Source organism: Centruroides vittatus, unplaced genomic scaffold (genome assembly GCF_030686945.1).
Source record: "Centruroides vittatus isolate TY-2023 unplaced genomic scaffold, ASM3068694v2 scaffold_861, whole genome shotgun sequence".
Classification (NCBI taxonomy): Eukaryota; Metazoa; Arthropoda; class Arachnida; order Scorpiones; family Buthidae; genus Centruroides; species Centruroides vittatus.
The window spans coordinates 11,134,956-11,390,651 of record NW_027122718.1 but is presented as its reverse complement, the minus strand read 5'-3'; the positions used below and the strand labels follow the sequence as shown (position 1 = coordinate 11,390,651).

Sequence of the window (255,696 nt, the reverse complement as noted above, 5' to 3'; positions counted from 1 at the left end):
GTCCTACAGGCGCGACTAAAGGATTCTTTTCGTTTTTGTATAATTTTTGTAAACTGCATATTTGCATTTTTTACCGGATTCTCATTTTCTAGTATTTTAACGACCCAGATAAAAGTATTTTATCTGAGTCGTTTGAATCGTTTTTGTGTATTGTCAGGAGTAAAGATGAATAGCAATCGGAAAAGCAAAGCTTTTGAATTGAATTCCAAAATTACATAGGATCCCGATATAAGTTTTAATTCATTCCCACGTGAAAACAGATGATTATTTGGAAATTAGAATTCGAAGAAACTCATAAGTGCAGTGGTGATATTCGAAATAGTTAACAAAGGGTTCGCTAGCAGAAAATTTTTCCCTGACAATCACCGACAAACGAAATGGAAGTTTTGGCTAGAAATAAATACAATACCTTTTCTTGCGATATATCTAATAATCAGCGGCGTATTTGGAACGTAACGAGCCCTGGGCGAAGACCAGGTAACAATAGTATATTAGTGCTGTCGACCTTTTTTTTTTTTAGGCAGAGAAATTTTCACCCCGAATGGCACTGCTGATAATAGACAGATGTCATCATCTCTCGAAATACAATACCCTTTTTATTTAGCTGTCCATAGCCCGACACGTGTTCCACAGCCATCTTGTATTATCTCGCGCGCGTGAGATTGTAGGATCTCTCTTATGACTGGATCTAGTTTCAAGAACTCTCTTGAATCGATCGCGATTAAACCTCGTTTCGGTCGAGATTGAAACGGTCGAGAGAGATCGCACCAAGGCATAGTCCCCGACCTTGCTCACAATCTAGATTGAAATGCTCGGTGCGAACGGTGTATAAGGCTCTAGTTTAGTAGTATTACAGAGTATAATACGTATATTTTAATATATTTTTTAAAAAAAACAAAACCACTGAGAAATGTTCCGTGTGTTTAACAAGGTTCGGAAAACTGAAAATTTTAACAACGGGTTCGGCCGAACCTGTGCGAACCTGCTGAATATCACCCCTGCATAAGTGTAATCGACTGTTAAATTAAGAATTGGCAAAAAAGGTCCCCGATTGTCCAGCTTTACATGAACAAATTATGTTGTCAATTTTACAAGATTTTTCCTTGAAATTTAAAACACCTGTAATTTTTGTGGGACAATGTGTGCATTTACGTGCATTTGATATTTTGTTATTAAACGAAATAAAATTAGAATTGTATTAATAAATTTTATTGTCTTTATTTTGATCTTTAAAGTCACACCTCGTCCTATATGCTGGGTCGTCTTATATTCGAGTAAATACGGTAAATTCTTTTTTAATTTTTTTATTTACAAAATAATACTTTATATGCAAGCCTATCCAATTTATGTCTTTAAACTAATTCATATTTTAGTAATAAAATTTGATGTTACTGAAAACATTCTCACGAGGATTGTTTATTTGTTAGTAAAGTCTGGAATATTATTTATGAAAGATCATCTTTTTTTATTTTCCAATGGCGGAAAAGATAAAGAAGTGAACATGGAAAAAGGATGCATCATTATGCTTGAAACACTTTCCTCTCAAAAATATTATTCAAATTATTTTTCCCCTAGTCAATTGTTATTCGGGAGCAAACAAATTTTTAGTTTGTTATCCCAATAAAATGAAATTTACTAAACTAGAATGATTCCATATCTCTCTCGTCATTGAATATAAATTGAGATATCAACCTTTTGGTAACAAAATATGTCTACAGAGCTCGAGATTGTTTTCGATTCTAAGATATCTGTTATTTGCAAATTTTCTATTGTAAATAAAATTCGCAATAGCAAATTTCAAAATTATCCGGATAGTCAAATATTTATAAGACATACCAAGTTCAAAAACCCGGGTACTTTGTAATACAGATTAGATTCTCCAGACAGGATAAACAGAATCTCGTTCATTTTCTTATTTATGATATTTTATTATGATTAGTTCTGCCAAATGATTATGTATTTTATAGTTGTTTCAAAAAGATTAGAAAAAAATTCATGCCACGTTTCCAGTGGCGGAATTACAAAGACACAAAGTGGTTCGATCGAACCATGGCTTGGAGCTAACGAGGCTCGAATATGTCAAGCAAGCCCATGATCAAAACAATGGTTTTGATCGTGGATTTGTTTTTAATGACAAACTTTAAGACTTTTATGAAAGAAACACTTCCAAAAAATGGCCGAAACATATTACATATGACAAAACTTTAAAAAGGAGCGTCTTTATGCCATGTCCTTTCTACACCTTAGAACCAATAAAGTCACGCAATACACCGCGTGTTCCAATACCTCATCATAGCCTGCTGCGTTGGCTTACATTTTAGCAAACATTGGAGCGTGTGACATTATATTCCCATCGCACTTGGAACCATGGAGCTATACTATCTAATATCTAACTGGAGTGGCAGCGCTTTGTTGCTATTAGAGGAGCACTTGAAGTGGCTTCACTGTAGAACAAATCGCCATATTGTGAGGGGAAGAAAATTGTTTTTCTTTTGAAACTGACGTTAGAAAAGAGAATATGAATACGATAACCTGAAAACGATAAAGAAAACATTCGGCTACGTTTATTTATCATAGGCAGCGCTGCTGCATTTCATATAGTAAGTTTCATCCGTGTATCACGCACTTCTGGGAAAACCTTCAATCTCACTTTTTTCAATTTATACTTAGATAATCTCGATGAAAATTTTTACGCGGAACACGATTATGACAAAAAAAACTGACCGGCGACATACTGTAACCTAGTATATTTAAACTGTATATGCAAATCTGAAATGGATATTGAGAAATTTGGTCTAAAGTCAAAAATAACGAATTTTTATGTGAATTTTTGTTGTATTTTCGAATATAGCACTCGTTATATTTATCCGGTATTCTAGCCAGGGCTCTCCAAGGAGTACTTTTACTTTCCCGACTGTTGTGTATGCATAACAATGGAAAGTATTGAAATCATGTCAACTTTAATCTTCCGAGTTTTGCAAATCTCCGCGTTTTGAAGCCCCTTGAATTCAAAAATTGTCTGTGTGTGTTGGTGTCTATTTAGTTTAATATCTCAGGATAGTGTAATGATTAAGAAACGAACTGACACGGTAGCTTGTATGTAATGGGCATTGATGCTATTAAATTTTGGTGGTTAAAAGTCAAGAGGATGGGGAATAGAGGGGAGTCACTTATCATATCTCGAGAGGGATCGGACTTAATTATGATTTTACTCGTTATTAGCATTTACAACTTTTTTTATATATAAAACTCATCTCTACCCTCAAAATTACGCGTTTTGTCATTTTGTAATAATTAATAATATAAAAAAGAATTTTAAGATAAAATCTCATAACAGATGGCGCCAAACACAATTTAATTATGATTAATTAATAATATAGAGAGTTACTTTTTAGTTCAATAAAATCTCATAACAACCGGGAAAGTTACACAACTCGTTGCTGGATTTTTTTATGCTCTATCTGATTTTCTAATCCGGAAGTTTCTATATTACGCAGATGTTAAGCTACATCTTATTAAAAATCTTAACATTTTCTGATTTGATGTTGTTCAGCCGAACTATATCATATTGAAAATATATTTTTCAAGGATATTTTTCAAATACGCTTTTTTATTTTTGCAATAACTAATTTTTTGGCTAACAAGTAAGATAGGCTAATTTTTGTGGCATTGTAAAAAATCGTCAAAAATGAAAATTATAGCTATACTACGAAATTTAACATCAAAAATCTCTTATAATATGTAACGGCAGTAATTTATGTTAAAAGTTGGTTTTTTGATAAGTCGTGTGATTTCTATAGGCAGCCAGGACCGGCCATCTGGGGGGTGCGGTGGGTACAATGCACCCGGGCCACACGATTGAGGAGGCCCCGAAAGGATCGTGAACTACACGCATTTAATTAGTATTGAATTTGAAAAAATGTATATTTTAGCTTATTTTTAAATTTGATTATTATACGGTACAGTAGAGCGTCGAAAATTGGCGTCAATTGGGGACTGGGGTTGTTCCAATTAGTCATTTGTTCCAATTTCCGACTTTGTACGAAAAAATATATTAACCTGTCCGATGTTCAAATTTTTCTCCGTTGCGTATCGCTTCCTGTTGAATTTTTCTCCGTTGCGTGTCGCTTCGTGTTGAATTTTCGTCGATTTTAAGCCTAACGAAAATTTTTATAATAATAATCGAGGCTATCGTATCGTTAAAAATTATTTCTGCATTTTGTACAAACAAAATAAATATATTGAGGAATATAAAAAAACATGAAAATTATACTTTAGAAGTAAATCTAGTATCAAAAACGTTCGATTCAGCACGACACAGTCCGACTGAAAATCGTTCCAATTTCCGGCCATTTCAATTACCGACGTTCCAATTAACGACGCTCTACTGTATTTAAAATAACATGATTATTACTGTATCCCCTCCACTTCGCCACTTTAAAAAGTAATTTATAAGAATTCCACTAAATGGTGCAAACGCTTAGTTTTCGTTAGAGAGCCTGTAATGTGAGAGTGGCATTATAAGCAACGCTTTTCTATTGGTAGTTTGTGATCACGCGACTTTATGCCGCCATTATTCTTCCAAACAACGTGTTAGCGGAAAAACTTTGGAAAATAAGGAAAACCGGAAAGCAACCGACAGCAGCTATTTATGTGAAGTAAGTAAAGTACAGTGGAACCTCGGTATACGACCTTAATCCGTTCCTGATGTTTGGACTTATACCGAGTAGGACGTATACCAAACCAACCTTTCTCATAAGAAGTAATGTAAAAATGATTAATCCGTTCTCATGTAAAAAAAACCCTCTTGATATGATATATTAATGGGGTTGTGAAATAATTTAAACACTGTTTGAGCACATTAATAAAAAATAAGTTTTATTACGGATTTTTAAAGTTATTACAGTATATTGTATTATATTATTTAAATCATTAAATCAAAATCAAATCAAATCAAACTCTCCTTAATACTAATAATCTGTTTAGAAATTGATTTCGCAACGTTAGCAGATTTAATAATGTCTTTATTTTTCACGATTGTCGATATCGTCGTTCTCGGAATACGGTATGCAACAGCTAAATCTCGAACACCCATGCCACCTTCATATTTCTCAACAATCTCTTTTTTCAGTTCCATTGTGATTCTAGTCATTTTTTTAGTTTTCTGTTGCTTTTCATTTGCCTTTTTGCAATTCACGATTAATAAAAATAATAAAATTTTACTTACAAACTAAAATCAGAAGAAATTTAACAAAGTTATAAACCGTGGGACCGCGAACGTCTAGTCTGATCTAGTACACCGATAGTGCTACTTGTTCATAGATGGCGCGTATAATTGAATTAAGTCGTATACCGAGCAAAATTTGTTTCGTCCAAACAGGACGTATTCTAAAGCAGACGTGTACCGAGGTTTCACTGTACTAACAATCATCTATGCATGTGCGTATTATCTAAAAATATGAAATAATGTTAATTACCATTTTTTTAAAAATATAATTTACTTTTTTAATAATTGCTGAAATGACATAACTATATACTGTACTGTAGATATTTTATGTGTTTTTGAAGTTTACAAAATAAAATAAAATTTTTATTTGTTTAAATCTTTATATTTTTCTACACAAAATTATATAAAAGTAACGAATTGAATAAAAACTAATCTTTTTAGTTCTTATATAATAACTTCTATAATTAGTTTACCCGGTGATTAGGAGAAACGTTTCGTATCATTTTGTCACGTTTATTTAATCTCCTTTTTAGAGTATAACATAAAACAACTTTAACTTTTAACATTATTAACATTCACAATATTAAAAATAAAACAATTGGCTTGTCACTCATCGCGTGGTTATGTTCGTCATAAACAAATTCCAAAAATTATTAAATAGTATGTTAAATAAAACAATTAATAATAAATTAAACAAATAATAATAGTAACAATTAATTCTAAAACTCGAAAACGATATTTATTTTCTTCTTCCCGAATTTCCATTTAAATAAGTGTTCTAGATTATTTCCATTTTCCCAACTAAGTATAGTATGTAGCTGCGACTAAATGAGCAGTTTGGATAGGACATGGCGGAAACTATTCGTATGGCCACCCTCTCATTATAGGCTCTCTAGTTTTCGTAATTCGAATCGGGAAATTTTGGGGATTCTCAACTACGTTAATTTCAACTCAGTTGATAGATAAGGGTGAAACTGAAGTATTGAAGTAAACAAACGAACAAAATAAACACATTCATTGAGTGTTGCTAAATTTTGTAATATTGTAAAGGTAAATATTCAATACATATTTAACTTTTTGTTAATTCATGGAATAAAAATATTTAATGTTATTAGAGTCTATAATGTCCATGCCAAGAAAGTATCCCTCTGGGTGTCAAATAAAGGACACTAGCAGAAGAGAAAAACGAAGAAAAGCAAAATCTCAAAAAGTCACATGTAGATTTGTTTTCGTGGCTACAAAATATGTTCGACTGTTGACGGAACAAATGAAATTAATATAAACAAAGAAACGGGACATCTAAAATTACTATTCCAAAGAATTATAGATGCCATTCTATTACTTTCCCGGCTGTTATGTATACATAACAAGGGAAAATATTGGAATCGTGTCAAACTTGATCTTCCGAGTTTTTGCAAATCTCCATGTTTTGAGATTCCCTGAACCCAAAAAAGTCAAAAAACGGCAAAAAATATTCCGTGGGTGTATGTGTTGGCGTCTATTTCGCTTAATATCTCAAGACGGGGTGAAGATAAAGAAACAAAATTTGGCATGGCAGCTTGCATACAAAGAGCATTGATGCTATTAAATTTTGGCTGTGAAAGTTGAAGGAGATGGAGAGATAGAGAGTAGTCACTTGTCATATCTCGCGAGGGGTAAGGCCGCGACTCCACTAGCCGTAAAAGGGCCGTAAAAGCTTTTAATCACGTGACCATGATATTTTACGCCTAAGCAGGTCGTAAAACCAACGTAAAAGCGAGTTGAGCAGTGTTCAACTTTCGAAGTGAATACGATCGTAAACTGGTACCATCCACCAATCAGAAGTCAGTTAAATCTAGGTCATCGTGACACGGTGCGAAAATGGCGGAAAACGAGCTTTTGTGTACGTTCTCTCGTGGCTACTCTAGAAGATCTGGAAAGATTTATCGAAAACATCCGAAAGTATTCATGTATCTACGACAAGAGGTATCCCGATTGTAATAATGGATGCCTAAAACACGCGATATGAACGGCCAAAGGAAAATCCTTCAATTTAGAGGAGTATATAATAAAAAAGCTAAGCTTATAAATGCTGTATATTATCTTAATAATATAATAATAAAAGTCAATATATGAAAGTAAAGATATTACTTTTACTATATTTGTAATTATAGTATAGAGAAAACTCGTAGAATATAATTATTGTCTTTATATTGATATATCACGTATACACCGTAATAGTACTGTCGCCGTAAAAAGCTTCGCTAGCCGGACCTCCACCGCAATCCGAGCGCAAACGCAAATAGGTTACGTGATTAAAAGCTTTTACAGCGAGGGGTTTTACGGCTGTTTTACGGCTAGTGGAGTCGCGGCCTCAGACTTAATGAAGATTTTACCTGTTGTTAGCATTTACAATTTTTTACAAAATTCATCTCTACCCTCAAAATTGGGTCTTATATATTTTTAATTATTATAAAATAGCTAGGATTTTAAAACAAAATCTCATAACAGACGACGCCACATACAATTTTCGCTATTTACTAGCAGATGAGCCCGACGTCGCCCGGGCAAAAATAACAACAAAGATTAAGAATATTACATTATTTCGTTCTTCTAACCCTTTTATTATATTATATTATATTATTTGGTTTATATTAGTGATGTAACGAATAGTATATTCGGCCTCAGCCGAATACCGAATATTCGGCCAGGAGCGTAACCGAATACCGAATATTCGGCAAGGAGCGTGGCCGAATAGCCGAATATTCGGCCAAACTATTCGGCTTGATTAACGCACATATAAAAATTAGCGCGCAAACCTCATTATGCAAGGATCGCGCACCCTGCTCTCTATTGGTCCGCTGTCACTACGATTTTTTCTTCCAGTAGGTCTAAATTATTTAAATGTATTAATTAAATTATAATTATTAAAGTTAATATGAGATGGAGCCTAATGTCTACCTCTAGTGCCAAATTGGTTTATAATTTATGTAATAGCCGTAAATAGCCCGATATGATTAGGCAGTTGTTGGTATTTAGATGTAAGTTATAACTTATAAGTTATTTTATTTGCAATCAATCTTTTTAACTCTTTAAAATTTTGTTTTTACTACGTATTTGTAGACTGAGTAGTACCCTAAGGATATACTTTAGTGGGGACATATGGTGTAGTTTCTCCCCAGTTGTGAAACAGTTCAAGTATATTATTGGGGGGTTTCTATTTGTGAAGTTTTGTGATATTTTGTTGCTATTGTTTTTGTCAATATTTTTAAAATTAACATGATTTCAAATGTTATCTTTTGCATATAATAAGAAATGCTCATTCTTTGCTTTATATATAAAATAAATTATATAGTAGTTACTCATCTTCTAGAAATAAATAATTATTTCATTAAATACGATAAGTTTCAATAAAACGTTTCGTAAATCATTTGAAAATATCGTAAAAAATATTAAAATATACAAGAATACGAATATAACATAATTAACTAAACAATAACACTGATGCCCGATACATTCTAACCTACATGCCATCAATGCCATAAGATATCGGGCTAGATAAAGGCTATATTATTATTTAATTACGAAATAATTTACTAGAGTTAGACGCTATTTCTTATTAACTTTAATAATTATAATTTAATGTTTAACATTAATAAAAGTTTCCAAAATGATTAATTTACTGTGTTTTTGTTATTTCTTACTCCTGTTTTTAGGTATTCGGTATTCGGCCGAATAGTGATTTAAATATTCGGTATTCGGCCGAATAGCGAAAAATAGGCCGAATAGGCCGAATACTGGGTAGTAACCGACTATTCGTTACATCACTAGTTTATATACCTACAAAGATTATCTTACATAAGGATTTATCACAGAGTAATTAATCTAACACATTTTAAAAATTCTTTATTCCTCTACTGTACACGATTTAAAGAATTTTTAAAATGTGTTAGGTTGGTCACTCAGTGTGATAAACTCTTATGTAAGATAACTTTTGTAGTTATATAAATCAAAAACTATCAGAAGCGAATCTAGGTTTTTCGCGGCCTAGGGCTTATTGAAGTCTAATGGGACCATTTTTGTTAATACAAATAATACTACAAATTATCATTAATATTGACGAGACTATGTCTCGTCTCTAAAATCGCGCTGCTGTTAACAGCTGCACACTTTAGAGGTATGACAGAGTACAGTACATGTCAGGAGTTGCAATTTGGCACAGAGTATTTGGTGCCCAAATCATGCGCACATAAAAAAAAAAAAAAAAAAAGACTTGTAGGTAGTAAGGGGACTGAGAACCGGGTCAAAATAAAATACAAAATGCTGACACTTTGTATGAACAGGCGCGAGTGCGAGATTTGCGCATACGTTGCTCGCGCTCTCCAAGACATATTCTCGTCTCAAAAATGGCTTCGCCGTTTTACTTGTTATATAACTAATATTAACTATTTTTTACTATACGATAAGTGCTCATTGTTAATGAAAAAGTATTAAAAATTTATGACAATAATTCAATTTTTGTGGACCCTTGACACTCGGGGCCAGAGCTACATAGAAACTAATAGAGCTAAGCCCTTTTTTTTTTTTTTTTTTTTTTTTTAACTCTTTCCGCCCTGTGGGCACTAAGAGGGCCTCTTTTTAGTAGGCCCATTATGGGTTCGGCCAGGCCCACAATGGGGCGACCGGGTGGTGAGGGACGGGGCCCGACATATCCGAACGGACCACCCCCCGAAAAATTCCTGGGGATTATTCGACCCGTTCGGATTCGATCCCGGGTCCCCCAGAGCGGTATGACTTCAATTTTTGTGGACCCTTGACACTCGGGGCCAGAGCTACATAGAAACTAATAGAGCTAAGCCCTATTAGTCCCTATGTAGATCCGCTTCTGAATATAATAATGTAACACATTAAAAACCAGAAACCATACAAAGAGTCTGGTTATTTCAACCTACCATTGTCGCTTTTATTGCGATACTGGGACCGTACGAAATGACACAATTTCATTGGTCAAGTACACACCAATTGCAAGTACGATATCATATTTTTCTTTAATGTTAACTGTAAGAAACTGTACCGTTCACAGCCGAATATCAAATGATCATCTGTCAACTAATCAAATTTCTCGAAAAATGGACCAAATATTTAAACTTAGAAAATTCGAAAACCACTTAAAACATATTTTATGCTTGCAGGTAACCATGTGTTATGTAATTTTTCCATTCGAATGCCGCATACCCTGGTCCGATAGAAAGAGGGGATTGTTGTGGAAGGAGATTGAATTAATTCGACCAAAAAATAGTCGTTGACCTCCTCTTGAGAAAGAGGACTGTCAACGACTACTAATTAATACTGGTCTATTATTAATGTTTGAAAAGTGATCCGTGTTCGATAGGTTGTGATGACTCCATAAAATCGCAGTTGCTATGGCCGCGTTTCTTTATGCAGCGAGAGCGTAGCGAAAATGACGTCACGAGCAGCTATCGCTACACGTCGCTGCATCGTAGTTTAGAAACACTTTCCGCTCGAGCTAAACATGGATGCCGTAATCTATCCTTTAATTCCACAGTTACAGCAGAAAGTAGCGCTTTAGTTAAAGAACTACAATATTTAAATAAAGAGATATAAAGAATTGAGCATTTCTCTTTCCGAAAATGTAAACAGAGTAAAGAGATAGGAGATATATAACTATATTTAAAATGTGGTATTTTCTTATTCTTTAGACAACTTTCAGAACCATTTTATAAAATTTAATCCTTCCTAATGTTTCCATAATATTTTTATTAACAGTCACTTCGACCCTTTTATTTTCGCAGCATAATATCGTATTATACACACAAGCGTCCATTTTGCTTTACGCGTGTAGCGGACGTAAAAGCTGCTTTATCTTTGCTGCAGCGACCTCTTGCAGCAAACGTTTAGAAACGGTTCGCTACATTGCAGCGCTGCATTTAGAAACGGGTTTTGCAGTGTTCGCTGTAAAGCGCTTCTCGAGCGCTGCATAAAGAAACGCGGCCTATACTTAACGTCCGAAAGTCTTCATATAAAACTTGTTTAAATAAACATAGTAAAACGCCAAAGCCATTTTTGGTACAAGACTATGTCTCGGAGACTCAGGGCTCGACTGCGCACCGTTTTCTAACGAAAGCGAAAAATGAGCACTAGCCGTTGAGGAAAAGCCGACACCGGTACTCGGGGTCTTGGCATAGATTATGGCGGGCTTCGATGCCGCCGTGGTTACGACGGGTCGCGTTGTCACGGCTACTGTAAGCGGGATCACTTCGACGCTCACGGCGGATCTCGTTCTCATTCTCCAATCTTTTGTATCGCTGGTTTTGAGCGCGATCGTTCAAAATACGACGGCCTCGACCACGACCACGAGGTCGTCCACAAGGCATTTTCGGTGAAAGTGAACCTATCTGATGTCGAAATTTCTTTCTGTTGCGTGTCGCCCGGGTTAAATTTTTCTCCATGCCTAATGATAATTTGAAAAAAAAAAATCATGGCAATTGTATCGTCCAAAATTATTATTATTTTTTTTTTTATTTTGCACAAACAAAATAAATATATTAATAAATGTAAAAATTTAAAAATATATATATTTCGGAAGTTAGTTTTATTATAAAACTAGCAGGTAGGCCCGGCGTTGCTCGGGCGAAAGTAACGGTAGCGAAGATTAAGATTATTACGTTATAGTTAACCTTACCCGTTTTCACAGAATGCAAGAATTGGGTCCCCCTGTTTCTAGACTAATTAGAGAATTGTTAGATAGGTCTAAAAATATGTTCAATTTCCCGCAAAAACGAAAAAACTGCATATGCGTCTTGCACGTCGCTTTCTCTTAACAATTTCATTGTTACGTAACACTTCCATTGTTGACACTTCCATTGTTACTTCACGCTTCCATTGTTACTTAACACTTCCATTGTTGATGGAAGTGTTAAGACTTAATCCTGTCCTTCTCCCCCGTGTGGAGGAATTTCGAAAAATCCCTTTTTAGTGTGCGTCCTCGTGACGTACCCTAACTGTGTATCAAATTTCAACTTTCAACCGTTTGGGCTTTTACCGTTTGGGCTCTGCACTAGTTATTATTATTATTATTATCATCATTATTATTATTATCAACTCGTCTCGATTATGTATATAGATTATAACGACTAGCGCCATTTAGTTTCAAAAACGAGATATTTGAGGTCAACCGGTCAAGGTCAGATGTCGGGAATAACACAAGACAAGTAAATGGGTTTTTTCAAAGATTCGTTTGTCAAATTTCGATGTTGCAACGTTCGTATTTTCAACTTCCCAACGAGCAACGCATGCGCAAATCTCGCACTAGTATATGTTTGTAGAAAGATGTCGCCATTTTGTATTTTATTTTGACTCCGTTCTCGGTCCCCTGACTACCTACAAGTCTGTTTTTTTTTTTTTTTTTTTTTTTTATGCGCGCATGATTTGGGCACTAAATACTCTGTGCCAAATTGCAACTCCTGACATGTACTCCTTCATACCTCTAAGGTGTCCAGCTGTAACGGCATCGCGATTTTATAAACAAAACATAGTCTTGTCAAAAATAGTATAACAATAATAATAAAATATTTAAAATTATTCATCTGGACAATTACGAAGGGAGAGAGTAAAACAAGATCGAAAAACTCCTTATAAAATCTATTTCGAAAACGAATTTCGAATAAATTTTCTAAATCTGAATTTGTTAGTATTTTAAATTGAAATTAAACATGGAAATGGAAAAGGATCGTCATTAACTGCCGAACTACGGTTGTTGACAACCTTAAAGTTTTATGTTGCTGGAAGCTTTCGAAAGATAGCTGGCCACTTTATCGGAGTTTTCTCTGAGATCACAAACGAATGACCCAATTAGCCGAACGTCTCGTGAAAGTGGAGAGAGAATTAAATACTTTCTTTTAACTCTTTCCGCCCTGTGGGCACTAAGGAAGCCTCTTAGCAAGCATATTATGGGTTCGGTCAGGCCCACAATGGACGGCCGGGTGGTGAGGGACCGGGGCCCGACATATTCGAACGGACGTAACCCCGAAGAATTCCTGGGGATTTTTCGACCCGTCCGGATTGGATCCCGAGTCCTCCGGCGGTAGGCTGCCGTCTACAACGTTGCTCGGGTATAAAATAACAACACCAAAGGTTAAGATTAGAAGTACGAAATAATCTAATAGATTATTATCCTTCACTTATATTACATTATAGTATTTGATTTATAAAACTACAAAGGTTATCTTACGTAAGGGTTTATCACACCATGCACCCAATCTAACACATTTTAAAAATAAAAAGACAGTCGCCTCGTACAGTAGAAGAATAAAAAATTCTTAAAATGTGTTAGGTTGAGTACACGGTGTGATAAACCCTTACGTACGAGATGGTATGATAAACCCGCGTAAGATGACCTTTGTAACTATATCAATCAAATACTATACTATAACGAACAATAAAACGAAAACCATATAAAGAGTTTGGTTATTTAGGCCTACCATTGCCACGTTTATCGCGATAGGAAATGGCACAATTTCATTGGTCAAGTAGACACCAATTGAAAACATATCTTCAATTTTTTACAATATCATATTTTTTTCTAATAACAACTCTAAGAAACTGTACCATTCACAGCCAAACATCAAATGGTAATTTGCCAACCAATTAACTTTTGCGAAAAACAAACCAAATATTTAAATTCGGCACCCCGAAAAATCACTTGAAACACATTTTATGCTCGCAGGTAATCTTATATTTTGTAATTTTCTTATTTAAAAAGTGATCCTTGTTAGACAGTGTAGGGAACCCGATCTTAATCAGCGGATTCCGCCCCGTCGGTTCGTCACACAAAACTAAAACAGTCAAATACTTCAACACAAAAAAATTTTCATTTCACTCTCAGGGACCACCACTTCGCCCTTCCTCTCTCTCCCGTGTCCCGAACTCCTCTCACTGTCCCTCTCCCGCCTTTTTCTCCCTTCGGTTTTATGACTCTTTGTCTATATTTATTATTCCTTTTCACAACCCATTATTACCGCGTACAAATAAATTGCACCCGTTCCGACAAAACAGCAACGGAGGGAGGACGAGGAGGTCCGATATCACTACAGACAAGTTGTGATAGCCCCGCACGTAATCGAAGTTGCTAACTTTAACGTCCAAACCACATCATATAAAACTTGTTTAAGTAAAAATATCTTGTAAAAATGCGAGAATAATTGTCTTTATGCGATAATAGTGTTTATATTTTGGCAACAGATTGTATCAACTACATGGAAAGTATGTTCTCGTAAATATTGTGTTTATAGAAAAATTATTGGGCTGCAATTTGGAAAAACTGTAGACTTATAAATTTCCACTGTCCACCCTCCGATTGTCTGTTCTTCCTTAATCTCGAGAATGGAGTTAGCAGGATAAAAGTCGAGACCAAATATAGAAAGTTTAGGGCAGGAAGTTTAGATTGACTATATATGAACTTCCGGTTTGGATCGGAAATCACGTTACTTCAATCCAAAAGTCCCCCCAACGGAGTTAGATAGATGACTGACTAGCACGATTCTATTGCTAAGAGGGAAAGTATGATGTGCAGGGGCAAGACACCGCTAAAAGAATTGAGAAGTTTGTGACGAAAAAAATGCCGCCCGATATTGTGACGTCACGATAAATAATCGCTGGTTAGAATTAGTTTGGTTTATTTGGTTACGTGAGCAATCTGCCGAAGGGGATGAATCCTGGAAAAATTTTTATGGGAAGCTAGACTCTATTTAGGTGTCACTAACCCGGGAAATTCCACGTGTTTGGCCCGAACCCACGACTAACTACTGATGTTCGGTGGTTTTATAATTCTTACGAAAAAAATTATATATATATATAATTTTTAAAAATTATATTCATTTTGGTAAGAATTATATTTAGTTTATTATTTTGTTAACTTTTATGCCAGTAGATGGCGCTACGAGTAACTCAGCAAATCAAATGTAGATGTAAATTAATTGTTTTATAGGAATTCAATCGATATTTTGGGATGGGATGAACGAAATTAACCAAGTTAGAAGTATTTGGATTTAACTGCCGAGTTTCGTAGCAATTGGTCGAACGGCCTAGGAGTGTGTAGTGAACAAACAAACAAACCAACATCCACATTTATATATATAGATTATGATTAATAATGCAAATGTTATTTTTAAAATAAAATCTCATAAAAGCCGGGAAAAGCAACGAGTAACGCAACTCGTTGCTTGATTTTTTTTAAATCAAGTAATAAGCTGTGGTTTGGGCGGCCGGATGGCCGAGCGGTCAAGGTTAGCAGCCTGCCGCCCTGGGGGACCCGGGATCGAATCCGGACGGGTCGAAAAAATCCCCAGGAATTTTTCGGGGGTAGTCCGTCCGGATATGTGGGTCCCCGTCCCTCACCACCCGGCCGCCCCATTGTGGGTCTGGCCGAACCCATAATGGGCTTGCTATAAGAGGCCCTCTTAGTGCCCACAGGGTGGAAAGAGTTACCAAAAAAAAAAAAATCTGTGGTTTGGAGGATCCCATGAAAGAATAGAAGTGTAAGATTAGATGATTGGGTGTGTTTGTCAAGGGTGAAGGACTAACAAATACGCTTTAAAAAGAATGGGTGAGCTTGATTTAGATATATTAGCTGATTGGGTGTGTTTGTCAAGGGTGAAGGACTAACAAATACGCTTTAAAAAGAATGGGTGAGCTTGATTTAGATATTATGAATTGTACAGGGCATACATACAATAACGGTAGCAATATGAAGGGAAAATATAAAGGTGTGAAATCTAGAATAATTAGCTTATTTCAGTTTTATTGCACATCATAGATTTATCAAACACTTAAAATAGCGTATTTTAGACAGAATGGTTAGATCGAGTTTTTTTTATGCAGTACTAGTCGATCGCTACTCAACAAAGCGTTTCTAAATGAAGCGCTATAATGTAGCGAACCATTTCTAAACGTTTGCTGCAAGGGGTCGCTGCAGCAAAGATAAAGTAGCTTTTACGTCCGCTACACATAAAAGAAAATGGACGCTTGTGTGTATCTATATGTATAATCGAGACGAGTTGACAATAATAATAATATTTTAATTACGTCAAAATCGATCATTCTCGTAAAGGAATTTTTTGTAGATGATCTAAAGTCTTATAAACAATCGTAGCGATGTTTTGTAAATATTTCGAGTTTCCATCTTGTGCATCAAATTACTACCAGAGAGAAGTATACACACCCAGTGGCGTAGCTAAGGGGATGCGGTAGGTGCGGTCCGCACCGGGCCCCTGGAAAACGATAGGCCCATGGGGGCCCCAAAATCACGAAAAAAAGACCCGAAAAATTTTTTCGGGGGCCCACAGATCTGGTTCCGCACCGGGCCCGGAGAATCCTAGCTACGCCACTGTACACACTGTCCGATTTAAGACCTTTGTATATGCTAGACCGGACCGAATAGAATACAAATAAAATGTTTATAAATATAATGAAAAACCTTTATATTACATAAGAAAAACATCAAGTTCTTAATCAATTTGAATTGAAAAATCTATCGAAAACGCGTTTTAGATAGACTATCCTCACCAAAGACTTTTTGCAACGTTTTCAACGTTTTTGTACGAGTAATTCCATTGCGAAAACAAAATTTAATGCACATTCTTTGCTCTTTGCTCAAATTTTCGGCGCAAAAATTCTTTACACACAAAAGCGTTTATTTGCAAACAAAAATAGTTGATGCATACGGATTACTGCAAGATGTCGCTGACAGTCGCACCAAACAATGAATAAAAAATGACGACAGCGCCCTCTTACACGCGCGCAGTTTAAATGAACCATTCTCGGTACAATTTGATTGCAGTAGACCAAATTTACAATTGTATATGCTATCCTATGATGATGACACTTGCTTAAATTAAGGCGTTCTTTTAATTTAAAAATTTATGTTAATTTTGGGAAATCATGAGTCTTGGAAACAGGGCCGGATTATCGAATAGGCAAAGTAGGCAAATGTCTAGGGCCCGTAATTCGGAGGGGCCCGGCTTCATTAGCCATTGCCTAAAAAAAAAAAAAAAAAAAAAAAGGTCAACAGCCATCCGTGCGTCAGAAGTAATCTCTCCCACGAGATCTCTCGCACCATCTAGAAATATCCCTAGGGCCACCTCTCATAGTAATACTGATGTATGGTTATGATTCATTTTCTAAATTTAAACTTATACTTCGCAACATCGCATATTCGATGTAGCGTTCAAGTTGCTCGAATGCGAAGTTATTACAATTCAATAGTGTTTTATAAAACAGTTAAAAAGGGTGACACTACGGTGTGACTTGGAGTGACACCACGATATCTGCACTGGGTGTCACCCATGCTAGCTACGCTAATGTCACATTATATAAGATTTGTTTAGAAGCAACTTATTTAAATAGGGCTCCAATTTAAATTTTGTCTAGGGCCCGCTAGAGGCTTAATCCGGCGCTGCTTGGAAATATTCTGCATTCTTGCGTATATGTAAAAACTGAACAAATAATTTATTTTATAAAGTTATTATTATATACTCGTATTATTTCCATCAATTATCCTTCCTATTGAATTTTATACCATTTTTCAATTTCGCCGAGAGATTAACTGTATAATTAGTGTTTTTAATCAATCTACACTATCAATAATAACGAAATAAAATTCTTCCGCTATGTCTATGGCATGGTGTTTTTAACTCTTTCCGCCCTGTGGGCACTAAGAGGGCTTCTTTTAGCAAGCGCATTATGGGTTCAGCCAGGCCCACAATGGGGCGACCGGGTGGTGAGAGACGGGACCCGACATATCCGGACGGACCCCCCGAAAAATCGGCATATTGGCGATTCTATGCGGACAAAGCGCTAATATCTGCACGTGTTGTTGCACTAGAACGTTTATTTGAGAATATAAAAGATCATTCGTAGTTTTTAGGGAGTTTACCGCAAGTCCCATAAATTACATGTAATGTCCGTAGAAATTACGGAAAGTCCATAATGTTTGGCAATTCTGTAACATTAACGCATGATGTCAACAGATTGACAGAATCAATATCAATTAGTATATTCAGTGCTTACTTTTATTTTTATATTCTGTTATCTAAAAGGTTAATTAATAATCATAAAAAAACGTTTTGATTATTATTCGTATTAGTCAAAATTTCACATGCAATAAATGGTCCGCGGCCGCCCAGGTGTGGTGGGGCATCTTCTCCACCGCGCCAGGAACGGGCCTGGGAATCCATAAACGAAAGACAAGGGAGTCCGCCAAAAATACACAACAGGGAGGGAGGAGGAGATCTAAAATAGATCAAAATTGTGCACATAATGGATGATTCTTTATCTGTTATTAATCTATAGGTAATGTATTAGTATCACTATTCTAATCCACTCGGCCACTGTTATTATTAGCTTTTATCCTGTGTTGGTCTTGGGTTCGCGCATCGCCAACGGGTTAGCTACGTGCAGTTTTCCGAGGTTTCTTCACGCTTCCAAACCTAAATAAAGGCAAGCTTCCCATAAAAGAACTCCCGAGAGGCATTTCCCCTCGACAAATCGCTCATGTATCGCGTTGCCCTATACGAATAAAATTAAACCACTATTCTAATGCTATTTGTAAAGCCTCTCTATAATTATGCAATCGATATTTTACACTATAGACATTGTCTAGGGAAATCTAGGGAACTTTTGAACAAAAATATAAGAAACATTTAAAATTAAATAGATATTCAGTTATAAGCCATTGCTATTAAAATCAGCAGCAGACTATTATCAAAAATAGATACAAAACGAATTCAAATAGGAAGCCAGCCGTTCGTAAAGTACAGTACCTAGAGAATTAAAATAATAATAATAATAATATATTAAAATGCATTTCGACTTCACAATGTGAATTAAAACATAAGAATTTTTTAAAGCATTGTTAAAATCCACAGTATACACAGTAGAGCTTTTAAGGTTTTATAATTTCTTGGAAAATTGTCGTTAAGCGAATCGTCCGATTTTTCATAAACTTAGAGTCGTAAATCGAACTTATGTACAGTACTTTGAACTAGTTTTATCTCTAATACCACATAAAAACGGTTAACAAAAAATACAGCATTTTATATAGTCATATTAAGAAATTTATATAAATCGTAAAACGGGGAATTGTAAAGGATGCAGTCGTAAAACGAGAATTTATTGTATGAAATTTTTTAAAAAATAAAATATAAAATATATGTTTTTAACTAAAGAATAATGTTTCTATTCACTAAAAAAATAATAGTTAAAAAAGGATGAGTAGTTTTATTCTATTTTTTTTTTCTAATATGCTTGTATTAGGTTCGGTTCATCACATTCGGTTAATGATTCAGCTACAAAAATAGAATGTTTATATTAAATCAAACAAAATGAATGTATTACTCTTACAGTTTAGATAAAACAAATTTTAATTTCATCCAATACAAAGGTTACTTATAGTAAAAATCGATCACATAATTTTATACATTTGAACCATGTATTTGTAATAATTAAAAAGAAAAAACAAATACATAAGCATATAAATTAGAATTTTAGTTTAATAGATTCCAACTACACATATCGAAACTTAATTTTTAAAATACAGTATCATTATTACCGTATTTAAAGTGGATAAATTTAGAATCGATTTTTTCTAATTTTCTCAAAAGCTTTTTCCAGTTTCCACTTTTATCTTTTAACATGACATTGAATGTGAATTTAAGCTTGTCATCTTGAATGTTTTACATCTGTTTTCATTGATTTTGTTTTTCTTTCTAACCATACAATGAGTTGTTTATAATAATAATTACACAATGTTTATCTTCTATATCTGAACCTTCATTTAAATAAATTTAGTAAACTTAAAATTTTTGACTGCATAAAACAATTTTAAAATAATAATTATAAAATTTTATTTATCCTCATCAGATGATGTAAAATAAATTGCAAAATATTTAATGAGTTCACTATTTATTATTTGCTAATCATTTTATTTAATTAATAGCAAGACATTAAGCAATAAATTTAACAAATAAAATATTTTGTATAAAAATTTGGAGAATATTTTGAAATTAAAAGTAAACTGATTTTTATATATCAATGCATCTAAAGAATGATGATATAGGTAACAATAGATAAAAATGAAAAGGAAGATTTGAATTATGATTACACAAGGACTGTAACATTACTTCAAAATAAAATGATATAAGTTATTTGAAGCATATATTCTATTTATAAACTGCTTTAAACTTGATGCAATAAGTAAGGTTAGGTTATAAAGATCATTCAAAATAATTTGAAAAGTATCCAAAGAAATATAAAAAGAATAAATGCAAGTAAAAGGGTAACGAATTTATAGAAAAGGAGTCCCCAAATTTTTCAAGAAGAGGGCCACATTACTAATTCTGACAATAGCAGTGAGCTGAAGCGATTTACACACCTACACACACATAGATATAAAGTATATGTAAATTTAAAAAAATAATAATTATAGAACTTTATTAAAAATTAAGAAAATACATTGAACATAAATAAAATACATTACAGATATTGTAAGTAGAATATTTTTTTTTTAATTGCGATTTTTTTTTAATTGTCTACAAGCAACCTTGGCTGTAGTCTGGGGACCCCTGCTCTAAACAATTTTCAGAAATTTGGAATTATGAATAAATTTCTGATAGATAAATTTCAAAAAAATTACTTTAGGATAAATTATTAAATGAAATAATCAAAAAAATTTTTAGGATTATACAAATTTATATTTATTAAAACACGTTATACTTTTATTAAAATTAAAAAATTATTTTTAAAATATAAAAGAAAGGAACCCGGTATCTCCTCTTATAAAACAATTAAAGTGATTTATCATGAACGAAAATGAAAATTTGGTTAATCGTTTAAAGCCTTACAAATTTCCTCTAAGTATGATATCATCAGTTACGTGGCACCTAACAGATGTGGAATAATTAATACCATATTAGGACGAGAGTTGAGTTTCCTCCCGGTATTTTAAATTAATGCAAATCTGCTCTGTAATATAATTTTAGATAAAATATTTTAAAAAACTGCTGGTTTTTTTATTAATTTTTATAAGCAATATAAGTACAGTATTCTATAGAGAAAACATTTCTCATATTACTTAATTGATAATTGAATAAGAGATTAAGGGGATAATTACTTTAATTTCCTCTTATATAACACTACACTAAACAAGAGGACTATTTTGAGAACTTGTCGCTTTATGTCTTTCATTACTTTCAATAATATCTAAACAAGTGGAACCATCCCGGAAATGTTTATTAATTTAGTTCTAGGAATATTCTCTTAAAATTAATAATATAAATATATAGTCAAAAATTTCTATAATTATCTATAAACTATATTTTAAAAGCAGTTTCGGCTTGTTTTTCTTCATAAATTTTTCATTTATGGAATACACTTATTATTATACTGAAATTTGACGTGATAAACTGTCGTAAAAGTACATAATTTGTATAATAAAAATATATATAAATATTTCATTCTAAAAAAAAAACTAACAGATATTACATATTAACGTTATTATAAATCAATAAAAAATAACAAATCCTTTATTAATTTATGCAATTTTTTAAGCAACTTTAATAAAAATATATATATATATTTCAATTTAAAATACATATTTTTATATATTTATACAAAAATTTTCTAATGTTACCTATATAAAAATTCAGAATAATCAATATTTTATGTAAATGAAGTTTAGAATTTATTATGTTAAATACATTTTTTTTTTTTTTAATATTTTAAAATGATTTTTTTTTTAAACTGTAACGAAACGACTTGTCTTCTTGATATTTCTTAATTTCCTAAAGCTGTCGGGATTTTTTTCTTTTTTAAGATGCGTTTGAAACGATCAATGTCTTCATTATTTGATCTCCAACTCTCGATCAATAACAGTAGCGAAGAGAGCTGAAAATATTTTCCTACCGTTACCTGGTGATCAGTGGCACCACAGAGTCTATCAGGTAGATCCGCAGGCGACCTGCAGACTAATGTTTTGGATGCGTTGACGTCACTTGTCCCTTTCGAATACAATTGTTCCAAGAGGTGAGATTCTTTTTTTTTCCTCTCTAACCATTTTTATATTTATCGATTGTAAAATTTAGTTTTGAAAACTTAAAGAGCAAAAAATTAATTTTATATAATAGCATTTATAAGATGCAATTTAAGCAGTCAGATTTTAATAATTTAAGTCTAGATTTGTTTATTATATCATAGGAAATAATGAATAATTTTCAATATATATATATATAATTTATTTTTTTTAAATATTTAAGATGATTATTGATTTTTTTTTAATTTTTTAAATGTTGTTATATAAATACTGATTTAAAAAAATAATAAATAAATAATTTATGTCAACATTGTATTTTTACAAAATAAATGACTTTAGTACATGTTAACATTAAACTTTTACTGTTTTTATTTTTATCATTGGATAAATGATAGACAAGGAAACAAAATTAGAGCGAATTTTTTATGTTATTGTGATTATTTTATTATCAATATTACATCAAAATATTTTTTGTTGTGTAAGAATTTATTTTTAATATTTATTTGAATTTATGTAGTAATTTTTATCAGTAAAAATATAAAATATACATATGAAATTTTATGTGAATAAAATATGAAACAGTAAGACATTTTCCTTATAAAAATGATAGATTATATCATTATAACATTGAACAATAAAGATGAAAAGATATGAAAGTGTGTCATACCTAGTTTGAAATATTTATTATATATATATATATATATATATATTTTAATTTAAAAAAGTTAAATAAATTGAAATGAGATTTAATGAATCTACATTTTCTTTTAATTAATTATCAAATTTATAATATAATAGAGTTATTATTTGATATTAAATATAGAAAATCAAATTGAAAAAAATAATTAACTTTAAATAGAAAATTACAATGTTTTTTAAACTATTCTTTTATTTATTGGAAAAATTAATTCTTATCTTGCATAACTACATAAATATTTAAATTTTAAATTAATCAATAGAAAGAGAATTAATATTTAAGTTTTATTTTTTTTTTATTGGTCTTTTTTAATTTAAATTTTTAATAATTAATTTTTATACTAAAAATTAGCGTGGAGATGTAGAAATAAATATTTTTAAAAAACTATTATAGATTATATTGTTTTATTTGAGGAAAAACTTTTTTGGTTATTATTTTATTCGGGGGAGGAAATCGAAACCAGTCGTCACGAGTTTTTTCCATCATCAGGTGACGTACGAAGTGACGTTTGAAACGTCATGCGTGGAGACAAAATGGCGGATTTGGAGGTTGAGGCTCCACTAGCGAAGACCGAAGAATGGACGGAATTTAGTGATTGTTCTTGTACGGAAGATGTAGAGAATTCAAACAACGATGCAAATTTTAGTAGGGAAACGAATGACAACGCTGCATTAGTCGATAATTTCGGAGAGACTTTCTCCACTTCGTTAGAAGATTTGGTTAATACATTCGATGAAAAAATAACCAAATCGTTTTGTAATTATGATGAGAAGGTCGAGAAATTCGCTCCCGTTCAGATACGAAGTCAAGAAGAAATTATGAATAACTGTCAGTGAGTATATTCACTTCTATTATTCCATTCTTTAAATAAATAACTACAATATTATCTTATTTCAAATCAATGCTTCTTTAGCCCTGTGTTTGTTTACTTGTTGAAATTCTGTTTATTTAATTCTGTCTTTATGAATCCATTCGACTAAATTACTCTGAAATCTTAAATGTAATTCTTTTCTAAATTACTTTTTAGAATATTCAATATGAAAACAACAATTTATTTTTTCAGATTTAAATGAAATAGTCATAATGTTGTATTTTATAAATATTCAATTTAGTTGTTTCATCAATAAAATGAATTTGTTATTTTTATATTTATCAATATACTTTACTTGAAACATGAGTAATTATTTATCTAGTTTGTGAATAAATTAGTGTTATATAAATTATGTCAAAATGTAGTACTTTTGATAGTGGATATGATATAGGTTATGAAGTTCGTTTCGTACCTGTGTGCCTCCGGCACGTTACTAGGTCTAATGGCTGGACCGGTTTTTGGTTTTCGTCTATTCTGGATGCTGGGATCTGCAGTGGGGTCGGCCAACGTCTACGAAGGTTGAAAAATGATGCCGCAACCCAAACTCTTACGATTTATGAGAATTCTGATATGGATTCCAATGCAAATCACTTACGGCAGTAGGTTAATGCCTTACCGTATGCCCGTCTTGTCAATATAAATAAATTGATTAAACTATATTTTGTATTCTCGGTCAAAAAAGGAAAAATGTATTATTATTACGACAAATGAAAAATTTGAGATTTTTATTAGTTAAAATGGTATTTTCAATGTTAAAATATACTTTTAAGGATGAATTGTGGTATATTTAGATATTTTAGGTATGATAGTTTTATAGAATTAATTTGATGAATTATATAATAAATAGAAAAATCAGCATGACATATCATCATTTTGCATATAAATTTTAAATTTTTTTTAAAAATATATTTCATAATGAATTTTTAATTCTATTTCATAAAATATTTTTGTCTACATGTATGGATATACAGTCAAACCTGTTTTTATGCGGTTTTTTTTGTGTGATTTTTTATTTGTGCGATTTTTTTAATGCGATTTTTTATTTGTGCGGTATAGTTGGCGACTAGTCTCGTGCGATTTGTCATGTCTCACGTTGACTTATTATAGCTAAATAAACTTATTATAGCATAAATGAACTTATTATAGTAATATTATTGCATGAATATGCGAAAAATGAAATAATTTATTTTTTAAGTCAACAAAACACCACCTGAACAAAAATATGTAAAACAGACGATAGACGAGACGATGCAGTCAAGTGCTGACATCTGTTGTCAATAAATTCTATTTCGTACAGTTTTGAGTTATTTTCTATGTGAGACTTTTTTTATGCGGTCCCTATTGACCGCATAAAAAAAAATATTTTTTTAATTGTGTTGCGAAAACTATTTTTTATAGCCACTCGTGAAGTTTCGTGCGATTTTTTTTATGCGGTCCCTATCCACCGCATAAAAACAGGTTTGACTGTATTCTGTGTATTCCAACAAAAATAATAAAAATATTAAATAAGTTTTCACAGCAATGTATCTGGAAAAACAAAGCAAATAAACATTACAAAATTATTGGAAAATTCAAATATTAAAACAACAATTCTGTTTAGTGAAAGTAAATAAATAATAAGTGGCAATGTGGCTTATAAAATATAAACATATATATTCAATTGTATCAATTACCGTTCTGATTTAAAATCAAAATAGTCTAGGTCCAAACTTGACAGTTTATTTCACTTTTAAAGAGAATAATATATGACTTTGCAACATTTTTGATTAAAGTACAAAAATCAATTGTGAGTACATTGTTCATATATTTATCTAAGACTTGATGTGTTTTTTATTTGGATGAAATCTATATAATATGCTTAGATTCTGCCAAAATATTTTAAACGATCTTTCATGACAATGCATTATCCTAAATTACCGAATTATTTGCTATTTATATATTTTAGCATGTCATTTATATATGTATTAAAAAGTAAAATGATCTTTAAAAATTCTGTTTGGTATACAAATAATGAGATAAGTTTTGATGACATTAAATTTTTTAGCAAATAGTAAGACACTAACCAAAGCCGAATTATCGGGCTAGAAACGGCTACAATAATAAATAATTATTTATTATTGTAGCCGTTTCTAGCCCAATAATTCGGCTTTGGTTAGTGTATTGCTTTAACGGGTTAGCTGATGTTTGTTTATGTGCAAATAGTAAGATTGAATAATTTCACTCATTTGTTTAATTGACTGGCTGATATTATTATTAAATAATTTAATTTTTTTCTTATTAATAAACAAATAATAGCTATAATACATAATGTATAGCCTATATACTTAGATAATCAAAGAAACCAATACTCAGATTAAAAAATCATTTAGTCTAATAAAACTTTTTTCCTTCACTAATAAGTAAATACTGTAGTGCATGGTATTGTTTGTCTATTAATATTGGCTGACCATTTAATATAAGGTCTTTCAACAAGAGGTGTCATTTTAAATCAACAGAAAAATGCAATATTTTTGTGAAAAGTGGTGATATTTTTATTTTAATCCAAAGTACAAACTCTGAGGTTAGTAATGGAACACAATATCTGCCAAATGTCCTCCTCAGTTCTGCTTACAAATGGTCATTCTTTTGATGAAATTTTTCATCGCGTTTTCGCATAATAGTGGCTGTATTTCGCCAATAGCAGCTGTAATATCGTCTTTGAGTGCTTGAATCATTGCTGGAGCATTGGTGTAGACTTTACCTTTAACGTAGCCCCAAAGAAAAAAGTCTAAGTACGTTAAATTGCTTGATTTTGGCAGCCAATTGAAGTCTCCATTTCGGAAATCACATGTCCAGGAAATTTTTCATGCAATAGAGCCATTGTTTCACAAGCTGTGTGGCAGGTGGTGCTGTCCTGTTGAAAATAAATGTTGTCTGCATCTATAGCATCAATTTTAGGCCAAAAAAGTCAATCAACATGATTTCAACTCAGTCAGTCAACTCAGTTTTCAGCCACACTCTCGGCTACAGCGGCAATATTTCCAGGTGATTTGGCCAGACTAGCACAAGTTGGAGTCTTCACATCACTAACTTGTCTGAGACGTTCAAATTTATTGATTAAATTCACTATAACTGTGCAAGAAGGCACTTGATGAGGACCAAAAGTAGTATGAACTTTATGACCCATCTCCGTAATATTTCCACCGTTTTTGTAGTTAATTTTCACTACTACAATGCATTGTGCGACTGTGTATCAATCCATATTTGAAAACTTCCTAGTTTTTACTTGTCAAATGTCACCACAATGACAGATGTATGTTGACAGTTGAAAAATGGCGCAAAATTTAAAATGACACCTCTTGTTGAAAGACCCGGTATATGGACATGTGACATATTTAATTTTATTTCAAGAATAATTAATTTTAATCTGTTTATTAAAAATTACTGATCAGTCTATAAGTGTTCAAAAAAACAAATGCAGTTTGTAATTGATTTGTTAACACTGCTCTGAATAATAATTGTAATTAAATATAATAAATATTGTTACAGATGAATTATTTTTTATGATAGTTGAATTTACTCGTTTTGTATGAAATTTCAAAGTAAATTTTAGCATTCATGCATGTTATGTGGCTTAAAGATATAAAAGTTTCCCATTAAAAAATTAAAATGATGGATTACGTGCATTTAACTATTTATCATTATTCATTGAACCAGCTGAACGATATGTTGCTATTTGATATTTTATTAAATTAGTAAAATAGAATTAATTAGTAATTTTTATAACACAACTCACACTAATAATACAACAAATTAGCAAAATTGAACTAATTCAATTTTTTTTTATTTCATAATTTTGGATTAATTTTAAAATGTCAAAAAAAAGAAAACAAAACAAAACAAAAAAAAGCTTGGTTTGGTATCAACTAAAATGGCCATAAATATTTATAAATTCAAGCTCTTAAATGAACAAAATGTTAATGTTTGTTGCAATAGTGGTGAAAGTTAGCTATTGAAAAAAATACACAAGTCAGAATTTATGAATTTTATATTGACATAATATTTGTATAAAAACATTATTCATTACTTGTGCCATCCATTCATCAGTTTACTGAAATTTTTTTCTACAGTTTGATTGTTGGAATCAATGAATTTTTGTTCTCACAAATTTTAATTAATTTTTTTCATATTAAATCTACTTTTAAAAAATTTCGTGTCGTTGCCAATTATTATTGAGGGGACAATGACTTTTTTAAAGTTATTAATATTTTTTCAAAATTAGATAAATATAAAATCAGTATAAGAATAATTGACAGCACGCATTTGGATGGCCTATTCGTTTAATTATTATATTTTTTTATCTTTGAATTCATTGTATATTATTCAAAATTATTTTTGTTAATGAAGTAATTTTTTTTATTTAGAATTTTTTCCTAAACTTTATTCAGAAAACTTAGACAAAATGTAACATAACATTTTAATTTTCATTATTCTCAAGTAAAATTGAAGAACTATCTTGGTTTTCATTTTCCAAAGTACTTCAAATATAAACAAAATCACATAAATTGAAATATATATTTGTAAATATCTTTTTGATGAATTATAATTTCATCATCATCATCATCAGGAAAAGAGTACAGATTGGAAGAATATATCTAGGCTGCCAGAGAAAAAGAGTACAAGTCAGAAAATTAAATAAAATTAAATTCTGACTTAAACTACTTAGACCAAAAGATTGAAATTCCTTCCAGGACTCCGGCTGTGGACTTTTCTTATTTTGACCATTTTCTAACTTGTACTCTTTTTTCCCTGGCAGCCTAGATATAATAGTTTTTAAATAGAACAAATATTAATCTTTAACAATTCAGCAATATATTTTTATTAAATATTGAAACATATAATGCTTTTTAAATTGTAGAATTTTCTAATGATTTTAAGTTTTCGAAAATAATATAAAACATTTTTACAAAATAATTGAAGTTGAAATTTTAACAAGTTTTATTATTTAATTGAAAGTGCTTTTGAAGGCTGTATATTCATATTCAAGAATCATCAAAAAATTTTAAATGTAATATTAATTATTTTAAAAAATTGAATGAATTCAAATTAAGGAACATACTGGAGACATTATGACTGATAGCGATAACTTAACAACAATTCATTGTCAGAAGGAGGATTGAATAAGGATATAGATATTATATAGAATAACACTGAAAACCTAGAACTTATTAGACTATATGATAACCATGGGTTTAGGACTTCAAAATGCCTAAATTCAGCACTGTCCCACACAAAATTACTGGCATTTTATATTTTAAGAAAAAGTCCTTCAAAATTGTCAGCATAACTTGTTCATGTAAAACTGGACAATTGGGAAACTTTTTTTGCTAATTCTCAACAGTTGAATTCACTCTGTCTGTTACTTATGAGTTCTTTGAATTCTGATTTCCAAATAATCATCTTTTTCTTCCATGTGGGAATAGATGAAAACTTATATCAGGCTCCTGTTTGGCTTTGGTACTGCAATTTGGAATGCAATGGAAAGCTTTGCTTCTCTTATTGCTATTCATACTGTTTATATCTTTACTGCTGACAATACACAAGAATGATTCAAACAACCCAGATAAAATAGTTTTGTGTTTAAACACCAGAGAATGAGCATCCAGTGAAAAATGTGACTAGTAGAAAATTTTTAGTGGAGCCAAAAGAACTACAATAATTATCAAATATCTAAATGAAAGATTTTTTTGGGCTCTATGGAACTAAAGATGATAGCTTAACTATCTAATTTCTTACTGTAATTTCCTGTGGGTAACCTATGGTAGCATATAACTTGCACTAACATAATACTCTAAAAGAATTGCTAGAATTCATAGTAGCATATAACATTACCTCCAGAGTAGCCTTTGAAAACATGATAGATAGGCACTGTACTTTAGAAAGTATTGTCTCAAATATTTAATTTTTTCCCCCGTTTCTTTTGTTTTATTTTCATTAGTAATTCATTGAAGATGTAATTATAAAATAAGTGATCAGACCAGACTAATGCTGAAGAATATTATTACACAGTTATATGCTTCTTCAGCACTAGGTGGTTTAGAAAGCCACTTGGTGTTCTATTCCATTTTGTAGAAGAAATGTACTTTTGCATTGTAAGCACTTCTGTAATAATTAATTACAAAGTCATTAGACTTATCAGCTTCAACCATCACAGTGTCATTGTCTTTTCTTTGTGGCCTACTCTGAGCAACTGTGTCTATAGTAGATACATAAATATAGTAGCTAATATATAAATGACATCATCATATGATTTTAAAAAACTTTACCTGACAAGATTCTTAAATCAATAATAACTAATTAGGGTTCAAGCGAAGACTGAAACAGGAAAGCTACAAGCAAGCCCACTTTTTAACATCTCCTCTCCTTCAATGATGAGCAAATCAACATTGCAATATATAGGAAACCTGCTTATAATTTTATCTTTATTCTTAAAACATCATACAACCCCCTATTACTACATATTAACAGCTTTTAGGACTTTGAGCAATGGGTGCAAACCTTCTTTGTTAAACATATTAGATTGCCAGTGCAAGCTTGACTGTGTAAAGATTGAGTGGTACCCATATTCCACAGCAAAGATTGTTGAAGACTTAATCCACAAATACCATAACAGTACTCATAGTAATATTAGTGAGACTACAGAATAGTGAATTACAATGGGTTCATCAAAGTATGCATGAGGAAATTAAGCAGACCAGGAGCATATACAGTGAAAACTGCTTAGGCGACCACCTGCATTCAATGGGCACCTGTCAAAATGGGCAAAAATTTCTGGCCCGGAATACTTTATATATAGAGTCTTCGTATAAGTTAACTGTATTAAATGACCACCTGTGTAACACGACCATGGACATTGATTTTTGGTCTGAAACAATATACAACAACTGTAATAAACGACCACTTCCGCGAATATATCTAGTCTAAACTATTGTTCGAACCCACCTAGGACATTTTTCCTGCTCTTGAAATTAGGTGCAGGTGTTAATGGATTAGTCCAGTGTCATGGTGATATCATGTAAGGAACATGATTGGTCGATTTGAACTGGTAACAAATGCTGCCAAGGAGAGATCGTTGATGAACACATCGGTTAAATTTGAATTGGTGGCACATGTGTCTCAAGGAAGAGACCGTTGGCAAAAACATCACGCAATGTGGCAGACCTGGAATAGAGCTATGACTAGCATAGCTGCTGATTGGTTGGCTGATGGCTATCAATGACTGTATAAGGTCGATGTGGAAGAGGAAAATTCGAGTTTGGATCCGTCTCACTGACTGAGTTCTATCATATCTGAAGAAAGTGTTACTGCTGGCCAACTGCTTGTCGGTCGTCGTAAGGTGTCTCCTTAACGGACAAGTACGAGAGATGAGAACTGGAACTTTTCATTGTGTTATTGGCATACTGAACGGTCACCATTTGTGAAACTGCTGTATTTTTTAACTTTACTTCCAGCTACAAAGAAAACCCATTTCTGTTTGTTTGAAAATGTCAGAAAAATGAAAGAGATGCGAAGTGTTGTCGTTAGAAAATCATATTAAAGTTATTAGCAAAAGTGAAAATGGTTTATCACAGCGGAGATTAGCGGAAAAATTTAACTGTGGGGAAAATGCAAATTTTCAGAAGTTTGCAACAGAGGAAGTCGATACTAGAGGAATGGGAAAGCAATGGAAACAAGGATAACAAACAAAAAAGAAAGCAACCGAATGAAGAGATAAACAAATTGGTATGTGAGTGGTTTCAAAAGGCAAGTGCTAAACGGATTCCTTTGAATGGACTGATCATTCAGGCAAAAGGATGTGAATTTGCATAAAAATTAGGCATTTCATCGTTTTGTGCCAGCAGTGGATGGCTGGAAAGTTTCTGGAAGTGTCATAACATTGTTTATTGCACCTTGTGTGGTGAAAGTGGTGACGTCAATCAAGTTAATGTGGAAGATTTGAAACAGTATGAAATGGATTAAAAATGCCTGGAAGGAAGTAAATTCTGAATTGATCGGCAAATGTTTTAGAAGGTGTGGGTTTTTTCACGATGCTGCAGATGCTCCCAATGCTGAAAATATTTTAGAAACGGAACTTCAAAAGCTTTGTACAGCTGCACAAATTAATGACATTGTAGCTATTGAAGATGTTCAATGCTTTGAAGATTTGGATGACGACTGGGAGGATCAATTTATGGTTGGGGAAAAGACTAATCAACCTTGTAAACAGGTTATCCACACTACTTTATAGGTACTGGTACTGGTAATCTTCAAGCCGTTGTGCTTGAAGATTTAAAAATTTTTAAAAATCTTCAAGCACAACGGTTATTTGAATCTCAGAACTTTTAACCTGATGAAGACCGGAAATTTTACGGTCAAAAACGTTTGTTTATAATTAAATATTTTACTGGTGACATAAAGGTTGTTGTGAGTCTAGACTAATCAACGACCATCACAAGCAACAGAAGACAATGACAATGATAATGAAGAACAACGTGATGTTTGTATTGAACGTTTTTCACTATCAGAGATGCTTTTCACAATTTCAGGATTGAAAGCAACGTTCATCAATCTTGAAAGACCACGACTTTTGGAAAGCATAGATTTAATTGATAATATTTTTAAAGTTAATATAGTATGAAAATGTTAATTTGTAAAATGAAAATAGAATTTTTATATATTTTCTATTCTAGTTGTTTGTAAGAAATATAGATCAAAATTTTAAATAATTAAGTTCATGTTACATGGCACAGTTTGATTTTAAATTGATTTTATACAAATTCTGACTTTACAAGTTAAATATTACTGAAGGAATTTTAAATTGAAAATCTCTTTGCAATTTTTTTAAATATAAAAAGTTCTATAAAAGTTCAAACAGATAAAATATCAGATGAAGAAAATAATCTCTGAGCACTCTTTTGTAATGATGAAGTCCCAAATAGTTAATTTAATTAACATTTAGATTTCCTCCTGGCATCATTTTTCTCATGTAGAACTTTCTTATAAAGCTCTTGGTTAGTCCATAATTCTGCTGCTTGTGGATTGAGTGGACTATCAACATTCGGTTCTCCAAGTAATGACTGTATTGAGAAAAAAATGCTTAATTTTAATAAGCACATGTAAATATTATCTAGCCTTTACATGTAAATTTAGTTTATTAAATTTTCTGATCTAAATTGTTTTAAAACTGTGTTGTATTTTACACAATTTTAAATATAGGTACAGTACATGCACCTACATACAAGAATACATACTGTATCCTTACAGTCAATTTATTGTACTGTAGACCTACAGTATTTTTCTTAAGGTATAAAATATTGTACATGATACAATTAACCTGCTGATCTCATAGTTTGATAAAATTTATTTTATTTATTTCTTTATTTATTTTTTGAAGCTCATAGTTTCTGTATCAACCTACTTTATTTCCATGATATTTTTAGAAAAATAATATAATTTATATAATAACTTTTTGAAGGAACCATGGGTGGTCGCCATAGACAGGTTTTACTGTATTACAGAAGGAACTGCACTATCAATTTATTTGGATAATTGGAGTTTTACAGTAAAATTCCAATTATCCAAATAAATTGAGTGAGTCAGTTAAGAGTGTGTCTTCAGTGCACTCAGATTTTAAGAATAAGCTTGATAATATATGATCTTTGGATATTCTCAAATTATAACTACTGAATGCAAAGCTGAATAGTAAAATATTTCAAAAATACCTTAAATATTGCATTAATATCTACTATTTTCAGCTGTATTTAACCAACCTTCTTTAGGATAAATTTGCAAAGTGAACAGTGGTTGCATTCAAATAGAATGAAAATTTTAAAACATTTCAGAATATATGATTTAAATGCTGGTACTGGACCTTATATTCTATAATGTTTTAAAACTTTCATTTTACTTGAATACAACCATTGTTCATTTTGTAAGTTAATTAAGGGTGCGTTTACTTCTGAGCTAATTTTACTGTCAGCACGCTCAGCCTGTATACTTTCCTCCGAGCGCCACGCTCATTGGCGTATACTTTAGAGCAGTGGTCCCCAACCCTATGCCCGCGGGCACCATGGCACCCGCCAATCGTTTTACGTGTGCCCGCCACTGTGCGACCACGATAAAAATAAAAATATTTCGGTTTTCGATAAAATGCTATGTAAAAGTTTTTTTCACTTTGAATGATTAACCATTCAAAAGTAGAAATGGCGTCCAACACAGATGAAAGCAGAAAGTGAAATGCGACCGATCTCTTTTTTCCCTCCGCCAAATCTGCACCAATTCAATTTCCCATACCTGAAATGAAGTGAATCGGTCCGTTCTGAATACCATAAAATCAAAGTAGGGAAACGTGTAGGGCCCGTAACTTGGAGTGACCTAGAAATTTCAGCAGTCGTTAACTAAAAAAAAAAAAGGTCAACAGCCATCCGTGTGTCAGAAGTAATCTCCGCCACGATATCTCTCGCACCATCTAGAAATATTCCTGGGTGACACCACGATATCCGCACCAGGTGTCACCCATGCTAATGTCACATTATATAAGATTTGTTTAGAAGCAACTTATTTAAATGGGGCCCCAATTTAAATTTTGTCTAGGGCCCGCTAGAGGCTTAATCCGGCGCTGTTAACTATGTCCAAATATAAATTCACCTTGAAAAAATAAATGGTGCCCGTCGTCCAGCCGGTATTCTAGAATGTGCTCTTAGGTACAAAAAGGTTGGGGACCCCTGCTTTAGAGCTATGTGACGTCATGTTTAGCAAAATCGGTAAGCTCGGAGTGCTAGCTAGTTCGTTGTCGAGCTTTGCACTAATTCAATATGGCTGCTCCCATGAAAAAATTACTTTCTGTACAAAGTAATGAAAATGGAATTATTTTTGGAAAAATAAACAGCAGAAAGTATTTTTATTGGTAAATTTCAATTATTTGTTGTATAAAATGTTTACAATGATTTTTTTTTTATTGTGTAAGGTTCAATAGCTTTAGATGACTTTTTTTCATAAACAGATGTGAAAAAAATTAAGTTTTACTCATTGTTTATGATTAAAACTGAAGTTTACCTTATACGCGTTTGGAATGTTCAGAAATGTTATGTTCAGAGCATTAAATAAATTGTAAAGGAATGAACGACATTAATAATAATCCAAAACTAAAGTTCCTATAAAGGAGACTTTTAAAAGATTCTCTTGTAAGTGTAAGTGCTGTTTAAAATCAGTTGGACTATAAAAAGGTACACTCTCTTCAATAAAAGTTTCTATCTTTTTTATTTGACCTTACTTTTCTTTTTTCTTCTTTCATTTTTTTTACAATTATATCCACAATAAGATCATCCTCGTCTGATTCAGAATCAAGAAGTTTTATCTGTAACGCAACATTTAAAATAGCAGCTTTGACAATGTTATTTGCAGGAAATCTCCATATTTCTTGTTAGCGTTCGCGTTTACTTTCGAACTGGACATGTAACCACAAATACACATGCTAATGACGTCACTTCCGGTGTTCAGAAGTAGCCCTATTAGCTCAAAAGTAAACGCACCCTAAGAAGGTTGGTTAAATACAGCCAAAAACAGAGATTAGTGAAATTTTTAAGGTATTTTTTGGAGTGTTTTACTATTCTCAAATTAATGAATTCTATAAGCAACCATATGAATTTTTTTTGGTGCAATGATTTTAACATTTATTTTTGTAGCATTACACTATTAATACAATAGGTGTGTTTGTGTGATCGTATTTTAAAAAAATGACAAATTTCAAGAGTGGCTGTTCCATTGCTTTTTTTTTTTATTGATTATAATTACTGTTTATAACATATCTAGAAACATACTAGGACCTTAGTTAAGACAGGATTGATTTGATAAGATTGTTTTTATACAATTTTTATTTAGATAGAATAATGTGAGCAGCTTTTAAAAAATAGTAAAAATTATTTTTTATTCATACATATGAATTTTTTAACATAATCACACCTTGACAGAATGACATCCTTTTTCAAATGTTGAATCCATTTTTGCATTAAAAATTGATTTTTCCTTCTTCATTTGCATACAGTAAATTGAACATGGACATCTGATGAAGTGTTGACCTTTCAATGCAGCAGTTTTGGAAACAAAGCAGCTGAGGTAGACAAATAAAGAATACTAAAGAGCAAAGGAAGTACAGTACTACAATCTCGAAAACGAACTAGAAATCTTCCAGGCTACAGGTGAAAAAATACATAACATCCATCTTCTCTTGAATGCATTAAAGACGATTCCACCCATATCCATTGAATTGGAAAAAGCATTTTCAGTAGCGGGACTTTTTATTATTAAAATAATAACCAGATTGAGTGATCAGAGTATTGATCATCTTTGGTTTTCAAAATCTTATGAAAATTTATATTATGTTTTATTTAAAAAGCGAAAATTACCTTCTAAGTTAGAAGTTTGATCTACATTCATTTTTTCTTTAAATTTTCAACTCAATTCAAAGACATTTTTTTTAAAGCAGTTTCCAACAAACTTTAACAAATTTTTTCTATTTGTGAAAATTTCTACATAATTCAAAGGTAATTTTAATATATATTTTACACAGCATTATTAATATTATGATTTTGGAGGTTGCAGAACATATTAAATTACTTTAAAAAATGAAAAATGATTATATCATTCGATTTCAAGATTTATTTTATATTTTAAAAATAATTAATTATATCCTGGGATCCCAGGAAACAGTTCACTTTTTCCTGAAATCTTGGGACAAGCAAAAGACCGGGAAATGAGAAACCCTAGTACATTACATTACCTTTATTAATAATTAATAAAGATAATATTATGTGCTGTGTATTATTCCTTTGTACAATTAAGGGGTTTGATCTAGGATATGCATTATGTAATTTTGAGGCTGGGTATGTGTGACATGCTATCATGGAGTGTTACCATTACAGACTCTAAGATAGTAGTTGAAAAGTATAAAAATAATGTTACATAACTGATAGATGATCCCATATGCTGATTCCTGTAGATTCCTAAAGATCCTTCTGTAACAAAAACAAATACAATCTACATTGAAACAAAAATAACTTTAATATATACACGATAATCTGAATTGTGTTGTGATTGTGCTGTGTACCTGCTAGTTTTATTATATTTTAATAAACAAGAATTATTATATGTACTTATTGTGTTTTTCTACTAGATGAAGGTTTTTCTATGTGATTTTTTTATTTCATAGTAATTAATAATTAAAAAGAAAAATGTAGGAAGCTCATACATATATATATATATATATATATGTGTGTGTGTGTGTGTGTGTGTGTGTGTGTGTGTGTGTGTGTGTGTTTTAAATTGTTATTGAGTATTAATAAGATGTGTATTACTTTTAAGGATGTGGTGGACACTTACTGGAAATTTTGGAAGTATTCTACCTATTGATTGGTCCAAATCTTATACTAGGAAATTACAGTTGCCTGCATTGAATCTTAATCAAAACAGGGTAAGCTAAACTTTTATGAAAAAGTTTTACTAATGAATAAGATTATTTTAAAAATCATTAAAAAATAATTCATTTAATTATTCAAGATATTAAATTAATTTTGTCTTAACTAAAAATTAGAATTTTTAACAAAAGTATTGTATGTATTGCCATACCATTTTGATAGCTTAGTAAGTTACATACATTCTTATGTTATTCCAATAATAAGATTGCATCATTACGGTTATATTCTTATCCCAGGCATTGTGTTCCAAGCCTTTTTGACAAATGCCTTTTTTTATTCTTAGGACACACATTTTATTATTACTTCATGTGAATGATATTGTTTCAACCTAGGTCTTTTATATCAATTCACTCTTTTGCTTAGCTTTGGATTTTGAATTTAGACATGATATTGAAATATGTAAGTTAATTGAAATTCAATGAATAAATTATTTTTCCAGAATAATTTGGATCAGTGAAATTAAATAAGGTATTATATTTGTTGTTATCTTTTTAATTAAGATAAAATTTTAATAACAACAACAGTTAACAAAACAGGTTGGATTGATACTAAAATTTCCAAATAATATGTCTAAAATATTTTGGCTAAAATGTAACTAACTGCATTAATTCAATATGTCAGATTTAAATTGCACGTAGATATGCCATTTTTTAAAATAATTAATAAATTTGAATTAATTTAATTTAATCAGTGTCAGAATTTTATGTGTCACTTTTTTCAGTAGTATGAAAAAAGTATTGTGTAGAATTTTAAGATTCAAAATTAATAATTTGTAATTTGTAACATTAAAAACTTCAAGGAGTTATTAACTTATTAATTATATACAGTCTTGAAAAAGGTTTAGTGTTATTAACTTATAACAATAATACATTTGAACAGAGAACAACAAATTTAAATATATGTAGATGCATATATAAACATTTTAAAGCCTGTATTCATAATAAAGTCAAATGATTGCTGGATTAAATATGTCTGAAAGCAAGGAATCAGATAGACCTTAAGGTAGCGTAACTGGCAACACATCCACTCGGTAAGTAGCAAATGTGGGTTCAAGTCCCACTCAGGACTGGTTCTTTCCTTCCAGAATTTTCTAAATTATTTAATATTAATTTATTAAATTTAATAAGAGATGGCACGTAAGACCTATGTCTGGTGCCAAATTATTTAATTATTAATTGAATAATTAATTAAATAATTTTTAATTTACTTTTATAAATGTCAGTTTTGTCTTGGCTCAATGCTAATGAAGGTGAACTCATAGCTTTGAGGATACTTGCTTCATTCCATTTAACTATGGAGTCCTGTACTTGTATCATACTGGACAAAACAATGTCGCAGTGCCCCTTTTTAATGTCATACTTGTGCTCATTGAGCCTAATTGCTAAATTCCTTCTTGTGACCCTAACATAGTTCTTTTTTATTCCTAACTGCTGATTTTCAAATACAGTTCTGTATATTCCTGCTTTTTCTTCATTTTTGACCTTATCTTTATCGTTTCTCAAAATACTGTATAAATTAAAAGCCCTTTTGAAAACTATTTCGGTGTGTTTTTTGTACCACTTGTTTCGTAATGTTCTTGATGTTTTTATTATATGTGAACTTGGCAATTTTACATTGATTTTCTTTGGGTTCTTTTTTGCTTTCTTTGTATTTTCTAATTAGTCCTTGTATTGTAGTCTATATATCCCAAACTTGTGGCTATTTTTTTTTAATTTAATTAATTTCCTTGATTCTTTTTAGCATGTTAGAGCAATATAAATATGCTCTTCTAATGAGTGCATTGACAAATTAACAGTTTGTATTCATACAGGCCATTTGAGTTATCTGGAATGTATAGTGGACTGTGCATTGGTTTACAATTTCCCTTCAACTGGATGTCTAAATCCAAAAAATGGATACTTTTTCTGTTATAGTTTAAGGTTCAATCCATTACTATTGCTATTTTTGATTGCCTGTACAAACTCATGTATTCTGTTGTTGTTTTTCCAAATAATGTAAACATCATCCAAATACCTTTTTGTAAAATACAATATCCATCCAGATTCCATTAACAATGTATTTCTCTAACTTGCATAAGACTAGTTCACATAATAACCCTGACATCGGACTCCCCATAGGTACTCATTTCTCTTGTCTGTAATTTTGTTTGTCGAAACTGAAGAATGACTGACAGCATTTACATTTACAAATGATATGATATCATTTGTAAATGTAATAACTTCTGGTAGCATATAGCACTTGCCTGTGTGAAACTGAAAGTGTTACTTTGTGAAAAGTCTATAGTAAGCATATAAGTATTTAATTTTCCACATCTAATGACTCAGGTTTTTTTCATTCCCAAATGGTACTTTTTTAATTCTAATAAGTGCCCTCCAGTGACCATATACATAAAACCACCGAACTCTGGTAAGTAGTTAGTTGTAGGTTTGAGCACCACTGGAGCTGGCCACGTGGAGTTTTCAGGGTTTTCTTCATGTTAGTAACACGTAAATAGGGTCCAGCTTCCCATAAAAGTCTTCCTAGGATGCATCCTCTTGTCAGATTGCTCGTGTCATATTGCCATAATCAAATAAACCAAACTAATTCTAATGAGCAAATTTTTTTTATTGTGACATCATCAGAATGCCGGGCTGCAATTTTTCGTTACTATGTTTTCAATTCTTTTAGTGGTGATCTTGCCCCAGTACGTCATACTTTTCCTGTTAACAATAGTTGTGTCAACCATCTATCTAACTCTGTTCAGGGAAAATTTTGGAATCAATAACGTGACTTCCATTTCAAACAAGAATTTCATATATAGTTAATCTGGGCCTCCTGCCATGAAGCTTTCCACATCTGGTCTCAGCTTTCATGTATTTAACTCCATTCTCAAGATTAAGGAAGAACAGACAGACAGAGGGAATTTACAGGTCTATAGTTTTTTCAAATTTCAGCTCAATAATTTTTCTATAAACACAATATTTATGAGAACATACTTTCCGTGTAGTCTATACAATCTATTGCAAAAATTTAAATACTTTATATCACATAAAAGGAATTATTCTAGCATTTTTACTAGATATTTTTATTTAAACAAGTTTTATATGAAGTCTTTTGGACATCAAGGTTAGCAACTTTGATCACATCAGCACCATCACAACCTGTCTAACAAGGACCAGTATCAATTAGTAGTTGTTGACCTCTCTTCTGGGATGAGGTCAACAATTACTTTTGTTGAATTACTTCAACTTCTTCCTTCTGCAACAGTCCTTTCTTTCTATTAGACCAGCAGTATAATTCAAATAGGAAAATTACATAATACAAGGTTATCAGTGAGCACAAAATATGTTTGAAGTGGTTTTCGAGGGTGCCAAGTTTAAATATTTGGTCCGTTTTTTGCAAAATTTGATTTGTTGGCAGATTACCGTTTGATATTTGGCTGTGAATGGTATAGTTTCTTAGAGTTAAAATCTTAGTTTTTTCCTAATGTTAAGATATCATATTTTCAATTCATGCCTACTTGACCAATGAAATGTGCCATTTTATACTATCCAAGTATCACAATAAATGTGACAATGGTAGACTGAAATAACCAAACTCTTTATATGGTTTTTCTTTTAATATTTGTTATATCACAGTATTTGGTTTATATAACTACAAAAGTTATCTTATGTAAGGGTTTATCACACCAAGTGACCAATCTAACATATTTTAAAATGTGTTAGATTGAGCACTTTGTGTTATAAACTCTTATGTAAGATAACCTTTGTAAATATAAATCAAATATTGTAATGTAATAGAAGGGTTAGAAGTATGAAATAATCTTAATCTTTGCTGCTGTTATTTTTTGCCTGAACAATGCTAGGCTTATCTGCTAGTTAAGTATAAAAAGCTGAGTTTGATTAGTGATTTTTGCAAAATATAGACATGATTTTGACTGATTTTGCTCATAAAAATAGGGAATTAAAAGATTTAAATTAAATTTGAATTTTTTAAAGCATTTTAGAATTTTTAGAAGATTGTAATTTTAAAGCATTTTTAAAAGATAATATCTCTAAAGGTGGATTGAAAGAGCTGAAAGTAGTCAAACCTCTGTTTTCAAACATAATTTGTTCCTAAAAGTCGTTCAAAAACTGAAACAAATTTTTTTTTGTAAGAAACAATATAAAATGGATTCATCCATTCCTGACCCTCCCAAAAATGAAATCTCTCTATTTATTTTTTTATTTTTTAAGCTGTATTTCATGCATAAAAACCTACAACTGCAATGTAATATTATATATTAATATAATAGTAATTGTCAACCTTTCTTACTTCACAGACCACTAAACTAACAAATTTGAATTCTGCCACTGTCATGAATTTTTTTAAACAATATAAACATTTATAGAATAATGATCATAAAAGTTCCATTTTACAGTGGAACCTTGCTTAACGAGTATTTCTCATAACGAGCAAAACAAATTGTAAAAATTTGCCTCGCTTAACGAGTGATGAGGAGAGGGGAAGTCTTGAATTGTGCGCATGCGGCATGTTCCATCAGTCTGTGTTTAGCACTCGCTCTGCTAGCATCTTAGTGTCGTTTGTGATCACATATTTTTCCAAACCTGTGTTCACACATATTACTTATAAACATCAACAACCATAGCCCGTTATATAATAAATACGCCAAACAATATGCTAAATTCTTGGGTCATTAAATTTAATGACCGATTCCAAATTAAATTTTAGAAATGTCTGAATTAAAAATTAACTATTTATAATTATTAAATTTAGTATGAGATGGAAACATAACTGCCTACCTCTAGTCAAATTAATTAATTTCTAATGTTTAATTATAGCCTTTACATAACCCAAGAATTTGGCATATCATTTGGAGTGTTTATCAAACATATTAGCTGTGTTTTTTTTTTTTTTTTGTTTCTGCAAATTGAATTCTCATTCTAGGATGGTTCATTCCACGCTAGAAGAAAAGATGACGACGATTCACGCTCCTTAACAGTGTATATTGTGCAATTTTTTTTAAATAAACGTTATACATAAAACATTTGAGCATTTTTACGGCGTGGAACGCATTATCGTATTTTACATTAATTTCTATGGGAAAAAATTGTTTCGCGTAATGAGTGTTTTGCATTACGAGTAAGATTCTGGAACGAATTATGCTCGTTAAGCGAGGTTTCACTGTACTTTATTTTACTTAATTAATATGATATTCACTTGTTTAATTATAACAAATTAGTGTGAAGTTGTTGCTGCTTGTTTGAAATAAGTTCATGGATTCTTGGCTCTTTTGTACGAAGGACAACAATGGCGCTCACATTATTCATTTATTGACATTATTATTTATTGATAAATCATTTCATGTTTGTTTTAGATTCAAATAAAAACCCCCCTGAATGAATGAGAAAAAGCAACCAAGCATTTTGCATTTCTTTTGTAATACTTCATGCAACCTTGAATTGATCAATGTCCAAAATTTTCTCAGACTGCCAGTTGGCAACTGTTGATATATAATAATATATTAATAAATATTATATATTATAATATTATTATTTAATAAATTTTTGTTATTTAATTTGACTTAAGCACCTTTAAACACAAATTCTTGATTGGATGCCATTTTATATTACATGAATGTCAATTTATGTGGTTTTTGTTAATTAATTTGATTTAAATTCAACTGGGATATCTACCGAAAAAGGAAGTAGTATCTTTCCTGCATGTGCATTGAAAACAAATTTTAAATAGCAATGTCATCGATGATTCGTGTCGTGACATCTAACGACACAACGTGATCTTGGTACCAGTAACTTCTGAATCAGTAGTCTTGTTTACTTGATTGTTTGAACTTTAACATAGGAAGTATAGGAAGTTGACTGTTTGTGTCTAATCTGTGGCCAGCTCTTGATGGGTTGCTTGTTCAGGAAGTGAGTTATTGTACAGCAATTATGAGTTTGAAATTCTGTTCATGAACTGACTTGTTCAAAAAGTGAGGTACTCAAAAACAGAGTTGACTGCACTAGGGAAGTTTATAAAGTTAAATCCTGTTTCACCAGAGAATAAATTCTTTATTAATTTAAGAGTACAATTGTGCCTAGTACTTCAAATTTAATTCATTCAGGAGGCCATTTGAACTCCAAAATGTTCGAAGTTCAAAGCATTTTTCCATTTGAAATAATGGGAAGCCAATTAATCCATTCCCAGACCCTAAACAATACTCCTTTCGATAAACTTAAAACAACAAATAAACATAATTTAACGTAAAAATAACACAATAAATGCCTTAATAATAAATTAAAACATGAAAACAATAAGTAAATACTGTAGAATAAAATGAAAATTGCATTACTGGTCACACACCGTCAACTTTGACATCTTAAACATGGTCGCCTGATCTGTCACATGTGTATTGCTTTCGTGCTTTGCAATAAATTCCTTTTCATCTTAACCTTTTAACTCTTCCTGCTTACTAGTTAGATTTTGTTGCTTCCTCATATTTCTTAGATGTCATGGTTAATAAGAAAAGATTATATTGGGTTGAACAGAAAGGTTTTGTGTATTTTTAATAGTTGTTGGTACTTAATGTAGATGTGTGATTCAATTATAACAGTTGTGAATTTTAACACTGTTAATTTGAGATTATATTCTTTGTTCAGAAGCTTATTTTGCGCTTCAAGTGCAATTTTCATTCTGTGTGTAGTTTAAACTTTGAAGCATTCAAAGTTGGTTGTTTGAATTATGAGGTATCACTGTATTTTATTTTGTTTTTAAAAGTTTCATAGTATTACAAAAATAATGTTTTTCAAATCTTATAGCACTTTCATTTATTTGAATTTGTTTTTTTTTCTGGTTAAATATCTTGTATAACATATTGTAAAAAAGTAAGTTTACTTACTTTTAATATAAGATTTTAATAAAAGGTTTTCCATTTAATAAAAGATTTTATATCTTACTTTTAGAGCTCTGGGAATGGAATGCCCTTTTAAAACATGCAACTCAACTTTCATATACAGTTCTATGAATGCATTACATCTGAAAGTTTGGAACTGTCTGTAATAATAATAATAATAATCCATTTCAACTGATCCAATATCACATTTATTGACAAACAAGACAAAATGATACACATTATAGATATTAGGTATAGCAAACACCCAGAACATACAAAATACACCACACACCTGAAAAAATAAAGCACCTGTGGAGAATGGATAAGGAACTATTCCTATAGTGCCTCTTGGAAAGCTATCATACCAATTACATTACATAAGACTAGAAACATTAAGGCTTCTTAACAACACACACATTACATTACAAAAAGTTTTCATACTAAATATATATCATACAGTCACTAAATTCTTCAACACATACATATATCAACGTAATAGCTTTTTTTTCTGTAGGCTCAATGTTGATTTGGTATAGCACTAGATGCTTGCATTAGAGGTGGAATATATTAAACCTTGCTACCATCATAACAAAAGCTAAATAATCTAATAAGAAAAATTAAATTAAAAATTTTAATGTCAACAATATTCATTGACAGAGATTCAAGATTTGCTCACTTAACTCTTATTCACTATAAACAAATTAACATATTGTTTGCTTTTTTTTCTGTTTATTTAGTAGCTATTAAAAATATTATATATTTGCTACTACTACAAAGGACTTATCAGACCACAGTCTTTAATTTGAAAGTTGACTAAGAATTTTTATTAAGCCAATATGTACTACATTTTGGGTTATTAAAGAACTGTGGTCTGATCAGAATAGTGAGACCAGAAAAGTGCTGGATTATTGAAAATTAATGCATTACTGGAAGTTTTAGTATTTTCACAAAATTCACTGAGTTACAGTAGAACCCTCTATAACACAATAGATACGTTCTTTGTTATATGAATCCGTGTTGTACGAGTCACTTAAATACACGAGCCAATCACAGCCTGGCACGTGTGCAGTTTAGGGGCTACGGCTGTTTGAAAGGTTTTTTCCTTAAAATTAACTGGTTCTAGACTAATTTGACTCAACATTTCCAAATCACATATAATTTTTTTGGAATAATCCATATAAACTATGCTATAAACAAAAAATTGTAGGATTACTTACAGAGTGTGCACCATTCGACGACGCCATTGCTTAAGCTTGTTTTCGTCACGGAGCGGCTCATCAAACAGCTGGCGCATGTTTCCTGATAAGTTATTTTTCTGCGAAAAATTCACTGAACTTTGGAGACATCATAAATATAAATATAATTTTTATGGCCATTAAATAATAAGTGGTTTTTAGTAGGTCTGCTGCTCATTTAAACTCAACGGTTTGTACAATGTCCGCTATTGGTCCAGATTCGACCAATCCTGTCGCAACACGAGTCGGCGATGACGTTTTACCGTGTTATACGAGTCTCTTTTAGCATGTTATACGAACACAATCGCAATTTTTTCGCTGCATTATACGTTAATCTGTGTTATATGAACCGTGTTATAGGGGGTCTACTGTATATATAATCTTAATGTTGCAGATATTGCTGTACATTTTGAACCAGCTCACACTGTTGTATGCTTTTTGTTTATACACACTAAGAATAACACCTAAACACAAATTTCCAGCAAATAAATACACAAATATTTAATGTTCAAACGTATTCAGCCACAATTTTATCAGCCCTCTTCTCCCTGTTCAAAAAAGTTTGAATTTTTTAAAAAATTAGAACATGCTGTATTTGATCTATAGAATGGTTTTTTTATATTTGTTCCTGAAGAGGGCTGATAAAATTGCGGCCAAAAATGTTTGAACATTAAATATTCATGTACCAGGTTGTTCAATAAGTTTTGTCGTTCGATTAAAAAAACACAATTTTATGGTTTGAAATACATTTTATTATTCAATATAATTTCCCTGAACTTCAATACACTTGTTCCAGTGATCTTCTAATTTATGGATTCCATCCCTGAAGTGAGAATCCGGAAGACTGTCGAAATACGCTTCCACGGCTGCTATTACCTCTTCGTTCGATGAAAATCGTTTCCCATGCATGAATTTTTTGAGATGTGAGAACAGCCAGAAGTCAGAGGGAGCTAAATCTGGCAAATAGGGAGGATGTTGCAACAATTAGTATTTTAAATCACTGATTTTCGCGATGGTTTTTTGAGCTGTATGAGAGGGTGCGTTATCTTGATGAAAAATGATTTTTTTCTTCTGTAAACCAGGTCTTTTCTCACAAATTTTTACATCCAGCTGGTCCAAAAGATTACAATAATAGTCTGAGTTTATTGTTTTACCAGTTTGGAGATAATCCACGAACAAAATTCCTTTTGCATCTCAAAAAACTGATGCTAACACCTTCTTGGCCGATTTCTGGACCCTAACTCGCTTCGGAGCCGAAGTACCGGGTTCACACCACTCCTTAGCCTCTTGTTTTGATTCAGGATCATGATGATAGACCCAAGTCTCATCCATAGTAATGAAACGACGCACAAAATCCTTTTTATTTTTTCTAAAACGCTCCAAATGTTGCTGAGAAAGTTGCATTCGAATGTGTTTTTGTTCCATAGTTAGCGAATGCAGCACCCATTGTGCACACAGCTTTCTGTATCCCAAAACATCAGCTAAAATATTGCTCACACTGCCTAATGAGATCCCTAGGGCTTCTACTAAATCTCTCTCAGTTAATCGACGATTTTCCAACACCATATGCTGTATTTTTGCTACGATTTCTGGTGTTGATGCACTTTTTGGACGTCCTTCACGTGGATCGTCTTCGAGATTTGTACGGCCACGTTTAAATTCAGCAACCCATCTTTCTACTGTTCTAATTGAAGGTGAAGAGTCCTTATACACTTTTACCAATCGTTCATGAATTTGTTTTGGTGCTACACCTTCCAAAAATAAGAATTTTATCACTGCACGATATTCAATTTTTTCCATTGTAAAAAAATACACTGACACGTCAACTTTGAACAGCTGCAAATATAGAAATGAGTTGACAGATCTACATGAAACTTCACACGTGTTTATAAAAAAGTAGTACTATTTTTAGAGTAATAAAACGACAAACCTAATAGCGCCATCTCTTATTGAACGACAAAACTTATTGAACAACCTGGTATTTATTTGCTGGAAATTTGTGTTTTTGTGTTATTCTGTTCATGTATTGTTCCAGTTTACTTGTGCAGTTGTTTTTTTTTTTTTTTTTTTTTTTTTTTGTTACACACACACTTAATCAATCTGAAGATGATACAGTGCATGACTCTGTTGTGTTAAGATTGATTTAAAAAAAACTTGCAAAAACATTGAGGACCCCAGGCAATAATGTGTTCATTAATCACCATGTGTCCAAACAAATTCTGCTCCTTAGAACACTAGTATGCTAGATTATTTTCAGATAGTTCTTGATTATCAACTGCTTTTAGGAGGAGGCTGAATTACTTGACATTTTAAATTATCAGATGTTGGATTAATAAAATTTTACCATGGTTTCAAAATATTGAAAATGTGTGGCTCATTTCTATTGACAGAGAATCATAGTATAAAAATCTGCCCTAGCAGCAATATTTTAAAATTAATATATAAATTTAAGAATAGTTAATCAATTTAATGATTTTTGTTACAGCAAAATGATAACTTGGAAGTTGATACAACAGATGAAGATGAATTAGCTAAAGATTTAGATATGCATTCTTTGATAATTTCAAGCCTTCAACAAGAACCAATGTTTACTGCTGAACAAGTGCTTGAGGAAATTGATGAAATAATGCAGGTTTATAACATTTTTTTTTTTTTTAATTAAAATATCTATATTATTATATTATATTTGATAAATTTAATAAAAAAAATAAATAATTTAGGAACAAGAATCACCATTAAGTGAAGAATTGTCTCCTTCTCCTGATGAAAAATCTCCAGATACACATTCAAAGAAACATTCTGCCTTATCATCATTTCTTTATGAAGACAGTGAGTGTTATTTCTGTGATTTAAGAACTTGTGTCAATTTAAAGTACAGTCAAGATCATTTCAAATTTGACAACTGAAAAAATTGTTTTTTTAATATTTTAAGGAAAAAAATGCATTTTTGGTCTGTTAACTACTTTGCATATTGCAATAACCTTGCTAATTTGCATAAAACAATAGATAACTGATTAGTTTGTTTCACCAATAAACAATTGAAGAGCAACAAGTGAAATATTGTTATATCAATTGACTTGTCAATTAAATAGTTTTTAGTATCAATAATAAAGTACGCCAAAGAAGAGGGAATTGAATCCCGAAGAAAGAGTGCAGATTGTACGAGTGTAAAAAATGGCGATTCTCTTGCTGTTGTTGCAAAAAAGCATCAAATATCATGAGAAGGTGTCAGAAAAATAGTGGTCACACAATTAAATAACAATACAGTGAGAAATTTTCCCTGAGGACAGACCACCCTAAGGCCACATCAAGAGAAGATGCAATGATTTACCGTGAGACCACCAAAAACTCTTTTATAACAGCTAAAGAAATAAAAGAACAGCTTACTCTTGAAGCCAGTGTTTCGACTATTAAGGGAAGATTAAATAAAAAGGGTCTCCACGGAAGAGTGGCTCATGATTTCAGCAGTGAATTAGAAGAAAAGACTAGCTGTTGCCAAAAAATTTGTGGACAAGCAACAAGAGTTTTGGAAGCGTGTTATTTGGAGTGATGAGTCAAAATGAGAGTGGCAGGATGCTAAACAATGAAAATTTGTTTGGAGGAAGAAAAATCAAGCATTGGATAATAATAAAACTGTGGGAACAATAAAACACTCACCTCACATAATGGTTTGGGGGTGATTTTCAGGGTTCAGAATGGGAAATATTGTTCAAATTCACAATCTTATGAAAACAGTAGATTACAAACAGATACATGAAAACAATTTAGTGGCATCAGCAAGAAAAATTGGGATTGAAAATGAATTTGTCTTTCAACAAGACAATGATTCCAAACGTAGCATTGCTTGTCAGAAAATATTTCAATGAAAATGATATTAGTTTTTGAATGGCCACTGCAGTCACCAAACTTAAATTTAATAGAACATCTGTGGGACGAATTAGACCACTGTATTCCTGTTAGCCATAGAAAATCTTTATCATTGTACAAAGAAGAATTATTCAAGGTTTGGTCAGAAATTGGGCAGGATATCATTGATATCTTTTAACACTATGCAAAGTCGACTTCATGTAATTCGGGCCAAAGGTGGTCCAACAAAGTTCTGATTTGACTCTTTCTCGATGTTTTATTTCGTGTCAACTTTGAAATGGTTTTGACATACAACACAAATTTACAATTTGTATAACACACAATATTTTCTTCAAAAGTTTTTGTTGGATTTAATAAAAAATTAAGTCTGAAAAGTAAAATTAAGGTTAATTTAATTTTTACGTATTGATGATGATAAACTCAAAAGTTCAAAACACTGGCTATGTCAACTTTGAAACGATCTTGACTGTAATTCTGAGAAATTTAACTAATTTTTTTTTTTTTTTTTAAATTGCATACATTTCTAGCATATAATTTATAAGCCATACATTATGTAAATAAAACTTCTAATATATAATTTTGTAAGAATGTATGGATTATAATATAATTTATTTATAAAATTGTTTATAATTTTCATATAACATTTGATATTTTAGAAACTTTAGTTTTATACATTCTGATTTACTCGATTTTTTTAAATGAGTAATTTAATTAGACTAAGATTAAAGACATGTTAATAAATTTTTATAATTTTATAAGCAAACTCTTACTTTTACATAAAACAAACAAGTAAAACAGCAAGGCTGTATTTGGGACAAGACTATGTCTCGGAGACTTACTACTAAGCAGGATCACTTCGACGCTCATGGTGGGTCTCGTTCTCATTTTCCAATCATCTTTGGTATCGCTGGTTTTGAGTGTGATCATTCAAACTTCGTCGGCCATGACCACGAGGTCTTCCATGATGCATTTTCATTGAAATTAACCTATCGAATGTTGAAATTTCTCTGCGTTGCATGACGCTCCAGGTTGCAAAAATGCAACCTGGGGAGTCATGCAACGGAGAGAAACGACAAATTTTAAAAAACAGGACTTTCCCATTTTTGAAAAAAATAATGGTGGCTATTGTATCATTTGCAATTATTTTTTAATTTTGCACAAATGAAATATATATATATATATATATTAATAAATGTAAAAAGAAAAAAATAATTCTATTTCGAAAGTTAGTTTTAATATAAATTTATAATGAAGCGTCATCTAGTTTCAAAAAGTTCCGATGATGAAACAAGATAACTCCAGTCAATCATTGGTCAAGGTTAGCACGTGGCGACCAGAAATATGTGGGGAATAACACGGGACAGGTAAATGGGGTTTTTTTCAAAGATTCGTTTGTCAAAATTCGATTTCACAATATTCGTATTTCCAGCTTAGCAACGAGCAATGCATATGCAAATCTCGCACTATTGCCTGTTTGTAGAGAGTGTCGCCATTTTGTATTTTATTGTGTTTAAGTTCTCGGTCGCCTGACTACCTACAAGTCTGGTTTATTTTATGCACGCATGATTTAGGCACCTAATACTCTGTGCCAAATTTCAACTCCTGACATGTACTCCTTCATACCTCTAAGCTGATAAGACAGCAGGATATATGGTTTTATAAACAAGACATAGTCTCATCAATAAAACTTAGCAAATAATCATAAATTCAAAAAGTCAGTTATAAATTTTAAAACTTTTTTCAACATTTTTGAAAAAATTTTTAATTGATTTTTATTGTTACAGTTCTGAAAATATAAATTTAAGTTTCTTAAGATTTTTTTATTTGTAATTCAAATATTTTTTGGTATGTAATAAAAATTACCATATTTACTCACATATAAGACGATCTCACATATAGGACGAAGTGTGACTTTTAAAGATCAAAATAAAGAAAATTAAATTTATTAATACAATTCAAATTTTATTTTGTTTAATCACAAATAAAATATTATCAAATGCATGTAAATGCACACATTGTCCCACAAAGATTACTAGCATTTTAAACTTTAAATAAAAATTTTGTAAAATCAACAACAACAATTTGTTGGTGTGAAGCTGGATAATCGGGAACCTTTTTTTGCCAATTCTTAAGTCCAATCCACTCTCCGTTGATTATACTCAAGAGTTTTTCCGAATAATAATTGTGGTAATGGATTAAAACTTATATTGGGCTCCTGTGTGGTTTTGGAATTTTGTTTGTTTTGTTAAGTTACAGCAAATGTAACACTTGGGCGATCTGCCTAGGGGATGCCTTTCGGCAAGTCTTTTTAAGGATAACTGGCCCCTAGTCAAGCGTTACACACATGGAGAAAATCTGGAAAACTGCATGTGGCCAGCCTGTCCTGGCGAGGCGCAAACCCACGACTGAACTTCCAATGTTCAGAGAACAGAACCCCTTGGCCACTGATGGGTCGATTTTGGAATTTCAATTTGGAATTCAATTCAAAAGCTTTGCTTTTCCTTTTGCTATTCATCTTTACTCCTGACAATACACAAGAACAATTCAAACGACCCAGATAAAATAGTTTTGTTTTTAAACAGAAGAAGGTAAACATCCTGTAAAAATGCAAATACACGGTTGACAAAAATTATTGCAAAAATGCAAAAAATCCTTTGCTTGTGCGTATAGGATGACCTAGGTTTCTGAAGCAGTGAAAAATAAATAAAAATCCTCATCTTATATATGCGAGTAAATATAGTATTTGTAATAAAGAAATTTAAATATACATTATCACATAAATCAAAAAACATCTCATCATTCCTTTAAAAATTTGACTTATGTTAGAGATTTCTTGCTTGAAAATTTAATATAGTTTGTATTAAAATTAATCTAGAAATTCAGATTTTTTGACATGTAACTTTTTTAAGTGATAATATTAAGATCTGTTAACAAAGTGGCACGAAAACATGGAGGATACTGTACTGTTTCATGTACAGATGGTTCCACAACAGAAAATTTAAATTCTGCAATGTGTATCTTGTCAAGAGACTTCTTGAATTTATTGCTAAATGGCATTCATGTATTGAATCTGCAGTATGAACTTCTGCAAGATGGAGGCAATCACATGGACATACAAAGTTGTAAATCAGTTTCAGGAGTTTTGTATAGCTTTTTCTGGAAATAGTTGTAAAATTATCAGTCAATATATTTATAGCATTCCAGTTAATACTAAGCTTTGAAGAATTATGTCTATTGGGATGCATGTAGGTCCCTGTTATGTTGTCAAATTGCAAGCTTTGTCACTATCACTCACATAGCACCTTGCTTCCACAACTGGATGCATCTGGTAGTGGAAATGTGCCTGCTGACAGAATAGATTTTGTTTATATTGTAACAGGTTTGCATCAGCATTTGTACCTTTTAAATATTAATCATTATTAAGAGTTAAATTTACATCATTAATAAGTTTTCGATGTGGATAATGATCTTCAAAATGCCATTACCAAAGTATTGCCTGAGTAGAAATGAAGGATGAGTCTGTATCTGATAATGAACTTGTTTTCACATACCTTGCAAAAAAAATTGTTCATGGGTATTTACAAATACAGATTAAAAGAAATATTTAGTTGACATAAATGACATTTTCCATCTTTAAATATTTGCTCAAAATTTAAATATTCCAAACATTTCAACTTTGCAATGGAATTTGAGACTCTCAATTATAAAAAAAGAACAGAATTTGAAATAAAACACAAACAAAAACAAAAGATGCAACTGAATTCTTAAAATGAAACTTTCAATTTTTATTGCACAAGATCGTGCATCATGAACTACCATAAAAATTGAATCTCGTTGCAAAGTTGAAATGTTTGGAATATTTAAATTTTGAGAATGTTGTAGACCTACTGCATGTAGAGACATTCCATTCTACATTCTTTAGCCTGACAATTGTGTATCATTGAAAGTAATTGCACTATAAAAAAGATTTTAATGCCATCTGAAAATGTATGTAAATGGAAAAAAAAACAAAACAATAGAAACAATAGTTAAATGTTTATGCATTTTTTTTAGCTGATTATTTTATCTTCACTAGAACTTTAGTATTAAATGTTTCTTGTTTGGATAACTATGTTAAATTTTCAATTGGCTATCAATATGCCTCAAAACCAAACTTATCATAACAATTACAAATGACTTTAAGGTGACTATTTTATCATTTCAATTTTATTGACTCCAATATGCATTTCGGACATATGCATTCATCCCTCTTCAGTTGGGTACAATATTATATTGGTTTTAAACTAAAATGTTTTTTACTTTTTATAATTTTTTTTGTGCATATCATGATGCAACTTATAACATGAATTAATAAAACATCATTAAAACAAATAGAATATGGTTTTCATTTTATATTAAATATTGGTAATTTATTATTTTTTGATATGAATAAAGTAAGTTTAATATAAATATTTATTAATGTAATAACACATTTATTTGAAGAAATTTTGAAGTTATTAACAATAATAAAATTACAGTAGAATCTCGTTTTAACGGATTACGGAATAATGGATTTTTTTCCCAGGTCTCGCAAAAATCAATGTAATTTACTTCCTTTTAGTGGATCCACAACTCAGAATAATAGATTATTTTCTAGCTCCATCTGTTGTAAACATTGTGGTTTTTTTTCAACGTTTAATTAATATTGGGTGTTTCTGAGTATTGAAATAAAAAATGCATTGCATGTGGAGCAAAATAGGTACATAATTGTCTTGGCAGCCATTGCTAAGGTTGCAACCATGCATTAGGGCCTCCTGTAGCACATTGACTAGTGCCGGAAGCTACTTTCAGCCCAAATGTAGTGCCAAAATTTAGCAGTCATTGAGTCTTTCTAAATCATGAAGACCTTTCTGACAAGTTTTGACATAAACAAACAGGCTGCACAGCAATGTACTGTACAGGCTATACATTGCTAAGTTAATATTGAGCAGTTGTACTCAATAGGAGAAAAGCAGCATCAAAACAAACCAAGATTGACTAATTTTTAACAAATTGTGAAGTCAAGTGAGATGCTAATGAGCATACATACTGTACTTTGTCTCTTTTTGTGCTTACAGTGTACATAATTACCATCAGCTTTGTTGTACACACTACAACATAATGTTTGATCTTGTAACAAGACTTTCCATATAGAAAGGATAGCAATCTCAAGGAAGTGAATAATTTCAAATACAGGTATTTCTTATATGTAATTGGTTAAAAACAGAAATTTTTTTTCATATAACTGATATTTTCCTGGATCTGTGGGATATCTGTCGTTCTTGATGTAACGGATTCTTGGCACATTGGATGATTTTTAGCAGCCCAAGCAATCCATTAAAACAAGATTCTACTGTACTTTTTCAAATAGTTTTCATAATTTAACAACGATGATAAGAAAAAATAAAATTATAAAATTTTCTAAATATTTTAGAATTACAAGCATTGACCACTGTTCAGTTGAATGAATTATATATTGAATTGGAGAGGATGATACAAGAGAATTCAGAAGTTTTAATTCAAGAATTGGCTCTGAGAGATGAGCTTGAATTTGAAAAGGAACTGAAGAATACATTTATTTCTCTGCTACTTAGCATACAAAACAAACGAAGACAATATAATACAGAAAAGAGAAGAGGGAGATTGAATCATGGCTTATCTGAACCAAAAGTACATTTTCTTTCATATAAATCAAAACATATCATATTTTAATTGTAATAATAATTGACTTTTTGTTAATATTCATACATATTTAACATTGTATGTAATTATATCTCCATAAAACACTAAGAAAATAACCTAATGAAAAAATTACACATAACAAATGGAAAAATTTGTCATTTCATTTCATACTTTTGGTTTTATTCTTAGTTGGAAATGTGATTTATATACTAAAGTATTTATTTTGAAAAAATTTGTTACATTTTTAAATTTTATATGCAATTGTTTCATTAGAGTATTTTGTAAATGTTTTTTTTTACAGATATATTATTTATTGAAAAATTATTGAAAGTAATAAAATTTAGATTGGATAAATGTTATATTAATGAACATTATTTTACATTAATGCGAGCAAAGCTCGATGTTTCAAATTTTATGTTCCAATTTACGTTCTAACTGATGTTCCAAATGATGCTTAACCTGAAGAAGGCCATTTAAGATAGCTGAAAACGTTAGTTCATTAAAAAATTTGCTAGAAAAAGAGAGAAAGGTGTTGTGAAATTAATTTACATTAATAGTTTGTATTTCTGTAATATAAATTACAATATTTTTTTTAATTCTTGCATTCAAAAATACATGAATAAAAATATTGAATTGAAAATATAAATAAATATTTGTAATGTATCAAGAAGAATTTATATATCAATATCCATTTAAAAAAAGAAGAGTATCTGGAAAAGAATGGACTTGTTCAAACAGTTTTATTGAGAAATTGAACAGGAGTATTGTAATGAATTTTTAACTTTATGAAATAGCAACTTAAAGATTTTTTGCCGTTTTATAACTTTTTAATACTTATTTTGAAGTTGTATTTATTATCTGTTCATTCAATATGTTTTTGCAAAACATTACTAAAAATTGCATAGTATCATTAATATTGTTATTTATATGAATAATAATCTCTTAAATTTTGCAAAATAATCTGTGTACTATCTATCATATTTGAAAAATGGGCATTATTCATATGGTGGAAAGAATTCTAGAATTATACCTGTATAATTGTCTGTTTCACGTAATGAAAACTTGTGTTCTCCTGGTTCTGTTCATTTTCTCAATAAAACTGTTAGAAATATATTTAATCTTTTTCTTTTGATGATTATATATCTAAAAATAACTCAACTTTTTACTTTTAATGATTTTTTTAGATATTCTTTATAAAATGAATTAAATAACCAAACATACATAAATTTAAATTGAATTATTTTTAAAATTAATAACTAAGACTGTTTTTTCTTTATTATTTCAAGTATCTTACAACTGTAATTCCATATAATCCTGAACAAGGACCACCAAACAATTCAACTTTACAAGTTCTGATAAAAAGTAAGTATTTACAGTATGATGTATAGAAACAAATCTTTAATGAAATATGTATAAAGCATATAAATTTCACTAAATTAATTTCTTAAACTGACTTTCATTTTTAAGTTGGTGATTATTTGTTTATTTTTGTAAACTAATATATATTTATGAATTGCATTTCTGCATGGCTCTGTAAGGTTCCCAATAAAGATTTAAACACAATGAAACTCACAATAAAAGTTTATCTTTTATTCCTTTGATTTTGTAGGAAATATGAGTGAACCCTATCAGTTATTATTGATCTACTTAGTTCTGAAAAATTAAATCACCAATAAGTCAACTTATTTTTACAAAATTAAATAAAAATTTGAATTATATTTTCAGTATTCAATCAGAAGTAGAACTTCAATTTGCCGACAGATCATTTAACTGCACAACACCGGGATGTATATAAAATGAACAACTTGCCAACCAATTAACTGGTGTGAATAATGTTTAAGTGACGAACATTTTCGTTACCCCTTCTGGGCACTTCTTCAGGTCTCTTCTTAATTCAAATAGGCTGGCCATTGATATTCAAATATAAATCGAATTGTATGAATTTCAAATACAGTATGTGCGTGCATTCTCCGTAAGATGTTTAAAAAGGTAAAACAATGTGTTGAGTTGAAACACAGAGAACTTCTGCACATGCATTCACCTCAAAATACGATTGAAAATTAAATGTCCTTGTCAAGTATAGCCTGCCATGCCATCAACAGACACATCACCTCCTTTAAATTAATGCATGTGGTTCTGCTGCATGCTTTAAAAATTTCAATGGCCTCTAACCATTTGAGGTGTTCCAGGTGCGGGGTGTAAGAATAATTCTGGCTCCAGAGAAGTCAGCCATAATATCCGGGTCTGTTGTGTAAGTGGAGAGAGCAGTGCTACTCCTACTATGCTGTATGTGTCCGATTTATGTTCCTGTAATCTGACCCCCATTGAACGTTTACTGGAGCCAACTTGCACCATTTCCCTATTACACTAGTTGTCTCTGATAGGGACATTATATATGCTTGGTAGTCTGTCGGGGTTAGGAGGGTCTTTTCCATTGTGCAGTATGTTGAAAATGGAGGGGCATCTTCTGTAGGTAATACTGACCCGACGTCTCTTGGCAATTGTGGTGTACAACAATTTTAAATGAGGGTTAAGAGTTAGGGGGATCCTCTCCTTATCCTCTTCCTGTTTATCTCTCAGTATTTTTGTGAAACTGGTGGATGCTTCTTGTGTACATCTGTGGCACTCATAATTTGTGGTTAGAGGCCATTGAAATTTTTAAAGCATGCAGCAGAACCACATGCGTTAATTTAAAGGAGGTGATGTGTCTGTTGATGGCATAGCAGGCTATACTTGACAAGGACATTTAATTTTCAATTGTATTTTGAGGCAAACGCATGTGCAGAAGTTCTCTGCGTTTCAACTCAACATATTGTTTGACCTTTTTAAACATCTTACAGAGAATGCATGCACATACCGTATTTGAAATTTATACCATTTGATTTATATTTGAATATCAATGGCCAGCCTAACTGAATTAAGAAGAGACCTGAAGAAGTGTCCAGAAGGGGTAACGAAAATGTTCATCACTTAAACATTATTCACACCAGTTAATTGGCGAGTCGTACGTTTTGTCAACAGATCATTCATCACTGACCATTAGAGGTCAGTTTTATGAATGAATTTATCAAATTTAACAAAATATGTGGTTCAGTTTTCCCCCGAGAAAGATTTATTGTGTGCAGTTAAAGCTAAAAATTAATGATTTTTCCTTTCCTATGGATACTAAGAGGGCCTTTATCATATCCACCCAGAAACCACAATAGAGGTGACTGTGTGGTGAGGGATGAGGTCTGACACATCCATTCATGAAAAATTCCTGGGGTTGCTTGTCCAGATTCAGTCCTGGGTTTAGCAGAATGGTAGACCAATGCCTGAACTACTTTGGTCATTTGACTGTTAATTAAATAGTGAATTAAATGTGTTTTAATGTAGCTAACCAAATACTGGTTGTTTGGCTATATCTTCCAGTTTATATTGTTTCTTGACAAATGCTGTTTGTTAGTAAGCTGCTTTATCAGCAACCTATTTATTTATTTATTTTCTGACCAAGATGCTATATGATCAGACAAGTTGTTCTTTTTAAAGATGATAAAATCAGAAAATGAGAGGACATGAAAATGTAAATATCAGAAATTGTTTAGGTTTAAATGAAAACTTGCACAAGTTGAATGCCTTAGTATATTAGATGCATATTTTGGTTCATTTATGCAATTCTTTGATGATGATTATGATTGAATTGTGGAGTAATGCAACAGACATGGCCTCATCTCCATACATAAATTTATATTATATTATTTTACAAAAATTAAAGAAAAATAAAAGACTATACAGTCAGAAATGTAGAGTATGGATTGATCTATCTCATCTTTCAATTCTGTCTCTGGCTGAAATCCATTTCAGTACATTTAGTGTTTGTTTATTGTTTTGAACCAAATTTAAGCATAAATTGTAAGATTATTTCTTGAGCAATATTGCAGGTATATTGGAGTTACTTTTTAATAAAAATGATTTTTTTTATGTATTTGTTGTTAGAACTTTCTGGAATACTGTGGTGATTGAAATAATAAAAGCTTTTTCATGTTTTTTTTTTGTAACCTGATCCAATTAGTCTGCTGCTATTGAACTCTAAGCATTATTTGTTGCAAAAAATTATTATTTTTGCATTGTTCATTTTTTGTAAGATAAATTAAAATCAAAATGTTTTAAAACATTAATAAAATAACATCAAAACTTCTTTGTAAACTTGTAATGCAAATTTACTGGGGATTACCATTGGGTGTCTGCTGTTGTGTTGTGCATTTGTTATGTAGATATGATCAGCCTTGCTGAGAGGAGGATAGCCAGATCCTTACAGGGGACTGAGAGCAGGTTTTAAGTAAATTTCTTTGTTTCTTTGCAAGGCCATATTACTGTGTATGGAGAAGAGAATATGTAAAAATCTCTCCCCAAATAAAAAGATTGGTAGATGGGCAAATGTGGTTAGGGGTGCCAAGGGATCTGGAGGTTTTATAGGTCCATGCTGTCTCCATGGGCCTGAATATGATTAGAAATGTGCTTTAAGGAAATGCTTGTCTAACATTAATTTGATGTTAGATAAGCATTGTTCAGATGTTCACAGAACATGAAATTGAATTAATAACCAAATGTTTTTGTTAACAGTATTACAATGAATATGATGGGGATGCACAAATTCATTCTTAAGTGAAACTGTTCATAAAAATAAAATATAATAAAACAAGTATTGACTTTTAAAGTTATTTTCTTTAGTCACTTTTGTAAAATTCATTTTGAAATTTTTTTTCTTTTTTTTGCCTTTGGTCAGCAACAATAACAACAAAAGATGCATTTTGAAATGTGAAACATTCAAGGAAAAAAAAAAAAAGCGTTTCTACTTGACATAGCTAATGCATCATAAATAATGAGCTAGGCGTTTCCTGACTTTTGCTGTTTACTGTTTATTCACTTTGTAATAAATCATAATCTGTCACTAGTATTCTTCAAAATGACACCAAACCATTAAATTCTATTAAGTCAATTAATCATAATTTAGTAAACTGTTTTTATTTTAAAAATCTAATTTTTTACATTTGTATTTTTTCTGTTAAAATAATTATTTTCAAGAACTGATTTTCCTAATTTTAGTTCTGAAAGCTATTATTGAAGACAGTCCTGTAGTTCCTGCACTACTCACGGATTACATATTGAAAGGTATTTAAGTTTTACATTTATGAGCAATTAACATACATATTATATAAATAAAGAACACACTATATATAAATATTTAAAAAGTAGTTAGTTGCTAAGATCAAAAAACTTCTTTACTGATTGTTTAGCTGCAATAACAAATAAGTTACAATTAAAATAAAAACAGTGTAACCAAGACAGTGGATGTTGATGAGTATAAATGTCTACTGAGTGAGTGAATGGTGTACCAAATAGACTGAACAGAAATTAGCTGAAGATCATTAAACTGTAGCTAATAGTGAGATGATCCATTTGCTGACTGCTTCACAAGGGAAGGTTAAGTGATTTTTATATTGGTGGGTCTGTTTCTCTAAAAGCTTCATGGTGGTGTAGCCATTGTTGTCCATGCTTTATTTCTAAGGTATAGGCATAGTTCTTTCTACACAGTACCTGGGCCAAATATCTCGCTTCCAGAAAACTAGCTATTTTTGAATTTGGTACAGCTGTAGTTCACTGCTCAGTCATTTTGTTTTGGTTTTCTTGCCATATGCATTGCATAATGCTAAATTCATTGTGACTTCTGGTACATAGAAAACAAAATTGTATTTATTGCATTATTTTAAGTAATATATTTAGCCTGTGTCCAGAAAATCCAGGAGTCTGGACCATATCCAGTCCCAAGCTTGCCAGATGTTTGGTCCAGTACTGTATTTTATTTGCTTGACTTTCCTAAGAGAATAGGAATAAAAGCTTCCACTACAGATTTGTCAATTGTATATCTCTTTTATTGATCATATCTTTTTTAATGTGCTCAGAAACCATCCATAAATGATGCCACATAAAAGTTCACATTTTTAACTCCTCTTTTTCTGTCATTAGTTGTCATCACTAATAAAACCTTTGCATCATTATGACATAAATACACTGCATCAGTTACGTAATGGATATTAATATAAAATGATTTATTTACACTTTTATCAAAATAAAACACTCCATATAATAGCATCACATTATTTTTACTGCACTTTATTAGCTAGTTATTCATGGGCTTTGTTTTGTTCAATTAACACAGTGGAAGAAGTATCAAAGACAATTTGTGTCAATTGGAATGATTTATCCTGTCATGCCTTTGTCATAATCATCCATCCACTCAACATCTAACAGTTGTTTCCCTCCAGTCCATGAGAGATGCTGCAATCTACAGATTTAGAAAATGTTGTGTTGCTTCTCTATATTTCTTTTTTCTTAGTTTATTTTCAGAATATTACCAATCAAATTTTTTTGAACATTTTTAACAAGTCTAACACAGTAAGTACAGTAGTGCTGTATCTCAGTCACCTACCCAGATAGATATCAAAGTTCTATGTATAATCAAATTAACTTGTTTAATTCAAAAAGCCATCTTTGTATTCAAGATCTAAGACTTCATAGCAACATCATCATAACTTTATAACATTCTTTTGACTTCAAACTTGTAAAAACTGATGAGTCATATTTAACATAAGAATAGTGAGAATGTGATGTAAATTCCACACTATTATAGTCATGGAAATTGCATCAATCTCTTAATTGTGACCATTACAGATTGTGTTACTAACCATAATAAAATAACTGTATGATACACATTTACTTTTTGCTATCTTTTTGTGCTTAAATTTATATAAGAACAGTAAAAGTAATTTTTAAAGAATGTTTTAAATGTAACATATTGTGTTAAAAAAATATGTACAATACTGATTAATGGTAAATGTAAAACCTAATATCTTTACGGTTCTCTACTGAGATTATGTCACTTTCTGAATTATTCTCTACCCATGAGGTTAGACTACATTTATGGACAACCCCTTATGCAATTGAATTACTTATATAAATTATAAATTTTACCATTTAGAATAAAATCAATGTAAGGTAGATAAAACTTAAAATCTTATTTAAATATTTGTTCTTACATCATGTTCCTTTTTTTTTTGATATTTTGTTTAAAATTCTTTTCAAAATTACATGTAATGAACATGGTATACAGTATTGTATATAAGAACAACAATTTGCATACCAGCAATATTGTTTGTTGGTGTATGTATAGTAGCTTAAATTCATATAAGATTACCATGTTAGACACGAGAGAGATGAATGTTCCAGGAGAATAGTGAGTGTTTTATTTATTTAGTAGGTTGATTCAATGATATAAATTTCACCACATAAAGCTATTTGGAGAACAAACAATACATGTGTCCTCCAAATAGTTTTTCATATTTTTACTTTCTGATATATTTTGTATAATTAGAATAAATTTTTGTATTACAAGTTAAATTATAAGATGGTCCAAAAAATATTGATATACTAGCAGATATTAAATTTTATATAAATCAAATACTATAGATCCAAAGCAAAAAATTCTCTTGAAATACAGGAAAAGTCCTAAGAGAAACATCTTGCATAACGAATAAACTTAATTAACAAATTTTTCTGCTGGACCTGGCCATTTTCTATTTATTTACATGCATTTTTTGTCCTCTCATACTTCCTGCTGACTTAATGGGATATGTTATTCTAATTATTGAAGTCAGTCAAGACTGAGAAAAAATTCATCACAAGACTTTTGGCTAACTTCACATTTCAGTGTATCCCTATTCTTGCATTCAGTCACTTTATTCAATGTCTGAAGGCATTTATCTCATTTCTGCTCATTCTTCATGTATTTTCTTCCATCTCAGCATTTAAAATGCTTGACTAACAGTGACTGGAGGCCAGTGTTTATTTTCGGTTACAACTTGTGTATGTTTCTTTAATGAACCTGTAATTTGACAAACTTTTTCAGAACTATAAGTTTTTATATATTGTAATAATCACATCATCACAAACTGTCCAGATAAATACGGTACTGTACTATAATACAGATTTATTGGAAAAACTGCTTAATTTTAGCCAGTTTATGGATCAATATTTTACAATTCAAATTCACAAAGTATTGAGGATTTGTTTGTATCATAGATATAATGGCATACAACAAAAGAAAATGAAAACAACTCTATGTTGTCCAGAAGCTAGAGATTCTGAAAGTGGTTGATAACGTAATATTGCATTTCTTCTTCCCTTAAGATATGGCATTTCAAAATCAAGCCTTTTCTTAACCTGAAAAAAATGCATTGTCAATGTAACTTTTTTAGGACAATAAAACTTAGAGCAGTGTTTCCCAACCTTTTGGATTGCCAACGCATTTCAAACTTATGGTGTGTTGTAGGAATCTTATTAATTTTTACAGTTGTTATAAAAAAAATTTTGATAATATGGAAGTTAAACTTACTAAGACAAAAAGTCACAATTTTACAAATATACTATAAAAATGAAGAGATTATTTGAATCAATGCATAAAGTTTAAGCTGGTAAGTTGCAATGTTTATAGAAGCCCCAGAGTTGATACACAGCATACACACAGATGCAAGCAACTTTTGTGAGGGGGTATGCCCATGTTGCAAATTTTGAAACAATAGACATTTTCACGAATACCTTCTCCTTCCTTTGGTCAGCCAGTGGACCAAAGGGAGCATTGACTTCGGGACTTTTCCTGTATATACTGAAAATTTTATCCGGTATCATGCATAGAAAGTCATGTAGAAAACACTACACTAAATGCTACAAATACGAAATATTACTAATTGAAGCAAAACAATTATGAATCATATTTTTAGACCATCCCATCATAAACATTTAAAGAATATCTATAGAATCGATTTTGATTTCAGTGCTTTGCCCGACATGAATATTATTCCAAGAAGATACATTAAAGATCGAAGACATTTCGACAAATTAAAACGCTTCACTTCTTTAGGTCTACTTTAAACTCACGTCGTAAATGTTCCTGGAGGAAAAAAAAACAACCCATTAGCATCTGTCGTGCACATACAAAAACGGAACAACTGCAGGATGCTTGTATTATCTATGCATATTGTATAATTTCATTTCTTCTGTATCATATTTGTTTTTTTTTTTCGATTATCAATTGTAAATTTTTTTCCACAAAATTTTATACGACGTATAATGAACAAAAATAATTCTACTTAAATATTTAAGCCAAGGGAATGTGAAAGCTATAATATAAATATATGTTTTATACAAAGTTATAAATTCACAAAAAAAATGAGTGCAGCTATAACATTTGTTTTTCTTTTGAGAATTCCATTTTTGTTGCCAAAGAAAAAAAAAAAAACATATATTTTACCCAGTTATAATTTTTTTAAGGATGGTTGTACAGTTGTGCCAAATCAGTTAATTTGCTATAACCAGTTATTACATGTTCATATATATTATATATATATATATACACTTCATTCCAGTTTTTACACTTACGATAAATTCGTATAACTGCCTTACTGCATTTATATAAGTAGCTAAGAATTTACGTCGACAGAGTGTATTCTTAAAACTCACTAAAATCATCAATTCCATTAAATCAGAATTGTAAATGGGATATTCATCAGTAAATAAATTATTGCTTTTTAAACATGTAATGCACTATAGCATGTCAAACTAAAGAAATAAAGAATTATTCAGTATTTTTAGTGTTCTTTTTTTAATCCTTATTACATTTACACTAGGAAAGTTAATAAGTTTGTCATTAAATTAGTTTAGCAGTCATCGTAATTAAACATAAAGCACAATCTAGACGAGATAACCAAATATCAACTTACACCATCTTTCAGAATAAATATATTAGTATTTATTAATTATTCAAAGAATACTTTGAAATATTATTGCTCCAACTTTCACAAAATATGAAATTACTACTTATTATATTCATCATTTAAAACATAATTTACAGAAAATATAGTAATTTAACTTTCAGAGTTTATCAGCAACAAGTTGAGTAACTTTTCCGCAAAAATGTTTCTTTACCCCATTCCAAGATATTAAACTTAGAAAAAATTCCGTGTGCGTGCATGTCTATTAATTGTCTGTTTTTTCTACTTTTTTGGGGTTCTCGGGGTCTCAAATGATGGAGATTTGTAAGAAAAACTCAGAGGGTCAAATCTGACATGATTCCAACACTTTCCAAGGCTTGATACCTGTGCATAACAGCCAGAAAGAAAACTGAATTATTTCAGAAATATTGTTTCAATTCGGTTGTTTTACTTTCTGGGCCATTATGCATAATAGTAATGCAAAATGCAATAAGTAATAGTACAATGCAAAATTTTTTGATACTACATTTGATGACAATAAATATCGTAGCTATTATGATTTAATCTTAATGTGGCCTTTTGATCGACTGTCCTCGTTCCCTAAATGGTCATTCACCTGTTGCTAAGTGTAACGCAAGCCCAGCTTAGATGGCGGGAGTGGCAACGTCAATGTTTAGTTATTAGTCTTCAGCTTCTTTTAATGTTTTACTAATATAGTTTATTTTTTTTATCTGTATTTATGAAGTGTATTATATACACTATGTAAATACAGCACATTACAGATTTTTAAACAAAATTTCAAATATATGTTTGGCGTAAAATCAGGTTTTGCTGGTAACTAGTTTGGCCTAGGCAAAACTAGTTTGGCGTAAAATCGGGTTTTGCCGGTAACATATATGTATTTTGAAAATGACACTTTTCCAATTTACCTCGTAATGTCAATTCTGCCAATCATTACATAATTTCTAGACAAAAATTCCACGAAAGGTGAAACATTGATGAAGATTCTGACTCCAAATAGAATTCTTCTGGGACTAACATCAGATATCAAAAATTTTTGTGAACTACTACTACTACTACTACTACTACTACTTCCCTACTGGGTTTATATAAAGATTATAGCCTTAGTTCACTTTTTCTCCAACTGGTGTCGACGGTTACCTAGGTAAAGCGTCCTGTTCGTGAAATGTCTCTCTCGAGAATGTTGATGATTCTTAGGGTAAATATCCGCCTTTGACCAATATATTGGAGACAAAGATCTTATTTTGGGATATCCACAGAGTGACTGCGACCCTGCTCCTGATGGTCCGCTCCACTTGTGCTGGCGGAGGGGGGTGTTTGTAAATCGGAAACGGCTTGCTGGCGTTTCCTGTGACCACTAATACTAAAACTCAAAGTCAACTCTAGCGCATGCCCTACAGTACAGCTCGTACAGAAACAGTGTATGACCTCAAACGCTTCCAACAATATATAACGCATACTGCTTCTACAATTGTCGTAACATCTATTTGTGGGCTTTAGTCCAACTCGGATCTAGTCTTGATTGTCCACAATCATGCCCTTTGTAACCTTTGACGCAAACGTCTTTTTCCCCAAATTCCCTATCAATTCTCTTTTTTTACACACTCACTTGTTTTGCGTAACATGTCACTCCAAATCGCAAAGTCCATGGCCGTCCATCCCTCTTCCTGCAACTCGGATAAAGATTTCCTGTAAGCTTGTCCCCCAAACTTCAGGTCAAATACTTTTAGCCACGACTCCTGTCCCAATTCTCTCCACTTCTTCCTCAACTCAGCAGACACTTTGAACTGCCCTCTGTTTTTTCCTACTCCTTTTCTTTCATTGTCGCTTCTCTCACTTCCTGAACTTTCCCTAGCTCTCTTCTTCTGACTTTCCTCCTCTAGTTCTTTCCCGTCTCCAGTACTTCTTTCCCCGATATCAGAAACACCTGTGTTCTTTCCTTTTTATCTGTAACCTCTCTCCACTCTGTTATAGTCAGTCCCTTTAATAACATTTACGACTTCCATTGCCTTCTGCCTGCTTTCCCCTTGTTCTTTTTCTTCATCTTTCTCTCTCAGTCTATTTCCTTCCTTTATCTCCTTCACACACACTACGTCGATGTCCGACTTCTCCAAACAGGAAACATTTTATATTTGGACACTCTTTCAGTTTGTGCCCTCTTCCCAGGCAATTGCCATATAACCATTGTACTCCTTTGTAATCTATCTGATTCTGCACTCCCTAATTTCAATGAAATTAGGAACTTCCTTTCGCATTACCAATGCCACGACTAGTTCCGTTCAATATTTTCAAATTCTGCATATAATACTCAGTTTCTACTTTCTTGACTTGTCCATACTCATTTAGTTTCTGCTCAATCTCGTGTCGTGATTTCATATGGTACTCTACGTAAATACAGTAGAGAGTCGTTATCCAAATCAATTGGGGACTGGAGTTGTTCGGATAACTGATTTTTCAGATAACTGATTATGTATGAAAAAATATATTAACCTGTCCGATGTTGAAATTTTTCTCCGTTGCGTGTCGCTTTGTGTTGAATTTTCGTCGATTTTAAGCCAAATGAAAATTTTTATAATAATAATCGAGGTTATTGTATCGTTAAAAATTATTTCCGTATTTTGTACAAACAAAATAAATATATTGAAAAATATAAAAGCAAAAAAATTATACTTTAGAAGTAAATCTAATATCAAAAAAAGTTCGATTCAGCATGACAGTCGACTGGAAAGCGTTCGGATAACTGGTGTTCGAAGAAACGACTACTGTATATCCGTTTCACATTCCCTTTTACATAACTAATATCCAATGTTTCGTCACCAATCTGATGCTCCGTGTCAAAAATCTCCCACTGAATGTCCGCATTTGCAAACGTCATTATGCATTCTCTTCCCAAGATATCTTCCACTTGAGTAATTGCTTCGTCGTTGGACAAGTGCTGTAACAGGGTCTCGACGATTGTTGGCCATGTCACCGCCGTAAACTGTAAAGATTAGCCTTTCCAACTTCCATCAAAACAAATTGTTAAAACGTTACGAAACTTTAGTCCCGACGTGCACCTATGCAACTCATTTCTTCCTTCCAATCTCAATCATACATACTACCTCCTTCTGGTTATCCTCTTCTGTCCGGCATAACTTTACCTTCGCTCATTGCCTTCTTATATTTGGATATTAGATACTTCTCTCGATGTCAACTGTCTTTTGTTAACTCATAAAATTGTTTAACTTAAGAATGGATGTATTCAAAATATCAGGTAACTTCCAGTTGTTTTTCTTGCGGAAATGAAAAACTTCCTCCCTTTTTCTCTTTTTGAAATATTAACTTTTCATTAAACTATTCTCATTAAAATTTATTTAATGTGGAAATACTCATCATTTTCTGGTATCCTAGCAGTTACATCGTCCCACTAGATCGATACTGACATTTTGAATACACCCGATGATTTAGTTTACTGAACAGTCAGTTTGCCAATTTAAGACAAAGAATAAACATATTTGGGGTATGCTTTTGGCCATTAACTCACAACGGGGTTTACTTTTCCCAAGCACAGAGGCCTTTTCCGCAATCTGTTATGGGTTTGGCCGGGTGGTGAGGGACGGGCCTGACATATCCAGACAGACCACCCCCAAAAAATTCCTGGAATTTTTCAACCCATCGAAATTTGATCACAGATCCCCAGAGTGGTAAGATGTCATCTTAACTGTTCGTCCATCCAACGAAGTCTGCCAGTGTGGACAAAGAATGAAGAACAAGAATTGGAGCAGTGTTTTTCATGATAAATTACAAAGATTTGGATTGAATTTGAACAGTGTTCTCGCACAAAGTGGATCAGATGAATGTTATTGTAATTGTATTGAGAAGAATGTTGTTCTTAATATTTAAGAATCAGTTTTGTCAGAACTGTTTACTTTTAATTGAACTAAGTCATTTATCTTAATACATTTCTTATAATTTATTTCTGCTTTGTTTTAAATCATCATAAAAACAATTTTATAATTGATTATATTGTTAATTGTTATAAATTGTTTTAAAATATACTTGTATAGTTTGCAATTTTTACACTTTAATTCATAGTGAACATTTTGTTGTTTCAAGAAATAACTATTGATTATAGTGTTTTAAAGTTTGCAAAAACATTTGCCATTTTATAACGAAGTAGATATATGAAATCTGTTTATTATATTTTATATATATATGTATATCTTATTAAACTATTGGAAACAATCTCAGGATGATTTGAAATAGAATGAAAATAATTATTTTAAATGGCATAATAAAGAGCAATACATCCATTATCGCCATCAACTACTTTCAGGTTCTGATTAGACTCTAGGAACTTACGATTTGTAATGTTCACGAATGTCAAACCAGGCAATGAAACTTTCAGTCTTAGATTTTGATCGATGAATATCGAAAATTGTCCTTTCTCTGGAACTGATCTAGTCTCAAGTAAACTGGTTCAACTGCAAAGGCGACATGCCTCGGTCTTCTCCACACCTATGTTTTTATCCTCATCACTTTTTCCTCCTGAATTTTATTTCCCCTCCCCTTTTTGCAAACTCCTGACTTCATAAGTAAATAAAGTCTTGCAAGTTCAGAGAAAAAATACAAAGTATATTGGTTTATCATCATCCAATAAAACAATGGTAAATTTCCTTGAATATGATTTGTTAAAAGGAGTTAGCCCAATCAAGTAAATAGAGCAATGTGTGGCTTTCTTGTTGGTCACACCCTGCATAAAGCGTATTGCCGTGAATTGATACCGAACTATGTCAGAATCAGAGAAAACAAATGTATGTAAGCAACCAATATGCCAGCAATGCACATAAATGTGAAGTAACAGTTATAACAACTATTATAACTTTTTTTTGGTTTGGTACCACAACTTTGTGAATTTATAGACACTTGGCAAATTCATCTATTTAATCCATAAAGTTGTGATACCAAACAAAAAAGAAGACACGGCTTTGACAAAACAAATTAACAACTATTATAACGTTTTCACAACTTGTTTGAAAAAACACAGATTAGAAATGAGTAATTACATTTAATAACTCAAATTAAAAACAACTCGTTAACAGAACATAGCAAATAATCATGTTTTTAGTTCTGTTCACAAGTTGTAGTGAACAGAACTAAAAACAAAACATTGTTAACAAACTCGTTAACAAATGAAAGTTGCGGATGCAGGAGAGAGGTGTCAGAACCTTGTCCGCAGGCCTCCTCTGTCCACGACCTCACTCAGGCATACTTGCCAGAAGACTTTGCAAATGTGTCCTCACGAAGCTTCTCCCAAAGTTTGTTGGGAGTTGCTGCCTGAATGGGCTCACAACAGAGTTCCGCACCTCTCCCCGGCCATCCCATGTCCATCAGTTGTGGCTGGGTACTTAGCCACTGTTGGGTGATCCAGGCCGTATGTACCAGGGAGCTGTCGTGGATGAACCACATTTGCATCTTGCTGACATGACCCTCAGAGATGGTAAGTGTGCCTGTTCCAGTATTTCCACATACTGCTGAACATCCAAGTGGCTACCAATTTGCATCAGCTCTCCGGGTCTTGCCGTTGTCATCCAACCCTACACACCTGCAAACAGAAAAGATCAATACAGTTGTGATTTATAAGAAATGAAAATTCCAGTTTGAAAGAAAAATTATGCACAAATGAATGACCTGCAAGGTTAATAAGATAATATATGGCTTGTCACGAAGAAACTGTAATCAGTTTACGTAACATTTAAAAAATATGCTGAACATGTTAAATTCAGCCTGGCGTTTTAACAATGTCACAATAGTTCGACGTCATGTAAATACACTACACACTGTGTATCATAGAGTAAATATACACATAATTATAACACAAGTTATATTGCTATACAACATAGGCCTGAATATGTCCTTACATTTGCACATGATGTTCTTTCCACTTTTAGTATGTAATGACATTTAAGGTTTTTGCTTGTCTTTTTTACCTTAAGCTTATATTAGTTGAAAAATTGATAGAAAAACTGTCGTATACACTTCTCGACATGTTACTTCAACATACCAATATGTTTTCGTGTTCATGTAATTATTTCCAATATTAAATACAAGTTTCATATTCTACTGTCAGTTAGAATTAATGATATAAATATAGAAAAACACAAAATTTAAAAACTCGCCTATTGAGAATCGACTGCTTCGTTGGGTGCGCCATACATATTCAGAGTTGTAAGCATGTCGATGGTGGTTGGCGCACCCACGTGGTCCTGCTGTTCTGGCTGCAGAACAGCTTTTCATCCATAAAGATAACAGATTGCCAATCAGCCATGCCCTGAGGACTGTAGGTTTGCCTGAATCTCAAATGATCAAACTGGTTCCCGGCCACTCATGGAGGTTGAATTGCCACAACCTATTAATAAAATAAATATATATATTATCCTGTTTCTTACATTTCTTTATACACAAGAACATGTTAATAAAGTTGTATTTCTGGTGGTTCATTATATCGATATAAATATATTTTGTTGGCCCACCAGTGGCCAAGCGGTTTCGTTTCGTTCCCTGAACACTAGGAGTTCAGTTGTGGGTTTTCACCGCAATTGGACAGGCTGGCCACATGGAGTTTTCCGGGTTTTCTCCACATCTGTAACACCTAAATAAATAAGGGCCAATTCCCCTTAAAAGACCTCCCAGAAGGCATTATTTCCTGCATAACACCATTATCCAGAGCTGGTACAGGGGACTACCACTCTGGTACTAACTTCCCCCAGATTCACCTTGGCACAACACTAATCCTTAATTAATTTGCATCAGGTGCTTGCCAAAGTCAGGATGACTGGATATGGCACGAAGAAGAAGAAATATAGTTTGTCGGAAGTTTGAGTATTATACTACGTATGTTGCATACCTTCATTTTACGGTATCAACAGATACATTCAGGTTTAACTCACTTTTGTGAGCTTTGGTGGTTTTGAATGGACTTGCCTGGCTGCTGCATTGCAGGTGTCACTCGCAGTCAACTCAGACTTTCACAGCGACACAGAATCTGTGTCCCTGTGCAATTTCAGGATGTGAGAGACACCTCGCATGGAGATGTTCAAAATCTCCACAATTTCATCTAGGGTTTTCCCCTCCTCTCTATGCATGACAATTAGCGGCTATAACTTTCTAGAGGTTTTGGCATCTCGCTTGGATTAATCCTGCACTTCAACAAAGGCTTTATATACTCTCTCACTTCCCTTGACAATTCAATTTAATTTCAATGTAACAGACAGAGTAATTAATGAAAGATTTTCCTCTATATTATTTGTGTCTCCTTATAAATACTGCTGGTTTTGACTTATTTTTTGATAAATACAAAACATGCAAATGCCCCTTTGAATACAGCATTTTGTATTGTTCAAAGGCATGTTGGGCATGGTCCTTCCTAAGCATTATTGGAAGCCATGTCCTGAACCTCTAAATCTCCTTTCTGTTATAAAATTGCACAGGAAGTCCAAACAAATCAGCATATCTTGTACAGAATACACAAACCTTTGAGGGGAGTATTCCGTAAAAATGATATGAACAATCACTGAATGAAGTTCTCGTACCTCTAAGACACTTCAGCCTTTTTTTAAAATCTGTTAATTCCAACAGGAAAACTTTTCCCCAAAGTTATTGTGGGTTCATTCGGTCCCATAGTGATAGATTACTATTCAACTGATACTGATTCAGAATTATTTATCTCAACAGATGACTTAAGGCAAGATTTTATCAAAAACAAAATTTTAATGTTTACTTTCACATTTGGTAATTGTATATACATTATGGAACAAGTGATTGATTATGAATAATGACTAAAAGGGGGATGCAGTCTGATAAATATTGATTAATTTATTAAATTGGCCAGACATGAATAAAGCTATATTCCTTTCAGGCAATTTGATTAAAAAACTCCACTTATTTCATTTAGAATTTATTTTTTGTGAATTATTATTTACATGTTCTTTTTAAAATACTTAGTTTTAAAAGATTCAAAGTACTATTAACTGTATTAATTAAACTAATATTAACAAATTTATACTTCCATCAAAAAATCAATTTTTGGTATAATTTTGATGATGTTTGGAATTGCAAATGCTACAAAGGAAAAAAAATTTTTTTATCTATTAGATTTGCAATAAATTTTGCAGCAGCATCGACTTTAGCCTTGGTCTCCAGAAATTGATGACATTCTTGCACATTCTCTAAGCAAAATTTCTGCACCTGGTACATCTCCAACAGAAATGAAGTTCTCTTTACAAACAGTAAATTCGTTTCTGGAATATAATAGATTTAATTAATATGCCATGTTTGGTACTCAGTTTGTAAATGCTTTTATCTTGTAACTGCAACAATGACACCTAAAATATTTTTTCTCATCACAGTGGGCTCGATCTATATCTATACGAATCCTTACTGTATCAGCAACATTAGCTGCTGTGTATTTGGAATTCGATGTATCAATCATTTTTTCTGCTTGCTTTTTAAGATTAAAAAAGCCATTTTCCTTGTTTTAGACACACTCCTTACTTTTTCTTCTATTTTTGGATCAACTGTTTGGATTTTTTCTTCTTCATTCACCAATTCTGTAATACTAATAACATCCCGGTTTAGATCTTTTTCACGTGAAGATGATGTAGATCTTTGAACTTCATCAGTTATATTGCTACGTGAGGGTGACATTATCAAATAATCTTTTATAATGTTTGAAAGATCAAGTACCGTCAAAGAAGAGTTTGTGCAACTTTGACTTACTTCATCAATAGTTTTAAAATGTCTCTCTAGATCCTCTTCCATATTAACATTGTTGGTCAATGATTCGTTGGGTATAAAATTCTTTAACCCAACTTATTCTTTGCTCCAATCATGGCCTCATAGCGACTGCAGTTTATACCAGTATGATGCACTCGATTTTTCATCAGTTGTACAAAACGTAATCCTTCCGACCATTTGTTAGTATTGTTAGTCTCCAACCAAGAACTAAGCATCTTTTCTATGTCTTGATTACATCTTTCTACTGAACCCTGACTTTGTGACTGCTGGACTTTCCATGCACCATTTTTAACTCGGGCCACATATTACACACTTCTTTGATGACATTATTGGTGAATTCTCTGCCGTTATCACGTTGTAGAATACTCGGTGCACCAAAAATTGTATGAAAATGTCTAAAAGAACATATGCTACATCTTCAGCCCTTTTGGTTTTTAATGGTTGTAGTTGAACGAATTTTGTTAGATGGTCTTGATACACGAATATAAATTTACATTGCCCGTCAGCTTGCGACTGCATATCTCATATAAGATTGACCTGACATCTTGATTTCATTTGATTACATAAAATTGGTTTAATTACCAAGCCTTTCTTAGGAACATTTGTTTTTTTCTGACAGATTTCACATAAGTTCAAATAAATTATGATCATTGCCCTTGTAATATTTTTATATTTTGTACTTAATTCTTTTTCCGGACAGTTTCTACCGCCATGTCCAATAGCAATATGGGCATCATGAAATATCTGAAATATTTCTTCAGTGTGAACGTAATATTTAATCACATTACCTTCTTTTACAGGCATAATTAATTTTTCTAAACTTCTGATAGATACGTCATATCTACGTAAATGCTAATATTCTTCCGGTAACTTACAAAAAGTGAGAGTCAAAAATAAATCATTAACAAATAATCAAATTTTTACAAAATTAGCATGTTCTGACCTTTTTCTGTTATTAACTCATTTAATCAGTTGTTTAACACTTTAACTGCCATACAACACGCCAGCAGCGGTCGTACTAATTAGGGCCGTACAGAGCCATCCGATGCGCCGGCAGTCATACTAGTTAGGGCCGTACAGAGCCATCCGACCGCCCGTCATCGCTATAACCAATGTAGTTTCACTCAAGGTTAAATTATCCTGGCTTCGTAAGACGTTGTTTTACATCCTAGTGGTGGCCTCTCGCGGATGTCTATGAAGTTTGTTTCCGACTGCCGGCCGTCGTGTGGCCTCAGAAGTGGTCCGACGGTCGGCTGTCGTAGTTTTTTTAATAAAAAGCTATTTTATATCTAATAGTGAATAGTTAAAAAAGGAAAAAATATCGAAAACTAGTTTAATTATTCTCTTTTGTTACATATAAAGTAATTAATATTAAATATTTCATGGTCTTATAGTCTCCGGTTTCAGGCCATACGATGGCCAGTCATCTGTCGTACCCTGATATATTTTTTTTATCTTCACTCTACCGACTGTTATATAATGACCCTTTTATTTATATCATAATAAAATATTAAATATCAAATTTTCTCATTGTGGCCTGAAAAAATGGAAAATATCATATTACAGTTAGCCTGATAAAATGCAAAATATCATATTACAGGTGGCAGTTAACGTGTTAAGCAATTATTCATATCACTTAATGATTGATTGCTCCACAATCATTACTTTTGTCAAAGAAGAAAACATTATTTTAAGAGACTAAAGTAAAATTCAAATGCCACACAAGATTAACTAACTACTGGTCACAAATTTAAAATTTGGTACTAAATGCAATACGCATGCACAACTCAGATGCATGTGCTGATTGGCTAGCATATGTTGGACGATCACTCCTCAATGTATTATTATCGCTTTGCCAGACTAGGTGATAGCAGTATTCATAATGACTGGTCGATTTGATAAATTATGTTAAAACACCTGAATTTATTACAGTGCCCGATTTTGTTTGTCATTATTCGTAATGCCTGTATTAATCACTTAGTCCATAACAGATATACAATTAAAATTAACACTTACCATTACTTTTTACAAAAACTAGGTTCACTGGCATAGTACATATTCAGGAATGTTCAAGTATTAGTAGTGAAAACCTAAAATGATTAAAAATTTATTATAACAAATAGCAAAATAATTATTCTCAATTGTTATTCATATAATACATGGTGCTCAGTACGTTGGGAATGTGTCTGCATTATTTATAGGTCCCGAAAGATGTATCTCATCACTGCACCTACATTATAATCGATATACAATTAAAATTAACACTTACCATTACTTTTGTAAAAAGTAGGTTCGGCGCGAAATAGAAATACTGGAACTTTCAATCATTAACAATGAAACAACCTGAAACAGTTAAAAATAATATAAAATTATCAAAATAATTGATATTTTCAATTGTCATTGATGTGTAATATGAAAACGTTAGGTGCTCAGTACACGTTGGGAATGTGTCTGCATTATTTATAGGTCCCGAAAGATGTATCTCATCACTGCACCTACATTATAATCGATATACAATTAAAATTAACACTTACCATTACTTTTGTAAAAAGTAGGTTCGGCGCGAAATAGAAATACTGGAACTTTCAATCATTAACAATGAAACAACCTGAAACAGTTAAAAATAATATAAAATTATCAAAATAATTGATATTTTCAATTGTCATTGATGTGTAATATGATAACGTTAGGTGCTCAGTACACGTTGGGAATGTGTCTGCATTATTTATAGGTCCCGAAAGATGTATCTCATCACTGCACCTACATTATAATCGATATACAATTAAAATTAACACTTACCATTACTTTTGTAAAAAGTAGGTTCGGCGCGAAATAGAAATACTGGAACTTTCAATCATTAACAATGAAACAACCTGAAACAGTTAAAAATAATATAAAATTATCAAAATAATTGATATTTTCAATTGTCATTGATGTGTAATATGATAACGTTAGGTGCTCAGTACACGTTGGGAATGTGTCTGCATTATTTATAGGTCCCGAAAGATGTATCTCATCACTGCACCTACATTATAATCGATATACAATTAAAATTAACACTTACCATTACTTTTGTAAAAAGTAGGTTCGGCGCGAAATAGAAATACTGGAACTTTCAATCATTAACAATGAAACAACCTGAAACAGTTAAAAATAATATAAAATTATCAAAATAATTGATATTTTCAATTGTCATTGATGTGTAATATGAAAACGTTAGGTGCTCAGTACACGTTGGGAATGTGTCTGCATTATTTATAGGTCCCGAAAGATGTATCTCATCACTGCACCTACATTATAATCGATATACAATTAAAATTAACACTTACCATTACTTTTGTAAAAAGTAGGTTCGGCGCGAAATAGAAATACTGGAACTTTCAATCATTAACAATGAAACAACCTGAAACAGTTAAAAATAATATAAAATTATCAAAATAATTGATATTTTCAATTGTCATTGATGTGTAATATGATAACGTTAGGTGCTCAGTACACGTTGGGAATGTGTCTGCATTATTTATAGGTCCCGAAAGATGTATCTCATCACTGCACCTACATTATAATCGATATACAATTAAAATTAACACTTACCATTACTTTTGTAAAAAGTAGGTTCGGCGCGAAATAGAAATACTGGAACTTTCAATCATTAACAATGAAACAACCTGAAACAGTTAAAAATAATATAAAATTATCAAAATAATTGATATTTTCAATTGTCATTGATGTGTAATATGATAACGTTAGGTGCTCAGTACACGTTGGGAATGTGTCTGCATTATTTATAGGTCCCGAAAGATGTATCTCATCACTGCACCTACATTATAATCGATATACAATTAAAATTAACACTTACCATTACTTTTGTAAAAAGTAGGTTCGGCGCGAAATAGAAATACTGGAACTTTCAATCATTAACAATGAAACAACCTGAAACAGTTAAAAATAATATAAAATTATCAAAATAATTGATATTTTCAATTGTCATTGATGTGTAATATGATAACGTTAGGTGCTCAGTACACGTTGGGAATGTGTCTGCATTATTTATAGGTCCCGAAAGATGTATCTCATCACTGCACCTACATTATAATCGATATACAATTAAAATTAACACTTACCATTACTTTTGTAAAAAGTAGGTTCGGCGCGAAATAGAAATACTGGAACTTTCAATCATTAACAATGAAACAACCTGAAACAGTTAAAAATAATATAAAATTATCAAAATAATTGATATTTTCAATTGTCATTGATGTGTAATATGATAACGTTAGGTGCTCAGTACACGTTGGGAATGTGTCTGCATTATTTATAGGTCCCGAAAGATGTATCTCATCACTGCACCTACATTTATGTATATGAAGTTTGGACATATATGAACATAACCTAAAACTTTTATTTAAATCGGTTGACATTTATCATTGTTTTTGATATTTTGTTTATCAGTTTATTTTGTTACATGTCGGAAAACAATAATGGAACAACGTGCTGTTATTAAATTTCACGCTAAACTTGGCACAAATGCCACAGAAACGTTCAAAATGATGCAAAAAGTGTATGGAAGTGAGTGTTTATCACGGTCAAAGACTTTTGAGTGGCACAAGCGATTTTTGGAAGGAAGACAATCACTGGAGGACGACAAACGTATGGGAAGGCCAATAACAATTCGAACAGCAGATTCGATTCAAAAAGTGCAAGAATTTGTATCCAACGATCGCAATGCGACACTGAGAATGATGGAACAGGCATTAAACATTAACAAAGAGACAATACGACAAATTCTTAAAGAAGATTTGGGCAAAACAAAAGTCTGTGCTAAATTTGTTCCGCACACACTAACCCAAGAGCAAAAATTGGTGAGACTAGAACATTCCAGAGAGATTGTACGAACAGCAAATAACAGCTCAACCTTCCTCAAATCAATTGTTACTGGTGACGAGACCTGGTGTTTTCAATATGACCCACAAAGAAAACGTCAAAGTGCCGAATGGAAGTCAAAATCATCACCTCAAGCCAAGAAAACACGAAAAGTTCCATCAAAAATCAAGACGATGTTCATTGTTTTCTTCGATAGCAAAGGCATCATCCACCGTGAGTTCGTCCCACAGGGTCAAACAGTTACTGTTGCTTTTTACTTGGGAGTTTTACAACGATTAATGAGAAGAATTCGTCGAATTCGTCCAGAATATCGCAATTCTGATGACTGGTGTTTGTTACACGATAGTGCACCGAGTCACACATCATTGATTGTTCGTCAATTTTTGGCACGAAATCAAGTCTGTGTGTTGAATCATTCGCCGTATTCCCCCGATTTAGCACCATGTGACTTCTCTTTATTTCCAAAAATGAAAATGAAGTTGAAAGGATGCATTTTTAATGATATTGAAACCATCCAAAGAGAGTCTACGCGCATATTAGAGGCAATACCGAAAATTGAGCTTGAGCAGGCATTTGAATCACTATTGAATCGCTGTAAAAAGTGTATTGAAGCAGGAGGAGAGTATTTTGAATAATTTAATAAAAGGATTTGAATAAAATTGTTTTGTTTCATTTTTATAGATCCAGTCCCGGAATATAATTGCCGCACTGTGTATGATAACGTTAGGTGCTCAGTACACGTTGGGAATATGTCTGCATTATTTATAGGTCCTGAAAGATGTATCTCATCACTGCACCTACTTAAATAAAATCTGAAAAATGGACAAACTTCTCTGGTATTTAAAAGTTTATTAATTGTTATTAATTGCTAACCAGTGTAAAAATGTTTCAATGCAAATTTGAATTCTCTTGCTTCCTTAAACAGTGTTCAGTTTATATCATTACCTATTCAAAAAACATTTAAATTCTATCAATCCTTAATCTACATAATGTCATAAATTGTTTTATATAAATAATGTTCAGCAGTCTGAACAATGAACTCAACAATTTCTGTACAATAATTGAAGACACTAGATTTTACAAAACTTTCATTTATTGACACTCATTTAATATCTTTATTTTACACTTGTTCTAGCATTTCATTAAATTCAAATAAGAATATAGCAATTCCAGATTTAAAAATGATCACAGTTGTTGAGAATGTGTGTGTCAATCAATGGAAAAGTACGAGAATAATTTTTGGTGTTTATTTGGATAAAAATCATCAAACAAAATAGCTAATGTTTGTAAAATGAGAAAATAATCTGCTTCTTTAAGATATTAACAACAAAATCATATTTTATTTGTATTATGTGATACACAGTCACTCAAACTTTCATATCACATAATCCATACATCAATCTGATTCAATTACTAATGTCAAATACAGTATTTATCAAGATGTAAAAAGGCTAATTTAATGATTAGATGTAAAGAAATTGCTCTATATCTATATCTGTTGTAAGCAAACAGTTAGGCTGTCATCTAACCACTTGCTTAGCTGCTTTATATCTAATTATTAAATTCGCCCTGTTACAGCTTTATGAATAATCCAGAAGTTTACTTTGCATCACAACCCATTACTGCATTGTATGATATAAAAAATACCTATTAACATTTTTGTTGATCCAAATAATTTCAATGAATCCAATATATCAGGGATTGGCAACCTATGGCACGCGAGATAATTTTCACTGGCATGCTGAATGAATTAAAATATTAAAACAAACAAATAAATAAAATATGTTAAAGATTATTATTATAAAATGATATTAAAATCACAACGCAAGCGTTCACGTCAGCTACATTTTGTGTATGCAATGCACATGCGTTTTGCATTCTTATCTATGTCTACTGAGACCAGATATGCGACAGTCGGCATATTCTGCATGTCTGGATCCGGACAGTTTGCCTATTCCTGCATGCTTGTTATTAATAAGTAATATACCACCCTAGAATTGCTCATAAAAGACAAAAAGTTAATGTTTGATCTTTTCAAGACATTTGGACTGAAGAATATGGATTTCTACAACAAAAGGGTAGTGCTGTTTGTGCTTTATGTTATGAAAGTGTTGTGTGTTGTACTGTACTTCAAGTGTACAAAGACATCATCACAGCAAACATCAGTCTACGTTTAAGAACGCTGATGAGAAAATTGAAGCAATTAAACGAGCTGTTTCTGGTTTTAAAAAACAAACTACTTTTTTTAGTCAAAGAACTAAAGTCACTAAATGTAGTTATAAAATTGCTCAATGTATAGCTTCCAAAAGCAAACCTTTCACAGATAGTGAATTCATCAAACAAACATTTTTGGAAAGTGCCGATATTTTATTTAGTAATTTACTAAATAAGGAGACAATACTGTTTCGAATTCAAGATATATCTGTCTCTGCGAGATCAATTGAGAGACAAACAACAGATATGGCCAATAATGTAACAATTAAACAGAAAACTGGATTACAAGAAGCCTCTGTATTGAGTGTTGATGTTAATAAAAGCACTGGCGTGAACGAAGTGGCGCGCCTAGCCAGAGCCGTAACTAGGATGTGGCCAACATGGCCCCCGCCATAGGCGCCAACGAGAAGGTTTCGGAATAATATGTATTCGAAATTAATAACACAAAAAAACTTCTATATTTATATTTATATAGTATTTATGACCTGTAATTTCGACGAACATATTAAATAAAAATAAAAATGGTTGTTTATTTTTGAAATATAACAAAAATTAAAAAGACGCCATTTTTATTCTTGGCCATAGGCGTCCAAAATCCTAGTTACGGCACTGCGCCTAGCAATAGTTGCTTGATATTGTGGAAAGGATCAAATTTATGAAGAAATTGTTTGATTCCTTTTACTGGTACAACTACAGGATGAAACATTACCACAGCATTTTTAAATTATTTTGAAAATAAGAAAATTAATTAATATAAATAAAATATTTTCTGTTACTATTGATGCCGCCCATGCAATGGTCGGAAAAGAAAAAGGGTTTGTTAAATTTCTCGAAAATTATATTGGACATAAAATATTAAGTTTCCACTGTATTATACACCAAGAAAGTTTAGTTGCAAAAAATCTCATCACAGCATTTGAATTATGTAATGGACACAATTGTAATAATTTAAAAATGCTGTGGTAATGTTTCATCCTGTAGTTGTACCAGTAAAAGGAATCAAACAACATTTCTTCATAAATTTGATCCTTTCCACAATATCGAGCAACTATTGCTATTCTGGAATTTCACCATCTTCATTTGATTTTTGAAAACCATTGCTCTTTGCAGTCTTAACACAAGGAAAAGTTTTTATGTAGAAATTGCCTTATCATTCGTACTTCGATTACAGCTTTCCTGTGCATCAAGATTTCTGGTTTTGACTATTCTCAACCCGGAAGTTGAAGTTGGCCTTCAAATCGAATATTTGCAGCATTTGGAACAAGTTGTGGAAAATCACAGTTGGATTTTTTATATGAACTTCTTTTATTAGTAGCAACAGAATGTTTGGCAGATGTTTGTGTCGTGTCTTACAACAGGATATGAACATTCCGTATTGCTCAATTCTTTCCCTAAAGTTTTCTGATTATCATCACAAGAATTTGGAGCAAGTTTTGCACCTATGAGGTAATAGCATCATTCAACAATGGAGCAGAATGTTTTAGATGATGCTTGGAAACTCGTTCTGTGATATCATAAGAGTCATAGCCAAATAATCCGAATCACTTTCCAGTGAATTGAAAGCTTTGGCCGAGAAATGCCAATGCTAAAATTCCCAAATCGGATGATACAACTTGCGGGAGCTCCCTTTTAATGTCATTCGGTATTGTTTCATGACAATTGTCCAATTCGTTTACTTTCGCCACACTACTCTGTATGTTATCAAAAGACTTTACTATTGGGAAGCAGTAAAGTAAATTACATAGTTTCAGATTTTGAAAATTGTCAATACATACCATTACTTCTTGCGTTCGCTTTCATTGCCTCAAATATCACAAATATTGAATATTTACAGAGTTTCCTAATTATTGAGGTAACAAATACCGGCCGAAAATGCCCGAAGGCAGCATAGAGACTTATAAAACTTCGGGTGGCAGTGCCACGGTCATGTGACCTGCAGCCGACTCACCATTGGCCGTGCGAGGGGCCCGCTTCGACTTCACGGCCGAGGTTGGGCCGTGTGGTGGTGCACACTGCATCTCTACGACTGAGGTGGGGCTGCGTGATGGTCTGTCATGCGCAGTGCCTTCCTCTGCCCGAAACGCTTCGGAACTCAAATATGAGTTCCAAAGTGTTTTGGGCAGAGCAACCTGGTGGGCCCATGCTGAGAAAAGCGGACTGCTGCCTGCCAGGATGAGTGTTCGAGTCCCAGCTCAGGTAAGAGGTGTAATAATAATAGATATTTGTATTTACAGGCAACAGATGGCGACTCCGGACGACTGCAGGCGGGAGACTTGGCCTACGGGCCACGTGCGAGGGGGGAGATGGCAGCAGCAGTATGGACAGGAGGGAAGGCACGCGTTGGGGGCTAAGAAAGGGAAGAGCGCGCTTTTTTTGGGGATACTATAGATTACCACCTATGGAATTTCAAGACAGTATATATCTGAACTGAGGGGACTGAGATGAGTTCAACAATACCCTACTTTTGGACCGGAGATGAAAAATAAAGTTGTTATAGTTTTTAAGTTATCACACTTTTTTAATGCTTTCATGCAGATGGCACCGTAGTTCCTAGTGCTGCCATCTCGCGGGTAAAGTCTGCAAACAAATTAAAAAAAAGCACTCTGAAAGGCAAGAAATTGCACGAACAGTCAAATGCCACTTCCTTTTTTTCTTTTGTTCAAGAACTACTGTGAATCAATAACTAGTGACGTTAAACAATCGGCGGCCTGCCAGCAGCTTCCCTCCTGGGGGAGTCCGTCGGGAGCACAAACAGTCAAATGCCAGTTCCTTTTTTTCAAGCAACATGACTCCCGACCGCGAGCGATAGCGAGACTGAGGAGCCATAGCCCCCGAGGTCGACGAGTGCAAAAAGGATTTAACTCGAACTGTAGACGATCAGTGTGCTTGCAGATCAACATCTGCCTTTGTTGAAGGTATATATGGCCGAGTGCCGGACTGCCTGTTAAACATGCAATAGGCTTAGTGGAGAGAGCGATGTGACTCCCGATCATCGCGCAATCGCCGAAAAAAGTATGATAACTTTATTTTTTGCCTCCAGCCCAAAGTATGGTACCGTTGAACTTGTCTCGATCCTCTGAGTCCAAATATATACTTAAAGTCCCGGAATTGCATAGGTGGCGATCTATAGTACACCCTTTTTTTTAAACAGAGTTGGAAAAAGCAAAAAAAAAAATTCGGTCGCGTGACGTAGTCCCTTTTAGGCGCGGAGTCACGTGACCAGAAATTACGTAGGCAATTCTTTGGAGGGCTATCTATATCTCGAGAAGGGTTGCATATGGTTCTTTTGACTTTTATGCTCACACAGGGGGTCTACAATTGGGGGGAGCGACAACCGTGTCATTCGGAGCTAGAATCTTGCCATAGCTCTCTTAAGTCAACTGCTCCCTAATTCCGTGCTGTTAATAAAACCAACTTCGACTGTACTGGTTTTGAACGCAAATGTGGATAATAATAGTTCCAAACAAACATTACTTATAGAAGATATTTAAAACAGGAACATTCGTATCAAGATGTAACATGGCAGCACACAATGATAAAACTAGAATGCTGTTTAATTGGCAAAATGCCACCAAGTGATTTACTTTGACCAAATGAATAAACATATATCATAACTATTCGTAAAAATTAAAGTTAATAACTGTTTTAAATTTTAAAAGTAAAGTTATATAAGAAAAAATTTCAAAACGGAAACAAATCCTGTGAGCCACACAAACTACCTACCTACCACGTGTGAATCCCAAGAATAATGGTGATTTATGGATTATAAGTGTTGCCAGTTCGGAAAAGACTTGTAAAAAAAGTCTCGTGTGTAGAAAAATACAGAACTGGAAAAATTCTTATTAATAAAACAAAGTAAAATATTTGTAAAGCAAATAATAAACCAAAACAAAATTAAGAGATTTTAAATTGTTCTTTCATTAAAATCTTCAAAAATAATTTCGTCTTTAGCATATTTTTGGTTCTACACTTCAGACATATTTCACACAATAAACAATTGATAAAATATTTAAGACGAACTTTTTTGTTCCTAAAATTTATGTGAAAATAAAGATGCGTCCTATAACCTGAATGCATCTTATCCAGTGAAGAATGTATTCCACAAAAAACGTGATACGTCCGGTACAACGCGCGACGTTGCATCGGGCGAAAAATACGATAATCACGAATTAATAAGCGCTCGACTGCACGCCTGCAGCGCATTCATGGATAATTATATAAAAAGATGATTTTTTGTTATTCTTTCCGCCCTGCGGAACTAAGACGACTTTTTTAGTAAACCAATTGTGGGTTCGGCCAGGAACAAGATAGAGCGGCCCGGACCCAAGAAATCCGGGATAAGACAGATCACTCCGGGAAATTTCGTGGAGTTTCTCAACCTGTCCAGATTCATTTGTGGATCCTCCGGAGCGGTAGGCCGACGCTTTAAGCACTCAGACATCCGGCCATCTCCCGCGACTGGTCGGACTACCAAAAATCGACATTATTGCTACGTCGGCGGCGATGTCCACAGGACGGTGGCCATCGCCGCTTCAAGTTTTTTTATTCCATTTAATTTAGCTAAAATTGCTTGAAACAAAATCACCGGCAAGTTTTGAAATTGAAACACTTTAATAGGAGGAATTTCTGGTGGATTTTGATTTCAAAAGATATTTTAATTTAGAGCTATAACCACTTGTATTAATGTGTTATGCTAAGTGGGGACTTTCGTCCTCAGCCTAAGCTGATGCAGAAAAATCTGTGTAAATCGTAATCGTACAATACCGAATACTTTTTCCAGTTTGGACAGTTTTACTATATAATTTTGTTTCCACTAAAACCCTATAAATGTACTGTTTTCATTACAAAAGGATTAGATAACATATAAAACATTCGTCTACCTGTGATGAGTATAGCCACAGTCTAATTTATTATTGCTGGTGAGTCACATACAGTCAAGATCATTTCAAAGTTGACATAAACTCAAAAGTTCAAAAAACAGGCTATCATCATCTTATCAATATGTAAAAATTGAATTAACCTTAATTTTACTTTTCAGACTTAATTTTTTATTAAATCCAACAAAAACTTTTGAAGAAAATATTGTGTGTTTTACAAATTGTAAATTTGTGTTGTATGTCAAAACCATTTCAAAGTTGACACGAAATAAAACATCGAGAAAGAGTCAAATCAGAACTTTGTTGGACCACCTTTGGCCCGAATTACATGAAGTCCACTTTGCATACTGTTAATTAATTTATCAATGATATCCTGCCCAATCTCTGACCAAACCTTGAAAAATTCTTTGTACCGTACAATGACAAAGATATCCTATGGCTAACAGGAATACAGTGGTCTAATTCGTCCCACAGATGTTCTATTAAATTTAAGTTTGGTGACTGCAGTGGTCATTCAAAAACTTTAATATCATTTTTGTGAAAGCCGCGAATTTACGCATTTGACGGAACTTCCAATTTGTCGGAAATTGTAACAAATCCGAAGGAAGAACGCGCCTGGTGAGAAATTAGATCATCACCGTTTTGATAAGAATCTGATGGGAAAATTGACAGGTAAGTGCCAACTCAGCGCTGTTGTGTCAACTTTTGCCGGTCACGTGACCCCCTTTCCCACGTTAGAGATAAAAAGCGAGAGTCGCCGGAACTCGAGGAGAGCGATTCAACGGGAAGTCATATCGGGACATCGTGCGCATCCCGTCTCCCAGGCCTTCATTCGTCGGACTGGACCCAAGAAGAGGAGAAGACACCTGTTGGAAGAACATTCACAACAATGACCCTTCCAGACAACGAAGTTCGTCGAATCGACTCTCCGCTACGCAAGACGCGTTTCTATCAGCCAATAACAATTCGTCTGGCAGTCACGTGAGAAAATACAATCACGTGGTGTTTTAATGGCGGAAAGTTCGACGTGGTTAACCGAGATAACTAACATCAGAATAAAGAGGAAAGAATAATAAATTTAACACAAATTCTACACAAATACAGTAATCATGTTATTTAATTCAAGGAACAAAACAACTGAATCTTACTCAAAACAGTATTCTTTATCGAGAGATCTTAATCGAGGAATAAGCCTATTTTATACACCAGTTCTTTCTCGATCCAAGAAAATATCTCTAATCCAAAATCTTCGTTCGAATCTTCGACAAAATCTTCTAGCTAAATAAAGCAAGCGCAGTACAAAACAAAATTTGTAAACACGTGGATAGCGGCAGTGTCGGTATCGTTCGCCATCTTGAATACTGAACGCATGCGCCGAAATGTAAGCGGATTGCCGCTTGTGCGGTTGTGCTGCCGCACGGCGAAGACGCGTTCGCGACACCGCTTTTCGCTGCCGCGCCGCATGTGCGCATCCTTCTTTAGAAATAGAACGAGCACGCGTTTCGCGAGCAACCTAGAACTCTCTGGCTCTCCTCCCGATAGGAGTAATTGTACCTGTATTTAATCGGGTATTTAACCTGTATATCCTACCATTAGTTATAGAATAAACGCTGTTGTTATGTTAAGACCTGTCTCCTGTCAATCTAAGGACGCCTGCCGACTTACGACCTCCCCACTCACTTTTTGCCCTCCTAGCCATCCGAAACGACGAGGTCGGGTTTTACCAACCCGTGCAAAAGTGGTCAGCGAGGTTTTACCCATGACCCCCTGCTTATCTCACATTTTCACTGAAATATTTTCTGACAAGCAATGCTCTATGTTTGGAATAATTGTCTTATTGAAAGACAAATTCATTTTCAATCCCCAATTTTCTTGCCGATGCCACTAAATTGTTTTCATGTATCTGTTTGTAATCTACTACTTTCATGAGATTGTGAATTTGAACAATATTTCCCATTCTGAACCCTGAAAAATCACCCCCAAACCATTATGTGAGGTGAGTGTTTTATTGTTCCCACAGTTTTATCATCATCCAATGCTTGATTTTTTTCCTCCAAACAAATTTTCGTTGTTTAGCATCCTGCCACTCTCGTTTTGACTCATCACTCCAAATAACACGCTTCCAAAACTCTTGGGGCTTGTCCACAAATTTTTTGGCAACAGCTAGTCTTTTCTTCTAATTCACTGCTGAAATCACGAGCCACTCTTCCGTGGAGACCCTTTTTATTTAATCTTCTCTTAATAGTCGAAACACTGGCTTCAAGAGTAAGCTGTTCTTTTATTTCTTTAGCTGTTATAAAAGAGTTTTTGGTGGCCTCAACGGTAAATCATTGCATCTTCTCTTGACGTTGTGACCTTACGGCGGTGTGTCCTCAGGGCAAATTTCTCAATTTATTTAATTAGTTGACTATTTTTCTGACACCTTCTCGTGATATTTGATGCTTTTTGCAACAGCAGCAAGAGAATCGCCATTTTTACACTCGTGTACAATCTGCACTCTTTCTTCGAGATTCAATTCTCTTATTTGGCACGCTTTCTTATTGATACTAAAAAACTATTTAATTGACAAGTCTGGAATTAAATTTTGTGTTATACCCAATTCGAAATTAATTTCTTACTGCACTTAAAATGTTTTCTTTCTTGTCAACTTTCAATTGATATAACAATACTTCACTTGTCGCTCTTCAATTGTTTATTGGTGAAACAAACTAATCAGTTATGTATTGTTTTATGCAAATTAGCAAGGTTATTGCACAATATGCAAAGTAGTTAACAGACCAAAAATGCATTTTTTTTCCTTAAAATTTTAAAAAAATTTTTTCAGTTGTCAACTTTAAAATGATCTTGACTAACTCGTCAGACAATAAACGCTTACACACAATCTCCCTTCGTTATAATTGCTTACTCTACTCCCTTCACACATATGGATTAATTCTTTACTTTTCTGACGATGTATGTGAAAATACACACATGCGGTGCACCGCGAAAAACAGTTTGTAGCAACGATCATAACATGTTGCGGCTCCTTCCGACGAACATGGGATTAAGAACGCGTGTCTTTTCGGGCGGTAGAAAAAAATCAAAATTAGATCCGAATGTTACAAACTCAAACAGTTCATAAACTTCAATTAATTACTTTATTTTCTTTCCTTATCGAAATAAGAAAATAATTTTAAAATACGGCACTTAAAAGAGCATGGGAATCATCATCCATCTTGGATATCTACGTCTTTTCACTCATGGCTATAGAAAATGAATAAGCGGCTCTTCCGCAACGGCCTGCGATTTGTTGCAGTTTATTTCCACGCTGCTCGTGTGCACCTTTAAGCAGCAGTTTGCGCGGCTGGAAATCGCAAGGTGACCACGACTTTGCAATGCGACGTCACACTACAATCGAAAAAAAGCGCTCAAATTGAATGTAAGATTTGAAAATACAATCAGGATCGATCTAGAGCAGTATTCTCACCACCTCCGGTTGTAATTACAAATTAAAAATAAACCAATAAGTTGCTCAACTTTACAGGCAATATTTAAAATTTTGGTGGAGCCATCTGTTATAAAGTTTTTTAATAAAATAATTTTTAATTATAAAATAACAAAAAGTTTAACTTTGAGGGTAGGGATGAGTTTTATAAAAAAAATTCTAAACGCTAATAACGAGTAAAATCAAGTCCTACACTACTAGATTTACACGACCCTTCCCCCCACCCCCTCAACCTTTAATCACCAAAATTTAATAGCATCAATCCCCTAACAAACATCCCTGCAAAACTTCAGAAATTTTCGACAAAAGGCACTGGAGTTAAAGCCTCAAATAGAATGAACAAAATCGTGCGCCCACACACTAATATCCATACATAGAAAAATTATCCTCCATTTTTATCTTGCTTTTCACGACGTTTCAAGGTGTCCTGAATCCAAAAATGTAAAAGTCGGGGAGGACATTTTTTGCCGGATCGCTATACTTTCCACTATAACAGCCTTCCAGGAAAGTAATAGAATAATGTATTTTAAATTATGAATAGCTGTTTACTAATACCCCAAGCGACGAAGCCATTAGTCCTTGATGTATTCTTAAAAATGGTAACTAACTATCCGTACAAACTTGAACACGAGTCTTCTGTGGAGCAGTTTCAATAAGAATCTCGTATTAGAAAGAGCAAATCCACCTGCTTGCTCGGGCTGCAACTCTAAACAAGTAGTCTAATTTTATAGTAGTAGATCGTTGGATTCAGAACAGTACTTTACATCAATAAATTTTTATTTTCGGGGGTTTTATTTATGAATTTACATATTTCAAAACAGATTTTAGAAAAACCAGTAAGACAAGACTTTGGAAAACGTTAAATTAAACAAAGGGTGGATTCAAAAATCTCGTGACAATTTTAAGCCAAGTGTTTTATATACTCAGGGCTTAAAGCAGTCATGGCAGTGAAAAAAAGTGAGAAAAGAGAGTTCACACTGAAAAAAAGCTAATAGTGTTAAAGTGAACTAAAACAGGCGTTATTAAAAAACACACAAACGCACACATATTTTGTATCAATAACATTGCATATGATATTAGATTGATTATTAAGTGGACTGATAAGATTAAATATGAAAATGGTTAGGCTGAGTTTATACTCCAGAAAAGTGACAAGTAAGACTGCATTAAGCCAGAACAGGCCTGCATTAAGTTTTCATGTGCCCCGTACGGAATTTCCACCATTACACAGCAAAACAAATGGAATAGTAACATAACTACCAGAATGTGTTTCCATATAATATGCCAAATTTCAAATGCCATTTTTTGATTTCTTTATAAAAAAAATGTAATTAAAGAAGAAAAAAACAACTGGCAGAATCAGTGGGTTGCATGTTCATTACATAGCAATGCCACTAGTAATTGTGACTCAAACATTTATTTGATAATTTTATCAATATTTTTTAAATGATTAAAAATAAAATTACAGAATTCATTACTGGTAATACTAGTCTCCAAATCTATTCCCCTGAATACAATAAAACAATTTTTTAGTCATTCGACCCACAACTGACAGAGAAGAGAGTTTATGAAAACAATATAATTAAATGTTTAGCAGTTTGTTGTCCTTCACAGTAGGGAACCGCAGAGTCTATTACTTTCACAGGAGAAAATGTACAAAGCTTTCAACTTCGGGGTAGTAGAAACTCCGAAGTTGAAAAATAATACAATCCCATGAAATTTAACAAATCTGATGTCAATAAGTAAATGATGAAATTATTTATAGAGAGTTGATATTTGATAAGTTTAGTTTTTTGCATTTACAGATCAAATTACAGAAATTATAAATAAAAATCTCATTTTTAAAAATTAAAATTCATAAAATTTCACTTACAAATGATCAAGACGCAACGCACGCTTTTTATTTTTATAATCGCTTTGTTTTATTAGACACAGATATTATTCCTATATAGATTTATTAATCATAATAAACATACATTATGTATAAAATTACATTAAAATAACACTGTAATTAACGTCTAAAATGGAAAAGTAATTGAATCGAGTCTCGCCTCCATATTAATTAACGCGCCACAGTAATTAATTGATCACGTTGCATCAAATTAAATAATTTATAAAAATTAAAATAATAAATACGTTTATAAAATAATTGGCTATATCTGTTCGCAATGATATTGTAAAACACACCGTACTTATAGTTTAGCATTTCCAATAATATTTAATTTATTTTTGAATTTTAAAATATAAGAAAAACAATTTTTTAAATTAAGTTTTATGCATTTATATCTGCAACTTCAGATAATACAAAGATATAAGAATCCGCCAAAAGAAGTTAATTAATAATAATTAAAATCGAGAAAAAATATAAAACTTTCAAGGTAAGGAAACTTGTAAAAAGTCAGGTACATGATCATGTGACACCTGTCTCCCCACTTTTCGTAACTAAACAGTCGAGGTTGAAATAAAAGCCTAAACTCCAGAAGAAGTAAAAACAAACATCGGCGCATGTCTAGGACAATAAACTTGAACGGGAGCGAAGATGAAACACGACACCATGTAATTTATGCCAATTACCTTCTAATATTAAAAAATTAAAATCTTTAATAAATTATAATTAAATTTTTTTGACTGAGTTCGACTAGAAGCATATCGAAAAGCTAGATTAAAGTGAAAATAGCGGTTTTTTGACGCTAAATATTTACAAATTAATTTTTTAACTTGGTGCCGAATTGACCGTGGCTGTTCGAATAAGCACGCGCGTGACGAGTTTTATAGTTTCTGTCGAAATGAAAAATGAAGGACACTGTTAGAATGCAGAAAACCATGGTGCATGCCAAATATATAAGCACCCACTTAAAACCAAACTTTTGTCTTTGTTTAAAGATTGTCTCTACAGAAGTTATTAATATTTAGGATACTAGTTTAAAATCTCGTACTTCCTGGTACGAGGTTCGCTCGATCTTTAATTTTACAGAATGCTAGAAAGATACAAGCTTTTGAAACGAGTGTCCTACAACGTTTTATTTAATAACAACAGTAGAAATCAAATTTATTATCACTCAACAATTATTATTTTCGGTTTTCTACGGTAGTCAAGAACGAGTGAAGTCATCGTTTAAGCTAAAGAATAGTGAAAGACCGTTGAGAAGAAGTTTGCTTAGTAACTTACTTCAGAAAGTATTGGGTTTTACACAATTTTCCGTTGCTAAAACATGAGTTTCTACTGTTAGTATTAAATAAAATCTATTTCTTTCTTTTGTCCACTGTGCTTAAATAAATACAAATGCTAAAAATAATGCCGTATAAAAATCACTCTTAATGCCGAACTAAAAGTGTACTTATGTCTTAATGCAGTGTGATTGTATCGAAGCGCCGCAGAGATCAGTATTTCAGAAGAATACAAGCAAGGAGAACCCACACGCAAATTCCTACAGCATGTGCAGAGTATCAAGCTTTGGTAAGCTCTTCGTTTTGTTAGTCTATATACACGTACACTACATGTGTATATGACAGTACCTTATCATGTTGCACATGATCCATAAGGTGTATGGGTGCTACTGGTCACTATTTCTCTCCTGAGTGCATTTATGGAAAAAAAAAATTCACATAGGAAGTGAAAAAAGCTAAAAAAGTGAGTTTTTCTCAGAAAAAGCTAAAAAAGAGAGGAGCTGTGAAAAAAAGCTAAAAAAGAGTGTCACTTTAAGCCCTGTATACTGTACGTAGAGTACATATAAAATTAGTAATTGAAATTCATTAAACGAAATATTTTTCAGAAATTAACGTACTTACAAAATGAGCTTCCTTCCACCAGTTTATTTAATGTCAAAATTATTACATTTGGAAATATTAAACACACTTCACATGCTATATATATAAGTATACATATATAGCGCATATATATAAATATATATGCTGTGTAATATACATTATATATATGTATATGTATATTTATGCCTGTTTATAAAAAACTCACTCACAAATATATATACACATATATACATAATATGTAAACACATTTATATACTTGAAATCTATTTACAAAATGAAGTGCCTCCAGTTTTTCAAGTTTTGTGAAAATCATAAAAAAAATGCACACTGACTGAGGTATGTCTATAATTATTGTAATTCTGAATGAAGTAAAATTATACTTCCGTTTTCAGTTCAACTTTCATCTATGCAAGTAGCAACGAAATATTCCATAAAATAAAATGAACAGGTTTATTTGGTCGAATACATATCAATAGGAGACATCGGCAGACTTTCTTTTCTAAATAAGAATTAAACTACTAAATTTTATCTGAAACTAGCACAGTTACATCAAAGAATTACTCTCTTTCTGGACTCTCTTCTGCTGGTTGTTCGGGTGTTTTTGATCTTGCACGATCGGGTGACGGACTTTTGGATCTCGAACGTCTCGGCGATTTGCTTTGACTACGTGAACGAGATTGTGAATGAGATCGGGATCTAGATCTTGATGCAGATTTTGATTTCGAATGAGATCTGGATCTAGACTGTGATCTGGAAACAGAGCGCGATCTAGACTTGCTTTGACTTCGACTGCGAGATGATGATTTGCTTCGGCTTCTAGAAGCAGATGCAGATCTTGATCTTGATCTGGATCTTGATCTAAGCAAGAAAACATGAAAAATATAATTAAATTATAAAAGTTAGGTAGACTTAATATAATTAACTATTGTATATCAATAAGTTCAGTATTATATTTTGTTCAATACCATCTCATGGTATGTAGATTACATAATAACGCAGTGGTGATATAGTCAGAAGTAAGGTACTTAGATAAACTATCTGTTTATATTGTTGAGCTTATTATATACAGAACAATAATATGAATTGAAAGGTTTCTGTTTTCAGATCATAAAATTGTAATTTAATATAGGAAGCCCTTGGTGATAGTGCTAATTCTCAGAATCAATTTATGAGAAAATTGAGTTTGAATGTTTGAAAAAAAAATCCTAAAATTGTATGAATAGGTGTGTATATTAATATTTTTGCTCATCAAACATTGCCTGTAGATCTGGCTGTCATCTCATCATTTTGGGATTTTTCTTTTTAGGAATTTTTTAAAATATTCAAACTCAATTGCCTCATAAATGTAATTCCGAGGGTTAGCACTGTATGTCACTGAGGGCTTTATATAACTATTCACTTTTTGAATGCAGATTAACTTGACTGAATTTTGAAAATAATGTTTGAATAGGCAAAATTTTAATTATTTTTTGAAGTTATAATTGTATGGGACATGCTTTCATTGATTTGGTTTATTCATACACAATAATGTGACACATGGAGGTAATATGCCAAGGGGAGATGCACCCCAGGAATCTTAAGCATTCAGATTGGAAATTTTTTGCGCTACTCTAACTGCAATTTATTTATAGGCCTACTCAGACGTGTTAAGTCAGATTTAAAGTTCTTGTGTAGCAATGACCACTTGGCATATGGGGCAAAATTATGTCATTTTGACACACCCACTAAATTTTGAGAAGGGACTAAATGTATTAGCCTTTACAATACAATATTAAGCTTACTATTGCATTCTTCCGAGTTACACTGGTAGAGACGACAAACATTTTTTGCTCAGTTACCAATTTGAACTGTCAACACTCACAGGCCTGCAACCATTAACAATAAATACCATAGACAGGCTATCTATCTGGGTCTATAGTATTTATTATCAAAGCACTGATCACATAAAATGACAATTGCATCTTACCAATGGAAGGTCAATGCCCAGTTTACAGAAAATGAAAGCAGATAGTCATTATAACAGTGACTGTGCCTACCAATAGATATGTACTAGAAAATTTTTAAGTCTGATGAATAACCTTGGGAGGTCCTTTTGCAATTTGAGGAATGCTCACACAATTTTGTTAGTCAAATGAATAGTTTCATTTTTAAAAACAATTTGACTAGCAGTAAGTGGGAGCCCTGTGTAAGGTAAGGAATTTCCAGTTATCGTAACACTTATTTTAGATCACAATAGGCTAACAATAAGAGTCAATGATTTGTGGTGGTGATACTGGCCAAAACTGTGCCGAAAGTTCTGCTCCTTTCTTTTATCTCTTGTTTGATAAACTGGTATAAAAGGATTAAATGTAGCCTGCATGAAAAAAGAAAGAAAAACAAACCTCCTTCTGCTACTACTACTGCTTCCACCACCACCATATCGGTCTTCTTTAAGTCTAATCCTTCTTCCATTCAATTCTGTATTATCAAGCTTTTCTAAGGCTGTTTTCAAATCAGAGAGTGATGCAAATTCAACAACACTGAAATAAAGATTTATACATATATCTTTTGTTATTGATACAATAAAATTTAAATAATTTTCTTACCCTTTATTTCGATACTCTTTATGAGCATCTGCATAGGTCACTTCACCAGCTTGTCTCATGAAATCTTTCAGATCCTTGGACAAATGAAATTTTATCATCTTTGAGAACACATATACATACATACATACATATTAACCCTAATTATCAAATATTTGTTATCTACAAAAAATCTAACCTTTGTTTCAATTTTTTTTCTTTTTTTCTATCACTGACCATTATTAACATATGTATAATCATAAAAAACAAAAATTTAACACACACAAGTTTATCAATATATAGTTGTATATATACAGTCAGCAAAAAACATTGTTCATACATCTTATGAAAATCCTCTCCCAGGAGGGAGAGAGAGAGAGACTAATTGCCATAAATTTTCTTGAAGTCATCATGCAAAATGTAATCCTTAATTTTTTTTAATCAAACAAACAGTTTGATCTGTATTTTCATTTGTAATGATGAAAATACATCATTCATACAAACTGAAACATCACTAATCAATAATGCTGCACATTATATATACATATACAGTTTGTGTATATAACATTTTATGCCTTCTTCAGGAATATATCACTAGTATAAAATGCCTTTATTATATACTAGTAATACATTCCTCTGTATCTATACTAAAATTTTAAGTTATTATTGCAATGAAATTGATTTAATTTTTTGTGTGTGTGTAATATGCTGCTTGCTATTTTTTTATATTTGAAATAATGTAATACATGAAGAAATTTTCATTACAATATTCAATTTAGACAATATCTATCACAACTGAGTTTGATAATAAGGACCACTTAACATTAAATTAAAAAACTGTTATAAAATATTCAATAATAGCTAAATTGATATTTAGGTTTACTTTAACACATCATAATTACCTATATTACCTAAATTTTGATAACTAAGATACATCAGGACATTTTGGCACAATTAAAGCAGCTGCCTACCTATTTATAAGTTTTACTTTATACATTCAACATTTTATGTTAAAAAAAAATTATAGTTAAGTGAGCAACAAAAATACAAATTCTAGAACAAAATTGCACAGACCAGGAAAAGTATTTGATAAAAATCATTTTAATTTAATACACACTCATTTGAAAAAAAATTAAAGCACCATGAAGGAAGTGTCCAATTACAACAAAATTCATCATGCTCAATATACAAGTATAGATGAAGAAATAATTACAAATTCAGAGTTATAGGATACTTTAATAGCTAACAGTGACAAAGCAACATGTACAGATTAGTTCCTTGTGAAACATCATCTGGCTGTGATGCATGCCAAGATACACCATGGCAGAGTCATACAGAGCCTTGATGTCATTATGCCAAAGATTTGTCCAGGAGTTCTGCAAATGCTGCTCCAGTACTCTAGGATGTCCACATATGATGGGCAGGCAATGGATGAAAGGTCTGAAGACCTCGCTGGGCAAGAAAAGCTTACAACAGCATGGAGACTTTCCTGGGACATGGGGATGAATATTATCCTGCTGGAAAATGGCTACTGGCAGTAACAACAGATAGTAACTGGTCATGCGATGTCATCAATATATCACTAGGCTGTTAATGTTGTCTAAACAACTAACTAGGGAAGGCCTGCTGTCATGGGTAATGGCATCTCCAGCCAATAACACTCGAAGTAATGGATGTGTGACACTCCACAACAGACTTCTTGGGAGTGACTGCACAGTCTCCTCTTGACATGGATGCAATGGTCATCTGCATGTAGGCTGAAGTGAGATCCATCGCTGAGCACAATTCAATGCCATTCTGCTGTCATCCATTAAGTGTAGGCAAAGGACCACTCCAGATGGATCAGTCAGTGTTGTGTAGTTAATGCAGATGTCTTAAAGTGCAATTCTGCCTCAGACAAGCATCTTGTAATGGTGCATGATGTTGCTGGGGGATGTATAGCAGATGCTACAGCACAATGTAATGTGGATAATAATGCTATTAGAACAGTTCTGGTTTGTTTCATAATCAATCAGTCTTTCATCTCAGTGGTTGTTCTGGATCTTCTAGAACCTTCCCTGTATTAGCATGTACTTTGCTGCAACAACTATGCAACAGCAGTGTCTGTACAGCCGAGGCAACAGCCAACTGCTCTGTATGACCATCCTGCTTCTTGACGATACAGCCTAACTCAGTCATCCAATTGTGTATAGGGTCTCCAGATACATCATAATGGCATTGCTCGTGGTAAACTTAGTCAGCTCTAACAACACTTGTCTAAATGATTACAGTCAGCATTTGGCATCTACTTTATTATATCATATCACGACCACATTTGATTTGCATGCTGTGACCACATCTCTCTCATTGGTCACCAAAATCTAATCATTTGTGTGCACTTCAGAGGAACCATGCTAAATTTCATCATAATTTGATTTTTTCAGGGTGCTTCAATTTTCTTTGCAAAAGAGTGTATGCATCAGGCATTCTTTCAGAGATAGTTTACCAATTTTTTGTGATGTATGTAAATTTTATGATTCAAGTCCAACGACTGTACCAAGAATGTGGAATGGAAAACAAATTTCACATGAATTTTTCAATCTAAATGAAAATGTATTGTAGAGTTGACAAAAGTAAAAAAAAACTTTGATACATCCCAAACTCATTAACCATTTCTTAAAGAATTCAGAGATTACCCATGAAATTATTGTTAATATAGTACAGAGGTGCTAATCCAGCAATACTCAACATTTTTTCCTTGGGCCATGTATGTTTGCAACATTATGCTGAATGGAACATAGCACAGTTATACAACATAATATAATAATTAAAAAATAAAACTCAAAATCTAAATGTTGCCAAGTGTTCATTTAAAAATTAGTGTGATATTTAATGTTGGGATAAACTTTAGACTATTTTAGACAAATCAGGTTTTATACTTGCTAACATGCAACTCCCAATATGTCATCAAATTGAGAATCAGTAAACTAATTTCTATATATGCTCTTTGCATACTTCATTTTAGAAGAGGATGATTCCCAAAGATACATTGATTAAAACAAGGTGAAAATCAGGAGAGCATATTTTTGTACTGTCTTCCATTGTCAGGGACTCTGCATATTCTTTCCTTCCCTCTTTTCTTTAAAAATATCTTCCAAATTCTTATCTTTTTCAGCTCAATGAATTTGTTGAATAGCTTTGCATAATCATATCCAAATGCAGCCAATTGTGTAACCAGTTTCTCGAAACAACAGACAATTCTTAACATTTCTTAAATCTTGAAATCTGCTCTTGCATTCCTTGGATAAGGAATCCAAATAATTTAACACGATCTTATAGTTTTCTGGAGAAGTGTCCATACCATCTCAAAATTTTTGTGATAAATAAATCATAATTTTCCAACTGACTTTGTATTTCCTTGTAATAAATGCTTAGTTTCTCTTCAAAAGCAAATACTTTATTTGCCACTCATAAAATAATTTTATTTTCACTCTGTAAACTGCAATTGAGATCACTAAGTTTTTTGTGATGTTGCACAGAAAGACTACAATACATCACCATCAATCATTTTCAATTTTGCTGTAAACTTTATTGTGTTGTTTAAAAATAAAATAATTTCTTGTAGTAAAGAAAAATTTGACTTCAAACTTTTCCTCTCATTTACTACTACTGTATGATGATACAGTAGTAGTAAATGAATGCCACTATAATTGCTGTTCATATCTTCAAACAGAATTTTGAATTTTCTGTGGTTCAGTTTTCATGATCTGATATAATTCACTAAATTATGATCATTTTCATCATGGCGTATACTTTGATCATGGAAATATATGCTGCCAAGTTTTCTTGGTAAGTATTGCCTTTTGTTACTGTATTTCTTTTTTGATAGGAAAACAAATCCTCCAGATCCAGTCATTGAAGAACATTCATCAGTATACACACAACTAATTTTTTGTTTTTTGTTATTATTATTCTCAAAAAAAGTACTATTATCATCAAGACAATCTGTGCCTCTGGTTTGAATCTTCATAGAAAAAACTTTAAAAAAAATCTACAAGAATTAAATTCTGTTCAGTACTTTAACAAAAATGGAGCATTGTAATCTTGCTGAAATGTTGACACTGGAATTAAAACCCAAACTAAAATATTTACAATTTTTCATATCTATCATGTGATGAGAAATGTGTTTTGCAATATCTTCAATAAGTCTAATGCAGGCAGAATCAGAAAGCTGCATTTTTTTAATTTGCATTATTATTTGATTTTTATTGTTAAAATTATCAAACACTGAAAACATCAATGAAACATTCCATCACTGCTTCTGTGTCAGTAAATGGTTTCAGATGTTTATGATGTAACAAATTTCAGATGATGCTCATCACTGCTGCACTATATCATCACTGAAATAACACTTCATTGTTGTTGCAATGACTTCTTAAAGAGAGTTAATTTTCACATCTTATTAAAGACCCTCCAAAAAAGTGTCAGTAAATAATGTGTGTTTTATGGCATAATGACAAACAATGTTATACACAGTAAAACTTCTAACTCAAATATTTCTTTAACTCTAAGAAAATAAAGCACTTGATAGTTCTCAATGGAATAGCATAGGGATTTAAATGTCTCCAACTTGAATTTCCTTAACCCAAATTTTCTCCAAGTCAAAGGTTTACATGGTCCTCTGACACTGATTTAGGTTACTTTCAACTTTCCCAATTCACATTTTAATATTTATTCTAACCTAAGTGATCCTAGTTATTGGATATCCATGAAATTTTCAGACAGTTGTATCTAATGCCCAACACCAATTTGTAACATTCCAGTCCAAAATGAGAGGATGTCTCACTTTATCTCAATATGATGTACCTGAGAACTGTTCAATTCCATTAATTACATTGAACATTTTGCTGAAAGGCATTACACAGGCCATTTAAAACAAAAACTATCAAAAGATTCCTTATATGATGCAAGAGAGGTAAAAATATAAATCTATTCAGAATTGACATTTTTCACTCTATTGTTCTCTAACTCAAATTGTCTTTAAATCATCTAAGTTTTTTCTTACCATTTGGAGCTTTTTGAGTTAGCGAAATTTTACTGTATTTTTGATATTACATTTTTGCAACAAATCAAACAAGTTGCCTACCTGTTTATTTGACACAACAAAACATGCTTCTTCATGGTTGTCTCGAACCACTATTTTATTTGGATACCTTTCATTTGTATTTTTTGAAGATCCTGCATTGTGGGTAATCAAATTATTTTTGACACCCAATACAGTGTACAACAGTTACCACTTCGGTTTAGTGTGGTTGACAGTTGGTTATAAGAAATGAAACTGTACGCATTATTACATAACTAAAACAAACAGGTCGTGAGAGCATTGTGCTTGTTCATACCAGCCAGTTGAAAGTTGTCCGTGTCTCAAGGTTTTAAACTTTTGCCAATTGCAAGTAGTTTTAAAAAAGTACTTAATGAGTGTAATGTTATGGGCAGCAAATAGAAACTTTGTGGGCTGTAGGTTCAGTATGGCCATGCTGAACTGTTTAGTCTTAGAAAAGAAAGTATTTTTTCCAATAACTGTTCATTTTGATATATTTAAACAGCTTAACATTTATATGACTGTTCCATTCCTTAAATCTAATGATGTGAGTTTGTACCTTACAACATGGCACAATTGAACAATGTTTTATCAGCAGATATTATAGATGTCATCTGCATAAAATTTCTAAGTTAAACAGTTCTGTGGATTTTCTTGTTTAGCACTTGCAGCAGCACTGCCCTTCTCAACATATCTTCTTGAATTAAATGTCATGCTTATATTTTTACTGAGACAACTAAAACCTTGTTTTGAAATCTTTGTGGCACAGCTTTTCAGCTATCCATGTTTTTAGCATTAGACCACTGACAAATATATACAAACCAGTTAAAACTGAGTATCATTGAAGGCTTCTTTAATTATGTTCCCATTTTTGAAATGTTTCCTGTTATCATATAATGCCCATTCTACTTGCAGTTTATCTTGCAACTGTACTGTGTGTGGCAATTCAATTATCTCCACTAGACAGCAACAACTGATATTAGATGGCTGACTTTTGATTTCAAGTAAGGCAATTCTATGTTAGGATCAAATCACAGGCATCTTGGCAGTTGTTTGAAATTAATTTTGTAAAATTTCAAAAGTTTGAAGTATACTGACTACATCTGCTCATTACTGAATAAGTCTGAATGTCATACATCTGTAGCAATCATAAGCATGTCATCACTTCAACCAAAGTCACTATACTGCTTGAAAATGCATATGTTCATTAATGAATTACTCAATGACAATTTATTGACTAATGGATCCATACCAGATATAACGAATATGCCATCATTAAATGGCATAGTATCTGAAACAACAAATTCTGATTACTTTCTTGATTTGGTTTTTGATTTTAAAATTTGTCCTGAACAAGTGGCTACCTTGATTAAGCAGAATATATTCTATGTGCAAAACAAATATAAATCATCATTTGACTTAATCTGCAAATAAATGCAGACTGTAGTGTTAATAACTGGAATTTATTACTGGAATTTATAACTGGAACTTTTTGATTTGATACATATTTCTAAAAATGTTGGTAGAACTAGATACAAAAACAAATCTTTCATGAATGTCTATTTGCTTATAGATGAATTTATAAATTTATCTATATCATTAATATATTGTGCACCATTAAGTATTTATTGAGAGAATTAATGAAGGAAAAAATAGAATTTAATAGCTAACAAAGAATATGTATCATTTCAGTAAAATTGTATGCTACAGAAACAAAAATGGTGTAAAAATATTGAGAGATGAAATCATCAGATTGTTATATGAAGACAAAAAATCTAGTAACATCTCATTAAATCATATAAAAATATTTACACATACAAGTAAATAAACCAGAAGAGAGAAACAAAATTATACACACTTCACAAAAACATGCAAATAAGATATACAAAAATTGTTTAAAATATACAATTTGTTGATAGAATCATGAAATTCTAAACTGTAATCTGTATGATTACAATTGGGAAAATTTTTTACAACAGAACTTCCATACACATCACATCCAAAATTACAAATTTTTCCCCATTAAAGAATGTGAAGATATTTTCTGTTTATTACCAACAAAATGCAGTCACTAAATTTCAATTACAAAGTATAGAGAAAGAAAAGCTTAAAGTTTCATTCTGCAAAACTCAATTTTCTTTCTCTGCACTAAAGCTACTTTTGTATCTTCTAAGTTGGAAGAAATAAAAGTTTTGTATGTCATTTTAAGAAATAAGAAATTAAATCTCAATCAAAATATGATTAATTAAAGTCTGATATAATGTTTCATCATTACAAAAAGAAATGCCTTTTTTAAGTGGATATTTTATATTTTTGATTCTTTTTGTCTGAATTACTTTTTGCATGAGTTATGACAATTCAGGTTTTATATATATATATATATCCTTTGTAATTTGTCTTTGGTGAATTAAAAGTGGATTTTTCCAAAGATATATGAATAATTACTTTATTGACTATAAATACAGAGTCTTTTTCACAAAATTCCTGAACTCTCATTCCCTGTTAATGCTTTCATTTTTTTCATTTGTCATTTATTTGAAATGAAATAACCCAATTAACACAATCTTTTGATTTCCAAATTTAAATCTGTTTAAATTATCTTTTTCTCTATCATTTCTAAAAAATTTCAAATTTGTTCTTTATTATGAAACAGATAAAAACTTAAAATTAATTACCTCAAAAATCCTATCTATATAGTATTGGAGCTTTTGTTAAACACTGTATATCATATTATAATAAAAAGAATTTTTAGGAAGAAAATACTTTAAAAAACAATTGCATTAAAATAAATTTTATATGGAAATTAAGTAACTTTTACATTTGTAAGAAAATAATTTGATTTTATATACAAAAAATTTGGATGTAGCATTAAATTATAATAATCAATACAAAATTACTTTATGGAGTGTATTTTGTATAATTTAATGAAACACTTAAGTCTAAATAATCTTAATTTATTCCCTCAGTGTACTGCCACCTTATAATTTACAAAATATGCATTTACTGAAGTATTTTAATTAACAATTATCCCTAGTTGTTTCAATTCTCACATCTGGACTATCAAAAGAAATGTACATTGTTAAGATACATTTGAAAACATTCTGCATACCCAAATGGACTTTAACATCTTGCCATAGTAATAATTTAATATTTTAATGAAAAACAAAAACCAATATTCAGAAGACATTAATCTTTATATAGATAAAATGCTGCCAAGTATTCCATAAAACTGAAATTTTTTACATTAATTACTATTTTATGCATTTTGCATAAAGTTATGTTATCCTTATCAAGAGAATGGTGTTTCTAGCATACAAAAGATTGGACCAAAAAAAAATCCAATACCATATAAAATGATTCTATTGTACACAACATATTTCTTTTTGGGATAGAGATTTTTTTAAACAATTGTTATAGAAAATTGTTTAATGTGAGATTAAACAATTTTCTATAAAAAAAAATTCTGCAAATGAGATTTAAATTTAGAAATCTTAACTGGAGATTGTATTATATATTTCATCTCAAATATTTCACGTAAAAAAATGAAACGATCTGAAGCATTGTGAGAGGAGAGAGAAAAAGCAAGGACATGGGAACTCTTGTGAAATACCCTGTATATACAAATATTTTATGAACCAGTGCAGCATAATCTGCAATTTTTTTTAAATAAAAAAAAAGGAAATACTATAATATAGCAATCATGCATACATTATAATTAAAATGGAATTTCATACTTATTGATAAAAGAAACTCTTTTTAAACATTTACCTGTTGCTATGATATAGAATTGGGCCATGCAAGAGGCACCAGAGTTCGACACCACAAGAACTGGGATACGCCAAATATGGAAAGGAAGCCAAGGTGACTGGAACCCAGACCAACTACTGGTTATATACGTGGGAAGGCGGCCCTGATATCCAGCTTCCACTCGAACTCGACACATTTAAGGGGGGTTTGGCAGGTTCCTTTCAGCCACCGGAATTCATGATGGTGGACGGTCATGTCTGTAGGCTCAAGAAAGGTGGCAATAATTCAACCTGATACCTGCCAGTTTGGTATCTGCAACACCTTGCGCGACCTTGCCCTCAAACTTATGGGTGTTTGGTACTTTTCATTTCGAAGCCTGATTTTTCATAATGTAGGAGTCACTGGGTAAGCCAACCACTCAACGACCCACAGTGAAACGCACAAACCTCAACGGATGGACGGTGCGTTCTACACGTTAGGATCTTGTATGAAAGAAACATTACATTGTTTTAGATCGAAAGAGAATTTTTCTTCTAAAGCTAATACTACTAAATATGGCTTACCCATAGAGCTTTGCTGAAATGCTCTAGAGCATAAGTATCTTATGCAGCCATATATTTAAATAAACATGGGCATGATTTAATATGATTAAATAACAGTTCATTATATAAAATTACAAGCCGTATAAGTGAACTGTTTTTAAATTTATGGATCATTAAGACATAGTTATAGACAGATAAACTCAAGAATTTCAATGTTTTATACAAATATTTTAAAAAAATTTTAAAACACGACAACCAAATTATGTATCACTCATTCACAATTAAACCCTTCATTACTTGAATAAAAAATATTTAAAAACTCATTTATGAAGTACTGAAGGGGTTAATATAATATTAAACCATACCCACTTTTTCTTCCGATTCATTTGCAGTCTCCCAAAATTTCCCATATTTCTTAATATTAAAAATTAAAAAATTTATTTTTAGATTAAATCCTATAGGATGAGTAATTTTGATTTCAAAAGATGTTTTAATAGCTAATAAAAGTGATTTTAAATGACAAAAATATCTGGGCATTTAATTCATATCAGCAGTTTAAAAAAAATTTAACTTTGTTTGGAAAAATTATAAAAATTCTCTTATCAATATAAATAAAACCTCTTTATTCTTTTTTTATAATGTAATACTACTTACTTGCCAGCTCACTCTGCTACTAAGGTTTTCTACTATTAGACGATAATCTGTTCTTGTAGGTGGTCCATATCGACTGAAATATATTTTCATTTATGTAATTTTACTTTAATATAGGATGTATCTTAAATATATTATAAGTGTATATATCAAATAATGCAACAACAATATAAAGATCTGAAATCTTGTTTGTGTGAAAAAAAAAATCAATGTAATTTTTATTTAAGAGTGTAAACTATCAGATATGATGGCTTATAAAGCTGGCTTTGCTTTTTCTCTTCAAAACTAGGAGTCAACTCAGGTAGACCTTTATCACAGTAAACAAGTAGAATTGCACTCTTACCAGCCACTATGCACACTTACCATAACTCCTACAGATCAATGTAAATAATTCCAAGTAAAAGTTGTGTTTGGTGAACTTATTTAACAAAGATAAATAAAAATTCAGTATAAGTGTACAGGACACCATTTCCAACAGCTGACATCAACCATGCATCACTGATGCAAATGACAGTAAGAGCATACTATAGCCTACCATAGCATTCTACTATCAATACGTAATGGTGCTATCATGGTAACAGGCTTTATGAATGTTTCTAATATAAAATAGGGAATATAAAAATTAGGATTTTTGCTCTGTTGTGTGTCTTTACATAATAAAAAATGATCATTAAAAATAAATGACTATATTAAAATAAAAATATCTAAATTATTTAATTGTAAATACTTAACATATACTAAGATTTGTATATGACAACCATTTCAAGAATTTAACAAAAAATTTATGATATATCAATTTACCAAAATTGAGCAATTCTCATTTGTGCTACTGAAGGTGGAAATCTAACATAGAATAGAAAAATTGCTGAAGAATGATTTATAGAAATTACCTATCCCTTCCTGTGCGCCTTCTTTGTGGAGGACCTCTTCTTCCTCTATTTCTGTTTCCCCAAAGATCATTTCCACGAGGTGGACCACGTGCATGTTCCACAGTGACTCTGATGAAAAAAATTCAGTTTCATATGTAACAAAATTTTGTAGGAAATTAATCATTTAGATATATATTATTAAAATTATAAATGATTGTTTAAATGAATCTGTTTTTGTGAATATGACAATCTAGTTAGCTTATTTTAGTATGTATATCAATAGTGACTCTCGATTGAATATTTTAAGCTACTCAAAAAGTATAACAAAGTGAACCCACCTGACAGACATGTCATTTCTACTCTATGTCCCATTGCCTGGGACTGTAAGGATTGCTTCATATTAGGTAATAAGCATGCTTGAAAATTTAGAACAAACAGTTAAAAAAAAAAGCTAATGATTCTTACAAAAAATTGTTTCAAATTACAAATATGAAGTATCATAAGGATGGCATTACTGGTTAATTGGATTACCAGCAAATAGTCAAATTTAGAAAACCAGCACAATCCTAACATTTTTCACAACTAATTAGTCAAACTGCTAAAGAATTTTTCCTGGCACTGAGTGAATGTATATTACATCAACATTTCCCAAAGTGAGCTCCATGGAGCACTAAGATTCTGCAATTGAAATTCTAAGGCACATCTTTTAAAACATTTTTAAAGCTAATAAATAAAATAAACAAAATGCATTTGATAGCTATTTTTAAGTGACCAGTTATTTGAACCAGCAGTACACACACCTCAACAGAAAGGGTGCGTTCTTTTATTCCTCCGCGTAACTCCGCGCAAGCAACATCCATTTAAAAATTCCTGCAAAACGCGTTCCTAAATTCTGGTGGGAGTGCGCGCCGTTGAACGGCAAAAACCGTTTGTACGTAAACTACGGCCGTTTGTAGCCGTAGTTTACGGTGGAAAGCAAAATGGCGTCCTCCATGGCTCAGATAGTTTCGTTTTGGGGTCCATTACGTGGTTTTATGAATGAAAATTTAGAAGTTGTGAAAGCGCAAGTTAGTGCACGCTGTGATGAAAGTGTCTTTTCGAATGGTAGTCTGCATTCTAATTTTTTTCGTGGCTATTTTGAACGCTCTTTCAACAAATAATCCATTTTATGGTTAAATTTTACAATCGGGACCCTTCTTTTGCCTTTAAAAGCTCATATTTTAGAATTATAGATTCCTCCATCACCACACTATCGATAGTGCGGGTGCCACCATCTTTCTTTCTTTCACCGTCTTTCCTAAATGCCTACAAACAGCAGCGCACTCCCGTAGTAGGGGCGATGCGGAACGACCGCTGTTAAAGAACACACCTGAACACTGTCAACTGGACAACAAAATACATTTTTTATTCTTTTCTTTATTAAAATTGCCATTTTTTTCTATTGATCTAATATACTGTAAATTTAAAATAATTTAAAATACTATTAAATAATTTTAACTCATTTCTTAAAAAGTATTATTTAATGAGTTGAGAATGATTTTGTAATTAGCAAACATATTTATACATATTATTTATTTTTACAAGTAAATAGAAAAGTCCCAAAGGACAATTGATACGTCCACAAAATTAACAAATACACAAAAAACAAGGACAATAATTACATAAAATTAAAAATACATTACATTCTACATTAAATACAATATACATTAAACAAAAAAGTATGAAAGTTCTTCAAAAGAATTTGTTTTGGAAGAACTGCTTTTCTTTTATGTTAATCACTTATGTCTTACAATAATTAACAATGCTTACAATGTGTTGTTCTAAAGCATTTCCTAAGTTGGAAATACCTCATAACCCATAAGTCTTAACCATATTTATATTTACATATATTTTACCAATATTTACAAAAAAACCTGCCAAATTATATGTTTGGTAAATGTGTAAAAATGTTTAAGTGTCTGTTGCCCAATTGACTATCGCCCAGCTGTCATGTATCCACCTCAACATACATAAGAGCAAATGGCAACTACTAACATTCCTACATCTGACATTTTACCAATTGTACAAATTTATAGCAAAAAAATGCTGAGTTGTGAGGGGCCTGAGGAAGAAAAAAAATTTCCTTGCTTGAGGGTTCCAGTTTACTGAGAAGTTTGGGAAATGCTGTATTATAGCACTATGCTGGACAGTTTGGCAATTTGTTTCTTTACCCATAATAACTAGTGCAAAATAGCAATTTTAACTAACAACATTTTAGTTGAAAAATGAAAGATATTTATCTGAATGCAAGTGCTCACAATGGCAGCTTTTTCATCACAGCAACTAAGAAAATTACAGTATGCTCTATTTTTCAGGCAATGTAACTTGCTTTTCAGAATAGAATGAAAGGAATTCAATTAGACAAACTAATGATTGTTTAGTTACCATTCCAAATATAAATTAGCAACTAAACAATCATTAATGTACTAATTTTCACATTTGGAGTCAGAATAAACTGGTAATAGTTTTTTAAATTTATTCTTTTACCAGTTATAATAAAAAAGTTGGTAAATTTGCAATCCTTAGTGTCTCATAAGGCAATGACAGAAATTTATTTCTACCCAACTAATATTTTAATACATTTAAACAATTTTAATTTGTCTATTTCTTGTCCTTCTATACGTCACACAGAAATAAATTTTTAAAAAACATACCGTTCTCCTAACAAGTCTTTTCCATTAAGTTCATAAACTGCATCATCAGCATCTCTATAATCATCAAATTCCTAAAAGCACAAAACAATTCCATTAATTTTAAGTTTCAAAAATTAAAAAATTTATTTAAATAACATGTACCACAAAACCAAATCCATTTTTGATAAGTATCTCTCTTATTCGTCCATAACCTTTGAAAAACTTCTCTAAATCTCTTTCTCGGATATCATAACTGAGACGTCCTATATAAACTCTAGTTCCCATGGTGACTGAAATATTAATTTGTAAAATTATTAATTTCAATATGTAAAGCATTGTATTAGAAAAATTTTATTTTATACAATGGTAAAAATTGTGCATTTATTGAAACTGCAAAAATTTCACACACAAAAAAAAGATCAAAACAACCAAGGTGTGACCACTCACATCAAACACATGCATCCTTAAAAAAAGCAAATATTGAAAGCAGATTAAAAGTAGTCTTGCAACCAAAAAGTTGTTTAAAAAGGTAATTTTAAAGGGGGATACAGGTTATATACCAATTTTAAGTTTCACTCATGGAAGTCATGCCTATGGAGCAATGGCTGTTTCCACAGATACTGAGTATACAATTCGGACATTCCTACTTTCAGCATTGCATTAAGCGCTTCACAAAATATCTTCCTAAATTTGAGCTGAGCAGGTGCTGAGAAGTCAGTGGAAATTAGTTTGAGAGTATTTTTAAAGCATCTGGAGAGGCTGCTTTTTCTGCTTAACCTGTCAGCAGCTGTGTATCTCGATAATCCAAAACAACACCACTGTCGCGTAGACATTTTGCGGTTTTTAAAGTGGTTTTTCAATTTGCGATATCTCGCTTAAAAATTGTTGTAGATATGATCTGTTTTCGGTTTTCTATCACGTACATATTACACTTTACGATTGTTAACTTCAAAATATTATGAATGTTTAAAAAAAGTAATAAAATTTAAGATTTTAAAATATTTAAAAAAAATTTTTTTATAAATATTCCATTAATTTGTTATATACATTACTTAGATATGTCTATTTTCTGTCAAATAAAAGAAACTGTAGCTTTCTAAATCAACGTAGAGAAATAATACGGCCTATAGATTATAACGCCGATCGGGGGTGGTGGTGGCCTTTCTAAATCTAGGTCAATACACTTTTATTGTTGATGATGTGTATTTGATTCTATTTATACATTATATACACTATTGTACTAATAGTAGACTATAATAAGCGATTATTATATTAACGACTATACATGTATTTCTTATGTATTATGGAAGTATTACCGGAAGTACTTTGTTTTTTGAAAGATTTATGGCTGGATGGTTTAAAAAACATGCTTATTTGTTAAATAGGATAAATATACATAAAAATTTATTAAATTCAAGCTAAATATAGAGAAGAATAATGATTTATAATTGTTTGTTTACATTTGTAGCTGACATTGTAGCTCCAAGTTGGTATAACTTTTTCCAAGAAAGTTCCCACCCCACAAACCCAAGTCGATGCTTATTGGTTAAAGGATAGTCATTTAGCTATAATATACCAATTAGAGCCCAACAGGCATGCTAACTGGGATTTTATTGTCAAATGAACAAAAGAAGAGTCTCCCATAGACTTAACATGGAAAGTAGTAGTTTTGTTAGTAAATTTAAAAATATGGGGTTGTAACAAATAACTTATTCGTTGAAACAGACAGTCTTTGTAGGTAAAAGCCAATCAGTGCTTAAATCGCCACCAAGTAGTTAATTACAAAACAAAATTGACACTTACTCCAACTGGAGTACTACACAACAGTTTAACGAAAACTGGTTACTCCAATGGGAGTACCACACAAACAACTGGTTAAGCAATAATCACATGACCAAGCATAAGTTTTTTTTTTATATAGAGAATAACTTAAAAGCTGATACTAACAGTGGTAAATCATCTTCACTTTTCTTCTTTATTGTCAGGAAATTGCAAAAAGGAACTTATTTTTTGGTGCAATAAAATACTCGAGCATTACAAAACCTGATGATGAAGAGTTGACAGTCCTTTAAGTGCTGTCAATTCATCATTTAAAACTGTTTCTAATTACTCACACTGCTGTATAAGTACTTTCTAGCTTCCTCTAATACAGTACTGAAAATAGGAATGTCTTGAATGGATTAGGTTATATAAAGGTTTTAGTTTCATTATAGAAATTTCCTGCAAAGTATACACCACTGCAGGTTAGGTGCATTAAAAGACAATAGTAAAACATAAAACCTACTAATAACTCATTGAAAAATATCTTCATTACAATAAATAATATAAATAATAGAATAAATAATTGCTTATTGCCTTTACACAAAAGGTAAACTTCATTCCTTTGTTGTTAGATCCAGATATGTTTGATTGGTTAGTGAAATATGGAAATGTAACAATACTAAACATAGGCAATCTTCCTCCCAGGACGACTTTCTATGGAAAACTAGCCTCTATTTAGATGTTAAACATGTGAATAAAATGAGACCTGTACCAATGACACTGTACCAATGGACATGTTCAGTCCATTGGTACAGTGCAAACTCAGAACCAACCACCAGTATTCAGTGATAGTATCCATTCAGCCACTAACGGGCTCCGAATCATTTTTAGTAGAGGCAGTTGAATACAGAAGGTTGATTGTGTTCCACAATGCCGATTTGATTACTACCCATAGTTCCAGTTGTAGAAGTAGAATAAAAGCAACTGGCCCATGTGCTGCTGTATATTCTGAGTTTTACTTTTGATAAGTAAGGTTTATCTATTGCAAATATGCCACCTAAAATTTCAGGTTATGGGCAGGTTATGTAACTGCACTTTCCAATGCAAAATATCCGCAAACTCAAATTATTAAAATGTGCAAAAATCATGGTTTTAATGTTTCACGATATGGGATACAGTCAGTTCTCAAAAGAAATGATTCGCAAGAGCCAGGACCATCGTCAAGTGTTTCAATTCAGCCCAGAAAAAGGAACGCCCCAAGCTGCACATCGGAGGTGATAGCAAAAGTGCAACGACTGATTAGTGGTTCAAATCCAAAAACCCAATGAAGTATTGCCCAGAGTGTCGAATAACCCAGTCCACAGTTCATGCCATCATTCACAAGAATTTGAAACTGGAGAAATGCCATAAAGGTTGAGTTCACAAGCTGCCGTCTCATCACTTCCAAGAACAAAAGACCAACTGCCAAAAACTGTATGAAAAGTATCTTTTGGTAAACAAGTGGCAGTTTGTAGTCACGCTAGATGAAGCATGGGTGTAGTGGATGGAATTGCCCAGGCAAGCGATTCCCACTCTGTAAGATAACGGAAACTTTCGTAATTCAAAATCATAGCCGTTACAGAAGAACCGTTAGAGAAGATCCGTTGTGGTTTGAATCGATGATCGGCTGTCGGAAAATGTCCATTGGCCAGACTTTATGAAGACATCGAAGCTGATTGGCGGAGAATTTGAATGTCGGCTACTATATAAGAAGCAGTTTTCGGCGGGAAAAGGATCTCTCCTTGGGACCTTGCTGAAACCTGGTGTAAGTGGACTCCCGTTGGACTATCACAAACTTTTTCCTGACTCAGAGGTGTTGAGAGTACTAAGTCTGTTAGCGGAGGTCGTAAGGTGTCCTTCCAACGAACTTGTACAGAACATAGTCGGTTGTAACTTAGTGTATTGTGGATACCTAGTTGTAAACGTTATTTTGTATTTATTTTGTATGTTTGTTTCATCGATATAAACATGTTTTGTCAACCCAACTGGTTATTCTGAACATTACTATGGGTGTACATGGACAATTGTAACAAATCACAAGCAATTTACTACAAACCATCAGATGGGAGACCATACCAAAAATGGTTCAAGGAATGTCGTGAAAGTTTTCAGTCAGGCTTTATGATCATTGCGGGTTATTGTTATCGTGGTAAACTAAATATCAGAAAAGTTGAAAAAAACATTAAAATTAATCCGATGTACTACCAGACTAACACTCTGGAACCTCTATACTGTGAAGAGATCCCTGCTTTGTACGGAAATGACCAAACAAATGTATTGGTGGATCAAGACAAAGCTTCCAGTCATACCTCCAAATCGACCCAAGATATTGGAACAGGAAACGGGAATCTATACCATTCCTTTCAATGACATTCTTGTCGTCCCCAACGTCCCAAACCCAACCCACCCAAAGTGACTCCAATAGAGAGGTTTCAAGGTCGCATGTCACGTGATAAAACACACGTTTGCTCCGCCCATTCGCCATTTTTGTGGTAGTTTTCGCTCGCTTAGCTTGCACATGGTCTGTTATTCGACGTCTTTTTTTAGTTTAAACATACAAAAATACTGCAGTTCTATTATCATGGATTAAGTTAAAAAAGATTCTTTTCTTGCGGGTTATTCTAGCAGCCTAACAGGACGAGATGCAGCTCTATACGAAGAGAAAATTTCGTTATGTCAAGACGATCCATACGAAGCCAGTTTATCAGACTTCGTCGTAGATCAAGAGTTGTGGCCGAAAGTAGAATTTGGTGACATTATAAACTATTTGGTTTTGACAACAAATTTCTACACCCTGTCACATATGAAAGCTTATAAATCTTTAGAGGCCCATAACTATTTAACAAGTGGCTGGGTTTCTCCTGATATAAAAGTAAAAGTAATGAATAACAGCGAAGTAATATTGCTTGGAAAGATGTTTTCTTTTGTTTGTTTAAACTCGTGTTTTTACATATTTCTTAACTAAGAATTTTTGTCTGAAAGTAAAAATCTATTTAAAAACAGCTGTGGAAATTTTTTAATTCAAATTGTTCAGTACCTTTATTTTCTAGTTGAAACTAGCATATAATAAGCCTACTTGCTTTTAGTTTTAACGTGTAATGTTTATAAGTTTGCACTAGCTAAAGCCTGAAATTACATTAGTTATTCGTTTATAAATGCACTATACCTAACTAAATTAATATAAGCAAATCAGTAAACTCTTTTAGGTTTTAAAATATAACTTAGTGTTCATTAACGTAAATATTGAAATGAAATGTTTCTGACAAACTCTTGTATTGATATTCACTTTATTCGTAACGAAATTTTTCCGGTTAATTTTCGAGAGCCATGCAGTTTGCCTTCGTCGTGAAAGCTCCTCAGTTTGGGATCCTTGATGACAAATAATGCCAGGAATTTTAAAAAATAACGTTCCTTTGTTCTTGAGTGAACTAGCATTACACCCAATTACACAACAAAACACCATAGTGATATTCGCGACGAAAAAAAACAACACAAGAACTCCAGGTAAAGCGCACGTGAACACACACAAAACGTAAACAAGTCACAGTCACAAAGATGGCGCTGGACAATTGTGCATGCTCATGACGTCAATAGTGATGTCGACATGAAACCTCTCTATAGACTACTGTGCATTTGGTCTATTAAAACAAGTTCTGGGAAGCCATTGTCCATAAACAATGGCAGGCTTATGGAAAGCCTGTAAGGAGGAATGGGACCGTTTGGACATGAATGTTCTTCAAAGAAGTCTTCTACATTAGAAACTTCAATGTAGGGCTATAGTTTCATAACATGACCATCAGATCAAGCATAATCAAAACTGGCGCCATGGCATTTAGGTTACTTTATAGGCCTCTTAATTTGGCATTATGTAACACGATCAACCCTCTGTATAACTGACTGCTGTCTCTAATTCAACAAATGTTTCAGCGTGCACCAGACCTGTTTTGTTGTTCTTGCTTTCATCCTCTTCTTCACTTTCATTTTCAACAGAGACTAGTTTCACTCAAAAGCCTCACAATCTCATTAGTTAAGACTTGAAAACTACCATTAATATCTGTATCATTCACCAGTCATTCATATGAATCTTCATCACAATCTTCAATCCAGGAATCAATTAAAATAAGTTTGTAAATTCACTGATCTTTTACTTCAAGCAGTTTCTGGTTGGTTGGTTTGAATTGGTTTTTGTGGCATAAAAGCTTAGGTAGGAAAGAATGCCAGGCCTAGCCAGTTATTAAGACCTAAAAGATCTGGCAACATATCTCATAATTCAGAGACACAGACTAAAACCTTTCACAGTGTTGTATACGATAGAGAACCAACTAATGTTTTCGGCCTCCACCATATACAACACTGTGAAAGGTTTTAGTCTGTCTCTCTGTGTTACACACTACAGTGTTATTAGAAGTCGTTTATCTCATAATTGTTCTGTTGTATGTTCTAGAGTTCTGTACAGAAGTTTACTGCCTTCAAATATGCCATTATAGGTTGGATTTGTTCATTATCGTCTAGTATATTACATCTTCAGACAGCAGATGCATCGTCCGTAATACAAATTAGAAACAGATTGCAGCCATTCATATTACTAATTCTAGTACAAATGGTTGCGAATTAAGTTAGCAAAGTTGGATTCTGGTGTGCATGCAAGTTTTTCTTTTTGAATATTTAGAAGTTAAAAATAAAAAGTGCCATAAACTCTCTTCAAAATAGACAAAAAACTAAACAGAAAATATTTTATTATAATATCACAATATACATAAATGGTGTGTAAAAAATTTCATTAATAGCTAAACAAAAATCCTAAATTTTGGATATAATAAAAATGAAGTACTTTACACTAAATTATTACAGGATCCATACAGGTAATTCCATCTGTGATTCCCTAATTTTCCCTGACCAATTATAACATTATTCCAACTTATTAATGCCTCATAATGGAAAGGTTCCTCTCTCCATTATGTAATTATTTGGCCAAGTCTATTTAAACCCATTTTGTACACAATTATATAAATTTTTTTTATTAAAATATCACTTTACTCAGTGACAAAAAATGAAAAACTTTGCATAAAATCAATTACATAATTAGCTACATCATATAAAAAAACTTCATGTTGTAAAATAAAATTTTTCTTGAAGTGAAGAGACGATAAATTCAAAATAATTTAAACAGAAAAAAAAAATGCTTATCGCATGCATTTTTGCACAGACCCATTCAAAATTGTTACATTTCTTCCCATCCTTCCCTGAAACTTATGGTGGGAGCAGTGGAGTTTTGGTGGGAAAGTGGGTGGTTGTCAATGGTGTTTTTGAAAACCTGATTTTAACTCTATGGTGATGTTTTGGTATACTTCCAAAATTCTGCAAGCCATCTGAAGATGAAAATTTGCAGTTAGAGAGAAAACATCACATATCATCGATACATCAAAATTGGCAGGATTATCATCTACATATACTGTACATTGCCAGTAGCGAAGAAGACAAATAAAAATACATAAATTGTACGAGGTCCGACATGCATTTCCGAATGTCCTGTACATATCATCATTAAGCCAACTGACAGTTCTTTGCCTCCCCCCACAGCATCAACTGACTGCAATGAGTTAACTAAATGTCATGCAGGTCAAAAAAAATTGGGGAGGATTGGGTACAAGACAATTGCAATTGTTTAAATACTGACAACAGAACCCATGTTTATATGGAATTTTTCCATCATGATGCATTTTCTTTTGATTTAAACAGGCATATTTAGTAGACATTTCCAAAACAATTTTTTTAGGGCAACCCACATATACAGTAGAATCTCATTTTGATGGATTGCTCGAGGTGCTAAAAATCCTTCATTGTACCAAAAATCCATTATATTGCAAACAATAATTTCCCACTCCTAGGAAAATATCCATTATTCAAAAAATTTTCTTTTTTTAACCCCCTACAAAAAGAAACACCTATACTTGATATTATTCAGTCTCTTGAGATTTCTATCTTTTATTTTATATAAACACATATTACAAGATTGTTCATTATAACCTGTGTGAGTTTAACAAAGCTGACAGAAACTATACATTATAAGCACTTTATGATATGTTAAAAAACTCATCACTCTTGGTTTGTTTTGATGATTTACTGCCTATTGAGTTCAACCATCACTCAATATTTGCAATGTTATGTACAGCCTGTTCGTTTATGTTAAAACTTGTTAGGAAGGTCTTCACGAATTGGAAACACTATAGTCTCGCTAAATTTCAGTACTGCATTTGGGCCTATGTTGAAATGTTCACCAGGTGGCTGCTCCTCAATTGTGTCAACCTGCTGACTCTCTTTGTACAATTCTTCAATTGTACACAGCCCAGATGTAACAAGTAAAACAGCAAAGCTGTACTAGGGACAAGACTATGTCTCAGAGACTAACTACTAAGCAGGATCACTTTGACGCTCAAGGCGGGTCTGTGATGTTCTCATTCTCCAATCTTCTTTGGTATTGCTGGTTTTGAGCACAATCTTTCAAACTTCGCCATCCTAGGCCACGACGTCATCCACGATGCATTTTCAGAGAAATTAACCTATCCAATTTCAAAATTTCTCTCCATTGCATGTCACCCCAGGTTGAATTTTTGTCAATGCCTAACAAAAATTTCCCGTTTTTGAAAAAAATAATCCTGGCTATTGTATTGTCCAAAATGATTTTTTATTTTGCACAAATAATATATATATATATATATATATATATATATATATATATATATATTAATAAATGTAAAAAGAAAAATTATATTTTGGAAGTTAGTTTTAGTATCAAATTATAATGACTAGCACCATCTACTTTGAAAAACATTCCAATGCTGAAACAAGATATCTTGGGTCAACCAATCAAGGTCAGCACGCGGCAACCAGAGATATGTCAGGAATAACATGGGACAGGTAAACGGGTTTTTTTCAAAGGTTCGTTTGTCAAAGTTCAATCTTGCAATGTTCACATTTCCAACTTCATGTGCAAAGCTCTCACTACTGCCTGTTTGTGTAGTGCAGGCATGGGCAAATGCGGCTCTTTTTGAGTTACGTGCGGCTCTTGCTGAAAGTGTTAATTTCTGTTTTTTATTATTATTTTTACAATTTTATTTTTATAATTTTGTGAAAATATGTTTATTAAAAAAATTCAATGTTTGTTTTATATATTTATATTATATAATAAAATCGTGCACCTTACCATACTATCCACCACGACAGTACAGAACAGCGGCTCCCATGCATTTTGCAAAACCTACATTGCGGCTCCCACCGAACTCTTGCTTGCTCACCCCTGGTAGTGTCACCATTTTGAATTTTACAATAAAAAAGACAGTCTTGTCAACAAGAGCATCATCAAACTCTACAGATTTATTAAAGTCAACATCTGCACTTGCAATTTATTCCCATGCACCTCCCTCCAGTTGCAGCTATTCTTCAGCATCACCACCCTTCATTTTGAGCTCACCAATAGCAACAGTGCACTGACCATGATCTTGACTGTATATAAAGCCATTTATATATGATCAAGATCATTTGGCAAAAACAATTGGGAAGGTTAACTTCTCAGACAACTGCCATGCACCTACAGTGAATTGTATGACTTGCAAGAGATCTGGTCTAATATCTTTGTTACAAGTGGAAAAAATTATATCCAAGTGCATCGGGCAACCAACTTTCAGTAGCATTGTTTGAAAGATTTTATTATTTCCAGGTCAAGGGGCTGAAGATAGCTTGTGCAGTTAGGCAGGAAAAAACAAAGCTCCATGTTTCTCAGACCCTGCATGCTATTGGGATGCACAGGACAACAATCTAGAAACAGAGTTACTTTCCTGTTTTGTGAGCCATGTGAGCATCAAATGAGCAAAGAAACTCTTCAAACAGTTCACTTGTCATTCAAGATTTTACTATTATTTCAATATTTGCAAGGCAGGGTGTGGACCTTCTTGAAACATTTTGAATTTCTGTATTTTCCAATAGCATGCAAGGGATACGTCTCAGAGCCATCTTTATTGACCATAACCAGCAACATTATTCTCACCTTGCTATTTTCCACAAACATTTTTTGCTCTTTAGAAGTTAATGTTTTTTTGGAATCATGTTGTTAAAAAAACCTGTCGTCACAATTGAAGTCATTTCATGGGTCATATCTCCCCAAAATTTTTGGGAGCTGACCTCTTCCACATTTCAACAGTTACCTTGTCTACTCTCTTGCTTTCTCCACATAGTATTGTATACTAAACCATGTCACTCTGAATTTTGCAAGCCATCCATTTGATGCACTAAATTCCTTCTAGATTCCCATTTTTTCCACATCTAAGGCTCTCTGGCAAACAAGAATGCCATCAATGCTAATGCCTGCTGTATGTGCCTGACAAATCCACTTAATTAAAATAGATTCAAGTTCTTCAAAGTTGCCTCACTTTGCTTCTTTGTTGAGATTTTTTGCTTTCTCAAAATCTCTGCTTTTAAGAATCATATTGACCATCTGTGTAGGTAAATTAAACTGCTTAGCAAATTTCAACTTTTTCGTTTGAGGATTGCTTTCAACAAGCTGTATGATCTGCACTTTCAAAAGATTGCAATATGGGAAGATTACAATGCTGAACGTTAATGACCACAAGAAAAAAAATATTAGACATGACAAAGATTACAAATCTAACCTGTGTTACTATACGTTATTACCTTGAAAGAAAAGGTAAGAAGATAGTGTTTCTGGGCTTCTTTTGCTGGCACAATCAGTACAAAATGTTATGCAACCACAATTTCAAGGTGCAATATTCCCAAGTTGCCACATACCTTTTTAGCAAACACATGGATATCTGGAAGTGTTAAGTTGGAAGTAGTTTCCCCACCACTAATCAATATGCTACAGAAAGATACTGTGACGACCGGGTAAAACCGGCCAGTCCGTTTTAAATTTTATTGTTCGAATTCCCTCGGGAGATAACGACCAAAATCAGAGATAACAATCACAAGTCAAAGGATGTGCAGCCTTCCGCCGTCAAACTCGCTTCCCTCCTCTCCGGAATCGCCTTCTGCGTCACAGAGCCCGAATCATCGCCCTCCGTCGCGATTGGTAATCTTAGCGGACGCGATCGGGAGTATAAATAGGGGGGAGATATCTAAGAACGGTGTGGCTGAACGTCCGAAGAAGACGAACGTCCCAGCGAAACAGTCCTATACGAAGGCCATTCCGAAGACGCCGGATCCTTCCGCCCACCGCCAGAGCCGAAGAACATTCTGCGATTGTTGTCGATAACCGAGAGGTATGAACCCCCCCAACAATTGTGAACTCTCTCTCTCTCTCCCGCGATTAGGGACAGGACGCGGTAGATTTTTGTATTTTGTTTGTCCTTCTAAATAAACCGTTATGTGTTTTCATCCTGGGTCCGTTTATTCGAATATCGCCTTGAACTTATCGACGAACTTCCCACACACTTCCTCCACTCGACCTGACAAATAATTACCTGATCCCGACGAGTCGGGATATCGTGAAAAATTTAGCCATCCTTGACAGTGGGGTGGGTCTTACCAACCTATTCGCCGAAGAGAAAGGAGATACGACTTCCATCCTACCTCCCGGCGTTTCCCACAATACTAACACACAGCTGCAATGTTAGCAGCGAGAACTGACAAATATGCACATACATTTCAAGCTGTGCAAACTTTTTTTTTTAAAGTTCAGCATCTGAAAACATCCAATTATTAATTAAAAGTTGAAAAAGAAAATTCAATGTTTACTAAAGATGGAGCTAGAAAAATATGTTATTCCAAGTTACAGATCTACTAAAGGGAAGTAAAATTACATTGATTTGGTGGAACCTGGAGAAAAAGACTGGGCTGTTGTGTAGATTACTCCTGGTGGAATTTTGGGACTGAGTATATATCTGAACTGAGGGGACCAAGACGAGTTCAACGGTACCCTACTTTTGAACTGGAGACAAAAAATAACAAAGTTATCATATTTACGATTTCTTGCCTTTCACAATGCATTCTACGCAATTTTAGAGTTTTACATGGTAATGTATTTAATCCAACTGCATGTGGACTTGCAGCCTTGAATATCGATTGAGCTGAAATAAAAGGTTTTCTGTTAGCCTAACTAGGGACAATCACCTCCCAGAGGGGTAGGTTAGGTTTTCTGGAAAAGCCGCAAAAGCGGTGCATAGTACTAGTCGGCCACGAGAGAGTCAGCAGCTGAGGGACCATAAGCCCCTAGGTCGAGGAGTGCGAGGGCGTGCGAAAAGAACTTACTCCAAATGCAGACGATCAGTGTGTCCGTGAATCAACATCTGCCTCTGTTGAAGGTGATGTGTACAATCTGTTTTCTTGGCCTTTTACATGGGCAGTTTCTTTAGTCTTTGCCGATGTGTCTTTAGAATATATGGCTGCAACACGACTCCCAATCGCGATATAAACTGTTAAAGTTTGATTATCAATAAACATGGTGAGATAATGAAAAATTTTTTTAATAGGGACAATATGTATAAAGAATCAGAAAGTGCCACCTAGTGAAAAACTCTAGATCATCATAGAATGCATTGTGAAAGGCAAGAAATCGTAAATATGATAACTGTTATTTTTTGTCTCCAGTCCAAAAGCAGGGTACCGTCAAACTCACCTCAGTCCCCTCAGTTCAGATATATACTCAAATCACAAAATTCCACCAGGAGTGATCTATACAACATCCAATTTGGCTGTTATTCCGCAATCCATTAAAAAGAGATTCTACCGTATAAAGTGCTATAAACAAAAAAATCAAAGGGCTACTTACTGACTGTGCCCTGTTTGAGATACCATTGCTTAAGCTTGTCATAGAGCAGCATACTGAATGGCAGATGCATGCAAAGTATGTCATTTGACCATGCTTCAACATCACTTGGTCACACAATTAAATTGAAACATCACTATCCCAGCCATGTGACATCTCAGATGTGTTTCTGAACACCTTATTAGCACTTCTTATGGAACCTGTTACCAGTGTGCTTCATGAAAGCACAGACTTATCACAAACGCTCAAGGTTCGAAAGCAAGTCTATTCTCATGAAGCACACTGGTAACAGGTTCCAGTAGTAGTGCTCATTTCACCCTGGTGTTTAGCCCATGTTGAACTTTGTATTGATCACCTTATTCTTCTCACAGAAGAATTCATTCTTTTGCAATATTTATATCAAGACATTTGATGTCTTTTGTTGCATCTGACTAATGTTTATCATGATAACCTACATCATAATAGAATTATCTTTATTATTTCATATAGTCAAAAAATAAATAAATTAGACAAATCTTTCCATTATTTTAACTATTCACTAACAAACACCAACAAAACAATTCATAGGAAAATGATTAAAAACAAAGTTCAGAGGCTAACTTAAAGCTAATACCTTTGGCCTGTGACCAATTGAATTTTGTATCCGTGTTTTTTAACACAGTGCTACTCAAAACTGGGTCTACAGACCAGTGCTGATCCCTTTTATAATTATTTTTATTTAATTTCACAAAAGTATTGATCTGAGAGATATTGAAATGAGGGGAAAAAACTGGTCCATGATCACAAAAGGTTTGAAAAGTGCTGCTTTAACATTTGTTGCATTAATTGTTTTAAATAAAACTTTAAAAATAAAATTTTATTTCCAAACAGGAGAAAGTCATATCTTACTTACAAGGTGCGTTCCATAAGTAATGCAACCAATTTTTTCATGATGCGATGATATGCTGTAACTTATTCTAACCTGCTGTGCTAGGTGGCAAGGAGTGTTAGCTTCAAAACTCACCCGGTTTCATTTGCCTCCAAGCTGCCGGCGGGTGAGGACATTCATTCCCGTGAACCCTGTTTTGAGTTAATGTAACACAACGCAACGGATCATTTTGTGGAGCAACGTTACACTATCAAATTTTGCATTAAACTTGGAAAGTCTGCCATCAAAACCTTTACATTAATTCAGTAGGCCTTTGGGAATGATTACTTGTCCAAATCACAAGTTTTCCGATGGCAGAAGTCGTTCAAAGATGGCCGAGAGGAGGTCACCGACGAACCTCGCAGTGGATGTCCATCAACCTCCCGAATCGATGAAAATGTGATGCATGTGCATGATTGTTTGAACTCTGACCAATGGTTGAGCCTTCAATTGATAGCAGACACTCTAAACATGATGAAAACAACCATTTATCGCATTGTGACTGAAGATTTAAACATGAAAAAGGTGTGCGTCAAACTGTTCCCAAAAGTGTTGACCAACGAACAAAAGGACTGTGAATGCTCTGGTGCAAGAGCTCTTGGAAATGTGTGAAAATGATTCAAATTTTTAAAACTCAGTTATCACTGGTGATGAGTCATGGATCTTTGAGTATGACCCTGAGACAAAAAGGCACACCTCAGCATCACCCCGCTCCAAGAAGGCATGCATGAGCAAGTCCAGGATCAAAATCATGCTCATTGTCTTCTTTGATGTCAGAGGCATTATCCACCACGAATTTGTACCTGCCGGGACCACTGTGAATGCAGTTTTTTACTTGGAAGTGCTCAAAAGAATGAAAAGGAGGGTCGCACGCTGCTGAAGCGACATCAAGGACGTGTGGAAATTTCATCATGACAACGTGCGAAGCCAAAGTGCCTTTGTTGTCAATGATTTCCTGGCCAGGACCCACACCCCATTGGTTCCCTAGCCTCCCTACAGTCCTAACCTGGCTCCCGCCAACTTTTTTTTGTATCCTCGTTTAAAATGGGCCTTGAAAGGAAAACATTGGGACACGATTGAAAACATCAAGGCTTATGTTACATCGGCTCTAAAGGACATTCTGGAGAAGGCCTTGCAGAATGCCTTCCAGGCCTGGAAAAATCGCCTTCACAAGTGTATTGATGCAGAAGGGTGCTATTTTGAAGATTTTTGACTAATTATAAGAATACATTCAATAAATGATTTTTTATGAATTTGGTTGCATTACTTATGGAACACACCTTGTATATATTGTTATATAATTTTACATTTTAAAATTAAACGGATTAGTTATATAAAACATGTATACTTGCAAATTTTAAAAATATTTATAGTTTTAATCTGAAATTTAAAATAATTCAATTCCTTATTTGTTCTGTTTTTATTGGAGTTAATCTTGAAAAACAAATCATTGTAATCAAATCTTAACTTGGTGGATTTTGTTATAGAATGTTAGTGTTATAAAAATGTAACTAATACAATGTTTATCAAACTCTGGTCAACAGGCTGTTTGGAGTCAAAGAGTTTAGGACAAATCATATTAGGAATAAGATGTTACATGGCCAGGAAGTGTGACATTTTGACATAGTCTTATGACCAAGGGACATCAAAGCAAGGTCACATGACACATTGCACACATCTGTTGTCCAATGTGCCCCTCCACAACAACAGCAAGCTTATACAATAGCATCTCAAACGGTATACAGACAGCAAGTAGTCTTGTGATTTTTTGTTTATAGCACTTTATATGTGGATCACTCAGAAAAAATTCTTAATAATGTCTTAGTTTACATTTGTAAAACAAAAAGGTGTGTTTTTAGTAATATTTAGGTAATCAATTATTGGGTCCTTTTAAAATCATCACTTTCCTTTCTAATATATATTTGTTACTATTCCATATACTTTTTTGAATGATACTATCTTCAAAAATTGGTGTTCTTTCTTTATGCTCACATATACAGTCATTTGGTATTTTTCTTGTGCGAGCCAACTGGAAAGTGGCATCAAACTCACTATTAGAGGCCATACATAAATTATGCCCATAGTTTTCTCAAAATTTTTACTGTCGTACCCCGTTTCCGTAATCCCCCTACAGTAGTGCATTATTTATAGCTGCTTTTACTGAAACTATGTTCATAATATTTTATTTTATTTTTTTATTTTACCAATGTAGATATTTGTGTGACTATTTTAAAAGGACCCAATAACCAACAGACCACCTAAATACAGTGATACCTTGGTTTTTGTCAATAATCCATCCGAAACCAACCAGCAAAATCTGAAACTGACGAAAACCAAGGCAATTATTTCCATACGAAATCAACATTAATCGAATTACTTTGTTCTAGACACTCCAAAATACATACCAAAAACACATTTTATAGAGAATAAAATATAGTGTTTAATACTAAAAACAATAAGAAATTAATATAAAATGAATATAAAAGACTAATGTAAAGAATAAATGAACATTTGACATGGCATTCGAAGGGCTGCCGGCTCTGAAAACTTCCTTTGGTCCCATGATGAAACTAAAAAGGAAAGGAAAGTAACGGAATTGGCTAAACGTGCAGTGTAATGCTCACAACGCAACACCGAGACAAGAAACGAGAAACAACAAAAAACAATGCCACACCAAGCTGGAAAATGCTTGGGTCACTGTTTTTGGCAAAGTCACACGGGCATCCTGACGAAATCACAGACAAATTTTTCGCAAAAAAAAAAAAAGACGAAAACAGGTGTTACCGTATTAGTAAAAACACTTTATTTTACGAACGTAAACTACGACATTTCCAAATTCTGTTTAGGAAACATCCATTAAACATACCTCTTTTAAAAATAAAATTTTAACAGAAAACACGTCACGTTAACAGAGATAATCATCAACAGGATAAATGCGAAATATAATAGCATTCACCAGTTTATTACGTCGTTGGACTTCACATATTTTATTATAATTTATGAAGCACCATACTCACCTACAAATTATTAAATAGTTCTCAGATACTCATTCACTTCTACAAATGTACCAACACTTACCACTTTCCATTATAGACATTCAAATTGCCAAAGTTCTTAATGATGTTTTACTTTATTTATAACAGTAAACATTTTTTAATTTTTCAAATATTCACTATTCTGTTTGGTTTCTATTCAAATCACAGACCCGAAAGTGCATTATTACAGACAAAAACAATGATTCTCTCTGTTTTTTTTTGTTAATTTTATGGATATACAACTGTGTGATGTAACAGCATACCAGCATCATTATAACAGCATTTTTTGTTTATATATCCTCAATTCATGAATTAGTGTGATAAAAGATTGACAAAGGTGAATGTTACAGCTTGACTTAAATACCTACGGATCATTTACGTATAGGAATTTCACGATTGATAATGCTTGGAACGTAACGTTGATAAATATTCATCAAATGTATTTCATGTAAATTCATAAAAATCTAAAGGATACGAACATCATTTCCAAGATGGCGATCGATGCTTCAAACAAGGGACTTAATAATTCTTTATGTAAGCCAATGAAATTTTTATTTCTAATATTTACAACCGTGTATTTTAGTTTATAAACGTATTTACTATTAAAATTTTATTATTTATCGTAAATATTACCTCAAAAAAAAGATATCTTTTCTTCACGAACACAAGTTGACTAACTGCAAAACACCGAGTCAATAACTGGGGATGACTAACTTTGAACAGGGGCTTTTTACCGAAGTGACGAAATAAAAAAAAAAAAATAATAATAATAAATTGAAATATTTAAATTTAAACGTAAAATATTTTTAACGTAATTTTTAATATTTTTATTGAGTAAAAGTTTTAATATTAAATAAATTAAAATACTATTGTCCAACTATTTAAGAAATAAATGACGTCATTTTTAGATTATTATGGATATATTTAGCGTTATTATATTATAATATACAGTATATAATTTATATGATTATTTTCTTCTCTGATGTGCATTTTTTAATCTTAATTTTTAAAGTAAATCTTTTTTTCTTTTTTTAAATTTAATCTGTATGCAGATTACACTTTTCTTTTTTAACTTTTGTCGCCCTCTGGACACTAAGTGGGCCTTTTTGATATTCCCATTATGGGTTTGGCCAAGCCCACGGGTGGTGAAAGAAGGGACCAGACGTATCCGGACGGATCATCCTCAAAAAATTCCTGAATTCCTGGAATTTTCGAACCGTTCTGATTCTATCCCGGGTTCCTCGGGGTGCTAGGTCCACTCGGCCATCCTGTCGTCTGAATTCGATCACTAGTAATTTTTCTCTTCGTGTGTCTTATTTCTCTTTTTCAGTCGTGTGGGTCCTAAGAGGGCCCACTGGACTGAAAAAGACTGAAAAAGAGAAATAAGACACATGAAAAGGAAGGCCTCTCTAAACATATCGTTAATTCGGCCAGACTCAGAATGGAGACCTGACATATCCGGGACAAACTGCCCATGAAAAATCTCTAGAGTTTGCATCATAATAATAACCGGTTTAGACGGCCGGATGGGCGATTGGTTAGAGTGGCAGTCTACCACTCTGAAAGACCAGGGATCAAATCCGCATGGGTCGAAAAACCCCAGAATATTTGGGGATTTCGGATATGTCGGGTCCTATCCATCATCGTCCGGCCGCCACATTGTGAGCCTGGCCGAACCCGTAATAGACTTGATGATAAAAGACTCTCAGTGCTCACAAAGAGAAAAGGTTAAACCGGATGGCCGAGCGGTGAAGGTGGCAGCTTACCGCTCTTGAGGGACCCGGGATCGAGTCCAGACGGTTCGAAAAATTCCCAGGAATTTTTCGGGATATGTCGAACCCCGTCCCTCACCATCCAGTCGCCCCATTGTAGGCCTGGCCGAACGCCTGGGCTTGCTTAAAGAGGCCCTCTTCGTGTCCACAGGGCGAAAAGAGTTTATACTGCTCCCGTATATTTAATTGTCCAACAAAAACAGCTGAGATGTAAAAATCGTTCAAAAAAACTCCAAAAATTGACTATCGGCAATTTTTTGAGCATTTTTTAAAGTTTTTATTAGCATAAATGTGAGCTTTTGTTATTCTTGATAACATTTTGAATAAAAGTCATCTTTTTCTATGCAATTTTATTCTTATAAACATGATATTAAGCCATAAAAGTGAAATACTCTATGAAATACTTTGAGTTTACTCCTGTGAACTTTGACCTATTGACTGGAAGTTTTGCCAGCACCTTACTGATTAAGAGAAAAGCTTAATTTTAAAATTTGAGCTTTCTAATCCCAATAGTTTTTATTTTCTCTAGGAGCATCTGCAGTGCCAGATAAAGAAAAGAAAAAAAAAGAAAATGCAGCTTTTTTGGCGATTTTTGCGCTTTTCGATTGCTTATATTTCGGCAACCCTTTATATAAAAGTCTAAAATATTGCACACTATTTAAAAAAAACAATTGTCTTTCGAACGAGATACTTAGACTTACTATAGATGTTTGAGAGAGCAGAGAAATCGACCCCCGAAAATCAACAACTCTGATTTCTATATATCTTATATATAGTTAGCCAGTGATTTTTTCACCTTGCACGGAATCACTGTCATGACTCTCAATTATAATTAAGATGTTTCCAGAGATCTAACCAAAATAAATTGCATTTTTATGCGGCATTGCATTGCAGTCGACCTTTGCTCATTAGAGGTATGACTTGAGACATTGGAAATAAACTAAAACTTTACAGTAGTTGGATGGCCGAGGCGATTAAAATGTCAGCCCACTATTTTGGGGGAATTGAGATCAAATTCGAACAGAAAACGCAAGGAATTTTCCATGGGCGGCCCATTCAAATAAGTAGGGCCAGTCTCTGACTAGCCAGCCGCCCAATTGTGAGCTTGGCCGAATACGTGATAGCATAGAAAAAAGGCCCTCTTAGTGCCCACAGGGTGGAAAGAGACAAAAATAAAGAGAAAACAAGTCGAAACTTTATTTTACATAAACATTGATCTGAATCTGCAAAGTGAGTCGCCAGTGCACGATGAATTATGTAGCGACGCTCAGTTTTATTCATTGCAGATGGTCTTATCCAGTGGTGATATTCGAAATAGTTAACAAAGGGTTCGCTAGCAGAAAATTTTTCCCTGACAATCACCGACAAACGAAATGGAAGTTTTGGCTAGAAATAAATACAATACCTTTTCTTGCGATATATCTAATAATCAGTGGCGTATTTGGAACGTAACAAGCCCTGGGCGAAGACCAGGTAACAATAGTATATTAGTGCTGTCGACCTTTTTTTTTTAGGCAGAAAAATTTTTCACCCCGAATGGCACTGCTGATAATAGACAGATGTCATCATCTCTCGAAATACAATACCCTTTTTATTTCGCTGTCCATAGCCCGACACGTGTTCCACAGCCATCTTGTATTATCTCGCGCGCGTGAGATTGTGGGATCTCTCTTATGACTGGATCTAGTTTCAAGAACTCTCTTGAATCGATCGCGATTAAACCTCGTTTCGGTCGAGATTGAAACGGTCGAGAGAGATCGCACCAAGGCATAGTCCCCGACCTTGCTCACAATCTAGATTGAAATGCTCGGTGCAAACGGGGTATAAGGCTCTAGTTTAGTAGTATTACAGAGTATAATACGTATATTTTAATATATTTAAAAAAAAAAAAAAAAAAACAAAACCATTGAGAAATGTTCCGTGTGTTTAACAAGGTTCGGAAAACTGAAAATTTTAACAACGGGTTCGGCCGAACCTGTGCGAACCCGCTGAATATCACCCCTGGTCTTATCACAATGAAGTCGAGCATAAATAAAACTCTGTCCTGAACTATTTTCGAATATTCATAATGGCTCACGTCAGATTTGATCTTCGTTTCCTCATACAAGCTAAGTGTGCTGTCGTCAGGCCAATAAGTATACAATGGAATTGTGGCAGCGGCGCCCACAGACTATAAAAAACGAAGGGCACAAGCTATGAAAAAGGGCATCGTACATACATTATGCAATAATTTTTTGTATATATATATACACACAAGTATCCCTTGATTTCCGCTGATAATTAATCCCTCGATGCTAACGCGTATAAAAATATCTCGTTAATCAAATGCAGTGGCACCTCGATACTTGACCTAACAATCACGACCCGCTAGAACAAATTTTCGGTTAGTAACAAATATTTTTATTTTAATTTTTTATCACAGTAAAAAGTTTTCTGTGATAAAAATGAGTAACTAATCTTCTATATCTATAAATGAGAATGTTTGTTTATTTGTTCGCTATACACTCCTAGGCCGTTCGACCAATTTCTACGATACTCGGCAGTTCCATTAATATACTACTAATTTTGGTAACGTCGTACATGCCATCCCAAAATATTTATTGGATTTCTATATTTTAATTAATTTTTGTCTATAGTGGATTTGCTGTATTTACATGTAGCGCCAGCTATTGGCAAAAATATTTTTTTAAAATAGGCCTAATAAACTAAATATAATTCATAAAAAAGTATATAATTTAAAAAAAAACAAGAAATATATTATATTCACTTAATTACTGTGACAATGATATAGCGCGAAGAAGACTCGCTGTACTTATTACTTTGATAGGTAGCATATAGCACTAACCTGCATGAAGTTGAAACTGTTATAATGGTAGTTGTTGGTCGTGGGTTCGCTCATGTCCAACGGGATGGCCACGTAGAGTTTTCCGGGTTTTCAAGTTATTAACATCTCAATAGGAGGCCAGTTTTCCATAAAACTCCTTCTGGTAGGCATCCTCTCGGTAGATCACCCACATGTATCTGTAATCAAATATAATATCTGTAACCAAATATAAACCTCTACCGAAACCCGATGCTTAGCCAATATACACCCACAATTACCGTAAATCTGTTATCTGTAACCAAATAAACAAAACTAATTGTAATAATTTTTCTATAAACTCTTTATTTACGAGAAAAACTTCCCAGGTAGTAATAGGTATTCTGATAATGTTCTTAAAATCGGTTTTACTACATATATTTTTGAAATTTACGATTAATAACTCCAGGTATAACAATTACTACCACGGTACTTTATAAACACAGGCGAAGTTGGGCCTAACAAGCTAGTTTAAAAGTAAAATGAAACTTTAGAGCTCCCTTGGGGATTAAAAAAGGGCAACTCGACGGCAAAGAGGAGGCACTTGCCCCAATGACTCTCCTGAATTGTAGCATCAATGGACAACAAAGAACAAGATCAAATAATAACAACATTCTGCATCTTTCCTAATTACCACTCTGTTAATGCCCGGGTGACTAAGGCGGTAAAGGCTTTCGTCTGTTACTTTTATTGACCCAGGTTCAACTCCGCAGATCTCAGGAATTTTTTCATGAATGGTCTTTCTCGGATATGTCGGGCTCCGTCTTCATCCCTGATCTGGTTAAATTTTATGATGGGTATGGAAGAAAGGCCTTTTTAGTGTCAACAGGGCAAAAAGAGTGGGGGAAGTTACCAGTGATTAGTCAGCGGGGGAAAGTTACCAAAACTTATTTGTCAGTCGGATGGCTGAAGCGGCGGCTTTCGCTCTGGGGAACCCAAAATCAAATTCGGAAAGAGGAATTTTTCATGCGCGGTTTGTCCCACATATATCGGGCCCAATCATTCAACACTCAGCAACTTTTTTATGGGCCTGGCCGTACTCAACAGAATATCGAATTAGTTTAAAATTTCTGTTTGTTTGTTTAGTTATGGCAAAGCAACACTTTGGGCAATACCTTCCGGAAAATCTCTTTAGGGGAAATTGGCCTTTATTTAGGTATTACAGACGTGGAGAAAACCCGGAAAACTCCACGTGGCTAGCCCGTCCGAACGAGACGCGAACCCACAATCGAGTTCCCAGTATTCAGGGTACGAAGACCGCTCGGCCACTGATGGGCTTAAAATTTCTGATTTTTATTTTGCTTCTCTTCGCGGTCTTTATGACAAATGCCTTTTTTCTATAGTCCATCAGTGATCAATGGATAAAACCACTGAACACCGGTACTTGGTCGCGGGTTCGCTCCTAACTAACTGTTTCGAAATGAAAATGGTCAATACACTGATTAACTGGTCACTACTAACGATGAAAATGTTAATATGCAATTCAAACTTTACGGTGAAATATATACATATGAATGTTCGTCTATATGTCTCTTTATTTGGAACTCATAAATTTTATTGGCCAATAACTCGGGTTTTTTCTCTTGGACACTAAAAGCCTTTCTTTTATCAAATTTATTATGAATTCGGTCAGATCCACAATGGATCTCCGTGCGATGAGAGGGACCTAACATATCCTGGATAGCCACACTCCGAAAAATTCCTGAGGTTTTTTCCCGACTCTTAGGATCGATCCAGAGTCCCTCAAAGAGGCCGACTGTTTAACCCAGTGGTTTTCAACCGGGATACCACTGATCGCCGCAACGACACTTCAAGGATGTCGCGAAACATAGTGCTGAGCAGCGCCGTAACTCTACATTGATAGTACGAGTGCCACGAGAATTAGGGTGCCACTATTAGGAAAAGTTTGAAAAACACTTCCTTAATCGCTCCACCATCCGCATAACAAAGCAATATTCTAAGGGAGATTTATAAAGGTTTATCTTCAATCTTACGATATATTCCTGTCGTTATAACACCTTTCAGGTGTTATAACGACAGGACTCCACAATGCGGTATTTCTTGAAATTTGATGAAACCTTCCATTGATCAGTTTTCTAATAAAAGGACAGTCAAGAGACTTCTTACAGAATCATAATGAACAGGTTTTATTGGACACCTACGTGAGAAACATTTACATATTTAAAATGGTATAAAATATATACGAACAAACAGTACAGATCACACGTATGTCTTCATCCAGAGGGGACAAGACAAGAAGTGATTGGCAGCCAGATTTTGGAGGTCACGCCGCCTTACTTTAAGGCAATGCCGTAATTACTTGTTTGTATAGTATTAGAAAACATTCAGAAATCTTAGAGAAAGAATGTTCACATCTTTTTAGCTAGGCCTCCTCCTGTATTTCTGGGAAGTTAGAGAACAGATTTTATTAAATAAATAATGATATCGGACGTAATTTTCGACAGATAAGTCGCAGGTAACCGAAAATTTACGAAATTATGTGTATACAGTTGATATTTCTGGTCTTAAATTTACCTATTAATATTACACATTTTACATATTTTATTATAAAAACGATAGTTTAAAATAATATATCTTGCTTTTTATTATTGCAAAAAGATAATTTTATATATGAAATATTTGATAATTAAATTACATATATAATTTTACATGCAAGTATAATTAATAGGGAAGGATTATTTATGCCGAGTTGAATACAATTGACGAAACTGATGAGAGGAGGACGGAATATGTCTTCATTTTCTAACGACAGATGGCACGACCAGTCTAAATGTAGTATCATCCCTTCATAACTTTCATAACACATAAAGCAAGTTATTTAAATTAAATACGCCAGTTAATTAATACGGCAATAAAAAAGTTCAGTTTATAATTTTAAAAAGGTGAGTTTGGGCGGTGAATATTCTAGATAAAACGGGTGCAGATGGCTTTCAATTTTCCAGCAAACTTATTCAATGAGGTCGTAAACATTAGATAAACGATCTAATTACGACTTGGGGAAGGGCATTTTACTAGTGATATAACCGAATTGAAGTATAGAAAATACAACAGATGTTTGTACTGAATGGAAAATGTAAATAGAAGCCAGTTGGATGGTGAAAGTTTTACCCCGGGGCTTTAAAGTTTGCAGTCGTAAAGTATTTCCTTTTTTTCACCCCCACATACAATTTTTTTTTTATTTTATTTTATTTTGATATTATGCTTGGTGTAATCTACGCTTGGTTGAGTTTTTATGTTTTGGGTTTTACAAAGAAAAAGTCGTAAAAGATTCGACTCGTTTCGATATTGTACGATTGTAAAAATAAAAAATAAAAAAATATTCCCACGTCTTTCGCATATGGCTCTCTGCATCTGTCACATTGCAACACTTTTAGAATGGCACAAACTCTTCAAACTTTGTAAATTTTATGTCTTCATACAAAATATAAGCTGTGTACTGAATACTTTTGCAGGTTAAATGCGTTAAATAGTAGAAAAAAACGTGATAAAAATTCATTCATTCATGAGATATGCGTAAGCTTTCTCATTCACTTTTTTCTTTTTCTTTTTTTCATTCCACGAAGTCTATAAACTGGCTAAGTTAGTGTTATTATACGATAAAGACGATTATCTGATTATTGTCTATCAATGACATAATTATCGTGCCTAATTATCCATTTAAAAAAAGAAACTTTGTATAATTGGTAAGGAAAATGCCAAGGTAGAGAAAGCGTAGATTAAACTGAATAAATGAGTACGAATTGAAGGAGGACAGCATTTTATTATAATGTGATTTAAGAAAACATATATTTAATGAGACTGAGGGTTGTTTTTCTTATTTTATTTATTTATTTTTTATTTTTTTATTTATATAACAGGCAAACGGATTGGATAACATTTGCCGTGAGAACAAAGAGAAGAGCCGTTAAGAAATGCGAACGCAAAAAATCATCATTCTCACCTTCTGAAATGGCTTCAAGGTATCCACTATTCGAGCAAATTGGGCTTGATAATACTTATTATCTCCTCCCCTTAATCACATTTGCTAGCTGTAAGTTGCATCGAGCCAATTGTATACGACAATCGAAGCAGAATCGGGGTGTTGGTACTACTTTAAATTGCTCATCTAGTCTGGATTATCCCTTTTTTTTTTTTTTTTTTTTTTTTTTTTAACTCTGGTAGAACATTGGTTTATGGTTGGACGAGAATTTAGACGAAATTTTTCATTTTTATTTTCTTTTCGTAGAATTCTGTCTAATATTTAATTCCATTCGAGATTAACAATATTTTTCTGTATAAATTTAACTTCCAATGCGGGAATGGTGAAGAACGTAAGTGTTTGGAAACTGAGGAATACCATGGCATTGTTCTCGTTAGAGCTTTAATTAATCGCCGCTAGATGGCGAAACCAGCCTGACTGTGAGAATTTCTCGCCGTAATTCTGAGAACAACGTATTCCAGTTGCGTATTTTAACTATAGAATGAGGTTCAAATAGGGACAAAGGGTGAGAATGCGAGAATATGGAAAAATCCTCCAGCTTGGATCGAGCCCAAAGTACAGTAGTGAAGAAAAGTAGAAAACGAATTAACGTCAAGGTGTGAAGTGATGAACGACTCCTAGAAACGTGTGTGGTCGGCTTCTGCTAGAGTCTGCATCGTTGAGGACATCATTAAGCTTTCGCTGAAAGGCGTCTCTTCATTTACTTTTGTTGACCACACACCTGGAAATGGCAGCCATAACCGTACACAATAGATCGAATTTTTTCACTTATCGTAAGGAATATAATACATGTATCGGCCTCTTCAATAAAAGCACAATCTTGGGAGAATTTTCCTGAAAATTATACATTTTTAGTTTAAAAAAAAAAAAAAACAGTATAATTTGCAGAAGAATACGAAACGTTCACTTGCAATGCTAAACAATGACAGAGAAAACTTCGTTGCAAAGCTTACTTTTTAAATGATTTATGTTTTTAATTAGTTTTATTCGTTTTATCAAAGTTATTTGCAAATTTAATCATTTTGAATCCCACATTTCAGCATGTTGGAAGTCACGCCGAATTGACAATAGCTCGAATCCATATCTGATGTATGTAAAGGAAGATAACGTCGTTTACATATCGAAAAATCTCTACGATAAACAATCGTACGGAACCTTGATACAAAAGAAAATAAACAATCAAATATAAACTAACAAATAAGTAGTTTTTAAAGTAAGACAAAGTTCGTTCCTTGGTTCTCATATGATTTTAATTTTTCCGAGGTTATCATCCTTGATACTTGACAATGGATCATCGTTGACCGCATTCTTTATTCCTCTCCAAATAAAGGTCAAATCGTCTTAGGTCAGGTCGAATGGTCATTAAGTTCAAAACTCGAGCCACTTGTTAATCATCGTCGATTGTTACGGTTTCGAACCGGTTATTAAGGAAATTTTTACGACAAGATTGGGGTATACGAGAAAAGAAAATCCCGTTTTTCTGTTATCTTCACCTTTCTATATATGATAATAAGGTTAATTATGGATTCGTAAGAGGTTAACGTCACTTCTTATTTATGTATATATATATTAAAAAAAATAGCAATTTAAACTCGAGCCTTTGCCAAGTTTAATCAATGGAAAATAACTTAAACGTTCGAAGTTACGTTTAAATTAGGATAATTATTGCACGATTTATTGTGTTCGTGTTAATGATAGGGTATGTAACGCAATAGACACAAATAAATTGTATTACACGAACTGTCATGTTCTCCGGGGGATTTCAAGGATGACATTTTGTTTTTTTTTCTTTTTTCTTTTCCTAAACGTTATTATTGAGTGATTGCCAAAATTGATAATTTTAAAAACGTTCACTTTCTATGATATTTCTCCATTGTCGTTATCTTTCGTCTTTGTTATACATGCAATTATTCAAAGTTGCTAAACTGTCGAGGGTTCGACCCGAAAAACGGGAGTCTCGACTCGGGAAATTGGTGTTATTTGATGTAAAGAGTATAATTTAGACCCGGTCGTAGTCCGCCATTGTCCCTTAAAAATGAGGTATGCGGTCTTAAACACCGAACCACTTTAAATGACAACCCTAGAGGGATTTTTTGGCGGGTGGTCGCAGGCGTGGATTCTGCCAACATTTCGGGATCATTTGTATACTTCTAACGACAATGATCTGTCTTTGATGAATGTCCATTGTCACCACGATTCCCATTCTTAAAGAAGGAGGTACGGTCCACCCGCCCCCTCTTCTTTACGCCAACCATCTACAAGGTCCATAATCCCTTAATGAGGGGTCAGTTTTAAAGGCTTTCGATCTCCTACTGTGTAAGTATCGTAAACGTTAGTACATTGTTTCCAGGAATTCGGAAAGGTATTTTCTGTATCAGTAACCTTTACTTTGTTTTAATTACATCCGCATTGTAAAAGAATTGCATAACCTTTATGAAACTGTACTAGAGACGAATTCGAATTCTTTGGCCTTCGGGTGCTGACGTCGGTGACGTCATTTGCTACCAAACGCCACCTGGAATCGAAGTAGGTCAGTAACGCCGGTGAGAAAACTTGGTTTCGTTCATTCTCAAGAGTTCCCATTAGACTGGCCGCCAAACCAATTTTTGGTAGGAGTTCACTTCTTCCGACAGTCAACTCCTGCCAAAAACGTCATTTTTCCTTTTAAGAGAGAGAGAATTTCCCTACGTATTGTTTATACGGGTCAAACGCCATCTTCGCACATTTTTGGTAGCCGCTTCTTAGAATAATTCATTAATTATTTATTCTTCTCTGATATTTTCCTGTAAATTCGTGTTCGGAATGAACTTCCTCGTTCGTTTCTTTACACGATGGCATTGATGTTCTGATATAAAATGCAAGCATCGCCCTTTACTGCGGAATATAACTGACAAGAGACATCGTCTCCACTCGGATATCGTTTTTGCAAAACCGGATTTCCATTCTAGGATAACAATTACACATTTTAATATTAAAATATTCTGATATTTATTTTTAAAAATTCTCAAAATAATTACTTTTATTGTAATTAAAATGCAGCGAAAGACATCTTTAATGTGTTTCAAGTTTGCACTTTCTCTAATTATGCAGTAAAATACGTGCACGTAAAAAGAGAGGGGAGGGGAGGGGGGTTTAATTTATAAATTTATTTAAATGCTACTTTAATTCTCTACCTCTTAAAAATTTCTATAATTAACGGAGAAAGATAGCAATCGTTAATCCGAAAACATAGGCTAAATTTATTGAAACTCGACATTTATGTCAACTATTCTATTACACTACCCCAATTGATAGGCAATTTAATTTTTTGGAGGGCATCTTCACACAAATGTCTCTGCTATCTGCAATTGACTCGATATACTCGACCCTCCCTCATTTGGGAGACATTTAACAAGGACATAACGATGCTGATAAGAGTGAGGAATTTTACGAGACTCCCAAGGGTCAAGGACGACATTAATTAACTCACTTAACCCCTTTTCGTGTAAACATAAACATTTAATTACACAATTTACGTATTACGTCGACTAAAGAAAAATATTTTGTATAACCCGCAGCTTATAAAAATAAACTTTGCAAAATTATTCCATCCCCTTTTTTCATTTAAGTATAAGGTTAGAATAGTTTTATCGATACGAATCTTTAAAAATTTAATATATATATATATATTTAAAAAAACAGTAAGAAAAGCCCGTGGAGATAACCTAAAAATTATATGTTTTTTTTAAATGTCTGGTAGACTAATAGGGTTGTAGTTGCATACACGCATTCTACAGTGCAAATAATCTGTCTATTGATAACATTTAAGCGATACGCAATAATTTGTTCAAATTATAAAACGTTTTCCCATGCAGTACAATTGTATTTAATGCCCCGAAGGTCAGACGACATACAGTTGCTTTAAGGGCATCGTCGTCTCAGGGTAGGTCACCTGTTCTACATAGAGAAGAGGTTCGGGTCATGTGATAAGACAGAAGAAGGTTTAGAGTTTTTATATTCTTTCGACTGACCCGATTTTAATGGAAGACATTTTAACCGGAATTTGGGTCGTTTGACCGAAAACTACGGCTTTTTAAAGCCTATGCACTTTTATTAGGGCAAGCACGTGAAAATCACCGGACGATTCTCTTCGACCTTTTGCTAAGAATCGTTATGTAGGAGATAATGTTGTAAACTCTTTCCTACGTTATATACAATAGGAAATTGAGTGAAATAAATCGAAATTTAACAGAGAAATACTTTAGGAATTTCACAAAATTAATGGATACATTCCATAAATGGACGATTCGAGACGGTTTAATAAACTCAAAAATAAAAATGGAAATGATAAATAAATGAAACCATCCTTGGCTCGAATTCAAGATTGTGACACATAGTTTCCAGGTGACGATGAGTATTTCCTATAGAGTTTTTTCTTTCATAAACCAGATGGCTAAAAATTCTTTTCGCTTCTGTTACCTTGAGTTACCGACAAAACTCAGCAAAGTTATTTTGGTTTATTTATTCACCCATCGATCGTACCTTGTATCCTTCTTGCAGTTTCTTCTTTCTCTCTCCCTCCTTTGGAGAAAAGAGGAGGAGAGATTAAAAAAAAAAAGTCATCCTGGATGATTGTCTTACCTGTGTTTTTTACTGACAATGTGTCGTCACCTGTCCCGCTGCTAGATGATGTAAATATAACCCAGAAACAGGGTGCTATATTAGGCCCGGAGGTAAAACGAGATGGTTGCAAAACCGGTCGCGTAACTTCTCCTAGTGGCAGAATTTGCACTAGGTGACCAAATTTGCCTCCTTAATGCGAAAAGTCACAGTTTTTTTTCTTTCTTTCCTCGGGATTTCGGACAGGAAAAAAGATTTCTTCCTTCGCTAAATCATATAAAATATTATTAAAGATAAAGTTTATTACCATTAATAGATGCGTTTACGTTTTTAATAGTCTTTACTGATTTATTAGATCAATTATAAGTTGCTTTTTCGACTTTATCTGATCGAAAATCATTTTCCTTTCGTGCATTAACCAATTTAATCACTATTCATCACGACATAGCATCACGTGATCTTCGCGATATGGTATTACGAGAAGCCCTGCATTGGTTACGATAAAGCATTATAAAATTCCTACGTTAGTCGAATCTCTGTACTCTTCACCACGAATTTCTATATTCCTTCCATGCAGCATCCACGTATTCTTTGGCATAACGTAAGGCGAATTTGTATATTTTCACTATTTAAATCTTAGTTTTCTCCTCAATTTAACATCATACAAATCCCTATAAAGCATTATTATTATTTTTTAATTATTAGTAATGTAAACAAGAAAAGAAAATGAGAAAATACCAGACTTAATTTCTAATTTTATCATTGAAATATGAGAAAAATTTTAATTAAGTTTAATATCAAGAGACGATATTATTAATTTAGTATTAATTTTTAATCCAAAATTTAAATATTTACATTTAATTATTAGCGTGGAATAAATAATGAATGGAAGAAAATAATCGGATTATCGTCGAAAACATAAAGGATTAGAGTTTTCCAATTAAACTTTTCATAGTTTGTATCGTAAAAATGTTCCCAATATCAAAAAACATTGTTTAAATTAATAAGTTCTTCTGTAATGCCCCCGAGAGTCGGTTACACCGCCCGTCTATGGTGCTGTGCAGGGAAGATTAACGTGCTCTTTATTAGGGAAATTTATAGTCCGATTTTTCTCCAAATTACGTTCCGGATTTGAAATTTAGGATGGAAAGAGACGGCTTATGATATATTTAATGAGATTTTCGACTACATTACTTAAAGATAACAAAAGGAGCTTGCGAAATTTTTCCGCTAAGTCTACTTTACATTTTATTAAATTTTTAACCTTTCCTCAATTACTACAGTTAAGTTTTAGGGTTTAGAATTTCTACAGGTTGATATTATTATCCTCCCTCACACATACCTTGACGTTACGCTTCCTACGCTCTATTTATATCCCTTTGTATTGCCTCGATCTCTGCCAGCTTCTGTCTAATACACTTAACACTGCCGACATGTGACATTTAAACATATATTTATAGAAAGTCTCTGCTAAATGTTAAATATCCATGTCACAAATCCTCCCCCCGGTTCTTGTCTGGGTCCTTCACCTGATTTTCGGGGTTATGTCTGTGCCCAAGAGTCAATAAAACGCTATTCTTTCGTAAAAGGTAGCTGCGAGATGGTCTGTAAATGTTTATTAAACGTTTAAACAAAGGTAGAGATATGATCTGAGAAAAAAAATCTATTCACGTGACTAAGATTTGCGAAACTGGAACCAATCTCCAAGGTCTTCTGTTGAAAATACTTGCAGGCACAGCGGGACGTTTAATATGTATCTACGTTAGCGATGCTTATTGCTATTGTGTATCCACCTTCCTTAATGGGCTTCCTTGTAGTTGTTGGTAGTTCTCCCCGACGAAGTAGAATGACGTCAATTTCTGGACAGGATGCCCCTCAAATCGGCCGTAACGCCGCCACTATTATAATGCACCTTAAAAGCGCCATTGGGCAAATTTACCTTCATTAATGTGTTCAGTGGGCTAGGCGAGCAGGGAGCAAAGATCGCAGTTTCTCGTACTTAAAAATAGAATTTTTAAAAGATGATTATCATTGCGTGATCATCGAATTCTTTACTCTCACATTTTATCTTTTTAAAAAATAAAATGTTCATTTTATTTATAGATTTATACATAATTTATAGTTTTGCAACTTTTAAAAAGTGAAATCTTTTGACGAAAGACTATTGATAAGCTTTTTTCGGAGGTTTCTCCCACGCTTCGCACCTGCCTTATATCGGTAGACATTGGAGAATCCTTCTCAATGGCCCACATAGAGGGAGGGAACCTGTATTGAGGTGGGGAAGCACCCATAGTTTAAGAATAGAATGATAGAGTTCACTAAGCCTAACAGTACACCCAAACGGCCATTCAATATGATCACTTTGGGGTGTAAGGACAAAGGATTAGCTTATTGTTGACGTCGGCAACTCATCTTACGCGACACTGGCTCTACTTCCGGTGTGGCACCGGAAGTGAATTTTTCCCACTGGCCAGCGATGTTTTTTTTCTTAAATCCATATACTCTGGACAACATTTCCCACCGGGGTTCCTGACTTCCGCTGCGACTCGGACCCCGCTTCCGCTGACGCACAATAGATGGAGAGTTTCGGTCACGTGATATGTCTTGTAGAAATCTTCACCTGCCCTTTTTTGTAGATAATGTACCTGGGAATATGTTCACCATCTTTTATATCCCTCGTTTGCACCACTTGTTTTTATGGAGAAAAAACCCACCCCTGTTATCTTTTCGTTCTATTTTCTATTAAAAATACACGACTTTTACTAAAAAGGATTTTCCCCGCAATCGATTAATTCGTTAGTTTAGAATCGATTGTAGGAGGAAAGGCCAATATTCCGGGCTTTCGATCGAAATCCTACACCATAACTTATGGGCAATACTACGAGATCATCCTTCCGAATCGAAACCTATTTGTCTTGAAAGAATACTCGAGAAGATTGGACGTCAAGATTCGAATCGTCGATTCCACAAAAGGAAATGGTTATTCGTCTTCCGTTTCTTATCTCCCGCAAACCAGAATCACCATAAATCAATGATAATTCACCAAAAATCGAGTCGAGACAATCGAAAGAACAGATGGTCGATGGTTTACGGAAAAGCCAGATCATTTTTCACTTGTTTACCTGATATCTAAAGGTCGATAGGTTCGAAGGAATAGGGATCCTGCAGGATGTCGACAAGTTTCACAGGAGCGATTCGACTGGGAAAGTATCGAACTCCTTGGCTTTGCAATTACTATTTATTCCTGCAACACCTTCCTAATAGAATGTATGAATGTAAATATCTATCTATATATTTGCGAAGATTTATTGAGACGGGTCTTGGCGTTTCCTTGATAGACTTTGCAGAAAAGACAAGAAGACAACTAATTTGTCAAAAAGACAGGAAGAAAGAGAAAATCAGTTTTGACAAAAAAACTGTCAACAGTAATTCCCTTTCCTCTTTTCTAAAATAATAATAAAGATTGAGAAATATTCTAAGGAATTGGTGTGGAATAAAACTCATAAAATATTAACTTGTATCTAAAGCTGTTATCATCACAACTTTATATATTTATTTAAGAGTTTTCGAGCTTTCTTTTCTCTCTTCTCGCTGTCAATTCATTAGATTTAAACGAGTTCTTTGTCGCGTCGGATTGGCTTCTTTCAGAAGTTTCTTAAAGAAAATCGTAGGAAAAAATTGTCCGATTGTGTTTACTACGGAACGGTAGACGTCCATACCTGACCTTGGCCTGATGTCGGCCACACTCCGGGCCTGGCGACTTACACGTGCTACAGTCGATGTTTCCCACGCCACGGTGTCTGACTCAGTGGTTTACCCTAAGGGGGCGACACAGGAAACTCAGACACCTGTAGTCAAGAGTACACTAACCTCCCTCCCTCTTCTCTTCACTATATTCTCTTCTTCCTGAACCAAAGGAAAGTTTGGCCAGGTTCTCACTACCTGTTGAATTCTGGGTCACAGATCCAACTACGTTTTGCTTTCTGACTATCTTACGTAATTCGTTAATAATTTACGGACGGTTTATAAGAATTCCAGGCTACTCCTCGATTAACTTATATAATGAAGGAATGATCTTGAAGAAGAATTGCACCTTTTCTGTTTATTTGATTCTCTAGAATATTTGTGAATAAATTAAGTGTTAAATTAGGTGAATTAATTTCTCTAAGAGGACGTCGCTGATATACTCGAGGAATTTGTTTGTAGTTCCCTCAACCATGAGAAATTTTCTTCAAACCCTTCTTGCATTCCTTATCCATGCTTCTAGGGTAATAAATACAGTGTTTCTGAAAGTGTTCGTGCCGCGCATTAATTTTCTACAAACTAGATCTCGGCAACTGCAGAATGTCTATTTGGAGAGAAGCATAAATTTCACGAACACGGCACGAGCAATGGTTCATTTAAAGATTTCTATGGGCTGTTGAATCGTTTCATTGTTTTTCTGCCAATTGCTCTCCTTTAGCCGAAAAAAAAGGGGAGGAAATTTAAAGAAATTCTCGTACAACAGATGGCACTACATAGTTAGATACAATTTTCTTGTGAAGTTACCATTGCTTCGATCTCAGCCAGACCAGGTGAAGTGATTAAATGAGATCCCTTGTATCTTTTCTTTCCCGTCTTGCAAGACAGTGTGGGAAACATTTAGCGTGTAGACTAGAGATTGGGGACACTTAGAAGGGAGGGGAGCACCAGCTGGTCCTTCCGGAAGTGAGAGGGGTGAAGAGGTGAATGGTGGGGAAACATAGCAGGGTGAGGGTCTAAACGCAGGTACAAACGATGAAGTCGAGTGGTTTGAAGGTGAGAAAATTTATATATTGAGAAAATTTGATCCGTATAGAATCAATGAAGTCTGGCTTCTACTTGGAGATCAAAAAATTTGGCATTCGATTACTTTAAAATATGTCTTCTCTCATCTTCGATATCCTTTCGCTTTCTGCAATCGAACCTGTTACCCCGCATCCAACTTTCTATCATTAAAAGTGGAGGAGTGTATGGAATCTTGGGGGAAATGCTTTAAAAACTTTCGATTGTCCACAGAAGACTTGAAGATCATCGAAAGGGACGTATCTGTTTGTATTTTGCGATAAAAGGTTTTTATCAAAGAGGGAGGAGGAACTCAAAAAGGAAACGTCTGCCAGAAAGAGGTGTAGATAAGAGTAATTTTGGAGGCCGAAATTGGGGAATCTTTATCCCTGGAGGCAAAAGATTATTGTTGTGACGTCACGTCCATCACCTGTCTCGCCTTAACTATTACAATTACGTTTTTGGAATGCAAATCATAATTCTTTATCAGTTATCAAATTCCCATTACGTGCCCAACGCGTGCTTACGAGAAGTAATTCTCACTCCGGAATGGAACATAAAAAATTCAACGACTGCAGCAACGACTGATCTAATGGATTAAGACAAAGCCCATTCCCATATTTCTGTACCAAATCCAATCACGTCATAAGATATAACATCATCTTTCTCTCACTCCTCTCCTCTTCGTCCAACAAGGAAAATACAAAACAATGAAATACTCGGCTTTCCAGCCGCGACAACTCGTAAGAATTTAAAAGATTCTGGATAAATTAATTCCGTATTTAATGCCAAGTATCTTCATTAAGAAGTTGCAAGAACTTTTAGATTGATGGAAGAAAGAAATTTCTTAAATTTCTGTAAGGTTTATAATTATAACACCCGAAGATGCATTGTCGTGACGCTTATAATCGAGCAGGGAATTTTAATTAAAGAAAATTATTTCTGTAATTAAAATTTATGAAAAAATAAAATAAATTATTAAAACGTTTCCGAGTTTATAATTAACGTTACATCAGAGATTTATCAACGGTAGCACCTGATGGTTTCTTCACACGTATTAACATTAGACTTATTTATTAGTCTACAAACATACATACATATATTAATAAAGAGGTTCTTAGGGATTCTCCGGGGACTAGACAGGAAGTGCTCGGGGCGAGGAACTAACTCCCCCCCTTATAAACGCGTAGGGGGATGGAAGGCGGGCGAAGAAAAAAGTAAGCCTATTGTCTCGCCCGTGTTTCCCCGTAGCTTCGATTTTACCTGTTGGTTTGACACACCTGTCCGGACATTTTGGTGACATCTGCGCGACTTATCGCAATTATTACCTATCGAGAACCTCCGACTTCCGGTACGGTCAAGACCAATGTGGAAAAGGTAAAGCGGGTCACGTGATAAGAAAGTAGAAGGGCATATGCGAGGGAGGAATTCTGTTAACACGACATAAATTAATTCTAGTGCGGAGAGGCCGTTTACGTCGTCGTAACTTTTCTGCCGCGGTATCGGGTGGAGGTCAAAGATCAAGCGTTTCTCTCCACTCTGGGATCACCAGAAGTGTAAATGCCAAACGCGCGTGACATTTTAGCACGGACAAAGATTTCTTCAGCGAGTCTGTGGATATTCTCGTGCCAATATCGAGTTAATTCCTCGAGTTCCCGCTTACAGAATTGCAAATTATTATTTATTATTATTATTATAAGAATTTTTTTTCTTTCGTTTCTCATTATTTCATTCACTTTAAATACACTACGTTTACAAGTAAAATTTAACGTATTAATAACAAAAGAGTGTAAAATTAACGAGTTATAAGTAACGAATTTAAACCGAAGCCGTATTCTGTTAAATTATTAAAGATTTCTGTAGGAATTCTTGAAAATACACTTAAAATTTACAAAAGAAACCCTTCTGCAGTGTCGTTTCTTAAAGAAAATGGCATCTACTTCACGAAAAATGATTGACATCTTGAAGAAAATGAAGTAAATCACTGGGATGATGTAGAAAATGGCATTTTCCCCCATCAAATCAAGCAGTTAAGTGTAGAATTTAACAGAATATACGTCGATTTCGTCATTTTCTATTGTGTGAAATTAATGAAAATCATACAGACATCTTTCCTTGGTGATATAAAATCATAATGTCTCTAACGTAGAAAATATTGTGGAGAAAGGTGGGGGGAAAAGGGTAATCATTTTTATCGAGTGGTGAATTCAGATTTTACACGGGATAGTTTAAAGTCTGACCTCATTTCGGATGGTCGCCAGTCAGACACTTTCATCAAATATTTAAGGATTCCTGGTGGTCGTCATAGCGACGGCGGGTGTCGTCGTACGAGATGGACCCGAAGACGGCGTTTGTCGGGGGTGTGGCCCGCAACTTTTGGTACCCAAAAGAGAAAAACGTCCCGGATCGATAACTTCTTACAAACGTTTACCATAGGCGTATATTTAAAAAAATGTTTCGATATATCGTAACGGGAGTGACGGCGAGTATCTGTAACCATAGCAACCAGACGGGGGATGCGAGTAAACGGTACGAAGGGGAGCGGTAATTGATTGGATGATCGCAAACATTGATTGCAGCCAACGGATTCGGTGGAGCGTAACACCGCATTTCCCACGTTTGGTGTACCCCCATTTACCGCTTTTTTTTTACCTTTCCGTATAGATCTATGGGAGTTTACGAGTAGGGATTTTAGGGATGCTCCACCTGTTCACCGTTAGCCGAATGAATGGCTGGTAGCGGATGGAGGGCGAAGTCTATACGCGAATCGGATCCGTTTGGTAAAAAAATTGGTAGAAACATCATTTTTATAACATTGATGGTATTCGGAAAAAGGAAATTGTTGGTGTTGGTGATGGATGGCATGGATGGTCGATCAAGAGGGAAACACCTAGACCCCGTGGAGACGTGTTCTTGAGAATCTAACCAGTGTTAAGTTTCCAGACTTTGTTCTTCTTCGGCTTAGCAGGTGGTATTTATTGCTAAGCTACACTTATTAAAAGTCAAAGATATCATTTTTGTATAAACTTTGCCGACGGAAATTAATGTCTAAATACACTCCTAAGTATTTTAATCCGGGGGTTTAATACCCGACAACCAGTAAATATTTTGCAAAGGCCAATTGCCGTTGATAATTTGGGAATAAGAAAAACATAAATCATCGGCCATTGGATACCATCCAAAGAAGTGTTAATGTCCCACTTTCCAATAAGACTTCGATAAAATTAGTGTCGTTTAAGTGTCTAAAAATTTTATCTAATTCTCAATTCTCATCAAACGAACATTAAGACGAGATCAACGTCTTTCACGCGAGAAACCGGTCTGTCTTGGTTGTCATGACGACGGAATCCGTGGTTCCCAGGGTCTGTGAAAGGCCCCCTATTTTCGAGAGGCTGCAGTTAAGGGGTGCAGGGGTGTCTTTTGTTGCCCTCCTGCACCAATTAGACGCTACACGGTCACCACACGGTAGCGAGTTTGGCCTCCGATCCCGTTGACGCATTTCTCCACCTCTAAACTAAACTTTTATCTATATTTTAACCCCCTCGAGCACACCCCCTCGCCAAATAGCATCGTTAACAAACGTCACGGGAGGGAGGAAAGAGAGAAGAGAGAGAGAGAGAGAGAGAAAAAAAAAATCCTTATAAATAAATGCGTGTTTTCTTCACAGATAAGAAACGAAATGCTTCTAATGACTAAGAGGCTCTAATCTGACTAAGAGGACACGAGGTGGCGAGTCTCGACATCCCGTCTCGTGCACTCTAAATGTCCCGCTATCTCCATCACCGGAAATAGTAAAAATCCGAACATGCTAAAGCGAGTCAACTCCAACAGGGTCATTAAGATCTTCCCAAATTAGACGCGTCGGAAGAGTGACTTCACGAAAGGAAAACCAAACGGTGCCTGTGTCCTTCGCCTCTGCCACAGGAATGAGGATCGCGTGCCTGGCAAACTCTCCCTTTTCTTTCGGGGACTTAGGCAAGGGAGGTGGGCAGAAGTGGTAAAACAACCACGCGGGAATCTTTAGCGCATCACCTGTTTTTTACCCCCGGGCCTTTACAGGATTCTTCATCACTCTGAATCGCATCTAAATTACATTCGGATATAAAGGGATGTTTATATAAGAAAACTCGTGTTTTATACTCGTAAAATTCATTAATAATAATAATATATATATAAAATTCTACAACTGTTAGATATTTTGGCGTGATAAAATTCTTCCGAACTAACATTAGACTTAACATAGTGGAAGATGATTATCCAGGACCACACTACACGAGCAGGAGATAAGCGCGGTCGTTAAAACTAAACTTAGTCTATTTAGCTGATATTCACTCGACTTAATCTGCAGATTAGGAAGAGGAATGCAGTGATTAGTGATCGACTGGGCTAATGGAGGCAATCGATGTAAACGCTTCTCCCTTCCAATACGGGCCACTTCGATTTATGTCTTTCGATATTATCTCCATCCTCCTATTAAAACAAAGATGGAAATTGGTAATTATTTTGCCATAAATATCCATACTTCGCTACAAGAAAACGGTCTTGATTTGTCTCGAAAGTCCTGTTCTTCCACTGAATATCCTCATCCGGATATGGTTTTTTAATCTCCCGTGCGTGAAGATGATTCTATAAGATGTAACAGTTATTTAAAAAGAAAAAAAAGTGTGCGGATTTTTTGCATGTGTCTATATGTCTGTCCATTGACTAATAAATAATTTAATAGTTTAGGCCATTACTTCTTAATCATTCATCTTAAGCAGGAATCGCGCTGGCAGTCGAGTCCAACGTGCGTGACAATTAACATCTTATGGATAACTCCGGTCATTCCTGTAGTCTGTCCCTCGTCGGAACTGGCCAATTACCGTTGTTTTTACCTTTCATTGTCCTCCGGAGAGGAGGAATACACACCCCGGGCCATTTCACATAGACCAGAAAGGGGTCGATCTCACCATTGGCGATTCGAACCCGATCGTTTCTTAACAATAATAAAGAAACGTCGAGTCGGGGAGGCGATAACTTCGACACAAAGCCGGAGCCGGGGATCGAATCAAGGTCACGGGGTCGTTACCAACATCCTGTCGTGTATTTATGACGTCATTACCGATGTTTCGTGCTTCGTTCGTGTCGAGAATCTTACATTATTGAGCAAGTTCGTATTCTTTTCTTATTTAACTCCTATTTTCATTTGCATAATCGCACAGCTCTGGAATTAATTAGTGCGATAAGAAACTTTACAACTTTACGTCTTAGATAATTGAATGAAGTGGACTTTTTATTTATTTATTTATTATTATTATTATTAATAGAAAATTCGATTGTTTCGCTTGATGGAGACGTTTTAACATTCGCATCTTCCATAGTCTCTAAGCGAATGATTAGAATTTAGTAAACTGAATACTTCAACTCATCATTTTACTGTTCCTATAAAGAATCTATTGCCTATTTACTGATATAAACGTGCCTACTCTTTAAGTGTTTAGTACGAAGTGTGCTCATTAATTTTTATTCCACTCTCGATCATAATAATTGTACGTTAGTTTATTGAAAATGACCATCTGTCGTAGAGATGGACGTGAAAGAAATTCTATAAACTATAATTTAGCCTACTCTAAATGATTACGAGTCTCTGTCGTAGGTCTGTGTTAGCGTGCAGAGGTTGTAGAGTGGGTGAATTCCCATGTACTTTTTTCGTTCCAATTGGGCTTTTTTTAAGAGAGGTTTGATCTACCCAAAGGGGAGGAAAAAAACAACTAGAAATATGTTCCCTGTAAGGAAAACAGCCTTTCCTTTCATCTGGAGTAGACATAATGATGATATGACAATCGATTCGTGTGCTTTTTTTTCGTGTAAACAGAAAATCAATTATGTCTTAAGCAGCCAGCTCGTAAGTCATTGGATTCTCTCTCTCTCTCTCTCTCCCTTTAAGAAGAATGGAATTGGATCCGGCTTTTAAAGATCCATAAGAAAATAATCGATGAGAAATCGAAGATATTTATCGATTGTGTCGTTTAAAAGTCTAGTTTTCTGTCGAGAAAGTGGAGCTTGTAGATGCGGAACCCACACCAAAAATCCAGACTACTTGATTTATTCGGACTCGATGCCATTGATCTCGATTAAAATTCTCATCTCGACCTATAAATCAATAATTATAACTTAACTGGGTTCCGTCCTAAACGTGTTTCGTGCCGTAATGTATCGATAAATATTACAAATATGGTTCGGAAAGTACGAAGAAATATCGATAGTTAAAAACATTAATTAGAGTCGATCACGTGAATAAGAGGCAAGATCTTAGCCTTCTCAAGGCCAGTTTTGCGCCTGGCCTTGACACAGGCCCGCACACTAACCGCCCGCACGTGACTCCACCTGCACGCCCTCATCTTAGCATCTACAGGTTTGAGGACGGTGAGGATGTTAGAGGCACATTACTGCCACGTGTCTAGCAATAGTAGCCACGCTCCTGTGGCTACTGGACCGGATTTGCCTGTTTTCGACTGTCGTCGACTGCTTGGCTTTTCTATCAATGAATTAAAGCTCGTATCGGTGGGTGTATTGACAATTAACCGTCTTTTTTCTCCATTAAATTCTTCCCATTCGTTATTAATGGACGAACCGAAAGACGATTTGCACTTCAAACAAACGACCCTCCCGGTAAAATGTGAGGAATTTATAACACAAACGACACCATAAATCAATTCTAGGTGCCATTTTTTCTACGTTAATATAGACCTGGTTACGACGATTAGTATTCAGAGTAGAGCAATTTACATATTAAATCTTTAACTAGTTCGATAGTAACGTCGAGGAGGGGGGAAGAAGAGTGTTGCGCTCGAGTAAATAAATTAATTTTTGTTTTAAACAGTGCAAAATTATGCAATTATTATGTCTGAGTAAATTTAAAAATGTCGTTTAAATCATTATCTAACTAATCTCTTCGATAGTCGAGTTCGTTACGTAACAACTGGGAAAGTGTAGGAATAATCGAAAGAAATTTGATGTCTTTCCATTAAAAAAACAAAAAAACGCTAAGATTACATAAATGTTTATCGTTTATTTTTAAGAAATGAAACAGTAAATTTCATTGGACACCTGCCGTGTTTACAGGAATTATTATTATTATACGTATATATACAAAGTTTTGCATGGATGATGATAATTCTCGTCCAATTAAAAAGTAGATTTTGTGGGTGGCTCTGCCTTTCTCCTCCCTCCGTTGGTCGTCATCCGTTCAAGGTCAGAGTGCTATACCAAGACACAAGAACTACCTGTACATCGCTCGTTTCGTCATCGACGTCGGATGAATCTATAGGAAAAATGTTGACAAACAAAGGGAACCATTCTCGACAATAACAAGCGAGAGAAATTGTCTGTCGTTATACCTTTTTTTACGAGAGATTTCAATTAGTCGGCTCCCCCCACTCGATTCACTTAAAGCTAGTTTAATTGAGGAGAGTGAGTGACGAAGCATCGTCATCGTCATTGTGTATCATCCGAAGAGGACCACTCCGAATGGGAAAGAACGGTCACTCACTCGAAAAAAATTACGAGTTAATAAAAAAGTTTTATGTGAATTTAGGTGGGGAAAGTCGATTTCGATGTATAAACGGAGGGAGTAGAATTGCATTTATTATTCTTGGATCTATTTCGAGATCGGGGGATAGATTTAACCGGTTCAAACAATAGGTACAGGTGTTAAAAGTTAGCCGACATTACAATCGCTAAGTGAAAGTGTAAACGCCATTTGCTGTTTGCATTTCATTCACGTAATTTACTTTTTCAGAATGAATCCTCTGGGCTATTTTCGTTCGCTACAACGATGATTCAACCATTACTTTTATCTCCATCTACGTTCCATTGTTGCATGCTCTACGATTTGTACGTTTAATGCTAATTAATTTCAACCTGCCTTTTTTTTTATACACATCGGACCTCCTCATTTGGAATATTCATAAATGCTTTCTCCTATAATTAATTTTAAGAGTCTCGGAATGCATTTTTTTAATTGTATTTAGAAGCAATTAATGAGCTTGTGTAAGTCTACAATAAGCTAAAACTTCTCTCATAAAAAAAAAAATGGAGAAAAGGAAACCGGAAGCACCGTTGAAAAGAAAGGAAAATGAAAAGAATTTCGATAGGTTCACTTAGTTAAATTCCCCCTTTTTGTCGGAAAAAGGATGATTTCCGGTGATGTAAACGACATTTAATTTGACCGGTTTTGTAACAGGTCGCCCGTTTGTTGGAAATGTGTGCGAACAACAAACCAGTCCGAGGTTGTCTAGTCTAGCCCAAGGCACCGCTTAAATAAACTCATTGTTTGCCAACATCAACATCCCCCTACCCGTTGATCTGGTATGATTTGTAAACATATCGCAATCCCAAAACGTCAACTTAATGGTAAGATACAGTTAAGTAATATATAAAACAGTGTTTCTCAATATTTTCTACGCGTAGCCCCCTTATTAGCATAACACGAGATGGACGGAATATCGGAATTTCTACTTCGACTTCGATTATCGGCCTATTGATTCGATATTACATAAGTAGACCGCTAACGACCGGTCGGTAAGTTTAATTATCTGTAATCTATACAAATTAATGAGAATAAATAAATAAATAAACGACATATTTTTACGGCCAATCGCTTCGTTTCTTTAAATCTCTGTCCCAATCTAAGCGAACGAATTTTGAAATCGAACGAGGGAAGTCATTATCACGTGGCTTCCTACTTATCTTCTTTATCTCTAGATTTCGACTTTGTAAATGCCTCCATCGCAACGGGGGTGGAGCGAGTTTGAGGAAGAAGTACGTCCGTTACTGTGGCAAAAATTCCGTCTCTCCCCTACTAGTGTAATCTACTCATTTCGATTAATAATCCTTATGATAAAATCTAATTAAGAGTATAGATACTAAGTAAAAAAAACGATCTGTCTGTCACCTTGTCGAGAATAGAACCTCCACTTAAAAACAGTGTTTAACCTCAAATTTAATCAATGAATGATTAAATATCTTCCATGATATTGATGGATTATTTACCATTAAAATGTAGAGGGGAGAAGTTAAAATACTTCACACTTTTAGTGAATTTAGTTACTTAACTCGAGCTAAATCACTCGCTCGACGTCTACCAGAAATATAGAGATTGACTCCTGTAAATCTAGGCCATTCCTTATTTAAAATTACGAAGCATGATATTTAAAAACGGGGATTAAAGCTTAAAGATTACGTCTTTACAACGCTTAAGCTCATTTAATTCTAATTAAATAATCGTCGATTGGCAATGAAGTGACGTGTAAATTACATCGAATGATTGATTATGGTAGCGTTTAGTAAATATACTTCGGTTCGTTTATAAACCATTAGAGCCTGATATTCTTTGAGCGATACAACACTTTAGGGAATAACCATTAGTCGACTTCATTTATTCGTAGGTTGCACACCTGTCTAACGACTTTATCTTAACCGAAGCAGTAGTAACCATCTGCTTTTCACCAGAGACATCATCTCGGCTCAGGTGGCAAACACCGGAAGTATCGACACGCGATACCGGAAGCCACGTGACTAGCGTGTCCTCTCGCGTGTTAGCTAGTAACATGGACAGAATTCGAAACCAGAAATTTCTAATAGATTTATCCACGCGGGAATAAGAAAGAAATCCCGTTGCTACGTACCGCTAATGAGATTTGCAACGAGTACACACGGAGGGGGCAAACTACAGTCATTAGGTGTTAATAACGATTGGGGACAACTAATTCAGAGGAGTTGACTCGTACTTAACGATTTAAACGTTTCTTTAACTCCCTTAACAGAGTTTAGAAAGTTTCTACAATGAATTATTGCTTTGTTAATTAGCCCCCAACAGCTGGGGATTACTAAACGACAATGGATTGTGAAATCCTTCAATTTTGTTTCGAGTCGATTCTATCTTGTAATAAATCTCAGCAGCTTTGTTGCCAGACAAGGGGAAAAAAAAAACACCTTTGGCCAATCTGACGAAAGTAATTTCTTAAATTCGTCTCGGGATATAAAAGCGTAATGAAATATTGATCTACAAACAGGAAATCCTCACCACCCACTTCCGCGGTGCTAATGAAACATTCTCGACACTTCAGGAAACAGGTGAAGACAATCACGCGAAGATGTCACGTGTCGATGATCACCCGCCACGCGTGAACCGCCACCTCGAACGTGACATTCAAATCATTAAAACAGATCGAATATCTCCAAGATCTAAGTAATTGGTGGCAAAGTTTCTGTGGCTAGATAAGTCTTTTAAGGACGATAGGGATTTACGTAAGGACGTACTTTTTAAGGGAAACTTTAAGATTTACGTTTTTACGTAACCGACCTTCTGTCACTTTCATTCCTACCAACTCCCACTGTCACCGACTAAAACGTAGGCTAAAAAAAAAAGTAGGCGGACACACAAGTTCTAGGACCTCTGAATATTCGAGTGGAGGCGAAAACAGCTTGATATGCAGCAACATCGAACATCTTCGTTCACCAACTGCACCTTTTACGGAATTCCCCCCGAAAACATTTAAACGATCTGATAGCTCTAACGTGCCTACTTAATAATTTTCATCCCAATACAAAAAAAAACAAGTAGTTATGCAGAGAATCTTCTTGAAGAGGTGGGTTATCTACCTTACTCGTTTTCCTCTATTTGTATTGTCCTATTTCCTTCATTTTCTAGACTTTTTTCGCTTATTAGTAAACAAATAATACGACATAACGGAATATTTTGCCGTTTTTATGAATGAGCTTCCTGTTGCTGAGGGTGTGTCGTGGTTTCGCTCGATGATCGCGCCAGAGAAAGGGGTGATTTGTGTACTATATAGCCTTGAATCGAGTTTGAAATGTCTACAAATCAAAACACGTGCATTTAAAGTATGGTAGAATGTCATTCTAAACCGATTTTCTGTAAGATTTTAAGGAAATCAAAGCAGTTTTATTATTACGATAAAGAAAAACGGCTTATAGAGAAGCCAATAATTGTGAATTTACCAATATCTAAGCGACTTAAGTTATCGAAATACTAGTCTATATCGAAGTTAAAAACACTTGTACATAGTTGTTTATCAGAATTAACAGGGGTTTGTTGTATTTTTGAAGCTTTACTCTCTTATTCTACATAATTGACCCAGTCAAGGTCTGGAAACAGAAACAGGTGCGACTTCTTTGGGTGCGAACTTCCGCCGTGATGTCAACGCTTAATTTTTAACTAAACCCATGTCTTCGAATCTTTAAAACGCGTTAAATCACGACAAAGTTTTAGTGTTTAAATGTATTAAAATAATTATATACTGAAATTTTATCCAATGGCAAGTTTTTTATTTATTTACAAAGGGATGACATGAAATCATAAGCTGTGACATTAACATTTTTTGATGGCGGAGAAACTATATACAACGACAATTACTATAAATATACAGAAATATATACAGACGTTCCACTTGGAACAGTTCGAAATTATTTTTTTTAATTTGCTTTTTTCCAAAAAGCACACAACACGGAAAAGCACTTGTTCCGCTTATTCCATTGTTTAAGTGTAATGGAAAAAATTCATTCGAATATTCCATCATAAATTAATGTTGTGACGAGAAACTTTCTCGCATACGTCACGTGTCTGTTGCGTTTTCTGCTATTTTATACACAGTATAAATAGCAATATTCATGCGTCAAGGCACTTCCTTGTTGCGACGCTCCCCCTTGGCTTTTTTTGGGGACACGTACGCTGTTCGCTCGCCGGCGACAAAAGGGCAGAATCGAGTCCGCTTTGAATAAATTAGGACTTTGGGTAGTTGTGAAAAGGTTCCCCCGTTCAACTTGGTCATACCTCTGTTGCCAATGCTCCCTCGGCGTAAGAGGCCTGAGGATAATGGTCCTCTATGACGTAGATGCTACTGTGTGGACATACATCTTGAGATGACGCCTCGCTGCTGCAAGAGAAAGAAGAAACGTTTTAGAAAATCATTGGATTTACTAAATTTTCTTCCGTTTACACTTAAGATTTAAATTTTTCGTGTTAATTATTTACACACGTATTTTATAATTAAAAGATACATTGTAATCACCTTTTAGTAACTGGATCGTGTACGATAGCCAGCGAGTCTTTATTTTGTCCACATTTTTGCTGTTGAAGCATCGTGTTCTGTGATTCTTTGGCAGTCTCTGATAAATCTAACACTTTACTTGTTCTATTACTTTCACACTCTGTATTCAAGAGTTTTGTGGATCTGGTCCTATGAAGAGCGGAAACGCTCTGATCTCTCGACAGAGCGTCTTCGTTGGTCAGTTTGAGATTTTTTGGACCTAAAGTGTTTATGATCAATGGATGATCCGGGCATTTATTGTTCATGCAATTGACCGCGTTTTGTTCGTTCTGTTTCATGATTTCCTCTTCTTGAGCTTGATGTTTCTTGCGTTTGCGGCATCTCAGAAACAGAATAACCACAACGGCAGTCAGTGCCACAATTGGCACTGCAGCTGACATCGTAGCAATTAGAGCCAATTGTTGAGAAGACAATCTCTTGGTTTGGTCATGTTGTTCATCATATTTCTGATGAGATACTTCCAAATTTCCATCTTCGCGCACAGAATTATCCAAAGGAATGCTTTTATTAGTAGAAGAATATTCTTCTTTCGGGCGTTGAAGAACACCTCGTAACGTGGGACCAATTTCACACTGTTGACCACTGTAACCGGGAGGACATTGACACGAGTATTCGTTCACCAAATCCTCGCAAGTTCCACCATTTTGGCAAGGCGTCGAAGAGCAGTCGTCAATGTTAACAGAACAATCTTTACCGGTGAAGCCTGACTGACACGCACAACTATAATCGTTGACGAGATCAAAACAGGTGCCACCGTTAGCACAAGGCTTGGTAAGACAGTCATCCACATTAGTTTGGCATAGACTCCCGACATAACCGGGTACACACATGCAACGAAACGAGTTAACATCGTCGATGCAAGAACCTCCATTGATGCACGGATTCTCGATGCAATCGTCAATGTCTTGTTCGCAAAGACTTCCCTTGAATCCCGTAGGGCATATACATTTGTAGGTATCGGAGTCATCGGAACCAACGCAAGTTCCACCTAAACAATATCAAAATACCTCATAATTAGATCCAATAACTTCACCCGTAATTATAAATTCAAGCTTTTTAAACCGAAATTTACCATTTTTGCAAGGATTCGGTTCACATTTATCCTTCTGCTGCTCGCACTGAAAGCCTTCGAAACCTTTTCTACAGATGCATGCAAAACCGGGTGCATCATCGATACACGTTCCTCCATTCAAACATGTCGATTCGCTGCACGCACTTACTGAAGTTTCGCAATGTCGTCCAAAATAGCCATCGGGGCATTCGCATACGTAATCTTCTCTCCTATTATCAGACTGAAATTGAGAAAGAACATAGGAGTTACTTAATCGAAGTGTACCATCTATCTTCTCGTTACAGACCGACTAAACACAATAGGCACGAAAAAACTAACTTAAGGTGGAAAGAATTAAAAAAAGGGTAGACACTAATCTGTGCTTTACTTTTTTAAAGTGTTTCTTGTGCAAAACGCGTCCCGAAACAACATTCCTGACTCGCAGGTGTTGTGAACGAGAAAACTGGAATCGAGTGGAAGCGCATGTTAGTCCAGACAGTGCTATTTAAATGTGACTCCTAAAAACAAGCTAGTCTAGACCGAAGATAGATAGATCTCTTATTTACACGTCAAACACTGTACTACAAATTAAATTTTTTCCTAGAAAGCTATTTAAAAACTCCCTTATCGATGTTCTAAAATATAAAACTTAATTACCTTGCAGATTCCTCCGTTTTGACAGGGTTGCTGGGCACAGGAATCGACTCCGTGTTCGCAATTAGTCCCACTGAATCCGTCTGCACACGTACACGTGTACGATCCCTGACCAGTGTTGGTGCAAGTACCTCCGTTCTTGCATGGCATGTGATTGGTGCAGTAATTTAAATCTACATACAAAAAAAAGGCTTTATAAGAATATCGAAAGGTGAAAAAATGCGTATAGAGTTTTTTTAAATCCCCTTTTCTTTACCTTGATTACAAAAGAGTCCACCCCAACCTTCGTCACAATTGCATTGCCACGGTTGATTGCAAGTGCCGTGCAGACATCCAGGATAACGTATGCACTGATCGCACAATCTTCCTTGCCAACCTATTCGACATCTGAAAGTGAGGGGGAAAATAATTTTAATTAAAAATCGTCCATTTAATAGAGACTTCTCTATCTGGAGCATGTGTTTGACAAGAAATAAATGAAGAGAGACTCACTTGCATTCGTTGGGTTTCTCACAGAAGCCGTGCTGATCGTGACATCCAGTCAAACAAACAGCTACAAGGAATAAAAAAAAGAGAGAAAATTAAGAAACACGAGCTATTGACTCGAGGGTGAGCGAAAGGGCCCTTCAATGGGTGCCCCCTCGTTCGCGATCGGCTGGGAACCGTAAACAAGAAAAGAGTCCGACCGATACTCTCACGCTAAGAAAGGGGGGCGATAAAGAAGGTATTGTTTAACCCCCCGACGTCTCGGGACCCCGAGAGCCAGATGTCCGCGATTCCCTCTTCTTCCGTCTTTGCCAAGTGAGAGCCGCTCGTCCCCGGGGCATCTGTCGTCGGCCATTGTTCCTCGGCCCAATGGGGGAATGCACCCAGCTGCCGTTCTGTACTAACCTATATCGAGCAAGGTTGGTCCTCGATATTGTTGTTTACGGCTCCGCAACCACCTTATTTTGCTCGTATATTAAAAAAATATATCCCGATTAAGTGAATAACCAAACCAAAGACGGTTTTCTCACGCCATTTCTGTACGGAAATCTATTACCGAAATACAAGAAATCGGGTAAAAAAGCCAATGTTAACACCTGTATAAAACGTAAACTTTTCATTTTAAAAAGATCTTCCCGAACAGGATTACGCGTTTCCCAGTTCGGTTATTTGCCACTAGAGGTCAGCGTTTATTTTTAGGAACCGCCAACCCTTTCGAACCTAACCTAGTTTCGGGCAACGTGCCTAACCTTCTAATCTCTGACCGGGGGACGATTTACTCGTTAAGACCTGGTTTCGAAAGAAGAAGCGACCCGCAAGTTCGGATCAACGAACGCTTAAACAATTAAGCGACCTTCTCCGTCCAGAACGAAAAGGGAACATCGAACGGGGAAACGATCCGAGTTTGTTTACCTCCGCGGCCATTGGCGACACAACCCGTGGGAACAGCACCACTCGACATTTTACAGGCGCAAGTTAACGTACTCTTTCTTTACTTACCTTTGCCACAATATTCTCCCGTCCATCCAGGTAGACATATCTTCTCTCCGCTAGAACTACAACTGTAATGGCCGAATTTATCGTCTCTGGGCCTACACAATTTGGTACACTCGTCGCCGTAGTAATGCTCGTCGCACAGTACTCGATACGAATAAGTTAAGGTGGTGTGATTAGTGTGATGATTGTCTTGAATCCATCCCGGACCCACGTCTAACCATCTTTGCGTGGCGAGACGAGTTATCAGAGTTCGTCCGCTACCTAAAAGGAAGAGAAAACAAACGGGTATTAAAATAAAATGTCTTGTACTTGCAATAAGCGTTACATACGCCCGACTCCCCTTTTAGAAGGGGACAACTTTCTCACGAGTTTCGGTAGAGTGGGGTTCGACCCTCCTCCCCATCGTCTTTCTTTTGCCCCTCTTTCTCTCTCGATCTTTAAACAGATTCGTAGCAGATGGTCCGAAAGATGAAACGGAGTAGACAATGGGGTAGTCGTACGCGTTAAGTAACGAAGATATCGAAACAATCGTCTCTGATAGGGGTCTAGATTGGCGACCGCGCTGGTTGCGAGTCGCTAAATCGGACGATTTTATCGCTTTCGAGCATCTGGTCGCCCGCCTAAGGCAACGTTCCCACAGTTAGCAAGTTGGAGAGAGGGAATTGGCAGACTCCCAGCTCGGTCGACTGACGTACTCCAGGTGCGCGCTGGACGACCTTGGGGTCAGCATCGAAAACGCATTGGAAGAACGTAACTCGAGATTCATTCCCACAATATTAACCCGTAACGCGATTAATAGTAGTAGTGTTTTTTTAAAGAAAGAACTCACCTCCCGATTCGGGCGTAGACTCGTGCCAAGCTTCGACTATCAAGGAAAACGTGCCCTGTATCGAAAATGAAGATCAATTAGAAATCATGACGGCTCGAAGCCAATGGCGATTCCTAACTAAAAACACATCTCGGAGACTTACCGGCCACGAGAATTCGAAGGAAAATCGAATGGGATTAACGAAATCCGGCGTCTTCTGGTTGACGTTGAATGTGTTATTGGCGATGACTGGTGTTAAAACTTCTCCAAACGTGCAGGGAGGACTAGGATCTATGGTCGTCTGATAATGCTTAAGACAGACCCGAAATCTAGTACTACAGATTCCACTGCAAGCACCATGGCCCGACCGATATCCGTGACAACAATTTCCCTCGGCGTCACGACCATAATCGTTAGAAAATGATAGAAGACGGAGTTCGAAAACACCGCTCGACGATACCTAACAATTTTTAGAAAACCATTTTCAGCCAACCGTAAATCAAATGTACACTTTTTTTCTCCTTTCTCGCAAGGAAATAGCAAAAAGAAACTTACCTTAGCGCTGAAACATAGAGTGAGAATCAAACTCCAACACCACGTGGAAGATTCCATATCAGATCCTTAGACGAGAGAATGAGTAAAAATGTATCCTTTTAAAGCACACACAGCATCAACACTCGGATCCAGCACAAAAGCTGCAGGCGAAAGAAACAAAAATAATCACTTAACGCACGGCAATCCACAAACGGTATCCACACAAGTCATGGAGCCAAAAAATCCACAGAAATAACGATCGAATGTCGATAAACACATAACATCTCAAGAGAATCGAGCACACCAACGGTACAACATCAACTACGGATTGGTCAGAGCTGGTTCAGGCTTTTATACCAGTGGGATCCTTCCACTCGACTCGGAGGGTGATCCGGTCGCTCGTAGCTGGGAGCGCTCACTTCTTCCATTCACAAACAGTTGCCGGCAGGGGACGGAAACCGGCAGCAGGATATGGAAGATCTGCTTTCCAGCTCGGAAACTAGTCGAGATGACACTCCATCTCCACGGCCCAACGCTAATTTAAATACCAACGCGCGCGCGCTTTTTTTTACTCCTCCTCTTCGTAAAAGACGGCGCCGTAATAAAATCAAATTTCTCCCTCGCTCAATTCAAAAACGGCAATAAATCTAAAATTCCACTATTAAAAATATTAACAACACCCTAAAATTTCACCCATTTCATTTTTTTTTTTTGTTTTTGTTTTTAATAGTTTCGTTACGAAAATCAAAACGATATCCAGCTCGACACCAATCCGCATATTAGTTTTATTTTATATTTTAAAAATATATCGAAGTTTTTTTTTTAATTTATAAGAAAAAAAAAGGCTGAATTTTCCCACCACTCGTAATTAAAACCTGTTATGAATGGAGTCGTTTCATAAGGATTGTCTAAACAGCGCTACGTTTTCCCCATTCTGTAGGCTTGGCCCTACCCTGGCAGCTGGTAGGACACCTGCCGGAGCCATTGTATTCTCCTCTTATCATATGTTCCTGCAAAGGGCAGAATCCAGCCACGTGGACTTGCTCGAGATATTAAGAAATCTTTCTTATCCGTGAGATAATTCTGGACTTTTAAATTTACCTCTTAAAACCAAACTCGAATATATCCCTCTAGGCAATAGACGGCTATTTTTTTTTTTTTTTTTGTTGCTTACTGTAGAAAAACTCACTTAAGTATTCCATTTACGGAATTGATTTCCGGATGAAGTTTTGATGAAGTTTTCCCCCTTCTCGACTTATTTGCATACGCACTCGAGAATTCATTCATTACGACGTTGTAGAATCATCATCTTCGTCTCTTTTCGGTACAGATTTCACCTGGATCTCTCGGCATACCCATGGGAACATCTGGCACAATCTAATTTCCGCTTTCCCCATGTGCGGAAATCGGAATTTCCCCCTGACAAACGTCGATATTGTGTACGGAAAAAGTACACATACAAAAAAAGCCGAATTGACTTGTATCGTGCACGTATTATATACAAAACACCCATTTGGCCCCGGTTATATGGATTTTGATAATCTCGAGGATTATTGTTTGATTTCCGTTTTGTACTCAAAGCGATTCAATTTAATAGCAAACATTCGAAATGTCTCTTTTAAGAATTTCGATGCCGTATGCCCGAGGTCAAAGGGGTTAAACTTCATAAACACTAAGTTACATAAAACGGTATATTCAACTGATAATATATTACAGATTGTTCCGAAATAACCATTCGAATACAATACAACGATATTTTTACCAGCAGGAAACTTTCTACAAATGAAAATTTACTTTACTTCTTTGAATTGCAAATAAAGGATATCCGGAAAAAAAAATGTAAATATTCTGATAAAGTTACACGTTCTTAGATACATAATATGATTTTTGGAATTTATATAGCACACATTTTATGTTAATTAATAAAGCAACGTCTACAACTTAGCAGTGAAGCCCGTTTTCAAGGCACTTTCTGTGTGTGGGTGGGTTGTATACTCATATATACACATAACAGCACAATAAACACACACAAAAAAAAAAGACGACGATTTTTGTGAAATTATTTTTAAAAAACCATAGTAATAATTGCCCTTAATTGTTATTTTAAAAAATTCAAGCGGCGCGTGTAGGAGAGAGTCCAGAAAGGAAACGCCAAGTCCACCAAGCGTGGACTTCCGGTCATTTTCGAACCTAAATGCATCGGCATCTTTGGTTCGCAGCTGCAGGGAAGAGAGCCACGCGCCGAACATGAATGGGATCCGACTACACAAAAGGAGGGGTCGAGGGAGGAAACGTAGGTAGAACCAAGGAGATTGAAAAAAGAACGTATAAGCAAACCGGAAATGCGTCAGGGCACGTGGCAGGCTCGCGACCAGCCGGCCTCCTCGTCCAATCAAGAGCCGATCTTAAATTGACTGTAACAAGTGAGTGGTTCGCGCAACAAAGATCGAATCGAGGCAAGACATATGCTGGTCGATGGACGAACACCTTGTTCGAGAACATCTGGAAACGAGAAGTATGTTTACCGAATGTCTACATCTACTGTAGATGACGCACCCCCTCCGCTCCATCTGTCGTCTTAGACTCTAGAAAAACAACCATTGTTCTTCGGGAAGTTCTTCTCTTCCCAATTCTCACCCGATTTCCTAATGAATCTTAATAAATATACTCCGAAGGAGGATAGACGTTGACCTAATTTACTTCGTATCGCTTAATAAAAAATAAAAAATAACACCGATACAAGATAGGTGAGAGGAAACGGAAATTCTAAGCGGGACATCTTCGACTTGGCTTCACGCCACTGACCAAACATTGTATTTGCTCGTTTGTCTGTAGCGGTGCAAGAAGTATGACGATCCAATGAAGCGTCGTCCAACGAATATCTAATGATTGTCCAATGTGAAAATTATAAAAAGCCAGAAGAAAAACTCCCCTCGAACCATTTTAATCCGTAAACCCTATAAAAATGTCTGAAAGGTAGTGACCCCGGGAGAGTGGGGTTCCTGGGAAGAAATCGATAAGTGTGACAACTCTTCCCATCTGCTTTCACCAGTTCATCCCCTTCATTTTTTTCCTCGATTCATCTGCATACCGACAGAGAATTAGGTATACATAAAGCCTTCTTCGCCGAATACAAGGTGGGTATTGGACTTCCGGCCGGCTGGCCCTGCTCCCTTCTCCAGCGCGTGCAGCATCTGGCATCCCTACAAATGGGACCGTACCATCTGGCAAGATTGGGAGTTTTCCCTGCAGGAAAGACTGTACCTAAGGGACACTCTATTGTGGACAGGAAGTGTTGCTTGGCAACAGATCATTTAAATCATTCCCTTTCTAGGTCTTAGCCGGTTGCTGGGAGACGATGTTTTTATAATTGTCGATTGAAAAATCTTCTCGAATGTAAAATAAACAATTACTTGTCTACTACAGTTTGAAATTAAACTCTCCAATGGAAATGGTAACCATAGCTTGCCCAAGTGCCTGGCAATTAAGATAGTAATGTTGCTAACTTAGCACCGATTCTATTTAAAATTATTTTAAATGGAATCTCTCGTAGCATATCAAATGAGAATATATATCAATAAGAACAATTTAATTGCTAAAATGCCCCGAAAAAAATATCCAAAACAGCATTTGATCTAATTCATCTTCACGTATTCACTAAGCAATGTCATTCGTAAGAATTTCCTCAAGACATCGCGATAAGAAAACTGCAAATTTTGCAAAAAATCAATAAAGGAAAACGGCATATAACTCAATTAAAGACGGAATAGATTATTTGGCATTCCGTTAACCATTTCCTACCTTGAAACACGACAAGCGTAATAGGAAAACCAAGAGGAAAGTTTTAACTCGTACCTGCCAGCATTTATACAATGTTACAAGCGAAACATCGATATTACTAGAATATAGCGGAAGTATTGCTAGTCAGGTACAGATGTCTTTTTTATCGCATATGTTATTCGCATTCGTTAGTAAAGCAGGTTGGCAAGTGAGAAATCATCAAAGACATCTGCCAAAGAAGTGCAACACGGCACGAACCAGATGGCCATCGCTGACGGCGCCAATAATCGGGAGCATCTGGCCTAACTCCCGCCCCACCTGTTTATAACCCAACTCTTGGGATGAAGGAAACGTATTTCTCACTATCTTCCGATTTCAGATATCAACAGCCGATCAAAGTACACAACTTTGTATATTCAACTTGGTCGACCGACCATCTGTTAGCGTTTTAAGCATACGTCTTACCTTTATCTACATTTTTACTATTCCTACACAAAAGTTTTCATCAATAATAAATTAACCTTGAATGAAATCCGTATTACTTTTAAATATACTATAATATATGGAATCTGACCTTTGATACATATTTATATCATTAAATATCATTATTCACGTATGTAAATATCGTTTGAATACGACATTATATTACTACTTACTCGTAACATTTATCCTACCATTAACCTTGTCTTAGATCTAAATAATACAACAATTCGAGGAAATAATATGCATATTTTTAATTTCCCCCTTATTAAATACCATTTCCAACGAATATCTGCAGCTTTATTAGCAAAAGTTTGGCATTTTTTATCGTCAAAAGTTTCTATTTTTGGTAGTGCATCCTCACCTTTTCCTCCAAGAAAAGTGTCAAAAAGGAAAAAAAATATTATTAATTTCAAATAAATGTATTTATCTACGTTGATAAAGGAATCGTGGCTGCATAATAGAACCTATTTATTCATTTATTTACTTTTAATTTGATAAGGAAAGTGTGCCATCTTCGAGATAAGTTAAAATTCTTATTTCGTTCTTGAAATATTCAACATCTGCCAATCGATTTTTTTTTCTTTTTAAGAATAAAAACTTGCACAATAATCCCAAACCCAACAAGTACGCGTAACTGTGTACAGAAGGCCCGAAATATACGCTTTTTTGATAGTAATTCCTATGTTTTATAGCGTTAAGCCCACCTTAAAAGCACTTAGTTAACAGTTGGCTGTGGGCCCGATGCATTTTCTAAAGGACAAATTATGTCAAAAAAACGAATAAGCATAAATATAATTCATAGTATTAAGAGTAGAGATGAATTGGTTTTTCTAATAAATTTTCTTACTCGACACTAAAGAAGCCCCTCGACACGTGACCAACAGCTGTCCCACCAGCAGCTGAAGAGGAAAATCTTCATTGCCACAATTCCGCTCCCGCGATGGGAGAAGGAAGGCAGGAGAAGCGGAAGTTTGGGAGAGGAATAATTCAGGATAATATGTTTTGCAATGTGGACTATTTCAATCGGAACTGTGGGAAAACACCTAACCAAGTCGGCAAAGGGCACGGGATTCAAGGTCATCGAATCCAACCAATAAGTTACTCTTTTTGTGTTCTCAAGATCTAACTTTCGCATTAAAAAATAATACTTGAAATGTACTACAAACGGCAGATATTTCAATCGATTTTACCGAAGGCCCTTCCTATCGCTACCAAGAAAGAAAGCTTTTTTGATTGTCTTTTTTTAAAAAAAAACAAAGCAATAATTCCCCTTATCTTAATTCTCTCAAACATTTTCAATGGATTCCTTGGCGAAAATCAGAGCGAAACGGAAGAGCAAACTTATCGCGGGTATTCATCTGTCGGTCTTATGAAATGGTCAAAAACGTTAGAATATATTATGAATGCCACCCCAAAAACCGAGTTAAGCATGAACGATCCCATTCTAAATCCCTTTCATCCTTAATCGATGAAACCGGAGATAATTTAGAGAAAGTAATTGCAAAAAAAAGTAAAGAATTCGTATCATTAAAATCTTAGGAGAAAAAAAAAGTAATACCCACCGATGTTAAAGGCGTTAAATTTTAAAATTCCAGTAGTTTAAAACGTAGTTAATTTCTAATATTACGTCTTCTATTATTAAAAAAAATAAAAAAAGGAGAACGTGCTCCCATCTATAAAATGTCTCTTCCCTCCTGTCCATTACCTAAACACAATATCTAAAGCAAAGAATGACAAGTATCAGAGAATTATCACACCATCTGGAACCCGGACCAGATGGCAGTACCTGTGCCCAAATGTTGGTGGTGCTAGATGAAAATGAGGGTTGGAGAAAGCTCTCCTTTTATCGTACACTCCCTCTCCATGCAGATGTGGGAAAAAAATGCCCGGTTCTCAACCCGAATTAAGACGGTGTAGAGTTAGTTGTAAAAAAACAAAAGAAGCATTAGAAATTGGTTATTTCGATTCTCTGTAAAACTCTGCTGACTTTTTAAGCTCTCCAGATGCAGCTCGCTTGTAAGTGTCGTTTATATCTAAACTCGGATAAAGGTGTCGTTTAATATAGGCTTGTAAATACGCTTCTGTCAACACCATCTGTTCTAGAAGTTCTTAGCCTGCGTTTAGCGATATCACGAGTTACCAAATGGAAATTCACAATTTCGAAACGTCGGTTTAACTTTTTAAAACTCGAAGTAACTTCGCTTATTAAGGGAAAATAATTTCTTATTTTTGAGGTTTTAATTCTTCAAAGATAAAGTCGCAAACATTGGGATTTCAGAAAGGGGGAAAACTGTGTTTAAGCAGCTGTTTATAAACCACTTTAACAAGAAGGCAAAAGGATAGACAAACATCTGCAAGGAAAACAGAAGGCACCACGACACGCGCCTGGCACGTGGCGCAGGTCTCTAGGCGTCTTCTTATCGTCTTATCTGGTCTCCCCTCCACCCGCCTTTTCACCCCCATCCGGCCGGCGAGTGGAACCTTCTGCACCCGTTTCCGGTCCGCTTCTTTCTGGAAGAAGAAGAGAAGAAACCGGCAAGTCCAAAAGACAAGGTCAGTAGACAAATTTGCTGCCGACTAACAGCTGCCGGCCATCGTCAGTTGCAGGCGGAAACACACGTTCTACAAAGGTCGCCAACACAGAAAAGTAGCGCAGAAACCTCCAGAAGACGAGCCGTAATCCATTACCATAAATAACTATTAATAAAAGCCGCCATTTTTGAAATTCACACGTGGAAGATTCAAAAGTGTCAATTTCGCACCAATGATAAACGGCGCTAGCTAACGAATCGTCCAATTAGCACGTGTCACTCTCGTATTAGTTGTCATTTTGTCTATTCTACGCCCGATTATTTAAATTTTTAAATAGCGAAATTATTTAATCTTACCTTCGCCTTCTCACGTTATTCCTTTTTTTCCGTGCGCGTTGACTTCGCGCAAGTTTCGGTTGTCATGTGGCGAGACTCACACCAAAAGCGGGAAGATTATAAAATCATTAATCATTTAATCACCAAAATATCGGTGAATTAATCTCACAAGCGCCCCCGTTCGTCGAAATTGTTTAAACGCCATTTTATTTTAAATTTTAACGGATTTTTATTATTTTTTTTAATTATAATCACTGAGATCATCGAAAAATCGTGTAATATATTCTTTTAATTTATATTTTAATTCGGAATGCCTTCGGCCCTAGATATTTGGCAAGGCAGGTTGGGTGACAAGTGCCACAACCGGTCCCATTGCACCTGTCGCATGGTTTTTAGTATGTTTTTTTTTTCTTCTTCTTCTTGTTCCTGGCCGCTTCCGAGGGACAATGGCCTCCGACATTACACAGATCCCAGAAGAACCCATTACTTACCTCTTCCACTACAGTAATTTCGAGGTGGAAAACTTTTTTCTATACTCCTGTACGGCTTAAACGATCTTCAAAATCTGAAGTTTTATACACTCCCGTGATACCAAACGTTGAAAAATTCATAAAAATTACGTAAAATCTGTTGAAGATCGTATTGTAGAGTGCAATCACGCTTCTATTTAAAGGTTGAACGAACTAGTCGGCGAGTTGTTTGCAAACAATTGGATTTCTGATCGTTACGAAGAAGAAACGGCGCAAAGTAAATATCACGGTTGCAAATATGTTTCTCCATACTTTTATGTTAAACGGATGAATAATACACTAAGAATGGTAACTTTATTGCTCACGGATGAACTGTACGGGGCACCAGCTGCTCTAGACAATTCTAGAATAATTTCTTCCACAGAATTCTGTTGTTTTTTGTTTTTTTAGTTGAAAGATGCAAAAAGTGCATACCGTGCTTCGAAAGTTGGAAACTTTTTGATTCGATTGTAGTAACACTCTTTTTTTCTTTATTTATTTATATTTTTATTTATTTCTTTTCTTTGGCGAGTTGAATCGAGATCGATCGATCGATAAGAACTCGGAAACCAATCAGTAGGTCTCACGCTATAGAATCGTAAAGAGAATCTCAGTATTTGCAAAGTCCGGTTTTCGAAAGTTTTAGAAATGGAAACGAGCTCATAAATTAAGTTTATCGATTGGAATTCTAGCTTACCGGGAATTGGGTTCTTGCCCTAAAACACCATTTGATTTATACAAATCCATGATTTAATGGTAAACGAATCCACTCTATTGGTTTCTACAAATCGTTTCGTCACGATTCGGTTCTTCACCAATACCGGTTACTTACTTAACGGAATTGTTGTATTTTAAGAGAATTTTCTGATTTTAGTGAGTTCTGCAAAGATTTATTTTGTAAATTTCTTTAAAATCTTACAAATTTCCAATGAATAGCTTTGAATAACGAAGGTGATCTTTTTTTAAATTTACACACAAAGTTTCGCCATTCCAGCATTATTTTTCAATGTAAAACTAGCAAGAATGAATTTCAATTATTCGCTAACTTTAATCTACCCACTATTAAATTAAATTTATAAAAAATGATATATATATATATTGGTTAATTCGTGTATTAAGAGGAACGTGGATCGCAGCTAGCGTGTATCGATGCGAATAATACAAAGCATCTCGATATCGAAAAGGGAGAAGGACGAACACGATAACCTCAAAGAGTGGATAATTTCTCACAATTATCGTCCAGTTAACTACATAATTGAAAATTATGATTATTTAAAGACAGAAAACCAATAATTATAGCAAGCAATGTTTCCCACGCCGTGTAGATAAACTAGTGAGATATTTAGCTAACGGTATGTCCCACGCTATACAAGTCAAAGCGACAGACCATTTGAAATTATAGGATTTATAATGACTTACTGTCAACATAGACCAACCCATAACGGTCAATCGATCTTTAACGGTATAATTGGCATGGATAGGCTCGTTACTGGACGAGAGGGGGTGGATCGATTGATCCGACAAAACGTTACGATTACAAAATGGATATTGTTATTGGTCATGCCTTCCTCTTCTCTTTTGTACGCACGCTTTTCTATGCTTTTCGCGTGATATATGCAAATCGAACGAATTATCCTACTCCTCCTCCACCTCCTCCTCTTTCACCGGACCTCTGTGGTAATTTTTTCGCCCACCTGGATCGTCTCTATTCGTTTTTTTTTTACCGGTTGTGAATATTAGTTATATCAAATTAAAAGTAAAATAAAATATTAGGTATAATCGAAATCGCATTCTTCATATTCTAAATTTGAATAAATATAATTAAAATAGCTTCGTTCTTAAAAGCCAAGGATAACGCTCTCATTCTACATGGCAATGTTTTCATGTACGTTGGCAACAACCGAAAAGTTATTTCTTGCTTTAACGATTTGGCAACTATTAAGAGAAGAACGATGGAAAAATGTCAGAAAGACAAGTGTTAAGTGTGTAAACTGCCATTCAAATGTTTTAGATACGCTTGAATTCGATAACGCCAAGGAGAATTTATCTGAATATCGCTTTTCGACTAGAGATAAACTACACTATATATTTTAAATACTTTTTATATCATTTCTAAACAATTTGTGTATGTAAATATGCGTTTGTTTCTTTTTTCATCGTTCCGTTATTGTATTTTTTTAATTTTTAAATACAATAAGAAATGTATTTACAAGAATAATCGAACCAATAAAATTTATTAATGATCGGAGACAAACTTATGAATGTACGAACGTGACAAATGTTACGAATATTTGACAGGATGCCACCATATTCGATAACAAAAACAGGACTAAATTGAGATCTGATGTAAATAAGATGTGGTGGGGTATTTAAAAAGTTCGTAAACACGAGAGTGGAGATCATCATACAGATGCAAGGAGCACGTGGTTTATATATCGTCCATTTGAAAACCAGGTGATTCACACGAGTCTATTGTGTTTGCGAACATCTCACCTGTGGACATAAAGAGGTTTTTATCCTCTTCTGTGAAAACTATCTGCATAAATCTAACGATGTAATAAACGAACGAGTTACAACAATGCCAGATGGTCCACAGTGGTAAGGTTACAAAAAAAAAAAAAAAAAAAAAAATATATATATTATATCGACTCGACTTCGCAAGACCAACTTTGGATACAAGACATAAAGATATAACAATTTATATATCTTCGCTACCAGTTTTACAAACTGAAGGCAAGCGGCAAACGTCTTAAAGATACTCTAACATTCGTAGACGAAAGAGCAACTTAATACGATATTTCATATGAAAGTGACTCCACTCGTGTTTTTTCTAAATTAGAGCCACATTTCATGCCATTGGAATGGAGCATAAAAGTCAATTTAATGCAGTATCGTTTGTTCTTCACGCCACTCGCCTGTATTACGAATTACAAGTCCCTCCCACTACTTCGGTTTTGCTTTTGGAAGGATTTGGTGTGATCTTTTGAAGTAGTTCAAGTAGAGTGAAGTATGTCTACTTAATTAGTCTCCTATAAAGCGGAGAGTTATCTACTGTGCTGAAGAATACGTAAAAGAATATTTCGGTGTCATATCTAGTAAATTTCTTGAGAAATCTCGCTGTTAAAACGTCGATTGTATGGCAATTTTGACTGTGATTTTGTGTTGGTCCGCATCCGATAATGGAACATAATGAATACATTCGAAAATGTGGACGTGGTAAAACACTGTAAACACGTTTACAGCTTTTCAAAAGATACATTTATTGTTGTTTAAAGGGGTGCGCATTATACCCGCTAGCTAACTTTTTTCGGGTTTTGTCGTCTCGAAAATGGGGTTTGCATTAGATTGGATGGCGCACTAGAATACAGAAAACACCGTGACTTAGTTAAACAAAAAAAATTCTGTTTCTTCGTTAGAGCGAAGAAAAATGATGGAAATCAACGGGGAATAAGGACGTCTTCGTAATTCACGGTTCGTAAGAAGTTAAAGAGACGTGAAGAGCAAAGTATTTTAGAGAATGACAACGCCTGTATCGCAGAATTTTCATTTATAATTTCTATTTTCTTTTCTGCAAACCGAAACATCTGTTTCTTCTGCAATATCTCGTATCACGTGCTTCGTTTGTCGTCAACGTAACGACCTTGACGCTTTGAACCAAGCAAGGTATCGCCCAGTTTTTTTCGTTTTATTTTTAAAGTAATTTGAATCATTGTTTATTCTCGTTTATTCCTCTTTATCACGAACAGTTAAAACCGTGATTACTCGCCATTCGTATAACGAACCACGCTCTTTTTTGTCCACGTCTTTGCTATTGAAAATTTCTATTTATAAGGCACAAAAATAACGAATGGGGAGAAAATTATTAGTTTTAACTCACTCAAACTATGGGGTTTTTTTTATTTTTTATTTTTAATGGTTTATCTTTCAAATTCAACGGTGATTTCATACAAAACTTTACTAAATTAGTTATTGTGTGCTTAAAAACTCAAAAATATTGCTGTTATCTATGGCTCTCTTCAGGATTTTTGGTTACTCGTATTGAAATATTCAAAAGTTTTAAGTATTCCAGTAGATTCCATTAAAATAATTATTTTTATACCGATTTCAATATTGAAAATCCCGAACTGCTTGCATCTCGCACACTTGGAAATTTACCATCAAAATTATTATCTTTACCTGTTTAATTAATTAACGTAGAGAAATTTCACTAACGTGTACGATAATTACATTATATAAATCCTGAAAGAGTTTACAAATAAAATTTGCAGACAAGAAAAGGGAGCCACGCAGCCATCACCTGTAACCAAAATGCTACCAGGTGTATCCTATATATTATTTTCCGGAAATATCGTACGTTGCGGCTACAGGGGTTAACACCAACAATACATTGTTGCGGTACGGTATGTGAATATTTTTTTTATCGGTTTTTTGGGGAGTGTAGAATGAATGCGGCATCGATATGACATAAATGAGCTCTTTCTAAAACGTCGGTTAAACAAAATAGGAATAAGAGGTTAATAGAACAAGAAGGCTGTTTTTGGTTTTTCTACCGGTTTCGCTATAAAGTAATTTCCTCGGTTAGAACGGAAGTTCTCACATGGGATAGATTATAATTGTTTCTACTTTATTAACAATTACAAAAGATGTAAAATATCTCTTTTGGGTCAGGGACGTTGAAAGATTCTTTGAGAAACGAACAAAACAGTTCCTCCCCTTATCTGGGTTATTTCACTTTTAGATGAATTCTTACACTAACGATTGCAAAACGAAATCAAGAAAGTGTAGTCATTTCTTAAATTCTTAACGTAGTAAATGGAAGAAGGACAATTTACGCATCGTATGAGAACCACAAAGAGAAGCACGTGATAGAACATATGCCATTAGAACATTTGGAAGACGAAGGCCTCTCGAGATAGGCTATTTGCTATCTGCTATCAATACGACTTAACCCAACGGCGTCAACACTCCAGGCGAAAAATAAAGTCAACATAGATAAATTTTGTCAATACAGAAGTGAATGTTAGACGTCGTGCCATAAACCCTATATATATATAAAGTACTTTCGTCTGTACGACATCATATATGACCAGGTCGATGACCGTCCACTCGGTTTCTTATCTCTGTTAAGCCCTTAGCCAGCCTTTGGAGCAGAACAGAGCACCTCGTTGCCCCGAAATTCGCCCCCTAACAATCTGATTAACTTTTTCTTCGAGTTGATAGAAAAACTGATGCCAATCAATTCCTTAATCGCTATTACTATTTCAATTTAATCATCGTATTATACTCAGTACTGTTCTATGAAGCGTAACGAGACATCAATAGGAGGGGTTGACGGCCGAACATTTACAAGTTTCATTGTCGTTTATGCACCTTCAATGTCGACGAATGTGTCGCCTCCCATTATACTTCACTTCTTTCACCGACAGAGGGCACTGCACGCAATGGCTATTGATATGCTAAGGTATCCGGGGTCAAAGGCTGAATAGCCTTTTTAATCGACCTTCTTGTCCTTCCGGAAATTCTTTGACCATTTATTAATGATACGTTTGCCTTCCTGGAGTCAGAAGAAAGGAAGAGATTTCTCTTACTCATTAACCACAACACTTTTTCGTAAGCTCTATACTTGTTTAGATAATGAATCCCCATTACGTAAGCATGTCGGAACCAAAATAGTGGCTATAAGCTTCATCATGGATAAACTCAGTTGTACGCGTAAGTGAATAAGTTACGTGATAAACATTATACGTATGTGCGTATTTAAGCATGTATCATGCATACGTACCGCATCCATACATGACATTTAGCACGCGTATTAATCGCGGGATGTCGGCATTAAAAATAAACTTAATCGTTAAAAATTAAAATTAAACTTATCATCAATAATAAAAACAACTTTTTATAATATAATAATCGATAAAACAGGGCTCTCGAATTACCGCCGAGCGTGGAAAACACTGGATTACACACTTAATTACATTAAAATTTAGGCCATCACAAATAAGGATCATAAATCACGTTTTACTAACAAACACTGTTGTTTATCCGGACGTTTTGATCAAATTATCGGGCATTAATGTTATTATAAAAGTTGGTCGACCCGTAAAACTCTTAAAAGGTTCGCACTTGAAAATGGATGAATTGTACTCAACCGTTAAAACAGTTTCAAATTCGTTGTAATTAATGATCATTTGCTTTTAGATCTAACTATACCAGATGCTCTCCGCGGTGGCAAGACACTTTGATTAATGGAGAATAGCAAGGAGGATGAACCAGGTGATTATAATAACGCACGAGGAGGCAACTCGCTCTTCACAGACTATAGAGGGATAGTTAATTTTCGCTATATATATTTTTTTCACTACTCCACTTTAGTGTCGTTCGGAAAAGACGAGACTGATGAATGGAACCGCGGGTCTGCCTTCCCGAAATTTGTCAACTGACGAGTTATAGAGAATTAACTTTTTGGGATTGTGTTGGTATTCGCGACGCGCGCCGATGACTCTCCAGCCAGATGGAGAATGAGGAAGGACTTTTGGCGCGTGTCGCAAATGTCACAGTTTGGCGGAAAAACGCTCCGAGGGAAAAGCACGCATTCGGTTCGACTGAATGAGTCTATAATTGTGCGGTCTGGAAATGAATTTGTCGCCATTTTCTTTTGTTCGTAGCGATTCTTCTAAAGATCCGATTCCGAGATGCAAAACGCGACAGACGAAAGTGCATTCAAAAAAGCTGTTTTACTGGTCAATAAAAGCTTTCTAGCATTCGAATAAAGTTATAAAGAAAAGCTATTAACTAAACAAAAGAAGATAGTCCTTAAAACTATAGTCTTTGCCACTTTACTTTTTCCTACGAACAATTTATACAATCATCAAAATTAGTGGAATGTTAGTAAACGTTTTTACATACAGCACTCCATTCACTATCTTCAATTATAATTATTATCCAGTGATAATGCGCACCGTTTCTGTATTCATAAGAATAGTCATATCTAAATAACTAAGTGCAAGAAAGGAAGGAAAAAATAAAATAAAACTAATCTTATAATCAAACAATACGCTATGTTGAACCTGTGAATGCTTCGAGTTTATAACTTTAATGCCTACACATTACAAATATTATGCAAATGATGTGAAGTTGCTGAAAAGTTCGCATCGAATCTCGTAAGACAATCTCTTTCTTCGTAGTTCCCTCTTAGCCAACCCCGGAGGAAACACCTGGTAACCCCGAACAGCTGCAGGGAACACCACCAGAAGGGTTATGAGGAGAAGATATCAGCTGCTTGACTCCCGCTCAGCCATCTGTCCCCCTCCAAACCTAGAACCAGCTGACTTCGCACGGACGTCCCACCTTGTTCTTACTTAGAGTTCATCTGCCCATAGGAGCTCTCAGCTGATAATCTACGAGACAAAGCTAAATCTATAACTAGTTTTATATGAATGGTTTTAAATTCGAATTCGGAATATCCTAAGTCTTTCGACTGGGCTTATATTATTGTCTCTTTAAAAAAAAAACAATGCTAATGTTTTCTTAGAAAGTCTTCCACAATGGATATTCTATTGTCGTTCTATTTGATATTATCCAAGAGAACAAACGAAGGCAGCTGTTTTGTATTTTTTATTCTTTTCGTATTTCACGCATTTTGAATTTAAAATCTTCATTAGTAATAAGCTACGTAAACAATAACCTATATAAATAAAATTATTTACCTGTGTAAAGTTATTCTTCACTCTATCATCCTTATTTATTATTATTTTTTGGTATGATATGTTTATTCTCTACATCTACAAATTTCTCTTATTAAATTAACTCTAAATATATACATATATATATATAATAATAATAATAATAATAATTAAGTGAAGAAAATATCGACAAGAATGCAATTCAATTCCACATAACCTAAATAATACATGCAATTATATATATACAAGTTAATAGACTCTAATAAAATTTATAATCAAAATCCATGTATGGAACTATATTTTATTGCGAATTTTTACGATGTCTGATGTCAACAGACTCGTTATGTTTCTATGAATAGACTGGCAATATTTTAAGTACAATGCCGTAAATTTATTATTTTTATTTTAATGCGGAATCGTCTTCGCCATCCTAAATATACAATCTCAGTCTATTCCTTAATGAAAATTCATTTTTAAGTGATAAATTTTAAGCTCGCAGCCAGTCATTTATCCATCTATCGATAACAAGATCCGTACAACATTGTAAAAATTCATAGAAAAAAAAAATATTCGCAGATGGAACAGATAAAAAGTCGCAACTTATGCCCGAAGAGAACAGAAAAAAAAAAGTCCTTTTAAAATTCATCTATGCAATATTATTTACAAACCGTTTGCATAAAAAATACCGTGTCTATATAATTCACCACGTAAAAAATATATATATTATGTACATGTAATTATAGGAATAAGTGTGCAAAGTATAACTGTGGCGAAGATCAATCTTTTAAGCGATCCGATCCGTCATATTGCGTAAAAACTTTGAGCAATTTGAGATAATTGGCAAAACCAGCGCTTTGAAGGAAGCGGGGGGAAAAAAAAGCGTAGAGGAGGCGAAAACAAGAGAGTCGGATAAACAAACTGTTTTGCAATGATTTGAAATCTGCATCAATCGGTTTCCGTGGAAGCAGGAAATGTCTGGGGGAGTAGCGACGGAGGAAGGGGGATCCAGGTGTCCCCCAACAGCGAACGTCTCGTTGGTGGCTTAGGGTGCTGTTGGGAGTGAGAAGGGATGCGGGACAGATGTGGCCGCGGAAATAGACGTGGGAACCTACAGCGCGGAAATGCCAATGGAAAAAAGCGAAGAAAGGTGCTGGAAAATGTTCACTGTTATAAATTTCCGACATTTTTTCTAACCGGTTGACATTTATTATCAACATTATATAATAATAATAATTATTATTATTATTAAATTTATTTATTTATTTTAAAAAAAATTACTTTTAATTAATATTATATATATTGAATAAAAAATTATTATAAATTAATACACGTGCCTGCCTTGGTCCAGAAAAATATTGGGAAAATTCAGTGGCTCCATTAATGGTGAAAACGTAGCTTAATGCGACACCTGACGGTAAGAAAAGAGCTGCCGGCTAAACTTATCAGCGCCATCTAGTATGACTTTTTGAAATTACAGAGAAGCGAAATTAATTAAAAGCAAATTTCATTAGAATTATTTACAAATAATGTCGTTTATAATACAAAAAAAAAAGTTAGAAAAATTGAAATTCTTTAATTTTGCTGAAAATACTAAAATTTTTGTTACATTTTTATTTGTAAAAATAAATATCTAAAGTATTACATCGTTTATACGACAAATCAAATTTAAATATTAATTAATTATTTAATTAAAAATTAATATAATAAAATATATACGAAAAGTATTTAAAAACAATTAAATTGGAGTAAACGTGTTAATTTGATTGTAATTAAGTTCACGTGCAAATGAAATTGATCAAATGCACGTGAAATAAATTACGTTTAAATCCTCGTGCGAATCAATTACAATTCAACGGCACGTAGAATTTAATTATATTTAAAATTCGCGTGCAGATTTTAAATTCATTACGAATATAAACGCAATAAATAGAGAATTTTCCGCCACTTTTTATGCAAATTAATCGATTTAAAGAAATTATTTTAAAAGGGTTCTCTTACCGCATATTCGCACGTAATGTCGGTGTAGAGGGTTTTCTGGTATCGAATGACGTCACCATCCGTCCTAAAACGGACACCTGTAAGAAAATAAAACGGAAGCTTGGTTCTACAATCGTTTTAATTAAATATAATTGCACACTAGCAAAATCGGAAGGAATCTATTTAATTATTCAGACGCTACAAGGAGGGTAATTGGATTAAACATTCTCGCCTCTGGGATTGTTGGAATTCAATTTAGCAACACATAGACAGTGATAGAGCTTTAATTACGATGAATTGTTTGTGTGTTTAAACTTTAAAACTACCTTTAACACGTTATTTATGTCTTTGATTATTCCGCATACGAGTTAATTTTAGTACTTATTTTCAAGGGTTTTTTTTCCGTCTAAAAACTCGGTACTTCTTTGTAGAAATTTGAGAGTATTATATTCTTGAAATAATTCATTCTTAAAGAGAAGATGAAGACCACTCTGGAATATTTGCTGAATTAATTAATTTAGATTTCTTATTGGAATCGAGGAGGGATGAAAGAGAAATAAACAAAAAGTTTTTCTTTGTGGAGACTGGAGAAATCAATACAGAGCAAACTAGTGTTAATAGCTTTCACACCCACGCCCTTCTCCACCCAGTGGTCTTCAGATGGGCAGCATGTGCGAAGTACTTCCGGTTAAGCACCGGAAATAATACTGTCAACTTCACATCCTCGCTTAGATAAAGAATTGAGTGAATGCCAAATACGACTTAATCGATAACCGAAATAATTTCTGCACTCGTCGACGAGTCGAACACCGACACATTTGCAAGAAAAAATAAACAGAAAACATTAAAATAAAAGGGGGGGAAACTTATTTATCTCTTTTAATCTTATTTGAAGTGAATCATGAAGATTTAATTGAATTCCTCATAACACAAACTTTACATGCTCCTATCATTTTATGGGACTTAAATTACATTCAACGTTTAATTAAACCTTATTATATAAACATCAAGCTTTTTAATTACCGGGCCAAAGTTATAATAAATTTTCTTCTTATAGAAAAATAACGAGACACTTAAATTGCTCGGAAGTCATTAATCATTTTCAATATATATATTTATATACATATTGAAGTATATACAATCTTCTAGTCTAAAATCAAAATTAATTTCAAGTTAATCGATTTTCCTTTACTTCTAAAGGATTATTATTTTATTTTATTTATTTATTTTTTTTTTGGACTGGAAAAAAGAGAGAGATATTTTCTTCTTTTGGAAGTTAGGATGTAAGATTTTTATTTTTTATTTTATAAATAAATGATAATCTTCCTTTCTTTCCCGCGTTAAGAACCGAGTATCCCCAACATAGATATCAAATTACTCCTTCCAATTCTCGAACCTACTTAACAGTAATCTGCGGGAGTCGCTCCAGTAACTACGGCAGGGGATCACCACCTGTGTTGGCATGACAACAGGAAACAGGTTATCATGTTTTACAAGTTATAGTTAGAAATGTGGGAAAACATCCCACTAATATTTGGAACCCACGACTTCCACAATTTTTTTTTTTTTTTTTCCTAACAGGACTTCCGATTTTTGATACCACACGTCGAACAACTATGCCCTATATAAACTAATTTCAAATATTAATTCGAGATTATAACGTCAGATGGCGTGGTGTTTTATGTCCCATTTATTTTAAATAAGTGGCGTAAAATTATTAACAAAGCTTACGTAAACCCACGAAAGAAAGGGTGTGAAGCATTCTTACATCTGTCTCGGAGAAGACTATCGTAATAACTTCAACCATAAATCTAGTGTCTAAGAACTATTATGCTACTAATTGATGCGATGTTTGCGTAAAAAAATTTCAACCCTGATACTTAAATTGTAAATCTGTAAATAATGAAAAAGAGTGAGAAAATTTCTACGGGAATCCAGACGAAATTGCAATGTAGAAAGCTTTTTTTTCGGTGGCTTTTTTTCGTTTGTCTGCAACTCCTTATGAACCACGTGCGGAGCACCAAACCGTGATGTGTGACTGCCATTCAAAACGAACAACTCCTTGTTTTTTTTCCATTCTCTCAATTACAAGTTGTGTCGTCTCGAAAGAAAATTTATCTTCCGTTTTTTTGAAAGTCCAATTTATTAAATGAAGATATTGCTTTCCATTAGGCAGCTGTTTATAATCCTCAGGAAGATAGTCATTTGCATGATGTCACTTAAACCTAGATGCAATTCTTTACGACAGGAAACGGTGGCACAGGAAAATTTTTTTTTTTTTTTTTTTTTTTGTAGATTATAGTGATAAATTAAAAATATAATTTCAGTAGAAATATATATATATTTCTAGTTTAGCAGTGTGAAAATTTATGCTGAGTAGTTTCATACGAGAATCGGGTTACATCATCATTCAGGCTGGACGTGATCGCACACAAAATGAGAATTCTTGGGAAGGGAGCTGTTCCGCCCATGTAATGAGTTCGATGCCCTTAAAGAGTAGGTACTAACTACTATCATCAAGTTGAGTAGGGCACCCAACAAGCTACCAACTTTCTCTTAGTAACGACTCCACTGCTCCAGGCAAAGAAACAAGCTGCGGTACTAAGGAATTACGATTTGAGTACTTTCCCAAATTATCACGATGTATTTTGATATCTCGATATTTTTTTTTTGTCTTAAAGCCGTAATTCAGATTAAAGAAATTTATTTAGGAATTTTTTTGAAAAATAAGTCTCTTCGATTCTCTGGGAAAAATGGGTTAAGAAGGACTTTGAGCCATCTGGCATAGCTTTTAAAAAAAAAAAGTATTTGAAAGGAAATTAAATCGTTCCCAGAGGCATTTTAGTGACCGTTCCCTAAGGCACATTTACGGTCTGGTATTGTACCCGAGACCTTTGGCACGAACTGTCAGACTGGAATGAATAATCCTATCCCTCTACATAGACATACGGCTCGGCCGTCGAAGGAAATAATTTTCATTGTTGGCTCAGTCGTCTCGTTAAGAGAAATTAACCGACGAGATAAACAAAATGGCGGAAAAAAATTTGAAAATTTAACGCCATCTACAGGAAACGCCAGTTATTAAAAAGTGGGTTTAACTTAAAACGTTCTTTTACATCACTTCCGTCTAACGAGGGGTGATTAATTAGAGACGCCAAGTGTGCCACCGGTTCGACCACCTTACGCTTCATAAAAGAAAACTGACAAATCTAAAAAAAAATTAAAAAAAAAAAAACTTAATGATTATTTCGATACAATTTAACGAAGTTACAAATTAATAAAATAATTTCTAAACTTTCTATACTTCTTCTAACGAGTTTGTAAGTGATTAATTTAATGATATTTTCGAAGGAATGTATAAGAATTCTTCAGAAATAATTCCATTCTATAGCGATAGATTCGACAAGTATGAAGACTAATGAATCTTTGTTTGATATTCTGTCATTCCCACGGTGAACAAGGTACCTGCTGTGGTCCACTGCACATCAGGTATTGCATTCGACCTTATCTCGTCGTGTTTGTCTAAGCAACTCGAACTTGTTGCACCGAAATGATCCTTTGAATATAAAGGAATGGAAATAAGATACATAATACAAATTTAATCTCTAAAAATTCATAAATTTTTCCTTTTACTTTTTCTTTCTATTCGTTTCCTTTTCGGCAAAATAATTTTCCGGTTTTTATCTATTCAAACGGCTACTTTAAATTCATCTTTCTTAATGTATTTATTTTATATTCGTTTTTTATCAATGCTTTTAAACAAACATTTAGAATATATATATATATATATATTTTAAAGCTGTGATAATGTTACAAAGTCTATCAACCATATAAATAAACAGAAGATTGTTGAAAAACAGGAAATTAATTTTAAATAATATAGATAGATGCAACGATATTCCTTTTAAATACTTCTATATAGATAAATTTATAAAATTTTGAGGGGGTTCTTTAGTAAGAGAGCATTAAGTATAGTAAAACAATAAGAGACAACACTTGAATATTTTTAGCCTTTGAAGTGTATACAAGTCTTGTATAGCATGCGAACATTCTTTACGGACCTCAATATGTATATTAATCATTATAGGCTTATATATAAATCTTTAAAAAGTCCTATACTAATACCTGACGTGGCGTAAGATTTTACATTTTTACTTAAATATACTTTAAAGCGTACTTTATAGATTTTAAGAACGTTATAAGCGCTTCTTTAAAGGATCGAGCCCATTGTAGAGTTAATAACTTCTAACGTCATCTTTTATTTTGAAATCCATCATAACAAAATATTAATTATAAATCTATCAATTTAACCATTATAATTGATACTTTTTTTATAATGATCGATACGAAATAAATTCAATCCAATCCTTATTTGCTTCAAACTTTTCATCATATTTTACTTTTAAAAATGACATTTACTCGGTTTTAAAGTTTAAATTGATTTTACATTTTTTTAAATATTAAATTTACTTAATAAATAATTTAAAAATAAATAAAAATAACCAATTTAATAAACATTCTTTTCTCTAGAGAAACTCGGATAATGTTGTTTTCGACGAGATCAAAGAAGCAAAACGAATTAATAGACCTAAATAAACACGATTTAAACAGAAAATCGAACGAATAAAACTCATTTTTTAACTATTGAAAAATAAATTATTTTAAATATTATCCAAAAATACATCGAAAATAATTAAAATGTGTATATGTTAATATTTAAACGCTCGTCAGTTAGATAAATAATGTACAGTTTCTTTGAAAATATAAAGACGTATGGAGTAAGAGATAGGGCAGAAAATATTGGTGTAAAGATTTATAGTATATGATTATATAAGAATGTGTAGATGATTCGCTTGCCCGCTTGTACCACCCAAGCGAAGAGATTGATGGGGCCTATTTTGCAATTAAGGGTCAAAAGAATCCCTCTTTGGAACAGAATTGAATGTTTACAGAAATTTCTCTTTGGATCACAAACCTTATTTTTAAATTTCCTCACCCCCCCTTTACAGTCGATAAATATTTTATTATAAATTGTGTAATTAATTATAAAGACGTGGTTTAAGTAAGATTAAAAACTTTTGCACGTCGCTTTTAGGAGAAGTATAATTAAATTAAATAAATTGTAAATAGAATTAAAAACAAAATCAATTTCTGTGCAAAAAAAAAAAAAAAATACAATTTAATAAAGCCAAATAATTATAAAACAATGGAATGTATAAATGAGAAATTAAATACTTTAAACTCGAATTAATCGACGAAGGAGAAAGGAATTAGAATTTACAGCAATCGAATCACACGACCAAAAAAAAAAAGTACGCAAAAAATTCCGAAATGACGTCACACACGACCAAATTGGCACGTGAATCACACTGGAGAAGACCACATGGCTACTGATGATAGATCAATAGATGAGAAGCACATGTGTAGAATCCAGAAAAATCCGATTAAGAAGAGAAGAAAAGTTTTGGAAATTCGAACAGACTTTAAGAAAATTACGTGCAACCCGGATATCTGAGGAATTGTAGCATTTCGGTCACGTTTGTCCTTCTGTTTGCTATTAAGAAATGTGTTTTTTTTTTCATTGGTATAACACAATCGAAGCGAGTGTTACGATATTTTGTAAGATCGTAAATAGCTTAAGAAGATGGAAATGCACGAGGACAGTGGATCGGTTCTTCCGGTCAGAAACGTATGTCCTTCGCCAATTACAATAGGTTTGGGTCGTTCCCACACCGTGACCTCACACCCACCCAATCATCTCCCATGGATCAGTGACAACAATAGACGGACAATGACGTCATAATGGGCGTTGGTGACTTCTTAGAAAGATCGGTAGCCATCTTGTTTTGTGTCCAGGGTGATTACTTTCGGTGTTTTGACTTTCTTAAGGTTATTTTCTACCAGTAAAAAATATTTATATTCATAGAAATGGGACATTGGAAAAGAATAGAGTAATTGTAAACAAATTTCTTTTAAAATAAATTGAATGCGAAAGGAAAATTGAAGGATTTCTTTCCTGGAATGGTTCTCATTCGGCGTGTTGCAATTACTTTATCTCTCTTATAAATGCTGTATTGTGATGTTATATTTATTAAATAGAAAATTCTCGTACGAAATTACTTAATTATCTCCGTCAAAAGTTTTTCAGGAAGTAAAACTTTTAGCCATTTCATGCAGTAGAATATATTTGTTTTATTTTAAACATTTTTATATCAAAAAATAGAATTAAAAAATGTATTCCTCCACCCAACTCGAAGTCGTAAAGACTATTTGTTCCGCTCTTTGTGCACTAAACGCTAAAGATAATTTGTTATAGGCAATAAAAATCATCTTAAGCACCTAAATTGCTCTGATGTATGATACAAAAGAAGTTATTGCACTAGATGTGGTCCACTGTATTAGTTAAGGGTTCAAAGAAGAAATTTAAACAAAATAATACGTTTAATATTTTAAAAACTTTTTTTTCTACGTCTTACTTTATTCTATTTTTATCGAATGATCCATCAAATTTTGCGAAGAACCGCAGAGAAGAAGACTAATTTTAGAAGGAATTTATTTAAAGAATCCCACAGATTTAGAAGGAATCATGTAAAAAAAACTTACATAATAATTATAATTTCCCTTAAAAAATCATAAGGTTTTACAACTAAATTTATAACTCAAACCTGATTAAATTTCAACTTTCGGTTGGCACTTAAATAACTAATTTAATTATTTGCAGGTAAAAGCAGTTAAATGATTATAGAAAAAGACTACTTTAAAACTGTAATTAACACCACAAAATAATATAATTTATTAGTTATAATGTTGAAAACGTAAATTTTTATTTTCTTAGACTTTTATTACACAGTTTAAACGTTGTATTTTTGAAAATATGGAAGTAATTTTAACTTTTTATTGTATCCAGACACCTAAACGTCCATAAAAACCTTGAAAAAGGAACGAGAATTTGTAACTCTCCTTCAATTTGTAATTACATCTTTTCGACGCTTAAGAGTTAAATAAATGGTATTGACAACTATAAATTTCTAAAAACACTTGTAATAAAGTTAAAGAGGTTGTTCGACTTTCAACCCCATCTATAAAAACGAGTCTATAAGCTATAATATTAAATTATGCAGCCAATAGTTCAATATAAATAAAAATAACCCATAGGCAACGAATAATCGTCGTATCGTAGAAAAATACGAAAACTTTAATTAACTCAAAACTAAATAAAGATAAGGAAGAAGAAGAAGAAGAAGAAAAAAAGCAATGTGGAATATTAATTTTAATACTTTAATAAATTATTCATGCGAAAAACGGACAGACAAACAAACTTATCTCTAATAAGTTGCGAGATTAAAACAGGAAATTAATCGATTTTTTTTTAAAATATATATACATTATATTTTAATAAATATTTTATTAAAAATTTTATGGGAAAATGTTTTTAAATTTAAATATAAAATAATAACACGCTATTGAAGCGTAAGGTGTAATTACATACTGCATTTCCTTCTGTGTAATGCTCTATATCAGATATCTTTTTCATATATTTCCTCGTACCTCTTATGCCCTAAATTTATCCTATTAATCTAATCAAAATTCGTGGGTCACAGTATTTACAGAATTTTAAAAAAAAATATATTATACTCTGTATGTAGCCTACACTAAAGAACGTGTAGATTAAATTACTCCTCGCATTAATATAATGGAGAAATTAGTGTAATATATAGCGTAAAAATGTTTATTAATGATGATATTAACGGATAACGAAATTATTTATTATTTTTTTGCACTTATTTCATTGACGATCGTCGTTAAAAAATCATTTTTGAGTGTATTCAAATGACTTTTCGTTGTTAAAAATACTCCATTTAATAGTGGTTTAAGATGTTTTACGGACGTAAAATTGTTAAAATTACTCGCTTAACTTTGTTTTATGAATTAATATTAATTAAATTTATTATAAAAGTATGTAATTTAATGGTATTATTATTATTTTTTTTTTATTTTTTGAGGTTCCGTATTGTCTCTTCGCTCCACAGGGATTTTGTTTTCGTGCATCACTGACTCGAACATGAAATAAAAATATTCTTTATCCTTTAATGATCTAAAGTCCTTAGCACTGATAAAAATAAAAAATAAAATAAAATAAAATAGTTTGAGAAAGTTAATTTTTTTTTTCCTCTCTCAAAACCTACGTCGCGATAGCTTTACACACATGACACGATTCATTCATAACGTTTAATTATATGCTAATATACTAGAAATACGATTTTCCTAATTAGAAATACACTAAGAATTTTAATTAACTACTAGATAATCGATTTTAAACATCAGAAATCGAGTCATCTACTTCTTATAAATTGTATCGATGCATCGGCTGGGTAAAGAAATAGGGATTTAAGCCGATGACGGGGGGGGGCAAGAGGTTCTGCCATCTCTTCAGATATAAATATTTAAACAATAAATTATCTGAACTAAAAAAAAACTCGAAAGGTTGGTGGAGAAGGTCGTTGATTGCGTGATGGGAGGCATCACAGAGACACCGTCTAGCTTGTTCGATCAATCTAATCCATCAAAGTGGTGATCCTCGTGAGAAAGGGATCGGAGTTTGCTGTGTATAAAGCCTCACCTCAAGGTCATTTTGCGAAGAAAAATAAATAAAAAAATAATAATAATTGAACAATTTAAAGTATGCCTTTCGTAATAATTTCCCTTGCGAATGTTTCACGCGAAGACTCGGATTACCGAGATGACGAGAAAGATTAATTAAAATATTCCACTTCCAAAAAATTTTCAAGATTGTGTCCTTGTCTCTTGTGACTCATTTGGATCACAGCCAATCATCTTTTTTTTTTCTTTCTTTTTTTTTTTTTAATTTTGGACTAGACACGATGAAGACAGCACCTGTTACGCTACAGAGGAAGTGACTTAAGTTTCTTACGCGGTTATCATACAAAGCAACAAAAAAGAGGGGGTTGAATATATATATATATATGTTTAACTCTTTGAGGCCCATATTAGGGAAAAACCATATCCGAGTTAATTATTTGTATAAGAAATAATAAAAAAAATAACGTATTTTCATTGAGTATATATTGTTTAGCTTTCACTATATGGGTCAATAAAATTTCGTCCCCCGTCTTATTTAGTATAGAACGAAGTAATTTCTGAGAAATTATACGATACGCTCAATAAACCGTAAAAGAATATACACATATTTCTTCAATTCTTTTGTTTGAAACAGTTAAATTAATGGGCTGTATCTTCGGTCCAGCCCATAAAATAACGTCCTAGTTAAGTTTTAAAATCGATTTTTAAAATCTTTCACAAATACAAAGCTATTAAAATGGAGTTCCGAAAGGAAACATAACTTCCGTAGATTGGAAAATTTAAAGACTTTCTCTTAATTATCCGATGAATTAATGAGTCAGCCCGAAAACTTACACGCAACGAAAGTTTCGGTCCGGAAGCCGGCCATAGAAGAACATGTCGAGATTGTAACGACATCTCTTATTATCTGGACGGACAGGTAAAGTAGCCAGGTAAATTCCGTCGAAATGAAAGGTAATTGGCGTTATCCCTAAGGCGGAAGGTAGTTTGTGTAATTCCACCCCGAATCGTACAGGCGTATCGACTGTAGAGTTCAGGTTCCCACCGTAGAGTAATTGCGTCTGGTAAAATTGAATGAATAGATGGCTAAAGGAGAAGAAAGGAAAGTGTCCTTTGAAACAAAGGAATCGTGTTTAGGCAAGGATTCTGCCCTCCTACAACCAAGGACACTAAACGGAAAGGATCGATGTAAACGTCAATGAATCGTGACGTCATTTTTAAACATCCTCCTCTATTCTCCATCCATCCCTCTTTACAGATATAAATTTTTTATCAATTTTCCGACTACAGACGTAACTTTCTTCCTTGTGTAAAGTACCATTTTTAAAGCAGGAAGTCCTCTTTATGTAGCGAAATAATAACATTCTTGTTTCGTTTATATACAAAAGTAGTACGATCTTGATTAAAGTTTGCTCGATAATTATTAAGAAAACTTTATGGAAATTACCATTTTAAAAATCGAAAAAAATAATTACTCCATTGAATATATACAAAAGAAAAGAGGAGTTTTTCGGTGTTAAAAATCAAGAAAAAAACAGGTAAAAATTTTGATTTTATTTCGATGTGAGAAATTTTTACACAGATAAATCCATGAGAAACTCCTTTGTTCTGTTCGAAAGAAATAGACTGTATCATTCCCATAACGAAATTTCTAATTAAGCAAAATATATAAAAACTTTAGTTAAAGAATACTTTTTAAAACATTATATACGACTGATACTCGGTAACTTAACCTTATTTAATGATGGTATAAGCAAGATTTAATTTACTTTTTGCATGGTTGGTTCTTAATTTTAAGGAAGTATTCTTTTATCAATGCTAAAAGAGAAGTCTTGTCACAGATCTTTCGGTTGATTTACAAGACGTAGGTTATACACCATTATAGTAAAGGTAGGCGTGATACGTAATATTTCACAAGGATCGTGATCTTTCTAGATTCACACAACAACACTTGAAAAGGTAGTTTAAACTTCCTTAAATGATATAAATTCCCCACAGTGTTGTTTCTAAATGTTAAATAATATATTTTATTTATTATTTTTTATTTTTTAAATAAAAACCGAAACAAAACTTTAAACTGTTTTGATTTATTATGTAAGCTTGGATAAGCACACTTCTTCGAGCGCATCCATTGAATAATCTAGATAAATGAGCCCCGGGCAATCGTTTAGACCATCTGTTTTACACTTCTAACTGGATCAGAAGAGCAAAATTTTGATCAATTGAAGAAGAAATTTATAAATTTTGGCCCAAAAGAAAATCTTTATCGGAAGAATCGATCGATCTTTTTTTTTTTTTGTTTCGGATAGAGACGAGTAACCTATACTTGGTATCGTTTTAACGGGTTTACAGCGTGGCAAACAGAAAATGGAAGGATATTTTCGTCTTAAAGTCAGGTCCCTCACCTTACTTAAAATAAACTACGAGACATAAATCGTCTGCTAGCAAGGAAATCATCCCAATCGGTCTCGAGATGCTTTGCAAAATGTTTCTCCAAACTATGAATAGATGCGATCACGTGACCGCCGATACACGTGGCCATGATTAGAGGGTGGTGAATGCCAAGATTAGGATATTCACTCTTCTGACACAATACGGCTGACGAGTGACATAGTTTTTTTTTTTCTCTCTCTCTCTCTCTCATAAGAAAAGCCTTCTTATCTGATCGAGGCCGAGTAGTATAGGGAGCGAAAACCGAATAATTACTCTATATAAAAATGTACGTATAGTTTAAATGTAATAAGAAACGACGTTAAGAATAAAATATATATCAAAATTTTTTATCTTATAATTATATTTCAGCAAGGGGTTGTTAAGCGTGGAAGAGGTGCGTGATGATGCGCATCTACAATACTTTGTCAACAGATCACGTATACAACAAGAAAGCATTCTGGAGGCGCCACAACAATCGTCTGACTGGTCGTGTAAGATTGTTCCCACGGAGACCATTCCTACCTGTTTTGTGGGTCGAAAAGAAAAGAAAATATAATATACCAGACGTATATTTTTCGTAGTTAAATCTCTCGTACTTCATTCCTACCTGTTACATAAATATTGTAAAAGTTCGACACTCCGGTAACAAGACATGTAGTAAAACTATCGAAAACACGGCAATTACGAGAAGAATATTTTAAAAAAAATTAATTAATAAAACGTAGAATAAATATAGGTATATCCCCGTTTCATTAAAGTAGTACGACTAGTTTTTTTTTTTTTTTTACATGGTGGAAATTTGAATTTAATGGATGGTAAAGTTGCAGATGACATTAAATGCTGTCCTATATGCGAGTGACTTTTAAGATAGATACAGGGAAGTTTTTAATTGAGTGAAGCAACGAGTTTAACTAGAAAATTTCCTGTACTTTCTATTTTAACTGTAGAACGAATAAACCCTTTTAAAAGCGATTAAAATCACTCCCGAAAGAGCCGGTATCGTTGGATATTTAACAGTTCATCCCGATCATCCGTGATTTTAGTTATTGTTTGGAATCGGTAGTGCAGCTTTTTTTTTTTTTTTTTTTCCTTTTAAATATATTTTCGTAGTTGAAAATTATGGATAAAAACCTGTTCCATTAACTAAAGGTGGACAGGAGCTTCACGCATCAGCTCTGAAGGAAGTGGGATGGAACGGAAGCAGAGAAATCTAACCTAAAAATTACGAAGATTCACCTGTTGAAGTTCTCATAGATGAATGTTTATTTTTAAAACCGTCTTTATTGAAGTGTTTTCTTTTAAGAAAATAACAGTTGTATGTATCTACCTGAATAGCACCAGTCTGAAAATAATGTTTCCTGTCGGCGCCAACCATTCTTCTTCTCAAAATAAATACTGGGAAAAAATAAAAAAAAAACTATTTTTGAACTTTCGCAGACTTGTAAATTTTAAGTTTTACGTAGACTTTTTCTGTTGTTAAATCGAGGTAAATAGTGGAAAGAGAAAGTGATTGATTGGTAAAGATTGTTAGGTAAATACCGGAAGCGTTGGAGAAGGTTGGTTGTTAAGCACCTGACAGAACGGGAGTGGCCTAAGGCTAAACGTGCTCCGCACGGTTTTGGGATATATTCGAAGCTAAAATATCGATAGAAAGGCGCAAAAAGTTTCTTGTGTAAGATACGAAATTGAAGAAAATATCCGCAAGAAATCAAATTTTAGCAGAGTTTTCTACGGCAGCAAAGTTTATCAATGTGGAAGAAGAATCGCGCCGTTACATAATCGTTTGTATAGTATCTTTTCGGGTGATTTTTAACTTTAAAATACATTTGGGAGTATAGAAAAATACTTGGATTATATAAAAAGCATATTTTCCACGGTGAAAAAGAATTAAAAAATGCTTCGGAAGTGCTCACCTTTCCATAGAATCGTCGGTTAATCCAAAATATTTCTAGTAGCGCGTTGTATAAGATATTTTCCCAACATTGACGTTGCACTAGACATTACAGTCGGCAATCTACTGATAATCTGGAACCGTGTTCTTGGATGGCGTGTAGAGGGCAGGCGAAGTCGTGGCTGAGTGAGTCTCGTTGACGCAATTGGCCAAATTTATTATTAAAGGGAGCAGTGGATTGCGGTCCGACGTGTTATTAAACACGGTGAGAGATCTCGATTCGAGAAATTAACCGGCAAAAATATCGTTTAAAACACCAATATAATATTAAAACGGAGGAGGAAAAAAACTAAGTTTGAAACATCCAAGATGGCGGCCTATCACGTGACGGTTCGAAATTCCCTGGAGAACGGCCGGGAGAAATCATTGGATCGTAAAAAACAAACAATCTACCACGTGATTGATAGCCATCTCGAAAGACTTTCGATTTAAAACGTTAAGAAACATAATGGCGGTCCCAAAATGGATTCGCAATTTAGTATTCTCTCCGAGCAATCTACGGGGCATTCGGGTGGAAGCTACTAGATTTTTATCCGTTCGTTTCTTCCCCTCGTTTATAATATCGGTAATTAGATTACTGTTAACTCGTTAAGATGAGGGTGAGTTATGCAAATGACCCCGAAGAGAACCCGGTTTGTTGCATATCTGATATAAGAGCCGCCGACGAGCAACCCGCAAAGAGATAGATGGTCGAGATGAGTCAATGTACCAAGTATGCTCATGTTCGTCGTTACAGGGTTCGGGAGTTAAGAAACTAAAGGAAAATAAAAAATAAATAAGTGTAATTTTCTCCGGTCGTGGACATTACGGCAGACAGCATGTAGATGACGTCACATCACGTCTAACGAATCAAACTAGAGAAAGAAGAGGGATGGCATGCGTACTTTGCACTCTGTTATCTCTACCTGTCTTTCCCATGCTACTTATCTTCGTGCTGTTTGCCTACCTGGATGTGATTCAGTCTCATTGACACACGGATGGGTGGGTGAATTTTCTCTCCTTTCATCGTCCTTAATTCGCAAAATTCAACTTAAATGGCCGATTAATCCCAGTAGAATCCAATCATTTATCCTCGTTTAAACCGGCAAAACAATCGTCCATATCTAAGACATAAAGTAATTGCACCTCGTACAATCGAATTTGAAAAGCATAAATTTAATATTCGCATGGTTTTTTTTTTTAACGTAATTTACCTGTTTAGCGGGTGTAGAAAACTCATCGAAATTTTGACAAATGAATAAAGGTGGAAGAGGTACTCCTGTATATAAAGCATAGCGACATGATAATTTACGAGGCACGTAATGATCATAAAATGCAATATAGGTGTACAGAAATAGAAGAGACATTTTTGAGAAATGTATTCACTTCTTATCTTACTTTACAAAGGTGCAAGATTATTCACGCTGATAAAAATCATTTCTATAGATTTTTCTCACAGAACGAGAGAAAGATAAATTGCAATATCGCATCTAAAATCAGTGCAGGGAATGCTATTTTAATCATTTGTTTTATTATTATTATTTTTTTTTTTTGACGTGTTCTCTCTTCCCTTCGATCTTTTCACTTTGGCATTTTTTTTTTTTTCTGCCACTAAAATGCCAACCATTTATCTATTTTTAATTAAATTAGAAATCCCGTAGAATATATCTTTATAACACGGTCTTTTCTGACGAATCCTCTTCATAATACGTAGCCCTTTTAATATATAATTTATAGATTGCAGCCTTTTCTGTACATAAACAATCCTTTTTCATAAATAACCATGTTTCTCTATGCGTAGACATCCTTTATTCTGTGTAGTCTGTCAGTAAATATATAAGGCGTTTATAAGTACACATACACGTCAAAAAAACAAATCAAAATATACAAAAAAAAAATGCCTGGAATGTATACATGTAAATGTATATATTCTACGCACGATTTTCCAAAGAAAAAATTCCCAAAACTAAACTTTTTATACCTTTAAAAGTAACGAGAAGGGAGGAGACGTTTGCAGTATGTTAACGAGAAAAATTTGGAAGCGAGCCGAACAAACCCGGAAAGTATATAAACGTTATCGCATCCAACTTATCAAGTTATCGAAATAAATTAATTAGAAAAAAAATCGACGATAAAGTGACTTACCTGCCGGAGGTATGCTTTATCCAATGCTAAAAATCCGAGCGAAGTAGAGACGTGTGTAAGATACGGTAGTGAGTGACTATATCGGAATCGGTTAAAGTAGTTATCGCCTTGGGGCCAACAGGTTCTCACGACCCCCGTCTTTCGTACGCTATCGTCAACTGGGTGACATTACACAAACCAATGCGCAATTCGCTTTAACTTATGTTTGGACACACGTTACGTCTATCGCTCAGATACAACATACTTTTATCACTTTATCTGTCAACATGATATTACCTACTTTCCCACGCTTCCGATTCTAGGCGTTAGGTGGCGTGCTGCGTGTGACGTAAGTCGATTACATCCCGTACTTTGACAATCGATTCTATAACTAGTCTTTTTCTTTTTTTTTTTTTTTTTTTTTAATTCTTTTCTTTGCGTGTTTTGTTTTTAGAATTGCGCTTTGTTTGTTACGGAATGTAAAAAATTCTCGCGGATAAAATGCGAAAATATCGCAATTTTTAATATATTTGTATAATTTTCTATATTTTTTAATTGTTTCCATTAAAAATAAACGAGAAATAATATTTTTTAATTAATTTTTTTTGCAGGATTACGGTGCGGGTTATAGTCCGATATTCGCGAGTCTTACGCTATTTTCTATCTCCCCGTGTTTTTATCGTTAAAATTTCGAGATTTATTCGTATTTATTTTCAATTCTACACACGAAAATAGTCAGTTTTGACGTTATTTTTCCGTCGGAAAAGGTACGAAATGTAAATTTTACAGTTATTAAACCCGTCGATAAAGTTTAATTTTTGCTGACTTAAACGTATTCTTTGGCTTAAAAAGTCGATAATATTAATTGATAAAAGAATACAATTTCAGCATTAAAATCGATTTTATATATTAAACTGCATTGAAAAATAATTGTAATTCGCAAAAATACGAGTTTAAAAGTATTTGCTCTTCTTCTTAAATCTCTTGTTTAAAAAAATAATCCGAAAACAATTTAAAAATATATCGGATATCGACTTCATTATATTTGGATTTATATGTATATAAAAAAGAAAAAAAGTATTCTCTAGATAAATATATACATTAAAATAATAATAATTCCAGAAAGAAGATATTTAATACTTTGTTTTTCTATAATGATTATTTTCTTAATAGGCATAATATTTTTGTGGAAAAAAATAATAATAATAAAAGCTTTATTATATACTTTTATTATTTAAAAACATTTTACAAAGGTTATTATATTTATATTTATTTATAATCTTTAATGGAAAACAATCGAAATATAATACTTTAGTCAACTTCCAACTCGGATTTTCGTAAAATTTCTATTATATATATATATATATATAATTGTTTTATTTAAATCTAAAGATTTAGATAAGAACTCGGGTTTTATCTACGAGGAACCGGAATTATAAAGAGAAATATTGCAATTATGCCTTAAATTTTTAAATAAATATCTTTAAAAGTATGTAGTATTTGATAATAATAGCTCTCGAACACTCGAAGTTACTGATAATTCCATTATCGTTATTTAGTATCCGAGCGAAAAATAGCAGCAATTAAGATACGATTCTTGAGAATCTCTACGAATGTTTCTTCTCAAATATCGATTATTATTAACAAGTACGTATATAAACATTCAAAATCTTCAAATAACATCTCTAAATGGGATAAATATTTCTTCCATCCTCTTATAATCACTTGAATATTTTTTTTAATCAGGAAACGTCATCTTCATCTTCCTCCATCCATTTCACTAAAGATGCTTAAATTATTCTCGATTAATATAACAAAATAATAAAGTAAATGTTTATAAAACACATAAAAATATCAAGCCTTTTGTTATTTAAATAATTTATATATATATAGGCCTATATATATATATATATATAATACATCGAGTTTAAGTTTTATTTTGCATAAGTTTACGAAAGATATTTTGCTTAATTATCTCTCGTTAGGAAATTTATTTTAATTATAAAATATTTAATTAATTTTTTTAAAAATATTTTATATTAATATATATAAAAATTATAAAGATTTTAAAAGAAATCTGTGAAAACTCATTAAAATTTTTCTATTTAAAAAAATTGTTTTTCTTACTTTACTACATCTTTTAAAGTAATTTAATTAATATAATTTCAAAGTATTCGTAATTATTTATATAAATAATTAAGGAAATTCAAATAAGATTTAATAATATTTATTTTACAGATAAATCAATATTTGAAATAAATTTTTAAACATTTTTTTTTTTTTTTGTTTTTTAAATATATCGAATTTATTTTATTTACACAACTTTTAAAGGAAATTTTTCCTTTTTTTAAAGACAAAATCTGATTAAAATTCGTTTGAAATTCTCATAATAAAGTTTTTTTTTCTTCTTTTTTAATGCAAGTTAATTAAAAATCAAAGTGATGCGGATGCAAAAGATTGATGAGGAAAGATGAAGAAGAAGAAGAGATGCTTAGAAAATAGAAAAAGAAAAAATATTTTTGAGTACGCTAAATTTAATTTAATATATTGTTTTTTAATGTGTGTTTTTTTTATTTCGGGGAGGGGGAAGTGTATTTTTGATAAGAGAATAATGAATTTGAAGTTTTTCATTATTAACTGTTAACTTACGTCTCGATAACATCACGCTCATCACGAATAAAATTCGGGGAAATGTAACGTTTTCGGGTTGATATATAACACCTTATATAAATCCATTATTGAATTTTCGATGAGATACAACCGAGAGAACGAGTTAACATTTTTTTTTTCTTATTTCTTTGTAACTTTTCGAAACTAACAACCACGAAAAGTACCGTAACAATATAAAAGAATATTATTCTTTTATTCTCAAAAAGAAATTTCGTGACTAGAAGGAGCCTTGTAGATCGAGATAGAACCAGGAAAATCCTGACATAACTTTTTTTCTAATCTTTTTTCCCTCCCCCCTTATGAAAAATAAAATGCATGCCTGGTATACTCCATTATAAATTCCCTTATTTTAAATAATATTTAAAAAAATTATAAGGAAATTAAAAATGGTAGAGATATATTTTCTTTGAAACGATTAAAGAGTGTTTTCTTTGGCAAACATAAATAATTTCGTTGATAAATTAGATTTTTGTAGAGCATCGGAGATCGTCCCCGAAGCAAAAATATGCTTTAGAGACCGGATTCTAAAAAAGCGGTCCTACTTCTTTACATAATAAAATAATATCCGAATGACAACAACACTTTTTTTTTTTTCTTTCTTTCTTTCTTCTTCTTTTATTAGTCACGAAAACGTGAAAACTACGACATTTTTCTAACCAGAGTTTTAGTTTAGTTCCTCATGCTCCCATTACAATCGGATTCTACAAGTTGCTAACGTTTCTGTTGTTTATAAACCTTAAATATTAATAAATACACGTAAATTTTAAAGCGTATATTTACACGATTTTAATCCTCCATCAATTCGCATCACACGCTCTTCCATTTTGTAATCTTATTAATTGGAATAAAAATCGATATTTGGATGATGATGATGATGATTATTATTATTATCGCGTGTTGTGTTTTTTTCTTCTTTGATTTATTTATTTAAATAATAATAATAATTTTAAAAAAAGAATAAAACGCTCGCGGATATTCCGAGTGTCTAAACGAGTTACGTCAGAACTGATCGACCTTCGACACGTAAAATCTAATTTAAAAAAATAGAAACATCGATTTTTTTTTTCTTATCTTTACTTGAAATATTATCTAAAAATAAAGTTTCCGTTCATTTACATAATGTTCCGCGTGTTTTTTTTTAATACTAGAAACAACGTAACTAATATCGGAAAAATGAAGGGGGAGGTGTATAAAAACGATAGCGAAAGTTACTTTCCTTCGTCGGGATCTATATACTTCCCCTCCCCGTTATTACAAATTGGATAATTAGATTCTAAAAAAGGAAAAAAAGATAGAAACTTTTAGAAAAATTATCTTTAGTATAATTAAAAAAATAATAATAATAATAAGGAAAATCAGAGGCAGTTTGTTGAGTAAAGAGATAACGGAATCGATAACATTGTTAAATTGTAAACTGATTATTTAATTGAATTGTAACGGTGGCGAGTTTCAATAATTACATGATAAATTTTCTGTTTATTCGTTCTTTTCGGAAACAGAAAGTGTTTGTTTCCACGTTGGCACAACCCCGATAGAGTTCATTCGAAATAAGATTAACGTAACGACGTTATGGAAGTAGCCGGGACGAAGACGTAACCTTTATTGTTTAGAGGAAGCATAAAATATGGTCGTAAGTTGGTGTAACAACGAAAGAAACCGATAGTTAAGTATTATTCCTCCACTCGGACATTATATTGAACGAAGGAAATAGCCATTTAGGATCCAAAACGCAAGAGGGGTTATGGTGTAAACCAACCAGAAAATGTCTTCCATTGTTTTCTATAAGAATTGGTGTGTTTTTGGCAACCACGCGCAACCGGACCGGGCGATGTGGAGCAGAATAATCGCAGTTGACGATCGACGATGCAGTAAACAGCGTGAGAAAGAAGACCAAAATATATACTTCCGCTTGTCCATCTGGAGATACGCCTCAAAGGGTGTCCTCAGAGCACACTACCGAAAATCTTCCCACACAACAAGATGGCTTTCAGAAATCATCAAAGCGAACAGCGATAGTAAGAGGTGGACCGTTGACCCAACCTTGATAAATCCGTAATTTTAAAAGATATTTACAATCCTTTCGATTTCTCTGTAGATTTTATACAGCAACGAGCAGGATCTTCAGAGCATTTCTGAATGGAATCGCCCGACTAATCAACAAGATCCACCCTAGTTTTATATATAGAAAATAACTATATTTTCGTTCTTTTCCACTCTATTTGTTACATAATTTCTAAATTTGGAAAGTAATCACAGTTTTCTCTAGGTAAATATTAGAACGCACCGATTTCTCTTCATTTCCATTTCCATTTATCCACGGAGGAGGCATTCATTCAATTTTTAGAAACATCGCTTGATAAATTACTCGAAACTTGTTCTTATTTAAATCTCATTTTACAATACTTTGTAGTGTGATAATAACAAAGAAAATATTTTTACTTTCCATTTCGGTTTTGGATGCTTTTTGGAGCATGGAAACATTTCGTATCTGTATTATCCTCCACACAAAGGGATAAATTCTCTTCAGGATTCCTCAGTTTAGCCTAAAATACGATGAAAAATTACTTTCTATTGTGGCATGCTGTTCCTATTCTTGGTTTCCTTCGAGAACAAATCACTCGCGATCTTTTCCCACCTTTCTTCTACTTTTTAAAGCGAAAGTAAGTCTTGATGCAATGCGAAAGGTGATCAATTTACTTCACGAATTCGCCAATTTTATACATTTTATGAACCGTGCTTTTATGTAAACATAATATTCACTTTATTTACATATTAATAACCCACACGCCTTTAAATTTTGTTCTTCACAACCTTGAATTTGACGACAAGTTTAATAGGTCCGAACCCCTGGTTTTATGGTGTAATTATGAATGTTAGACTTAAATCTTATTCAAAAGTTAGTACGTATATAGAAGAAAAGAATGACCCAGATAGAAAACCAACAGATGGGGTATCCGATGGTTTAAAAAAATCATACACTAACGTTGTGTACGTAGTTTTTGGGTCTGTGTAAATAGACGTCAAAGCTAAGTGGCAGAGTAGAAGAGATCGATGTCGACGTTTAAGTTATCAGCCTAGCGAATCGATGTTTTCGAGCAAAATTCCTTTGAAAAGTCACTCCGAATTTAGGTAGAGAGATGTTCGAAGTCTGTTGTTGACCCGGTTGGTTTCACACCAAGGATCCTGACCTTGGCCACAGGATGTACGCCGACGAAATGGGTTGTCAGAACTCACAGAGTGTGAAGGACGACTCCGCGTACGGCACCAAACCTGCACATAGACTCTTCCAAAGTATCTACACGTTAAGCGTGTTCTTTCCCCACCCCCGAACAGTTCGTGACGTTCGGTGGATGCGCCGAATGAAAAGAAACGCAAACAATTCATTTTTTTTTCTCACTTAACACAACAGGTGTGTAAACACGGACCGAGCTTGTAAATACATTGATTACACTTTAAAACACTAATTTGTATCGAGGATCCTATGGAAAAAAAATCCACACTATCGAGTTTAATCGTCCGAATCGATACCAGATGGCGCGTCGCAGCCAAGGTCCGAAATTTCTTTTGTCCATCGTTTTGGCTGCCGACCCCTGACCCCTTTTGTCCTTGATAGGCCGGAAGGGAGTAGTTTTCTACTTCCGGCCAGTGGTGACGTCACCGCGACAGGTGTTGGAGAAATACCCAGTCGAATCGGATCCGTAGGAACGGTTAAGTAATTGGCGATTCTTTCTTTAAAGGTCACACGTTAACCCGAGGGGTGGGCCAAGATTTAAGTTCGTGCCGACCAAATTATTCTTACGTTCGATAATTTTTATCATTATACGGCAGGAACTAGGTAAGTCAGGCCTTTAACCAAACCTATGATTGACAAGACAATCAATACCAATGACGGTAATTGCGGGTCGACAATTCCCATTCAGACATCCTGCTCTTTATTGAAAAGATGTTTCTAAAAGGAAATGGATATTTAAATCGGCTAACATACGAAACTTTTGTCTTCTTTAAAACTTCTGGCAGCAACACAGTACGAAATTCGACAATAAAAACCCTTCCCATTCGTCACATTTCACTCCGTTTATAAAGCTTAAACTATGAAAAAAGATATTCATTTTTGGTTTCTAACATTCATAAAAACTCGTAACAATATTTTAAAGCGAAAATAACTCCAATACCGTCCTTCCGAAAGGAATTTCTTAAGGAAATATCCATCATAGTCCGTTGCAACTTCCATATCTATTCAGAAATTCTCAGTTCTTTTCGAATTTATATATATAAAAAAATAATAAATATAATAATATTTTCCAAAACATCTTCACGGATTGTGAACTTTTAGCACCAGAAGTTTCCTGCTGAGAAGTCTTTTATCACAAGAAAAAAAAGGAGGAAGAGTCGCAGAAAAGCTTAAAAAAAAAAGGAAGAAAATTTGCATATAAACTCTTTGAATAGTTTGAAGCGTGGTTAAATCAATTTTCTCTGCCAACTTTTTCAAATATTTCCTACCAAAAGATATCCGTCTTCATACTTTACACATTTATGGAAAAGTTTCGAGTTGGAAAGAAGATGCAAAATTCACTTTCCCTTTTTTTTTCTTTTCGTTTTCATTTTCGTCCTTGAAATTTCTATTCTAACTTTATTTCCTTATTGTTTCGAATGACGTAAAAAGTACTTCCTGACATAAAATAACATTTTTTTTTTTTTTTTTTCTCTTGGTAAATGGAGCATCTCCGAATTTATCCTTTTCTCCCCCTTTTCTTTTCCTTTTACATACATAAATTGTTATTCTTTATTAAATCATTTATACAACTTTCTTCTTTACGTTGTTGAAAAATATAAAAGAAATTCTTTCCCAACATTTTGGCTAAATTAAATTTATTATTTAAAAATGTATGCATTTTAATGGCTTCTTCCTTTATAAAAATTAAAATTGCTACCTTTTGATAACAGATGGTAGCACCGATCTCTTGTTTGCTCTTCTCTTTCCTTATAATATATTAATTTGTGTGTTTTTTTAAAAAATTAATTTATCGCTTAAACTTTTTAAAATGAATTAATACGTAAGATTAAAAGAAATAGAATAAGGGGAAATAAAGAAAATCGAAGATATCTCTGCGAGAAGAGAGTGAACGGGGGAGAGCGAAGGGAGGAGAAAAAGAGCGAAAATATAAATACTGTAAATCATTTTTGAAAAAAATGGATTTTTTCGCCATTTGCTATGGGGTTGTAGGAGAGGAATGAAGTGGCGTGGTTGAAAATCGTTTGGACGGAGAGGGCTACAGAACTCTTCCTTTCTCCACCAGCTGTTGTCGGAAAATGCAGGTGGGACGGAATCATTAGCTTTTCAGAAATAACTCTTGTGGAAAACAAAACTAAGCGAGCTTCGTATCAATGGCCAGTATGACCTGTAAGGTCACATCCGCATGAAGGTCACCGTCGTGGATATTGCCGGCGCCATGCATTGTTTTGGACTAATGGAGCGACCGATCCACCTGGATCCAAGTCGAAATTCCGACTTTATTTTTACATTAATGCCAAGCTTTAATTGCTATTTCTATACAGTACGATAATTGTTACCGACCTTTTTTTGGTTATTGTTCTCGATTTTGCTTTAAAATTATCCCAATAAATTATCATAAATTTGTTGTTATCAGTCGAGTGAGCGCTTTTACCAACCCGAATATCTAATTCATTAATCACGTTTCGCCTTATCAATGTGTTCCAATTTATTTTTTATTCGGTTTTCTTTCCCCTTCGAACGGTAAATTACGTTAAACCCAGTCAACTCGTAAACAAAATTTCGAATTCGGTTAAATATCGCCAAGTGCTCGTTGCTGGTGTACAGTTCGCTTAATTGACCGGATTTCCAGATTGAATATACATATTTGTTAGCGTTAAATTAATAGTTTAGTTGCTCTATCAATGGCGTGCGTGCAAACTTTACAATCGTTTCTGTTTGGATTATCGCAATGTCGAGTTTCCTATCCAAAGACTTGCAAACCACGCCAGAAAAGTGTACAAGAGAAAGTGGAAAACTAAAAAAACCAAGGACCCATTGGCATTCTTTGTCGAGGAATTCCTGCTAGTGTTATTTTGGTACGAGGTAAAGAATTTTCACATACATTAAAACTTATTACTTAAAATATATTATCATTGTCATCCCGTCTCCATCCTCATCGGGATGAAGACACTTCCTAAAATTGTCCATTCTTCTCGTTGTATTGCCTCATTCTTTCATTCTTTTCCTGCAAATTCTCTAAATTTGTCTTCCCATCTCCTTCTTTTTCTTTTCTTTTTTTCCTGTATTTTTCAATCCAGTATATCTATTTTCGTATCTTCTTGTAACGTGTCAATTAAAAAACAAAATACATACTATTTTACCCGGTTATTTATTTAATTTATAAATTACAAATCACTTATTAAGTTATTAGATATATATCTATATTATTTTCACACACTATTTAAAGTTTATAACGAGATATAATCGAAAATTCTGCCGGTGTACGTAGCGGATTTTGTAACACTTATTCTTAAACCAGTTCCGATGGAGTCGGTTACAAGAAAGGGGGAAGATAAAAAAAAACAAGCGAAAAATATTTTCCCGTGGACAAAATGGGCCGAGAATGGTTAAAAATATAAAAACGGAGAGCTCATCTTGTCCTCTTCACCTGGTTCTCATTATCAAGTTTGTTACCTTGTATACAAGACGATGACATCAGGTGAACAAACTCGGAGCAGGTGTACCGTTATCGCTGCTGAATACGAATGAAATATTCTGATCTTGTTTTATTTTCGAAACCGAAAGTCGTTACGCAATCTGTTTTTAATTATTTTCTTTCTTTTAATGAGAGAAATTCCATCATAAATCGAGGAGAATCCCTCCTCGTTTTTTTCTTACTTCCAGCGTCTTCGTTTCATCGAGTGAAATTGATTCGACCAGGCATTTTCTTGATTGGTCAATTTTGAATTTTCAAATTTAGACCGTTTTTTTTAAACGTATTTTAAATGCAATATTTAAAAAATATTCATTTTATTTCTTTGTTTTATAAGAATTGTACGCCTAACAGGAAAATGAACTATTATATATTAGGTTAAGTAGCGTACTACTGACACAAAAAAAAGTCTTAATTTTATAGTAATTAAGCATCGTTTCATTCAATAAAAAACTAATTACTTAATTTAAATAATCTCGAAACAATTAACGACTAATTTTATTTTGTTCAAGAAATTATTATTATTATTATTTTCTATTGTAAAAATTTCTATCCAAGCAAATAAGAATTTCAAATCCCCGATGTATCGAGTTTCCGAGTCATTTAAATTCGTAAAAAATAAATTTAAATATACACTTAACACCTTATGTTATGAATCTATTAAATAGCCTTTCTTTAAATAGATTTATAACTTTACAATAAACGAATTATAATAATTTGAAGACGGATTTTCTTTGAAACAGTTGTTGGCGAATAGAAGACGTTGAAAGGCGCTAATGTAACGGAGTTGTGATTTAAAGAAAGGCGATTTAAAAAGCGGGGTTTAACCGAGGAAATTTAAAATTTACAATAGATTTAAATAATCGACAAAGATTTCTTTTATTCGGTTATCAATGCTTGGTATCTGCGTAGGTACAGAGCATCCCCACAAGAAACCAATTCCTCACCTGCCCATAACATTTATATTCTTGTAAAGATAAACTTCCCAACGGTTCGTATAATTTGTAGAAACCACCTGACTTTTTAACCGACCCTCAAAAACGGCTTGTAACTTCCTCACCTGCCTCATCCCTTCTCGACTCGGCGGTCGAACACACCTGCCCGACACCCTACGAACAGAATAGATTATTAATGATGACATCAGTACATCTGGAGTGTTTTCTGAAGCCGTTAAGGTTTGGCACGTGGCATCCACACGACTACAAACCACCTTGAAAGACAATCCGTTAGCGCGAGGACACATGCGGCCCATTGTGTCTTTCGGTTATTTGTTTGCGGCTACGGGATGCACGAACCTCAACGGAACTAAACCAACAAAGACATTAAAAGTCACATTTGAATCACTATGAATCCCGCAGATGTAAAGAAAAATCCGCCGAACCACAATAGCTGAATAGGTTACATACCGAGGTTTTCAAACACATTCGAACATCCGATAACCATCAAAAGCTTAAGTTTACACTTTAAATACTCTTAAACTTTTATCAATTTGTTAAATAACTAAACAATTTAACCTTTAATTTTAACTTTATCTCCGGTTTTCCGATTAATTAACCAAAGTGAAAGAGATTTTCTTCCTTCGTTTGAGGTATTGTTAAGCGGATCGACATAACTTTATGTGAAGAATCTATCCAAGCGCAAATTTACACTTCACGTAATTTCATTGATTTCTCTATCGAAGTTGAATATATTCACGCCATTTTTTTCATCGTAATGCCTTCTTGAAAAATCTGAAAGCCATTGCCTTTCATCCATCACGTAACAGATATCCAACAGAGATGCAACATCTGCTCGACCCTTCTTCTTCCATAATCTGTGTCGTAACCGTTCTCTAGGCAGGAAAAAAAGCGCTTGTTACACAATGTATAAACATGTTATTGTGTGTATCTATGCGTTATAATTAACTATAAAAGTTGTTCGATGTTTAACTTTACAACTCGTCCTCTCTATACAGAGAGTACTCGAACTATTTATCTCCTTATTTTTTCACTTTGTCATTGTCGTCCGTACAGCTGTAGCGTATTATACATTACAATTAACAGCTAACTTCTGACTTATTTTTTTTCCACAAACCTCTTTAATTTATTCTAAAGATTTAACATTTATATTTAGCATGAAAAAATAACAAAAGAGTTCAGCTAACGCCCACTATATGAAGGTGTATTCTCCACGTGTTTCTGTATTAAGGACGAAGAACTGGAAGACGAAACACGAACAGATTGACCCTTTACGTGACTCGAAAGGTTATCGACATCTATATTCTCATCCTTATATCAGAAGAACGACGGGAATAAAGATAATCGAAATATTTAAATTTATAATTATCCATTTGATTTCCTTATCGGATCAAATATCAGTGGGTTTCACCCCATTACTGAGTTCCAATGTTTGTCACCAATATCCTCATTATCATATTAGCATTGTCTAAATAGGAAAAATGCGTTTACAAACTTGTTTACCGATGGTGTCAAAGCATGTTTTGAATCCATGAAGATGATGATCTAGAAAATTTGAGGTCAGTAGACTCCGAGTGAGGTCAAAACGACGACCTCCGACCTACCATTTTTTGAAGCAAACAAATATAAAAGGTCAGTGTCAGTAGGACAATACAGAAACTTTTCTCTACCGTCGAGAACACGCCAATGAAAACGCATAGAAGTACACGAAATTACGGGATTTCTGCGTAATTAAGTGTGTCTGAGAGATCGCATCTATAGCTTCAAACGCCCTTAGTTGTGTCCAAAAAAAAAAAAAAAAATGTCTTTGTACGGGATGGAGTAATTTGAGTAGCTTATTCAAATGTAGCGTCCAACTTATTCTTTCCTGAGGGAAGATATAGCAAACACTCATTTATAATCCTGTCCTCATTTGTCCATCATTCTTATCTTGGCTTCAGGAAGACAGTCCACGCTCTTGGTTCATTGATCGAATGTTTGCCCAACTTCCTTCTTAATGACTCGTTTGTAAACTGGATAGTAACTAATGTCATCTTTGCCGGGAGGTTGTAATGAATGAGCGCCATTTTGTTACTCTTAAAATAAGCCACAGGATATTAATTTGTTAATGGATGTTTGCCTTTCTTTGTACAGACTGATTCGAAAAGTTCGCGTCACGCCAGTTCAAATATAAAAACGATATCGAATGTCGAAACTTTCTCACCCTGGTCGATAATTATATGGACCCTCTTCATCGGGTTGCAAATTGGAAAACGATCCAAGATGGAAGAATGGACACTTCTCTAATTATAATTACTAACATATTCCCTCTTCCGGCGGATATAACGGATTTTCTAGGGTTTTATGTTCCACCTGGAAGAACGATCGACAGCCCAGAACCCTTTTACAGGTGCTGGCTTTTTGTTCTCGAAAGGGAAATTATGTACAGTATGTAAATATACAGGTTAATTCTCGGATGGATAAAGCCGCTAAGTTATTAGATTAATCGAAGATAAAGCTTATACTTCTTTGAATGGATCATAAATTAGATTTACGAATGGATAAAACTTTTTTTTTCGCTACAGAAAAAACACCACTCCGGTATCGAGTCGATTTAAAAGTGCAAGAGCTAAGCACCATTGAATTCGGGAGCCTTCACCTCTCCAGTAAAATCTGGATTTTTATATTGTGAATTAATCATATTTTCAAGCGAAAGCTCCCCCCCCCCCGAATTCTTTGAATAACGAACGATTTGGCTCATCTTAAAAAAGATTAAGAATTTCCCGAGATAATCCGATTAGATCGAAAAAAAATATTCTGGATAAAATATTTTATCCAGAATATATTTTCTATAATTTATGTTCGACGTTTGTCTGAGATGGGATTTAATTAATTGGCACAGATAGTTCATATCGATAAAGCCGCAGATGTAACATCTCTTCGTAGCGGAGGGAAAGTTAGAAGGAACTTATTTTAAAATGCAATATGTGAAAGATCAAGCGAGCATTCATCCAGATATTAATTCTTCGAAATAAATATAGAAATTCTCATGTTTATTTATTTATTTTAAGACGTCCGAAACAATTCCCATTCTGTAAACTCCAGGAAAGTGTTTATTTATAGTACCTAAAAATAAATAGGCTACAAATTATTCGTTTATCCGACACGGGCAAGCTCGTAATTAATTCTCCTTTTCCTGTTAGCCATTTTTTTTTATATTAAGCATCATTAACATTTAGATGAGCGAATCTTCTTCACACTTCATTATTTCGCCTCGTATCTCGCACAATGGGCAATGTGCCACTTCCTTAATACTAGAGATAAATTAAATGTTGTTATTTGTTGTCGTCGTCGATGTAGTTAGACAATGGCAACAATGACAACATTTAATCTCTCGTCTTACGACGTAGAATAACAATGGCAACAACAACAACAACAATACGGAAGGCAAAGCAGTAACAATAACAACAACACAACAACAACAGCGACGCTTTACCTCTAATTTCCAGATAAGGTTACACTGTAACACTAATAACTTATTGTAATATTTTTTCTATTTCTGAAGACAGAACATTGTCATTATTACAAATATAACTTCGGGGAAGAGAACAACAATAATAATAAATCATTTTTAACGTCTAGAAGACAGTCATTTTACAACAAAGACAATTTCTCCGGAAATACACTGTTAAATATGAATCTTTTCGATATTTTTCTGTAAATTTTCTTCTATTTAATATAATTTGATACACGTTTTTATCCTTTAGGGGTTGATAAGACTTCATTTGGCTAAACCCTATAAGAGATCCTTCGTATCCTCTCTTTACAAATGACCAAAAATTTGTGAAGAAGGTTATCATCAGTATTATTATTTTTTAATATTAATTTTAAAAAAATTGAGATTTGTATGTTATATGTGTGCGTGTTTTTTTCAACGGAAATACAGTACTCATTATCATAATAGTGACAATAACCAGGTTTTGTATTAGTGGTGCCATCTCGTGGATAAATAAATAAATAGTTCTTATTAATTTTCATTTTCACTCAAATTTCATACATTTCGTTTCTTCACATTCTTATATAGAAATGCTATTCGCAATGAAATGGCCTTTCTTCGAGGAAAGCAAATATGGGAGAGGAATTATCTTTATATTTCGTTAATAGCAAAGACTCTTCAAACCCGAAGAGTTCTCTCCTCGTTTTCCTCCTCTTCCTTATTCATTATCCCTATTTTTTACTTCAACCTTAAGACGTACTTTTTCACGTTTCCGTACTTAAAATTACGCCTGAAATTCGAAGTTTACTTCTAATTATAGCAAATTTTCTACCTGAAAGTCCCTTTTTAAAAGAGGGAATTCGCTCTTAATTTCCCCCTTTTGTAAGATTCTCCCTTTCTTTATAACCTTATGGAAGGAGAAAATCTTCTTACAAAGCGACAGAAATTAATTTATACACTTTACTTTTCGTCTTCATAGTTTTTTCTAAGGGCATTGAAGGGAAGGATGGATTATAAGAAGATCCACCCTTTCCGCAGCCATTTTGAAATTAAGAAAAGGGACTCTACTATTTGCTAATCTCAGAATGGTTTTAGAAAGGAGCCTTAATCCCGAATCTAAGAAAAATTATAAAAAAATTGAAGAAATAAATTCTATTTATATCAGATTTATATTAAAAATGTAAACAATAAAATAACAGGAGTATCCTTCGCGTTATCATCGAATTGCTAAAATAATCTTCAATTTTTCCGACCTATTTTCATATCAATTTTTAAAATAGATTAATTCTATTTAAAACTAGAATATGTAGGAAATATTAAATCGAAACATTATAGAATTAATAATCAGCAATATAAATAAATAAATATATATATATATATATATATATAATTTAAATAAAAAATTTATAGACTCTTAACAATAGATGTAGAAAGAGCCTTCAAGGCCTTCAATTTTCTGATGAGGAAGTCTGAATAAATGCAATTGAATGAATTACAATTAAATAAAATTATTAAAAATATATATATATATATATATTTTAATATAATTTATTCTATGCAGAATGTTTTAAATGTATTTTAAAATTTTGTTGTATTATAATAGAGGAAATGATACAAATTAGTTCTTTTAATATGAGAACTTACACTTTTTAAACTAGTTTACACCTCCTTATTTATTTATAAGCGATAAAACTTTTCCATTATCTCTACATAATATTCAAATAATAACTGAAGATGCCGATAAATAAAAGCGGATTCTTAATTAAAAGTAAGAAAAGAATTAGGGAAAAAAAAAACATTGTTTAGAATTACATATGAGACTTTTAAATTCTTGTTTTGTGTCTGTTCAACTGAATCAAAAAGTGGTTCTTTGTCAGACTGTGACTCTTTGTTGGAAAGAAAAAAAAGCAGGAGTGACCTCGATCCAACAGAAGAAAATGTGGAAGAAAAAGAAAATCAGAGTATTTTTTTCAATTCTTTTTATAAGGATTACACGATTTACAGTACATAAAAGTTGACAAAAATATCAATAGTTCGATTATTCAATATAACATTTAGCATACAAAGAAAAGATTTCTTTCAAATGTAAAGTGTGTAATTCTATATTAAAGTGTAGCCTACATTTTCTCTACTTGTTTGTTTGTTTTATATACAATTACAACAGGTAAAATTATTAAAATAAAATATAGAATTTCTTTCTATGTATAAAACGCGTTTTATTTCTATATTTCAACAAAATATTCAATTAATAACTTATGTCTCCAATTTTATTATTAAGTTACTCTAATTTTACATACAGAAAATTATAATTTATCGTTGGATCTGGACATTCTTCTTGTATTCATTATAACAAAACATTGCTGTCCACATTAATGTTTGGTGATTAGCGTAGGACCTATCATTAAATTATTAATGCTTGGGTCTGACCATTTAAAGGTTTCATCCCACTACTATATTTTCTGTATAATTTAAAGAATTTCATCAGAGGGTCTCAAGTGAATCTCAGTGAAATATAAGTTTTTATATAAGAAATATTGAAATAAATAATAATAAATTCGTTATTAGAAAATCTTCATACTGCTTACAAAAATATTTTAAAATCATACTCAATAGCATATTCTTTTGCAAAACAAGACGTTAATTACTTGGTACAGTTTTAGAGCCACTTTCGATTCCCTCCTACAGTTTTGTACAAACCCCTTCCCCTTTAAACTCGTGTGTACGAATAAGTTCTGCAAATACTTTCTGATTATTTACTTATCCTGTAAATAAACAGACTTGAAGGAACAAATTCGTACGCTACAATCCAATTATGAACTTTTAGCAACCACCTCCCCTTTAAACTGCACAATAAATTAATAGACGGCTCCTTAATTGTATGACAAACGAACGACACAATGAATAAATTCACGAGAGAAATGTCATCGCATCTGCCATGAAAAATTATTATTAATGAGGAAAGAAGATTGATTTCAACTAAAATAGGTGTTTATTACATCCTGTATTCCTGTATACGTATACACGTAAATACAAATGTATCGAATTACATCAGTATTTGATAATATAGTCTGTAATACTACCGAAATTGTTTGTTGTATATACACGTTTTTAAACTGTATTAGATAAATTGGCTACTATAACTCACTTAAATGATTATAGAAATTACAGCATGATACAATCATGTTTTGAAATGTATTGTTACTCGTGTAGAAGTTATTGAATTATGACTCAAAATAGAATTATAATTTGAAAGAATTTTGTGTCTTTATCCAACTAAAAATAATTCACGCACAATATAAAGTTAAAGAATATTTTATTAGATTACAATTAACTATTGCAGAAAATAATACAAAAATGATAGAAATATTCTAAACAGAAAATCTGAAAATAATTGAAATTTTAACATTGACAGAAAGTTCATTTATAGTATTACAAGAGAAGAAAAACCATTGAAGGCATTGGAATGTTTAATCTTTATCATTAAGTATAAAAATAAATTATTAAATTAATATAAAAAAATCTTATACTTGGTAAATAATTTCATTTGATACAGCATTTTAATGCACACTGAATCACAAGTTATTGTGACTAGAATTTTTTTTCATATTAACTTTTCATTTTTATGAAATGATCCCCGATGCCAAATAACTACTAATTATATATTAAATGACAAAAATATTTCGTATAATTGTAAAAACAATACTTTAAAGTATCACATTTTTATGTTATTTAAGTATAGATATACAATAAAAAAAACAAAAATTGTGAACTCTGTACATATTCTGAATGCAAATAAATTCTTATTGTAATAAATAAATGCAATTTTAGCCAATATTTTCTACTGTAGTGAAGTATTAATTCTGTTTGAAAAGGTATTCCTGTTTTACACTTTTTTTTTTTAAATATATTTATATATTAAAATTTTCTATCATTAAATTGCAAAGTGAAAGATTTCAGAATAAAATATTGAAATAATTTAAAATAAAATATTCAAATATTGAACATAAATATATAAAAGTAATAGGAATATTAGTTTTGTTTAATTTAAATAATAGCAAACATAAAATATTTTAAATAAAATCTTATTTAATTAAATGACTAATATATACAGTATATATATAAATTTCTCAAAATTATCATTTTCAAAAATATTAACATGAAATATATTAAATAAACTAATACTTTTTTGAAAACTAATGTAGGGAATGTATTACGGATGTGATTTTTTCAATAGCATCTTATACAATGTGAAATAAAAATAATTTTGCTTCTTGTTTCAAGCTACCAAAAAGCTATTTTGAAAGGAAGAAAATATGTTTTAAAGTACATATATACATATAGATTTATCTACAACATATTACACAACACAATATTATACAGAAATATTTGAAGTAATCTCAAAAGACTGACAAGAGTCACTTTTTCAGCAGAGATCGGGTGTGTCTACTATAGACTTTTTGATCCGAAGGAGAATGTTGGTGTACCACTGATCCAGGCGAGAAATAGAATCGTATTCTTTAATGACATCTGTAAATCCGTCGATATCCTGTTCTTCCAATTTTCCTAATAAATTCTGAAATTTTAAATATAATTTTATGATTAATATTAATGAAATTTATATATTTAATATTCTTTGTAATCTAGAACAGTGTTCCATAACCGGTGTGCCGTCATGTGGCGAAAGGCGTGACGTGAACTTTTACATATTCTGTTAATTTAAAGTTTTATTTATATATTTTTATCACAATTGCCGTGTTTCTTATGCATGTATTTCGTTCTCTGCCGCAGCACCGATGAAATAAGATGCAGTTCGTTTATTCTTTATTACAAGTCACGCATTTTTATATATTCTATTCTAAAAAATTATATGTAAAATAAATTTGCTCACAGCTGTACAGGTGTTGATGTCTGTTTAATAATAATAATAGGTTATTGGCATTATGTAATTCTATTAATGGCATCATATCACACATTTTTGAAGGGAATAACATTTTGGTGTGCCCCGTTGAGTCACGGGTGTGCCGCAAGTAGAAAAAGGTTGCGGAACACTGATCTAAAATATTGAATTTGGCTTGATGATAAATTAAAAATTATAATAAATTTTAAAAATATGAAGCTTTCAAAACATTAAATAGTCATAATGATATATTTTGTAATTATTTGCTTTTTGTTATTTAATAATACAAAAATGAAGGTTTAGCATATTTCGAAATTATTCATAATCGAAAAATTCTTGTGTGATAAAAGTATCGTAAAAATAAAATTAACTATAAACTAACGAACATATGATTGAAATGTAAAGATTTTTGTCACTAACATGAAACTGTAACAGCAGCAGCATTCATAGACTGAAATCAATTTGTTATTAAGCTAGTAAATAAAATGAAATGAACATTAATGTATTATTGGTATTGGCTAGTTTGGCAAAAATATCATTTTTATAAATAAATTTTTAAGTTGAATCGTTAACCTGAAACCATTCATTCAAAGTATAAAATAGGAAACTGTTTCAAACAGTTAAATGTTCTACATTAATCCTATAACATTTGATACATTAATGCCAGAATCCAAAACACAGTACATGTGTAATTTTTATTTTATTTCTTAAAATGATATGTCAATGAAAGATGGATGAGTTGTTGCTAAACTGAAAATGTTTGAAATATTTGAATAAGCTGATTATTATTTTTATTTGGATTTCTAAATTTTGAAAGTCTTGTTTTCAGTTTATAAAATACTCCTATATGAAAATTTATTATTGTATCCTGTGTTGATTTTTATGATGTACACAGAATTACATTACAACTTAAAAATTAATTGCTCTAACATAAATATTTCAATTACTATTTACAGGGTTCCTACTCAAATTTTTGTTTTTAATTCCATGACCCTCACATCCCTTACGGTATGGCACATTAATAAAATAAAACATCACTTGACTTACTATGCACATACACTATTGCTTCTCCAACTTTTTAACTGGTTACTTTTTATAATTAATGAATTAGTGAAATTAAAAATAAAATAAGAAAGACAGAATTATGGCATGTCTTCTCTACGTAAAACTAAAATGTTTTATTAAATAAAAATAATTTATTCTGTTATTAACTCATAACTGTAAAACTTCAAGGCTTTGAAAAAAAGAAAAATTCATTAATTATTATTAACAAATTCTATATAATCCATGTATAAAAGTATAAATTTATTAAATTTGTCCCTTAATAAATTTTCCAAACTTTACAAAATATTAATAAACTGGGAAAAAGTTTCAGAAATCAGAAATTGTTTTTGTTATGAGATCAAAATTATTAAAATGAAAAATGATAAATAATACCAGTTGAATTAATATTAACAAAGAACCAAAAATGATAAATAACTTATCTTTTTTTTTTTCCATCAGTTCATTAACACCTGCCCTCAAACTTAAAGTATAAATTGTGTATGAGAGAGAGAGACAGAGTTAAAATATTTCAAAAAATTGTTATCAACATTAGATTATTAAGAGTATTACATTTTTCTCTCAAACTTATAATACTGCATAATTAATACAGCAGTTTTAAAATTTAAAAATAATAATTGATATTGTTGTATGCTTGTATATTTTGTGCTATAATCTTGAGGAAATTTTCTGTATGTTTGGGTGAAATCTTGGATTCTGAAAATATTCTGCACCTCCTTTTCATAAGTTGCATTGTACCACAATACTTCTTGCTGCTGCAGACAGCTACACTTGGTCAGCCAACAAAATCAACAAGGCAACCAAAGAAACAAATTCCCCGACTTTCCATGACTTTTTCCAAACATTAATGAAAATCCCTGATTTTCCAGGTGTATAGAAACCATGTATTTAAAATAATTAATTTGTATAAATGTAAATTTAGTTTTTAATACTGAACTATTATTAAGAATTTAAAATTAAATATTCATTGACAAAAAGTTATGTACCAAGGAAGAGGTATTGGAAGCAAATAAAACTTTATAGTTGTGAATCTAATGATGAACGTAAATAAGTGATCACAATATCATAGATATCGTAAATAAGTGATCACAATATCAGAGTTCCAAAGAAACAACATTATAATTTAAGTGAACCTTTATTACCCTGTAGGACTTCCTTTTGTTTGGATACATATAACAATACGATTGGGCATACAGGCACCATATACAATCCTGCAACAATCTGCCTACAGATATTGCAACTGCCTCTGCATATTCCTCACACTCAGATGGCTAAAGCTGGCATTCTATCTGATCCAATAAATGCTCAATGGATAACAAATATGAAGACTGGGCAAGCCAAGAAAATATAGTAATGTGATACATTCCTGAGAAATCCTAGTCATTTGCAGTCCTACCATCAAAGACAATACAAAGGCACAGGCTTACTTGAACTGTGCTGTCAATTTTCCTGAAACCACTACTAAAGGGTGACTGACTACTCATATAAGATGGCTCCCCAGATAAACATGCCAACAACGGGGGCAGTGTGCTGCTAAACAATAATAATAGTATCGAAGAACTCACCGGTGGTCTTCCACACTAACACAGTAGTCATCCATTCCCAAACAGAACTGGGATTCATTGTTAAAGATAATATGCTACTAATCCCTAAATGCTTAATTTCTCTGTCATGACAACTGCAAATGAAGCCAATGTTGTCGTAGCTGCTAACGACAAGATCTATACTAGTCACTATGCAGACAAATTTGTTTCTGCTTGTCACCTACCAATGACATAGAAGTACAGGACTTCTGCCTGTCTGGATGGTGATTGAATCTATATTTGTCTTACAATCAGATAATTATCTCTCCTGATGGTCTCTGGGCATTTAGAGCCTGCCTGCAACATGTGTATATCCACACACATCCACTACTCCTATCATCTTAGTCAGTCCAAATGATGGATAATTCAGCAATATGTTAACCTGTTCAGTCCAATAATGTGGCATTTCTGAAACTCTGAGCTGTGCTTAATGTTTCTGACTACATTGTACAGGCATGCCCTGTGTTGAAAGATCTCCAAATAGCAGGCACATTGATAATTCTAAAGACAGTGAGCCTTTTATAAGATGTTGAGGTTATTTTAAGACACACTGGTATTATCCAGTGTTCAATTTGACCACAAATATAATCATTTACATATCTGTATGCTAAGTTCTCTCAGTAATTAAATAATTTTATCTGAATGTATAGCTTTCTTGTCAATGAGTGTACTAATTCACAAAATGTCATATTCAATATTTTAATTAAAAATTTACATTAATTCTATGTTACAATAATAGATTTTTAAATAAAAAATAATATAAAATTAATAAATGTAACCATCTTACTTTTACAAATTTGCATTCACGTGAATCGGCAAATGACGGATTCATTTCTTCATACTTTTTAATAGCATGCTGTAAAAATATAAATTAAGAACATTTTAAAACACATGCAATATCTACATGAAAAATGTGTGTTATGTTAAATTATCTACATTTTTACTAAAGGATATTACTTAAAATAATTTACCTCGGCATTCAACAAATCAACACACATATGACAGAGAGATGCACAGAAGAAGTATTCCTTGGCACTATATTTCAATAAAGTATTTGACAAAGAAGCTGTTCCCACCTTAAAATTTTAATTAAAAATAGATTTTTTAATTTTTATTCTTAGATTATATAAAATAAATTATTAGATTTTAGACTAGATTAAAATCTTAAAAAGATTCTAATGAATACAAATATAGTAAAACTTGAATAAAATTAAATCACAAAATACTGAATTTTTTTTTCATTTTGGCAGTTTTGTTTTAAACAGGTTTTGGCAATTTTTTCTTCATTTTTTGTTATCTTTAAATTACACCAGATAAATGTCACATAGTTATGTTCCTTTTTTTAATAGTAAAAATCACTTTTACATATGTAAAGAAATTTTATTACTAGACTTAATCCAAATTAATAATTCCGACTAAAGATGGGAGTGTTCAAATGAAAAAAATCGGAACCATTCTATTGCAAAAATTTCTCATCGTTTCCAAGAACTTGTTCCAGGTATTTGAATATGAGCTCTTACAACAGCAAACAAGCCAATTTGAGTTCCAAAAACTAGTATCTGATTCTTATATCAAATTCTAATCACATTGACAGTGATACAGAGACCAAGTTATTCTGTGGTCTGTCTTTTCCAGGAATTTTGATTTTTTAATTAATTGTTTACTTTATATAATTATCAACATGTTAATAAACCCGTTTTTGAATACTAGTTAATTACTAACTACTCTGTACAAGACAAACATGTGTGACCTTATTCTCACTGTTTTCACAAATTACATTCATTGCTTGTTCTCGAGAATCGAATTGTTGAAAGTTCTTGATTCTTAAAAAGTGTTCAATTCTGTTCCTACAGAGACTAATATTAGTAAAGATCCTATATCCATATGTGGTCAGGGTCCAATCCTCATGCAATCCACCTATAGACACATCAGATCTGCTGGTCGGTAATGTGTGGGCTGGCATACTGGACAATTGCATATGGGACCATATACGCTGCCTCAAAGGACATTCATACTTGGTAATGCCTCATAGGATATTCATACTAGGTATTTCTCCATGATGACATGTCCTTATCAGCAAAATGTGACTTATAGTTCAAGCATGATGGAGCACTAGTGCATTTCTGCTCTCCTGTACATGATTGGTTGGATATGGAATTGGATTGCTGGATTGGATGTTGGGATCCAGTTGTGTGGCTGCCACAATCACCAGATCTGACACTTTTGGATTTCTTCCTATGGGGCCATATGAAGGAATTGGTATATCAAACTCCAGTTACTACCGAAAGAGACTTGGTTGCTTGTTTCATGCTGCATTCATTTTTGTGGACAACATGATGCTAGATCATGTGCAGTCAGCCATTCTATGGTTTGTGCATGTACGCCTCAATATATACAGTGACCATTTTGAGCATCTTCCTATGTAAGCATAATGTCATATGTAACTACCGATGTTCATGCTTCCATTAAAGCTTATTTTCTGTGCACCAGATGTGACGTAATACTGTTTCCTTTTCCATATTTCTCAAATTATGGGTCATAGAGTATGGTTCTTGGGTCATTTTTTATGTATTCTAAATGAGATTTTCACTCTGCAGAGTTTATGCAGTCTTGACAGAGAACCCTTTATATACAGGTATCCCTTGTATAACACAGTAGTTACGTTACAAAAAAGTGCTGTGTTATGCGAATCCATGCTATATGAAACAAATGACTAATATGAAACATGGAGTTAGGTTCCAAAAGTTAACAAAAGTATACTGTCCTTTTTCATTACTAAGAGAAATATGTTCACATTTGTTCAATCATGGACCAAGCAATTTTTTTTCCAGAATGTGTGTGTTTGAATACTGAATTGTTCAAATTGGGAACAGTTCAAGTACCAAGATAGCTCTGTATTTCACCTGTCATTTTTATGAATGATTACTTATCTATGGTTAAAGAAAAGTTAATAACGCTTCCCTAAAAGTGTTTAAATAAACTTTACTAAATACGAAGATTAATCTATACAAAAAACACGGTGACAGTCTTAAAGGCTAAAGTCTGAAAGTAATGACACTGACACCTGATTGATAGAAAAGCTAGGACAAGGAAGAAAAAAAGATTTGCACTATTGGTTTTCGTTAAATCTGATAAAAGGCACAAAACAAATTGAAAATTTCAATATTCTAAAATCCGTGAGCAAATTTGAGACAACATGCATGCTTACTTGAATAAAAAAAATATCAAATAAATGAGTTTTCACTTAAAAGTTGTGAAATTTTATACAGAGGATTTTCTAAATTCTCAAACTATGTTAGAGCAAAACCAGAAACTGTGTTTGGGAGATTTCCTCAATTTTTGAATCATGTTAGAGCAAAACCATGTTGTAGAAGTTGTGTGTTGTACAAGGAATACCTGTATACATATATATTTTAATACCTGTCCCTATTCTCTCCAATAGTGGGGTCAATAGGAATACTTATGTTTCAATGTAATTCTCTTTTCAACATGCAACTGGGATGAAATAAAACCTAATTTTAGTTTTTAAAAAATGTTTGCTAGCCAAAAACATTTGAAATACAAACATACCTTGGTTAATGTTACTTCTGGTAATGAAGCCTCGATATAATGAAGTTCACAATTTCAGGCTCCATGTAATATAAAAAATATTAAAATTTCAAGGTCAGTGTCTGGAAATCACCTGATTGGCTAACAATAGCAACTCTTCACACACTCCAAAGCTTTAGGTATGTCTGTTTTAACAGTTTCACACATCATTAGCATAATTTAATCATTGCTTATACTTTGTAAGGTGTGTTTCAATGTAGTGCACTGCATAAATAAAGTATGAAGAAAAGAAAGAGTTGTACTAGAAAAAAAACAACATTCAAGAGATTAGAAATGAAGTTATCCAGATGGCTCAATCAACAGGTTTTGAAAATGTTCTGAGAATGTAAGAAATTTATTAAATGCAAAAAGGTGATGGTTTTTCAGTGAAAGATTTAGTAAAACTTTTTAACAACAAAACCAAAGAAAAAATTAAAGAAGTTCTTACTGAAAAAGTGTCAGCAACCAAAGGTTTAAAAAGGTATTCGAATGACATTGAAAATGATCCTGATTTAGGAAGGAGTGTTATTGTTAAGTGATCAGTGTTAAATGCAATAAATCCTTATAAGCAATTGTTAAATGAAAGAAAAAAAGGATAAACCATCAACTTTAGATTCGTATTTTAAGATTTTGTGATTTTATATTTGTTTGATATATGATACTGACTTTTTATTTAATGAAGCTTTTCTTGTTTCAAAAAACTCTTTCATTTTCTTTACATAAAACCTATTAAGGCCATAGTATTTATACCACTTATATTTATACCTTTAATGAAGTAATTTTGTGGAATACATCCTCTTCATTAATTGAGGTATGCCTGTATATTAACTTGTATGTAAAATTCATTCACAAATACTGTATGTAGATATACAGTGGGTGATCGGTTAACAAACAAATCAAATAAAAATCTTGTGCGAAAATGTTCGTTATGTTCAGACAATTAACACATGTTCGGATAACGAACACCTCACAGAACAAGCACAAGAAGAAGTGATGTAAAAAAATGAATACCAATTGGTCTTCCCTTGTCTTCAGGCAACAATTCAAAACTTTTCGGAGCGCAGGAGACATCAACATCAACGCTCAACCCAGTATATACTGATTAGATAGTATTCCTCCAAACCTTAAAACTCTCCCTTGTAATTCCAGCCTTTTATTTTTCTGACAGAAACAATACTTTTATAGTATTCGCAAGACTGTTGGTCGGGCACTCATTAAGTTTTGTGTTGGATTTTATTTTCAAAAGATGAGAGTATAATAGCAAAGGTAGAGAGTGGGCAGATGTCTGATGTTGCTGGGCAGTATGGCTTGAACATATCTACAGTAGGCCACAGTTCAATCTTATCTAAGAAAGATACTGTATAATCAAGAAGACTCAAGCAGATTAAGGAGTAACAAAAATCACATCTGAGAAATAAAGAACATTGAAGAACTCATAATGGAACCTGAAATTGATCTGACAACAGAAGAACACCAAGAAACTTGGCAAAATATGTTTTCTTCTGAAAAAGAGGATTAATGCTAATATCTGCTATTAATTTAAACATCTTTTGAAGAAGTGGAAGGATGTCAGAACAACGGTCTTAGAATGGCATCCAAACCAGGTTGAGGTTAATAGGCTTGGGGATCTCTACAATTACAATGCTATTAATTACTTCTGAAAAATCCTGAAGAAGAGAGAAAAGCAATCAACATTAGACAGATTCTTTAACCCCCACAAATGGAAAAAACATGACTAATAAAAATGCAATACTGTGTATATATGTATTTTTATCATCACATATAAATAAACGTAGTAAGAAAGTATTTATTTTTTATTTTTTTGGGGTCACCAGAACAAATTAATCCAATTTCCATAAAAACCTATGGTAAATTGATAATCGGCTAACAAACAATTCGGATAGCGAACAAAGTCTTGGAGCGGATTATCACCCACTGTATAAGAATCAATCACTTTATAAGAAGACATAAATAATATACATACGTTAACCAATCACCCACTGTATAAGAAAACATAAATAATTAATATTAATGAAAAATAAATAAAAAATGAGAATAGAGTTTCTCCTGCTGTTTAAAGTGCATTTGTTGATGGGTCTCTCCTCCTCATGACATGTGAGTTTAACACTTGAACAACTTGAAGCTTTACGAATTCATTCATCTGAGACATCAAGGAATTGATACGGAAGATACCTTATTGAATATGGATAAACTTTTCTTTTAACACTTGCAGCACCTTTCCAACAAAAAAAAAACAATCCTTCTTTGAGTGATCTAACTTATTTCTCTTCTTCCTCAGTTTCTTCTCCACTTATTTCACTCTTGGTTAGAGACATATTCTCTTTGATTAAAGCCACAATGTGAGTGATCTACACCATCTGATCCCAAGTGATCAAAAAAGATGTTCCAACCTGGTGAAACAAGGATTCATTTTTCCTGACTGTTTGGCTGTAGATCTTTATTCCTGTTGCCGCCTCGAGCGCCACCGTATTTTTTGTGAGAAGAAAAAATGATAATTAAAAAACGTTTGGAGACGAGAGTTTTTTGTAACGGCCAAGTAACGGCCAAGGGCGTCAGCCATATTGTTTTTTTTTTCTTGTTCTTGTGTAACGACCCGCAAACCGCATTAAACTTTTATCAAACCGCAAGTGTTTTCTTTCATATTTATACAGTCCATTAAAGATCGACAAACATCTGGTCCGTCGAGGCGGATGAGAAGAAAAGAGACAATTTCGCAAGCAAATAAGATTGAGTTCAAACTTCATTAAGTCGCCTATCCAAGGTAGGAAGAATTTATTTGTCCGTTACACGTGGTAGAGAGTTTAAAATGGATCAGCTCGAGAAATTAAGGAAAAAACGCGCTTCGATAAGAGCTAGTGTGACGAGATTAATTAGTAAAGTCGATAGTCTAGTTGAAAGCGACGATAGAGAGACAGAAACCTTTCTAGAAATATTGGATCAGTTTAGTCGAAAGGAAGAGTCGTTGAGAACGTTAAACGGGGAGATTGAGGGCCTCATTACTAGCCCAACTGACTATGACACTGAGATAGTCAATAGTGAAGAATATGAGGACAAAATTATAAGTTGTAAATTTAAGATCCAGTCTCGTATTAAACGATTAGAAGCAGATTCGTCCGTCGTTATGGTGAGTCAGGCCCCCGTAGGTCGAAATAACTCCGCTAATATTAAATTACCAGAGATTCCTCTACCGAAATTCTCTGGAAGATATGAAGAATGGAGTAACTTTAAAATGCAATTTGATAATATCATTTCGTCAAGCGAGCAACTATCGGCTGAACAGAAACTACATTATTTGAAAGCTGCTCTCATAGGGGAAGCTAAGAGTTTAGAAACGTTAAATGATTCATTTGCTTCATTGTTTCAAGCGTTACAAGAGAGGTACGAAAACAAGAAATTAATAGTAGAAACCCATGTTAATGCGATTCTGGACTCTGTAAAACTAGCTTATGAGTCAGCAAAGGGTTTGAGGAACTTAATTGATCTTGTGAATCGGAATATGCGAGCTCTAAAGGTCCTGGGATATGAAAGGAATGAGCTCTCCGATATCTTAATTCTAAACATTGTACTTCAGAAACTGGATAAGGAGACTCTAAAACAGTACGAGTTCAGTATTAGTTCGAATGACGTTCCTAAGCTAGATAATTTGATTTCATTTTTGGAAAAGCGTTCTCAGATTTTAGAAAATATTAATAAGGCCACGTTCGTGAAGCCAAGGTGTAATCAAGATAGAGTTAAACCGAGAAACTTATTTGTGAAATGTAACAATTCTATGTCTCGTTGCATTTTATGTAAGCAGAATCATCCTGTTTACAATTGTGATTCTTTTCTACAGTTGGAAGTCTCCCAAAGAAACGATGTTGTGGCCAAAAACAACCTCTGCTTCAATTGCTTAAGTGATCGGCATAAGTTATCACATTGTAACTCCAAAAGCTGCTGTAAGATATGCCGAAAGCGACATAATACATTACTGCACCAAGAGAAACAAGCTATAATTGGTTCAAATGCACCAGTGATCGACAGCAAACCGATTTCAACCAAGCAGGATCTTAATCCCGACGCAATAGAGTTTCGTGAGAGTATACCTCACTCACTATCATGTATTGACAAGGGAAATAAGACAGTAATTCTCTCGACAGCCATGGTTTGGGTTTTAAATCATACTACCGGAGCCAGCATTCAAGCGCGCGCAGTATTGGACTCGGGCAGTATGTCAAATATCGTAACTAGAGATTTCGCAAGTCGTCTGGGCACACCGCAAGAAAGAATCGACCTCACAGTCTCTAGTATAAGCGGAAATAAAACCTCGGTCAAGTTTAAGCTGCCTGCTACAATAATAAACGGTAATGGATCCTTTTCTAAGACGCTAGAGTTCTTAGTGGTGCCAAGGATCACGGATTTACTTCCGGTTTCCTCTCTACACGTCAGCAAAACAGAAATACCCCGTCAGTTAGCTGATCCAAGATTTGCTACACCAGGCAAGATTGACATGCTTATTGGAGCTGAAGCATTTTTTGAAATAGTCAAGAACGATCAAATTCGTCTATCGTGCAACAATAACCTAACATTTCGCAACACAGTTTTTGGATACATCGCTACTGGGTCCACAGACTCTAATGATCAAGATAAATATTGTGGACTAATATCAGAGTCTGAATCAATCGATAAATGTTTACAAAGGTTCTGGCAAATAGAAACTCTTACAGAGGCTCCAAGTTTGATGAGTAAAGAAGAAGAGTATTGCGAAGATCATTATCAAAGAACTCACAGACGTAATGAAGATGGGAGATACATTGTGCAGATGGCAACCAAGGAAATACAAAACTTGGGAGAGTCAAGGAAGTTAGCATTGAAGAGATTGAATCAATTGTGGAAGAGACTATCAAGGGACAAACAATTAAAGGAGTTATATCAGAACTTCATGAAGGAGTATTTGGACTTGGGCCACATGGAAAGGGTGCAGGAACCTCCCGCTGATCAGACAGCATACAATATATGTTACTACCTTCCGCATCACGGTGTGTTTAGACCAGACAAAACCACTACAAGGTTAAGGGTAGTCTTCAACGCATCTGCTCCCACAACTTCTGGGCTGAGTCTAAATGATCATCTCTTGAAAGGTGAAGTAAAGGAAGATGTTTTCGAGATCATGACAAGATTTCGAAAATACAAGTACGCTTTTACAGCAGATATCCAGAAAATGTTTCGTCAAATTCTAATTGAGCCCTCGCAACGAGATCTCTTAAGAATTGTTTGGAAGAACGAGGAAGAAGAGATGCCAGTCACCTACAGACTGAAAACTGTGACTTATGGAACCGCCAGTGCTCCCTTTCTGGCAGTGAGAACCCTTAAGCAGTTGGCTTACGATGAAGCAGCAAGATATCCTCTGGCCTCTAAAACCATATTACGAGATGTCTACATGGATGACATTGTGTCAGGTGAGCAAGATTTCGATGCTGCCCTCGAACTACAATCTCAGTTGTGCAACATGTTGAGCACATGTGGAATGACACTACACAAATGGAACTCTAATTCAATGAAATTGATGAACAGTAGTTCACCAGAAAATAAGGAACATTGCTTTTCCTCAAGTGCGGAACCAACAGTAAAAACCTTAGGCATTATTTGGAAGCCGGTTGAAGATCAGTTCATATTCAGGGTATCGATTCCAGAAAAATTGCTTTATACAAAACGAGAAGTATTGAGTGTCATCGCCAGACTTTATGACCCCTTGGGTCTTCTGGGACCAGTTATAACTCGAGCAAAGATCTTTCTACAAAAGCTGTGGCTCATTAAGCTCGACTGGGAGGATACTCTACCAGAAAACCTTAACTATGATTGGGTGAACTTTGTGTCGTCCTTGAAAGCCCTGGACGATCTTAAGATCACTAGATATATTTTAACAGATCCACTTCAAAGGGCTGTCTTGCTAGGATATGCAGATGCCTCGGAGTCAGCTCATGGAGCAGTAGTTTACATGCATTGCATAAAGGAAGATGGAACTGGCAAGACACGACTTATTGCTAGTAAATCTCGTGTCGCTCCTCTTAAGGTTATGACAATCCCTCGATTAGAGCTATCAGCTTGTCTAGTACTGTCTCAACTTGTCAAAAAAGTACGCTCATGTCTGCAAATGGATATAGCTGAAGTGATCCTACACACAGATTCAACTATTGCCATCGCTTGGATCAACACTCCCGCATATCGCCTGAAGACCTTTATTGCGAATCGTGTGGAAAAGATCCAATCTATTACTGAAGGCTGCCACTGGAAACATATAACTTCCCACTCCAATCCTGCAGATGTAGTTTCTCGGGGTTTAAATCCGCAAGATCTACTATCCATGGAATTATGGTGGAGTGGAGTGCAGTCTCAAGTAGCACCAACCGTTCAACGTCAGGATGAATATGCCATCGACACTTCCTCCGATGAAAAATATCTATCTGAGCTTAAAAAACAATCGCATGTTAATTTGGTGTCAGTGTCAAGCTCTGACCTTGACAATACCCTGTTTGAACTTAGTAATAATTACATCAAATTAATTCGCATACTTAGTTATATTTTCCGGTTTCTACATAACATAAAACACGTAACTCGTCGATTTGGCCCTTTATCAAGGAAAGAACTCCAAGAGTCCAAAATTTATTTGATCGGCAAAGTACAAGGAATGGCCTTTGCTGAGGAAATAAAAACATTGCAAATGGGAAGGAATCTAACGAAGGGTCAATTAAGCAGATTACATCCCTTTCTAGATAAACAGGGTCTAATGAGAGTCGGCGGTAGATTGAGCAATTCAAATTTATCATTTGATAAAAAGTTTCCAATTCTGCTACCTAAAAATCACAAGTTAACCCACTTGATTATGAGATATTATCATCTGAAAAATTTGCATGTTGGTGCACAGACTTTACTTTACCTCGTCAGACAAGAATTCTGGCCTTTAAGTGGAAGAAACCTGGCCAGAAGGGTGGTACATGAGTGCCTCGTTTGCTTTAGAAATAAACCCAAAGTCATGGAACAAATCCTAGGAAATCTTCCTTCGGAGCGAATGACTCCAAGTCCCCCCTTTAAACATGTAGGGATTGATTTTTGTGGTCCCTTTCTTATTAAATATAAGGGACAAAGAAAGGGCACCTATCAGAAGTGCTACGTCGCAATCTTCGTTTGCCTTGTGACTAGGGCAATTCACCTTGAAGTAGTTACCGACCTAACAACCGAGGCAATGATAGCAACCTTGAAAAGATTTTTTAGCAGAAGGGGTAAAAGTGCGTCAATTTGGACAGATAATGCCACAAATTTTGTGGGTGCCAGTGCGGAGTTGAAACGCCTACATAACTACGTAAAAACACCTCCTGACAGTTTAGCTGATTATCTCGCCAGCGAGGAGGTCACTTGGAAGTTCATACCGCCCAGATCACCAAATTTCGGTGGCCTTTGGGAAGCAGGAGTGAAGTCCTTTAAACATCACCTAAAAAGAACCGTAGGTAACTCGCATCTAACTATAGAGCAGTTTATAACTATCACCACGCAGATAGAAGGAATTTTGAATAGCCGACCGCTCACTCCTATGTCCTCTGATCCAAGCGACTTCCAAGTTCTAACTCCAGGACACTTTCTTATCGGAAGACCTCTGACTAGACTACCGGAGTCAGATCTCACCAGTAAACCAGATAACTATTTGTCTCAATGGCAAATGTTAACTAAATTTGTTCAAGTTATATGGCGTAAATGGAAATTGGACTACCTAAACAACCTACAGGCCCGACATAAGTGGCAATTTGAGAAGGACAATATAACACCAGACTCAATGGTCGTCTTAAAAGATGAAAACCTCCCACCCGGAAGTTGGTCGCTGGGCCGTGTACAGGAAGTTATCAAAGGACCCGACGGGAAGGTGAGAGTTGTTCTGGTGAAAACTCCTCAAGGTGTTTTTAAGAGAAGCATAACAAAATTGTGCCTGTTACCATCCATCTAGAAAGAAAATGTGATTCTCCTTGGTGACCTACACGCGTCATTTCTGTTGTAATTGTTAAATTTAAATTTAATGTTTAACATTGTTTATTGAAGTATTACTTCAACGCGGGCCGGGATGTTGCCGCCTCGAGCGCCACCGTATTTTTTGTGAGAAGAAAAAATGATAATTAAAAAACGTTTGGAGACGAGAGTTTTTTGTAACGGCCAAGTAACGGCCAAGGGCGTCAGCCATATTGTTTTTTTTTCTTGTTCTTGTGTAACGACCCGCAAACCGCATTAAACTTTTATCAAACCGCAAGTGTTTTCTTTCATATTTATACAGTCCATTAAAGATCGACAAACAATTCCCAAAATGTATTTTCTTCAGGAATTGTGTGAGGGAGGCTATAATTCACTGTCACCTGATTTCCCTGATCTTCTGAAGCAAGCTGAGGTAAATGACAGTTTACAAGTAGAAACTAAGAGAAAGAATATAAGAAGTATTGAGGAAAGGGAGAAACTGCTGAAGAAAAACATGCAGGTCCACCATATGAATGTTCTAAATAACATTTTTGGTTGATTATTGAAGATATAGCAAGTATATTTATAAATTTTTGGACAATGAACTCCTATGATACACAAAATACATACCTACAAAGTTGTTTACAATCTAAATAAGTATACAGAAGAAGACCAAACGAGGTATCTAAAAGAAATTAAACAATTGTCTATACAGTGAAATCTACTGGAAAAGATGCTATAATTTGCAAAAAAACAAAATCAGCAACAAAGCTTAATACTGTAAAAGCCAAAGCCATCACAACAGAAAAGATTCTGCCAAGGTGTATCTATGTATGGAATATTTAATAAAACTGTGTATTGATACATAATGAGAAAGTTTGTTAATAAAAGCCCTTACAGTATCAATATCTTCCTGGGAATATTCTGTAATATGACTAGAATGTTTACCTCTTCCTTCAGAAACAGATGAAACTATTCCATTTTTTAATCATCTCACTGTATTCTCCAGGCATCCTCTATTTTTATGAAGTTCATGTGTACTGTATGCTCAAAAATGCAATGAAATGAACAAGAAAGCTGTATCTGTAGACAAGTATAAGAGGATATTTACATTGAAGAGTATAATATCAGTTTCAAAAGCCCTAAATCAGACACTTGTCAACATTATGATGAACTTCCAGTGGCTATTAAACGTAACCATGTAAAAAGTATTATGTACATTCATCTAAGACATAAACAATGTTAAGTACAACAAAATGTACTTCTCTATCACTGAAAATGTAATTTATTCAGCTTCCAGCAAACATTAAAATGTATCATTTTACAGACATACATCATGCATTCCAATTCAAAATGAATTCTTTCAACCTGAAGCTAGAATCAGGTGGATTCTGAAAATGTTTCTAAATTGATACATGTTACATATTTGCTGGAGGCTGAAGAGGTTCAGTGGTCAGAAAAACCAAATTTTGTGAAAACATGTTTCTCATTTGTCTGTTAAATTAAAAAATTAGGACATTTTCCAGAAATTTCTTCTCTTCATTTCTTGAAATATGTTACATATCCCTTACCATTATTCACTGCCAAACCCTGCAATTAAAATTAATAAAATACTACAGTAAATATTGGCCATGATTCATGAATATGTCTGTATCACATATTATTCTTGTCAAAAAGAAACCAGTGTTTTTATGATGTTGATAAATGCTTAAGTCTATGTTAAGTGTTAAATAAGTTTTCAAATGCTATTTGTTAAAGATCGTTTTAAAAATTAATTCATGCTAATTTTCACGTTAATTTTAATTTTCAAATTTAAACATGTGTGTGACGCATGGCATTATTTTAAATATATCCAGGAAGGTAAATTGTTGCAATGAACAAATCGTAATGTTACATTTAAATTTTCTGGTAGTGCCTCATTTATGCAGAATCATTTTAAATTCAAGTATACTTTTCTACCAACTAAAAGTAAAAACAGACAAATGAACAATGATACTGCAATAATAATAATAATTTTATTACTTGTTTTCAGTTTTTGCTAAAATAATAGTTTATCAAAAACCAGATTTGTTGCCAGCACTAGTCTAGTACAATGTCAGAGATTTTTATAAAAAATTGTAAATGCTAATAACAAGTAAAATCTTCATTAAATCCAAACTCTCTCAAGATATAGCACATGATCCTCCTCCATCTCCCCACTCCTTTGACCTTTAACCACCAAAATTTCAATCCCCTTTATATAAAAGTTACTATGCTAAGTTTTGTTGTAAAATGCTAAATAATATGAAAAATTTACTATGCTAAATCTTTACCCCATCTTGATTTATTAAATGAATTAGATGCCAACACAAATACATACATAGCCACAGAATTTTTTCCTTTTTTTACTGTTTTGGGTTCAGGAGGATTCAAAACATTAAGTTTTTAAAATAAATATTTCAAAGAACTATAAAAATATTCATAATTGAAGTAGTTCCACAAACGAGCAGTCCTGATGGAAGACTACAGCGAGGATAGAACTCCAACTCCAGCAGTAAAGGTCTGTTGTGGGGTATGCACTTCATCATTTGTGAAACTATTTCATCAATTAAGAATTTTTATTATAGTACTTTGAAATATTTATTTTAAAATTAAATGTGATGAAGCCCTTTTCCAAGAATTTTTTTTTTGCAATTTTTGTAATTTTAATATTTAAGTTTTTACTTAAAAATTGTACTTCAAAAACAAAGCTGAAATTAGAATATCATATTCAAAAATAATAATTTTTTAAAATAAATGTATCTACTTACTTGCTCATAGATTTCAATTGCCTTTTCATATTGTTCAAGTTGTGCAGCATACTTGGCTACACTAAGCAAGCATTTATTAGCTGAACTAATAATAATAATAATAAAGAATTATTACCTATTCAATTGAATCTATTTACATATTAAAAAATATATATGAAAAAAGAATTTTATATTGTCTTATATTACATGATTTACAATGTTTAAATCACAACTAGTGAAGTAAAATATTAAAATACAAATATTTACTTAAAATATATTTTTCATTTTTAGTAAGAATAATAAAACAATTATCCCCTTCAATTTTATAATTAAAATATTGTATCTTTAAAAAATTTTATATATTGTTTGTATAAATTATAAATATTTGCTTTTGCTTTTCACTTATGTGTGCAATTTCATTTCACTTACAAAACAAGTTTCTTTCAAGATAATTTTACTACTGGTTTAATATTATGAATTAATTTTCATCGTATATTATAATCTGAAATATTTGAAGATAAAAGCATAGCACTAAACAATTAAACAATTAGAATATCATATTCGAAAATAAAAGCCATAGAACAAAAAAACTACAAACTAAAGTTGTAAAGTACTGTGACCAGGGGGAAGCTCTTCCAATCTACATTTTCCAGCGCTCATTTCTTCGTAGATAAAAGCCAAAACGCCCCCAAGAAGATATGGATAGAATTCAGAAGACATTCGTATGTCACCGGTTCCTTTTTTAGAAATTCTTAATTAGATATATTTTTTGTGTTTTTAAAGGACTTTTTAGCATTTTGGTGGCTAGTAGTCTAAAAAGGAAGGTTGGTTGCCAAGATTGTAAAGTTTGGAACACAAAATAAATGGTGGTCCCTATTTGGGCAGACTTTGCCTTCAAATATTTAACTACAATAAAAGCCATAGGACGAAAAATCTACAAATTAAACAGTATTTTATTTCAATATAAAGTTGTTTATAAACAAGAAACAGCAATTTGCTTTGCAAGACAGATGATGTTATAAAACAAATGTATATGAATCATTTAAAAGTTTATAATAAAGTTTGAAATAAACATATTAAAACAAAAAATATCCAACAGGAAGTAACTTTAATAAATGACAGACCAATGAAACAATGGATCTCTTGAATTCAAAAATTTTGTTGAGCTCAATTTGAAAAAATTGTAGACCTATATTTTCCGCTGTCATCTGTCTGTCTGTATTTCCTTAATTTTAAGAACAAAGTTAGATAGATGAAAGATGAGACCAGTTATGAAAACCTTAGGGACAGGAGGCCCTAATTAACTACGTATAAACTTCCGATGCAAACTGGAAGTCATGTTATTTTAATTTAAAAATTTTTTCCTGAAAGATGTTAGATGACTGGCACGACTCTATTGTTAAAGAGAAAGTATGATGTACAGAAGCAAGACACTACTAATTTGAGGCAGAGAGCATATGTTTTAAATTAAATAAATTAAAAATATGATAAAAAATTTCAGTCTAGCATTGTGATGCTGTCACAATAAATAATTGCTTGTTCTATCTTCCTTTTTATGTTCTATTGTAACTAAACTTGATGATGATTGTGATGATGATTGTGATGATGATGATGATGATGGTGATGATTTAAAACTGTCAAAAATGTTCATTTTAATTTATTAAAGTTACTTCTTGCTGAACATTTTTGGTTTTAGTGTCTTTATTTTGAAGTATCATGTCCATTTTTTGGGTAGTGTCATATTTATAATGAAATTTGTTTTTTGTAGCAAACGAATAAACAAAGTCATCACACAAAGTATTCATTGATATCAAATACTTCCACAATTCTTTCACAAAATTCTTTTGTGAAGAGAATTTGACTTTTGGAAGTAATTCTATCCATAGAAAATGATGAAACATTTGCCATTATTACCATTAATTGAAGTATTCAAAAAACCAGTTTGGTGTTTGAATGACTGATGACGTAAAATTTGTCCTAATGTCTATTTGTGTTTGAACTGTGTACAGCAACAAAATTCTGCACTGAGAATAGTCTTTGAAAGGATGAAAATGTTTTGGAGTCAAAAACTATTGACTGAAGTTTAAGGTTAGTAAACAATACTTACACTTCCTTCAGTTGTATGTAAGTAAGCAATTTGTAAAAATTAACAAACTCCCTTCTTTAAACAGATTTTTTTTATAAGTCATTTGCAGCAATTTCTATTAGTTCTAGCTATTATAAATTGACTTATAATTTTCAAACAAACATTCCATTTTAGACTATGCAATTGCTCTAATTTTAATAGCTGAGGATGGTTTAAGAAACCCGAAAGTGTCTGAAAGAAAAATATTTTTTTGTTTGCCTTCAATAAGAAGGCAAACAAAAAATATACTCATAAGTTTTCATAGAAAATGTGTTTATAAGTTTGACTTGTGTTTTAAGTAATAAACACACAGTATATTGAATGAAAAGTATAAATATCACCCACAAAATCAAAAATTCAGCTTGTAGATCAAAAAAGTGAAAGGAAAAGGAACATTTTCAATTGCCTTGAGAAACTATCTTCAGGTTAAAAGAACAGATTTGGAAACTGAATGAAAAATGAAATGCTATAATATATTTATTAATTTTATATATAATATATTGTGTATTAATAAAATGATTTGTTATATTTAACAAAACATTTTGTTAATGTGCAGATTTGGTTCAAAATTACTATTGTAAAGCAAACATTACCTTGAAGTGAGGGACAACTTTAGTTTACTAACCTATATAAAGTGCATTGAGTTCTTGTATACAGCATTTTCTTTATTGACCTACAATTTTGGTGCATAAAGTGCACCAAGCAACTGGTCATGTATGGATATATGTATTTTTTGAATTTTTTTTTACTTACTTTATGCTTAATTTTCAAAACAAAGTTACTCAAGCATTGGATATTTCAAATACATTTAGTGTAGTGTTCCAACTGTTTTTGAGTTTGTATCTTGGTACTATATATAGTGTAATACAAGAAGTAAAAGAAATCATAATTAAATTTAAGGCCCAAAAATACATTATGAAAGAAAAGCTCATCAAAATTCTCCATAAAAAGAATAAAGCTAAAACCAATTCACATTGAAGAAGAAATGCTTTCTTCTTCAATGTGCAATTTCTTCTTCAAAAAAAAAGAATCTCTTCTTCTTCACTTGAATGTTCAAGAGCTATATAGTCAACAGCTGGGACAAGGTCATAGTAAACACATTTGTAGGCAATCTCTTTATAATAAGTGTCATAATCCTAGTTCTGAAGTATCAGAGAATAAATTTTAAAACCCTTCTGTTTGTTTTAAAACTAAATTAAATAAAGTATAAATGTAATATTTTTTTAAATAAAGATAAATACTGATAAACATTCATCTAAATAAAAACAAAGTTTCTACCAAAATATTAAAAAAGTAACAAGAATGCTTAAAAAGCATAACAACCCTAGTTATGCAACTTAAAAAGGCCCACCTATTGCTGGGTTAATATGAAAAGTTTGGTATTATTAGACTATCACTAACTTATCATATTACATGTGATAAGTTAGCAAAGTTCTTTTTCTAATACCATTTTGAAAATTTATATTTGACTATACGATTGTAAGATTTATTTATTTTGAAAGTCAAATTAGTTTATTCATCCAAAAAACAAACTAATTTGCTAATTACAATAAACTTATTCATTTTATAAATAATCTAAATTATTAATCTACACACAATTCAGTCTGATAACTTTTTTAACCTGCTATACCAAATCATAAAATTACTGAAATTTTTAAATTAACATTTTGTATTTTTATTTAAACATTTTATCATTAATGCAAATAAAATTTTTAACAGAAAGCTTTAATTATAAACACTAACCTATTAGATTCTTCACCCTTGAAATAATCTGCTGCTTGTTCAAAATGAGTTATTGCCTTTATATAAACAAAATATGTTATAAAATATTTAATTTTAAAACAATTCCATTTTATGTATAAAATATATTTAGAAAACACGTTTTTTTTTCACTAAGAATTTTAAAACATTAATTAAATAACAACATACTTTTTCAATATCTGCAACTTCTGTTTCATATATTTCAGCTATTGTCATATGATGTCTAGCAGCAACAGTAAAACGACCCTAAAGAATATTTATAAAAAAAAAAAAACGTTAAAACTTTGCATATTAAAAGATAATTATTCGAAATTTTGTTAAATATACTGAATATGTAATAAAAATCAATAGACTAAGTTTTAAAAGATTTTTCAATTTTGATATACAGTCAAACCTGTTTTTATGCGGGGGATAGGGACCGCATTAAAAAAAACGCATTAAAAAAAATCGCACGAAACTTCACGAGGGGCTGTAAATAATAGTTTTCGCAACACAATTAAAAAAATATTTTTTTATGCGATGAATAGGGACCGCATAAAAAAAGTCTCACGTAGAAAATAACTCGAAACTGTACGAAATAGAATTTATTGACAACAGATGTCAGCACTTGACTGCATCGTCTGATCTATCGTCTGTTTTACATATTTTTGTCCAGGTGGTGTTTTGTTGACTTAAAAAGTAAATAATTTCATTTTTCGCATATTCATGCAATAATATTACTATAATAAGTGCATTTATGCTATAATAAGTTTATTTAGCTATGATAAGTCAACATGAGACATGACGAATCGCACGAGACTAGTCGCCAACTATACCGCACAAATAAAAAATCGCACAAAAAAAACCGCACAAATTAAAAATTCGCATTAAAAAAATCGCACAAATAAAAATCGCACATAAAAAGAGCGCATAAAAACAGGTTTGACTGTATATATATATATATACACTAGCAGATGAGTCTGGTGTTGCTTGGGCAAAAAAATACTAAAGCAGTAAAAACTAAAAAATTATTATATTATTTCTTATTTCTAACCCTTTTATTATATTATATTATAGTATTTGATTTATATATACAAAGGTTATCTTCCGTAAGGGTTTTATCACACCAAGAGACCTAATCTAATACATTTTAAAAATTCTTTAAATTGTATACAATAGAGGAATAAAGAATTTTTAAATATATGTTAAATCAGTCACTCAATGTAATAAACCCTTACAAAAGATAACCTTTGTAGTTATATAAATCAAATACTATAATATAATAAACATTAAAATGAAAACCATATAAAGGGTTTGGTTATTTTAGCCTACCATTGTCAAGTTTATCGTGATGCTTGGATGGTACGAAATTGCACAATTTCATTGGTCAAGTAGACAGGAATTAAAAATATGATACCTTAAATTTTTTAAGATACTATATGTTTTCCTAATGTTAACTCTAAGAAACTGTACCATGCACAGCAAAATATCAAATGGTAATCTATCAATAAATCAAATTTCTCAAAAAAATGGACCAAATATTTAAACTTGGCACTCTCGAAAACCACTTAAAACATGTTTTGTACTAAGAGGTAACCTTGTATTATGTAATTTTCCTATTCAAATGTCACCATACTGCTAGTCCAATAGGAAGAAGGAAGTGTTGTGGAAGGGTGTTGAAGTAATTCGACCAAAAGTAGTTGTTGACCACCTCCTAAAAGAGATGATGGTCAATGACTATTAATTAATACAGGTCTACTAGTAATATTCGAAAAGTAATTAGTGTTGAATGGGTTATAATGGCCCCGCATGTGATGGAAGTTGCTAACCTTAATGTCCGAAAGACTTTGTATATTTTGTTTAAATAAAAACATCTTGTAAAAATGCAAGAATAATTGCTTTTATGTGACAATAAAGTGCTTATATTTTGGCAACAGATTTTATAAATTAAGTGGGAAATATGTTCTTGTAAATATTGCATTTATAGAAAACTTACTGGGCTGAAATTTGAAAAAATTGTTGACATAAATTCTGACTGTTGTCCCATGTGTGTCTGTCTGTTTTTTAATCTTGAGAAAGGAGTTAGATAAATGAATATCAAGACCAAATATGGAAAACTTAGAGCAGAAAGTCCAGATTATGAACTTCTGGTTTGAACCGAAAGTCACATTACTTCAATTCAAATCTTCCCACAAATGGAGTTAGATAGATAACTGACACGACTATTGTTAACAGGAAAAGTATGATGTACAGAGGCAAGACCACCACTAAAAGAATTGGGAACATTGAAAATTGTATACCCAGCATTGCATAAGCACTGATTTCACTCCTCCAAATTTAAATTTATCAACTTGTCCACAATTCTTTCTTCCCTCCCATCACCCTACAGTCATACGACAAAAACAAAAAGCTAATATTTGCAAAACCTTCTATCCCATACTTAGAATCTATAACTTTACGAATAGTTTGAGCTTATAAAAGACACAGGGTCCCACTAACCACCAATCCACAGAATTCAATGTAATGATAAAGGATTCTCTTACCCTTTTGGAGAAGTCTCAGGTTTATATAATCCCATTACAACAAGTGCATACAGGAAGAAAGATCTTTTACAAATGTGCTACTACTAGAAAGTTATTAAACCACTTAAATGAACTACAGGGCAATGTTAAAAAGAACACACCTTCAGTTGATCTTGTGAAAAATTGTATTATAAAATAATTTTATTCTACTATGTGCCAATACTTCTATTCTCAAGCAATGTTTAGATTGCAGAACGTTGTTTATCTGGAAGTTGTCATAAATATCTTTATTAAAATTCTGCAACTCTCCCACTCTTGAAATTCCTGATGTATGGATAACACTTTATAAAAACTTAAAACCTTAATTTTTATCTAGGTTTTAATTTTTATTTTAGCCTTATTTTGAAATGTCAAAAGTACTTGCATTTAATTCAGCAAACAAATAAATATAATGCCAAAAGACAGTACAGTTTCTTCTTTACAATATATTTGGTGTCATAAGTGAGCTTTTAAAGTTTTATAATATATCTTTAATGGATGACAATAGATTCTTAAATGCCTTTTCATTTATAGTGTAAATCTTCATACAATTCAAGTAGAATTGGTACTTTCTTACATAGCATATTAACATTGCTGAAAAGTTACTATTTCAATGCGTTTGATTAATATTTTTATCCTCATTAATCTAAACTGGGTCAACAAAACTTACTTCAAATTTTGAGTATACAGAATGTCCCAGGAACAGGGGCAGATCTCTATAGGGATTAATAGGGCTTAAACCCTGGGCCCCCAAAAATACAGTAGAGACTCGTAAATCGGCACTCCGGTAATCAGAATCGCCGGTAATCGGCACGATTTTCAGTCAGACTGTGTCGTGCTGAATCGAACGTTTTTGATACTAAATTTACTTCTAAAGTATAATTTTCATGTTTTTATATTCTTCAATATATTTATTTTGTTTGTACAAAATGCAGAAATAATTTTTAACGATACGATAGCCTCGATTATTATTATAAAAATTTTTGTTAGGCTTAAAATAGACAAAAATTCAACACGAAGCGACACGCAACGGAGAAAAATTCAACAGGAAGCGACATGCAACAGAGAAAAATTTGAACATCGGACAGGTTGATATATTTTTTTGTACATAAACCGTAATCAGAACAAATCCCTAATCTGAACAACCCCAGTCCCCAATTGATTCCGATTTTCGGTTCACTACTGTATCATCATAAATTTTTTAATACTTTTTTGTTAACAATGAGCACTTATTGGATAGTAAAAACTAGTTAATATTAATAATATGATAATAATGATAATTTATAGTATTATTTGTATTAACAAAAATTGGGGTCCCATTGGACTTCAATAAGCCCTAGGCCCCGAAAAACCTAGATCCGCACCTGACCAGGAAGGAAAGGTCAATATAGTGTCAAAGCAAACTAAGCAATGGTTATTTTAAGCAAAAGTGTTCATATAAACATATGCTCTATCTTAAATGATTTCCAAGATGTACTTTCAGCATAATGAGCCTCTCGCCATTCTACTGAGGTCTATTCAAAAGCGCTATTCAAAAAGTTTGGAAACTTTTTAAATAGTGTGCCTCCAGTTGGTTATTTTTTAATCCACTTGGAGGTATTGTGTCTGCAGAAACCTCCTGAGTAACCTCCTTCAATCCGTTTGTTGATATCTTGTTTTAGTGATTACTTACGGCCATCTATGTGAAGGGGTGTTTGTGGAGTTCAGTGAAAAATCAGGTCTGTGGAAATGAACTCTTTGAAGGAGCAGCATTGTTCTGTGAAATTCTGTGTGAAACTCAGGAAATCCTTCACAGAAACTTTTGAGTTGATTACCAAGGCTTATGGTGAGGGTGGGTGAAACATCCCCCACCTCAAAAAAGCTCAACAAGTTTGTTCAAATGTTAAGGTGATGTTGACTGTTTTTTTTTATTGCAAAGAGGGTTGTGCATCATGAATACCTACCTAAAGGCCAGACAGTCAACACGGAGTACTACCTGGGGTTATGAAACGCCTAAGAGACAGAATCAGGCAAAAAATGGCCCAAACTTTGGAGGAATGGTGAGTGGTTTTTTCACCACGACAACGTGCTGGCTCATTTGTCCCTCAGAACTTGTGAGTTTTTGGCCAAAAACAAAACCACTGTGCTTTCCCACCCACCCTACTCACCTGACCTGGTCCAATGCAACTTTTTCCTGTTTCCCAAACTAAAAACCCGCTCAAAGGAAAAAGATTTGCCACCATTCCAGAGAGAAAGAAAAATTTGACGGAGGAGTTTATGAGCATTCTGGAAGAACTCCAGGATTGTTTCAAAAAGTAGAAACACCGTTGGGATAAGTATATACATTGGGGAGGAGACTGCTTTGAAGGGGACTCTGACCAATAAATTGTAAGTGAAGTATTTTTTTTGTAATAAATAAAGTTTGGGAACTTTTTGAACAGACCTCGTAGATGTGTGAAGCAACATCTTGACTGCATTTTCCCTAGTCAGAGGATTGGTTGTGGCAGTACCATTTACTGGCCATAAATATCTCCAGATCTAACCCCATTAGCTTGTTTATAGGGTTGGATGAAGCGTGAAGAATGCTGAAGAAACGTGGATACATGAAATGAACCGGTAGCTTCTCCCTGTTCCCTGCATAGAGGAACTTCAGATAAACTCAAACAAGCAACATGTCTAGTTCTCAAAAGTAGAAAAAAATGCATTAAAGTTAACAATGAAATTTTTGAAAATTTATTATAACCTGTTGAAAATTTGTCACTTGAAAAATATTCTATTACTGAAATCATTCAGGATAGAGCACATGTTTATACAAATTTTAACCTTTCAGAATATTGACCTTTCCTTTTGGGACATCCTGTATAAAACAATTAAAAATAATAACAAAAGAAGCTAATTATATCATCTCTCAACATTTTCTTCTGAAACAAAAATAGAGTTAATGAAAATAAAATATACTTACCATATCAGTATATATTTCAACAGCCTTTAATAAACAATTTATGGCCTCTATAAAATAAATTTCAGAATTACTATATTAAAAATTCAAAAATAAATCTATTGCTATCCAACAGATATACAGGGTGGTCATAAATTATTGAGTGCATGTTCTTGTTTTCTTTGCAAGATAATTTAAAATAGTTTTATTTAATAACATTTTACACTTCAAATAACTTCCACATGAGCTCCATTTGTCACACGTAAAATACCTAGTAATTTAGTAATTGTAATGGCTGAAGAGGGATAGCTTGTCTGCCCAAAATGCATACCGTGGTTATAAATAAATAATTAATATTCATCAGTTTCTAAGTGTTTTCTCAATAGTGTGTGATAAGTCCTAGAAAGAGCCATTTATAGTGCACAGATAATTAAAATATCCAGTTGGTATTCTCTCATACTGTTCTCTCATTTGAAACAAAACAGCAGTTGCTACATTATTGTGTTGTTCTTTTTTTCAACCATGAAATGTACTCAATAATTTATGACCATCCGTATATTACTGAAAAATATTTTGAGAAAGAAGAAAAAAAAAGTTTTTAAATAAATAAAACATTTAATAAAGAAATAAAAAAATATATTTATTTAAGTTCTTTTGGAATTTTTTTAAGCTAAGTGTCTTAAAACAAATTATCATCTTACATTTTTAGAAAACCAAAATACTGTTCTGTATATAAAAACGAAAAACAATTTCATATCTTATAATATAATCAAGATGGGTTTATAATGATAATGATGATAATAAGTGCAGAGCCAAACGGTTAGGAGTTGAAAGTTGAAATTTGATACACAGTTAGGGTACGTCACGAGAACATACACTAAGAAGGGATTTTTCGAAATTCCTCCCCACGAGGGAGAGGGACAGGATTAAAGCTCACCGTGAAGAACTCGGCTTCTACTATATTATTTTAGATGCCTTTTTTGCAATTATGCAGGAAATCGAACATATTTTTAGACCTTTCTAAAAATTCTCAAAGATATTTAGTGATCCATCGCATATAAAGTTGACACGGGGAGCACCTGTGCGTAAGTTTGCTTTATTCGAACTCTTTGTCTTAATGTTCGATTTTATGTTCGAATTTATATTTAAGAATGATTCTGGAAGATCCAGCTTATTTTTCGACTTTAGTAAACCTGAAGATGAACCCAGAAAGAGTTAGGAGAACGTTTATTATTCAACACTTAGTGGTACTATGCACCAGTTAGTGGTTGCAGTGAGTCTTAATTATCATTATCCCAGTGAGGTAAACAGATGTCTAAAAATTTTCTAATTAGTCTTGAAAGAGGGGGGAACCTAATTCTTGCACTCGGTGAAAACAGGTAAGATTGGCTATGATAATCTTAATCTTTGCTATCGTTACTTTTTGTCCGAGCAACAACAGGCTCATCTGCTAGTGTTCTATGTTCAATTAGGTAGATCATAAAAATAAAATTAAGGTTAAAATCTGTTTTAAGTTATAAAAAATAATTTTAAAGTCAAATGCTTTTTATTATTGAGCTGCAATTTGAAAAAATTCTAGACCTATAAACTCCCACTGTTGTCTGTCCATCTGTCTTTCCTTAATCTCAAGAATGGAGTTAGATAGATGAAAGACAAGACCAGATATGGAAACCTTAGGGAGAAGAAGTCACGATTAACTGTACATGAACTTCCAATGAAAATCAGAAGTCATGTTATTTCAATTCAAAAATTTTCTCCTGAAAAGTGATAGATAGATGACTGGCACAGTCTATTGTTAAAGGAAAAGTATGATGTATGGGGGCTAGCCAGTACTAATTTGAGGTGGAGAACATTGCAGCATGGCATTGTGATAATGTCCAGTCTTTCTAAGTCATGAAGACCTTCCTGATGAGTTTCAGCATAAATGAACAGCTGCACATGACATTGCTAATATAAAGTAGTAGTTGTATTCAATAGGCAAAAAAGCAGAATCAAAACAAACCAAGATGGATGAGTTTTTTTTTTAACAAATTGTGAAGTTGAATGAAGTGCTAATGAGCATACGTAATTTGCCTCTTGTGCTTGCAGTATATACAGTTTCTGTCAGCTTTGTCGTACATACATACATACAGAACAATATACAATCTTGTAGCAGAGGCATTTCTATAGAATAAAGAATAGAGATCTCAAGAGACTGAATAATTTCAAGTACTGGTATTTCTGATATGTTGAGGGTTAAAAAACGGAAATTTTTTCGAATAATGGATATTTTCTTGGGTGTGCGAGAAATCCATTGTTTGCAATATAATGGATTTTTGGTGCACTGAGTGATCTCTTAAAAATGAGATTTTACTGTATATTTATATTAATAGTATAAAAATATGAATAAATTATATATATAAACTATTTAAGTATAATTTTTTGATATCTAATAAAAATTTTATATTAAGAATTAAAATTTAATATTTTTATTACCATGTGGGTCAGACTTCTTGTAACAATTTCCAGCATCAACATAGCATGATGCAGCTTCATGGCGACTGCCTGTCTTGATACGAAGTGATGCAGCTTCACAAAATGCACTGCCAGCAGCTAAGAATTTGAATTGTTTTATAGTATTTGAAATAATATAAATAACAAATAATTTATAAATTAAATTTTACCACTCCACTTTTTTGCCATCTTGAACATATTTGCAGCACGTGCATACATTTCACATGCTTCTTCAACTTTTGATGAACCACTAAAAATAAAATTGATAATTTCATAATTATTTTGAATCATAATTACATAAGTTACTAAAACAAGCATTTGAAATGATATATAATAATAAATATGAATATACCTATTAAAAATGAATTAACAGATAATTTCAAAACTCTGACTATAAAATGAAATAAATAATAATAAGAACTTACAAAAGAATTAATCATACTTTGGAACCTCATCATATATTGCAAATTATTTCTGTAGGAAGAACATCAATCCATACCAATGTTTGCATTGTCATACCATCTTAATTTCATCAACTGCCATAAATTCATTTTAGGATCATTCTTTCCCTCTTCAGTTTGGCGTATTTTTTGTATTTTGTCAACAAGATGTCTCTGCAATAAACTTTCCTAAAACTTTGGCCTGTCTATGGGCTACTTTTTCTGCACTTATATCTGATATTAAAAATAACCTAAGTGCAGAAGAAGTGACCCATAGACAGGCCAAAGTTTTATGAAAGTTTAGGGCAGAAATAGCTTGTCACCAAAAACAGAAAAAATATGCCATACTGAAGAGGAGAAGAATAATCCTGAAACATATCTACAGCAATTGATGAAAGACAACGAATGATGGTTTGGCAAGGCAAGCATTTGTATGGATTGATGTTCCCTCTTACAGAAATGATTCACAAAAGAATTAACAATAAACTTTCTTTACTCATCCTATTGTTTCCGTTTAAATTAATTGCAAATAGTGTAATATTTTGATTTTGCCAAAAGACGAATTAAAATCAGTCATTTATAGAAATCATTGGTTAATTTTTATTCTTTGAAACCTGTCACAAGAAACTTAGATTTGAGGCTGTACATAGAGATGAAAAATCCTACATGACTACTACAATAGTGAGACATTTATATAATTTAAAAATTAAAATAGATTTATTCAGAAAGATTTAAATATATAATAAGGAATTTAATCAATGGAAAAGAACAAATCAAAAAATGTATACAACTGGAGTACAATGCTGACATGTAAAATTCAACCTTTGAAATTCCAGCAAGAAGTTTATTATAATAAAAACTTTCTATCAGATTGACAGGTCTTTTTCAATTACAGAATATTTGCATATAACATTCTAACATTAAAGAACAGAAAATAAAAAAATTAGAATACATAAGGTTTAAATATAAAGAAATGTGAGAATAAAAAATTTAAGATATAAAAGTAATAAAGAATATAATTTTTATACATGGTATGTATAAAAATGATAAATGAGAAATAATTATCTAATAAAACAGAACTAGTTAAAGTTCATAAAGTGATTGCCATGTATTGGAAAGCATGTCAGTAGACCGATAATTGATGCGTGTGGATTTCTTATTAGCCTTATAAATCTCCAATTTTTCTAGGTAGCTAAAATTGTTGATATTAAAGGTAGGCTTAATCACTTTCACTTGTTTCCAATTCACTTGTATATTGTGATGGTGAGCATAAGCTGCTAATACTATTAGATAAGTTCTTGTCAATTGTGTATATACTTTGATTCTTTGGTGCAGATTATGCCCAGTGAATTGGGAATAAGTCATTAGGCCTACCTCTAATATCAACTCTCTTATTTACCTAGAAAAATTGGAAATTTATAAGGCTAATAAGAAATCCACATACATCAATCATTGGTATGTTGACATGCTTTCTAACACATGCAATCACTTTTCGAACTTTAACTAGTTCTGTTTTATTAGCTAATTATTTCACATTTATCATTTTTATACTATATTCTTTGTTACTTTTATATCTTAAATTTTTTATTCTCACATTCCTTTATATTTAAACCTTATGTATTCTATTTCTAACTTTGTATCTTATGTTTTTTTATATTAGTTATTTGAATTTTTTATTTTTTGTTCTTTAACATTAAAAATTTATATTCAAATGTTGTTCTGTAACTGAAGAAGACCAGTCAATCTGATTAAAGAAAAAAAAAAAAAAAACATTTTGGAAAAAGAACAAGTAATGAAATTTGTTATGAAATTATACTAAAGCATCATTTTCAGCAAATATAATGAATATTCAATATAAAGTGATTCTTTAATAGTGATATATCTATAATTGAAGAATTTGATTTATCAAAGTAGAAATAAGCTTCATTTATCTACAAAAATCTATACATTCATTTTCACGATAAATAAAACTATAATGAGAATGACTAATTTAGATGAGACATTGATATGAACTGCTGAGAATGATTAATTTAGGAATGACTAATATATTACATATTTAAACACAAACATATTGCAGCATCTTTGTTTTCATCATACTTCATTTATAAAAATCTTATTTTCCAATTTCTTCTCTCAATGACATGACTATTTTAAAATCATTAACATTATTGTGATGTAAAAATAAAAATAAATCTTAAAACAAAGCAATATTTAAAATACATAATGAAAAATATAAAATTTATGTAAAAATATGCAATGACTAGCTAATTTTATATGATAAAATTCGAAAATGCTCAATATCATACCTGTAAAATTTAGTTTTGTATTTTGACGTAATATTTAAAACAAAAAAATTACATAGTTAAATTAACTCTTATTATTTTATTATACTTAATTATCATCATTTGTTCTATCATTAAAATTAGAATGAAAACTAACACAAATAAAAACTCTTTATTTTGATAATAATTTAATAATGTTCAAATTCTTAACTATTTATTTTTACAGAATCTTGTAGTCTCAATTACAATTCTGTTAGATTACTGGACATTTATAATTCCATGAAAATCTATCCACAAAAACTTATTTTGTTTTCACGTATGATTTTCGTTATTGTTAAGCAAACAATGATAGAAAAACATAGTTGATAACTGTTTATCTGTAGCATTACTCTTTAAGAGCAGCATAATAGTCAAGCATTATATACAGAATATCATTAATATTTTATATGTTCATAATAAAATATGTATACAATATGAAAAACAATGAAAAATATTCAGAGAGATATTGAATCAAACAAGTATACAAAGGAAAAATAATAGAGAATTATCTAAAAAAGTGTAATTAATAAGACAGATAGACTAAGAAATTATATTATAAAAACATTTTTAAAAATTAGTAAGAATAAAAATTGTTTTATTATTAAAAGATTTATATAATTTTTTTTGTTGCAGAAAGATGAACACATTTGTGTAGTTATTGTACGAGGTTGGAGTATCGATAAGAAAATAATACGTACTGTATATACAGAATTACATAAATAATAGCAAATATAGCAAACATACATACATGCATTTAAAAAATAGAATTATAAACATGAATATAGATAAAATAAATATTCAATTGCCAGTACATCTAAGTTTATTATTATTAAGTTATTAATTGTAATTCCACATTTCTCAAATATTAACCATAAAGGATTTATTATTGAAATGATTTTCTGGATTATCTATTGGGCTATATTAAGGTTAATAACAAATTAATTTTATTAAATTTATCAAGAGATGGCAGCTTACCTACCTGCCTCCAACCAAATTAATTTGTGTCTAATTTGTTATTAGCCTTAATGTTGTCCAATACATAATCCAAGAGATCATTTGGCAATAAACCTAATAATAAAGCTGAGCAGATGACTTCCAAAATCAAACCATTCATACCTTTCCAGAAAATGGGTTTATGGGCAGATTTATAAATTAAACCAGAGACATTTGTATGTTTGTTTAATAAATAAATCCATTTGCTGGAAAAGTGTATAAGATTTTGATTTTGGAAGTCATTTAGCAATATAAATATCAGGTATTTGTTTACTAGGTATTAATTGTTCTAGAATTACTTTGAAAAAGAAAATAGTTCTTCAGCAAGATTTAAAATTAGTTAAACTTATTTAACTTTATTAAATAAATAGTGTCTTTTGAAGCTACTAATTTTAAAAATATACAAAAAATATTTTTATTTTACAATTTAATATTTTAAAAATTATTGATTTTTTTAAAATGAAAGTTAACCATAAAAGAACTTTTCTAATTTTTTTTCCTTCTTCAAAAAGTAATAACTAATGTAATAACATTTAGAATATGGCAGCAATAGGGCCCACTGTAGATAAAAAATATATTACATTTTTAATGTCTATAATTTTACCAAAACATAGTTAAAATAAACAACTGAAGTGCCTTTGACCGGTGTGCTTCTTCTCTCAGTAAATCGCAAATGTTTTCGAACCTCGTCAAAGGCACACCGGTCAAAGGCACTTCAGTTGTTTATTTTAATTTCGCTCCGGTGTTTATCCTTTATACTTTATCAAAATATAGTTAACGGAAACTGTCAATAGTCAACCATGTGTAAGATGATAGAAGATAAATTTATTAACCAAAAACAACCATAACAGCTCCACCAATTTGAATATGTCAATATATTTTCAATAATTTTTTAATGATGTTGGTCTTTGTTATGATTTATTTGAGTAAAGCCAACATCTGGGTAAAAAGATTGTTACTGCCATGTTACAGGTTTGGGATACCCTCTTTCTATCAGCTGTTTTGTATGAATAGACTGCAGTAACTATATTTATTTGAAGTCATTGGTATATTTTTGTCAATTTTCTAAATATTCTGGTTTCTGTCAACATCGAGGAAAAAGAGGTTGCTGTCCAAAGGCTATAGGTCACATTCAGTGGGATGTTTAAGAAATGCCAGTCACGTAATAAAGCATATGACTCCTTATCTAAATAAGATAAATATTAACAAAACTATTTTACCAATCAGAACATATTATGATTTCTAAAAAGATTGTTCCTAATTGGTAGGCCAAGTTACATATAAATCATAGTTTAGTGAAGCATAAACTTGTTTTTTTTTTTTTTTTTACATTTCTAAAAGATCCAGGATAAAATATACTTTTAAAACATATTGTAAAAAAATACAAATATTGAAGTCTTCCTTGTCACCCTTTTCATCACAATAGGAAACAATCTTTTAGAAATTTTTATAACATGAAATTTTATGGAAAGAACTTACTTTTTCTATGAAATCACAGAACTTTTACTTGATTTACATAGCTACAGGTGGGAAAATAGCCTGTACGTTGACTCCACCAATGTGGATCATGTTTCCTGTGATGATGAAAAGGATGACAGGGAAGACTTCAATATTTATATTTATATAAGTCTTTATTATTTGTATTTTTTTTACAATATATTTAAAAAAAAATTGTTTTGTTTAGTCCACATATATCACACAAAATGTCTCCTCCAGTTAACATTGGCTTTTAATATCAAAATGTGACTTTTCCAATTCCAATCAAGAGTTGTAATGGCAGTCATATATTTTATTTGGTTACTTGGTTTAATGTGATTTTATGATATTGTACATAATAACAAGATTTAAATAAAGCATGATTTTTGAATTATGTAAAAACTTTTGTCATTTTTATAATTCAAATAATAATAATAATTCAATATCTAACAAACCATAACACTGCTGCAAAACTTTGCTTAATTAGTAATAATGTTATTTGTTTGTTTGTGATGCTTGTTTAATTACTAATCTTTTTCAACCTTTAAACAAGATCAATCAATAAAATCATATGAACATCAACAGCAATGTAAATCAAATCCTGTGAAACCCAATGGCCAATCAAATAGATTATAACCAGTTTGGCAATTCTTGGTTGAAATTGTAAAAGTTGCAACTGAAACTACATATAATGCATATATCCCAATAAAATATATTTTGCTCAATGTTTATAAGGTCAATCTTGCATCTATGTTCAAAAAATCCAGCAATGAGTTGCTTAACTTTCCCAGCAACATTTGGTAGCACTGTTATATTTTATTAAAATTTTTTTATATTTTTAATTATTATAAAATGGCAAAAAACTTAATTTTGAGGGCAGGGATGGTTCTTAAAAAAACTATAAATGCTATTAACAAGTAAAATCATTAATCATTAGTTGAGATATGATACATGATTCCCCTACACCCCCCTCAACCTTTAACCACAAAAATTTAATAGCATTAATATCTCTAATACACAAATCTCCCTGCAAAATTTCGGAAATTTTTGACAAAAAGTACAGAAGTTATTAAGCTTCAAAGAGGGTGAACAAAATCGTGCCCCCCGCACACAACATATGTCTATACATACAGAAAAAACCCCAAAATTTTTTTTTTGCATTTCTTGACATTTTACGGTTCCAAGTCTAAAAATGTAAAAATCTTGGGGGGTCGTTTTTTGACTGATTGCTATACTTTCCCTGTGTTATATATATAACAGAGCCAGGAAGTAAAAAATACAACACAGCATTTTTAACAAAAATGTGAAAAAAGTCTCAAGTTACATTCAAAATACATTTTGTAAAATGTTGGAGCTATGTGTAGATATTTGAAAAGTATCAACAAATGTGAAGTTTATGGTATGGCACACAAAAATACTTGTTACTGCATACAAACAGCTGTTTGTTAACAATTGTATTGTTTAGTAATGACAAACAATATATTTTAAGCATTTTACATCTTAATATGATTGGTTCTTATATAAAAGACATTTTATTATATTTTGGAAAATTGATTAGGGGCTTGGGATTGGCATTATAACACATCATAATTCTTCCCATTTAAAATAATGAAAAATAGACTCTTGTTTAATATTTTTAAGCAGAATGTACTATTTTCGGAAATGGATTAACTATATACAGATGTACCTTGCTTAATAATAATAATTTTTGAACAACATGTAGCATGTAATATATATATGAGCCACTCAATTGCCAAATTAATTAACTCCACAAAACAAAAAGAGAAATTGATAATATACATTATTTTTAAAAATTCATTCAACAATTACAAAAATACATTACAGGTTATTTGAAAAGTGTAAAATAACAAGCAAAAATTGTGCCATCATCACTATGCCAGGCTGAAACTGTTAATCATATTTTTAATTTATTTAATTTAAAATGTATGATCTGGATCTCTTATTGTGTGTCTTGCCCCCGTACATCATACTTTCCCTGAAAACAAAAGTCATGCATCTATGTAATTCTGTTCTGGGGAAAATTTTTGAATTGAAATCACATGACTTCTAATCTATACTGAAAGTTCATAGATAGTTAATCAGGATCTCCTGCTCCTAAGCTTTCCATATCTGATCTAATCTTGACTTTCATCTATCTAATATTTTTCTTGGGATTAAGGAAGGACAGATAGACGACAATGGTAATTTATAGGTCTACAATTTTTTCAAATTGCAGCCCGATAACAATTATACCAAGGATTTACTAATGGATTTTATCAATTTGGCCTTTAACAGTTCATATATTGCTTGGCTTGAAATAACAAAAAGCAAGTTAAAGCATATTACAAAACTGTATAATTTATAAAACTTCTGAGATTTTTGATTGTTACTAATTCTTTAAGTATTTGTGGGCTGGAGTAAATTGAGCAGAAGACTGGATTTGGCCAGTGACAGCAATTAGGGCAACTGATTTATCTAACTGATCAGAACTGGTAGAACATTTAATAATAATGCTATATAATTAAAAGTCATAATAATCTGTGGTAATAAATATTAACATCAATGCAGAAAGAGGATACAATTGAAAGTCTGAAAAATATTAACTGAACTTGTCCATATACATTACTAAATTTCAAACTACAATGAATTTTAAATTTTATTTACTGATGAGTATTTTCATGTTTATCAGTCCTTAAAAGTTCCAAAAGCTAATTGCAACCTTAAATTTCTGCATTATAATATTGATATTAATGAAACTGAATATTCAAAATGAATACTAAATAGTAATATATAAGAAGAAATCTTTGATAATATGTAAGATTTATAAAATATTTTAACCATATAAAATCTATCCCATTTTTTCTCAAAATTTGAAAATCAAAAAAGTTTGAGTTTGTTATGTGTTATATATCAGATTTTAAGTTGATTAATACATATGAAAGGAATTTTAATTACTTCATTAAATATAATTTATTTGTAAGTAGTGAACAAAAAATACATAAAATTGTTTTTATAGAAACAATAATATTCATTACCACAGTATTAATATCACTGCTATGAAAAACATGTATGTATTTTGGATAAAATCTTACCAAAATCTTTGCCAGAAACTATTAGCATAGTCCTGCAATTGTACATTTCTGTACAATTAAAAAAAAAAATTTAAAGTCCAATCATATGTCCAGAAATGATCCTTTACAATTTATGTTCTTAAAATTTGATATTAAGTTCAAGCCACTTAGTAATGCAAGATTAAAATCAATAAACATTTAAAAGTAAAAAAATTTGGAACAGATTTTTTAGTGTTTAAACTCGTATTTCTTAATATATATATTGTATAAATGCGACAAAAAATGAAAACAACATGGAGTTTCAAAGTGTAGAAACATATATAAAAAAAATTTAAATATTAATAAAAATCACAAAGACATATACTCTGATAAGGCATAATTTTTGGGTGTTTTCCTTATAAAGTATCCTCTCATTATATTGCTTCTTTGGATATATCACATTGGCTTGTCTTCCAAATGAAAAAGTACTTTAGCCAATAACGAATAGATACATGTTATATTGCCATCTGATGTATTGCTCATTTGGTTTGTCTCCCAACATGTACAATATAATGAGGGGGCTACTGAACTTCTGACCACGAATCACACATTACCAAATATTTTTTCTGGTTTGGCAGGTTTTTATTTTCGACAGGTTTCACCGTATAAGGAAAATTCCAAAGCAAAATGTCTCGAATCAATTCTGGGACCTACGGTTACTTTTAAATATAACTTACAGGATATAACCTACAACTCTTGCAGGATGCCAGAGACTTCTAGAAGAGAAAATTATATACGTTGTAAACTTTATTGTCTGGGCCTCCTTTACCCAGTCATCATCACATACTGGTTCACCAGCCAAATCTCCCAGGAAAAGATTTGGGATACTTTGTAAACAAGTTCAGAAAATGTAGACTAAATACTCACTAAATATAATATACCAATGTACTATGTACAGTACAACAACAATTATAATAATAATTGGGTATTACAAACTTTGAACTTTTGCAGACTATTTAGAGGAATGTATAAAGATTAACAACGAATTACATTAGCTGCCATATCGCAATAGGAAATAAATAAAAGTTGCAATAAACAGGATAAAAATTAAAATTTATTACATTATTACATTTCGATGTAAACATTAAAAAAAAACTAAAAATATCTTTTCTATTAACTTTAGTTATAGTTATTTCGGTAATTTCTAACGATTAAATGTAAAATTAAACAATTTTTAATGAAATCGATAACCATTGGAAGGTGGAAATTGATAAACAATTTCTCATAAGATTTTATCTTCCTAAAAGACTAGTCATATTACCCAAACAAGGATCCTAAGAATCCTTGAGAAGATTTCAATTTTTTCTCTGCATCAGCAACTAGTTGCATAGCTTTCTGTTCGTTATCTCCCATCTTGATTTGTTTTCTACGTCGAATTTATTAAAAGATCACACAGTTTTGACAACCAAATAACTTGCAGAAACAGACTGCAGCTGTTAACATCAGCGCCACCTCGAATAAAATCGAAAAAATATCTTGGAAGATTTTTTTTTTTGGAAAAAAATATATTTTAACTTAATATAATATACAGAATTTCCGTTTTCATAATTAAAATCTTAAAAAAATAATTTAAAAATGTATTTCTGCAAATATTTTCAACTATTTCTTTTTTAATTATAATTTTCAGTTTGTAGTATCAGCGCCAGCGCATATGGTACTTTCGCCAAATCAATTCGTTTCTCGTTTTTTTTCTTTTTCCGCTCCGTGGAAACTAAGAGGGCCTTTTTCAAGTCTATCGTAGGTTCGGCCGGCCCTTAACGGGACGGCTGGATGGTGAGGGACGGGCCCTGACATATCTGAGATAGATCACACTCGATAAACAACCGGAAAAACCCATTAGTTTTATTCGAAGGAAACAAAAGAGGGTATAAATTATTTTTAGATCATTTTGTTATATACATAATGGTATGTATGTATGTAAATAGGGCTGGCCTGAACTATAGACGCACCTGAGCGCAAAAATTTAGGGATGCCACAGTCAGCATCAGTTAAAGCCTTAAAAGATGACTAAGGTACCAAAAACTCTTGGACCGGCCCTGTATATAAAGTACCGGTACCTAAAACTAGTTTCTATCCAATAGAGCTAGGCATTAATGGGAAAGACCGTCCACAAATTGGTATGTTAGTGTAGTTAATAGGGGCCAGCTTTACATAAAAGTCTTCCCGGGATGCATTCCCCTCGACAGATCGCTCGCGTGTCGCGTTGCCGTAACCAAATAAATCAAACCAACTCTAACAAGCGATTATTTATTGTGATATCGTCAAAATGCGGGGCTGCAACTTTTCGACACAATGTTCGTAATTCTTTTAGTGGTGTCTTGCCCATGTACTGTACAAGTACATCATACTGTTCCTGTTAGCAATAGAGTCGTGTCGGTTATCTAATTCCGTTTGAGGAACTTTTAAATCGTACTAACGTGACTTTTAGTCCAAACCGGAAGTTCATATATAGTTAATCTGGACTCCCTCTTCTAAGCTTTCCATATTTGGTTTCGATATTCATCTATCTAATTCCTTTCTCGAGATTAAGGAAGGATAGACAGTCAGAGGGCGGACAGTGGAAATTTATCTATAAACACGATATTTACGAGAACATACTTCCCACGTAGTTTATAAAATATGTTGCCAAAATATAAGTACTTTATTGTCACATATAAGCAATTATTCTCGCATTTTGACAAGATTATTTTTATTTAAACAAGTCTTATATGAAGACTTTTGGACTTGAAGGTTAGCAACTTCGATCACATTTGGGGCCATCACAACCTATCCAACACGGATCACTTTTCAAATGTTTATAATAGACCAGTATTAAGTAGTAGTCGTTGAGCATTCTCTCTTTCGGGAAGAGGAAAACTACTACTTTTGGTCGAATTACTTCGACCCCCTAACTTAAGTCTCTTCTTTATATCTTTTTTTTTTTTTTTTTGTAACTCTTTCCGTCCTGTGGGCACTAAGAGGGCCTCTTATAGCAAGCCCATTATGGGTTCGGCCAGGCCCACAATGGGGCGGCCGGGTGGTGAGGAACGGGGACCGACGTATCCGGATGCACCACCCCCCCGAAAAATTTCTGGGGATTTTTCGACCCGTCCGGATTCGATCCCGGGTCCCCCAGGGCGGCAGGCTGCGAACCTTGACCGCTCGGCCATCCGGCCGCTCTCTTCTTTATATCGGACCAGCTGTATGGTGGCATTCAAATACGAAAATTACATAATACATGGTTATTGGCTAGCACAAAATATGATTCAAGTGGTTTTTGATGGTGCCGAGTTTAAATATTTGATCCACTTTTTGCGAAATTTGATTCGTTGACAGATTACCATTTGATATTCGGCTGTGAATGGTAAACTTTCTTAGAGTTAACATTAGAAAATATCTGAATAATTTAAGATATATTTTCAATTCCTGTCTACTTGATCAATGAAAAAAATAGTTTGAATTTCTCAGAAATTTAACTCAGTTTGCTTAAGAGCATTAGAAGATAAGCTATAGTTTTCCAATATTGTCATAATATGCAATATAATACAGAAAAATGCAAATGATCTATTTATTAAACAGATACACTGTTTACAGAATGAGAAAATTATGCACAAAATTTGCATACACAATACGTAGCAATATATAACAGTAATTTAAATTTAGATATTTAAAAACTTATCTCAATTGAAAACTATAAATAAAAATTTTAAAAATATTAAAAATTATTGCAATATTATATTTAAAAAATTGTTTAATTTAATTTATCCATACCTGGAAAGTGTTTGATAATAATAGTTGATAACTAGTATTTTGCAAACAATTTTAATTAAACGTTCTGGAACTTTGACAAATATAACGGGCAATTAGAAAAATTCGAAGGTAAAGCATTCCGTGTTAGTTACCATTTTCCACCGGGAGTCTCAACTCTTTTACTCTCAATTATATGCACATAATTCTTAATTAGAAATCTTTCATCAAAATGCAAGTCACATATTCGCGATTTTCGTGTGAGTTGTAAATCTTTTGGAGGAATTATACGTTTCCATTTATCTAAATCTAACTGGTTCGAAAGTGGTGTAAAAATATGCCACTTTTCACCAGATTTGCAGTAGCCGGATTTACAGCCGTCAGAAAACACTTATTCGACATTTTTCTTGTTTCTTTATCTCGCAAAAATAAAGTTGCAAAAATGCTCGAAAACGGACCTACCTACCTACTAACCAAATGGATAAACCAACTTCTTTTCGCCGCAAAGCGACTCGAGCACTAGCTATCGGCAACCGGGCAAATTAATTCTACTTAAGCACATAGTTGAGAGACTAGCATATCTATCGATTCTAGTAAAGGTATCAAAGCAGCAGGCTTTGATAAACCCGTAAACGATTCCGGATGGTGAACCTCAGGAATTTTTCACGGGTAGTCTGTCTCGGATATGCCTCAATAACTGTCCGCCTCGTCCGCCTGGCCAGAACCCATGATGAACTTCGATAAAAACCCCTCTTACTTGTTAGTGCCCAAACAACGGAAAGAAGCTATCCATAAATGACGTCCACACTGGAAGGGAGGAAGGGAGTTATGACAAGTTGGACAAAGTCAGACAACGGGAAGAAGAGGGGTTAATTAATTTAAACTTCAAAGGACGTCCGTTTTATTTCATTAAATTTTATATAGTTTATACATTTTATTATTCATAGTGGTAAAGATTTTTTTTTTTTGGGGGGGTTGAGTTTTGTTGGACATCTGAAGAAGGGAGAGGGTTACGGAAACTTGGACAAACTGGGACAATGGGGGAGGGAGGTAAAAATTTATCTTACCGGTATATTTATATTTAAAAGTTTTAAGATATTTAAAAAAGTTTAAATTATTAATATTTATTTTAAATTTTTAAATATTAATAAATTCATTAATTCTAGATAAATATTGAAACTAAAATTTCATAAAATAATAAAAGAAAAATCTATATATAAAGTATGAGAACATTTTCATTGTTATTATTTCTTGTATATTTTTAAATGGCAAATTTTTAAAAAATTATTTATTAATTAAAAATTCCGTTTGACCTATTAATTTATATTTGAACTTCCTGTCGTTTCCTCCAGGAGCGTTGCCATCTTTGTTATCAGTCGTCTGGCGGCCGGTTTGAGTTATGAAAAGCAGCCGACGAAGAAAAGAATTTCCAGTTCCGTACGTAGCTTTAATTATGCACAAAGTTTCTTAATTATCTCTTAATTTTCCTACTTTATAGTTACTACGAAGGGGCAATATGGCAACAAACAATGATCAAAATGCACGGCTTAAGATTAGGACTAAACGTCCTCTACGTGATCAGTCGTTCTTCCTTTATTTAAAGCACAGAAACATCGACGAAGGCAAATTACAGAAGTCTATCGAGCGTTTGGGTGGTAAAATGGATAAGTTTTTTAGTAAAGACATCACGTGTTTGCTAGTGGATGACGATTACGGCAGTCAATGCTCTGGTTTAGAACCTTCGACTTCACCTCAGATAATATCTCCAGCTACCGAGTGCGAAAAATCTGGTACTCTGACTCCTTACTCCCGAGGTTTGAGTCTCCTTCGACGTTCCAAGGGGAATGCTGACGTGGGAGATTCTTCTACCAACGGTTTTAGACCTAAACGCACCGTTCTGGATAAGGCGCAGATGTGGGGCATCAAAATAACTCGCATTACAAAATTCATGGAATGGATAAAGGTGCAGACGGTTAAGCAAAGGAAAAACTATTTGGAAAATTCCAAAAGTAAAGACAAAGAAATTATTTCCTTATCGGCGCCATTTATTAAAATTGAAGATCTCGCCGGAAAATATCAGTCGCAGTACAGGATGTTCGTCCGCCAACCCCGTCTCTTCTTCGAGGTCGGTTATTGCGAGAGTCCGTTCGAGAGCTTGCCGGCGCAGCAAAACTGCAATGTTTTAAAAGACGATTGCTCTAGTCACGAACTTAATCAAACGAAGAGTGTTCTCGAAGTTAGGCCCGTGAAAGAAAAGAATAAAGTTCTAGAAAGAAACAAATATTCAAAAGCTGTGAAACCTCGGAGGCATCATTTCTGCGAATGTTGTAAATGTACGTTTTATAATTTAAGTCATCATATGAATGAAATAGAACATCAGAAGTTTATTAAAAACAGTGAAAACTATGATTGTGTAATAGATGTTATGAAATATTTTCCAAGCATAGAAGAATTTAAAATGAAAAATATTAATGCTAATTCTCCAGAAAAAATAATGCTGTAATTTAGTTTCCTAGTTGATGTGATTTCAAAGTTTTGTTGAAAAAACTATGTAACTATGAATAATTACATATGAAGTTTGAAGAAAGCTTTCTAATGATGACTTAATTTTATTGTAATATAGAGAAAAAAGGATTGAAAAACTTTAATCTTAAATTTTTCAGGAAAGTATTATATACATCATATTTATTTTCAAACAAAATCTAATTATAATTAGTGTTTAATTATTCTTTATATAATGGAGAATAACAAGTACATTTACTTATATTATATTCTACATACATATATACATATATTTACACACACATATACTAAAAATACAAATTTAATATTTTTGTCATCTAGTCCTGTTATATTTATTCTAATCATTTGTCTTTTATTAACAATAATTTATGTATAAAGTGGATATGTGATAATTTGGTTTTGGTAATATTCTTGCTGAAATATGTTAAATTTAAATTGTAACAAAACTAGATAAAATTCTGTTTGAGCAATAGAGCAATATTCTTATATATCAGCTAAATTTGTCTTGCATAAAATACTGTTTTGTGTCTTTCTATTCTGTCTACTGTAGATTATATTCTTAATTATACAGTATACTGTAAACTATTTGAAATGAATGATATTAAATGTGTTTCTATAACTTTCAGATTATTCATATTTATTTTAATTATTTTATGGCATATAAGACAACTTTGTCAAAAGAAGGATTAAAAATTTATCCTGCATCATATGTGATCTCCCATAAGTTAATGAATTCCCCAAGCATCTTTTTAGTGGGTTACAGATACTTCTATGTAGCCCAACTTTTGAATAAAGCTTGTCATTCTTCAATTATAAACATTATTGTTGTTAATTTTTGCTATAGCTAAGCAACTTTTTTATTTATGTTGAATATTTTAATGATAATGACTTCTTTTAAACTCTTTTTCTTGATATATAAGTGTGCATCTTCGTCAATGGGCTTGCCAAGTGGAGTTTTTTGGATTTTCTTTGTGTCAGTAACATCTAAATAGGAACCAGT

At 33.1% G+C, this 255,696-nt stretch overlaps 6 protein-coding genes and 2 long non-coding RNA genes across 12 annotated transcripts; 3 read left to right on the top strand and 5 right to left on the bottom strand.

Annotated features, from left to right (window-relative positions):
- Positions 1-22,172: 22,172 nt before the first annotated feature.
- LOC136990238 (fasciculation and elongation protein zeta-2-like) lies at positions 22,173-64,721 on the top strand. Of its 3 annotated transcripts, none has more exons than XR_010883014.1 (9): positions 22,173-22,303; positions 23,497-23,839; positions 37,256-37,364; positions 47,960-48,106; positions 48,195-48,303; positions 54,794-55,029; positions 55,507-55,570; positions 56,328-56,403; positions 60,127-60,167. XR_010883014.1 is itself a non-coding variant. In XM_067288628.1 (9 exons), exons 2-9 carry the CDS (start codon positions 23,526-23,528, stop codon positions 63,926-63,928), a joined length of 1,074 nt encoding a protein of 357 aa, XP_067144729.1. In that variant the 5' UTR covers positions 22,175-22,303; positions 23,497-23,525; the 3' UTR covers positions 63,929-64,721. The 3 variants fall into 3 exon arrangements, 2 of the variants coding, with proteins under 2 accessions (XP_067144729.1, XP_067144730.1); XM_067288628.1 differs by lacking the exon at positions 55,507-55,570 and adding an exon at positions 63,912-64,721 and having other exon boundaries at positions 22,175-22,303; positions 60,127-60,192; XM_067288629.1 differs by lacking the exons at positions 22,173-22,303; positions 55,507-55,570 and adding an exon at positions 63,912-64,721 and having other exon boundaries at positions 23,483-23,839; positions 60,127-60,192.
- A 5,174-nt stretch (positions 64,722-69,895) lies between these two features.
- LOC136990239 (uncharacterized) lies at positions 69,896-84,483 on the bottom strand. Of its 2 annotated transcripts, XR_010883016.1 has the most exons (9): positions 79,325-79,442; positions 77,768-77,993; positions 77,503-77,576; positions 77,238-77,311; positions 76,973-77,046; positions 76,708-76,781; positions 76,178-76,516; positions 75,660-75,986; positions 69,896-70,452 (listed from the first exon to the last, which is right to left on the bottom strand). It is a non-coding gene; the product is annotated as an uncharacterized lncRNA (long non-coding RNA). The 2 variants fall into 2 exon arrangements; XR_010883015.1 differs by lacking the exons at positions 69,896-70,452; positions 79,325-79,442 and adding an exon at positions 84,465-84,483 and having other exon boundaries at positions 75,734-75,986; positions 77,768-77,841.
- An 8,823-nt stretch (positions 84,484-93,306) lies between these two features.
- Positions 93,307-126,225, bottom strand: LOC136990081 (serine-arginine protein 55-like). The gene is made up of 8 exons (XM_067288432.1): positions 126,145-126,225; positions 109,155-109,282; positions 109,014-109,084; positions 106,342-106,449; positions 105,455-105,527; positions 95,456-95,529; positions 95,252-95,389; positions 93,307-93,728 (listed from the first exon to the last, which is right to left on the bottom strand). Exons 2-8 carry the CDS (start codon positions 109,275-109,277, stop codon positions 93,428-93,430), a joined length of 888 nt encoding a protein of 295 aa, XP_067144533.1. The 5' UTR covers positions 109,278-109,282; positions 126,145-126,225; the 3' UTR covers positions 93,307-93,427.
- Positions 104,639-105,442, bottom strand: LOC136990082 (uncharacterized). The gene is made up of 2 exons (XR_010883001.1): positions 105,170-105,442; positions 104,639-105,096 (listed from the first exon to the last, which is right to left on the bottom strand). It is a non-coding gene; the product is annotated as an uncharacterized lncRNA (long non-coding RNA).
- A 28,629-nt stretch (positions 126,226-154,854) lies between the features above and the next one.
- LOC136990182 (delta-like protein B) lies at positions 154,855-190,767 on the bottom strand. 2 transcript variants are annotated; one of them, XM_067288549.1, is made up of 12 exons: positions 190,433-190,767; positions 177,507-177,583; positions 160,209-160,348; positions 159,817-160,113; positions 159,675-159,729; positions 158,849-159,106; positions 157,856-157,916; positions 157,620-157,750; positions 157,367-157,536; positions 156,731-156,950; positions 155,620-156,646; positions 154,855-155,481 (listed from the first exon to the last, which is right to left on the bottom strand). In XM_067288549.1, exons 3-12 carry the CDS (start codon positions 160,263-160,265, stop codon positions 155,376-155,378), a joined length of 2,382 nt encoding a protein of 793 aa, XP_067144650.1. In that variant the 5' UTR covers positions 160,266-160,348; positions 177,507-177,583; positions 190,433-190,767; the 3' UTR covers positions 154,855-155,375. The 2 variants fall into 2 exon arrangements, with proteins under 2 accessions (XP_067144650.1, XP_067144649.1); XM_067288548.1 differs by having other exon boundaries at positions 154,855-155,484; positions 190,433-190,764.
- Positions 190,768-209,677: 18,910 nt separating this feature from the next.
- Positions 209,678-249,894, bottom strand: LOC136990246 (alpha-soluble NSF attachment protein-like). The gene is made up of 10 exons (XM_067288639.1): positions 249,709-249,894; positions 240,278-240,357; positions 240,090-240,206; positions 237,639-237,685; positions 232,326-232,403; positions 232,140-232,195; positions 228,293-228,377; positions 214,895-214,999; positions 214,711-214,779; positions 209,678-210,954 (listed from the first exon to the last, which is right to left on the bottom strand). The coding sequence occupies exons 1-10, from the start codon at positions 249,798-249,800 to the stop codon at positions 210,805-210,807; spliced, it is 879 nt and encodes a 292-aa protein (XP_067144740.1). The 5' UTR covers positions 249,801-249,894; the 3' UTR covers positions 209,678-210,804.
- Positions 220,339-225,504, top strand: LOC136990092 (uncharacterized). The gene has a single exon (XM_067288444.1). The coding sequence runs from the start codon at positions 220,339-220,341 to the stop codon at positions 225,502-225,504; it is 5,166 nt and encodes a 1,721-aa protein (XP_067144545.1).
- A 3,639-nt stretch (positions 249,895-253,533) lies between the features above and the next one.
- On the top strand, positions 253,534-254,685 carry LOC136990225 (protein DBF4 homolog A-like). The gene has a single exon (XM_067288608.1). It carries the CDS (start codon positions 253,690-253,692, stop codon positions 254,674-254,676), a length of 987 nt encoding a protein of 328 aa, XP_067144709.1. The 5' UTR covers positions 253,534-253,689; the 3' UTR covers positions 254,677-254,685.
- The last annotated feature ends 1,011 nt before the right edge of the window (positions 254,686-255,696 follow it).

Bases quoted from the DNA above. Each gene is read 5' to 3' on its own strand.
- LOC136990238 (XM_067288628.1), top strand. From the start codon at position 23,526: ATGCGTGGAGACAAAATGGCGGATTTGGAGGTTGAGGCTCCACTAGCG. The intron at 55,030-56,327 runs GTACATTTTCTT...TATTATTTCAAG, and splicing joins ATGGCTTATCTGAACCAAAA to TATCTTACAACTGTAATTCC. The intron at 56,404-60,126 runs GTAAGTATTTAC...TCCTAATTTTAG, and splicing joins TTTACAAGTTCTGATAAAAA to TTCTGAAAGCTATTATTGAA.
- LOC136990081 (XM_067288432.1), bottom strand. From the start codon at position 109,277: ATGGGAACTAGAGTTTATATAGGACGTCTCAGTTATGATATCCGAGAA. The intron at 109,085-109,154 runs GTACATGTTATT...TTGTGCTTTTAG, and splicing joins AAAATGGATTTGGTTTTGTG to GAATTTGATGATTATAGAGA. The intron at 106,450-109,013 runs GTATGTTTTTTA...TTTTTTCATCAG, and splicing joins AAAGACTTGTTAGGAGAACG to AGTCACTGTGGAACATGCAC.
- LOC136990182 (XM_067288548.1), bottom strand. From the start codon at position 160,265: ATGGAATCTTCCACGTGGTGTTGGAGTTTGATTCTCACTCTATGTTTC. The intron at 160,114-160,208 runs GTAAGTTTCTTT...AAAAATTGTTAG, and splicing joins CTCTATGTTTCAGCGCTAAG to GTATCGTCGAGCGGTGTTTT. The intron at 159,730-159,816 runs GTAAGTCTCCGA...TTTTCGATACAG, and splicing joins CCTTCGAATTCTCGTGGCCG to GGCACGTTTTCCTTGATAGT.
- LOC136990092 (XM_067288444.1), top strand. From the start codon at position 220,339: ATGGATCAGCTCGAGAAATTAAGGAAAAAACGCGCTTCGATAAGAGCT.
- LOC136990246 (XM_067288639.1), bottom strand. From the start codon at position 249,800: ATGGGAGATAACGAACAGAAAGCTATGCAACTAGTTGCTGATGCAGAG. The intron at 232,196-232,325 runs GTATGTTGTTAT...GTTTATATAAAG, and splicing joins AAGTTGCAGATATTGAAAAA to GCAATAACTCATTTTGAACA. The intron at 228,378-232,139 runs GTTAGTGTTTAT...TATTATTATTAG, and splicing joins AAGGGTGAAGAATCTAATAG to TTCAGCTAATAAATGCTTGC.
- LOC136990225 (XM_067288608.1), top strand. From the start codon at position 253,690: ATGGCAACAAACAATGATCAAAATGCACGGCTTAAGATTAGGACTAAA.